This window comes from Mustela nivalis (assembly GCF_964662115.1).
Source record: "Mustela nivalis genome assembly, chromosome: 3".
Taxonomy (NCBI): Eukaryota; Metazoa; Chordata; class Mammalia; order Carnivora; family Mustelidae; genus Mustela; species Mustela nivalis.
The window spans coordinates 104,681,240-104,966,165 of record NC_139022.1 but is presented as its reverse complement, the minus strand read 5'-3'; the positions used below and the strand labels follow the sequence as shown (position 1 = coordinate 104,966,165).

Here is a 284,926-nt window from a genome sequence, read left to right as displayed (position 1 = left end):
GAACAGAGACAAGTGCCCTGATCATTCAGCCCCACAGAGAGTCCTAATGCTAAATGAGTAGTCTCCTTCCCAACCGCTGTAGAGCACCATCCAGGATCAGACATGGGGTGTGTGTCTCCACTGCTGACCAATTATCAGCCTAAAGTGGAACCTCTCCAAAGGATGCCCCAAGTACACGGGGACTACAGAAGAGGGCATTGGGGCCCCTTAGTAAGAGCTCGCCTTCTCAGACACAGGAGGTGAGACGGAGTCAGGTGAGATCTGCTGTGCGTGGCTCTACTCTGGTCAGTTTCTCTTTTTACCTAACACATCACTTGAACATTAACTTCCTTGGTTTTAATTTTTTATTCTGAAATGATTTTAGACTTGGAGAAAAGTTGCAAAAAAAAAAAAAAAAAAAAAAGGAAGAAGAAAAAGAAGTAGAGATCCCATAAACCCCTCACCCAACTTCCCCTGATACTAACATCTTACAAAACCATAAAACAAACAGAACTGAGAAACTAACATTGGTACAATAGTACTAACTCGAGACTTTATTTGGACTGTACCTGTTTTTCCTCTAATCACTTTTTTTCTGTCCCAGACTCTCATCTAGGAAACCACACTACACATAACTGCTGTCTCCTCTGATCTTTGACATCTCCTCAGTATTTCTTTCTTGACCTGGATGTACTTACAGAGTAATGGCCAGCTTTTTTTCTAGATTATGCCTCACTGTGGATTTGTTTGATGTCTACACATTTTTACTACAAGAGCTGTTGCTATGCACCTGGCACTACAGTGAACAATTAATATGTTCACCTCATGTACTACTTAAGACAACCCTCTGAAGCAGGTATTACTTACTATCCCTATTTTGCAAATAATACTTCATTAAACCTTAGTAAAATTAGGTAATGTGCCCAAGACTCCCCAGCTGTAAAAGGGAGAGCTGAGGTATGAGCATGGGGAGACTGATTCTATAACACTCCACTGCCAGCCAAACTCGGCTAGATGCCACAATACAGCCGGGATGCTACCCTCTGAAGAAAGGGCATTTAACTTTAACTTCTAAGTTCTACCCAAACAATCAGAAATTTCCTTCCCTTTACAAGAAGTACCTCCCTGGCCTAAGGATAAAGAGGAGGCCACTGTCCTGAGACCTCACTCCAGACCAGCACCAGGCAGAGAGAAAATAAATGAGCGTGTAGGTGTGCTCCACTCAAAAGGACCCCCTTCTAATGGCCTCTCCAAGGGTGTGGAGACACTGCAGTCACAGGATTTAAAAACAACAAACAAACAAAAAGCAAAACCAAACCAGAAACTTCTTAGACTGCTTTTCCATGTCAGGCCCAGAGAAGTCCAACACAACCTGGCTCCTCTTTCAAATTAGGCTCTCTGGGAATGCTGAAGCACAACCCATTCATGTAGCACAGGGGCGGGGGTGAGGGTGCTGGTGGGGAGGGGGGTGGTGTCAAGGGACAGGGCTATGGGAGACAGGGTGGGAAGCATTCCAGCTGCGCACCAGGATTTGTTTTTAATGCTTGTAACTTTAGATAACTCAGTTGCACAGACTTGATTTTTCCCAAATAGCCTCTCTGGCAATGCTAATATGTTTTTCCTCTTATTCTGACTGATCAGCGAAATGCATGGCTGGAAGGACTGCCTTCGAAGTAATTTCTTTGATGCTGGCAAAACTGAGAAAATATTCCCCCAGCTACACACCCCCACATCTATCCATCCCTGCCACCTGCCATTCAGCTGCAGGTAAAGGCCATTACAGTAAAGAAGGAAAGGAGGCAGGGAGGGCAGGCAGCAAGGGAGGGTGGAAGGGAGAAGGACTCAGGGCATGAAAATGAGGAAGGGAGAGAGAACATTTTGTTCAAAGTGAGTCACTACAGAACCCAGACTTTTCCTGACATGCATCAGCAGGGCCAGATGATGCCAGCAAATAGGTGAAAAGACAGTCTTCTTCTGATCTGTCTCTTCCTTCTCCCCACTGCCTTTCAGCTCCCCAAGTGTCCCTGCCAACACTAAGATGGACTTGTGTAAAACTGACATTGCAAGTGGCCGCCCCTATTACTGCTGACTACGCAAGAGTCCCTCCCCTTTGCAATCTACCACTGATACCGAACTCCAAGGTATCTTCAGCTGGGTACTCTGATCAAATACTAGAAATTGAAATGCTAATGGTATTTAGGGAACAATTCCTCCAGCTTCCCCTTCTGCAATCTAACCTAGGGAGAATCTAAAGCCAACTAAGAGCCCTCAAATCAGACATAAAACAGGGCTACTTAATCCACTGTGTTTAGGGACATCTGGATCTACTCCTAAGATCCCTAAGATTTAATCTAGAAAACAAAGCTTGAACAATTCTGCATCCTCTTGAATAATTTCCCCCTCCCAATGTCAACAGCCTCTAAAATTCACATTACTTTGTTCCCACATAGGTCTCAAATAGCACTGCTTTCAAACAATGATCTTGCAGATTGAAATCCTGGGAAAAGCAATGGGATTTGGGATCCTTCACTGAAGACCATGGGCTCCAGAAGAGACCAAGAGAAGAGGTAATCACTCCTTGGTGCAGCACCTTGAGATCTCCCTTAAATAATGTATACAAGGCACCAGGGACAAGGGCGTTTTCCAATAAAAATGTTAGTTTTTCCCCCTTCCCCAACAGCTAGACTAAAGTTCCTGGGTCCTCTTCTGCCTCAGTCATTCTTGGCCATGATAGATTAGACAACCTCCTCATCCTCTGCCCAAAAGCCTGACTTGGCAAACCAGGATGACAGAATGGAGATTAACAAGATGATGTTTATACAACATGTAGAGGGTTGCTGGGATGGGGATATAGAGGTAGTTTTCTTTTTTCTCCCTAGGCAAAAAAAAAAAAAAAATTATAAATTGACCATATTAGTATTACCTGAAAACTCACCTCTACCCAGATAAACTAATTATGTCTACAGATAATCAAATCTGAAAACTCTTAATCCAAGAAATGGTTCTTTCCGTTCAAATAACTGCTTATACAAACCCAAAACAGACTGTTCTCTAATTAAAGAAATTAAAATACAACTCAATCTTTGTTTGCCCAAATCAACATATTATGGGAAATAAGGCAAGACCACAACCTATGAGTTTATGAACAGTATCAAAACAAAACCCCCACAGGACCAAAAATACAATCAGCCTGATTCAGCACAAGCACCAAAAGGCTCACAGAGCCCCCTGCACACTAGTTCTACGTCATTCAGGTTCTTTTCAGGCCTATTTAAGAAGATCAGTGGCCAGTAGGGTGCCACTCCATTTCTGAATTTGGACACTGCCAGGGACCTAAAAAAATCTTGAGAGTCCCTGGTTCAGAAGAGACAAGGTTGGAGCAATTCCAGAAGAACTTCTGGTAAAGCTCTCCAACTTGCCCCATAGGCCAACATTCCAACAGTCCCCTTAATGATGTGCCTGCCAGCTATCCCAATCTAAGGCTCAGACTGCACCAAATCCAATGCTTCTGGTCCCCAACAAAGGCAGGCTAGGCTGTCAAATGCCAATGCCCCACCCCCCCGCTTTTTTAAAGTAGGCACCGTGCCCAGCATGGAGCCCAACTACGCCCTTCCTGACACTGGACACCACTTGGTTCTGACCTCTTGACGGTCTCAGCATCTTCCCCACAGAGGTTCTTCCTCATCCCTCCATTTCCCAAGTAACCAATCAAGTCCTTCTCTCGCATTATCCAAGGTAGAAACCCCACCCTCAGCCTGGCTCAGGAAACTTAGAAAACATCTAAGTGAAGTTTCATCAGTTTCCCTCTACCTCTTTCCCATTGATCTTTGCTGTCTCCTAGCTTCTGCTTCTCATTTCCAAGGTGCATCATATTCAATAGGCCAAGACTTTCCATCTGGCACCTATACAATTTTATCTCATCAATGGTCTCCTCTCTGGGATTTCAAATCTGTCAACACGGATTCCTTTCTCTTCTGCCTTCAAACATTTACAAAGGTCTCTCAACTCAGTTTCAGTGACCCTGCCTCTGGGAAGTCTTCCCTTCAGGGCCCCTCCTCTGTCTTCTTACCTAACTATATTCCTGTCTGGGGGTCCTCCTACACCATAAGCCTAGGCAGGCATTCAATGCCCACCACATTATCTCTAGCATCAAGCATTCCATCTTGATGGAATCAACTATACATCACTATAACATACAACAAATGTAACATAACATAGACAAGTTTTTTGATGTCACTATCACCAAAATTACTGTTTTAGTTCTCTTCTTCCACTTACTCTTAAACACCTCAAACCTAGGAGTTTCTATCACCTTTCTTCATTTCCTCATCTCCCATTCACAACACAGCCCCTGACTGGACTCAACTACACACTAATAGTTTACACTTACTTACATCATTAGTTCTACTGCCTTATTAGCTCTCCTCCTCATCTCTCCTCCCACCCTCTCTCCACCGTCCCCTATCTGACAGATGGGACTCTCCCCACCACCATCTTCCCATTATTCCCTATACATTCCTGTCTCTCCAGCCAGGGAGTTGTACTCTCACTCTGAGGTCTCTGTTCATGTCATCCCTTCCCGTCCACTCATGCTTCCTACCTGTCCTCTTCTCTACCTAGACAAGTATTACCTCCTCTTAAGTTACCAATCAATTCCTACCTCTAATGCTATCACAAAACCAAGAATGGAACAGGTTCTGGAAAAGGACCTCTCATTCCAGCTCCAAGGCAGCCCTTGAGAGATACTCCCAGCCCTGATGAGTCCCAACCTTGGAGATGGCCTGGTCAGTTTAAGCCAGCAGTATGAGGCCAATATGAGAGAAAAAAGGGAAGTCACAGCTACACAGATTGTCTGAGCTAAAGCCAAGCCCTAGGCATGAGGGCTAGGACTTGTTTTGGCAGCTAGTTTTCCATCATCTCTACTCCAGTTTAAGTTTTTCATTTCAGCCAGTTTGGGTATCCTGACTTTTGAGAGCTGAGACTATGCCCTTCTGCTAAGTAGTCTTTATTAAACCTCAGAGAGAACAGGTGGACAGAGGAAGCAGAGAAAGGCAAGGGTAAGAGCCTAGGGTAAGCATTAAGCATACAAATGCTTGTTAGAAAGCGGACGGTCAACAGCTGCTCTCTATTACCACCCAAGTCCACAGATTGCAAACTGGACCCTGGCCTACCCCATCCAGGTAATGAAGGCCAAACCCCGGGCAACAATGCTCTGTGCCAGTGCAGAGCTCAGCCAGCTAGTCTCAAAGTGGCCTCAGCCTTGGCAGTCACTGCTATGGAGTTCACAGGCTTTTCTGTTCTGGCCTCCACCTGTTCCCCCAGGAGGTGTGGGATTTGGCTGCTGAGGAGCAGTGGTCAGCCATTCTGGGAGAACACCACAAATGGAAAATGAGGGCTCACTGAAATGGAGAGATCTAAACTGTATTCATGGAATCTTCTGGGACCTTCATGTATTCCAACCCACCTTCCTTTTCTCCCCAAGGACAAGGTAATTTGGAGCCTCAGAAAATGCTCTTATAGGCCCCAAAAGACCTGGGATCCTGCTATGCCCCAAGCAGTTCTCCTAACAAATTCTTATTACCAAGGTACAAAAGAGATGCTCAGAGCACAGAATGCTTAACAAAGGCTTCATAGGTGGTTGTAGTGATGGAGATGAGCCAGAAGTATAGGTAGGAAAGAACAAATAAAGCTCTCAGGGAATCCCCAGAAGACTCAAAAGGCTTTGAAATGGAGAGGGTGGGGGGAAGGCATTGTGCAGAAAGAAGGAGCACCAGAGAGAAGCTCTGCTGAACATCTTATCCTTTAAAGTTGCTGGAGATAGCAAATTGGGTTCAAGAGAGGAGACAGACTATCCGAAAGCCACACAAAAACCACCCTGTTTCCTCTATCTGGTCCTTGTTACACCTTTCCAGTGCTGCACTTGAGCCAGGAAAAGACGAGCAGAGACCTATTGCTACCTCAGAGACCTCCCTCAGGGCATTACCTTTTGCTGGCAGACAAGTCCCACTGCACCAGTCTGATAAGACACGGGAGTTAACTTATAAACTGCCTTTAACCAATACTCCCATAGTCACCCACAGCTCATGGGCTTAGACGTGTGTGCGCACGCACAGGCCTGTATAGGAAGGGTGGGACAGAAGCAGGTCATACACTTGTGGACCATCCTGGGAACAAGATCACCCATAAGGAGAATCTCTCCACACCAGGGGAAGAAGGGAGGATCACCTGCCTCCCAGCCACACAGCTGGGGAGGTGGCAGAAGGCACAGGGAGCTTTGCTCCTGAGTCCCAACTCAATTCATCCTGTAGGATATTCAAAAAAATCTGGTCTTTATCCTTGGTTCCTGGCATAGAGCTCCTAAAACCTTTGAAATTTACCAAGTGACAGTAAATTCCAGAGTTATTCCAGAGTTTATGCTGATGAGATGACTCTTGAGGGGTAGAGGAAGGAGCGAAGGCAGCTTTAGATAACTTCAGGATGGGGACAGGTCATCAGAAAGAGAAAGTCATGATCAAACAGTTGGAACTTTTAGCTCCATCTGCTGACCTCCAAGAAGAGGAGAGAGGGCTAGAGACTGATTAAGTGATTGGACATCAGTGATTAAACTCAATCATGTATATCAAATTCAACCTCCATAAAAACCCCTGAACAAGCAATTTGAGAGCTTCCAATCTGGTGAACATGCAGAAGTTCTAGGAGGGTGGTGTGCCCAGAAAGGGCTGGGAGGCTCTGCACTTCTCCCTGTATACCATACCTTGCCCTCTGCTTCTCTTCCATTTGGCTGTTCCTGAGTTGGACCTTTTACAATAAGCCAACAAACCCAAGTGTGTTCCTAAGTTCCCTGAGCTAGTTGTTCTAGGAAATTATTGAAACTGAAGAGGGGGTGTGGGAATTTCCAATTTATAGCTGGTCATAAATACGGGGTGATCTGGGACTTGGAACTAGCATCTTAAGTAGATGCGGTGTCACTGAGACCTTTAACTTAGGGATCTGACACTACCTCCAGGAATGCGGTCTTAGAATTGAACTGCTGGACATGCAGGTGGTATCTGAGGACTAAAGAATCACACAGCCCCCTTCCAAGCTGCAAGGGGTCAAAGGCCTCCCAGACAAGTCCACAGAGTCACCTGGATCAGAGTCAAGTGCTCCCTCAGACAGATGTCCAGGGCCTGCAGGAAATCAGACTCCTCTCTTAAATACTTGAAACAGAGTAGTTGGTCTACTATAAATGAGGTTTTTAAAATTCAATTCCCTCCTATTGCTCGTGCAGATCTGAAATGATCTGACCAGATGGCTGGTGTTCTATAATTCTTGGATTGCTCTCATCAGTTGTTGATGATTTGGATTTTTTTTCTTTTCCCTTTTTTTTTAACCCCCTCACACGAATGTGTTCCTGCATAGGCTTTCTGCGTGCTCCCATTAAGTGGGCTCTTTGTGCTGATGCCAATATTTCTGAGGTTCTAACAGCCTCAGAGGTCAATTCAGGTCAATAGGGTACCCCAGGTTTGAGGTTCCCCGAGCCCACATGGGGCCAACAAGCAGCACTGGATGACGGGCAGGACAAGGCTCTTTGCTCAGGCTGCCTTGTCAACCTCCACTTCTCCTTCAGGTCCCAAGAAGAGGGAGGCAACAGAGGTATATATATATTTTTTAATGACAACTATAGCCATTTACTATTTCCTATATGCCAAGTCCTGTGTGAAACATTCTACATATGTTAATCTTGTTTTAGTCTCACATCATCTCTGGGAAGCAGATATTTTCAGATGAGGAAACTAAGGTTCAAAGATTCTCATCAACCTGACCAAGAACACATAGCTCAAAAAGAGAACTTTCATGGGGTTGAAGGCTCAGCAGCATAAAATTTGACTCACCATTCCACTGAGATCTCAACAATACAGAGAGAAGGCCCTAGCCTTCCCATACCCTCCTTTGTGCTCTCAATGAGCACAGGACACTTCCACCAGAACATCCAAAACTCTAGTGCCTTTTTCTGTCACTGTATCCTGAGACTATATGCTACTAGAAGGTAGGAATCATGTCTCATTTGCTACTCAAAAAGACAGCATGGCCCAGTGGTGAGGAGTTCAGGCTTGGGGCCAGACAAAGCTTGTTTTAAACTGTGACTCTACAGTTTAAAACTGGTCATTTGACTAAGTCACTTCTAAGACTCAGTTTTGTCTATAAAAGTGAGGGTAGTTATAGCACTGGCACCATCGATACTCAGTAAATGTGACATATTACCTGTATCTCTGGCTACCAGTATAGTGCCTGGCACAAAGCAGAATCTCACAAATGCCCAAGGAGCAGAGACTTCACCACATTTGGCTATGACTGGCTTTCCGTACACTTAATCTTAGCCAAAAGGCCGAGAAGCGATGACCGGCTTTCTGTAGTAACAATTACACAGGCACAAAGTCCTAGGTCTCAGGGGTCTTCCACCCCAAGACAAATATCTGAATTTCCTGCCCAGAACCCATAGGACCTGCCAGCAAACAGCTTTCCTCTGCTTGCTTGTGAACAGCTGATGCTGAATCCACACTCAAATGCTTGCTGAGCCTCCGTAAGGTGAGACAGATCCCAAAATAAACCAGAAGACAGAGAGAGACAGGAAAATCACTTCCAGGAACAAGCGGCTCACAGTAAGGATGCTGACAGTAATAACAGAGGCGGGTCGATTTCAGGAGGGTGACCTGCAGCTGCTCCAGGGCTGAAAGGCTGGGGCCCAATTCCCACCTGGCCTGGTGGGAAGGCCCATGAAGTCATAGATAGGTCCCGTGGTGTTACAGACCACAGCATGCAGCCTGGAAAGCTACCTTCCTATGAGCCCAGACCATGTATCCCAGGGTGCCCTCCCTGGAGGCCTGAGGACAACAGAGCTGAGGTTCTTCCTTGAGACACCTGAGGGGACAAAAGTTACTGAACTGGGGAAAATACCCATCAACAAAAACTAGCCATTTTCTGAAAAGTCCCCAAAAGATATTCCATCATCCTCCTTGTGCCACATCCCTGACTTTCAGGCAGAAAAAACTGTGCTAACACTTTCTGCTCCCTCATCAAAATCTCTAGGGGGGTGGGCACTTTAGGGGCATAGAAGTCTCTCCACCTCACCATAAGTGTCCTTCCCCATCAAAGACCAGAGAGGACAGGAAGCCTATACACTCATGCACCCTTACTAGCATCCAATTCCACAATCAAATTCAAAGGATAGCACAAATGGAGAATTTACCAATTAAAATCAGAACTGAATGTACTGAGTGATATCTTGATGTCAAGAATCCTCACAACAGGGAGGGCAGGACATTTCCCCAGTGATAGGGGTTTTCCTAAAACCTCCCCCTGGCTCCCACTTCACTTCCTTGGTGCTTCATCACTCTTCAGTGGCATCAGCGACCTGTATGCAAGCCCAGCAGGGGCGCTATCGCTACCAGAAAGTTGGCTGGCACAGTGTACGCTGCCCCTGCCGGCACAGAAGCAATGGGGACAGTGAGGATACAGCGATGAATACTGGTTCAGAGCAGACCAAACCACAGTGGCAGCTGCCAGGGCTGGCCATCCACCTTGCCACAGCACACAGTGCTAAGAGCCCGCTCTGGAGAACAGACCCAAGTGTCCCCATAGGGGGGCTATAGTCAGTAAGGTTGGAACGAGAAGGACAGTGCGAAGGAAAGTGGTTCGAGGCTCCGTAGTCAGTGACCTAGGACACATCAGCTGAATGACACAGGTCAATGAGCCTCAGTGTTTTCACAGGAAAACCCAGGCAATAACAGTTCCTACAGTTGTGAAGTTTGAATGAAATTATGCACACTCAGCACCTAACACAGTACCTGAATATGGTGAACTCTCCACAAATGGTCATTACTTTCTAAGCTATGGGCCCAGGTTCATAAAAGGGCTAGAAAGTTGTTCTTTCTGAGGATGCCCCATTTAGAAACCAGGCCAGGATCAGCCCCTGTTCCTTGGCACAGGTTCTTTTAGCAACAGAACACTCCTGCCCTGCACCGGTGCTCAGTACTCTCCCGTGAACAATATTTCAGCTGCACTGAGCCGAGCAGCAGAGCCTAAAATAGCATTTGCAGAGTGAGGCACATGTCACTGCCTCTCCTGTGTTTCAGAAGCACAAGGAAAGAAAGTTTTCAATCACTTGCTCAGAATGCTCGGCCACCCACCACCTGCCTTCCTTTCATGGCAATAACATGCCACAATCTCTGCTCTGTTGGAAAACAGAGGTCCCTAAGCCCCACAGCAGCAGTCGCCACTTGGAAGGACCACACTGTTCCCCTCCAGTGGGCCACAGAGTGACTGCTCTTCCAAACAGCCTTGTGGGGATGAAGGACATATGCACTTAGAATTCAGAGTGTGTTTCACAGGAAGAGGCTGGGCTTGGTACCTGGCCGAAGGGCCTGCCACTCATGGGTTGGGTGAAACACCTCAAGGACCTCGGAGTCCAGCTCCTCTTCTGCTGTGGTTTCCTTTCTGTCTGCTTCTTTGGTCCTGCTCTTCTCTGGGCTGGTGAGCGCAAACTCCTTCAGAGAAAGGAAAACACAGGGCATGACCCACCATAGCAAAGTACCAGGTAAACAAAGAACATGGCCTGGGTGGTATACCTTTCTCCTCCGTCCTCCTCTCCTCCCCAGCCTTGTCTGGACCCTTCACAAGGTTAGCCTCATAACAAGAATGAGTGAGGTGATACAGTTACATCAACACAGCAGGTGTTATGTGTATATGAGTAGGGAAAAACTCCACAAAGTTCATTACTATCACTTTTCAAATTTTATTTTATTTACTTATTTGACAGAGAATGTGCACAAGCAGGGAGGAGAAGGTGAAATGGGGCTTGATCCCAGGACCCTGGGGTCATGACCTGAGCCAAAAGCAGATGCTTAACCAAATGAGTCACCCAGGTGCCCCAGTTCATTACTATCTCAAGGGGGTTAAGGGAACAACCTAGGGAGAGGGGTCGGCAGAAGACGACAGTAAGAGCTTTTTGCTTTTTATTTGCCCTGTTACTATACTGTGTGACATTTGAAACTCTCACCTAATTGCTCTTACAAATAAAAAAGATGTATTTAAAAGAAGAAATGTTGGGGCGCCTGGGTGGCTCAGTGGGTTAAAGCCTCTGCCTTCAGCTCAGGTCATGATCTCAGGGTCCTGGGATCGAGCCCCACAACAGGCTCTCTGCTCAGTGGGGAGCCTGCTTCCTCCTCTCTCTGCCTGCCTCTCTGCCTACTTGTGATCTGTCAAATAAATAAATAAAATCTTTAAAAATAAATAAATAAGTAAAAAATAAAAGAAGAAATGAACACATGAATGGGAGAATAAGACCTCAAATGGCCACCCCAGACAGAAAAAACCTGCCAGCTGAGGCCCAACTGATACCAACAGGGCCCAACAGGGCCTGGCAATTCTCCGGGGTGCCTACAGGGCATAAATGACCCCTTGGGACATAACAACCCAGGGTGAAAGGACTGCAAATGGGAAGCTGGGAGTCCAGCTGAGGTGAAGGAGGAAGAAGCCAGGCTGAAAACTAATTCCTAAAACCTGTTTCCTTCCACCCCATGGAGAGCATGGAGGATTAATGAGATGATGTCTGTGGAGCACTTTGAGCTCAGGAAACAGAGATGCAAGATAAATACCAAGTATTATTCATTTTGCTTCTTCCAGGCCGTGCATTCTTCCTGTCCCATTTTTAAACCTTTCTTGCATAAAAGCAGTAGGGCCTCAGGAAACTGGAACCAGAGGGTTCCAGAGCTCTGGATAGCAAGGAGGAACCCCCACTAGCACACTGGGAGGTTATTTCAGACTTCACACCTCCAGAGCCTTCCTGTAATAATAGTGAGCATATTTTGTGAATTCCTATGATCCCAAACCTGAGCTAGGACCTTTACACACATCTCATTTTGGTTTCCCAACAAGCCTAACCTTGAATGGGAGGTAGCAATGCATCTCTTCCAAGCAGCACCCCAGCTTCAGATAGGTATCCCCACCTACCCAGCACCTACCCAGAGTCTGACCTTTCAGTAACTGTCAAAGGGCAAGGTGTTTAGTTAATGGTAATGATAATGGAAAGCCCCTCCAAAGACTTTTACATTTTAACAAGAAAAATAGCCATGGAATTCAGATAGCAGGACTTCAGATCTTGTTCAGGACCTATTAGGAAGAGATCTTGGACAAGAAGAAGCCCTCAAATCATGTCACATGTAAAGAGAGGCAAAGACTACAGCACAGTGGTTAAGAACTCAAGCTTCATATCATATACACAGAAGTTCGAATCCTAGTTTCTTGTGATTCCCAGAAATGTACTCAATTTTCTAAACCTGTTTTCACATTTCTAAAGCAAAAGTAATAGCGACGTCTAGCTCATACATGAGACAAGGCACCAACTTGTAAACCACTAGCTCTGGGTACGGGGTAGCCATTAGTCTTAACCACTTGTAAAGACAACCATAGACTACAGGTTGGATGAGTCTGTGCTGTGACTACACAATGACATGACTCAGGTCAAGTTTGGGTTGTGGACACCTGAGTTGCCTGGCCCATCAAACCTCTCGTATCCCTTCAACATGGAGTTGCACAGATCTGAGCTCAAAAGAAAACTAGGAGCAAAAGAGCAGCCATGCTTGTGAGACTAAAATAAAGACAGAATGGCAGGAAACACTGGCCAAAAGCCAGATTTCCTAAGAGCAGGCTTTGTGTCCGTCTCTTTCACCACGGTACCCCCATGCCCAGCACAGTTCTTAATTTACCATCATCCAAGAACAAAGGAATAAAGGAACAACCCTCTCCCACAGGCAGGTACATGTTCTGGATGCCTTGGAGTGAGGCAAGTCCAAAGTAGCCACACCTGCTAGAACCCAGGGAGTAGCCCCACGTTCTAGAACAAAGACTACCTTCTCCACAAAGTACCCGAAGCCTATAAGCCAGGGCCCATCCATGCTGGTCAGCCTCTGCCAAAAGCACCATACACTAGACCATGGGCGTAGGGGAATGTTAATAAAATGTACTCCCAAAGTGTGAGGGTCAAATGCCTTAAGGGGCCAAGGAGGGCCGGGTGTCCAACAATGGGGAGTGCTTGTGCTGTGAAAACTGGAGTTCTCCTGCCTTGACTAAGAACACAGCTGCTACTCAGCTGGTCCACCACTGCCATGAAAAAGAGAAAAACAGAAAAACAGATTTTTATCTCAACTCTTCTTATTTTAGAACACTAAGAGGACCAAACTAAACATCTCTAAGCTATAAACTGCAGTTCTTGCTTTAGTCTATTAGCCAGGTAACTCCTGGCAGGTGTGGCTGTAAACAAGCAACCAAACTCTCATCTCCGGGAGAAGCAGAAAGAGGCAACAGGAATGGTGATGACGAAACATGGCATCAAACTCTAGGCTGGTCCGTGTTCATTCTCTTGACTAGAGGCTGAGAAAGCCTCTTTTTCTAGATTCCTTTTAAGGTTAATAAAGTAAATTCAGGAAGGAGACTGATGAACCACTAAGCCACATGCCCCAAGCCCTAAAGGAGCTAAAAATCCCACCACTGCTCCAAATGTTTTTTGAGCTTCCTCTTAGTGTCACCTCTGAACCAGATTTTAAGACACACACACACACACACACACACACACACACACACACACACACACAAAACCCTGCCATTATTTTACAGTACAAATCCATCTATAGTGCGGGTGATACAAATTGGAGCTCCTCTGATCAGCTCACCCTATTCACCAAATCTAACTCTGAGTGACTTTGGACTGTTTGCCCAAATCACATCTGACAAACACTGAGGATGTCAGTCAGTTCAAAAAGGGCATTCCAGAAAAGGTTTTGAGAAAAAGCAGATCACAGGGATGAGGCTGCCATGGTAACAGCAGCTACCATCCGTAGCTCCAGGCTATAAAGCGCCTTCCACGCGGCACAACTCATCCAAGTTTCATCTGTGAAGCACACACTTTCATTCCCATTTTACAGATGAGGACAGGTATGGGGCCTGTCCAAAAATCACACTGCTGAAAAAAGCAGAGCAGAGATTTAAGTTAGGCCTGCCTGGCTCCAAAGCCCATGCAGGAATTTTGACTCCCTTCAGTGTTTCTGTTCTTAGTCATGTGTCCTAAAGGCTGTGCCCTAAATGCTGAGGGAATTGGCGGGAAGGGCAGTGAAATCACCGTTGCATATCTACCAGCACATCCCCGGCCTCCCAGGGGAAAGCGAAGACTTCCATGGACCAAGTGAAAAACCACAGTCCCCAAGAAAGGACAAGCAAGACTAGTTTCTCTGTGCTCAGGAAGTGTCCTCAACAGGAGAAAAAGACCAAGAGGTGACAGAAGTCAGCCAGCCCTTGGTTAACTTTCAAGTAAACCCCATGTCTGATGCCCTCCCAGTTGGCTTCTTGGGTCTCTGTTCCACGCTGAAACCTCAGCACTCTCTTTTCCCCGCTACCATCACTCCAAATACCAATTTCTTCTCAACTGACTGGCAAGACATTCCAGCTAAGGTGTTAGCTGACAACAGCTTACCATGTCTCACTTCCTTGCACTTATATATGAATAAGAGATTCTTAAAGACCAAAGCCTTCATGATCCAGGAGAATGAATGAATCTCTAATGATAAGTTGACAGACACTGTGACAGAGACAGACTGCCAGGGCAACATTCTTGGACAAGACCCCTATCTGCCAGAGCTCTACATTAAGTCAAAAAAGCAGCCACGTGCTTACTAAAAATAATAGCTGACATTTATTGACCATACTCTGCCAATCCCAATGCTAGGTGCTCTGTATATGTAATCACATATCATCTACACTGAAATCTTAACAGAGGTATCAAGCCTATTTTCTGGATGAGGAAACAAAGCTCAGAAATGGCCCAACTGCCAACATAGGTGGTAAAACGGAACTTCCCAAGGGTCTCTGCTCCTTCCACTGGTTCCACTACCTTCCACATCACTCACTACCTTCTTGAAGTCCAGGATACCACACAATCACACTACTTCAGCATCCACACTGCTCCTAAGCTGTGGCATCCCAGAGAGGTAGAATGATAGAAGCCAGGAGAAGTGGTTGGTTCCACACCATACCCTGATACACACAAACAACCCTTCCTGGGTGGCCATTAACCCGCACAAATGCCCTTGGGGAGAACAATTCCAGGCACCAGGAGCTCTTGCCTGGACTCCGGGCTCTGAAGAAAGCATCATAACCACCCCTTCCTCCTCCACCACCCATTTTCACTGTTGTGATGGCTGGCTGCAGAATTTGGATTTTAAATGCCAACAGGGCAGCAATTTTTATGATATGAGAGAAAAGATGCTTCAACTCCTACTTGTGCTTAGCACATGATGAAAGATTATGACAAATGGATACAGCTTAGGAACAGACATAAGGATAAAAGTAGCTTCTGTTGATGAAAGTCAGTATTAACATTTTTCTGAGACTAGACTCAATAGAGCTAATATAAATGGGCCAGAATAATTATGGCTCTGAAAGCTCATCTATTTGGTTGGACTATTATCCAAAAGGGACTTACTAACACAGTCCTTAAGCAAATCCATCAGCACATTTTTGTTAATTGTGCATCTGCTAAAGCTCACGAGGGGAACCACTGGATCCTCATGAGTGGCAGGTTGGGGTGGGGGGTTGGGGGGAAGTGGGACACAGCCTGGATCCCTTGAGACACTTGTGTGCTTTTCTGGCCAAGGCTATGACAAGGACAGCCCCTAACTCATGCTGTGACCAGTGCCACCCTCAGGGCCCAAAGGGATCTCATCCTCATTATCCTTGAGGAAAAGGCAAAAAAAAAAAAGGCAGCAGTAAGATCTTAGGTAACATTAAAAGCTCAAAAGAATTCGTGACTCCTAACTGCACTATCTCTTCTGCTCCACGAAGTAGGGAGAAAGGCAGAGAGAAAACAAATGACTTTAGAGAGAAGGTGGAAGCTTGCCATGAGCCAGAGGTGAAACTCAGCTGAGCTGGATTGTTATTAAATTCATCACAATTGTCATTTGCACTTCAAGGCCCTCCTGCTCCAAAGCCTGCAGCACTTACCCAACATTTAGTAGGAGCCCCTGGGGTTGGGGAAGGTGGCCAGGGGAGGGCAAAACTGTCAGAAAGCTGACAGACAAGGCTTCTCAGGGGAGAGGAAAGAGGGGGCACTGGGAGCTGACAAGGGCAGCCTGTTCCTAGGGCCAGCCAGCGAAACAGGGCCAGAAGCCCTGGCATGCTGCAGCCAGGCCAAGTTCAGAGGCTTCTCAGTCACTCTACTCCTGCCTGTAGCATGACAGAAACCCTGAGCAGTCAGGTCTAGGTTAATGAAGAGAGGCCTAGAAAGAATAGGGAGAAAAGGACAGAAGGATAGAGAAAGAGAAACAGAGACAGACAGAGAAAGCACAAGGAAGACAGGAGTAGAGGAAGAAGCAGAGTCTTACTTGGTGCTCACCACACAAGCAACCAGCTCTCTTGGGGAAAATCCTGACCTTCCCAATTCTGCCACAAACTGGTTGAATGATCCTAGCCAAGTTACTTAATGTCTCTGAGTCTTGGGATCCTTCTCAAAATGAAGGATCTACTTCATAGTTGTCTACTTCATAGGGTAGTTAAGGGGGTTAAGTAAGAATACACATAAAGAACTTAATAAACTGTTTGATACATGATAAACTCATCATCATTATCGATATTATTATTGTATCACCATCATCATCATATTTTCTCCAAAGGAAACTATGCTATGAGCTTTAATAGAGGCCAGAGGAGTAAGGTCGGGGGTTGAGGAGAGAAGTACACATACTCCTTGACCCAGTGCTGCCCACATTCTTACAAGAAAAGTAAGCTCACTCTACTCCCACAGAAGCCTTTGTGGCATGGAGGTTTTCCTGGACCTTATAGGATTCTTCTGTTTATGCTAAGATATTTACCGGGTTCTGATGACTGAGGCAGAAGGTGAAACAGGAAGCCATCAGCAGCCCAAGCAGCATTCCCAGAAGAGCCATCCTGGAAGGGGGCAGGCCCTGGGGAATATAAAAAAACAAACAAACAAACAGAAGGTCAACAGGAAGCTGGTGCCTAGTCCCCCAGTAATGTGATTCCCAAGATGTCACTTGTTCAAAGGATAACATACATTTTCTGCATAGAGTTATCAAAGGTCTTCTACCACAGGATAAGATCTAAAGGAAGCCTCCATCTCCCATAACGAGTTCAGCCACTCATAGGCAGACATGCCTTAGTTGGAAGCATAGAGCCAAGCAGGACTCTTACAGGAGATACAAAGGTATGGTTCCTTCCTTCCTCATTATCAACTTGTTGTCAGGTTGTAGAGGGTAGTAGTGGCTATGACAGTGAGAGAAAGAAACTAACCGATTTATTTGTGTGTGAACACACCTGGGCCCAAATTCTCCTAAGCCTTCATAATCATTCACTTCTAAACCATGCTCACTGTTATACCTGAAGAAAGATGCCATCAGTATCCCATCAACCAGCAATTCAATATTCCCAAGCCACAAAGCCTTACACATCGCTTTTCAAATGGCCAAACAATTTGGGGAGGCCAAGGGAAGGCCTGAAGCCCACGCTCTAGTAGCTATGAAAATTAAAACAAAAGGATAAAAGGGTATCTCATATTCATGATTAGAGACTTAATATTGTTAAGATAACAATATTACCCAAAGCAATATGCAGATTCAATGCAATCTCTATCAAAATACCAAAGTGGTTACAGAATAGAGAAATCCATCCTAAGATGGATTACATATGAGAGTCCATACATATGGACTCTCAAGGGACCCAGAACAACCAAAAAGGTCTTGGGAAAAAAAAGAATAAATTTGGAAGACACATATTTCCTGATTTCAAAACTTACTACAAAGCTACAGTTATCGCAACAGTATGGTACAACCAATAAGGACAGAACATAAAGACCAATGGAATAGAACTGAGGACCCAGAAATAATCATGTATGGTCAACTTATTTTCAATAAGGGTGCCAATACCACTCCATGGGGAAAAAAGAGTCTCTTCAACAAACAGTTCTGAGACAAGTAAATAGCCACAGACAAAAGATGGGATGGATTCTTTCCTTACACCACATACAAAACTTAACTCAAAATGGATCAAAGACTAAATTTAAGAGCTTAACTTTTAGAAGAAAACATATAGAAAATCTTCTTAACCTTAGATTTGGCAGTAATTTCTAGAAAAGGACACCCAAACCAAAGGTGATTTAAAAAATAGTAAATTGAACACCGCAATATTTAAAAACTTTTATGCCTCAAAAGACATTATCAAGACTCCCTGATATGAGGAAGTTGAGAGGCAAAGTGGGCGGGGGGGGGGGGCTTGAGGGGTAGGGAAGGAAAAAATGAAACAAGATGGGATTGGGAGGGAGACAAACCATAAGAGACTCTTAATCTCATAAAACAGACTGAGGGTTGGGGAGGATGTAGGGAGACGGGGTTGAGTAATGGACACTGGGGAAGGTATGTGCTATGGTGAGTGCTATGAAGTGTGTAAACTGGGTGATTCGCAGACCTGTACCCCTGGGGCTAATAATACATTATATGTTAATAAAAAATTAAAATTTTTTTAAAAATACAAATAAATAAATGATATAAAATGTGTAAACATTAAAAAAAAAGACATTATCAAGAGAGTAAAAAGACAGCCAAGAAAAGGGGAGAAAATACTTGCAAATCATCTGATAGGGTTTACTAACCAGAATATATCAACAAGTCCTACAATTCAACAACAACAACAACAACAAAAACAACCAAGCAACCCAAATTAAAAATAGCCAAAAGATTTGAAAAGACATTTCTCTAAAGAAGATATACAAATGCCAATAGAGACATGAAAATATTTTCAACATAATTAATCATTAAGGAAATGCAAACCAAAACCACATATTTACTAATTCACATCCACTATGGTGGCTGTATTTTTTTTTTTTTTTTAAGATTTTATTTATTTGACACAGAGAGAGATCACAAGCAGGCAGAGAGGCAGGCAGAGAGAGAGAGGGGGAAGCAGGCTCTCCACTGAGCAGAGAGCCTGATGTGGGGCTCTATCCCAAGGCCCTGAGATCATGACTTGAGCCGAAGGCAGAGGCCCAACCCATTGAGCCACCCAGGTGCCCTGTATTTTTTTTTTAAAAAGGGAAAATAACCTATATTAACAAGGATGCAGACAAACTGGAACCCTTATACACTGCTGGTGGGAATGTAAAATGCTGTGGGACAAAGTTTGGTGGTCCCTCAAAAAGTAAAACACAGAATTACCTTATGATCCAGTAATTCCACCCCGAGGTATTTATTCCACCCAACAGATCTGAAAACAGTGACTCGGATACTTCTAAGCGAATGTTCATAGCAGCATTATTCACAATAGCCCAAAGGTGGAAACAACCCCAATATCCATCAACAGATGGAGTTTTTAAAATATTGTATATACACACTTATGGAATATTATTTGGTCATAAGAAGAATGAAATTCTGATACATGCCTCAACATGAATCAAACTTGAAAAAAATTATATGCCAAGTGAAGTAAGTTAGACACAAAAGAAAAGATATTGTTATGAATCTACTTAAATGAATTCTCTTCAACACGCAAATTCAGAGAGACAGAAAGTAGATTACGGGTTACCAGGGGAGTTACTGCTTAATGGGTTTCTCAGTGAAACAATTTTGGTCAGTATACTAGAGTGGCAGTCAAGAGAACTTAATCCAAATTGCTGAATCACTATATATACTATATACCCAAAGCTAATATTACTGTATATTCTCTAACTGGAATTTAAATAAAACATGGAAAAAAATGAAGAGAAACCCATGTACTTTAAAAAAAAAATTGGCACATGATCTAGGAAAGAAGGGCAAAAAGAAAAAAATAAAACAAGCTAAGATTTTTTAAGAAGCCTTAGAAAAAGTCAGAACATGTCAGCATTAGTCCAGACCCTTATAAAAGGTTTGCATGTTGGTCATTCAGCCCTAATACACCTTATTAGGCTGTTTACTCAACAGAGGCGTAACTGTGTTCATTATAGGGGAACATCTCTGAAGAGGATGTTTTTCTCCTTTTCTCCTTGCTATTCCTGCCATACTCTACATTCCACCTCAGGAAAGTGGTCCTATAACAGGATTGCAGTGGGACCCAAAGCCCTGTCTGAACCCATTCTCAGCAGTTATTACCCCTTGCTCAGCCCACACCTTCTCAGCCACCGACGGAAACTTTCCTTAAGGACATCTGGAGCCGTAAAGGAAAACAGCCCTGCTGGACTGGCACTGTGCTAAAAAAGCATAGCCAAATGGAAAAGCAAAGGCTTGGGCACTAAAAATAGCTGCTACACTCACCCAGCAGCAAAAGCCTGTGCTTTCTGCCAGCTTCTCCCCTCTTTTTTGGTCGACAAAATGGAACGGCGGAGTGCCACATGAGCTTTCCCCAGCAACCTGGTTCCCTGGGGCACCAATCACACTGAAAGACAGGGAGTGAGTTCACAACACAGCATTAGGTTCTGGACAGGTACCTGACCGTGCCTGGGTTGGGGGAGATCTCGGGGTGGGGGGCAGCCTGGGTGAGGATGAACAAGCAGCAGAGGCTTCCACATCAGGACTGAAAAGGCTGGAAAGGCCCAGGGAGAAGGGTCCTGAGAACACACAATGTTCCCTAGAGATTCCTCTATGCCCCATACCTTTCTTAATCCACAGGCTTGCCTGTGGGGAAAAGGAGAATAAAAAACGGGAATGGGGTGCATTACTGGGAAATATGCCATAAGAGAAAACAAAGACTATCCCCAAAGCCACAGATCTCCCTCCCTGCATGAAGAGTAGTGTTCATCTGTACATGAATGGATACACACACAGTTAAACACTCCCTTCTCACAGCCAGGGATAAATACTGGAATTGATGTTGGGGGAAAAGATGAAGAGGAAGAGATAAATGAGAATGAATTAGTCAAGGGCAAAGAAGACAAATGAGCAGCAGGAAGAAATACAGAAGAGACTGAGGCAAAAGAGGTTGGGGGCAGCTGATACACACACTGCAGCTTCCCTACCTCCTGGAGTCGGGGGAGGGGGCGTGGGGGGGGCAGCAAGAGAAAGGGCAGCTCCAATAGGGCTCCCAGCCGCCTCCGTCTCCTGCACACATACTAACGCCCTCAGATGCATTTTATGCCAATACTAAGGATGAGCAATTGATTTGCAAATAGATCTTTCATCTCCCCCCGCCAATAATTCCACAAGGACTGCACACCTGACCTATTTATTGCCTCCATATATTTCTCCATGAAACACAGGGAGAGAGAGAACATGTTGCAGGGAGGAGGTGCCAGGAGACAGAGCTAGGAGAAGTGAGGCTAGGAGAAAGGAATGAGACAGCTTCCCAGGCTTTGCAGGGATACCCTAAGAGCAAGTGCAACACAGAGGCATGGGGTATGGTGTCCTGCATGCTGCTGAGGCCTGGCCTGTAGCCATGTCAACCTGGGCTTGGGCCTTATTCAAGTAGCAGCAGGTAGAGAACATGGAGGCACAGTTTTCTCTGGGCTTTATGCTCAGAGTGCAGAGGGGTGGGGCATGGGTGGAAAGAAGGAAAGAGAAAGTGGCACACAGCTATGTTTTACCAGGACAGCTCACAACATGACCAGGGACTTAGGCAGCAACAGCAGCAGCAAGAGAACACCTCAGTACACTGATGTAAATAAAGCCAAAGGCATGGCGCCCCTTTGAGGCATAGTAGGCACACCTGGCCTGCAGTTAGTGCCCTTTCCAAACCTTCCCAAAACCCACTAACCCTGTATTTCCCTGATCACCTATCCCTGTACATACTGTAAAACAAATCTTCCCATCATCCTTGGCTCTCACTGGACCACAGAGGAACATCTTTACATTTACGATCTTCTGATTTAAACCACCACCACTCGATCTGGGAAAGGAAACACATTTCAATGTTCTACCAATAACTCTTTCCTTAGGTATCCTTGGGCTTTGGGATAAAAAAGATAATTAGGACTTGAAATGCCCATTTTTTTCCCTATCAAAACTGGCCATCTGTAGGCTGCAACTCTACTTTAATAGAGGTTGGATGCTCTCAGCAATCTGTATTTTCAGCTGACTGTACTGTACAGCTTACGGAAGCAGATGCTTGGGGCACGGGTGGGAGGAGGCCTTTGGACTCACCAGCCCTTGCCTCTCTTGGTGCCTCATGTCCTTTATTCCATTCAGACAGAACTGAGGGAAAGGACTAGGCACTGGATAAAAAGAAAATAAAAATTTTATTAGCACCATGCTCTAACCAGCTGAGCTAACCGGACACCTAAAGAAAATAAAAGTTTAAAAAAAACAACCATTATCCCACAACTTTTATCTTCTCCAAAAGCAAGAAAACAAAAGAATGTGATGAGGATGGCAAAGAGCCAAAAGAGGAAGGTGAAGTGCGACTGCTGGATCTCTGAAAGCGTCTTACATGGCTGGTTGGCCCCACGGACAGTGGCTGCTCTCATCTCAGGGCTAGAGCACAAGAACAGGAAAAGGTAAAAAATGTCCTGGGCAGGGGCGCCTGGGTGGCTCAGTGGATTAAGCCGCTGCCTTCGGCTCAGGTCATGATCTCAGGGTCCTGGGATCGAGCCCCGCATCGGGCTCTCTGCTCAGCAGGGAGCCTGCTTCCCCCTCTGTCTCTGCCTGCCTCTCTGCCTACTTGTGATCTCTCTCTCTGTCAAATAAAATCTTCAAAAAAAAATGTCCCGGGCAGACAGAACCACCTCAGCAAGCTACCTGGGAGAACTCTGAACCCCATCTCAGAAAAGCTCATAGTCTTAACCTACAGTGTATATCCATGTATTTGTTTCCCCAAATCTAGAAGAGAAAGGACTAGAATTCCCACTTCCATCTTAAAAGAAGGAACCTGAAGGAAAGAGAGAAAAACACTGGATAGAAAGTATAATACCTGAATTTAAAGGCAGAATGGCCTAAGGCCAGTTCTTAGCTCTGTCAATTCCTAGCTGTGTGATCTTGAACACAACTATACTATGCCTCAGTTTCTTAATCTCTAAAATGGGCATAATAAGAGCTCCCATTTCAAACAGTGTTATAGAGGATTAAATAAATATATGGAAAGTGCTTAATAAAGCATCTGGTACCTACTTACCATTAGAGTAGGGATGATGACTAGCTCTTGGACCTACACATCAGGGCCAGGCCAGGCGCCCTGGAACCACTCTCCAGAACTCTGCCTTCTGCAGGACCTACAGCTGACCCTATACCTCAAACTTCAGGACCAAAGCCTTTTTTGGGTATCTACTCCCAGAAGGTGAAAGAAACAGATGTTATAGGACAACCCCCCCCCTCCCCACCACCCTCTGAAAATGGAGAGATGAAAGCCAGTTTTCTGAGTCCCTAAGCAGACCCATAGCTCTCAGTACTCTTCCCAGCATACAAGTGTCCAGAGAGCCAGGCCACCTTCACATAGAACTGCTGGCTGCAGGAACAGCTGTGAAAAACCTTCTGCTTTCCAGACTAAAGGTTAGAGGATGAGCTCTTCCTACAAACACACATTTATTACTATTTATGGGCTGCACAAACTCATATATACACACACACACACACACACACACACACATACACACACAGTCACTCACCTCTACACAAACAGAAACTTGCTGCCTAATTTGAGCAAATATGAAGCTGAGGAAACAAAGCAAAAAGGACACTGAAAGGACAGCCCTGACAAGAGAAAACAATGTGCAAAAGCTTAGGAAAAGAAATGGGTTTTTAAAGAAAAATTTAAAGGACAGGAGAAGTAAGTCTGGAACAGTCAAGCAAACAGTCTCTTTCCCCCTAAGACATAAACTAAATAGAAAGTCAGGAGGTAAACAGCAATTAAATCCAAAGAGCCTTTGGACAGCAAAAGAAAAGTGGCTTCCAATCCCAGGCCAGCCCAGGTAACTGGCTGGGAGGCTGGACAGGGAATATCCTTAACCACCAACCCTTTGCGTAAATGGGGAAAATATCTGTCCCCAATATTGAAGTCATACCTAGGGCCAAGCAAACAGAGATTGCTCTCAAAAGACCCAAGGTACCCAAGGAAAAAAGTGATTGGAGGAGGCTATTGGAGGAAGGAGGTTCACAAGAGACCTAATAAGCTTCTGCCTCAACAGAATGCTACAAAGCCAAAATCCATTCATGCAGCCTTCAAAAAAGAACCCAGGAGAGCCCTTTCCAGTAGCAATGTAAGGACAGGGACTGGCCCCACCAGAGAGTACATGGAACCAAGAAGGACTCCAGAAGCCCAGCAGGAACTAGAGCAACATGGAATAGGATGAAATAGGACGAAAGCATTCCTGACCCCATCTCAATACTCTGTACTCCCAAAAGCTGAGGAACATGACCAATCCCATTCCTATTCCAGTAGGGGAGAAAACAGATCTTCAAGAGGGTAGCTAAGCATATTAGCAAAAAACTGCAATCTCACAGACAAAAGACTGTGACATCAGCTGAAAGAAATCAACTGACAAACAAAAAAGAGAGCAAACCCAAAAGGGACAAAGCAAAGAGAAGCCGAGCCTAACCCTCTCCAGACCTATGCTACTCAACCAGAGCCTTCAATAAATCTGAATGCTAGAAGGGAATTTAAGATTCAATCTTCATTAGATCTGCTGAAGACCTAGAAGACATAGCAGGCACTCACTACATGAAGAATAACCAGGGGACAGTTGGGTGGCTCAGTTGGTTAAGTGTCTGCCTTCTGCTCAGGTCATAATCCCAGGATCTTGGGATCCAGTCCCACATCAGGCTCCTTGCTCTTCATGAAGCCTGCTTCTCCCTCTGCCTGCCATTCCCCCTCCTTGTGTGCATGCTCTCCCTCTCTGACAAAAACAGTCTTTTTAAAAAAAGGATAACCAGGGTTCAATACCTTTAGGCCTGAAGCTTGTCAGTAGATCCAGGAAAGCTCTGCTCTGGCAACTTCACACCTACCAAAGACAAAGAGGTACAGAAGGCCAGGACAGGGTCAGAACTTCATGCCACAACCACAGAGATAATAAGCAAAACAACAAGAATAGAGTCCCTGTCTTAGAGAGAAACCCAGAGGGATAGGAACAATGAGCAAGAATAATCTTCACATGATGGCTGGAGTTTAAGAAGAAAGCAAAGCAAGCAACATTATCAAACAAGGAACAAAAACAATAGTGCAGAATCAAACAGATCAACAGAGGAAAGAACCCTGAGAAATTCAAGTTATAGGCAACAATGTCAAGAGATCAGAATGAGGATATAAAAGACCACTGGATTTGGCAATGAGGCAGCCAGAGGGCCCTGCAAAAGAGGGCACACGTGAGAAGAAATAGAGGCACATAAGTAGAATCCTCTGAAAGCTCGAGTGAGTAAACTTAAGTTTGGAGATTTGGGGCCACTTCTGTAAATCCAATTTTTTCAATATTATCACTCAAGTCTTAATGATAACAGAGAAAAAATCGACTCCAATGGTCAGATCCTACAGATGGATCCTCTAATGCCATAGAAAGGTTCTTACGGTGGTGTAGAACTACCTTCTCTAACATACAAATTCTCAGGATAATGACAGGGACAGTCACACCGGCAAAAGAAGGGGGCAGGGAAGCAAACCATCAAGAACAAACTCCCATTAGACACAACTCCACCTTCTCTTAGCTCTCGGCCATGCCTCAGACTGCTCAGAAGCTTTAGTCCTGGTATTTTGTAATATGGGATGGAGAGAAATACCTCAATGACACCAAATCCCCTAGGATTCAAACGCACTATCTGGGCTGCCCACAGGGAAATAAATTCTGTCTCATAGTAATCAGTCAGTGTTTATAAAGCACTTGCTATGTTCCAAGCAAAGTTCTAAGCTCATTCACTCTTCTCAACAACTCTCTGATAGGGTTCTAATATGTTTCTCAGTCTGCCCATGAAGGGACTAAAATTCAGAAAGGTTAAATAATTTGCCCAAGATCATGAAGCCAGAGAGTAGTAAGGAATCAAAGCCAGTTGGCCCAGAACCCATCCTCTTTCCACAGGCCACACTGCCTTTCCAGTGGCCTATGAATCAGCAACAGAAATTGGACTCATATTACTTATTCTACAACAGTGTGAATACAAAGGCACACATTTTGTGTTAGGAGAAAAAATTTTAAATGAGCTTATTGGGGCCCTCTTGTGGAAAGACCCACCTCTACCATGTCCAAGCTTCTCTCTTTCTCTCTCTCTCTCTCTCTCTCTCTCTCACACACACACACACACACACACACACACAGTATGTTTTGATTGGTGAATGCCCTTGGCACAGAGCAACCAACATATGAGGCACAGACATTCAAGAGGAAGAACATCCTTAACTCATGTTGCAACCAGATCACTGGCACTCTGTGTGGTTTGACCTCTTAAACTCCCATTATGTAGGGTTCCCAACACAGAACAGGAAGGACAAATATTGTTGCTCTCCAACCCCACACGCTCCCTTCATGTATACCCGACTGTCTGCCAAGAACTCGGCTCAAGAACTCGGAAATGAGATGGCTCATTTCCATCTACTCTGTGATCATGACATCCCCATTCTGCATGTAGGGAACACTGAGGACAGAATCACTTCTTCACAGCAGAAGAAAATGGAGCCCAAAAAGGTGACCGTCATTTGCCTAAGCACACCAGTAAGTGACCAGGTGAGTTAGAGAAATATCCCAGACCAGCTAATTATACTTCCCCTAGGCCCTAGATGACAAACTCCCAGCAAAGAGTGGGCAAGAAGACCTACTCCTTATACTTGCTTCCTAACCCTGCTTGAGGTCCTAAGAGTGATGGGCCTGTGTCTGATAAAAGCAAGGGGTACTAGAAGCTCTACTCTACCCCATCTCCACTCTGATGTAATGAAAAGAATGTGGGCTCTGGATTCTGACTCAGGTATCTTGGACTTGTCGCAGGACTTTGAACTAGCTGCTTAACCTCTCCAGGTTTCAAATCCATCTACTAAAGGACTTGATAGTAACCACTTTACTTTGTAGAATGGCTGTCAGTATTAAGTGAGATGTTATGAAGAAGCATAGAGTACAGTGCCTGACACTAAGTTAGGGCTCAAGAAGCTTGTAGCTCTCATTAACAACTATTCTGAGAGAAAATTCCAAGCCAAGGATAGGATAAACAAAAGCAGTGAGAGCTTCATTCTCTTACAGAATTGTCTTGTGTTCTAACAGCCAAGTCTCTCCTTGGAATTCAGTTTCCCTGAGCCATCTGGACTACACTCTAGGTGGCTACATAGGCACTTCCATGGAAATCTCAGCATTGCTGGCTGGATCTGCATCAGTGTCCACTAAAGAAATGACTGAGAATGGCCATTTCAGGGGCTCCTGGGTGGCTCAGGTGGTTAAGTGACTGCCTTCAGCTCAGGTCACAATACCAGGGTCCTGGGACTGAGCCCCACATCAAGCAGGGAGCCTCCTTTTCCCTCTTCCTCTGCCTACCGCTCCCCTTTGCTTATGCTGTCAAATAAATAAATAAAATCTTTAAAAAAAAAAAAAAAAAAGAATGGTCACTTCCTGGTGACTCAGTTCTGTCTCCAAACTCCAATACCTCTAAGGGGACAATAGAGAAGACAGGAACAGCCGGGCCAAATTCAGCAGACTTAGACTATTTGGACCACCCTAGATAGGGTCAGCTGGCATCCAGAGAGTAAGGCGCCAGGTCCTCCTTTTTCCCTCTCCTTTAAAATAATAAATGGAGGGGTGCCTGGGTGGCTCAGTGGGTTAAAGCCTCTGCCTTTGGCTCAGGTCATGATCCCAGAGTCCTGGGATCGAGCCCCACATCGGGCTCTCTGCTCGGCAGAGAGCCTGCTTCCTCCTCTCTCTCTGCCTGCCTCTCTGCCTACTTGTGATCTCTGTCAAATAAATAAACAAAATCTTTAAAAAATAATAATAATAATAAATGGATCTCCTGATAGTAAGCACAATGGGTTTTCTCTATAGCCTGCTCTCAAAGAAAACCAGGGACTTTCACGCACTCATCCATATACAACCTGAGGCAGAACTGGAGTTCATCTTTCCTTTCCCTGCTGCCTCCAAGCTTCCAGAGAAGGTCAAGTCCTCTTCGTGAAATGATAAGGGGAAGGAAGGTTCAACTCCCTGTCCATAACTCTAACAGGACCATCTGCAAATCCATAAGTACACCAACCCTTATTCTATGCTAGCTATTCTGGCACTTTGGATTATAGGCATTCAGCACTCCACTCTAGAAACAGGTACCTCACAAAGATATTTTACCATTATGCTCAGTCTCCAGAAAACACTGAGCAACATATCACAGAACCGGACATACTACAGAACAGAACAACATACTACAGGAACAGAACACTAAGCACCATACTACAGAACCACCACTGTCCGCAGGTAGTTGGTACCCCATGCACCATTAGTGGGTAACATAACCCTTCTACAAATGAGTTTCAGATGGTACAATCAGCAAAAAGAAAGCCCTCTTAAGAAATATGGAACAAGAAAATGTATACTGTTCTAGGCAACTTGAGACACAATTACAACTTCAAAATGATGAGAGGAGCAACAATTAGGTTCTTCCTTAAGCTAATTCAGGAGCCCGAAGAAAACAGCATTAACTTACAGAAAAAATTAGTGCAGCATGAGGACAGGTCACCAAGCATGGAACTTGCTACTACCATGTTGGCAATGACTCGGTCTTCCAGGTAAATCGGCAACTGAAACATCATATTTTATTTTTAATATGCCTTAGAGTCCAAGACTATTTATAATCCCAGATCCTTAAAAACTTGAAAGAGGGATGAATTTTAAAATGTACACATTTACATACGTGGGCAGAAACACAAAAATCAGATGCCTCTCAATACAGCTCTGGGAGCCCTAACTCACGGCTTTCACAATCCCACCTAACACCCAAAGAAAAACCGGGCGCCTTCTCCAAGAGATGGTGGGAGGCTGGGTAGGTAGCCAAGAAACAAAGAAACCTAAACTCAGCACTTGGCAGGACCATTAAGGAGCAGAGGATTTTAAATGCATTGTTTCTGACTCTAAATATGTCTACATTTATTACCAATTTGGGATCAGAAACCACATTTAGTTCTGCCGTGACCACGCACTAAAAATATTAAGCAGAGTATTGCCTAGGAAACAGCAGTCTTCCCCGCTGCGACAGCCCCATTTCAGAGTCGACTCTGCCATTGTCCCAGGGCTCCCCATCCTGGGCTTCACAAGCAGAAATGCCCCTGTCCTGCCAAGGTCTCACTTGGTTTTCAGAAAGCAATGATAGGAGCCGGAGCTGGGGACTACACAACCTTGTCATCCTTTCTAAGGCTGTTACATGCCTAATGAAATTCCATTTCATGGGCCTTTAATAACTAGACCCTACCAAATTAGGAGCTCCATAAGGAAGGAATAATTGTCCACTGCTGTATCTCCACTGCCCAACACTGTGCCTGGCACTCAAAAGTACCTGTTGATGGAATAAAATCAACAATCTAAAAAGAGGTCATCTGGGGGCACCCAGGTGGCTCAGTTGGTTAGGCGGCTGCCTTTGGCTCAGGTTGTGATCCCAGCATCCTGGGATCCAGCCCCATATTGGGCTCCCTGCTCAAAGAGGAGTCTGCTTCTCCCTCCCCCAGCCCTTATGCTTTCACTTGGTCTTGCTCTTTTTCTCTCTCCCCCTCTCAAATAAATAATTTTTTTATTTTTTGTTTTTTTTAATTTAAAAGGGATCATCTGGGTCGCCTGGGTGGCTCAGTTGGTTACACGTGTGACTTTGGCTCAAGTCATCATCTCAGGGTACTGGAATGGAGCCTTGCATCCAGCTCCCTGCTCAGCGAGGAGTTGCTCGTCCTTCTCCCTCAGCTGGTACACACTTCCTCTCTCTCTTGCTCTCTCTCTCTCTCTGTCAAATAAGTAAAATCTTAAAAAGGGGGGGAGGTCATCTGGAACAGCACAATGGAAAACAGTGTTGTCATTAAAACAGATGAAAAAAATTTTAAATAGGTGAACTTGTGGACAGTGATGATACAGGAAAACAGATACATATTTTTAAGCAGAAGCAGAACATAACAGCACAGGTGTATGAAATATTACTTTGAAAAATAGTATGTGTGACCACCTTTAAGATCGGATATGAAATTAGAATTACGAGAAGCTATGTTCAATGGAGTCTTTCTTCCTGAAACGTTAGCTATGTAAGAAAACATTTAAAATAAATACTATTTTCGGGGCGCCTGGGTGGCTCAGTTGGTTAAGTATCAGCTCAGGCCAGGATCTCATGGGTTGTGAAACTGAGCCTGACATCCAGCTCCACACTCAGCAGGCAGTCTGCTTGAAGATTCTCTTCCTCTGTCCCTCCCCCCACTTGCGTGTGTGTTCTCTCTCTCTCTCAAATCAGTAAATCTTTAAAAAAATAAATATTATCTTCAACATGGAACCCATTCCCTTGTCTGTTGACTTGATCTGGTCCTTGGGATGGCTCAGAGGCCTTGCTCTTGTCTGGCAAGCCCAAGAACAGATCATCCATTCATCAGCCTAAAGAAAAAGTACAAGGGCAAAGCTGCAATCTTCAAGTCCAACTTATCAACTTCACCCTGTTTGCCAGAGTACCTGCCAGTGTGCATCATCGGTGTGAATGGCTCACTAGACAGGTGGTCAAGATGGAGGTGTTAAGACAAAAGAGTATGTAAAAGATGACCTGGCCCAGCTTTAAGGCCAGAGTTTCAAATAAGGACCATCATGCCACACAGCCCAGGGCCTTCTAAGCCAGCAAAGTGACTGTTCAGAGAGTTAACAGTATACCAATCTTTCCAAATATTAAAAACAAACAAACAAACAAGAAAAGGGAACACTGAGTCCTCTGAGTCTAGATCGTGACACCAAAGCAAGCAAAGGACACTACAAGAAAACTATAGAACAATATGAATATACATGCAAATAGCCTCAAAAGATTACTAGCAAGCCAAACTGAGCACCCTATTAGAAAGGATTGTAGGGACACCTGGGTGGCTCAGTTGGTTAAGCGGCTGCCTTCAGCTCAGGTCATGATCCCAGGGTCCTGGGATGGAGTCCCACATCGGGCTCCTTGCTTGGCAGGGAGCCTGCTTCCCTCTCTGCCTCTGCCTGCCTCTCTGTCTGCCTGTGCTCGCTCGCGCTCTCTCCCTCTGTCTCTGGCAAATAAAGAAAGAAAATCTTTAAAAAAAAAAAAAAAAAAAGGATTGTATAACATGGTTGAGTGGCATTTATCCCAGGAATAAAAGGGCAGTTAAGCAAGTAAAATTTAATCCATTTACTACTACATGCTGATAGAATAAGGGGGGGACCCAAAACCATGATCATCTCAACTGATACCCAGAAAGCATTTAACAAAATCCAACATTCTTCCATAAACATTCAAACCAGGAAGAGAGCTTTACCATGATATAGGACATATATAAAGATGATCATGTATGGAGAACCCACAGCTAACATGAATGATGAAAAGTTGAAAGTTTTTTCCAAGATTAGGAACAATGTAAGGATGTCCGCTTACGTCAGTTATATGTGACATTAATATTGAAAGTTCTAGCCAGAACAAGTAGGAAAGAAAAATAAAACATACCCATATTGAAAAAAAAAATACCCATATTGGAAAGGAAGAAACAACACTATCTCTATTCACAGATGACATAAACTTATATGTGGAGAACCTTGAAGAATCTATAAGAAACCTGTTGGAGCTAATAAGCGAAGCTGCAGGGACAAAAATCAATATTCAAAAATCAGTTGTGTTTCTATACTTTAGCAAAAGAGATTCCGAAAGGGAAATGAAGAAAACAATTCCATTTAAAATAACATTAAAGGGGCACCTGGGTGGCTCAGTGGGTTAAAGCCTCTGCCTTCGGCTCAGGTCATGATCCCAGGGTGCTGGGATCGAGCCCCACATCAGGCTCTCTGCTCAGTGGAGCCTGCTTCCCCATTTCTCTCTCTCTGCCTGCCTCTCTGCCTACTTGTGATCTCTGTCAAATAAATAAATAAAATCTTTAAAAAATATAAAAACAGCATTTTAAAAAATCTAGGGTGCCTGGGTGGCTCGGTGGTTAAGTGTCTGCCCTCAGCTCAGGTCATGATCTCAGGGTCCTGGGATGAAGCCCTACGTTGGGCTCTCCATGCAGCGGGGTGTCTGCTTTACCCTCATACTCTCCTTCTCTGCGCTCTCACTTTCTTTCTCTCTCTTAAATAAATAAATAGGAATAAATTTAACCAAAAAAGAAATACTTTAACCAAATGAAAAAACTTGTACACTGGAAACTACAAAACTGCTAAAAGAAATTAAAGACAGCCTAAATAAATGCAAAGATGTTCTAGGTGGATTGGAAGACGTAGTATTGTCAAATGACAATACTACCCAAAACAATCTACAGATTCAATGCACTATCTGTCAAAATCCCCACAGCATTTTTCGAGGAAATGGAAAAACCGATCCTAAAATTCTTATGGAATCTTTAAAAGGAAGAACCAAGTGGGAGGATTCACATATGCTGACTTCGAAACTGGACCACAAAGCTAACAAACAAAACAACATGGTACTTACATAAAGGTAAACACATACTCTCCCATCTACAGTCAGTGATTTTTGAGCCACCAGGCGCCCCACAGTCAGTTATTTTTAACAAGGGTGTCAGTGACTAAGAATGGATTAAAGTCCTACATTTAACAGTAAAATTATAAAACATAAGGGCAAAGCTTTGTGATCCTGGATTGGGCAAAAACTTCTTAAATACAACACTAAAACCACAAACAATAAAAGAGAAAACATATAAACTGAATTCCATCAAATTTTAAAAATTTTTGTGCCTCAACACTAGCAATAAAATGAAAAGAAAATCCATAGAATGGGGGCAAATATTTGCAAATCACATATCTGATAAGGGTTTAATTTCCACAATATAGGGACACCTGGGTGGCTCAGTTGGTAAAGCGTCTGCATTTGGCTCAAGTCATGATCCCAGAACCCGACATCAGGCTCCCTGCTCCGTGGGTTGCCTGCTTCTCCCTCTCCTTCTGCCACCTCTCCCCTGCTTGTGCGCTCACTCTCTTATCCTCTCGCAAATAAATAAATTCTTTTTTTTAAATTTTCCACAATATAGAAACAACTCCTACAACTCAAAAACAAAAAGACAAGCAACCCAATTTGAAAACTGGTGAAGGAGGGGCACCTGGGTGGCTCAGTGGGTTAAAGCCTCTGCCTTCGGCTCAGGTCATCATCCCAGGGTCCTGGGATAGAGCTGCGCACATCGTGCTTTCTGCTCAGCAGGGAGCCTGCCTCCTCCTCTCTCTCTACCTGCCTCTCTGCCTACTTGTGATCTCTGTCTGTCAAACAAACAAACAAACAAATAAAATGAAAGCTGGTGAAGACAATATAGAAAAAAGGTTACTTCTCTAAAAATACATAAGTGGCCAATAAGCTCATGAAATTGTGCTTATTATCAGTTGTGGGTACCATAAGGCAAATCAAAATCACAAGAAATACCATCCGACACCTATTAAAATGGCAATGATTAAAAGGAAAGGGAAAAAAAAAGGAAAACCACCACTGACAAAGATATGGAAAAGTGGTATATTGCCAGAGGGCATGTAAAATGGTGCAGCTACTGTGGAAAACTTTGGCAGTTTTTCAAAAAGCTACACAGAGAATTCTATGACCCAGCAATTCCACTCCTAGGTATATACCCAAATATCTGAAAATAGTGACTCAAAAGATATTTGCACATCACTGTTGCCAAAAAGTGGAAATAACCTAAGTACTCACCAAGAGATGGGTAGATATTTTAGCAGATTTTTTTTTATGTGGTATATGCATACAATGGATTCTTCAGTCACAGAATGAAGTTCTGAAGCATCCTACAATATGGATGAGCATTAAAAATATTATGCTAAATATATATATTATGCTAAGTGAAATAAGCCAGACACACAAAAAAGATATTATGTAATTCCACTAATATGAAGTACCTACAATAGGCAAATTCAGACAAGAAAGTCTGAGAGTCAGAGGTCACTGGAACTGAGGGGAGGAGATAGGAAATGGGAAGTTACTGCTTAGTGGGTTCAGAGCTTATGTCTCGGAGGATTTAAAAAAAAAAGTTTTAGAGGGGCGCCTGGGTGGCTCAGTGGGTTAAGCCGCTGCCTTCGGCTCAGGTCATGATCTCAGGGTCCTGGGATCGAGTCCCGCATCGGGCTCTCTGCTCAGCAGGGAGCCTGCTTCCTTCTCTCTCTCTCTGCCTGCCTCTCAGTGTACTTGTAATTTCTCTCTGTCAAATAAATAAATAAAATCTTTAAAAAAAAAAAGTTTTAGAAATAGACAGTGGTAATGGTTGTACCGCACTGTGAATGCAATTAATGCTACTGAATTATATGCTTAAAAAATGGTTAAAATGGCAAATTTCATGTGATATATATTTTACCACACTGAGAATTTAAGACTGCTCACAAATTGGGAACTGTCAAATATGAGACAATGAGCACATGGGTATGCTCATTACACAAAAATTTAAGAAGCAAAAATGGCGTTTTCTGTACTTTTTCTATTAAGTATTTTTGGTCAAGATAAAGAAGCCCCCTTCTATTTTTAAATAGCTGTTTTTTATCATGAATGGATGTCATATTTTACCATGTGTGTTTTTTACATCTACTAAGATGATCACACAGTGTTTTTCCCTTTAGCCTGTTATTATAGCAAATTTTGTGTAAAGATCTCCTAATGTGAAACCACCCTTGCATACCTTGGGATAAGCCCAACTTAGTCAGATGGTCATTTTTGTATCTTACTGGGTCTGATTTGCCATATTTTGCTGGTCCTCCGTGTACTCCCATGACTCTCTGTGCAGCTGCCCTAAGACCCACCAAATTGTACTGGAAATATGGACTCCCTGAGAGCAGACTCCTTCCTCATCCACTGTTCCATCCCTAGCTAGTCTAAGGTCTAGGCCACAGCAAGCACCCGATAAAAGTATGGCTGATTAATTAATAAATGAAAGAATATGTGGAGAGACAAACAGGTGAGCAGATGAACACCTTAATCCAGAATACTGACACCCACTCAAGGAGATGTGCAGAGCAGATTTTTTCTGGCAGGGAGACCTTGCACGCACTCACCAACCACTCCACAGAGCAGTCTTCTCTATGGGCAGCACAGTTTGCAGCCCTGTAAGCTGAACCCCAGCCCTAGATTCTCGTCTCCCCATTTTCCCTCATTACCCAGTGAACAACATTCTGCAGTTCAGTGCCTGCTTTCACCCAACAGGATCCAGCCCTCATCATATCAAGGCACACCCCAAAGCTTAGATCCTGTGCTGAGATTAAGGAGGAATTCGGTATTGGAATCAAGCTTAGAAGTGTTCCTCCCAATCTTAGAGTTTATTCCCAACAATCAAAATGGCCTCATCCCAGCCCTGATTGGAAAAGCAAAAGCCCCTCCCATTAACAATTCACTGCATCAGCAGCACAGAGGAGGAGAGCAATCAGCAAGGGAAACAGCTGAATTATTTCAGCAGCTGTAAATTATGTGTTCTCTTTTCCTCTCCTCCTCCAAGTCCGTGCTCAACTGTGCCCCACGCCTCCACACTGAACCTGGGTTTGTCAAGTATCTACATCAACTACAGTAACCAAACTTGAGTTCAAGAAGCAATATTAAAAAGCACTAATTAACTGATATTTAAATACTGTGTTTAATGTCAACAAAATCACACCTTAAACATCTAGTCTATTAGTTATTTAATTAAATTCTTTAAAATCCTTGGACACTGGCACAGAGCACACTGCCTGGGGGAGCTATTCCCAGGCCTTGGCCTTGGCAGGCTGTGGAAGATGAGGAGCCCATACCCTGGGGAAGCAGTGCCAGAAGAGCCCAGTTTCCTTCTAGAGTCTCCTAATGAGGTGGCTTCTTTTCACAGCTCCACTGGTCTCCACAGGGGATCAAGAACATGACAAACACTTTCTGAGCATGGAAAACAGTCGAACCAGGACACAATTTATTTTTTAGTGTATTTAAAAATATATATATACACACACACACACATCCATAAACCCAAGAGAGATACTTCTCCCATCTGGTATCTGCTCTTCTGAAGAGTGGTGCATCAGAAGATATTCAAGCATGTATACAAAGGGGATATAACAGGATTTGTGACAGCAGGTAGGGTCAGGGGGCCCTGCAAGATGCCACTAACCAAATCCCAGCCTGCCAGGAGTCATCAGCCTGCAACTGACAGGGGCACACTCAGCCAGAGCAGCATCCTAGACTGGAGCCTGCAAGGGGACTCTAGGTTCCAGTGAATGAGCTTGTGATGGGAATGCCAAAGGGACCACAGAAAGTCTCCCTTGCCACAACAGGCTCCACAGGGACAACTTGCCAGCTAGCCTTATCATAGCACCAGGTTTGTTGAAAGGGGTGACATGCCAGCCACCCACCCAGGTAAACATATCCTAGAAACAGTCAGTCTCACAATAGGCCTCACAGCAGAGCATATTTGGTCAAGGATCAGTAAGCATTTGGAGCCCACCTTGTGGGCATCTCTGAATCCAATTCCACGGGATCAGACAGTATCTTTGAAGAGCATCAAAGGTGTGAGTGATGCCAAGTTAGCCCTCCCCTGCCCCACCCTTACTGCAGAGGCCCTAGTTTTCCTAGTTTCCTACAAAACTACCACCTCACCTCCAGGTTAGCCTTACTTTTTTGTCTCTGTTACTCAGGACTTTCCCTACACCTTCTATTTTGCCTGAAGAGTGTGCCTTGCCACAGAGTAGGAGGCAATTCTTTCCAATTAGTTCCTCCTGTCTCTCAGAGCTCAGGGATTCCTCTTATGGCAGCTCTCCTTAAAACAGCCACTGCGGCCCCCTGGTAATGCCAACAGAAAACACTGTAGAAAAAGCTTCGTAAATATTACAGCCTCTTAACCCTGAAAGGCAACCACTCCCATAAACAAGTAGGCAACAAGCCCTGGGTTCAGAGAAGCCAGATGTTTGGGTTGCCACTCACAAAAACATGGAGAGCATCCAGAGAAACAGAAAAGCACTAAGCCCACGCAGCCCAGACATGATGTTCACTTACTACCTGCAGTGCCTCACCCACGCCAAATCCATTTCAACCTCAGATAAGAAGTTAACAGTACCACCAATCCAGAAAAAAAATTGTTTTAAGATTTTTATTTATTTATTTGACACAGAGAGAGAGATCACAAGTAGGCAGAGAGGCAGGCAGAGAAAGAGGGGAAGCAGGACCCCCGCTGAGCAGAGAGCCCGATGTGGGGCTCGATCCCAGGACCCTGAGATCATGACCTGAGCCAAAGGCAGAGGCTTTAACCCACTGAGCCACCCAGGCGCCCCCAGAAAAATATTTTATAAGACCTTGTCCATTCTCCCATATAGGAGAGCTATAAAGAACAAAATTTCTGTTCTTTAGAGAACAGAAAAGATGAAGGAATCCTTACCACCTACTAAGAAACATATGTCCAGTTGCCACCACTTCCAAAACATTCAACAGGAGGATTATTCATCCTTCAATACCTATGTATTGAGACCCGCTGCAAGCCAGCCCTGGGCCAAGTGCTAGAGATACAAAGGCTAAGTAAATCATCTCGGAGTCCTCAAGATGGCCAATGGAGATGGAGGAGTCCCTCAGTCATTATAGTAAGCACTGGTTTGAAAGAGCCCACACAGATGTGGCCAGATGGCTCTGAGAAGGAGAGAACCTTCATCGAGACAGAGGGGATCAGAAAGGACTTCCTGGAATAGGTGAGTTTTAAAGATGAAAAGAGTAAAAGGAATCAGCCAAACAATGACAAAGGCATCCCAAGCAGAGGCAAGAGGGATTTTTGAAGACCTGGAAGCACGAAACTAGGAACATGCATTTATTTCAACAATAGCAGGAGCAAAGGACTTATGGCAGGTGGCATCAAGGCATACAAGAACTCTCTTTGCCAGACAGGTCAGATGAGCTTCAAACACATAGCTCTTTGCACTGTCTTGGCCAGCCTCTGGCATCTGAAGAACTGCCCACAGTGAGAGGGAGATTAGGAAGGCGAAAAGGAGACCTGCTATATGCCTGCTAAGATAAGATAAGAAGGTCACCATTGTTTGTGAACTCTGCTTATGAACTCATTCCTTTGCCTTGCAGTTCAGTGGTTTGTTAGCTCTTGCAAATTCTCAGTATCTATTAATAGAAAGAGCCAGTCAACAGAATCTGGATTTGGGCTGTATTACTCCCCACAGTGGCCTAAAACCCCAGCAGAGAACTTAAACAGGAAAGCAGTTTGAGAATCTAGGCAGTGTTTGTGCCACCTCTCCCTGAAGGATATGCCTGCTTTCCACTCTCCTTGTATGCTTCACATTCAGCAAGTTCATATCTCAACTCATGCTCTTCCCCCAACGTTCCTGATCCTTTAAGGTTGCCTAGCCCTACTGCAAAAGCCAGAAACCCAGGAAGCTCTCCACAATACCTCCCTCTCCTTCCTCCCACCCCCACCACTCTGCCCATCCAACACCAAACACAGTCAATTTCATCTACTATTTCCCTTCTGCTCATCTGACCAAATTGCTATAGCCACCGCCCACCTCTCAGGTGAGGGCCACCCCAGCAGGCTTTCGGTGAAGCCAGAACCAAGCCAGTCAGCACAATAAGGAAGCAGAAGCAACACAGCTTTACTTAATCTCTTATTTGCTCAGCCCAAGGTTTGTGGAGTACCCAAAATCCAGTCTCCTGAGTTCCTCCTTTGCAAAGGCTCTCAATAAAAGCCACTTTCTTCCTCAGATGAGGAGTCACACTCAGGGAGCCCATTCAATCACAGTAACAAGCTGCAACGTGGGCTGCAGGGAGGATTTGGTGCCTTGCCTGAATCCTCTGGAGATGCCAATGCATTGGGAGCCCAGAGGCCAAAGCCAGACCCATGATTATGGGAATCAAATCACAGTAGAGGCAAGCTGGGCTCTGCACAATGCCCCCACACACTCTGCACAATGCCCCCACACACACTGTACAAAGAGACAAGCTATGGGGACAGCCACTGAATTTAAGAATCTTCACCCCTACTGGCTCTACCATCCTCCCTCACCACAAGGGAAGCCATTTCCTTCCACCAAAGCAAGCAGATGGAAGAAGGCAATTTTGGGGAGGATAATGTGGGTGCCCACAGTAGCCTAGAAATCAATTCCCCCAAATAAAAGACAAAACAGGTATTAAAGAAAAGATCCAGCCATGTCTCTCAGCCTCAACTCAACGGAAACTTCCCTTCACTACATTCCCTACCAATGACCTTCCCATCTGTCAAGAAGGAAAAATGTATGTTGAATGAATGAACAAATGGAAAATGGAAGGAAGAAATAGACTGAGGAGCTAGAGGGTGGGAGCAGCATGAAGGACCTGCTCAAAACCAAATGTTCATTCATTCTGTCTCCAAGCACCTACTAGGTACTCTGTACCTGGGCAGAATGCTTTGAATACACAGGCATGCGCGATCTATGAAAGAGAAACGGGGCAGGGAGAAAAGCACTCCCCTTCATCTCTCTGGGATGGCATATTTCCGAATACTATTTTAACGGCACCTCCTGTTTTCCTGACATTAAAGCCATGCCTAACAGCACATACGCAAATAAAAACTTCACTTTTTATTATATCCAGTACTTTGGGGCCTTGTGGTTTCTGTTCTGAGGAAGAACCTGTCATTCATCTCCTTGATTAAAAATTGATTTAATTTGGCTTTCATTAGGTAGGTACAAGGGGAAAACATACAGATTCACAGAGCTAATTCGCACAGCAACAGGACTGTGATGAGTGCTGGCGACTGCACAGTTGGGTCCCAACCCACCTCCGATGAAAGACAATTAAAAAGCTCACGATGTGGAGCTTAAGCTCCAGCCAAAAGGAATTATCTTCCCACAAGTGTCTCTACCAGATTTTTGGTTAATATAAAAATATTCAAAAGGAAAGGAAAGGAAACCCCAAGGATATTTAACATACAACTTAGAATTTCTCCATTTTTCAAATTCCCTTACAGGGAGAAAGGGCAAAGAGGTCTTTATTTTTCACTTCTACTCTTCAAAACCTATCCCATTATTTGACATTGTCATAAAAATTTTCCATTTGTTGACAGCACAGAGCAGAGGAATGTATGGTGGCTGAGGAATTGCCAGCTGCTGTGAAGGGGCTGAGGTGAGATCAGGAACAGCTGCAGAAGCCGTGGGAGCTGCGGTCCTTCCCAACACTCACTCAGCAACAGAGCTGGAGCCGTCTGAGCCTGAGATCAAACACTAGAGACTCAGGCCTACAGCAGGCGGAACTCCCTCTCCACCCCACTTCAGGATCCAGAACTCAGGGATTTCAAGCAAATGGGCAGACTTTGTTGCAATGTCAAAAGATCGTGGGGTAAAATGTCAGCACATTACAAGTACACACCTTGATTAAATGTCAGATGAATTATTCTATAACCAGAACATGAACACAATTTTATACCCCCATCTGCTTGAAACCATCCAACAGTTTTCCAGGGCCCTGAGGATCAAGGCCAAATTTCACATGCAGGCTGCCCACCATCAAGCCAAGATCAGTATCTCCAGCTTTGTCTCTTTCCTCTCCCTGTCTACTGTTGGCTTTATGAAACTTGTTTCCAGGGCTCTAAGACATCTTGTTTCCCACCTCCAGGTCTTTGTACACGTCGTTCCCTCTGTTCGGAATTCTGTTACCCCTCATCTTTATGTGGCAAATTCCTACCATCCTAAAAAATTTCCTCTTCACCCTCAAAGACACTTCCTCCAGGGCACTGCCACTGACCCTTTCCACTGGACAAAATGTGTGCTGCAACAGCATGCATAACCCCCTGGATGACACCACTTACTACACTTATAATATGGTTGTCCCAAGCATCTTAAGAACAGGGACCATGTCCACTTTGCACGCTCTCTTGGCACTTGACACAGGAGAAATGTTCAGTAAATTCTTAAAGGATGATTTAGATTCTATGTCAGGCTCACTTCTCAGTTCTATCCTAATTCACCCCCCTATACCCCAGCCAGTTATACGCTCATCTTCCCTACACCCCAACCTCAACCTCTCACATTTCGGTCATTAATGGATAGCTCACTCAAGGCCTTAACCTCACACATGTTCAATCAGTCATGTAGGCAGCACATGCTATGTGCTGCATACAGTGTCAAGTAACCAAGATAGAGATGACCAAGCCACTTCTCCTCCCTTCTGGAAGAAAAGGCATATAAACAAAAAATTGCCCCCACGGTATGACAAGTATCGTAATGCAGAGAAACATGGGGTGGGGGCAGTGGAGGTAAGATTTCAGCCATTCTACCCACTGTTCTCTCCCCTCCCGAGCCATGTTCCAGACTAACTACTCTCTATCTCTCCTCATTCTCACAGAAATCTCTCCAGCACTCTTTCCCTGAATACCTAGCCCAGATCAGTATTCTCTAAGCTGGGCTTCCATTTAGCTCCAGATTAATTCAAATCCTTTTGGCTTCTGCTTTCTCGTCTTCTTCAGTTCTTTTCCCCCAGCATGTCAGTCACATACATCCCTGCCTCTGCCCTAACCTGAACCAACTTGTCGAAACCACTATTTTTCCATCTTCTCCCTCAGCTGTCTTGGGTGATCACTTGACTTTTATGAAACATCTGCACTTACACGAACATACTTAACAATCCTTGTCTACAATGAAAAGAAAAGGGGACTCACAAGGCCAAAATACCAGAAAAAATTAAACCATCCTCAACACAGCCTTCTTCTTGTACTGCTTCCTCTTGCACATCCAAGTGCTAGGGCATCATGGCCTTCATGAGGATGCGACCAATCGTGTGACCTTTCCAGGGAGGTTATAGCACCCTTAATCCACGAGCCTCTGGGCTTGCATTCAGTCTCTGTGCATGCTAAGGTCACTCTATTTAGCCACACACTCACTTAAATCAACATGCACTGAGCATCCCTATGAGCCAAAAACCACGTTCCTCATAGTGCTGTGCACAATGTCTCATATGTAGCACATGCTCAATTAATGTCTATCACTGAATCTCTGAAAAGAAAAAAAAAAAAAAAAGGGTGAGTTTCTCCCACCCCTTCCCCAGGAATACCCCAGTGCAAAAAATATTCTGCCCTACAGCCTGCGCTGAGAGAGCTCAGCCCTCCCACCCCACCCCTCCGGCAAAAAAGCCTCTTACTCATTTAAGCCCAGACTTAGGGAGACCCTCACCCCAGCTAAGAAGATGCTGACACAGCCCTCCTATCAGTGTGCCTAGAGAGCCAGAGAAACCTGTGTTGTAAAACACCCTTTTAATCAAGTGACTTGTCTCCAGTTAGTGTAGATTTAGGGAAAAATTTTCTCAAGAAACCAGTAATAAATGGAGGGGAAGAAAAGAACAGAAATTAATGAACATAGTAATTATCCCCTGAAGTTGCAAATCAGAACAATTCCTCACTTGAAGACAAGTATGAAAAACAAGATTAAAATGCTTCAGGGATGTGTTCGTGAAACAGCAGGTAATAGAGGAGATAAAATGTATTTACAGTACCTCACTGGGGACATGTACCTTTTGGCTAATAGCTATCAGATACTAAATACCACTGTAAAAATAATATTCTTCCATGCTTCATTATGGAGCTAGAATTATCCATGGGAAAACAGCAATCCAGCAAACTACACTGAATGGTAACTGGAATAATTCCAGAGTCCAACCTTCTACCCAAGTGTCTGGCACAAGAAGGTCTAAGAGCCGGGTTATATACTCCTCTCTGCTTAGTCTGCTAGGGCTACTACAATCAAACACCATAGACTAGATAGCCTGAACAACAGACGTGTATATTTTCTCACAGTTCTAGAGGCTAGAAATCCAGTATCAAGCCTGTTTGGTTTCTACTTAGAGTTCTCTTCCTGCCTTGAACACGAGCACCTTCTCCCTAGGCCCTCACATGGCACTGAGGAGAAAAGAGCTCTCTGGTGTTTCTTCCTCTGAGGACATAAATTCTATCAGAGCCCCACCTTTGAGACCTGATTTAACATTACTTCCTTACTCCAAATACTGCCACACTAGGAGTTACAATTTCAACATAGGCTTTTGAGGAGACATCAACACCCCCTGAAGTGTGAGACCTATTACCACACACCAGCTCATTCACTGAAAAAGGAAAATGGAGGAGCAGCTAAGAGAGTGGCCTTGAGGAAAAATGGAGGACTGGGTAAAAAAAAAAAAAGTGGCCTGGGGATACACCAGCTGACTATGGGGTGAGGGTTAATGGCCAAAGATCCTAGAGCTATGAGGGCCAAGCTGAGTGTTAGGGTAGGGGCAGGGGGCAGCCCCAAGTCAAATAAACTCTTAAGAAACTAGTCCTCTCTCTTTCACAGAAGATAGCTAAATAACAATAATAGTAATGTTTAACAGTAATGAGTAACAAACGTGGACATAAATAATAGTAGGTACTAAGTGCCAAGTATTTGGCCTGCAGGGTTTCATTTGAGCCTCATGGAAATGAGGCACAGAATATACAATTACCATTTTTATATTACAGATAAAGAAACAAACTTACATTGGTCAAAGTCACTTACCAAGGTCACCCAGTATGGCAGGCAGACCTTCAAAGAGATCAGGTCCTAAGGCCAAGAAGAACCTGTAAATTTTACCTTTTAAGGAAAAAAAACGTATTTGCAGATATGATTAAGTTAAGGATCTTAAACCGATTATCCTGGATTATCAGAAAGGCCCTAAATACAATCACAGTGTCCTTATATGACATAGGCAGAGGGAGATTTGACACAGTCACAGAAAAGAAGGTGATGTAAAGACACACAGATTTGAAGATACTGAACTTGAAGTTGAGAGTATATGAACACAATCCAAGGAATGCCAGCAGCCACCAGCAGCTGGAAGAAGCAAGGAACAGATTCTGCCCTAAAGCCTCTGGAGGCAGTACAGCCCTGCCAACACCTTGATTTCAGTCCAGGGGTATTGACTTTAGACTTCTGGCCTCCAGAACTAGGAGAGAATACACCTCTGCTGTTTTAAGCTACAATATCTGTGCTAACTTGTTACAACAGCCACAGGAAACGAATATACCCAGTTAGGAGAGCAAAGTCAGGGTCCAAACCTGGAACCTGGTGACTCAAGGCCTACACTCTCAAGCCTTGTGCTTTGCTCCTTTTCTGCACAAAGCCTCACCAAGCCAAACCTATGCTCTGTCTGATGGGTGACCCCACCAAGACTTGAAGTACTTAGCAGTGACAACTCCTCTGCTACAGGCCCCCAAACAAGTCTCTTCCCTTCTCCCATATCACAGGAAAGGCTTATCAGTGGCCCAGCCATTATCTTAGTGTTTTAACTATCATGTAAGCAGTGAAACAGCCCATATTCCAAAAAATCCTGATGAGAAAGCACACCAAACCTTCTAATAAAGGCTTTCATCTAATCTGTTTGCACTTAACTGTTTTGCGCAACACCGCAAAGCTCCTAACCTCTGTTGCTCTGCTCCATCCAGTCTACAATTTCTTTCCCCTCAAAGACACACTAGGAAGGAGTTATCAGCTCCAAATAGCTCAGCGCCCCTCTATCCTCTGCTCACCACCTGATGACTTCCCAGGAACACAGAGGAAAGGAGTGAGTTATACTGAACTCCTCTCTCTAAGCCCTTGGGGTAAATATTGGTGTGAGCAGGCTGGCCCAGAGGTGCCTCAAGTTAACCAATCCTGGAAACTAATAATCCTAACTAACAAATAAGAACACATTGTCAGAACAAAGGTACAGCATCCCAAAATGCACTTTTTGAACCTATTCTGACAAATATGGTTCAGCTTTAATTATTTTTAACACTTCAAAGTGCAGGTGGTAAAACACAGCAGTGTGCGCTGTAAAAATAATGATGTCTTGCTAACGCAGGACATTTGTGGCTGATGTGGCTATTCAGTCTTTGCTGAGGAGCCAACACACAGATAGGATTTCTGGGAAAACAATCAACTTGGTGGATTACCAAAGGAGAAGACTTGGGACTTATTAGGCAGTGAAACAATAGGTAACTCATTTGAGGACCCAGAGTTCTCCCACTCTTGTTTTTGCTAGATGCTTTTTTCTTCTCTCCCTCAACCCCTTACCTTCAAGGTTTTCTGAGCAATGTCCTACCTTCTTGTCTCTTGCCAAGAAGGTTCCATCTGATTTTCCATCAGTATCTCAAAATAACAACCATATCTAATATTCAGGGGGTATTTACTCACTCTATGTTGGGCACCAACAACCCTTTGCCATTAGCCCCCTCTTAGAGATGAGGATGCTGCGACTCACGGGGATTAAATCACTTTTCAAGGTCAGAGAGCTAAACAGTGGCAGAGCCAGAATTACAAAACACATCTAACGCCAAAGTCAAGCTCTTAACATCAGACTCATATGACATCAATTCCTCAGATGAATTGATGGCCTTACCACTGTCACCTAGAGGAGACCTTAAAGAGACAAATCTACCTATTTTTGCCTAAGCTTCTGAGTGCTCAGAAAGATTGGCAAATATGTTCTTAAAATCTTCCACAAAATTCCCTTCACTGCTCATTTCCCAGAATCATCTGGAAAAAACAGTCAGTCCCAAGGAATCCTTGGGGTAATATGAATCAACTTGAACATGAAAGCAAGCTTACCCCAAGCTTACCCCTTTCCCAGGTGAACGAAAACCCCAAGGTTTAGCAGTACCTGAAGGCAGCTCACCTCTGCTCTCTCTACCTGTTTGAGACTCAGCAGGCAGGCAGTCAACACCAACATCTTCATTCCACTACCAGAGTAATAATGGAGAGTCCTCACATTTCGGGAAGAAAACCAAAAACCATAATAATGCAAAAAGGGAAGGATTACATAAGAAGAGAACAAAGCTCCAATTTCTATTTATCATGTATCAGCAGGTTCTGGTTTTTTAAGCTTCTTATTAAAATATTCTGGCTCCAAATTAGTTTTCTTTGCCTAGAGTAATTACTGCTTTAGCTCCCATCAAATGGGCCCCCAAAGATGTAGAAAAATGTAACTGAAAGGTTAACTTGTTCCATGGGAACTGCAGGGAGACTCCCTTACATCCTGTTCTGAAAGGCTATTTTGTTACCTCATAGGATAAAATCCCAGAATTTATCATGGTAAAGAGTTCTCCATTTCATCTCCCCTGGCAACAGGACTCACTGGGGCTAGACAGGCAGCGGGAAAGATGGTACCCAAAGCGAGAAAAGCCCCATTTTCTCAGGCAGCAGCACACGCACAAAACAGGCTCCCAAATTCTGCCCAAATCACTAGTACTGACATCAAATTCCAAAGCTACCTGTCACTGGCGGTAACACTGTCCCTTCTGACAGGAGGGAGCTCAGCAGGATGCCACGAGATTAGGTTCCATAACAGCAAAGAGAGGGAATGGAGAAGGAATGTAAACCATAAATTAGGGCTGGAAGTCCTGACGCTTCTCCTGCCAAGAGCTGGCAAGAAAAGACTGAATCAACTTTCTAGAAAGGTAAGACCATGAAAGGGGATGTTAAAATAAATTGAGAGAGAAAAAGGAAAAAAGATCAGAGAAGAGAAGGAGTCTTATTGCACCAGGTTTGCAATGTGTCTGCTTTCAGAGCTAAAGCTCAGTATAGCAGGTTCTTTAAGGTTTATTTTAAGAGCTTTGAGGCCTTTTGGGAAAGAAAAAAAGGAAAACCTCCCTGTTTCTATCTTTCACAAAGTCTCCAGAGTGTCACTGTAATGGAAGGCGTTTACATGAAACAGGATGAATTCCTCCTAGAGGACCATCCATTCTTCAGAAAATGAATGTGTTCACGTGTGTACACACGTGTTGTCTAAGAGAATAGAAACATTTGAGAGCTATTTCCATAGCGGTCCATTATTTTTGTTATTGTTATCTGAGTATAGCTTACACACCAGGTTACATCACTTCCAGGTGTACAGTATAGTGATGCAGCAAGTGTAGCTACCATCTGTCACCATACCATGGCTTTTACAGTGTCATTGACTCTACTCCCTATTCTGTGCCTTGGACACCCAGGACTCAATCACTCCATAAATGGAAGCCTGTATCTTCCATTCCTCCTCACCCATTTTGCCCACTCCCCCTACCCTACCCCTCTCTCCTTCCAGCAACCATCAGTTTGTTTTCTGTATTTATAGGTCTAGAGCAGTCTATCATTCTATGGGACGCATAGGTAAAGAATATGAGGGCAAGGCTGCAAGGTCTCATCCTCCAAATCCTTGTGAATACATAAAGATTGACAATTCATTTTGAAGAAGTTCTCACTCAGGATTTAGAAAGGAGAGAAAAATCAATGCAAACCAAAATAAAGGGATGCAAGTTTGTTTACTTTTTAACCAAAAGTAAGTTAATTAATTAATTAGTTAAACAGCCTGATTAAGCAGAGAAATTGAGGCCATCAACACCCATGAATGTCAGGAGCATCTTTGATTTGGGGACTCACTGGCTAATCCACCTTTAAATGATACCAAATTATGGAGGACAATCACAACGGGGTATAAGAGTATAAAGGGCATTTTGCCCACCCCAACCACACTTCTACAATCACAGAAGAAGACATGTTCTAGCCTGGCAGGTGGAAGAGATGGAGCTACAACTCTGGCCATAAAAGAAAGCTGTGAAAGATTCTGAAAGCAAACGCTCTTCTGAGTAAGAACTGCAGAAACACCTCCAAGGCAAAGAAACAGAGCACAGAAGAAAGGAATAGGGATTGTCAATTAGCCGAGAAAGGATTAAAGAAAGGAGGTGAAAGAATTAAGAAAAGGCTCAATAATTTTTGAGCCCAGAAAAAGCTGGTCCCGAGAGCCACTGTTCTACCACCTTCTGTCACCTTTTTGTACCCGAATCTTCAAAAACCTAACCTGCGGCTTATAGCTAAAATTCCTGCTATAAGGGGGGTTGGGAGCTTCACCAAAAGTGGACTTGTAAGTAAGTTTAAACATAAATTAAAGACTACCCCAAATGGATAGAGGATAGTCAGTAACTACAGCACAGTAAGACACTGATTCCATGGTACAGAGTGTGACTCCTGATCTTGGGGTCGTGAGCTCCAGCCCCATGTTGGGTGTAGAGATTACTTAAAAATAAAATCTTTAACAACAACAACAAAAAAGGTGGTTGCCAGAGTGACCAAATACCCTGAGTTAACCACAAGGCTAAGTCCTTCAAAGGTGGAAAATGAGTAAGGACATAACTGACAAGGAGGCTGTTGCAGTCTTTATCAATAAGGGAGAGCTTTATCAATAGGAAAAGTCAACAATACCTAAGACAGATTAAGATAACCCCATGCTTAGAGGAAGCTTTGGGTAGAAGAAAGGGAGCTTTGGAAATGAGTGGAGCCTAGTACCTACAGAGCTATGGTTCTTGAAGCATACAAAAGCAAAATAAGCCCACCCCTGCTGCTCACCTTGCTCCAGACACCCTTCTCCTGCTCATATCCATGCCTGGGACTTTATTCTCTCAATTCAAGACCAAGTATTTGAGGACTAATCAGATTTAGGACCCAAACATTTACAAAGGTGGCTGGAGTCCCACTTACTCCTGAGCACCTCCCCGTATAGTTCCCCAGAATAAAAGGCCCTCTGCCAAAGGAACAGTTAACTAACTGGTCCAGGATCTCTCACTCATACCATTACTATTACCCATGAAAAACCAGGCCACTGCCATAAAGCAGCACTATCCTCTCTTACCTCTCCATGTCTTACTTTGTTACTCACTCACATTTTGTGAATTTGTTTCTATCTGGCCGGTGTCAATTTGTCAATTCTTCTCTAATGTCCTTGTCTAAGAACTTACACAGTATTGCAGAAAGTGTTGGTAGAAAATCAGAGTGAGATAAATTTGCCATGTCCTGGTGAGCTTTCTTGTTTGTTTTATTCCAAGCAAATGCACTAAAGCTTGCTTCCTGAGAACACCTAAAAATCAATGCACAAAGTCCAGCAACCACAAACTCCCCTTTCTAATAACAAAATGCCAAGAAGAAAGAGAGCCACATAAACTAAAGTCAGAGAAAACTGCCTCTCCTCAGAAGGTTCCAATTAATGGGGGAAGGGGGAGGCACTTAATAAATAATGAACAAGAAATTAAGTCATCTTAGTTTTACTTATTTACAAAACAAAGCAATATGAATATGAACACCTGTGTAACCAGATTCTGAGTAATAACAGAATCCTTTGTCACTCACAAGCTCTTTCAACAAACGTATGATCATCTACTATGTGCCAGGCACTGTTCCTAGCACTGTGAATACAGCTGTGAACATGACAGACATGGTCCCTATTCTCATGGAACTTAATTCTGGCGGAAGGAAAAACAGAGAATCAACAAGAAGCAAACAAACAAGAAAAATATCAGATGCCTATGTTAACAGTGACATAAGCAGTTACTTTATAACAGAGGAAAGGCAGGCCCCTTTTTCCTAAGTAACAGCAGAACTGAGATATGAATGACAAGGAGCCCATCAAGTGAACATAACGGCAGAGTATTCCAGGCAGAGGGTACAGTGAGAGCAAAGGCCCTCTGTACAAGGTCACTGTGATGAAAACATATGAGGCAAGGGGCAGAGTTAGGACACATGGCTGCCAAGGCAGGCCAGGATCTGTTCATGAATGGCCTGCAATCGAAGTAAAGAGTTTGGACTTTATTCTAAGTACAAGACTGTAAACCTGCAGAGGGTGTGAGGCAGGGGAGTGACAGACTCCCTAAGAACTTACTGAGTTGATTGTTGAATCCAAGCAGAGACTGACTTTTCAAAAAAATTAATCTAGCCACAAAAATTAGAAGACTGTAATTTCCTAAGAAAAATGCTTAATTGCTTTGTAATCTATCAGTGCTATGGCAGAATATTATCTGTTCTATGAATATGTACTATGTGAAAGACACTGCATGTTGTTTTATTTAAACCTCCCTCACCCAACACTCCCAAGTAGATATTATCATTTCCATTTTATAGATGAGGACTCCAAAGCTAAAAGAGAGGAAGGGAAGTGTAACTTCTCCGAGGCCACAAAGCATGTATATGGAAGAGCCAGAGCTGAAACCCAGGTTGGTCTGACTCAGAAGAGCCAGGTTTCCCAGCCACTTTGTTGTATTGACTCTACCCTCTTCCCTAACAGGAGGAAGAGAGACAACACTTCTGGTTTACCACTCAAGCCTTCTGCTTACTGCTTTCTGCTCTAATTTAAGCAGTCACTCACCTTACCCAGTGAGGGTCACAGACTGGGGCCTGACCCCAAATATGCTACGTAGCAACCTTCCCTAACAAGCCAAATCCAGTCTCACAATTCCAGGCCTTCGCCAGCCTTTCTCAGCACCTATGGTCCCATCTGTGGCTTTTCTCGCAGATGGGGTCTGACTTCTTTGAAGGCATTATAATCCTTACCATTCTGAGGTATCCACCATGTGCCAGAAACATGCAGTGTATTATCTCCTTTCATCCTAACTGCCCCAGGAGGTGAGTACCAGTACACTCTTATTCAGATGCGAAAGCTGAGTCATTGAAGTACCAGGAAAGGTCAAAAAGGTATCATTTAACAGAAGTGGAAATCATTCCCTTCTACAGTATACAGTACACATAAATGGTGAGTCAGTGAAGGGACAAATAAACTCATCATGGCAGACTCTACCACCATGAATGAGGAAGAAAGCATGGGCAAAGGTCAGGGCCTACACACGCAGCTCTAGACACTCGGGATAAATACATCCTCTCCTCTTCTCAGCCAATATAGGCTCTAATTCGGAGACTGTTAAAGGTTTTGTCCTTTCTCTCCCATTCACCCACCTTACCCACCACCACCAAAGAAATCAGATGAATCAAATTAACCTTCCCCAACACCTTCACAAAAAAACAATCACATGACAAAGGTCACCTCCCCCCTGAGACCACTGGGAAGTATTCTATTTCAGTAACTCAGTACTAATAAACAAACCCTTACAAAAATACAACCCAGCTTATTTTTCATGGTCTCTTTTAGGTCAACCATCTTACACAGTATTTTACCAAAGAAACGAAACAGCAGCAATTAAATGTTTTAAAGAACAAACCAAAGATTCCAGGGATGTTCACTATTAGAAATGGGTACTCATAAGGCAGAAAAACAGAACGCTGTTTCAGATGGTGCAGTCCAAGCAGGAAGTAGGGGTACTCTTCCCCCAACAAAAACACCAAAGCTGAGCACCCTCTACAGCTAAGCAGCAAACAAACTGGAATCGGGGCCATAGAAGAGAGGCCCAGAGGAGAAAACAGCAACACCAAGTGGACATCTGATCTGGATCCCCTCTAAGAAACTCTCTATGAGAACAATAGGTAACTATGGAAAGAACCTAGATGTCCATCAACAAATGAATAAAGAAGATGTGATACACACACACACAATGGAATACTTCCATGCAGTCATAAAAAAATATATATATATTGCCATTTGCAGCAACATGGATGAACTACAGGGTATTATGCTAAGAATAATCAATCAGAGAAAGACAATTATCATATGATCTCTCTGATATGAGGAATTTGAGAGCCAGGGCAGGAGATCATTGGTGGGTAGGGAGGGAAAAAATGAAACAAAATGTAATTGGGGAGGGAGACAAATCATAGCGACTCTTAATCTCAGGAAACAAACTGAGGGTTGCTGGGGGTTGGGGAGGGGAGGGATAGGGTGGCTGGGTTATGGATACTGGAGAGGGTATGTGGTGTGGTGGGTGCTGTGAATTGTGTAAGACTGATGATTCACATATCTGTACCCCTAAAGAAAAAAATACATTATATGTTAATTAAAAAAATTTTTTAAATAAACTTAATGTGATTATTGAAAAGAAAAAAATAAAAAGAAACCCCATAGGAGACCTCCTTGTTTTGCTGAACCATGACCACACAGAACAAAACCAAAAGCAGCAAAGATGAGCATAAGACTGAGCACCATCAAGGCCAAGATCACATCTTTTTTTTTTCTTTTTTTTAATTTTTTTTTTAAGATTTTATTTATTTATTTGAGGGAGAATGAGTGAGAGAGAGCATGAGAGAGGAGAAGGTCAGAGGGAGAAGCAGACTCCCCAAGGAGCTGGGAGCCCGATGCGGGACTCGATCCTGGAAGTCCAGGATCATGACCTGAGCCGAAGGCAGTGGCTCAACCAACTGAGCCACCCAGGCGCCCCAAGATCACATCTTCATTCCACCATCGGCATGGGGCCCAGCACATAGTAGACAGATAATAAAACAAACAAAAATTAGACAAATAAACCTTAACTAAAAGTATTACCACTTTTAATTCAGTATTTACCCTGTGAACGAACCTAAGCACCTTTCATATATTCTCATTAATACTTCACAATTAACCCTGTTAGGTAAATGTACTATTATTTCCCAGTTAAGGCTAAGAAAACTACCAATCAGGGAAGTGAAATAACTTGTCTAAAGTCACACAGCTTGCAAGTGGTAAGGCTAAGATTCTACCTGAAGTCTGCCCAAATTCAAGGGCCATACTCCTACCCACTGTGCTGCACAGCCTTCCAGCTGAGTATGTGAAGGAACAGTGGGCAAGGCTACTGTCCCACTGAGGAAAGATTCTAGTCTATGGTCTGAAACCACCCACCATGCATTTAACACTTGGTCTGACAGCATGTGACTCTGACCCGGGCTTCTTTACACCCCAGGACTTACACCTCAGTCTTCCTAGCTACCCAGTAGCAAGAGCAATCACAGCCCATTTCCAGCCCTCCAGACATTGGCTACTGCCAAGAGAGAACATGTGCACACCTACATCAACCAGAACTGAATGTTACATAAACCGCAGGTGTTGGCTTTGCTAACTTGGCACATCACATTTCAGGTAGTTGCCCATGTCAGTGGCTTAAGTGGTCCAAAGTGAAAGGGGTAGCTCTTGCCCAGTAGTGACAGCCAACAGAGGGACAGCAAGAAAACAGGTTAACAAAGGGCTCTGTACCTGTCAGATGTTAACCAGTGACAGGCCTGAAACCTCCAGGCCTTTTTCCGGGAAGGTGGAAAGATGCCAAATGCCAGCACCCTGAGCCACCATGTCTGCTGAGTGGCCAGCTGGCCCCAAAAACACACTATCAACACTTCGGGGAGGGGGGAGGGGGGTCTCAAAATTACCATTTAGCTGACTAAAGGAAAACAAGTCACCTATCACAGCAACGCTCTTTTTCTGATCTTCATTCGCACTCCCTCATCAAAATCCATCCAGTGTACTATCTGACAGAATGATCTGTTCATACTGCAAATCCAATCATCTCACCACCATGACTAACAACCCTCCAAAGGCTTCCATGTTCTCCAAGTAAATACAAAAAGGCCTTGCCACAGCTCACCAGGCCTGCCCTTGCCAATCCTTCCAGCCTCAGTGTGCATCCATCTCCTCTCATTTTCTGCACTCCAACCACACTTATTCAGCACTTCACAGAAGCCACCTCTTTGCCCCCAACCCCACTCCAGAGGCTTTGTAAGAGCTGGGCCCTGAGCCTGAAACACTCTTCAACCTCACATCGGGTTGTTAAAACACCTGTTTGTTCTTAACAATTTAAACCAAAGATCACTTTCTCTAGCAAGACTTCTCTGATAGCCTCTCAACCGCAGGAACAAGTCAAATCTGTCCTATTTCTCATGGTATCACATTCCTTTCTTCCAACACACTTAATACAATTGTAATTTTGCATTTATATGTGTGATTTTAATTGTATTAATGTCCATATTCATTAATACACCCTAAGGAGGAAACACATATGACTCGGTCATGACTCAGGACTTAGCATAGTATCTGGAGTGTAAAGGATGTTCTGTTTATGTCTGTTGACAGAACGAACAAAATTCCAGAGAAGGGAAATGAAGTTCTATCCAAATCAAAAGGTTCTGCTTAGAGAAGCTGTTCTTCCCTTGTGAACTTAAGCCAAACTATTCTTTCCCCTTTGCCCTTTCTCCTTCCTAAATTTCTGATAAAAGTGACTGTTTATGCCCTGCCATTCTTCAGGCAGGTGGTAGCCATAGTGATAAGCTGGCCTACAGCCAAAAATAGTCTAAAAAGATATCACCTTGTCTGAATGCTCCAGACTTCCAAAATAAAAGTCCAGAGCAAAGGCCCAGGCAGATGGAAACACAAACATCTCTACTCCGTAAAGAGACTAAGCCAAACAACTAACAGCATCTTCAAAAAACAAATGCTCCTCAAAGCAGGCAGTGACCCCCAAGTGACCCACCCAAAGGAAAAATGGGGAGGGGATAAAGACTGCAAGGGGCTAAAGCAGAAAATCCCTGAATGGGATTTTAAATACCACCATTCACTCCTTGGATAAGGCAGAGATTTGCCCAAACATTAAATAGCAAAGTCTCCCACAATGAGGCAGCTTCAGAGGAATCCTAGTAGGACTCTGAACAACAACACCAAAGCCTGAAAAAGCTCACATGAAGCTCAGATTAAAGCCTCAATTCCCTATGGAAGCAGGAGGGTCTTGTCCTAGCCCTTCTATTCTTTAGGGTAGATGGGCAGGGTGGTATAGTAGAAGCAGCACCAATTACTGAAAACTACCTAGTGGCAGGTACTTCAGAGACAGGGATGGTAGTGACAAACAGTGAGAAATAAATGAACACATACACGGAGGGGCAGCTGAGGCTAAGCAAGGTTGTGTAACAGCTAGTGAACAGTGAGGTCAGGAGACAACCCAAGTCTGCCTGAATCCAGACTCCTCTCCTACCCTACAGCTGCCTTTATGGGTCGCCCATGAGCTCAGTTCTGCTCCCTACCCCATCACCACCTCCTTACCATAATGGGAACATTCTGAGAACTCCTTGGGTAAGGAAAGGCTGTCTACCATGAGCACATTCCACCACAATAAGCATGTACATAGCTGAGATACACTGCCACGCCATAGGGACAGAGTGCAGTGTGCTGAACAGAGGGGAGTTCATCATTTGTAGCCACAGGGATGAGGCTAGATTTTCTGAAAATTCCAAATGGAGCTACAGGGATGAAATCTCTGCCCTTTTGAGGACCCACTGGTGCTAGGTGCTTGGAATCATAATCCTGCAACCCAAGGCACCTTAAACCAGAGGATGGCAGCTGTTCCCTGGCACCATGAGAAAGACAGTACCCAGCAGAAGTCTCCATACAACCTCAAGCCATGCAGAAAGGGTATCAACCCCATACCTGAATCATATACATTCACACACCATCTCCTACAAGGTGAAGCATCCCTTCACTGTGCTATAGTTCAAGGTTAACCCTTCCCCCTGCACTCCTTTCAGGATCTGCCTCTTATCAAAAGCTATGCCAACTGATTATTATAATAATAACTATTATGCCATTATAATAACATTATTGCACTTTTTTTCCCTACACTTGACATCTGTTGGCTAATAGGTTTAACTGATACATAAGCAATAATTATGCAGTGCTCTTTTCTTTCCAACCAAGCCTCTAGTGTGACTGTTAAAGCTAAATCCAGCTATAGCCAATGCCCAGCCCCAGCAGCAGTGGGAAACATGGCTCATCTGGGCTTAGCTATCATTGTTTCAGTGGCCATGGTGCTAGAAAGAGAGGCTCAAATAGGTCTCCAAATGTTTACACACTCCCCTGCTCCTGGGAAAGTAATGGAATTCAGGGGAAAGACCAACCAGCAAGTAATTTACTGATAAAAACCCCAATAGGGCTAGAGGAGTCATACTCAGGCCTCCGTACTGCACAGAGACAAGCAGTACCAAATCACAAGACCGCATAACACAGAAAGTAAAGGAGAGGCAAATGCAATTCTCTACTGGGAGTTCAGATAAATGGTTCTCAGAGAGCAATTCTGCCTGCTTCCCCACACACACTTCCTGCCAACTGCCAGGAAAACTGGCAAGAGAGAGAGAAGGATAGAGCAGAGGACTATCTTCAGGCCCCTACTTTGAAACTGAGAAATCTATCAACCTGGCTGCTGGGCCTTCTACATACAGAGCCCACTAGGGGCCAGAATGCAGTCTGAAATACAAAGCAGAGAAGTACAACTTCCTGTCGGCCAAAGCCCCTAAATCTACCCACCACACTATTTATGACAAACAGGGTAGAACAAGATGTGAGATTCTATGACTGCAGAATATCAATATGCCTGAATTACACGGTAGCCTTATTACAGGTAACCCACACTGAGGCTACATTAAAAAATACACGTGATCAAACAAACCCCACCAGGAAATCAGGGCTGGCCAGCTTTGTTCTCCACCCCGTAATACACAGAGCCTTTTTTTTTTTTCCCCAAGGCAGAGAGGGAGGCGGAAGGTTTTTGAATTTAAATTACCAGGGAACACTATAATCTATGTGCAAGGAGAAAAGAACATTCAAGAGTGCCAAGCACAGGCTCTCGGGACATGTGTGGCCGAGGCAGTAGTAGCCTGCGGGGCTTTTTCCTCCAGCCTCAGCACTCTGCTCTCACTGTTTGAGAGCAGGCAAGCCAGCAGGCAAGGCCCAGGCTGCACAAAGGGGCACTGTCCCCTAGGGTCTAGGGAGAGGATTACTCTCTCAGAAGCAAGTCAGTATGAATCAACAAAGGACGAATAAGACTAGGCACCCAAAGAAGCAACCCAACTGAGGATGGTATTAGAAAGGTATTACTTAGGGCGAAGACCCTGTCTCCCTCATCACTAAATTACCATGGCCAAGCAGTAACTGACACGTACAGAGGTCTTTACCAAGAACTATAGCTCAAATGATAACCACAAAGACTCCTTAGGTTGGAACCAACTGATGAGAGCTAGAATCTAGTTGTTCCTACTATAACTTGTGGTAAAAGAAGGGCTGTGGTCTGTGAAAAACACACCAAGAGGTACCCAGAGAATTAAATTCAGTCTCTCTGACACTTCTGGTGCCCCAAGAGAGTAACAGGTATACTTTGGTCAGAGTAGAGAGATAGCCCTTAAAATACAATGCTGTGAGGGGAGAGGGAAGAAGTGAATAAATGGGACAAAAGATACACTGAATGCATATTGTGTGTATATCTGAAAAGCCCAGGGACTTTTACAGATGAAGCAATAAGGGACAAGTTACATAACTCTCTTTAGTCTAACAGCTAGTACATAGTTAAATCTGGATCTATCTAATGCTACAGCCAGGAGCTTTCCACCCTACTTCACCTTGACTTCCTCTAGAGGTGAGCTGGCTTCCAGCTCATCTTATCCATAGAGGAGAAAATCCTCCCTCCTGTCCACACAAGTCAACTTGCTAGGCATGTTTCTTAGAGTTAATTAGTTAACCGGAATTATAGCTGAATGGGCTCATGAATTCCATGTGCTTGAGAGGGCCCACGGGAACTTAAACCTGGGTGAACTGGCTGAGTTTCCAGACCCACAAAGCTGCCAGCCAGTAACTAAGCCATCAGCTGGGGCAACTCTCTTGGCACAGTGCAGGTCAGGGCTGGGGGAGGAAAAGACAACCCAGGCATGATCTCTACATGCCCCCAACAAGCTTTCTTCAGAGATTACAAAGGAGGTACCAAGAGCCTTTCCCACTCTGAGCTCTTTCAGTAATGCACAAAACTCTCTTTAACAATAACCTAATTTTGATTTAAGGTAGAAATAGAAAAGTTTAAAAAAAAATGAAGGACTTCTGCTTGGTCTTTAGAAGCAACTGAGCCTTCCCTCCATGTTGCCCAACACCTCTCTAGAGCTTTCAGAGACCTCTTATACCCATGATGCCAGGGGCAGGAAAGTAGAAAGGGCAAGATGATTTTCAGGGTTGTATTCTGAAGAGACCAGTGGTGAGGATCAGCCTGTATTTCCAACGGAAATGAACACTCTGGACAAACTCAGGGGAAGCTAAGTAGTACTAAAACACAGTCTCCCAGGGTTGTCTGTTTATTTCACCTCCCACATGAGGGCTTTCAATAGTTAACACTGGTACCCCCCCCACCCCAAAGCTTAGGAAAGCTGATGATTCACCCAGGTGCACAACAGCTGCTGGGAAGATATGTGGGAAGGGGCCACCCGGCAAAATCGGTCTAGGTATGGTGAGAAGGGTCTCCCAGGAGTGCCCTACATGCCAAGCCATATGTTGTCAGGATATTAATCCAAATCCATCTTGCGCACTTTACAATGTTTATGCTCTCTGGATGTGGAGCATTAAATTATATCCAAGAACAACACAAGTCCTTCCAGTTCTAGTCTGCACTTACTTCTTTGCTAAAAAGATTTGTAACCTGGAAACAAAGCCCTTTGCCTAACAGCAGCAATAATACTCAGCAAAGAAAAGAAAAAAGAAAACTGTTAATTCAAGCTTCCCTAAAAGATACTGTTCCAATGGAGACAAAACTAGTTTCTAAGTAGAAACTGGAGAAACCTACTACTGACCACTTTTTTCTAGAGAAGTCAGGCTGATGTCACTGAGAGTTTTAAAGAGGTGAAGGCTAAAACCAAAAAAAAAAAAAAAAAAGCACAACACCACAGCTCTATTCTTGCCCCCAACTGAAACAGCTCTGGAAACCTGTAAGAGAATTCCAAAAAGGGAAGACTACCTCACTGACATAAGCACTAAGAGCAAGGACCAGAAATATGATGTAAGGCTACCTGGCTTAGTCACAGCTCTGCCCTAACTATACAACCTTCAGTAAGTTTAAGTAATTCAGGCTCTCCAAGCCTCAATTTCTCATCTCTATGAAATGGGGATGTTCTAAGGATCTGTTATTTGAAAGCCTTTTTTAAAGATTTTATTTGATGTCATATCAGATAAAGGGCTAGCATACAAAATCTTTAAAGAATTTATCAAGCCCAACACCCAAAGAACAAATAATCCAATTGAGAAATGGACAGAAGACATGAACAGACATTTCTGCAAAGAAGACATCCAGAAGGCCAATAGTCACACGAAAAAATGCTCACCATCACTCAGCACCAGGGAAATAGAAATCAAAAAGACAATGAGGGGCGCCCGGGTGGCTCAGTTGGTTAAGCAGCTGCCTTCGGCTCGGGTCATTATTCCAGGGTCCTGGGATCGAGCCCCGCATCAGGCTCTCAGCAGAGAGCCTGCTTCTCTCTCTCCCCATCTCCCTGCCACTCTGCTTACTTGTGCTCTCTCTCTAGCTGTCAAATAAACAAAATATTTAAAAAAAAAAAAAACGACAATGAGATACCACCTCAGGCCAGTCAGAATGGCTAAAACTAACCAGTCAGGAAATGACAGATGCTTGCAAGGATGAGGAAAAAGGGGAACCCTCCTACAGTGTTGGTGGGAATGCAAGCTGGTGCAGCCACTCTGGAAAACAGCATGGAGGTTCCTCATAAAGTTGAAAATAGAGCTACCCTATGACCCAGCAATCACACTACCAGGTATTTACACTAAAGATACAAATGTAGTGATCTGAAGGGTCATGTGCACCCCAATGTTTATAGCGGCAATGTCCACAACAGCCAAACTATAGAAAGGGCCCAGATGTCCACCAACAGAAGAATGGATAAAGAAAATGTGGTATATATACACTAAGGAATACTATGCAACCATCAAAAGAAATGGAATCTTGCCATTTGCAACAACGTGGATGGAACTAGAGGGTATTACGCTGAGCAAAATAAGTCAGTCAGAGGAAGATAATTATCATATGATCTCTCCGATATGAAGAATATGAGAGGCAGGCCAGGGGGTTGTGGGGGTAGGGAAGGAAAAAATGAAACATGATGGGACTGGAAGGGAAACAAACCAAAAAAAAGACTCTTAATCTCACGAAACAAACTGAGGGTTGCTGGGGGGTGGAGGGTACGGATAAGATGGCTGGGCTATGGACATTGGGGAGGGTATGTGCTATGGTGAGTGCTGTGAAATGTGTAAGCCTGATGATTCACAGACCTGTACTCCTGGGGCAAATAATACATAATATGTTAATAAAAATAAATAAATATATATAGAGAGAGATTTTACTTATTTGAGAGAGAGCATGAGTGGGGGGAGGGCAGAGGGAGAAACGGGCTCCCCACTTATCAGAGGGCCCAACACAAGACTTGATCTCAGGACCCTGGGATCATGACTGAGCCGAAGGCAGACACTTAACCAACTGAGTCACCCCATGAAAGCCCTTTTATAAACAGTAAAATGTTAAGCATATTTTAGGCCTGACAGTTATTCTGAAGACCTGTGGCTGAGAAAACCTAAGACACTTCTGAGGAACAGAAAAACAAGTCTGTCACCTCCAAGGGACAAACTACAATAACTGGTTCTAGATGTTTACAGAGAATCCACAGTTACAGAATAAAGGGAGGACAGAGTGGAAGCTGAAGAGGAGACCACACTTGGGTCTGCCCAGGGATACTTTATTTTTTAAAGATTTTATTTATTTATTTGACAGAGAGTAAGAGAGGGAATAGAAGCAGGAGGAGTAGGCGAGGGAGAAGCAGGCTTCCTGGTGAGCAGTGAGCCCTACGCAGGGCTCAATCCCAGAACCTTGGGATCATGACCTGAGCCATCCAGGTTCCCCTGCCCAGGGATATTTTTTAAAATATTAGCAATATACACACACAGCTCAAATCTGAAAAAGCACACAAAGGTATGCAATGAAAATTAAGGCTCTCTTCTCCCTCACTGTCCAACCACCTAGAGCCCCTCACCAAAGACATCATTCTTTTCAGTTTCTCATGCAGTCTTCCAGAGATAATCCAATCAGTTTTTCTGCCTCAGATGGAGGTATCAATGGTAGTAACACCTTCGGACCTAAAAGGTAATGCCAAGTAAACTCTGCCAGAGGCTCCTAGGGACTATGAGAAGAACAGGACAGTCAGAGGGTAATATACTGCCCTGCAAAAGCCTCCATAGAGGTACAGATTTCCTCCTGGCTATTATACTGCTTTACCCCTTGACTACCACATTTAGGCAATAATTTTGTACAATATACCTCCCTTGTACTTGTGCTGGTTCATTCAGAACTCCCTCTCAGAGAAGCCATCAACAGGAATGATTCCTAGGACCTCAGCCTGTAACCAGACTGACCACCAGGCCCTCAGAAACAGACAGAAGCAAGAACTACCATTACACCTGCCTCAGCAAAGGCTGGGCCAAAGGGTAAAAATCATCTAAGTCCCTGGGTCACCATTTTTCCAGGGACAGAATACAAGGAAGGATGAAGCAAAACAGGAGGTCTCTGCAGGACTTGGCTCAAGAGACTATGTCAATCCCCACAGAAAATAACAGGACACCCAAGCAAACCCAGGCTTTCAACAAAATTCCCTTTCAAGCTTTCAGGTTATGTCCTCCACTCCCTTTCTTCTTCCATAAAGAACTTAAATATGTGAAATTTCAGGCTCTATCCAAAGATCACAGATGGGTAGCCTCGATGCCAAATCTGGACCACAGATGTACTTTGGTAGTCCCTGGGGATTTCACATAAAAATCTGGATTTCTGGCTTCTCTTGTAATGTAAGATAAGGACACTAGAGCCACACTCACTCATGACTATAGCTGAGTAGCAGCTGTACTTCATGGAACACATAAGCCCTTCAGTTTAACACAGGTCTACCATTCCCTGTGGCTGACACTGTTCCCTACCTGACCCTGAAAATATCTTGGAGTTGGGAGACTCCTGGCCAGTGAGTGACAGAAGCGGCTGAGGTAGGCACATCAGCTGGCAAAGAGCAGGACTCTGACATTCATAAGCACTTATTAAACACCCTCTGTGTGCCAAGGACTGCGCTGGGAGCTGGGGACACAAACAGGAATGAGGGATGCACTTTCTGCCCACCAGGAATTTCTAACCCATTTGGGAAAAGAAGACTTACTCTATGGAATCAGACTACTCCAGACACCAAGAGCTCTAGGAATTGAGAGTGCCAGACTCACTGTGACTGGGGTTCAAGGAATGCTTCAGGAAAGAATTGGAAATTGACCAGGACTGTTATCATTTCTCAGGTTTTCACATATTTCTTCATTCAACAAGCATTTAATGGTGTCCATGTTATATTCAGCATAATGCTGGAGACACAAAATAAAGCATAGCCCATGTCCTTGAGAAGCTCACATAATAAGAGACAAAATAACTAACCAGGATAAAGTATGCTAAATTCTAGAATCAAAGTGTTGCTATGGGGATACAGATGAGGAGGTATCAGGCAAGGCTCACTGAAGAAGGCAGCTGTGCAGCTTAAATAGGAAACAAAGGAGAGGGGACTCTGGGCAAAAGAACTGGCCGAATCACAAACTTGAGGCATGTTTAGAGGGCCACACAGACCAGTTTACCAAGAGCAAAGGATACATGTGGGTAACAGTAGAGGATATAATTCAAGTGGTAGGACAGGGATACACCGTGATAGGCACAGAACATCAGAACACCTGGACAAATGACGGACAAATGATACATTTAGAAGGCATTCAGCAGCAGCCAGGGGGTGCCACTGAAGGCTTCTAAGCATGATTGTTCTCCAATCACCACCATATTTAGGAAGACCCCAAGGGGCAGTGGTACACAGTGTCCTAGAGGAAACTAAAGGAGGAGGCTCCCATAATAACTCAGGAGCAGTTACAGAAAATGGGGGAAGCATTAAGACTAGGTAAGATACTGTAGATGCTTGTGGAACAACTGAAGACAACAGCATTGACTCTTTTTTTTTTCTTTTTTTTTTAATTTTGTTTATTTGTTTATTTGACAGACAGAGATCACAAGTAGGCAGAGAGGCAGGCAGAGAGAGAGGAGGAAGCAGGCTCCCTGCCGAGCAGAGAGACCAGGGCTCAATCCCAGGACCCTGGGATCATGACTTGAGCTGAAGGCAGAGGCTTTAACCCACTGAGCCACCCAGGCGCCCCAACAGCATTGACTCTTTAATTTTTCTTTTTTTTAAACCAATTGAGACTGCTCTCCCACATTGCCACCCCACCCCCACCCCCACAATGTTAAGGTTTTGGCCTATTTGTTTCATTCAGAGAAGTAAGGCACGGGCTATAATTACAGTGCTCAGGGTTTTTTAGAAACTCAGCTTGAGATCAGTATGAGAGGTAGTAGCTTCAGGGGCTTTTCCCTACTCCCACCCCCACTGCTACACAGAACCAGTTGTAAATCTCAAAAAGAAAGAGTCAACTTAAACACAAAATCTGGGTCAGTGTATTTGACTGCACTTCCCTGACCTTGGACAAGGACCAGAAACGGGCATACAAATCAGAAGAAAGCCGTGACAGAAGTCAAATTTCCCATAACGAGCTAATTGCTTCATGTCTGGCTGAAGAGCAGATAGCAAGAGACAGGGAGAACATTCTGTCAGAGGGCCCCAGGCAGACTCTGGAAAGCCAGCCCTGCTCCAATAACATCCTCATGTCAGCCACTGTCCAGGACACAGGGCCCACTGGCTGGGAGAGCCAGTCAAAGGCAGCCCCAGAGAGGTGAGAAGTAAGCTAAGTAAGGAAGAAGATGGCAGAGAAACTTCAAAGTTCCTTGCTCTTCATGACTTTTATTCAGCATGAGCCAGGTGTGACCACTGATATGAAGAATCAAACAACAAAGAAGGCTGACAATGATGCGATGGTGAAGGTAACACTGGCTTGCTTAGTCAGCATAACTTATCCTGTAACCAAGTCTTGGGTCAGGAATTAGAAACTACTCTTGTTGACATGACTGGTCACACAGAGCACTTATACTATGCCGGAGGAGCCACTTTCCATATGCATTCTCTCAAGTAATTCTCAAGACAGTTCCAAGAGGAAATATTACTAATCCCATTCTACAGATCATGAAATTAAGGCTAAGAGAAAATGAGTAACTTATCCATGACCTGACAGCTAGTAGGTAAATAGCAAAATATGAAACCAAGTAAGCTGACTCCAGAATGTTTTTATTTATTCTTTTTACGATTTTATTTATTTGACAGAGAGAGAGAGGGAGAGCACAGGCAGAAACAGCAGCAGACAGAGGGAGAAGAGAAGCAGACTTTCCCACCGAGCAAGGAGCCTGATGCAAAGCTCAACCCCAGACCCTGGGATCATGACCTGAGCCAAACACAGACACAAAACAGACTGAGGAACCCAGACGCCCCTCCAGAATGTTTTTAAACCACTCTGACACGCCCTTCATTCCCTCGCGATATATCACGGGTTTACCAGGTCACCAGATAAGATCCACTGGTGCACTGGCCCCATTCTTTACAGAATACCCTCAGAGCAGCCTGGCCTGAGCACTTGTTCTTTGTTTCTAAAATAGGGGAAAGCTTCAAATCTATTTTCTCCAGGGTAAGATCAAGAGGAAACATACCTCAACAGGAGGAAAGAAATCAGCATGACAGCAAAAAACCTCACCAGTGAAGGTTTTAAGATAATGAGTAAGGCAGTCAGTGGAGGAGGGGCCCTTCTCCCTCCCTGGAGATTTTTAACTGCAATGGCATCTTGCATCTTTATAAGGCTTTAAATAATTTTAACAACTTCTATGGCCACCCTCTGTGAGCCCTCTGGCTTGAGTCTCAGCTCTGCAAGTAATATGCTGATGGCCCTAAAAAAGGTATACAGCCCATTTCACTTCTCTGGAACTCAGTTTTGTCATCAATAAAATAAGAACCACTGAATACAAAACTCAAGCACTGAAAAGTGAAAAACTACTAGGGAAACTCCTGACTCTTCACTCACCAAAGAAACCACCAACAGCCATTCCTTGGATCTGAACCAGACCCAGCACTGATGTTTCCAATAAAATTGATTTAAAGACCCCTAGGATGATATTTTCCAGCCCATAAACACCATGATTTCAGACTTTAGCAGCTGGCCCAAAGATGGAGACTTTGCTTCATGAATACACTCAAACCCAATTCCCCATGACCAGCAGTGGGGAGAGTCACAAAAATCAACCTTAAATACCTTCCTTAGGATTCTGCCCCTTAAGCTTCCAACTCTAATACCAACTGAATTCAAAGTGTGACCAATCAATGTTGTCTGTATCGATTGTCCCATTTTATGTTACTTCCACTGCCTGCTAGTTTTCTCAAGTTTGGTCAGATGCCTGCTAACCCCATGGGAGCCTCACAGAAATGAGAGGCAAAAGCATGAAACTATTTCCAGACATAAAGAAATGCCCTTTTATAAGTCCATTGGTATCAGCCTTCCCTCACCTGACCTATGAGATGCATCTGTGATTCCTCTTTCAGTTTCTAGAACTCCTCCCCTTCATAAGACAGAAAAGGCAGTAGATAGACATGGATCAGTTCACTGACTGCTGTGATATTCTTCTGCCTGGAATGATAAGTGGTAATTAAAAAGCACAACACCCTCCCCCTCAGCCAAAAGAAACATACCGCTTCCCATTTCTCTGTGGATAGGACATGTGGACATGGGCATCAGAAACTACCCAAAGGCTCCAACTTCCAGGAACACCTGAGCCAACACAGCAGGCTCAGCTATGAAAAAGTAAGGCCAAGGAGGCATCAGAGAAACAGATGGTAAACAGAACACTTCGGAAGGCCAAGATCTGGGGAGTGCCTGGGTGGCTCAGTCGTTTAAGTGTCCAACTCTTGATTCTGGCAAGGGTCATGATCTCAGGGTAATGAGACTGAGCCTGGAGTTAGGCTCTGCACTGGGCATGAAGCCTGCTTTAAAAGTCCCTGTCTCCCTCTGTCCCTAACCTCCTTCTCTATCCCCCTCTCTCGCTCTTAAAAAAAATGTTTTAAAAAGTCCCAAGATTTGGAAGGAAAAAAATATATATCAAAGGCTAAACTCAGGGGCGCCTGGGTGGCTCAGTCGTTAGGTGTCTGCCTTCGGCTTGGGTCATGATCCCGGGGTCCTGGGATCGAGCCCCACATCGGGCTCCCTGCTCGGTGGGAAGCCTGCTTCTCCCTCTTCCACTCCTCTGCTGTTCCCTCTCTTGCTGTATCTCTCTCTGTCAAATAAATAAAATCTTTAAAAAAAAAAAATTAAAACAAAAAAAGGCTAAACTCAATTCAACCCTTTGGAGAAGTGCAGGTAAAAATTATCTCTCCCACCTCTACCTCCAAACATACTCCATTTCTTCTCCAACTCTCTTAATAGCATTAGGTTTTGAGGCCAGGAATATGGAGTAACATCAGAAAGGGACAAAACTTCTGCTCTGAATTAGGAATATCACTTAAAAAAGCAGAAATGGCATCTTTTGGACACTTGGGTGGCTTAGTGGTTAAGCCACTGCCTTCCGTTCAGGTCATGTTCCCAGGGTCCTGGGATCGAGTCCTGCATCCAGCTCCTTGCTCAGCGGGGAGCTTGCTTCTCTCTCTCCCTTTACCTGCCACTCTGCCTACTTTTACTCTCTCTTTCTGACAAATAAATAAAATCTTTAATAAGAAAGAAAGAAAGAGAGAGAGAGAAAGAAATGGCATCTTACTAATCCCCATGCTTATAAACATGCAATGGCCAAGGAGTTTCCTGGGCCTACAACACACTTTAGGCAACAGGCTCAGCGATAAGAAACAGCTCAGCTGGTTGGCAAATCAAACTATGAGGGACATATTCACAGCTTTGAATCTTGTAAAGGCCAACTACCTCAAATCTTTGCATGACAGCCCTTAGCTATTGCCAGCTATCACAGGAGAAGTCAAACAGGATGGGTACCAAGGGTACTATCCCCACCCTAGGAAAACTAAGTGAGCTCTTCAAAACCAGGAACTCTTTCTCACTTTAGTGTCCTCAACATCTCATCTTCCATTAGGCCTGACACCTATGAGAGCCTTAAGAAAATAAAGTGAATGGTCAAATATTCTGCTGATGTGAGCAGGCTCATGGTGAGAGGAGGAGGGTAGTACAGTGCAAAAGAAATCACTGTGGAGTCAGAACTGGGTTTAAAACCTGACTACAACAAACTTTTGACCTTGGTCAAGTCACTTAACCTCAATGAGCCTATTTTTTTCATCTGTAAAATGGGGTAATACCAACTATTTTACAAGGTTAAAAGGAAGATTGAATGAGATAATGTTCTCCCACCTTTACTAGTCTGGTGTTAGTGTCCTAACTAATCTTATAGATATAAAATATGCCTTGATGGCTGTATTGGAGACAGTGTAGTGTATAGGTAAGACCATGCAGTCTCACTGAGGGCAGTATTGCCCACAAGCACCGCAGGGAATGATTCTTCAGGAATAAAAATCTTAGCTATTTTAAGTTTATGCTCCTCCAAAGGGTCACAGTACATAAATAGATACATGGTATATCTTTGGTATTAAAATTCCATGGGGAGGGGTGCCTGGGTGGTTCAGTGGGTTAAAGCCTCGGCATTCCACCCAGGTCATGATCTCAGGGTCCTGGGATGGAGCCCCACATTGGGCTTTCTGCTCAGCGGGGAGCCTGCTTCCTCCTTCTCTCTCTCTCTCTCTCTCTCTCTCTCTGCCTGCCTCTCTGCCTACTTGTGATCTCTATCAAATAAATTAAAAAAAAAAAAATTCCATAGGGAAGGGACAATTTGGGGGGAGGGGGACTCAAAAGGGGATAGTGAACAAAAGGTCGAAAAACACTTGATGAGAGGTCTCAAGAGCTGACCCACTACTTTTAAAAACCTGACCACGATGGCACTCTAATCTCACACTTCCAAATTCTAAAACCTTTACAAGATTCAATATCAAGAAATAATTGTTTGCTACTTAAGCCACCTATTCTATACTATTCTATTACAGCAGCCCACAACCAACTTAGACACATCTCAATGCCTAAAACACTAAAGGCAAGGGCACTGTTAGGAGAATGAAAGCAGATATGGCCAGCCAACACAACCACACCCTTACCTATGTGCTACCTGGTTTAATCTGAAGGAACTATAAGTCTGTGTGGAACATAATTCTGTTGCTCCTGGATTCTGGTGGAAAATAGAAGAAGGAAAGATGCAGAGTGTAAACCCTTCCCAAGTCAGGAAACTCTGGGAGAATTCTTCACATGTGTCCTGAGCAGGTTCTATCTTTTACAAGATTCTTGTACCAAAGTCAAACTCAATTACTGTTGATGCTAGGAATCAGGGGTTACCCAAAGCCCCATCTGAATGGCAAGGGGCTATTCTCCTCCTCCCCTACTCAGCAGTGAAGCCCTTGGTGAAAGAACATGAAGAAAAGGGCAGGATACTACCCCTTCAGACTACATATAATTAAAATAAGAAGTTCTGTGCTGTGAAAAACTAAGGCCTGCAGCTTAAGACTGACTCAGAGAAGGATAAAGTATTCATCCTTGTTCAAAAAGAGAAAAGATTAGCCTCACAAGGACAGGTCTCCAAATTGACACCAAATCCAGGAGTTAGAGATGCCTGTGCTACAGAGCGTGAGCTAAGCACCATCTGAGGCCCCAAAGAAAAATCCCCAGGAATACATGACCAAGGAGCTAGCATTTTAAGAATGTTCAGATTAGCTCTCCTGAAAAGAGGCTTACTCCAAGAGATGGCCGACAGCCTCTGCAACACAGCTTCACTGAGGAAAGGATAGAAAATAAGTAGAGGGTGGGAGGGAGAGGTAGGATGAGGTCAGAGCATGAATTGACAAAGATAATAAACAGAGAAAGGCATCTACGTATTTGGAAAAAGATACAACTTACCTTTAAAGACTCATTATTTAGGGCACCTGGGTGGCTCAGTGGGTTAAGCCTCTGCCTTCGGTTCAGGTCAGGATCTCGGGATCCTGGAATCGAGCCCTGGCTCAGTGGGTTAAGCCTCTGCCTTCAGCTCAGGTCATGATCTCAGGGTCCTGGGATAGAGCCCCACATCGGGCTCTCTGCTTAGCAGGGAGCCTGCTTCATCCCCGTCTCTCTCTGCCTGCCTCTCTGCCTGCTTATGATCTCTATCTCTGTCAAATAAATATATATATTTTTTTAAAAAGGCTCATTTTTCAGGGGCGCCTGGGTGGCTCAGTGGGTTAAGCCTCTGCCTTCCGCTCAGATCATGATCTCAGGGTTGTGGGATCCAGCCCCGCATCAGCCCCGCATCAGCTCTCTGCTCAGAGGGGAGCCTGCTTCCTCCTCTCTCTGCCTGCCTCTCTACCTGTGATCTCTATCAAGTGAATAAATAAAATCTTAAAAAAAAAAAAAAAGACTCATTTTTCAAAAACTATTCTCATTAATAGTAAATCTTCATTCTTTGAGGGTAGAAGTTACTGCATTCCTATGTCCATTAATGGGTTCCTCCTCATTTAACCACTCTTCCAAGTAAGCACTCTCTTTTTTTTTTTTTTTTTGAAAATTTTAAAGTAATCTCTACACCCAAGATAGGGCTCGAATTTAGAACCCCAAGATCAAGAGACATGCTCCACCAACTGAGCCAGGTTCAGGTGCTCCAGTAGTCCCATTTTTATGCACTGGAAAACCGAGCCTGAGAGGTGACTTGTGCAAGGTCATATGACTAGTAAGTGATAGATTCAAAACATGTTCACCACACACCAAAAATCTACTAAGTCCACTTCAAAAGAACTTTTTACTCATCTGAAGACAAGTCAAGTGAAAGTGGCTTTAATCATGCATGCCACTTGGGGTTAAAAAAAAAAACAACAGTATGGCATTATGTATTAATGAAACTGATCAGTAATATGGCTCAAAAATGTCTCTGAAGACAATTTCAGAGGTAGATTTTCAAAACTGCTTCAGACAATAACAGTTCACTTAAGTAAGGCCACACTCCCACCACTCACACCTACGCATACCACTCTAAAGGAGAACAGCACTCAATGAAGAAGTTCTAGCATGTTTACTTTAAAACTCATGTTGTTAATTTTTCGGTTTCACTTCACTAGCCTTTTATTGGGTCAGTGAAACACACCAAGGGTCAAAGTTGGCCTCTGCAGAAAATAACTGGTCTCCAAAGACATCAGGGAAGGTCAAGAAAGCAGGAATCCAAGAATAAGGCAACTTTTCATTCCTGGATCACCACCGCCTTACTAACATATTCCCCATTCCTACTCTCTGTAAAATGGGGGAAATAAGTCTTTTCTATAGCCAATTTCATTTCAGAACACCTCACAATTAGCAGATTAAATTCATTAAACAACCAAAAGAAAAACATAAATCTAGTGTGGCAACACTTTCTTAAAAACCTAAGAGCCACATTCTCGGGTGGCTCAGTTGTTGGGCGTCTGCCTTCGGCTCAGGTCATGATCCCAGGATCCTGGGATCAAGCCCCACATCCGGCTCCCTGCTTGGCAGAAAGCCTGCTTCTCCCTCCCCCACTCCCCCTGCTTGTGTTCCCCTCTCTCGCTGTGTTGCTGTCAAATCTTAAAAAAAAAAAAAAAAAGAAAGAAAGAAACCCCCAAGGGCCATATTCTCAACTGAAACCACACATCAACTTAAAATCCACGTTATACATCAATCCTAACATCCTCATACCCTGGCTCCCATCAAAATCCTATCCAAACCCCAAATCTGGCTATATTTCTATCAGACAACAAAAAAAGCTTGGGTGGGGTGGGAGCTAAAAAGACACAAAGATATAAAACAAAACTTTTGCACTGTCATAACACTGCTACTGTTTATAAACACATCAGTTTCTTTTCTTAGCAGACATGGAAGATTCATTCTCCTCCTGCCTACCTCCTCCGGGTTAATCTAACCCCTTCAATCCCCCCAAAGAAGTTCGTGGTTGGTTTTGTTTTACTGAGGTCAGAAAGCCACACAAACTGAAGTCAATGCCAGATATTAAACTTTTTAGTAGAAAACTGACAATACATATGCGGGGCGGGGGGCAATTTTTTTTTTTTTTTTTTAATACCTCTACCTTCTAGAATGCAAAGAAACCCCCAATGGCCTCTCAGGTGCTAGGTATTCTTTCCCACCTAGAGGCCCATTTCAGGAGCTCCTATGGCAACAGATTCCCTCCAGTCTTCTACAGGAGAGACTCTCAAAGCAAGAATTTCAGGACCCTCAGAATCACCTGGGAAGCACTGCAGGTGCCCATACTCTACTTTAAATGATGTCCCTGAGTACAGGCCAGGGATGTACACAACCTCCTAGGTGATTTGAAAAACACCAAAGTGTAAAATCCGCACTTCAAAGACAAGTCTTCCATCTACCAAGAAAAAGGACAACATAAGTCAGGCGTGGAAATACGACGAAGGCATATGGTCAATTCCATATGGTGAAGAGACATCGAGGCCTCGGCCAAGAACCAGAATGTCAGCAAAGGAGCGGTTAGATGCAGAAACAGGGTGAAAGAAGGAAACAGAAAAGGAAGCTGAAACAAAGATCAGAAGCTAGTCTCGAAATTCCCACCGCCTCATACCCTGGCACTTAAAAAAAAGTTACGGGAGACGCTGTGAACAAAAAAGATAAGTGAGGCGACTCCTGGGCTGAGGCCAGGTCTCGCTTGGGCGTCCTGCTTTGGAAGAAGGCGATGTATAGGTTGAGGGGGGCAGGTGTCCTGTGTAGGGACCCCGGAACAGTTGTGGGAAGAGACTAGGACACCGGTCCGAGACTCCCGCCCAGCTCCAGGGCCGGGCGGCCCCCTTCGCCCCTACCTTCGGCTTCCTGCCCGGCAGCCGAGGGGTTAGACACAACCCCCACAATTCCAGGCGGCTGCAGCGACAACCCGCTCACCATGCGCAGACGCGGCGGCGACCCTCTGAATCTGTGAGCGCGCAGTTATTGCGTCACTGGCCGTCTCGCCCAATTGCCGCCTTCCAGAAAAGACGTGCGGCCTCCTCCCTCCCTTTCCTGCTAGCGAGCTTGTTAAACCCCGCCTCTCTCCCCTGCTTCTGCTAAGTCCCCCCTCTTCTAACGCACGTGTGATGGAGGCCTTTTACTCTGTATCCCTCCGCCAGAGTGAGACACGTCTGAAGGAGATCCCCACGGGCCTGATTTTGCTTCTAAGCCAGACTGAAATGGGACTTTGAAGTCTCATCTCTGATTTCCCAACAGTTTAATTTCTTTCTAGCGGAAAGAACAACAGAAGGAAACCAGAGGACGTGAGGCGTAAAGAGAAATCAAACTGTTGCCAGTGTGGGATACATCCGAGTCTCAAGCAGTAAAAATAGTCCTTTGAAAATTCATGCAGATAGGTCACTAGGAAGTCATTTAGTTTTTATATTTACGTACTGCGTGAACTTACACAACCAATCATTTTCAAAGTTATAGTCATCCACAGTTCAAATTCTGCTCTACCCCTGAATATCTTATGGGCCATGTGTTGCATATATATTTACTAATAATTTCTGAAGATCAGAACTGTCCCGTCCTTTTTATAGATGGGGAAGCTAAGGGTCAAAGAAGTTGAACTTGTACAAAGTCGCAGGAAGTAATAAAACTGAGAATATAAGCCAGATTTGGGTGATCCCAAAGTCCCTTTCTCTTTCCATGATAAGACCTTCCCCTTGACCAGAGGCATTTAATCTGACAAGTCAAATGGAGTGTTTGCTCCCTCAGGACCTGAGAGTCCAGACATAGTGATTCCTGGACATTCAGAAGTGGAGAAAACGACTATCCAAACAAGCTGCAACTTCCCCCAAATAGCAGGTTTTTTCCAAGAAGAAACAATCAACCGGTCTCTGGTTTGGGTTTCTAGCAGTTGATCTACTTTCTTGATTATGTTTACTTCAAACAGATGGGAAATTGACTTTGCAGCTGTGAGCAAACTTTGGTTAGTAGCCTGGGGAAAGAGAACAAGACTTTGGGCAATAGTTGAGTGGGAAGTGACAGGGGTTTTTTTGGGGGGGGAGGGGTCCTTCCTTCCTTCCTTCCTTTCTTTCTCCCTCTCTTTCCCAGAAAAGTCTGCATAGAACACTTTCCTGGGACTAAGTGGGAAAGGACAGCTATCAGCTCACTTTTTCCATGGAATACTGGGGAGGCTAGCAAGGGTAGCCCAGGAATAATTCTAGCTTGTGTCACTGCCTAGTACCATGAAGATAAATAACAAATGTTCAAAAGTGCACAATGGTAATTCACAGAATGAATATATAAATTACAATCGTGCCTGAAGCAAGTTATAAAAAGACAGTAACAAAGTGCTACCAGAGTAATATGCTTATAAATAGAATAAGCTGGGCACCTGGGTGGCTCAGTGGGTTAAAGGCTCTATCTTTGGCTCAGTTCATGGTCTCAGGGTCCTGGAATCGAGCCCCAAGTCGGGCTCTTTGCTCGGCAGGGAGCCTGCTTCCTCCTCTCTCTCTGCCTGCTTCTCTGCCTACTTGTGGTCTCTGTCTGTCAAATAAATAAATAAAATCTTTATAAATAAATAAATAAGTTCAAATGTTAGAATGAATAAATAAATGCATGGCCAAGAGAAGAGTCCAGCTGGACACAGAGATGCCAGTACTCAGAGCTTGGCTTCTTTCTTGGGACAGAGCTAACTGGGTAAAGTGTATGGGGAAGGGAAATTCTGAGCCCCGCCAGTCCCCCAAACCTTGAAAGGACCTGAGGACCACTTTCCCAGGAGAACCAGCTCCGACCTCAGGCCACCTCGACTGCTAAAACCAGTATGCAGGGCTAGGCCTAAGCAGACAGCCCCTATTTTCATGGCCAGCAAACAAGGAGGACCACTGTAAAAGTGGGAAGTTTGAATTATAGGGAACAGAATGGGTGATGGGATCACAGAAGTCTCCTTTCTGTTTCCTTGAATTACTCTTGGAATTGGGCAGAAATAGTCTCACTGGGTTCTTACCCTCAAAGAGCTCAGGGTCAGATAAGAGACACAGAAATGTAAACAGATCAAAGCAACACTGTCCAACAAGGACTATAAAACAGAAATATTAACAGAGCTATAAGAAGAACCCCACTCGATTCACACTGCTGTCTTTCTTTCCAAATCCCTTAAGTGAGTACATCTTTTCTCCATTCATCATCTTGTTTGCTCCCTGTGAAGCAGATAGGGCAGATTTTATTCCCATTTTGCAGATAAAGCAAAATTCCTTGAACTCATCAGATCTATGTTGTCCAATATGGTAGCCAACAGCCACATGTAGTGTTTAGATTTAAATTAATTAAAATGAAAGAAAATTTAAAACTCAGTAGTCATAGTAGCCTCATTTCAAGTACTCAAGAGCCACATGTGGCTAATGTCTACCATACCATACAGCACAGATAATAGAACATTTCTGTCATCACAGAAAGCTCTATTGAACAACAGCACTTTAGAGGTCCTGAGAGACAGTGCAAGGGCAGGAGTATGGAGTCAGAGCTCTCAGTGTTCCCAGAAAAGCTGAGTAGGGCTGCCAACATAGAACAAGCAAGAAGCTGAGGGGCACTTCCAAGGAGACCAAGAGGAACTGGTCTTCGAAAGCAGGGTCTTCCACTTCCTGGGCTGCACACAGATGGCATGGGTGGCAGCAGCCAAGGCATGGTATAAACCAGATGATCTCTACACTGAAACCTGGGCACATCTGAGCCCACATAAGCAGCTTCCTTGGTGGAACTCAGGAATTCTAGGTATCTCGACTCCAGAAAATATCAAGGATGCCAGTGACTGTGTTTTCCTCTGTCTTAGGTTCATCTCTGAAGGCCTCATTAGCAGAAAAGGAAAAATAACAATCCCTTTCACGTCCTGTGAAAGAGATGTGAGACCTCACATGTCACCTTCTGTCACCTACTAGAAGGCCTTGGCAGCTCCAGGGGGCTTCGACCAGAAAAGTCAGTAAATTTAAGCTGCATTTGCCCTCAGCTAAACAGGTTTCTCTAGTTCAAAGGAAAAGCACTCAAAAGAAGAGACCTACAAGACAGACAAGATTTCAAAGGGTTCTCACCAAACGGCTCCCACTGAGGCCAAAGCAAAACCCCAAGAACCATGATTCTGTCTCCAGAAACACCTTCATCCACAACACCTACTCAGGGACACAGACATCTGACACAAATTCGGGCACCCACAAAGACAGTCAACCACAGGAACACACATACACACACAGTTAGGGCAGCCACTGCTACAGCCCTGTTCCTGTTAGCCACTGCTGCATAACCAAGCATCCCAAAATAATCATTTACTTAGCAATTTGGGTAGGGCTTGGCAGGGAAGAACCAACTCTGCTCTGTGTACTGTCAGCTGGCATGGTTCAGTGAAGGCAAGAGGCTCAACACATGGCCGGCAACTGATGCTGGATGTCAGTTGGGACCTCCACTGGTTACTGTCATCCAGGACATGACGAGTGGCCTCTCCCAATAGCTGCTTGGCCTCCTCACAGTTTGATAGCTGGTTTCTAACAATGAGCATCCCAAGAGGACAAAACATAAAAGTGTGTGGTATTTTTATGATCTAGCTTCAGAAGTCACATAGCATCTTTTCTGCCATGTTCTGTTGGTTGAGGTAGTCACAGAGGTCTGTCTACATGGAAGGAAAAGGAAGGAGAAACTCTCTCTCTCTGAAAGAAGTTGACATCATATGGTAAGGAGAACATGTGGGAGGGGATGTATCACTGCAGCCATCTCTGGAGAATAGCCACAAGCCCCACACCCTGTCACAGACACCCACAGTCGTGCACACAGCTTACACATCCAGAGTCATACAGAGTGCACAGATGTGTTTACACCTGTACATAAATGAAAACTTCCTGCATTCACATATACGAACATGTCACCTAATGCTATGCCTTTTGTCACATATATATTTCTTACATAATTACACAATTAGAAGTGTTTAGGGAAACATGAAGGCATACACTAGAGAACAACCTTGAACATCAAACAGAGACCCTAAGAAAACCAGATTGGGAGCAGATGGAGTATAATCTAGATGTGAGTTGTCCCCTCACCCTGCTCCATTTCCCCACCAAGAACCCATGGCTGCACAACCATCAGTGTGAAATGCAGAACTTATTGCAGGTGTCACAGGCGTGATGGAGGAGAATGTTAATCCCACATACCCCGCAGCAGACAACCTGGAAGCCTACTTGAGCAGTTCTTTCCTCCCAAGTCCCTGTCTCACTTCCATCACTCTGTGAATCATTTTTACTGCTTCTTTCCCTTGGATGGTACCCAGTTAGCCAGCTCACATCTCTGTCTCCTCCTGGATTCTTCCTCAAGCCTCCAAATTCTTCACTCCTTTACCATACAGAGAAGTACAAGTTTGCCCAGATCCATTAGAAAGGGCTTATGTAAATACAGACAGGCAAGGACTGGAGCTGGAAGCAAGGGGGTCTAAAGACAGGCTACGCTCTCATCTCTCCTTCTCATGGACCACCAGTCCTCTTGCTCTTGTCTTCTGTATCACACCAAGATGTCTGACTGACCAAGATGGTTTAACTCTACATTCCTAATTTGGGCTGAACCAAGTTGACTGGAACACTTCTTTGCAATCTCGACCCACCCACCCACACCTGGAAGATCGCTAAGAACAAGGCCACTGCAGGGCTGTTGTAGGGCAGCCTGTGTGGGCCCTCTCCCAGTCCAATCCATGCCTCCCACATACAAGGGCCAGGGCTGCTTCTCCAAGCAGAGAGCTGCAGATGGGATGCTGTCTGCTATAGGGCACTCCCGGGTGTGACAGGCACAGTGACTGACCATGCTTGCACATGCTAGCATGGTCCTGGGTCAGTAAGTCAATGAGGGGAGAACATTTCCCTCCTCTGACACTGTCCCTCATAAAGGTTCCTAAGCACGCAAGCTTTGGGAGATCACATATGGAGAATAAGGCTGACTCTGCTGACTCTGTGGCATGTCTCAGAATATTAGGTCATCAAATCCAGCATCATTGTTAGCAGGGGAGACTGGATTTGGGACTGTGGAACAGTTTTTAAATGGCTTTAGAATCAGACAGATGGCTCAAATCCTGACAGCCTCTCAATAGTTAAGCAAGTTGTTCTAACCCTAACCTACCTTCCAGGGCTGTTTCCCTATAACCTGGAGATAATACTAGTATTCCCTTCAATAACTATGGTGATTAAATGAGATGACATATGCAAAGTACTCAGCCCAGTGCCTGGCACAGTAAGTGCTGGTTACTAGTACTATTCTTTTCCAGGCCTTTTGGTTACATAGATGTGGCACTAAAAGCTGGGTACAGTTAAATCACATACAATACATGTACAGATACTTAAAAGCTCACACAGGAGATCCTGCTTTATATTCCCACTTAACATTTGAACTAATTATCCCACTGGCAGATCTGCACTTTCCACACACACATTATATATCATGCCCAGACTGTATATGGGCTTTTGTGAAAAGGTTGGAAAAAGAAGTATTACTCAAGCAGACAAAGCCTTCCTCTGGTCAAAAATGAGGCACACATAAAATGAAAGGTATGGGAGCATCTCTGGAACAGAAGGTCTTGGGAGCTCTTCTGGAGAAGGCATACTGCATTTTCTGGGCTGGGTGAGGATGACAAGTTGAATGTGGTTTTTCTCGTGGCATCTTTATTACTGCATACACTGGAGCACACAATAGGCCAGCTCAGGCGGCAAGGGGCTGGCCACATGCAACACATCATTCTTATTTGTTTAGCTAGTGTGGCTTCCCATTTCCCCACGGCCTCTGCAGAGACACCCAGAGTGGGAGGCACTGGCATCAAGATCATTATGGAATTGAGACCAAACAAACCATCACTAGAACCCCTGTGGGGAAATAAATCTTACCTGGCTAGAACTTGACTGCATAGCCGCAGGAACCCTACGTCATTCTCCTAATGCCTGCTCCTCAGTGACTGGCAGGGGTAAGAGATGGAGAGCCTGGTAAGGTTGAGGGGTCCTTCTCCAGGTCAGGGGATCTAGGGACTCTGACCTCATCAGCTACTCACCCTGAGCAACAATGAGAATGAGAATAATAACAACATGAAGCAGAACTTCACAGTTCAGAAAGCCTTCTTATGTACACCATATAATTCTCACGGATAGCCTGAGAAATGCAGGTGTTACTCTCCCTCATTAACCAAAAAGGAAACTGAAGTTCAAACTACATCTTGAAGTTCTACATCTCTGAGAGTGATGTAGCACAGTGCTGGGACCATGGTAGTCTCCAAATGGAACACATGGAACGGAATGTTCCTAATGGCCCAAGGAGACGCTTTGTTCTAGCTCCAAATCTAATATTTTAATATTACAAATAGGTCAGATTCCACCTACCACAGTGTGTCCATGACTTGATAAATTTATTGAGTTCATGTGCAGGTCCTGTGCTAAGAACTGGGGATTTAATGGTGAGTGAGCACACTTAGTCTTGAAGTAGATTAAAAGTAGTCTCAAATTCTTTGCACTCCCATGATTGAGAGGTGGAATATATATCCCATCCCTGTGATTCTAGATGGCTTTGACCGATAGAATACAGAAGTGATGTTATCCAGTTTTTTTTTTTAAGATTTTATTTATTTATTTGACAGATCACAAGTAGGCAGAGAGGCAGGCAGAGAGAGAGAGAGTAGAGGAAGCAGGCTCCCTGCTGAGCAGAGAGCTGGACATGATCATGACCTGAGCCAAAGGCAGAGGCTTTAACCCACTCATCCACCCAGGCACACCAATGTTATCTAGTTTTAAGCCTTAAAAGCTTCCACATTGGTCTCTTAGAGCCCTGAGCCATTCTGCAGTAAGCCCATCCACTCTGATAGTGAGACAGCACGGACAGGGAGAGGGGCCCAGCTGAGCCCAGCCTTCCACCCATCCCACCAAGGTACAAGACTTTGAGTGAAGCCTTCATGGGCATTTCAGACAGACCAGCCTCCCGCTGAGTGCCACTGAGAGGTCATAGTCAACATCACAGAGAGCAGAAGAATCATCCAACCAAACCCTTCCTGAATTCCTGGCATACAAAACCATGAGCTGTAACAAACTGGCTGTTGTTTGAATCCACAAGTAGGCAAAGTTTCTCTGTAAAGGGCTAGATAGTAAATATTTTAGGCCTTGATGACCATTGTACTGTCTCTGGCACATAGTGTTCTTGTTCTGGGTTTTTAAAATAACCTCTTAAAAATGTAAACACACACACAGGCACAGTTTTCTAGTTATACAAAAACAGGCTGTGGGCTAGATCTGGCCCATGGTCCCTACTTTGCAAAACTCTGTTTTAAGCACTAAGATCTGAGGTAGTTAGTTACCTAGAAACAGCTAACCAGAATAGTCCTTTTTTGCAAGAGGCTAAAAACTGCAAATAAGACAGACATGAAACAAAAGAATAATAATTAATCAAATAACCACATAGAGGAAATGGGCCAGGTGCAATGGGATCTAATGTCACTGAGGGTTTTAAGAAAGGTCTCCCCCAAAAGGCAACATTTAGGCTGAAACTTATAGAGGAACCCCACACCCATTAGCATCACTCCCCACTCCCTTCTTTCTGGTCCTTAACAACCACTAAGCTACTTTCTCTGTCTCCACAGATTTGCCTAGTCTGGATATTTCATATAAATGAAATCATACATAGGTCTTTTGGGGAATTTTTTTCCCACTTAGCATAATGTTTTTAAGGTTCTTATTCTATGGGGCACCTGGGTGGCTCAGAGGGTTCAGCCTCTGCCTTCAGCTCAGGTCATGATCTCAGGGTCTTGGGATCGAACCCCACATCGGGCTCTCTGCTCAGCAGGGAGCCTGCTTCCTCCTCTCTCTCTGCCTGCCTCTCTGCCTACTTGTGAACTCTGTCTGTCCAATAAATAAATAAAATCTTAAAAAAATAAATAAATAAAAAATAAAATAAAATAATTTAAAAAAAGAGATTAATCTATGTATTTTAGAAGGAAAGAACATGCATGCACGGCCAGGGGGGAGGGCAGAGAGAGAGAAATCCTTAAGCAGACTCCCTATTGAGTGGGGCTTAACCTCAGGATCCTGAGATCACAACCTGAGCAGAAATCAAGTTCAATGCTCAGCCGACTGAGCCACCCAGGCACCCCTTCCCAGTACTTTTATAATCATTGGAGAAGAGTCTGTGTAACCAAAAATTTCCTTTCATGTCATGGACAGGGAAGAACAAGTTTTTATAATGAAAAAAAAAAAAATCACAGCTGACCTTTATTTCCTTTAGATTTCTTTTTTTTTTTTTAAGATTTTATTTTTTTATTTGACAGACAGAGATCACAAGTAGGTAGAGAGGCAGGCAGAGAGAGAGAGGAGGAAGCAGTCTCCCTGTGGAGCAGAGAGCCCGATGTGGGGCTCGATCCCAGGACCCTGGGATCATGATCTGAGCCGAAGGCAGAGGCTTCAACCCATTGAGCCACCCAGGCGCCCCTTCCTTTAGATTTCTAAGTAAGCTTCCAATTTTGTCAGACCACATCATTGGTATTGAGATTAAGCAGATGTATTTCTCAGAAAGCCCCCATGTTTCTTGTAACCACCCACCTTTTTCTAAGAGGTCTAGTAAAAATTCAGCTAAATTCTTCTTGTCATGAGATTAGGAAATGCAGAACTCCACATCAGGCTCTTAATCTCCTTCAGATGTGATTTACAAGAGCCCTTGTCTCCAGCTCATCTGTGGTCCTCATGGTGAGGGATCTCTGACTCCCCTGTCTCTGCTCTTGTAGTCAACAGCCTGAATGATAGGAGACGGGTGGACAGAAAATATGAGGTTGCATGTTACTGCATGTTGCACCCACACTTTCTGCCAATTCCAAAAGGCCAGCCTTTGGAGTATCGTGGCAGAATAACTTCATTTTAAGCTGCATACTGTACCAAGTTTCATACTAAGAAGCAAGCTCGTAGCATCACACTGACTCTTCCTTGAGTGACCCCTTTCCACCACCTCCTCCTCCCAATACACACGCATTCCCATCAAGGATACTTGCATCCTAAGCCCTTGAAAGATTTACTGCCAGTGCCACAGACAAATTAGTGAATACTCTAGCAGTTGATTCCAAAGACAGGATGCTCATTTGCATGAGAAGCTGCATGTCATTTGCATTATATTTGCAAGTCATTTGCATATCACGGCTTCCCTGTCAAAATGTACATAAATCCTTTCTACTTTCATTTTTTTTTTATTTTCTAAAAAGGACTACGCCTCCACATCCTGCCCAGACTGTCTGATAAAATTACTAGTTGAGTATTCCTTGCTTGATTGTGAAGAGCCTCACATGCTACGCTGAGGAGATCTCAAACTATAGAGAGTCCCCAAGAATATCAGAACTTGGTTTGAGATATTTCATTCATTCATTCATTCATTCAGCAAATTTTATGGAACACCTACGATGTGCCAGGTACTGTTCTAGGTGCTGAGGATATATCTGTCAACTATGAGCTTAAAAATAATTACAACATTAAAAGTTAAATGCCATTTCATATTACTTGGCACCAGTCTGATCAATAAATATGAGTAGAGACTAATACTAATATCTCCTCAAAGTACTTGGTTATAAGGTAGTCATCTGGGTATTATGGACTATACATAAGTTTTTTAAAAAATTAATCCTGATGGGGCGCCTGGGTGGCTCAGTTGGTTAAGCGGCTGCCTTCAGCTCAGGTCATGATTCCAGGGTCCTGGGATAGAGCCCCACATCAGGCTTCCTGCTCAGCAGGCTCAAGCCACTCTGCTTACTTGTGCTCTCTCTCTATCTCTCTGTCAAATAAATAAACAAAATCTTTTTTAAACGTTATTTTAAAAATTAATCCTGAAACTAACAAATGTTCTCATGGATACTGAAGACCCCTGACGATGCTCCATGAAGAACCCCAGGTTTCAGAAAAAACAACTGGGCAGTCAGTTAAAGATTAAAGCAGGGAAATGATCGGGTTTGTGTCTTAATATAGGCACAGCTACATGGAGGGTGGGCTGGAAGTTGCTTGAGGCCAGAGATCAAAGAGAGGCTTTCATAGCCTGGGTGTGAGATTTGGGCATGTCCATACTGCCAGCTTCCTAAACCTATGGCCCCTCACTGCTGTCTGTCTGAAATCAAGTCATATGACATATATGGTGGCTTCAGAAGTATTCAATAAAAATTTATACATCACAGAGAGGGGTCATAACACACATTGTTTCACTTAAAAACTCAGCTGTAGATGTGCCTATTCATATTCTCTCATGTAGCCATAGCAGTAGGTGCTTCTCAACTCTTCTACCACCCAGTTCTCAACTGACTCTAGTCTCTCTCTCTTCTTGATCTTTTAATCTCTGGAACTCCAAACTCATCACTTCTTTATTTTGTAGAGCAATACAGCTGCTTTTCTGAAATCCCAGGGAGTGTGAAAAAACAAAGTGTCCTTCAGTTCCAGCATCTATCCCTCTGAGAGGTTATAAGTGTAAGGACCTATTTAGCTAGAGGCTTCCATCAAGGTTAAAACACTAACGTTGTTTAACCCTTAAACTATCCCAGCTCCTCTTCCCCCAGGGGATTTACTTAAAAACAAGTCCTGGAAACCAGCTCCAGGTAACAAAGCCCAGATACAAGGGTGGGTCAGGCCAGGTGAAGACATCTGGTCAGTAACTCCCTAGTTACCAAGGAGTATGGGCCCTGCCCTTTGGGCACCTTTTGGGCACCAATTCTGACCAAGGTGCGATAGGCTAGATCAAATGTCTATTATAGGGTAAACTGCAATTTGATTGGTCACCTAGCATCACTGTACCCCTTTCTCTGTGTGTTACAATCTCATTGGCCAACTGTGCGTGGCCAGGCCCGACTGCATGGCCTTTGCCCTTAAAAGCTAGTCTGTGAAACAGTGAAAGGTCACCCTCTTTGTAAGAGGTACAGCCCTGGCAGGTCAGTTTGATTCTTTTGTTTTCTTTTTTCTTTTTTTTTTTTTAAGATTTTATTTATTTGACAGAGAGAGATCACAAGTAGGCAGAGAGGCAAGTAGAGAGAGAGACACACACAGGGAGGAAGAAGTAGGCTCCCTGCCTAGCAGAGAGCCTGATGCGAGACTCGATCCCAGGACCCTGAGATCGTGACCTGAGCTGAAGGCAGAGGCTTAACCCACTGAACCACCCAGGGAGCCCAGTCAGTTTGATTCTTGATGCTTGGCACAAAATTAAGCTTTGCTTGACCTTCGCTTTATATCAGTCTTGCTCCTTTAATCATGGACCCATTTTGGGGGCATAACAATAAGCAACATTTTTATAAGTCCATCCTTAAGAGAGAGCTGGTAAGGATCTTTTCAAGAGCAATACCGCTGTAACGCAGAGAAGACAAAGAGTCATGGCAGAGAGAGTATCAGGATTGTAGTGGGGAAAGGAAGCACATGGCCAGATATAAAGTCTCAAGGGGTAGACCACAAACAGCTCTCATTAGGTCTTGGTCACATGTTAGGATGAATTGCTTGGTTCAGATGCTCAGAGATGCTAAGACAGGGTCTGGTTAAAAACCCATGGTAACAGGGCGCCTGGGTGGCTCAGTGGGTTGAGCCGCTGCCTTCGGCTCGGGTCATGATCCCAGGGTCCTGGGATCGAGCCCCGCATCGGGCTCTCTGCTCAGCAGGGAGCCTGCTTCCTCCTCTCTCTCTGCCTGCCTCTCTGCCTGCTTGTGATCTCTCTCTGTCAAATAAATAAATAAAATCTTAAAAAAAAAAAAAAACCCATGGTAACACTAGTCTATAAAGTAGAGAAGGATAGTGGAGGGAAGCCCCAGCAGAAGTGATCAGAGAGGTAGAGAGAATGTATAGCAAAAAAAAAAACAAAAAACCAAGAAAAGAGTTTTGAGAGAGAACTGGCAACATAAAACATCACAGAGAAGTCAAGTACAAGGATAGCTGGAGAGAAGTCATTGGATCTAGTAATAAGGTGACCTTCTAAGAGTAGTTTTAGAGAGGTTTTGAGGAAGATACCATTGGTTACTTCCCCAAAAGCTAATTTCCTACCCTTTTTCCTTGCTCCCTACTACAGGGCCTCAAAAATGCCAGATACTGGGCGCCTGGGTGGCTCAGTGGGTTAAGCCGCTGCCTTCGGCTCAGGTCATGATCTCAGGGTCCTGGGATCGAGTCCCGCATCAGGCTCTCTGCTCGGCAGGGAGCCTGCTTCCCTCTCTCTCTCTCTCTCTCTGCCTACTTGTAATCTCTCTCTGTCAAATAAATAAATAAAATATTTTTTTAAAAAATGCCAGATACTAGGGCGCCTGGGTGGCTCAGTTGGTTGAGCAACTGCCTTCGGCTCAGGTCACAGTCCCGGAGTCCCGAGATCGAGTCCCGCATCGGGCTCCCAGCTCCATGGGGAGTCTGCTTCTCCCTCTGACCTTCTCGCCTCTCATGCTCTCTCTCACTATCTCTCTCAAATAAATAAATAAAATCTCTAAAAAAAAAAAATGCCAAATACTGTCTCAAAACCTCTTCCCCCACCCTTTTAAACCTAAAGATAGACAAGTAACCTGGTTCTGGACAATGAACCTAGAAGTCTGGAAGCTTCTGGAAAACATTTTCCTACTCATTTCAATCAGTATCTTCTTCAACCCCTTTCTTTCCCTCCTTGGAAGTCAGCATGCAAGCTCATGCTGTTGAGGGCTGCAGCAGCCAATTTAGGACCATAAGTGGACAAGCCCTACAATGGAACAAATACCCTGTGGATAGCAAATGAGAAAACCTACATCCTTGATGACACTGTCGCATGGCCAAATTAACCAAATGTGAAGCTACTAACCTCTGTTTCTTGTTATGCGAGATAAACAAATGTCCTTACTCCTTAAATCACTGTTAGTCAACTATTTCATTATTTGCAATCATGATATGTGGTGGACAGGGAAAACAGACATGCATCTATTCAGGAGGGGGTATAAAACCTGAAAGCAAAGATTTTTAAGTATTCTCCAAGTGGTTTCCACACGCCAATTAATGAACTAGCTGCATTAAAATTAATGCATGTAAAATTACATGGGGAGATTTCTTTAAAAATACAGTTTCCTGGGGGCATCTGGCTGGCTCAGTCAGTAGAGGATGGATCTCAGGGTCATAAGTTCAAGCCCCATGTTGAGTGTACAGCTACTTTATTAATTAATTAAAAATACAGCTTTCTGGCCTTTATTCCTAGAATATTCTGATTCAGTAAATCTAGCATGGAGCCCAGGAATATTTCTTTGTAATAAGGGCACCAAATGGTACAACATTTTGGAAAATTGTTGGTACTTTCTTATAAATAATCTACAATTCCAATCCTTTATTTTTTTAAGATTTTATTTAAAAATAAATAAAGCAGGGGGAGGGGCAGAGAGGGAGTGGGAGAGCGAAACTGATGCAGACTCCACACTAAGTGCAGAACCTGATGAGGGGGTTGATCCCACAACAGTGATATCATGACCTGAGCCAAAATCAAGAGTCAGACACTTAACCAACTGAGCCACCCAGTGCCCCCACAATTCCACTCCTTGTTATTTACCCAAGAAAAAGAAAAACATATGTCCACAAAAAGATGTGTATGAGAATATACATAGCAACTTTATTAATGATAGCTGAAACCGGTAATAAGCCCAAATGCCCATAACAGGAGAATGAAAAAAAATCATGGACTGGGGATAAAAGAAATTATCAAGGGGCACTGAACACCACCACACCTGGAAATCAGACATTGGAGCCAGTGAGCATGGTTCTGTGGTTTTCTCTAGCAGCCTGGAGGCAGAAGCAGAGAAAATGAAATTTGTCTGACCTGTGTGGGAATTATGGTGGGAGACAAAATGACAGGAGACAATGGAACTAAAAGGAACAGTAAGAATGAGGTCAAAGTATATCTTTGAAAGTGCATTTGAAATATCCCTCTCCAGAGCTTCCCTAACTCTGTCCCCTTTAGCTCTGCCTCTACGTGTTTCATACCTCTTCTTCAAAGATAAGAAAATCTACCAACCCATTTTTCACACTGGGACTGAGGGTTAAAGGAAAGTAGGAGAGGTTGAAGTCAGTGTTGAGGGAAGCTCAGCATCAGCCCCAGGGCAAGGCAAAGGTGCCCAAGACATGCAGTCCACCTAAAGACCCCAGAATGAGCAGAGACAAATCTCAACTTTGAGTGGCTTCCAGGGAGGATGACACTGCTCTCACTGAAGGTCTGAGAAGCTGTCATCTATGGGATATGGTGACTGGCGGCCTGAAAAATTAATTGGGCTCTTCCACATGGGAAATGAAAAGGAAATTCTGTCCAAGCAGGTGTCACACTAATTTGGCAGGAGGCTGGGTAATGATTTGCATATGTCAACATCCCCTTTCTTCCCCCCTCTGCTCCCTCTCTCATGGCTAGTTTCAAGCTGCTCCATGATGAGGACCATCAAAGAAATGCAGCCTTGCAGGGATGAGAAGGAGGCTTTTGAAGGAGAGAAGTCTAGCAGAGGAGAGGAGAGATGGTTACAATATTACAGCTCTGTCTTCCTTCCTCTCTGCTCCTCAGTGGAAGGAAAGGAAAAGAAAGCAATATTACCAGAGGTCTACTTTGTGTCCAGTCCTGTGTTGAAGGCTTTCACTTTAATCTTCTTAAAAACCCTGCAAGTCCAAGTTCATAATTTTTTTTTAAAGATTTATTTATTTGACAGAGAGAAATCACAAGTAGACAGAGAGGCAGCCAGAGAGAGAGAGAGAGGGAAGCAAGCTCCCTGCTGAGCAGAGAGCCCGATGCGGGACCCGATCCCAGGACCCTGAGATCATGACCTGAGCCGAAGGCAGCGGCTTAATCCACTGAGCCACCCAGGCACCCCCCAAGTTCAAATCCCAGTAAGGAAAGTAGAATTTGGAGGAAGGGAAGTGTCACATGACTAGTGAAGGGCCACACCAGGGCCCCAGCCTAGGTCAGTCTGATTCAAACTCTGAGCTCTATTCCCCATAATGAGATGAGTGGTATTCTCTGTGTCAAAGATTAACTGACCTTGCAGCCAGTACAGATGTTAAACCATAGAGCACTGACTTGCAGGAAAGGGCTCAATTTCCCTAATTCCCAGAGCTCCTGGTAACACACAGAGGACCGACTAAGATCGTCATCCACCAACAATAATAACAAAACAACAATGAGAGTTGTTGCTTCTTGAGATGTTACTAAGTGCTAAGTGCTGTTTTAAGTGTTGTATAGGTTTTATCTAATATTTATCTTCATAGTAATCCCATGAGACAGCCAACGATTATCCTTTCAAGCACCCATGTAGCATCTAAAGCACTGATCACACACTAGACTGGAGAGCTCATCTCATCAGATTTAAAAAAAAAAAGTCAATAGACTACTTTCTCTAATCGAAATAGAAATTAACAACAGAAAGATAACAAGTCCCCATGCATTTGGAAACACTTCTAAACTCATGGGACAAAAAAAAAAAAAAAAAAATTCAAAATGGAGCTATTTAGAAATGAAAATTGGCTGTGGTTGATAAATCCTAAATTTTTGACCAAATGGATAATCTCCCTTAAAATGGAAAAACAATCTTCTAATAGATATATTCATTATTATCATTACTTTTCCACAGATGAAGCTTTGCGCAGTGGCAGTATCGTAGCCAATGAGGTTTATCCGAGGCGCGATTATTGCTAATTGAAAACTTTTCCACAGATGAGGAAACTGAGGAACAGAGAGAAATTTATTCAGATTTCTATAGTTAGTAAGATGCAGAGTCTGGACTTAAGGCCTGGGTCGTGGACCTCCAGTTCATCCTTCCTCCCTCCCTCCCACAGATACTGAGCACCTGCCGGACACCAGTCCTTGAACCAGGGATTATAGGAATAAGAGAAAAAATTCTCACCCTCAGCAAACTTCCAGTCTAGAAAAGACCAGGACCAGGACTAGGGTGAGTCAAGTGAGTTATCAAGGACACAAAAGTGAAGGGTGTGTTCATTGTCACCTGTACAACTCTCTTTAAAAAAAAACTTTTTTTTAAGATTTTATTTATTTGAGAGAGATCACAAGCAGGCAGAGAGGCAGGCAAAGAGAGAGAGGGGAGGAAACAGACTCCCCACTGAGCAGGAAGCCCGACGTGGGGCTCGATCCCAGGACCCTGGGATCATGACCTGAGCTGAAGGCAGAGGCCTCAACCCACTGAGCCACCCAGGCACCCTCAACTCTCTTTAAACTTAGAACCCTAGTCCTGGCCTATTACGAAGCATAATCACAACTGCAAAGTTACATGCTTTGTAACTGTTTCTCAACTTGAAACAGGTAAGAATTCTAAATCATGGATGTGAGGAAAGGGCATTCCAGGCAGGGAGGCGACTATAAGCAAAGGACAAAGCAGGGAGACAGCATGATCCCTGGTGGAAACTCTAAGCAGTTTGGTATTTTTGAGGCATACAAATCAGTGCAAGGTAGAGAATGGCAGAAGAGAGGCTAAAGAGATGGCCAAGATCCAGGTCATCAAAGGTGCTTTATATCATGCTAAGGAGTTTAGACTTTACCCTAAGGGTTTAAGCAGTGGAGTAACACATGCATAGTTATATTTTAGAATGATCCCTCTGGAATGTGGATGGCGGGGCGGAGTGGTGGGGGGAGGGGAGAAACAAGGCTGAAGGCAGAGAGATGAGTTAGGAGGCTGTAACAGCATCCAGGCAAGAGATGAAGAGAGTGTGCACTAGGGCAATGAGCAGTTGAAATGAAAAACAGGAAATGGATTTAAGAAGTATTTGAGATGTAAAATTGGCAGGACTTAGCAGTTGATTGAATGTGGAAGAAGAAAGTGTGGAAAGAATCAAGAATGAGGCCCCTCACCATTCACTTTCTCTCATGAACAACTGGAGTGCAAAGCGGTAATACCATCTTCCATCCTTTTCTCAATTCATTCATACATCTAATAATCTATCCATCCCTTCGGTTATTCATTCATCCATTTTTTGATTCATATATCCATATGTCCACCCATCTCTATATCCAGCCTTGATCAAATTCTCGTAAGTGTCAAAGCATCTTGAGGAATGCCTGTAAATATATGATCCAGGAATTCCACTACTGGGTATTTACCCAAAGAAAATGGAAACACCAACTTGGAAAGATATATGCACCCCTCTGTTTACTGTAGTATTATTTACAATAATCAACATATGGAAGCAACCCAAGTGTTTATCTACAGATGAACGGATAAAGAAGATGTGAGATAGGTAGGTAGATAGATAGATATAGATGTAGATATAAATATAGATATATACACACAGTAGAATATTACTCAAACATTAAAAAAAGAGTTAGGTCTTGCTATTTGCAATAACATGGATGGATTTATTTATTTATTTTTAAAGATTTTATTTATTTATTTATTTATTTACTTATTTGACAGACAGAGATCACAAGTAGGCAGAGAGGCAGGCAGAGAGAGAGGAGGAAGCAGGCTCCTTGCTGAGCAGAGAGCCCGATGCGGGGCTCCATCCCAGGATCGATGGGATGAGCCTGAGCCGAAGGCAGAGGCTTTAACCCACCGAGCCAACCAGGGGCCCCACATGGATGGATTTAGAGGGTATAATGCTAAGTGAAATAAGTCAGAGACAGACAAACACCATAAGATTTTACTCATATGTGGAATTTAAGAAACAAAACACATGAACAAAGAACACAAAGAGACAAACAAAAAAATAAGACTCTTAAACACAAAGAACATATTGACGGTTGTCAAAGGGGAAGAGGGTGTGGGAATAGGTGAAATAGATGAATGGAATTAAGAGTACACTAATCATGATGGACACAGAACAGTGTATAGAATTATTTAATCATTACATTGTACACCTGAAACTAATATAACAATATATGTTAATTATACTTGAATTTTAAAAAAAAAGAATATATGTATATAAAAGACATAATACTTGGCCTTATTCATTTAGTCATTCATTCACTACACTTTTATTGATATCCTCCTGTGTGCCAGATACTATTCTAGGTAATCACGATTCAGCAGTGAATAAGCAAAAAGGTCCTATTAAGGACCTAATGTTCTAGTGGGAGATATAGATAGAATGCAAGGAAATAATGTAATTTCAGGGAGTGAAACTCTTTTGTTGTGGGGAAAAAAAAAAAAAAAAAAACAGAGCTCCTTCGAAAAATGGCTGATTCTAGAGCTGGGGCAAGAAGATGCCTGGAGCATCTTCCAGTCTCATAAAGAAAGTAGGGTCTCCAACAACAACCCAGTAATGGAAGTCTATTAAAGGGACATAGCTAAGTGAAAGAGCTCCCAATAACTGTAAGTGGAAAGATTTGAGCAACAAAATAAAGTTTATTGGATTGTAACCCGAAGTGCAAAATAAGTAATTATGAGCCCATAGTGATATAAATTAATTGACTAAGTAAACAAATAAGTGGAGAAAGAGACAAGTCCCTTTCATAGGATTCCAAATAAATTATGTAAATTTATGTAAATACTCCATCTCCAAGGGTTCCTTAAATGTGGGCTGTACGTAGTGACTTCATTCCAAAGAATACAGTATAAAAGTAGTGCAGGGATGGTGGAAGAGTAACTTTATCGTGGAGAAACCTGGCAAACTTAAACTCAACCGGGTGATCAGGGTTAACATCAATAGTGATAAGTCATGTCAATTGATAGGATAGAGTGAGAATGGCACTTCTATAGTCTTCCTCCCATAGAAAAGGGAAGAGGAAATCTAATCATAGGAAAAACCCAGACAAATCCCAATTGAGAGACATTCTACAAAATACCTGGCCAGTAATCTTCCAAAGTGTCAAGTTCATCAAAAACAAGGAAAGTTGGGCACCTGGCTCAGTGAGTTAAGCCTCTGCCTTTGGCTCAGTCCATGATCTTAGGATCCTGGGATCAAGACCCACATCAGGCTCTCTGCTCAGCAGGGAGCCTGCTTCCTCCTATCTCTCTGCCTGCCTCTCTGACTCCTGTGATCTCTCTCTCTCTCTGTGTCAAGGATAAACAAAATTAAAAAAAAAAAAAAAACAATAAGGAAAGTCTGAGAAATTGTGTCAGAGTTAAGAGGAGCCTAAGGAGACATGACAACTAAATAAAATGTGGCATTTGAACAAAAAAAGAACATTAGGTGAAAATCTGAATCAAATATGGTCTTTCATTAATAATAATATATTAGAATTTGGCTCAACAGGCATGACAAATGCACCATCCTAAAGTAAGATGCTGGGGGGAGAGACGGGGGCAGGAGGGGGACTGGGTGTGTGGCATAAGGCAATTCGGTAGTGGCTTTGCAGCTTTTCCATAAGTCTAAAAGTATCCTAAAATAAAAACTGACACTTGAAAGTGTTATCAATTGCCATGGAAGCCAAGTGGAGAAAGTGTTTCAAATGGAAGGGTGGGACCAAGTAGGTCAAATGCTGCTGAGACACAGAATAAATGACTACTGAAAACTGACAAATGAATTTGGCAAATGGCTTCTTATCCAAAGGAGGAGCTAAGAAAAGTGAGGAAGAAGGGGCACCTGGATGGCTTGTAGGTAGAGCATGTAATTCTTGATCTCAGGGTTTTAAGTTCAAGCCCCAAGTTGGGTGTTAAGAGTACATTTTTTAAAAAGTGAGGAAGAAAAGAACCACTTGCGTTGCTCTGGGAGTGGGGAGGTGGAGACCAGCTGGAATATAATCCTAAACCAGGCTGTCTGGGAATGGGAGATAAGAATGCTTCCAAAGAAAGATGAAAACTTAAGGTTGCCAAAATCGAATACTTGTATCTACTGCCACTAGCCTAAATGGGCCAATTACTAAATCTTCATGCTGGAAAGATTATCACTAAACACAAAAATCTCTACGTGTCTTCCAGGGAAGTACACCTAAGCTTGCAAAGAGAAGGGCTAGCTGGCTAAAGGACCATTCCAGGATTTCATTTCTTCATTCATCAAGTATTTATAGAGGCCCTACTATGTGCCAGGTAGTCTAGGCTCTATGGAAACAGCAGAGAACAAAACAGACAAAACTGCCCATCCTTGGGAGTTGTGTCCTTGCACTTTCCTCTAGTCTTCTGTGCCCGGAGGCCATGAAACCATAGGGCAGAGCTGTTCCCTGATCTGTGCCATCACTCCCTGAACCCTGGTAGGACAAATAAAACTCTCCCTTTCCAAATAAAGTAAAGAGATCAGAACCTTTGGCACAGGGTGAATTTTCCCCAGGGCCAAACCCAGGCTGAGAGCAGAGGCCCCACATCTGGAGTGCCATTAGTTTGGATGTCACTGCAATTATCATGTTGGCTGCAGACAAAGCCAAGTCACAATTGAGGACAGGATTTTAAATCATGACTTTCCAGAGTCTCATTAGGTAATTGATGCTGATCACATTGCTTAATGGGGACCCATAAAATGCTTGCTATTTATATTACAAAGGGCAGAGAAAAGGCTCAACTAACCAGATAATTGACAGATGATACGAGGAAGTCGGGTGAAGGGGTGAGAAGAGACAGGGAAACCTGGTGACGTTTCCCTGCCTCTGGATTTTAGCTTCTTAGTGGTGATGATTGTTCGGCTGGATTCAGAAAAGACTGTGCCCTGGTCTTCACAAAGCCCAGAGCTGCTCTTCCAGGAGCCAGGGACTGAGATAAGAATTGTGATTTAATAGGATTTTCTACAGCAGGCTAAATCGTTTGCTAAATGAGCAATTTCAATCATCCCTTCTCCATCCACTAGGAGGGAATTAAGCTCACTTCTCCAGTCTGTATCCCCACCTCCCATATCCTCATTCCCTCACCAGCTCTTAGTATGAAGGATGGTCTGTTTGAGATGCAGGAGGTACAGATTGTAGCAAGATACTTTGGGTCCTGCTAAGTTCACCAATGATGAGGTTATAGGAGAGTTACAACCCATTTCCAGTCACGCATGCCCCAAAGCACCCACGGAGACCCAGGCACACCTTTCATACATCAGTGTCCCCAGAACTGAGGTCCCAGGGCAGGCTAATTTCCCTACTACTCACCAAGAATGGGCTACAGCACTTCTAACTGCAGAAAAGGGAGGGAGAATGAGATTCATTTCTTTCCATTATTGAAACTTGGGGTTTTTCAGCCGAAACTTCCATTAAATCCCACAAATGAAGGCATATCAGCCATCTCCATAACTTCCAGTTATTTGGAAGAGACCTTAGGGAAAAAAATAATGATTTGGGGAAGGAAGAAGCTGTACTATTACCAACATGCGAACTGAAATTGGGTTAATGGAAGATGTGTCTGGTGAGGAAGAATTCAGTGTTCCCAAGATTCTGCCTCTTGATTGACCTGGGGTCTCCTCACATGTGGATTAGTTTTGCTTGTTCCATATGGTTGACCACTCATCTTCCTTAATTCTCTTCCTTTTCTTCCTCTCTTCTCTCTCTCTGCCTCCATCTCCCTCTCTCCTTTTCTGCTCTCCCTCCCTTTTTCTTTCTCTTTCTCCCCTTGTAATGATTTTCCTCTCTCCTCTTGCATTGTAAATGATGGTGTGGTATTCCTACTAGCAGCGAGGGCTTTCTCTCCAAATTGATCTACAGATTCAACACAGTCTGTATGTTGTGAATTCCAATGTTTGGAAAACAGCTGTCTTTCTTGTATAAATTTACAAGCTGATCCTAAAAATCACATAAAAATGCAAGGGACCCAGAATAACCACAGCAATCCTGAAAAAAAAAAAAAAAAAAAAAAGAGAACAAATTTGGGAAGACCCACACTATCTGAACTGAAAATTTACCCAAATCTATAATAATCAAGATAGTGTGGTCCTGGCATAAGGAAAGACATGCAGACCAATGGCATAGACTGGAGACTTCAGAGTAAACCCTCACATTTACAGTCAGTTGATTTTATGTCAAGACAATTTGATGGTGGGGCGCCTGGGTGGCTCAGTGGGTTAAGCCGCTGCCTTCGGCTCAGGTCATGATCTCAGGGTCCTGGGATCGAGTCCCACATCGGGCTCTCTGCTCAGCAGGGAGCTTGCTTCCTCCTCTCTCTCTGCCTTCCTCTCTGCCTACTTGTGATCTCTCTCTGTCGAATAAATAAGTAAAATCTTTAAAAAAAAAAAAAAAGACAATTTGATGGTGAAAGGATAGTCTTTTCAACAAATGATGCTGGGACAACTACATATCCACATGGAAAAGAATGAACTTGGATCCCTTTCCTTATACCATACATAAAATGGATCATAGACTTACACAGCTAAAACTATAAAACTCCCAAAAGAAATTAGGAGTAAATCTTTCTGACTTTGGGTTACGGAAAGCCATCTTAGGTATGACAATAAAAGCACAAGTGATGGGGGGAAAAAAGCGAAGCTGTACTTTGTGCTTCAAGGGATTCCTTCAAGAAAGTGGAAGGAAAAACACAGAATGGGAGAGACTATATATCTGAAAATTATAAATCTGGTAAGGAGCTTGAATCTAGAATATATAAAGAACACCATGGGGTGCCTGGGTGGCTCAGTTGGTTAAGTGTCTGCCTTGAGCCAGATCCTGGCATAGAGCCCCACATCGGGTACCCTGCTCAGTGGGGAATCTGCTTCTCCCTCTCCCTCTGCTCTTCCCCCATGCTCCTGCTCTCTCTCTCTCTCTGCAATAAATACATTAAATAAAATCTTTTAAAAAAATAAAGAGACTCTTAATAAGAGACTCTTAATCTTACATAAGAGACTCTTAATCTTACAAAACAAACTGAGGGTTGCTGGGGGGAGAGGGGGAGGGAGAGGGTGACTGAGTTATGGACATCGGGGAGGGTATGTGCTATGGTGAGTGCTGTGAAATGTATAAGCCTGATGATTCACAGACCTGTACCCCTGGGGCAAATAATACATTATATGTTAATAAAAATAATTAATAAAAAAATAAAGAAATCTACGATTCAGTAACAAAAACAAAAATAACCCAATTTTCAAATGGGCAAAGGATCTGAATAGATATTTCACTAAAGAAGATAGGCAACAAGCACATAAAAAGATGTTCAGCATCTTTAGTCATCAGAGAAATGAAAAACAAAACCACAGTGAAATACTACTTCACGCCACTAGAATGGCTATAATAAAAAAGATAACAACAATGTTGGACAGGTGTGGAGAAATTAGAACTCTGATGCACCTCTGGTCGGATTATAATACGCTACAGCTGCTTTGGAAAACAGTCTGGCATTTCCTCAAAAGGTTGAACATAGAGTTAACATATGGTCCAGCAATTCCACTCCTAGATATATACCCAAGGGAATGGAAAACAGGTGTTCATACAAAAATGTGTACATGAATGTTCATAGCAACATTATTCATAACAGCTAAAAAGGGGAAGCAATCCAAATTTCTGCCAATTGATAAATGGGTAATACAACATGGTCCTTTAGGGTATTTCCATACAATATCCACACAATGGAATACTATTATTCCATTTCATTAATGTTAATGGAATATTATTTGGCAATGAAAAATGAAGTACTGATAAATGCTTCAACATGGATAAAATCTAACATTATGCTAAGTGAAAGAAGTCAGTCACAAAGGCCAGATATTATATGCTTCCATTTATAGGAAATCCCCAAAGTAAGCAAATCTAAAGAGACAGAAAATAGACTTACAGTTGCCTAAGGCTGAGGATGTCAAAAGGACATGGATAGTAACTCCAAATGGTATGGAGTTTCTTCTTCCAGTGATAAAAATGTTCATGGATTAATTGTGCTAATGGTTGCATGACTCTGTAAATATACCAAAAACCAGTGAATTGTGTACCTTGAATGGGTGAATTGTATGGAATATAAATTACATCTCAATAAAGATGTATACACACACACACACACACACATATGAATATATGAAGAAAAGCAACAGGAAACTCAAAAATTAACTAAAATCTGATGAAATCAGAGAGGGAGACAAACTATAAGAGACTCTTAACTATAGGAAACCAACTGAGGGTTGCTGGAGGGGAGATGGGTGGAGGGATGGGGTAACTGAGTGATGGGCGTTAAGAAGGGCAAATGATGTAATAAGCACTGAGTTTTAGATGCAACTGATGAATCACTAAACTCTACCTCTCAAACTAATATACTATATGTTAAATTTAAATTTAAAAAGATACCCAGAAAAATTAAAAATTCTATACGAAATAATTACAACTAAGAGGTCTCTTTTTGTATTTTCTTTTCTTTCCTTCCTTTTTTTTTAAAGATTTCATTTATTTGTCAGAGAGTGAGCGAGAGAGAGCATAAGCAGGGGGAGGAACAGCAAGCAGAGAGAGAAGCAGACAATCTGCTGAGCAAGGAGCTCCATGTGGGACTCTATCCCAGGACCCTGGGATCATGACTTGATCTGAAGTCAGACGTCTAACTGGCTGAGCCATTCAGGAGCCCCCTCATTTTTGTATTTAAAAAATAATAATAAAAGACTCGCAAAACAAATAAAAAATTCTGAGAGCTTTGCTGGCAAATTTCAGTTCTGGCACCTGAGACACTGTGACCTTGGACAAGTTACTAAATTTCACCAAGCTCAGTTTTCTAATCTGTAAAAGTTTTCTCATCTAGGGCAGATCGTTGTGAGGATTAAATAAATGAACATGTAAAAATACCTGCCACATAGTAAGTAAATGGATAATATGAAGAGTTGGGAATAGCAGTAACTAGAGAGTGAGAGAAGGAGAAAAAAATAGTGTTTGTGGGCCAAGGCCACATCCTTACATTTATGTCTAACCTTTGGCTCTAGGGACATAAAGAAGTCCCTGAATTTGAGGAGCTGGAAGGCTAAGGGATCAGCATTCCTAAAGAAAAATAATCGCAATGAAATGAGCCAGGTGCTATGACACAGTTATAGACAGGCTGCTCAGGGTCAGAGACAAAGGCCTTCAAGGGGGAGGAGACTTTAAGAGTTGGCCAGATGGAAAAGGGACGAGTGGATCCTTGTCCCCTTCTCCACTGTAGGTTAGCAAAAAGATGTGAAGAACCCAACTATGGGGAAACTGGAGAGAGCCAGCCCAGCTCAGGCAGAGGCAGAAGTCAAAAGAGCAGTTGTGGATTTATTATTTATGGCCAGGATGGGCCATGAGGTGGAGGTTAGGGCCTGCCTCCCTGGCCTTCCAATAGGTAAGCTGAACCTTAAGAGCTCCTCCTCTGTCCCCTTATTCCTAGCTCCTCTCTACCCTTAAGCCTAGAGATTTTCTCCTTTTCCCTCCCATCAGCCCTCTTTTGGAGAACAGCCCGATGATCTGTGGGCAGAGCGTGACACCTCCATCACTCCTCCCTCTAGTGACTCATTCCCAAGACTGGGGGTGGCAGGAAGTGCCAGAACCCCAGAGTTGCATCCCCATCCGGATTTTGGCAGCTTAGAGACATCCTATCTTTTTCCCTCCTCCCCCCACCCCCGCCACCTCCCCCATTTCCAGCTCTGACTCTTGACATTTCTGCTTAAGAAACACCCACCTCCCCCAAAACTCCTCATGCCTTCCTATTGCCTATTCTGGTCCCCCAACTCCAGCCCCCATGGGGCTGCTGGGTTTCTAAGAGAAGCAGGTACAACCTAAACCTAGGGACCCTTGCCTGGGGGAAGTACCCAGGCAAGGTCTGTATCCCTATGGCCAGGTCTTTGAGGAACAGGGCCTATGATGTAGAAAGCATTCTAAGCAACACTTAAAACAACAACAAAATTATTTTACTACATGCTAAGCAATTCACAAGCTTTGTTTCATTTATTCCTCATGACAACTAGATGAAAAGACTCTATTATCACTGCCATTTGGCAATTGAGAAAAGTAAGAGAGAAATCATTTGGGAAGTAGTAGAATGGGGATCAAACCCAGGACTCAGATATTGAGATCTGAACCACCAGGCTCTTCTGCCTGCCTCTTTGGGGACAGAGGACAGTGTAGGCCTCTCTGAGCATAGTCTCTGCACCATCTAGGGTAGCATGGGCATCCCTGAGGCTCTCAGTACAGATGTCCTAAGGTCTTGGGGGCTGAGGGTTTTGACCGTAGCTTCCTTCCTAGTTGCCCATGGCTCTTATGGTCCTGCCACACTCTTTACTCCTGTGGTGGGAATGTGGTGGGCTATTCACAGGATTTTCATTCCTTTTGAGAGCTTAACTTCCTATTAAACTCAAGGCAAACATCAATGTGATTCTGGGGTGCCCAGGAGGTACATAGAAAGAGAGAAAAGAAGGAGCATTACTTGCAATCCCTATCAAAATACAATCAATTTTTTTTCAAAGAAATGGAACAAATAATCCTAAAATTTATATGGAACCATAAAAGACCTCAAGCCAGAGGAAAGTTGAAAAAGAAAGCCAAAGTTGGTGGCATCACAATTCCAGACATCAAGCTCTATTACAAAGCTGTCATCATCAAGACAGTATGGTGCTGGCACAAAAACAGACACATAGATCAATGGAACAGAATAGAGAGCCCAGAAATAGACCCTCAACTCTATGGTCAACTAAACTTCAACAAAGCAGGAAAAAGTGTCCAATGGAAAAAAGACAGTCTCTTCAACAAATGGTGTTGGGAAAACTGGACAGCCACATGCAGAAAAGGACCATTTCCTTACACCACACACAAAAATAGACTCCAAATGGATGAAGGACCTCAATGTAAAAAAAAAAATCCATCAAAATCATTGAGGAGAGGGGCACCTGGGTGGCTCAGTGGGTTAAAGCCTCTGCCTTTGGCTCAGGTCATGATCTCAGGGTCCTGGGATCGAGCCCCACATCAGGCTCTCTGCTCAGCGGGAGCCTGCTTCCTCCTCTCTCTCTGCCTGCCTCTCTGCCTCCTTGTGATCTCTGTCTGTCAAATAAATTTAAAAAAAAAATCTTAAAAAAAATAATCATTGAGGAGAACACAGGCAGTAACCTCTTTGACCTCAGCAGCAGCAACTTCTTCCTAGAAACATTACCAAAGGCAAGGGAAGCAAGGGCAATTCACTTCATCAAGATCAAAAGCTTTTGCACAGGGGCACCTGGGGGGCTCAGTGGGTTAAGGCCTCTGCCTTTGGCTCAGGTCATGATCCCAGGGTCCTGAGATCGAGCCCCATATCAGGCTCTCTGCTCAGCAGGGAGCCTGCTTCCTCCTCTCTCTCTGCCTGCCTCTCTGCCTACTTGTGATCTCTGTCTGTCAAATAAATAAAGAAAATATTAAAAAAAAAAAAGCTTTTGCACAGCAAAGGAAACAGTCAACAAAACCAAAAGACAACTGACAGAATGGGAGAAAATATTTTCAAATGACATATCAGATAAAGGGCTAGTATCCAAAATCTATAAAGAACTTATCAAACTCAATACCTAAAGAACAAATAATCCAATCGAGAAATGGGCAGAGGACATGAACAGACAGTTCTTCAAAGAAGACATCCAGATGGCCAACAGACACATGAAAAAGTGCTCCACAACACTCAGCATCAGGGAGACACAAATCAAAACCACAATGAGATACCACCTCATACCAGTCAGAATGGCTAAAATTAACAACTCAGGAAATGACAGATGCTGGTGAGGATGCAGAGAAAGGGGAACCCTCCTATACTGTTAGTGGGAATGCAAGCTGGTGCAGCCACTCTGGAAAACAGCATGGAGGTTCCTCACAAAGTTGAAAATAGAGCTACCTTATGACCCAGCAATCGCACTACTGGATATTTACACTAACGATACAAATGTAGTGATCCGAAGGGGCACATGCAGCCAAATGTTTCTAGCAGCAATGTCTACAATAACCAAACTATGGAAAGGGTCCAGATGTCCACCAACAGAAGAATGGATAAAGAAAATGTGGTATATATACACAATGGAATACTATGCAGCCATCAAAAGAAATGAAATCTTGCCTTTTGGAACGACGTGGATGGAACTAGATGCTATTATGCCTTGCGAAATAACTCAATCAGAGAAAGACAATTATCATATAATCTCCCTGATATGAAGAATGTGAGAGGCTATGTGGGGGTTTGGGGGTTAGGAGGGAAAAAAATGAAACAGGATGGGATCAGGAGGGAGACAAACCATAAAAGACTCTTCATCTCACAAAACAAACTGAGGGTTGCTGGACAGAGGGGACTGGGGAGAGGGTGGTTATAGACATTGGGGAGGGTATGTGCTATGTATGGTGAGTGCTGTGAAGTGTGCAAACCTGGTGCTTCATAGACCTGTACCTCTGGGGCTAATAATGCATTATACGTTAATAAAAAATTAAAAATTTTTAAAAATTAAAAAATAGTTAATAAAAAGAAAGAAAGAGCATTGCTTATAGGTTCAGGCAGCAAAAGGAGATTACAGCAAACCCAAGCTTGGGGTCAGCCCTACCTTGCAGACAAAGCAGACATCTGTCACAGGTAAGAGGCACAGAGATGGCCCACATGACAATAGAAATAATAATACTCTTGAATTATGTAGCACTTTAAAATTTCTCAGGCGCTTTACAAATGTTTGATCCTCCAGATGACCTCCTAGGACCCAAGGAGGAAGAAAGCATCTTTTATAAGCTGTCACCACCTGTTAAGTTTTCCCCCATAGGGGAAAGGCAGAAGACATGCAAGGCAGTGAGTGAGTTAACCAAACCCAAGCTCCTGTGGGTAATTGATAGTTTTTATGGTGTCTTTACCCTCAGACTCCTCAGATATCATATTTCCACTGGATTACCACATTTACATAACAGTGCAGAGTGAGAGACCCTGATAAATCTTCTCTGCATGGGGATGAATACAGTGGAAATGTACTTTGTTGACAGCAATTTGTTTTACTACACCCCTGCCCTTCAATTTAGGGAGGAAAGAGCAAGGCTATTGCCTTATGAAGGGAGGGTGGAAAGGAGAGAAAGGAGAAAGGGAGGGAGGAAGATGAGAGATCTGGAAACAGGGGATGAATGAGAAAGAAAGACACAGGGAGAAAGGTAGAGCTTTAGGCAAAGCGTTAGAAGGATGGAAGGTTGGAAGGATGAAAGGATGAAAGGAAGGCAGGATAATAGCAACGAAACTCTGTGCCAAGCACTGTGCTAAGCATTTCCCTGGATTAATTCTGCTAATCCTCACAGCAACCCAGTGAGGACAGTCCTGTTAATATCACCATTGTACAAATGACCACACCTCATCCTGTTACACCCGTTTTATTTTGCCACTATCTACAACGGGCTTCTTAACTCATTTATGTGCTCACTGCCTTGCTCACAGCTATATCCCCGGCACTTGGAGCAGTTTCCAACCTGAAGTAGGTTCTTAATAAGAATACTTGTTGAGGAGTGCCTGGGTGGCTCAGTGGGTTAAAGCCTCTGCCTTCAGTTCAGGTCGTGGTCCCAGGCCCTGGGATAGAGCCCAGGCTCTCTGCTCGGCGGAAGGCCTGCCTCCCCCTCTCTCTGTGCCTGCCTCTCTGCCTACTTGTGATTTCTGCCTGTCAAATAAATAAATAAGGGGCGCCTGGGTGGCTCAGTGGGTTAAGCCGCTGCCTTCGGCTCAGGTCATTATCTCAGGGTCCTGGGATCGAGTTCCGCATCGGGCTCTCTGCTCAGCAGGGAGCCTGCTTCCTCCTCCTCTCTCTCTCTCTCTGCCTACTTGTAATCTCTGTCTGTCAAATAAAATAAATAAAATCTTTAAAAAATAAATAAATAAATAAAATCTTTTTTTAAAAAAAGAATACTTGTTGAAGGGATGAAGGGATGAGAAGCTACTGGGGAGTGAGCCCCACCCTGCCTCCCACCCAGGGTGATGTGACGGGGAGGATGAACGGAAGGCAGGTTCTGGAGGTTCTCTCTCTCTCTCTCTCTCTCCACAGACACAGAGGGAACTGTTATCAGCTGACGGAAGGAACCCATTATCTCCTCCATCCTTATCAGCTCTTTTCTTTTTCTTTTTTTTAAAGATTTTATTTATTTATTTGACAGAGAGAAATCACAAGTAGATGGAGAGGCAGGCAGAGAGAGAGAGGGAAGCAGGCTCCCTGCTGAGCAGAGAGCCCGATGCAGGACTCGATCTCAGGACCCCGAGATCATGACCTGAGCCGAAGGCAGCGGCTTAACCCACTGAGCCACCCAGGCGCCCCTCTTTTTTTTTTTTTTTTAACCTCAGATCTTGTGTCCCTTCCTGTCCTCTCAATTTGGCATATGCTAATCATATCTTTGAGTTCTGTCTCACTCTCATTCTTGCTCTCTTTGCTTTGCTTCCCTGCTTGCTTCTCTTTCCCATGCCTCTCTTGAGAGAGAGCTCATCCGACTAACTTGCAACTGGTGATTTCAGAGGCCAACTTCCCCTGTTGGAAGCCCAGTCTTGTACCAAAGCCTCCTCCCTGCAGAGGGCATTTCTCTCCACCTACAAAATGGACAGAGTTTTTTACAGGGTTTTTTGGACCCAGTGCTGGTGAGCCTATGAGGGAGGGGTCTCAGAACCACAGCACTGACCTTCCCCCATCCTGATCCACAGAGCCTTGTCAAAGCCTTGAGACCACCGGCATCCACTAGCCAACAGAGAGCTATTTCTTCTCCCATGGTATATGCTATTTAATGCAATTGCAGTAAATACAAATCAGAGGATAATAAGCCTCACTTTCCTTCTGTCTTTAGGGTTTGAAAACTCTTCAATCCATTAAATAGCAGTCCCTCTGCTGAAGGTATAAATGGCAAGACCATGGGATAAATGTACAAAGACCATGTCTCCACAGGGTTGGTAGAGTATCAGAGTGGCTGGGAATGTGGGCCTCAAGAATCAGATAACTTTGAGTTTGGAATCTGGCTTCTGTATGAGTAGATTACAGCTGGCAAGTATGGAAGTTGGATGTCAAATGAGGCCTTTGGTACTTTCTCCAAATCAGGCTTTCCTCCTAGGCCCACCAGAGCCTCCCATACCAAATCAGTTACAGCACTTGGCCAGTCAAGTTTGGATTATTTCTTGCAACAATGTCCAACCCACCAGACTCTGAGCTCCTCAAGGTCAAGAACTCAGTTCTTTCTTTGTATCCCTACAGCCAGGCCACATGCTGGACATAAAAGAAGGGCATTGTATAGACCTCCATGTTCTTCCAGACAATGGAAGGTACTCATTTTCTTCCTCAAGGTACTGCTATTCCTTCAGACTTTGATATGTTTAGCACCTACTGCATGCCAAGCATTATCTCTCATCTGGATTAGGAAAAAGAGCCTTTTTCTGGGAGAACACTGAGTTCTTCCTCATCTGATACCCAACTTCAGCCCTTCTGATCTATAGGGTATGCACACAGCAGCCAGAATGATCCTTTTAAAACCATGTCTGTTCTGCTCAGAATTCTTCAATGGCTCCCCATTTCACTCAGCATAAAATCCAAACCCTTACTACTTTCTACAATGCCCTACATTATCTCCCTAACCCCCAGCCCGAAAACTTAATGACCTCATGCCCTACAATTCTCCACCTTGCTGTCTCTGGTAAGCCACTCTGGCTTCCTGACATACTTCTCAAACATTGCTGTGTACACTCCCGCCTCAGGCCCTTCCTGGCTGTCCCTGTGCCTACAAAGCTTTATCTTGACCTCTCCATAGCTTGTTCCCTTGCTTATTTCAAGTTTTGTTCAAGTGTCACTATATCAGGGAGGCCTTCCTTGACTCCCCCAGTGATTTTAAAATATGCCCACAAAATCTGATAATCCTCCCTTCAGTAGGTAGAACTCAGTTCTCCCCACCCCCTTGAGTTTTGGCTTGACTTAGTGTCTACTTCCTAAATAACAGAATATGGTAAAAGTAACAGCATGTGACTTCTAAGACAAGGTCATAAGAGGCTTTGTGATTGCCTTAGTCTGCTAATGAGAAAACATCAGAAAGATGCAAATTAAGGGGCACTCTACAAAATACCTGATCAGTACACTTCAAAGTTGTCAAGATTATGAAAAATATTGCCTGCTTCAGCAGCACACATACTAAAATTGGAACGATACAGAGAAGATTAGCGTGGCTGCTCCACAAGGAGGACATGCAAATTCACAAAGGGTTCTGTGTTTTTACCATCAGGGAAATGCAAATCAAAACTATGAGATACCACTTCACACCTGTCAAAATGACTAAAGTCAACAACACAAGACACAACGCGTGTTCGCAAGGATGTGGAGAAAGGAGAACCCTCTTTCAGTTAGGAACGCAAACTGGTGCAGCCACTCTGGAAAACAGGATAGAGGTTCCTCAAAAAGTTAAAAACAGAACTACCCTAGAATCCAGCAATCTCATTACTGGGTATTAACCCAAAGAAAACAAAGACACCCGTTCAAAAGGATACATGCACCCCCATATGCATAGCAGCATTATTTATAATACTCAAATTATGGAAGCAGTGCACATCATCTGATGAAGGGATAAAGAAGATGTGGTATATATGATGGAATATTACCCAGCCATAAAAAAACCAATGAAATCTTCCCATTTGCAACAATGGGGACAGAGCTGGAGAGTATAATGCTATGTGAAATAAGTCCATCAGAGAAAGAGAAATACCATATGATTTCACTCAAATGTGGAATTTAGAGACAAACAAACACAAGCAAAGGGGAAAAAAGAGAGACACGTACAAACCAAAAAACAGACTCTTTATTCTAGAGAACAAACTGATGGTCACCAGAGGGGAGGTGGGTAGGGGATGGGTGAAATAGGTGATGGGGAGATTAAGGAGTGCACTTGTCATGATGAGCACTGGGTGATGTACGGAATTGTTGAATCACTGTACTGTACACCTGAGACTAAGATTACACTGTATGTTAACTAACTGGAATTACAATAAAAACCTAAAAAAAAAGATTATGAAAAACAAAGAAAGAGTAGGAAACTATTGTTGATCAAAGGAGACTAAGGAAACATGATGACTAAACACAACGTGATCTCTCTCTCTTTTTTTTTGTTTTTAAAGATTTTATTTATCTGACAGAGAAAGAAATCACAAGTAGGCAGAGAGGCAGGCAGAGAGAGAGAGGGGAGGAAGCAGGCTCCCTGCTGAGCAGAGAGCCAGACGCAGGGCTCCATCCCAGGACCCCGGGATCATGACCTGAGCCGATCATGGCAGAGGCTTTAACCCACTGATCCACCCAGGCGTCCCCACAATGTTATCTCTTGAACAGGATTCTGGAACAGAAAAGACATTAGTGGAAAAAGCAGAGAAATCTGAATAAAGTCTGCAGTTTAGTTAACAGTAATATATCGATGTTCATCTCTTGACTTTGAGAAATCCACCACGGTTATATAAGATATTAATGTTAGAGGAAGCTGAGTGAAGTATGTAAGGGAACTCTGTACTATCTTTGTAAGTTGTCTGTAAATCTAATATTATTCATAAATAAAAAGGTTTTTTTTTTAAAGCATTATGGGGTGCCTGAGTGGCTCAGTGGGTTAAAGCCTCTGCCTTCAGCTCAGGTCATGGTCCTGGGGTCCTGGGATCGAGCCCCACATCGGGTTCTCTGCTCAGTAGAGAGCCTGCTCCCCTCTCTCTCTCTGCCTGCCTCTCTGCCTACTTGTAATCTCTGCCTGTCGAATAAATAAATAAACTCTTAAAAAAATAAAAATTTAAAAATTAAAAAGGCATTGTGTCTTCCTTGTTTCTTTCTTTCTCAGACCATGCACATGCTGCCATATCATGAGGATACTCAAACAGCCCTGTGGGGAGGGCTACTCTTCATGAAGAGCAACTGAGGTGTCCAGCCAACAGCCATGAGAATGAACCACCCTGGAAGAGAATCTTCCAGCCCCAGTCAAGGTTTCAGGCAACTGCAGTCCTGTCTGACATTTTGACCGCAACATCAAGAAAGACCCTGAGCCTGAATGAGCCAGCTAAGCCACTTCTGAATTCCTGATCCTCAGAAACTGTGAGATGATAATTTATGACTGTTTTGGGCCTCTGAGTTTTGGAGTCAACTATATAAAATACCCTCCTTATAGTCACGCTCAACCCCCTTTCCAACCTCAACTTTCTTCATAGATCCCATCATGACACCACATGCCATGTTTGTTTATTTAACTTCTATCCTGCACCCCGCCCCCTGCCACCAGAGAATGTGAGCCACATGAAGGAGAAACTTTGTTTAGTGCATGTCCCTTACACCTAGAACTGTGCTTGACACATAGTAAATGTTTGATAAGGAATAGTTGTAATTATTATTTTTCGATAACAGGGAGTTAGGTAAAAATCCTTTTCCTACCCTCACCCCGAGAGAAAAACAAAGCAAAACAAAATCCAGCCCTGGAGGACGGGGGCCAAAGTGGTTGACGTTGAGGCAATGTAGAACTAGGAAATGCAAGTAGAGATGAATCAGAAACTGTGAGATCTGACTGAGTTCTTCATCCACTGAGAGACCTCACACAAGTGTTTCTTCCTCCATCTGGGTCTCTGTTTCTCTAAATATAAAATTCAAAAGACTGGGAGGACCAGCAAGATCACCAAGATTCCTTTCAGGTCTAACAGCTGATGATTCTAAAGGTGGCCTGGGAGGAGGTACAGGAACTCAATTCCGGAGATGGAGGAAAGGAAAGGAGTGAAGAACATGTTTCATCCTCACAGGGACCAGGCAGAATCTGCCTACCTTCATGCTGTTCTCACCTCCTGGAAACCCTTTCCCATCTAATAATCTAGTCCTTTGCCAAAGCCCAGCTCCCTGTCTCTGCAAGGCCCGCAGGCTCCCATAGGCCTTAGCACGTCTTCATAACACAGTTCCCACACTGAATTATAATTGAACCTTTTTAAACCTGGGGTCTTAGCTCCTAAAAGGAGTCAGTCAGTCCCAGGTCACTACTCTCAGGCTTGCAATTCCCTCCTAGGGAATCGAGACCCTAAAGGAAGGAAGGAAAGAGAAAACAGGGGAGGGGGTGGAAGACCAGACATATGCTGGGACTCCCTCAAGCCTCTGCCCTTTCTCTCCTCTCCTCCAGTCTTGGCTTCCCCACCAAGAGAAGCATGCACATCAGCCTGCCTGCCCTCTGCCTTACCTAAATAGGAGGCCAAATGCCATTTATGTGAGCCATATTAACTTTCCCCTGCTCCTCCATCCCTTAGTCCTCTACCCCTTCCCCATGATATACACATCCTGGGTCCCTTCCCAACATCTGTTCCAGGAAGCTTACACTTCCTAATATTTGGTATGAAGACAGGTTTGAGGGTTGTTTTTTTTTTTTTTTTTTTTTCCCCTCCACTACAGTTCATGGAAGGTCTTGAAGAATTTGCTCTGCTCCGGGAATCACAAGAGGTAGGATCCCGTTCCGTTTATAAAGTGAGGTTGGGAGCCACGAGAGAAGAGGCAGGAGAGGTAGGCAGGAATCAGCCTTTGTGACAGATTTTGTCCCATAATCCATGGAAGCCACTGAAGAATTTTGCACAGATTGGAACTCACTCCCCTTCCACTTAGCCCTCCTTACTTGCATCCCTCCCTATCTCTCTAATGCCCTCCCACCCCATCCCATTTGTCTTCTACCAGAATATTTATAATAGCAAAGGTTTATTGAGAACCTATATTATGTAAGTTTCCTGTTCACATTATCTCATTTCCACCTTTCAGCACTGATGAGGTAGGTGTTATTGTCCCCACTTCAAGTAAGCAAACTGACTCCAGTGAGTGATTTGCCCTGTTGGAAACTAAGGAGAAAGCAGAGCCCAATTTCTTAATCATTACACTAATTGGTCTCTGCGTTCTGACTTTTTGCAAATCTCTTATTTGGGGGAAATGTCTTCTTTGGGGGAGATGCCTGTAAGGAGGTCTTTTGAGGTCAGGAGATAGAACTAAGAGGAGCAAGTGTAGAACCAGACTATTCTGGAACTGGAATTTCCAGGTTCTGAAGGGACCTATCTCATGCAGCCTTGCTCTTCTCTGCTTGGCAGGAAGTGTCCCCTATTCTCCCTATGCTCTGTCTTGATCCACTTGCTTACTCCAGCTCCCATACTCTCCTTCACCTTTTTATATACAGTTTGCCCTCATCTTTCAGGTTCTGGGTGCTACATTTGTTCTGAAAATGCCTGGATGGACCAGAACCCTCTGGAACTTCTGCAGATAATTCAAGTGTCTGGAGAGGATACCCACCTTGTCCTCCCCAACTCTAATAAAAGTGTCTGGCTTGACCCTGGGCTTTCAAGACTCTTCAGCAAAGGTTAGCTCCTTTTTACTTCATGCCAAATTTTTAAAATCTTTCCACGTGCTTTTTCACTTTCTGGAATGCCTGCATCCTTTCCACCCCAAGTTTTTCTGCAAGGAAACTCCCAGTTATCCTCAGACTTGGCTCAAACATGATCTCCATCCAGGGATGTCATCACTCAGGGATGTCATCACTCAGGTTATCATTTCTTGTCTGGACTGTTGCCTCACTCTAGCCCTAAGCCACCCAGTGCCCGCACTGCACCTGGAGTAACCTCTCTAAAATCCAAACTTGATCTTATCACTTCCCTTCTTAAAACTTGCAAATGGTTTCCCATGTCCTGAAGGTAAACTTATAACTCAACATGGTTTGGGTGCTTTTTCTACCCTGCTCCCACCCACTTGTCTTGCTTCATGTCTTCCAGCCCTGCCCACCATCCTACTGGTACTCAAGGCAGATTTCCTGACACTTCTGCTCAGTTCCTTGAAAACTGTCTGTTCTCTCTTCACTACATAATGTTCCCTTGGCTGGAACTTTTTTTCCCTCCTTCTCCCTTGGCTGACTTCTACTATCCTTTCAGGTAGTTCTCAGCTTGGACTCCCTTCAACACAGAGCCTTCCAGGACCCCCCTGATAATGAAGCAAGATGCCTCAGCTTTCTGCCCCCACTGCCCATGATTTCCCCTAGGACAGCATCTATCTGATTTATTACTTACTACCTATCTGTCTGCTCATATGTTTCCCACAACCACCTGGGGGCCGACCTTCTTCCCATAGTACTAGTAGGCCCCCCATGAACAACTGCTGGGGAGTGAACAAAGCCTTCACTATCTTTACAGTGTGGACTTAGGTACCCACTGTCATTTCTGCCACCGCCACCTCATGGTTACTTTTCTAGATTATGGATGATTGCTTCCCTATGTGCTCTCTCTCCTGATGGATGGGGATGGCACCTTGAATGTACTTCGGTGCCTAATGGAGAGGTCAACATTCACCTTCCATACATCTTCTATTTGTTCTTATTTGTAACAAAATTTTATTGAATAACTACTATATACTAGATACTTTGGATACAGCAGTGAGCAAGGTAGCTGACATGCTGCCTTCAAGCTCGTGTTCTATTGGTATATATGGGTGCCTAGTGAACAGGAGGTTCAGTAGATCTCAGTTCTATTGGGAAGCCCCTGAGGGCTTTCCTGTCTACAACTACCAAGCAAGGAGCACAGCCTCTGGGGACCCCTGGACCTCCCTCCATCCAGGTCTCCATGGGACTAGCCATTCAGCAGCAACGGGAAGAGGGAGGGAGGGAGGAGAGTGGACAATGGTGTTGTAGCCCAGGGCCTAAAACCACTTCACCCAGCAAGGTTGACAACTGGCTTTTTTCTTTACCCTGAAATCAAGAAACAAAGACATCCACAGGGGGAAAGGCATAAATGGATAGGAATGACTGAGGAGAAAGGAAAGAGAGGGAAAGTGGAACACAGAGTCAGAAGAGGAGTCAGAAACATATGGACAGGGAAGGAGACAGGCAGATACAGAAATCCTGAAGGACTAACTAACCCTGCCCCTATCATTTGGGTCACTGGGGGGTGGAGAGGAAGGTGTTGGAAAAGATTCAGTTTTGACCTCTTGGGATTTTTTAGATGATCCCTCAAATTATCTCTGGCCCCATCTGACCCAGAAGGCTTCTGCCAGGGACCTGCCAGCCCCCAAGCCAGGATATACTTCATGTGACCCTCATGAGTAAGGACAGGCAGTGATGGGAAAACGCAACTGCTCTGGGAACAGCAGTCCCTGGTTTTCATCTTTTTCAGAAAAGATCACAGAAAAGTCCCTGTGTTCACCATCTGTTTCCTAACTGGGGACTCCAGCCTCTGTTCTCTGAGATACTGGCCTAACAATATTCCAATCTACAGGCACAGCACAGAAACTCCTCTGAGCTGGGAGCTGGGGAGGCAGCCCCCATTCCCAGGAGCCCCCAGATGCCAAGCACGAGCCCGAGTTGCTAATCGTGCCCTGTTCTTGCCAGCAGCCTCAGCGGCTCGCTACTGAGGCTGTGATGCCATCTGCTGCTCAATTTAGGAAACTGGCTGACTCTGACTGCACAGCCGAGGCCAATCAGGGCAGTAGTGGGGAAGGGGGCCTGCCTGGGTCTCAGAAGCGCCATGTCTTTGTCTCAGAGGACAAACCCAGTACTGGGCGTCAGAGGCAGAACAAATGTTCTGTTCCCTGTCGTCATTCTCCAAAGACAGGCAGAATGCCTCTCTTTTACAGGAAGGTACCTCAGGTTTCTGGAGGGATGGGTAGGTTGGCTCTGCCCTTCACCAAAGTCCAGTGTTGTTTCCAGATGAAATTGTCCAGAGGGGTCCCAGCCTGCCTTTGAAGTTCCACAGCTCTCCTCAAAATTGTTTTTGTGTGTTTGTTTGTTTCTTTGCAGGTTTAAGTAAGATTATTCCAAGTTGGGGCGTCTGGGTGGCTCAGTGGGTTAAAGCCTCTGCCTTCAGCTCAGGTCATGATCCCAGGGTCCTGGGATCAAGCCCTGAATCAGACTCTCTGATGTGCAGAGAGCCTGCTTCTCCCCACTCCCCGCACCCACCTGCCTCTCTGCCTACTTGTGATCTCTCTCTGTCAAATAAATAAATAAATAAAATCTTTAAAAAAAAAAAAGATTATTTCAAGTTATATTAATTGGGTAAATGAAATAATGAGGCCAGGACTAGAGAAAGTGGGGCTTTGAAGAAATAAGCACACTCAAGCTGAATTGAAATAAAACCTTCAGACTCTCAGTGGGTTTCTGACGTTCCTGATGTTTTGTCCCTTTTCAGGCCTCAACCCAGGTAGGGTTGTGAGCTCCAGTGTTATAGGACCCACATGAATGCCAGGCACGTATTTTTGATATTTGTTCAGCTAAGGGTTAGTGTGAGGAAATTTCCTACAAACCAGCTGAGGGGGCCAACCTCTGAGGTGATCCCCATCTCTTGAAATTCACGCTCTTTTAGTCCCCCTCCCTCAAAGTACAAGGGTTAAACTCTGTGGCCAATATAGTATGACAGAAGTAATGGTATGTTATTTCCAAGATTAGATTATAAAAGAATCTGTGGCTCCCTTCTTCATGTCCCTCTCTCCCTCCCTCTGTCTCTGCCTCTGCCTAGCTCCCTCATCACTTACTCTGAAGGAGGCCAGTTGCCATGTTGTGAGCAGCCCTATGAAGAGGCTCCTGTGGTAAGAAACTAAGGCTTTCTGTCAACAGCCACATGAGTGAGACTCAAGCAGATCCTCCTAGGAAGACTTCAGATGACTTCAGTCCTGGCACGAAGGCTGCCTACAAACTCATGAGTGACCCTGAGCCAGCTCAGCTGAATTACTCCCATTTCTTTACCCTCAGAAACTGAGATAAATGTTCAAAGTTGGGGGTAACTTGTTATGTTGCTACATAATAAATCTGTCATCAGGTATTATTGTTATAATATCATGGCATATCATCTGCATTATATCACTTAATTTCCTTATAATATTTAATATGTGGGCCCTACCCCCTTTTAAATTCATCTCCTTCTACCCAACCCTCCCCCCCACTCAGCCTCACCCAAGGCTCACTTGTGCTTCACTCCAGCCCATCGAATTTGCTCTTCTCTCTGGAGCCCCCAGCCAGCTACCCCTAAATCTCTGGAAGGTCTCAGTCACTCTCGGTCATTCCCCTATCTCCTTGAGGTCTATATTTATATGCAGCCTTTTCAGTGTAGTTTTCCTTGACCCTCTGCACACCTGAACTACAGCTCCCACATGTACCTATTCTTTTCCCCATTTTTATCCTTAGCCTTTATGATTATATAACACAGATAATAAGATACATTTTACATATTTATCTTACAATTTCTTTTTTAAAAGATTTTATGTATTTATTTGAGAGAGAGCGAGAGCACAAGCAGGGGGAGAGGCAGAAGGAGAGGGAGAAACGGAGTTCCTGGGCTCGACCCCAGGACCTAAGATCATGACCTGAGCTGAAAGCAGACACTTAACCAACTGAGACACCCTGGTACCCTATTTTATAATTTCTATCTCTCCCCTTGTACATAAGCTCCATGAAGGCCATCATTTGTGTTTTTGTCTATTTTGGTCACTGCTCTAGCCCTAGCACCTAGACTAGTGATTAGTGATGTACATAAAAAATGTGTGTTACATATTCAGTTGAATGGGGGAAAAATGTCATAATTCATCAATTATAGCATATATATCTCCTAGATGCCATACCATATATCAGATGCCACACTATGATGCCACATGTATATTGTATATATATATTTTTAAGATTTTTATTTATTTATTTGACAGACAGAGATCACAAGTAGGCATAGAGGCAGGCGGGGGCGGGGGGAAACAGGCTCCCCGTCGAGCACAGAGCCCACTATGGGGGTGAACCTCCTGTGAGGCTGGATCCCAGGACCCTGGGATAATGACCTGAGCCACAGGCAGAAGCTTTAATCCACTGAGCCACCCAGGCATCCTGGTATATTGTATTTAAATGCAGTATAAGGTAGTGCAGAGAGTCTAGAGCTATAAATAACAAGACCTACCTTTGTTACTTACTGGCTAGCTACGTTACTATAAGAGAGGCACATATCACTCTCTGAGCCTCAGTTTTACTGATCTGTAAAGTGAGATTATTATAACCTCCCTGTCCTACCTATAGTGTAGGTGTAGAAATCAAATAGTGAATGTTACAGTATTCTTTTAAATCTAACATATATGCTTCTGAAATGTTTTCCTAAGGCCATGTCATGTGTCTCAGGATATACTCTTTGGGGCTGGGGAAGATTAAAAGGTCAAAGAGGTTTGGGAAAGTTGGGTTCAATGACTCCTCTTGAACATTCACAACCTTTGGCATATGAAAGGCTCTGAAAATCCCCTAGGAAAGCTCTTTTCCTAAAGCACTTGACTAAACTTGGTCTTGATCTCTACAAATACACACAGAGCAGCGCCCTGGGTTGTCAAGATGGTCTTGCAGGAAGGAAGTCTAAAGTTTCTGAAACAGAAATCCTGGTGGACTAGGCAATGAGAATCAACAGCTGAAATGGAGATTAGGAGGAGGGAGGAGGAGGAGAACAAGAAAAAGGAGGAGGGAGGGAAAGGGAGAACAAAGGAAAGGAAGAAAAAAGAAAAATGGTGGTGAAGGGAGAAAAGGACAACTAAACTCCTCCCTATTGAAAAGATCTCTACAGAAAAAGACAACCTGAAATTTCCCAGGGCTGGAGGGTGGGGGAGGAATCCAAGAATCCTGATGCTGCCCACAGAGCCCAGCTTATTCCTTTGAGCATCGCCTCTGCCAGTTTCCGCAGTTGGAGCTCAGGCTTCCTTTTCAGCTTCTAGAAACCTCTGATTGTAGAGATTTCTTCTGTATCAGGGAGGAATCAAGTAAACCAAATCAGCAGCTTCTCAATTTAGTGTACTTTTTAAGTGCCTGAAATGACAGTTGCCATTTTTCCTTTCCTCCTGAGCAATAGCCTACCTGGCTGCATTCATCTCTCCCTAGCATTCCTGGCTCGGAAAGGGGAAAGGAGCTGTGGTTTCTCCTCCAAGACTCCCAACGCTAAGCGCTAAGCGGGAGAGGAAGAGGTGGGCGGGTTTGTTCTTGAACTCCAGATAGGCCTGCCCTAGGTCAGTCCACACACTAACAGAAAAGGATGCATCTCTCTCTGGTATCCCCTCACACTTTCAGCCCTCATGGCTAGGAAGTCCTTTGTTACATCTCATTTCAGTCTTTAACCTATAACTTCATTTTTTACTGCCTTTCCTTTACCCCAGAAGAAGGGAGCAATTTGCCTGTCCTAAGTTGCATATACAGAGCAACTTTAACTAATTAATATGGTTAAAACCCATCTCTCTGTGCATATGATTGATGAACATTATTCGAGGAACCCCATTTCCTACCAACTGGAAGACTGGGCTCTTCTTCTTCTTCTTTTTTTTTTTTTTTTCCAACTGTGTGATTCAAAGTGGGAATAGGAAAGTCATGAGAAAGGAAGTAACATAGGATAAGCACCTGCCTGGTCCCTTATATACGACATTTCATTCCATCTTCACAACCACTGAAAATGTAGAGATTATAATTCCCATTTTATAGGCAAAGGTACTGACATCCAGAGGTCAAAGAGCTGACATGCAAAGTGGTGGAGTTAGAATCTCACCAACATCCGACTCCCAAATACATGTTCTCTTTACCCAGGGGGCTTGACTATGTCACACAGAAACCTGGACCTTTGGTTTCTTTCCATTGTTTGTGATATATTAGGTTTATTCCCTAACATGCTGGGATTCTGGCAATTATCACATGTCCATTTACTGGAGGGTCCACTTAACACTAAAAAAGTGTAAGTAATTCCCTCAAGTCTTTCACCCCACCTGATGTCCGCCTGCCTAATCAGACTGTAATCTCCATAATGGTAAGGAGCATGTTTGTCTTCTTCATCACTCCATCTCTCCTAGTCCTTACCACCAGAAAGAGAAGACCATAAAACAAGGTAAGAGAATCTGAGAAAAAGATTTAAAAGGCCAACATTTAATTTAAAGAAGGAGAAGAGAGGTAGCTAGGAAGAGACTGAGAGACAGCAAGATAAGAAAACTCAGCACAAACAAGCAAGATAAAAATAGCCTCTTGCCACTGTCCTTTTAAAATTACTTTCTATATTTGAGCCTAAGTGACAAGTGAAATCTCCTCTGTAATTTCCCATGTGTTCAGCTTAATGAATTTCTGGCAAATGGCTTCAGCATTGGAGGGCCAATTTGGACATTGTGGGGGTGGAGTTGTTGAGAAAATGAAGGGTATGGAAATAGACTAATTGAGTCTAGAAACCAAATGAAGAGGTGATTGGAGGCATGTGAGGAGGGAGCCAACTCTTGGAACTTGCTCAACATCAAGAAGGACTGGGAACTGATGTCATTACAAATGTTTCCCTACATGCTATAGAAAAAGTCCAGAGTCCAGAGTCCCAAGATGCCTCGCAACAATTCTTTCTGTCACACTGCCTATCTCCGAAAGAGCTTTAGTTGTTTATATAAACAGCATTGTATTAATGATTTAACTTCTGCCACTAGAAGGAACAAAGAGACTCTGTCTCTTTCAGGTCCATAAGTCTTGTATGCAGTAGGAATACCATAAATGTTGAACCAAATCATTATGAGGAAGGGAAGCTAGGGCGTGCAAGGATGGGAATGCACAGTCTGCTCCTTTACATCTGTTCACGCTGCCCACGCAAATGTATTAACTTCTCTCTATACTGAGGAAGGAACTCTGAGGGGCTATAGGACCCAGGATAAAAAAGTCCTCTCTAAAAATCGGCAATGACCATGCAAACCACAATTTTAATCAGAACTGCATATCTTTCACGTCTCCTAGTATATTTTTCATTGTTGTTTTAATAGCTTTTTTGGTATATAAGTCACATACTATATAATTCACCAATATAAAGTATAGAATTCAGTGGTTTTTATTATATTCACAGATGTGCACAACCATTACAATTTTAGAATATTTCATCATTACCTCAAAAAGAAACCTAGAACCTTGACTTTTCCACTCCCTTCCCTTTAGACCTAAGCAGCCCTTAATCTATTTTCTGTCTCTATAGATTTTAGTATTTTGGACTTTTGTATGAATGGAATCAAATAATATATGGTCTGGCTTCTTTAATTTAATGTAATATTTTCAAGGTTCATTCATGTTATAGCATGAATTAGTACTTTTTATGAGCTAATTCCTTTTTATAGCCAAATGATATTCAACTGTATGGATATTCCACATTGTATTTATCTGTTTGTCAGTTAATGGACATTTGGGTTATTTCAACCTTTGATATAATGCTGCTATGAAAATCTGTGAATAATGAATACTGCTGCTATGAAAATCTATGTACAGGTTTTGTATAGACACGTATTTTCATTTTCTGGGGTATATATCTAGGAGTGGAATTGCTGAATCATAAAGTAACTCTATGTATAATCATTTGAAGAACTGCCAGACTGTTTTTCAAAGAAATTGCACCAATTTACATCCCCTCCAGAAGTGTATGAGGATTCCAATTTCTGTGTATCCTTACCAATCCAACTATGCTTTTGAGAAATAACAAGGACAACTACAGGGCACCACTCTAATCTGAATAGCTATTACAGAGAAGCAGCAGGAGAAGTAGAGTACACAGGGATGAAGGAGGGATCCCTCTTTAAGCTCTTAGGATCATCCAGGGGAAATGTTGCCATCTCTAGTACTCCCCCTGACTCTGACATCTGCCCAAGAATATCTATACTTTTTTGTCTTTTTCCCCCACTAGATTGTAAGCTTTAGGTAAGCAGAGATCTCTATTGGTCTGACTTTATCTGCTGCACCTGAACAGGGTCTGGCAAGTGGTAGATGCTCAGTAAATGCTGGCTGGCTGACTGACTGAATATGTGATTGAATATTTCTCTACTGGTGGTTCCTGTCCAGGCAGGAGAGGAAAGGGATCAGTCTCAAGGGAAAAGGCTTCAAGAAGGGAAGCAAGGATAATTTAGATGGAGGAGAAAGGGAAAGGCACATAAGAAGTTTGGGGACCTAGTGCCCCTTAGGCCTAGATAGGATTATGAGGTGAAACTCAGAGCTAATGGAGCTACCTTAATCCTTTGCCTTTCATCTCATTGCATTTTTTTTCCTAGAAATTTTTCCTTTTCTTTTTTGTTATTGTTCCTAACAATTTTGTCTTTGCAAGAATAAGAAACATTAAATTAAAATGTGGAAGGAAAAAAAAGAATAAGAAACAAAAGACCACATCAATCAGCTCACCAAAATGAATTTAGAATTTAAAAGGTTAGAGGCTAAGAAGGTTGACTATGAAGAATTTTTTAACTAGGAAATACAGAAATCATAATCAAGGTTTTCCTTGTTAGGACACTGAATGCCCTATACCTAAAAAAAAAAAGGTGACTACATTGTCAATGACAACATGGCCCACCACTCATCCTTACTCATAGTGGCTGGCCTGCCTTCCACAAAAATCCTGCCTCGTACTTGACTAATCTACGAATCCAGTAGTCCCCAGGTCATTGGGCTTTCTCTCCATCACTAGCCTCAATTACTTCCTGTCTCTTGTCTGAAAGCACACATGCACATATTCACACAAACCTCATTTTTCCTTTTCCTGAATCCTCAGGGCAGCTCTCTTTCTGCATTTTGTGTGTTTGGAAGAAAAGAAAGCAAAATATATGAAATGTCAATGTAATTTCTTCTTTAGCAGAGCTCCACAGGACAATTACCCACCCAATCTGCAGGGTTTTATAGCTCTCATAACCCTCCGGATGCAGCCGGATGCAGGCACTGATTATTGCGGCAGTCTTCAGCCACATTCCTATTTAACTGCAAAGCAGAGCTCCTGCCTACCCGCTCAGCATTGCTCATGTGACTTTTTTAATTATCGTATTTATGTAAGCCTTTTTCCAATCAGAGCCTGTGTCCAACTCCATCAAAACTGGAGGATTTGTTGCTTACCACTTCCCCTGTGTTTCTCTGGCCTTAGAGCCTGGTGTCTGTAGCTGGAATCAATTTTTCACTCTGGTCTTTCTCAGCAGAGGTCTGTGAGGATTGGGGTGCACAGGAAGCACATTTGCTTTCATTATGACAGCTGAGGGAAGATAAAACATGTTGGCAGATGCCAAGTGCAGTGGCTGATTCCCATGGGTTTGCCTGGCAAAGGTGCCAGGTTGATAGATGAGCAGACCCGATAGGCTTTCGTGGGGCTAGGAAAGAGAGGGGCTCCAGCTTTACCAACTGTTCAGCAGGACAGAATCGTACTGACTCCAGCTAATGGGAGAAGGAAGTTTTAGTGTTGGAAAGAAATATTGATAACTTGGTGGGCAATCTGTCTCAACTCCAAATGTGGCATCTTTGGCAGACTGCCACGGTGCAAGGCAACTCTGACAGAGAAAGCCAGTGCTCTTGAACGACTGCAACTCACCGAAGGATCCCACTGCAGGGCACCAGGGATGCTGCCCCACAGGGTTAGGCTGGAGGGGTGCCAGGCATCATCTACTGGAAAATCTTCTGGAGAGAACCTGAAAACTGAGGTGACCTATGTAGGTGAGCGAACCATCAGCCGAGGGACAAAGCTACTGGAGAAAGCCTGATAGATCTGAGCGGGAGGTGGAAAAAGCGTGAGCTGCTCCCGCAGGAACTCAAAGGCACCACACGAGCGAGAGGAACAGGCGTCCCACGGGCACCCGCTGTGTGCAGGTAGGATGCACGGCCTCCCTTCGGACACCCCAAGTTTAGTCTTTAGCACGTCCAAACCCAATGTTCCCTCCCATCCGTAAGTAACAAACGGGATGGAAGTCAAATAAAGGTAGCCCTCGTGCAGATTCCTGCCCCTTTTGTTGTGAGGTGCTAGCTACTCTAAGGAGTATGCTAACCTCCGCCACCGCTCCGGCATTTTTCTAACCCGGACTTTCCTAGGCGGGGCTTCCGGGCCCCGCCCACTGAGGGCCTGCTCAGTATCCGCCCCGGGGCGGGGCTTCCCTCCGCTCCGTGCGGTCCTTTCCCCTGCGGCCTCTGCTCTGGCGGGAGTACCCCGGCCGAGCTCCCAGACACGTGCGGGTGAGTTAAGGGCCAAGTGGGGAGAAGCCATGGAGGTTTACCAGTTCGGGGCGAGAGGCAGCGGTGGGGAGGCTTCTTCTTGGGCTCGGAATGAAATTGGGGTTCGTTCCACCATGACCCCAGGTTTGGAGGGCATCTCGAAGAGTCGCTGGGAAAATGTAGCCCTAGAGTCGCCCCCTGTTTTCTACCATCCTTCTTGTCCTTGGAGAGTCACCTAGATCCGGTCTGAGAGCCTCGCTTCCCGGACGCCTGGCGCTAGGGCCAGGGGCTGGGGAACATTTGTGATGAGCACGTGTCCGGGTGGAGCTCGGTCAGGTCGTTCAACCCAAGCCCCTGAAAGGGGCAGACTGTTTTAAGATTCATTTTTAGACCTGAACGATAAGCCCCCTCTATTTTACCTTTTCTCTCAATTGTTTGGAGTTGGTTAAGAGTGAAATTAAAGCTTGGTTGGAAAAAGGTATTGTCTTAGAAACCCTAATCTTATGTAAATAAGGTAAATTACTATAGTGAGTGGGTAAGAATGTTTATTAACATTCTTGCAAACGTTTTGGTTACTGCTTTCAACCAGTAGTTGAGGTCATTGGCAGGAATGGCAGCTTGTTTGCAGTTCCTTCCATACCCATTATCACATCCGGTTTTTATAAAGTACTGCTTTTATTGTTCCTCAAAAGGTCTCATAATCCACATCCTCTCCAGTCTAGTTCTAACCATCCTTCACGATTTTCACTGCCCATTGCTCTCCCAGGATAATTTTTCCACTTCTATTCCCCCCTAATTCCTCATCTCCTTGCCTGGAATGTAGCTTTTGATAACAGCAAGTGTTTATTGACCACATATTCTATACCAGATATTCTTAGGCTTAATTTATATTCTTTTTAGATCTAACAACCAGCTTGTGTACAGAGTATTATTGATAACCTTCCCATTTTACAAATGAGACTGGGAGGTGCGAAGAGGTTAAATGACTTGTTCATTGTTAGCTGTTAAGTGATAGAGCCAAGCTTCCTTCTACTTGTTGACTAGACCCTTAATATGCTGCTGTTGAGGGGCCCCGGCTGGCTTAGTCGCTAGAGGATACAACTCTTGATCTCGGGGTTGTTAAGTGCGAGCCACATGTTGAGTGAAAATAACTTAAAAATAGAATGTTAAAAAAAATCCCCCTGTTTAGTTGCTGTGGCACATGGGTAACAAATGATGTGAGAAAATAAAGCTAACCAAGCAAAAGCTTTTTGTTTTATTGCCTATTTCTGTGACTCAGAAATAAGTTATACAGTTTGCGGGCAGAGGTCTTGAACTTCACATAAGTGTTCACTACTGTTGGTTGACTCTAACCTGGCGTGCTTCGATTGCAGAGGGGGACAGGCATGGGCTTTGACAGAGGCAGCCCCAGGTGAGTGCAACTTCATTCACCTGCCTTCCGCCCCAGCGGTAGGCAGCTGCCTAGGTTGACCTGTACCTAGGCAAGTGTTACACTGCTGGGAGAGAAGCAGCCAACAGCTGGTTGGCATTCTGGGCCTGGTTCATGCCAACTCTGTTATTAACTATACCAGGATGCCAGCATAATTGCTTATTCACAAAGGTTAAATCTGTAAGGGCATGATTTTGCAGGGGAACACCTAAAAATCCAAATCCTTTTGAGTGGTGTTTTGTTTTTTTTGTTTTTTGATTTTTTTTTTTTTTTTTTTTTTTTGAGTGGTTCTTGTTCAACAGGTTTGGCTAGTATGAAGTTACTTGAATCATTGCTTGGAAATGGGAACAAAGGTAAACAAGCCATGAGTAATGTAGAAGTTGAGGGAGAAAGTCACCTTTTTATTGTTTGAATGCCTACCAGATGCTCCAGAGCGGTTGGGGGGGGGATGTACAGGGAAATAAGTTAATGGGATTTTTGCAATTTTTCAGTTGCAAATCAAAGTGCCTGGCCCCCGCTCCTACACCATACAGAACTAGTCAGGGTTTCATAGATGTAGTTACCTATAGGAACGCCTGATTAGGGAAATTTTGGTGTGAAGTTGCTTTAAAATTATGGGCATTCTTCTCTGGCTCTTTAATAAAAGAGAAAAATACCAGTAGACTGAGAGGCTCTAGGCAGTAGGCCTAGCTACAACCATACTAATTTCTTCTTTAGGCTGATAATATATTTTTGTGAGTTTCTTACTGATTTTCAGGAATGAACAGAGTCCTTTGGAGCAGTAAATACTGTGTCCCTTTTTGTAGTGATTTTGTTTTGGATCACTAATTTTCTGAGAAGAGATGCTTCTCAGTTCTAGGCAAATACTTACCACTCAGGGTGATGCTGGAGATTATCCAATAAGACTGACTTAGTTGCTGCTTCTGTGGAAAGTGACATCCTGGATTCCACTGCTGAACTGGTGAAGATGTTAGGAGGCAGGGGAGTTAAAGATTTTATTTATTTATTTGACAGATGGAGATCACAAGTAGAGAGGCAGGCAGAGAGCCCAGTGCAGGGCTTGATCCCAAGACCCTGGGCTCATGACCTGAGCCGAAGGCTGAGGCTTTAACCCACTCAGCCACAAAAGGTAGCTTTGTTCTATCAATTGCCTTTCCTTAAAAAGAGTTCCTTTAGCTTAATGTTGATTGCTTTGTGTGAATACCTCAGATGTTCATACAAATGGGGTCTTAGGAGTTGAGATATCTAGAGGGTTTGGGGGAACTGTTAGCTTTAATGGTAATTCTAGGCAATAAAAAGATGATGGGAAATAATTCTGAAAGGTATTGAAAATAGGGTAAATCATAAATGGCAGACAGCATTGTTTCCATTTCTACAGAAAAGCAGCTTCAGGAGCTGCTGTTTTAGTATAGGGTGTTGAACCGTGAAATCTTTTTCTTTTTTAGGATGACTTGAAAGTAGGGCATCATTGGCCCTCCTGAAGAAAGGAAATTAGTGGCTGGTGAACAGTCAGTATGGCATTCTCAGGTAAATGTCCCTCCCTATTCAGTGACTGCTTACTGTGTGGCAGGCCTGTTTGCTAGTTGGTATCCATCAGAAAGCAACATCACCAATATTTGCCCTCCAACAAGTTCAGCCTCTGAGCAGTGAAAGGCTAAGTGGGATATCGGTGGTTATGGTCTGAAGGCATTTAGGATCTCTGAGATTATCTGTACCATTCCATCTATAGAATGTATAATGAGATTATAAAGTCCAGGAAAGAAAGGACGGTGTGGTGGCACCTGGGTGGCTCCGTGGGTTAAAGCCTCTTCCTTGGGCTCAGGTCATGATCCCAGGGTTTTGGGATCGAACCCCGTATTGGGCTCTCTGCTCAGCGGGGAGCCTGCTTCCCCATCTCTCAGCCTGTCTCTCTGCCTACTTATGAAATCTGTCTGTCAAATAAATGAATAAAATCTTAAAAAGAAAGGATGGTGTATCTTGGGTGTTCACTGCTAGATCCCAGTCATAGTGCCTGGCACATAGCAGGAATTCCGTGATTGTTGGACAGAATGACCGAAGGCATGGGAAAGGGGTTCCTGTTTCCTATTTGTTTAAAGGGCTTGGCAGCAAAGTCTGCCATCACTGCTTCCAGGCTTGTGGTTTGCAGTCAACATTAAATTCATGAGGATACCTGTACCCATCTTCTTGAGTGTCTGGGTAGCTGCTTTGGGAGTCACCCAGTGGTTGTCAGCTATCCAGGCTAATGTGGTACCTTGGATGGTGTTACACTGTTGGAAGAGCAAACGCTGCCTTTATTGAGGTCTGGCTCCAAGCACTGTTTTGGTGTTGTGGCTAAGTACTCCCGGGCAGCGTTTTGCACCTCTGAGAGTGGAGTAACTCCTTCTGTGGAGTTGTTCCTAGTCTGGGTGCAAACAGTTTTTTGTCTTTTCTTTGAGGAGAGGACCCTATCTTAGGGATAGCTTGTGATTCCTTTCCTCTTTGAATCCTAGATGCCTTTACCTGAGAGAGAAATCTGCCTCCATCAGGACCTCAGATGTCTGACAGCCCTATGTGACATCAGGGTAGGTAATATAGTCTCTTTTGTTGGGTAGGTTCTCATTAACTTGTTTCAGCTCAGATGGGTGGTGTGCAATAACAGAAAAAATACCTTTATTGGCCTCTGCTCCCATTCTGGGCACATAATTCCCAAAACTTTTTTTTTTTTTTTTTTTAAGATTTTATTTATTTATTGGAGAGGGAGAAGCAGGCTTCCTGCTGAGCAGGGAGCCCGATGTGGGGCTTGATCCCAGGACCCTGGGATCATGATCTGAGCCAAAGGCAGATGCCCAACCAACTGAGCCACCCAGGTGCCCCGGAAGTCCCAAAACTCTTAAAGTTCCCTAAATGATAAGAACACTAGGAGCATCTTTTGTTCTATCATTCGGTCTTTGACTCTGATTCCTGACACTGAGCTCCTAAATCCAGAAATTTCGTGGCTGATTGCAATGTCCTGTTCTAATAAGGCTGGTCACCAGAAAGGCCAAGCAATGATTAGAAGCTTGGAAGTTTCAGCCCCGCCTGCGTTCTTCAGAAAGGGGAAAGGGACTGGAAATGGGAGTAATAATCATTCCCACATGATGAAGCCTCCATAAAAATCCTAATAGTGTGGGGTTTAGGGAACTTGCAGGTTGGTGAACACTTGGAGGGGCTGGGAGAGTAGTATACCAGAGAAGGCATGGAAGACAGCCTTCCATGCCCTGTGCATCTCCCATCTAGATGTTTATCTATAGCCTTTCTCATATCCCTTTAAAATAAACTGTTAAACAGTAAGGAAGCCATTTTCCTGAGTTCTGAGACTACTCTAGCAAATTAATCAAACCTGAGGGGGTAGTTTGTGGGAACCTCTGATTGATTTATATCAGAGACTGGTCAAAACTTGTTCACTGGTAACAAATTGAACTTGTGATTGGCATTTGAAGTGAGGGAGGGGCAGTCTTGTTGGATGTGCCCTTAACCTGTGAGGTCTGATGATACTCCAGATATATAGAGTGTCAGAATTGAGTGAAACTGTAGGACACCCAGCTGGTGAAACAGATTTGCTTGGTGTGGGGGGAAACCCACACACACATCTGGTATCAGAAATGGTGAGAGTGTGGTAGTAGTGTGAGGGTAAAGTTAAAATATAAAGTGAAGTGTTCTTGGGCTCCTGGCTGGCTCAGTCTGTAGAACATCGTAGAGCATGTGATTTCTTTTTTTTCTTTTTCTTTTTTTTTTTTAAGAGCATGCGACTCTTCATTTCAGGGTCTGGAGTTCAAGCCCCACATTTGTAAGTTTGTAAAGCTTACATTAAAAGAAAGAAAATTTTTTTAAGAACTGAGGTTTTCTTTACAGGTGGAAAAAATGTATATGATTAAAAACTGTATTATGAGTTCTCAAAAATTATGTCGAGTACGAGAATATTAGAGAATACTTGATCTGAAGTCCAAGGCTTAAACTAAAGTCTCATTTTCTACAGCTGTGCTATGCAATACATAAGACTGTTCAACTGATAAAAACTAAGTCTGCTTTTCCATCTCAGTATTTAGTGACTACCATCTTGGACAGCTCCAAGAACATTTCCACCAATGTGGAAAGTTTTGTTATACACTGTTGTTCTGGAGCAGGGGTTGGCAAACTTGCTGTAAAAGGCCAGACAATATTTTAGACTTGGGCACCATAGTCTCTGGTAACTGCTCAGTTCTGCACTTGGAATAAGAGAGCAGCCATAGGCATAGACAGTGTGTCAACTAGTGAGCATTGCTGTGTTCCAATAAAACTTTATTAATGGACACTGAAATTGGAATTTTGTAAAGTTTTCAGGGTTATAACTAAAAATATCCCCCCTTCACTCTGTGCTTCAGGGGTTTTCAAAAACAGATTTGCAGGCCAAAATTGGCTTATGAGCTAGAGTTTACCAATCCCTGTTATAGAAAATGAAATTCATGCCTTAAAGATTGCCAGCTCATCAATGACAGGTTCAGGGCCAGTACCAACACGTCTCTGAAAAATTCCAGGTTATCAATACCTTTGCCTTACAGCAAGCCTTTAGCACTCTGTCCTTAAACTCTACCTCTTTTAGAGGACTTTAGTAATCCAGCAGTAGATTAGTCCTCATTTCTTGTGTTTGAAGTTTGTTGTATATACTCTTTGCACAGCTTGCTTTTGTCGTAGTGATTCTCTTCATTTTTAATATATTCCCGAAGGAGAGGTTCTAAGAAAAAACAGCAGTCTTCATTTCCAGCAGAGCCTGATCACAACTTCAGTCCTAGGTAGTGAAATAGAAATGGTCCCTAAGGAAGGAGGATGACTTTTGTCATGACGTCAGGGTTTAAAATCTGGGACGGTAAGCTCCTCTGAGCATCCAGATCATCTTCCTGACCACTGTTAAGGCTACCCAGGTGGAGGGAGGATGCATCGTTGTTGCCACTTGAAAAGGATGATTCATTGATGTCTGTGCCTGTATTCAATATCCCAAGAGATTTCAGTGGCTTAATCATGCACATTAAAATAATGTAATGGGATTTCGTATTTGATAAGTGAAGTTAATTAGTCACCTACTATTCCCTGTTGACTTGATTTTTTTTTTTTTTAATTTCCTGGTGAGGAAATAAAAGATGATGAAGTAAAACATTTCAAAGTAACTCTTTAACTCCAAGCTGCCACCTCATGTTGTATTGTAGGTAGCAATTAGGAGACACAGTGACCCTCTTAATTGTCCTGCTCAAGTTTCAAGGCTCAGTCCTATGCCATACTAAGAGGAAAAACTAAGGCACGGTGGATAAGGGAGCCGCAAGTATTGAGTAGACCATCCCTGGTGCCTATCTGTAATTTACTTCCCTTCCTTCAGGGTTGAAATTGCTGTCAGTGGACTTGCACATTAAAATTGTGGATTTCGGGGCACCTAGGTGGCTCAGTGGGTTAAAGCCCCTGCCTTTGGCTCAGGTCGTGATACCAGGGTCCTGGGATGGAGCCTGCTTCCCTTTCTCTCTACTTGCCTCCGTCTACTTGTGATCTCTGTATGCCAAATAAATAAATAAAATCTTAAAATAAATAAATACATACAATTGTGGATTACGTCTCAAATTGTTATCAGGTAAATAAAACTCCAGAGAAATAAATTGTGCAGGCCCCAAAGGACACAGCAAGGTGGATCACTGCCTAGGAATTCACACAAAAGAAAACAATCCCATAAGAGCAACTAATTAAGTACTTAAAAGAGTGACAGTGACTCCTTGAATCTTGTTGCTTAATTAGGGCTTTATGAACAGCTCCAGTTAATAGACCTGTCAATATTCTCTTGGAAAACAATTTCACTGAATTAACAAATCAACTGTAATACTTAGAATGAATGTCTGCTTAGCAATTCTTTCTCTTTATTGCTATTTAAAAACAATAAGCCAGCTTGCTGGGTCATATATGTGTCAGTTTAGTATCCTAAGATCTGGTTCAAAGAAGCCTGTTACTTTGGCCCTCCCTGTTCTCCAAGGCTCTTTGGAATATTAGAACATTTTGTACTACTTGTTAAGGGTGACTTAGTAGTTAAGTCTTAGAAAAGGCTAATAAAATAGACCTTGAAATTTATTTTATTTTAGAATAATTGTAGATGTACAGAAAAGTTGTGAAGATTAGTACAAAGAATTCCCATGTACCCTACACCCAGTTTCCTCTAATAACATTTTACACTAGTGTAGTTCATTTATCACAAAATAGGGGGCTAATACAGATACGTTACTATTACCTAAGTCCATACGTTATTCACATTTCCCTAGTTTTTTTGTTCATTTGTTTTGTTTTGTTTTTTAAGATTTCATTTATTTATTTGACAGAGAGGGAGAGATCACAAGTAGGCAGAGCAGCAGGCTGAACTCAGGACCTGGGCTGAAGGCAGAGGCTTAACCCACTAAGCCATGATATGCCCCTCCTTAGTTTTTACTTAATGTCCTTTGTTCCAAGATCTCTTTGAGGATATTACATTTAGTTATTATACCTCCTTGGGCTCCTTTTAAAAAATAATTTATTATTATTATTATTATTTAAGATTTTATTTATTTGATAGACAGAGATCACAAGTAGACAGAGAGGCAGGCAGAGAGGGGGAAGCAGGCTCCCCGCTGAGCAGAGCCCTATGCAGGGCTCCATCCCAGGACCTTGGGATCATGACCTGAGCCGAAGGGAGAGGCTTTAACCCACTGAGCCACCCAGGCACCCCAATTTATTATTTTTTTAAAGATTTTGTACTGAAGTTACTTCTATGCCCAGCGTGTGGCTTGAACTTACACCCCTGAGATAAAGTGTCACGCTTTACCAACTGAGCCAGCTAGGTTCCTTTTAACTGTGACAGCTTCTTAGACTTGCCTGTTTTTGATTACCTTGAATTTGAGTAAGGTGTTTTGTAGAAAGTCCCTCAATTAGGATTGAGTCTTTCTCATGCATAAGCTGGGCTTAAGGGATTTTGAGAGGAAGACCACAGAGGTAAATTTCCATTCTGTTTCTATCAGGATGACTTATTAGTGTTGCTGTTACCTTGATCAGCTGGCTGAGATCTGTCTTGCCAAATTTCTCCACTATAGAGTTACTCCCCCTGACCCAATTCTGTGTGCTTTGGAATGAAATCACATGTGCAACAAACACTTAAAAGACAAGGGTTGTACTCTCTTTTGAAGGTGGAATAATATCTAGATAGGTTAATTGGATTTTTAAAAATTATTTTTTAGATTTTATTTATTTATTTGACAGACACAGGCAGAGAAGGAACACAAGCAGGGGGAGGTGGAGTGGGAGAGGGAGAAGAAGGCTTCCCGCTGAGCAGGGAGCCCGATGTTGGGCTTGATCCCAGGACTCTGGGATCGGGACTTGAGCCAAAGGCAGATGCTTAACGACTGAGCCACCCAGGTGCCTGGTTACTTGGAATTCTTAAGAAATAAAATGATCTCTTCTCTCATTCAATTTATTTATACCACTATGAACTCATGGATATTTCTGTTATGCTTTGGAAAGTAGTCCAATAATACTTTATTTTGTTGCGTTTCAGCTTTGACCTTTGGGAGCTTTGTTTGGCCACTATATCCCTTCAGTATACCTCCATCATTGTGGGGTTTTGGTTTTTAAGTGCTTCTCACTTTATGGCACTATTAAAATGCTCCGTGTTCATCTTGTATCTTTCCTGTCTCAGTGTTAAGCATTTGTCCAGGGACCCCTGCTTCCTTTATTGGTAAATGGCATTCAGGAACAAGATTTGGGCACTAGGTATGCTCTTGATACTAAGGTGCTATTGCTTCCTAGGCCCTTGTCTGCTGGTAGAACAATGAACTGTATAACCAGGATCCTTAATTCACTGTTACCCATATTTTATAAATATTCCATTTTTAATATTCATCACCTTTTATTCTATAGTCTTTTTTTTTTTTTTTAAGATTTTATTTATTTATTTCACAGACAGAGATCACAAGTAGGCAGAGAGGCTGACAGGAGAGAGAAGGAAGCATGCTCCCTGCCTGATAGAGAAACCGATGCAGGGCTTAATCCCAGGACCCTGGGATCATGACCTGAGCCAAAGGCAGAGGCTTTAACCCACTGAGCCACCCAGGTGCCCCTCTATAGTCATTTATTTTGTCTCCTCTAGCATACTGGTTGGCTTTGTTTGCTTTTCTAGCAGATGTGATAGTTGATTCTTTTTACTCTTCTTTTACTCCGAGCTCACAGTGGAGGATGGGACCTTTTATTAGCGGCTTGTAAAAAGGAGGAGCTAAGCTCAGGCTTTGGTGCCAGAATGGGTTGGCGGGTAGAGAATCCCTCAAAACACAAAGCCTCTGCGTTAGAATCTGGGCTTTACCAGAGTAGCTGCTAGTAGAACTTTCTCTCCTCCTCAGTTGAGTACTCTGGAGGAGAACTCCAGGGGCTAAGTAGGGTTGCAAGGTGCTGGCCACCCTGCCAGTGAAAGATGTGAGGCAATGAGCAGGAGGAGAAAAGGCAGAATAGAAAAATTCTGTCCCAGCCTGCACTACCCCTACTCTCTTGGCACGCTGCCCTTATCTCTTGATAAGGCTTCCATTTCTTGCCCCTCTGTGGTAGGCAGTCATGATCAGTTCCTCCAACATCTCTTTGTATCTCTAACATACTTCTCGTTTGTGTAATCTCCAGGACTGAGTTAGAGAAAGACCATGACCTATGCTAATTACATATCTTATCAAAGGCTGTCATTTATTTCACACTTTTAATGGGTTTATAGCCTTTATTAAATGAACTCTGCTAGACATTGAGGGTGAGTAATAGACAATAAATAGTCCCTGTTTACCTTAACACGGCCTGTCAGGCCTTATACAGTATACCCCTTAGTGCTCTCATCTCCTCATCTTTACTACCCTCGGATTCCCTTCTGGCCACACTGGTTTCTTTCGGTACTTGATAAGCGTTTTCTTAGGTCTCTGCACATGCTGTTTTTCTTTCTGGTTCCATCTTCTCCACTTTGTCTCCTTTGAGATCTTAGCTCAGACAGCCCTTCTGCAGAGAAGCCACCTTGCCTGAGTGTCTGAATACCTGTTCCAAGTATCTTTGCACCATGGCTTCCCACAGAGCTAGCTAATCAGAATCTGCAGATGCCGCGTTTAAGAGTGCTTTGAAAGGTATTATTCACCAGCTTCTCAAGGTTTCCTCACTTCCCAAACAGTCAAGCAGCCTCCATTCAGCTGACAGCTGACTAAAGACCTTCTGCTGATAAATATGAATATCTTTGTGTCAAAATGTATCCAAAATAGAGTAATGCCATTGGCATATCCTCCTTTTTAAGATTACCACAGTGAGTGAGGGTTATCAACAGTGCTGGTTTTGTTTAACCGTTTGAAAGAAAAAAAATTATGAAAATAATGGCGTCTGATTTCCAAAGCATTTGCTCTTGGACTGTAAAGATGTAATTTAGTGCACAACTATTTAAGACTAAATTTAACTTCAGAAAGTATTGAATGAAAATAATAGATTTGCAGATTTGTTCCAATTTGAGACATCTGTTAACTAAAATATATGCGTGGCCTCTTGTTACTTTTTTTGGTAATCTATGTCTTTATAGTTAAAAGCTGTGAAACGGCTTTGTGTGTAAATTACAACTAGAAAACTTCTCTAACTAGTGGTCATATGCTGACAAGTAGGTGACAGATTAAAATGTCTGGTTATAGTCTGGTTATAACCAGACTTAAATGGATAATGTTAACATGTTTACTCTGGGGCTCTATAAAAGTAAATAACCTGTGAATCTATGCATTTGTCATTTTAGGATATTCCTGTAAATAAACTGCAGGACACGTGGTGCTTTGCAACACTGACAACATTTACTGCGTGTTGATGATGTGCCAGAATTGTAAACACATTCTACATATCTTGATCCTCTCATCAGGCCTACAAGGTACTGCTGTTATTTGCCCAAGGTCACACAGTGGGTCGGAACTACTGTGGTGTTAATTTAATCTAGTTCCAAAGCTAGTATTTGATTTGGAACTTTTAAGTATGGTGCCTCCAGGTCTTTCCAACTAATTCTAATGAATATCTGTTGCCTTTTTCAATCGTCAAACTCATTCAGATTAAGGATTAAAGTGCCAGTTTCTTCTAGTTTCTTAAAACCATTCCAAATGCCAAATACCTTCTTTCAGTTTATCAGCATCTTGGCCACTGTTGCTGAAGCGTGAGGAGGCTTTTGTTCTTAGCATACAAAGAACATATACAGACAAACCGTTAGCCTTGCTTTTAGCATCCATCTACTTCATTCCTCCTGTCATACCGCCTCTGAATCTCAGGTTTTTTAAAAATGCCCCTCTGGAAGGCCCCAGTGGGTCACATTTTATGATAGTGTTTGTCACATTTTATTAAAATTTTTCAGTGTTGGCCCTACTAAACTATGGGTTCAGTGAGGGTCAGAATAAGAATTCTGAGACTGTAAAACATTCCTGAAATATTTGCCTTTTTTTTTTTTTTTAAGAGAAAGAATGTGGTGGGAAGCGGGAGAGAGAGAATCTTAAGCAGGCTCCAGGCCCCTGCAGATCCCAATGTTGGACTCCATCTCACCAGCCTGAGATCATGACCTGAATGAAGAGTCGGAACTTCAACCTAATGATCCAACCAGGTGCTCCAAAGATTACTTTTTTAAAGGTTGGGGTAGAGTAGGGTTCCATGCATAGTAGTACAACTGCTAAATTAAGGGCATAAAGATAAACAAACTTGTTACAAATAATACAACACGGAAAAGTTATTCCAAGATTATTTCAACAATATATCGAGAATAATCTCCCTACATGCTAAAATAGCATTTGTTAAAATTGCTGAGGATCAACATTCCTAACCTATTAAAAGTGTCTTACCCAAAAGGCTGTGTGATGCTTAATGAGGAAACCCTAGAAATTATCCCATTAAAAAAAGAGAAAAGAGGGGCACCTGGGTGGTTCAGTTTTTAATCATCTGCCTTTGGCTGAGGTCATGATCCTGGGAGGAGCCTGCTTCTCCTTCTCCCTCTTGCCCTGCTTGTGTCTCTCTGTCCAATAAATACATAAAATCTTTAGAAAAAGAAAAGAGCTTTGTTCAAAGTTACTACCAAAGGTAGTTAGATAAAATCACTCATAGATGGTAAGTTTACTTGGAAATATATCTATGGGTATCAACTGAAAGTGATCCATTGAAGTAACAAATAATGGGTTTGAAGATAACTTGGAAGGAAAATAAAGATAGGAATAATTAGACAGATGTACAGAGGTTACAGATGAAGAAAACATTAAAATACTGACAGACACAAATGAGACCTTTAGTGGTAAATCATACCATGTCCAAGAAATTTCAACATAAAGATAAATCTCCTAAAGAAAACTGTAAGTTTATAAAAATTCCAATAAAAGTAACAGGATTAATTTTGTAACTACATAAGATGATTATAACATTCACATGGAAAAATAAGAATAATCATAATATTGTGAGAAATTAGAATCATAAAGGATAACTAGCCCTACCAGATGTTAAAACGTTACAAAAAGAGTAAAGTGTTGATACTGGCAACCGAATAGCTTACTCAATGAATAGAACAGATAAAAGGAAATCCAGAAATAGACTCTGAATGATGTTTAAAAAGTACAATAAGAAAGCATGGTTTTTCCTTTAATTGTGTAATAGAGTACCTTTGCCTTCCAAGTTTAAAAAAAAAATGAGGAGTACTTAAAAGGAAGGAATTATGTGACTAGATTTTCAAACTTCTGTATGGAAGGGCACCTGGCTGGCTCCGTCAGCAGAGCACACAACTTGGTTTCAGGCTCATGAGTTCAAGCCCCACACTGGGCATAGAGATTACTATTAAAGTATTAAAAAAGTAAATAAATCTTCATTTAGTGTATCACTATGTAACAAAACCCTTAAAACTTAGTGGTTCAAACAAGTATTAAAATTCTTCCAGTTGATAGGGCTCAGCTGGGTGGTTGTGTTCTACATGGACTCAGCTAGAGCTCTGGCTGTTGGGAGTCTTCACTAAGTAGGAGCTATAGACTTGACGTACTTTGGTTCTTTCAGTGTGACCTCTTAATAGTGGTTGGGTATCTCACCTGGCAAGTGGGTTCCAAGTGGGTGAAAAAAAATCTTAAAATTTTCTCTCTTCTGTGGAAAAAAAAAAGTCACTTCTGCGTTCTGTTGGTCAAAGCCATTTATAAGGCCCTTCCAGATGCAGGCAGAGTGGAAATTGATTCCACTATGAGAAGCATGGCAAAGAACTTGTGGCCATCTTTAGTAAACCACAAGCATATACATATACACATACAAAGTATTTCTTTGTAGAAAATCCTTAGAATACAAAAGAAATGATTGGTAAGTGGGTTACCTTTAAGTTGGGGAAAACTTGTGTTCTTTGAATTTTATTATATGTATTGTCTACTCAAAAATTCCTTCCTAAACCCCCTCTTGCCTGACTGCCCTCCCTGCTGTGCCATTGCTAAAAGAGCCATTGGTTAACAGTTCTCTATTTTTAAATAGCTTAAATTATAGGGATGACCTGGTTTCAGGGCATTAAATCTGTTAAAAAAAATAAGTAGATGGTGGACTGTCAAGAGATTCTGAGACTACAGCTCTGATAAAGGCAGTATCATAAAATGCTCAAAAGCTCTGTGTTTGGACTGATACAGAACTGGGTTCAGATCCTGGCTTTTGTCACTGTTTAGCTGCATCACCTGCAAGCTTCTTAATCTCTTACATAAAACAGGAATAATGGTACCTTATCCTCAAAATTATGATAATAATTAGAAAGCATTATCAGCTGCCTAATGATTGTGTGGTATCAGAATATATGTCCTCGATATGTCTCCTGTGCAAAACTGTAAAAGGTCTTCATTATCAGCTCAAATCCAAACTCTTTCCTGGTGTTTAAAGTCTTACATAACATAGCTGTACCAAGCTGTCACTTAGACCTTCCAAAGTCTTAGCAGAAATTCTTGCTTTATAGCCACATTCTTCACCATCCCTGGTGCACAACTCACCTACTCCCAAGTCACCCAAAACAGTATAGAGCTCTTGATTCATCTCTACTCACAGCCAGACCCACCTTGAGGCCAGACTCCTTGTCCATTCGCCATCAGACTACGATCCTCAAGAGTTGGCAATTGGTCATTGAATCCCTACCCTTGTACTGTGTCCCTCATGAAATAGGCATTTGATGACTGAAATCTTGTATTAAGTTTGGTTTCCAATGTGTCTTTTTGTTGATGAGCCACTAAGCAGATCCTCAATAAATAATTACTCAATGATAAAGTTTGACTTTCCTTCTTTGTATGATCACCAGATGGCATTACAGCCTTATACAAAAGCATGGGTAAGTGCATATCTTAGTTCTAAAATGCATTCATGTTTTTTCAAAAGGAGCAGAGCTTCTTCTTTCATCTAAGATCTGGAAACAACATAAAGGGAAGTTTTAGCCAAGATTACTTGGAGTCAAAAGTCACCAAGTGGAAGGCAGATATGGTTTTGAATGGACGACGCAAGACTCAATGAGGAATGTGAATTCCCCAAAATTTCATTCCAGAGCTAACCTCAGTAGGCTTTAAACATCACTTAATTTGGAGGAGCCTCAGTTCTTAATGGTTATACAACATAAATGCAGATGTGGGATTGCAGTTACACTCTTTTCACCATGGCTATTTAAAAATTGTCCCTTGGGGTACCTGGGTGGCTCAGTCAATTATGCATCTACCTTAGCGTGGGTCCTGATCCCAGGGTGCAAGTCCCATGTTGGGCTCTCTGCTCCATAGGGAGCCTGTTTTTGCCTCTGCCTCCCGCTCTATCTCATGAATAAATAAAATCTTTTTTTTTTTAATTGTCCCTTATTCAACTCTAGCCCTCAATGACGTCTTAGTCACAAAATTTAAGTCACCTTCAATTCCCAAGGCTTCAACCAAACCTAATGAAAACTCCACATCTCCTCTCTGCCTCCTGTTAAAGGCATGTCTCCTTTCTCTGGATCCTATTTCAGTGCCTGTTAGAAATCATCCCTCTAACTTGTTTTCTTTAACCAAAACTTTATTAAAATACTCTTCCTACCAACATTTTCGTTGTGCTCAAAACTCCCGTAGTAAGGGGCACCTGGGTGGCACAGGCAGTTGACCATGGGACTCAGGTCATGGTCTTGGGGTCTTGGGATAGAGCCTTGCCTTGGGCTTTGCCCAGTATGGAGTCCACTTGAGATTCTCTCCCTCTGCTCCTCCTGCTTATGCTCTCTGTAGAATAAAGTAGACTTTTTTCTTTTCTTTTTTTTTTTTTTTAACCCACGAAACTCCTTTAGCAAATTGGAAAACTCCCCCTGCTTTCTCCAGTCTTCATAGCCAAACCTTTCCTGCATTGGGTAGTTTCCATCCTCCTGTTTTGATACACCTCCAGTCTGACTTCCTCTCTCACTTTACTGGAGCAAGTCCATAATAAGACTGATGTCTGTGGTTAAGTCTTTTGAAGATGTTTTTAGTCCTAGTCTTCACTTTGATAGCATCTGACCCTGTTGATCACTTTGACCTCTATTTTGGCTCTCAAGGCAGTACAATGTGTGCCTCCCTGCTCTTCCCAAAACTTTTTTTTTTTTTTTTAGATTTTATTTATTTACTTGAGAGAGAGACAGTGAGAGAGAGCATGAACGAGGAGAAGGTCAGAGGGAGAAGCAGACTCCCCGTGGAGCTGGGAGCCCGATGCGGGACTCGATCCCGGGACTCCAGGATCATGACCTGAGCCAAAGGCAGTCGTCCAACCAACTGAGCCACCCAGGCGTCCCCCAAAACTTTTTTTTGCTTTTTCCCCACTACCTCTGTATTCACTTGGTCTCCTTTGCCAGTTAGCTCTAACTGATTTGCTTCTCAAGGTCCTAATACCTCTTTTCACTGTACTGTCTCTAGCTTAACTTCCAAATCCCATCGCTTCATTTATGTCATTAACTCAAATGTGCCACTAACCCACATCTTTTACCCCTGAGCTCAAGACCCATAAATACCACTCCTTACTTTAAAATTGATGCCAAACATCTTGCCTTATAGTCTCCTGCTACTCTGCCAGTGCCACTTAACAGCACTGCTAACCATGGAGTTTTCATCCATCCATGACCCTCCCCTTCCTCATCTTCAGTAGTGAAATGAACATGAGCTGAGTTCTGAACTAGACGATCTCTTCAATTTTCTATTGGTCTGTGGTATTCCATCTTTGCCCTTTCCACTATCTTCACAGAGGACCCTGAACGATTTTTCAAAGATGCGAAACTGATTCAGCATAGTAAAGATTTTAAATATTTGAGTGTTACTAGTATTTGTATTCACTTATTTACTTAAGGCAGTATCTCAAAGTCGACCTCGGATTTTCACATGTGCATTTCAGGAACCTGTATCAGTCTCGGGCGTTTTACATTCATTCAAATTCAAAGTGGCGGCGGTGGTCTTTATTTAAGTGGGCTAGGTTCTCTGCCTTCTGCCTCCATGACCCTCCACAGAATTACTGAGATTAAAAACCAGCCAAAATGGTATGGGTTCCGGCGTCTGGCCCTTGCTATCACTCCTCGGCAAATACTGAGAGAATAATCAGAAGAAATCAGGTCTAAGCACTAACTCCCGCGACTCCTTCTGAAGCATACCCTATTTAAATTTTACACCATGAAGTTTAAGGGTTCGGGAAAATCTTTTTAGGGGATGGGACTCGAACTCATCAACTGTAGCTCCCTATACATTTCCCGCCACAGGCGGGCTCCAGGGTTAGAGAACAACGACCGCCGTCGAAGGCGCGGTAGTGTGCGCGCCCTGAGTAGGGGGAGGGGCCTGGTGCGCACAGAAACAGGACCCGCGAGGGGGTGGGGGTGGGTGTACTCTCTCGCGAGAGCGGGTTTGTTCTTGGGCTGCAGCCGCCGCTGCCACCTCTTACCAGCGCCGTTGCTGCGGGGGATTGTGGGAGCCTCCGCGTCCCGCTCGCTGGGAGAGAGGTACCTCTCCTTTTCCCTCTCCCTTTCCTTAAGGTAGGCGTGAAGCGGGTAAGAATCGGGGTGGGGTGGCCGGGGGTTCTCCGCGTCCGCCGGGAGGAGGCAGCGACGGCGACAGGGGCCGCGGGGAGCCGGCGGCGCGCCTTTCTTGCTCGCTCCCGCTCGTCCGCTCTGCCTCCCTCCTCGCTGCGTATGTGAGCCGCCTGATCGGCGGCCGCCATGTTAGGAGCGCAGTGGCGGCGCAACCAGCCTCCTCGGGCGGCGGAGGTGAGCGGTCCCGGAGGGAGACACGCGGCCAGCCAAGGGCCGGGGGTGCGGCGGGAGAGTCGGGGGTCGCCGAGGGCAGCTGATCGGCCGAACTTCCCGCGTCTTGGGCTTGCTGTGGGCGGGGGCGGGACGACAAGCCCGTTACACGCGGGCTGCAGCTCTGAGGCGAAGGGAGGAGCGCTCGAGGCCTGAGGGACTGGCTGTCCATAGGGGGCCTGCCGTTTGGGGAGAATAGTTAAGCAGCGAAGTCTTGGAATAGCGCCAGCCCTAGATAGGTGTGTGCTCCCCCCCCCCTTTGCCCCTTTAAAACGTGCCGCAAAATGGAGGATTTCGCAGACTCTGAAAAGCTTAGCCGTTTGAGCAGCATTTCTTTCTTCTCTTGGTGTCACGGCCTTCGCTCTGCTTTTGGCCCATAGTTTCATAGCGCCCCCTAAGACTCTCCTGTCCCCCGCCCACACACATCCGCGCGGGATTTTAGCTGGACCTCAGAAACAATTCCTCCCCACCCCCATCGCGTAAAAATGGCCGAAAAATGAAACGTTAACGCTTGTTTTTCTTATTGCGTCGTGGAGAAAGCCTTCTGCAGTAGGCTGCGAGCCAAGAGACTTGCTTAGAGAGTCACCTCCTATTCCTTTTCTCTTTATTGAGATATTATCAGTCTGCGTTCCTCTAAAGAGGATCGTGTGTTGTGGGACCTTCCGGTTTCCAGACAAAGGCTTCGGAGTACCGTGGTGTAGCCGGTGCATCGTTGTTCTTTTCATTGCTAGCCTTGTGCCATGTTCGGTGTTTTACAGGGACTTTTCTCGTTTGCCGTGGAAGAATTCTCCTAGATGTTTTTCCTGCTCTGTGGCCTTATACTGTGGAATATTCCTGTTGGATCAGTTACAGTTTCCCAGACAGATATTTCTAGAATGCTTATGGCGATTCCGAAATTTCTAGTCTTTGAAGCGCGCTGGAATAAAGCGAGAGTCGTTTATTTCCCAGCTCTTAGTCATGAAATTGTTGTCTTGATGCTGCGTTCTGTTGAATAGAGCTTGGTTTAAGATTTTGGAGTAGTCGATAAAACAGTTTTCTCCCAGATAAATTTAAACAGTTGTACTCGGCGGGCAAAAATTCTGTTTTTGGCTATTTTCATAAAGGTTGAGAATTTCCTTTTGAAAACTCAGTGGCTCAGTCGTCTGCGCAGTCTGTCGTCATAATTTTTCAGCAGTAATGTTTTAGAAATGGAAGGTGGACAATGATTTTTGTTGCAAAAACGCTTTGTATGCCTTTTGCACTTAACCGGAATGTTTTTGCAAACTTGAAATTGAACACAATTTAAGTACTAAATGAGGATTGTTCTGGTTTGTTATGTAAGACTGGGACCAGAGATCTTTAGCCAGAAGATGTTTGTGGTGAAGTGCTTTAAGTTTACAGTTTTTTCCCTTTGCACTTAATATTTATATGGTTATAACATTAACGTACATTTTACCCAGAAAGGAAGTTTTTGCACAGCTCACTTCTCAGCTATTTTTAAGTGAAGTTGACTTCACATAACATTTTGAACTAATTAGAAAGGATTTAACCACTCTTGATTTGATCACTATGCATGTTAAAGGAGTCTTTAAACTTAAAATATTCACTAATGCTCAGGGTATTATAAATGCTAAATAATATTACAGATGAGCTAATAGTAGGTAAACAAATACTGGCATGAGGAAAGCCAGTAAATTGTCTTACATGACTTCAGAAAATGTAATTCAAATCCCTAGTTTCGTAGAAAAAAAGATTAAATAAAGCCCAAGGAGGTGGTGGCAATATAAACAGTGGCAGTGCTGCGGGTGTGTTCTATAATACTTGTGTGTTGTTTGGGTACTTGATTCAGACTCATTTTATAATTAAATAGGTTTTAAAATGGAAGGAATATACTTAAAGGAATTTATCCTAAGGGAACAGTGTACAAAAGATTTGTGTACATAAATGTAATCTCAGTTACCAAGCTTGCTAAAAATCTGAAAGATTTAACACTTACAGATGTGCTAATAATAGTGTGGCCATCTGATAGAAATCTGTGTAGCTTTTTAAAGCAGTGTTTTAAGAGGAGAGTAATGATGGGAGAATAATGGAATATAGTATTACTTGGAAAGAAAATAATAAAACTCTGGTGATTCCAAATTCCATTCCTTTTTTGTTGTTTTTTAAAGGAACTTGTGAATAAGCATAAAAATAGAGATGTACCAAAAATTGTTAGCTCTGGATGTTGGCATTGGCATTATGGGTGATATTATATTTCTTTCCTTGTGTTTTTCTGACATTTCCTCAAGAAATTGCATTTATCTTTGTATGGGGAGAGTGATGCGACATTTTTATGCATGCTAGACTACTTAAAAAAAACAGTATCTCGTGTTTGTTTCTTTAGGACCTCATGTATTTTTGAGAGAAATTGGGATAGAAGTGAGCTAGTTTCTTTAAATCTAAAGTGCAGAGTATTCGGAAGTGACAGAAAGTAGTGTTTATTATGTAAGATACCCTGGTTATTACATGTAGACAAATGGAGGAATCCGAAGGCATCCTTATGTAAGAATATTTAATTTACCATTATGCGGACTGATGGTAATTAAGTTACAATGTGAAGTGCAGCTTTTAAACTATTTTAATGATGATCAAAATCAAAGAATAGGGTAATGGCTTATTAAAGTGTTATTCGTAGCTCATCTTTTAGTTAAAGGTACTTTTTAAAAAATACATACTTTTTAAAAAAATACATTTTTTAACTTAGAGTTGCATTAAAACTGCCCCACACTTGGTGGCAACAGGTTCTGAGTGGACTTGACTTTGGGTTGGACAATACTGAGTTCTTTGAGGGTGGGGTGGAAGGGTCATAGACATTGTAGTTTCACAATTATGTGTGTTTATTCCAAGGATAACAGTGTCCAAGGAAATGAAGCTCTGTAATTCATAATTCTTAGCTCTGTATTGGGCCTTCTCATTGGATCATTGAGAGCTCTGAAATTATTAATTTTTTAAAAAGTTTACATAAACAAAATTTTACTGGATAGTTAAAAACTGGAGCAGAGAGGAAAGGGAATGGTTTGGGAGAATTGTATATGTGTAACGGTTAAAAGATGTTTGTAAGTGGGTTTTTTTTTTCTTTTTGTTTTTTAAGATTTTATTTATTTACTGGACAGAAATCACAAGTAGGCGGGGGGGGGGGGGGGGGAGGAGCAGGCTCACTGCTGAGCAGAGAGCCTGATGGGAAACTCTATCCCAGGACCCTGGGATCATGACCTGAGCCGAAGGCAGAGGCTTTAACGCACTGAGCCACCCAGGTGCCCCTGTAAGTGGTTTTTAAAGTTTGCTAGTTTAGTTTTTGAGTTACTGCAGCCTGTGTCTATCATAAGGTTAAGAACAAACTTGTAATACATTAGGAGATACATGATAAAGTGCTATGTTATCTTGCCTGACAAATATAATTAATGTGACAGGTATGAGTAGATGGAGTTCCTTTGATATGATGCACTTCCATATAATTTCCAGCTGTGTATCAAACTTTGATGTTCTCTGCATTTATAAGGCTCAAGACTTTGCAATTCAACATGATTTGCATGAAGTAGCAATGAAATTTGAAGGTTAAATTTTTAAAAATTTTTTTGGTTTGGTTTAAAAAGCTTTTCCAAAGTTAAAGGTTAGTTGATAAAAAGAGTTTGCTTTTTTCTGGGAAGTTTTTAAAATGGCAGATCTGACATTTCTCTTTGATTGGCAGTCCCAGTAGCTTGTGGATGTTGGTGCCTATCTTAAAATACAAACAAGTTCGTAGGAAAATAAAAAAGGTGAATGAAGGGAGGGTGAGGTAACTCATCCCAGCTACTGCTGCTGAATAAGAGCAAAGCGTGATACCTATGGTAGATGTCTTTCTGGGCAGCAGTAAATGCAGCTAATATGGAAAGTACTCAGTTGATACTAGAGTTTAAATAGGATCTTTGATTTGCAGTATCATTGGTTGCTAATGAAAATAACTTTCTGATCTTTCAAGATGATTTGTATGGTTTTTTTCCCCTTTGTAGAAATTACTAGGATATTAAATATCTACCTTTGGTACGGTAACTTTTATAAGAACCTATTCCATATGTGACTATTTAAAATTGTTTGAGAAAGGAAAAGTAGTATCAAGGAATTAAAGCATTTGTACTTTAAAATTCTTGATGTAAGAAAATGTGTAACAGCAGGATACAGTGCTTAACTGAGTATCCTTGTATGGGCTATATAGTTCTGGAAAAGCACCACAGAGGAGGGAGGTTAAAGCTGAAGCTTCAGGAGACACCAAGAAATATTCATACCAACATTTTTGGTAATGGCCGGAAACTGGAAACAGCCTGAATGTTCATCATCTGCAGAATAAATAGTGTATGTGCCATGTGGTTGTGTGTATTGCAGTGACATGGAGGTTTAATTCATGTATGTCAGTTTTTTACAAGTAGATAAAAAACAGTCTGTACATATTAGAAGTTATTTTGTGCATAAAAGTCATAAATGCAAAATAAACACATTTTTTAGGATGTATCTATTAAGTGATAAAACTTAAAAATACAGGACTGCAGAAAGGGAAGATGATGGCATTGGAAATTGGTAGGTAGAAGGTATCTAAGATGTTAACATTCCCTTTCTAAACTTGTATGTTTGTATACACTGTGGTTTGTATATAAAGTGGAGTGCAATGCTGGGCCTTAAGAGAATTACTAGTACAAAATGAAGAAGGAGAGATAGTCCAGCAAATATATTTATGTAAGTACTGAGCAGACCTATAACTGCTTCTAAAATCTTTTGCATAAGGTGTTGGCTTATGGTGGAAAATGTGTTTCGAGACATAAGATGCAACTAGAACGTGAAAGGCAATAGAACAATGATGTGCTTTTCATGTGGTAAGTAGTTAGGGAATAACGTGTTTTTTAGCAGGGGTGTATATAAAATAGTGATGTTTTAGGAGGTTTGTATTGGAAACTGTAAACAAAGATGCAAAGAGGCCAGCAGAAAGGCAGTAAGATTATGGCAGGGAGGTAAGGACTTCCTTTGAAGGATGAGAAGATAATTTTAAGGTAGATTAGTAATGGAGAACAAAGGAAGAGGTTTAATTTCTTCATATCCCTTCACCTCTGCTGCTTTTCCTCAGTGTTCTCTAAGTTACTGCCAGCCTTTAAATCTGGTATCTTAAAGCTTACTTGTGGTTCAGTAGCAAAATTCAAATATGAATTCCAGCCTTGAATAGAAATGAATGAGACACTAAAGTTGACATATGAAATGGGAGTACAGTGCAAGTGAAGTGTATATTTCTCGTTTTGCATCTAAGGTTTTTCTCATTGGTTGTTATGGTCATCTGTGTAAAAGTAGATGATTACTACAGTCCTGACTATGTGTCAGTAACCATTCTAAGTGTTCTATGTGAACTGATTGATTAAATGTTTACAGCCTTATGGGATGGATATTTTCTTTCCCATTTTGCAGATGAAAAAACAAATGTTAAGTGATTTTCTCAGTCAGTTATTTTGTAGTAGAACTAGCATTCACATCAAGGTATTTGGTAAAAAATCTCCATATATACCGAATGAAATAGCTGTACAAATGTTTGTGGAAACTGAGAGTTGAAAGGGAAGTGGAAATGTCTTAATGATGCAAAATAGCACCTTGAGAAAAGCTCACTAAATCTAAGTAGAGAGGAAAGTAAGACAGGCTAGTATCAAAATCAGATGGAGTCACAAATGTCTGGTAAATGGATTAACTTTCTATCCTGTATTGCTTTAATCCAAAAATTTTTAATGTCTAATTGAAAGTTGCTGTAAGTGTAGGAAGAAGAAAAATATTCTGAGCCTGAATAGGAATCCCTTCTGATTAACATGTTTTCTGTTTTAGCAGCTGAAGGCACTTTTCAACAAACACTCTAATATCATTAGCCTAAGGATCAAGAAGTGGGCTAGAAGTTGAATCCAGGTCTGTAAAATGGATTAAGAATGATAATCGTAAAGGACTTTTTAAAAACTTACACTGGTTTTTTCAGCTTTCTCAGCACTACATTTTAGTGTTTTGTTTCTCCTGTTGCTTGATGGAGTGCATATTGCTTTAAACAAAACTGAAATGAATAGAGCTGGGACTTTATTTCCTAAGAGGTTTATGAACTATTAGTAGTTCATTTTATCGTGAAAAAACCTTTTCTGTCACTCAAAGGTATGCCATACTAAAATTAGATTATGGCACTGAAGAACCACAGATTAAAGTACAAGGTTTAAGCTCTCCAAAAAAAAAAAAAAGCACCCAAAAAACCCAGTTTAAGCTCGCTATATAAAAGATAGATTAAAAAAAGATAGATTGCTCAGATAGGAAATCCATTTTTAAAAATGAAACCCTTAAGATGAGATACAAGTTGGAAAATCTGTTAAGAAGAGATGGTGATGTAAACTAACATTAAAATAAAAATTTACTAACTTTAAGCTGGAAACTATGTTGGTGAATTGTGAGACCATTATAAAATTAATAAAAAGTGTGAAACTTGAAGGAATAATTAAACTACCCTTTACTAGAGTTGGAAATGAATCAGGTACTTCTGACTATAGGAATCTTTGCTTTTGTGTGATTGATGACAAAAATTAAGCATCTACCTTCCGAAATGATGCTTCTTTGAAATTACTAATAGTGAACTTTCCGTGCTATTGTTGACATGATTGGATTTTTTTTTTTTTTTTTTTTTTTTTTTTTTTTTTGCTATATTGGTATGTTGATTCCTACCTTTAACATATTTGGCATATTTTCACACGAATAATTTAATACATCACAAGGGTATTTGGCTTAATAGAACATTCAGGAAATCTGAAAATTCTTAACACCTTCCTGGGTTTTTATTTCAGAAAGAGAAAAATAGTATAAGAAGCTACAGTTTTCTAGTCTTGCTTTTAAGTTTTTGTAAGATTAAAGGGTTAAAATTATGTCAACATAGATACTTTTCCTAAGCATCTCTACAAGCTTTTATGATTATACATGTATTAAAAATAGTTGTTTCTACGATGCAGTTATTTCACATAATTGAGAACATAACTAAAGTTCAGTGTAGTAGTAGATAACTTTAAGACGTAGCATTTTAAAAGTCTGAATTTAAAAGGTGAATTTTTGGGGCGCCTGGGTGGCTCAGTGGGTTAAAGCTTCTGCCTTCTGCTCAGGTTATGATCCCGGGGTCCTGGGATCGAGCCCCGCATCGGGCTCTCTGCTGAGCAGGGAGCCTGCTTCCTCTTCTCTCTCTGCCTGCCTCTCTGCCTACTTGTGATCTCTGTCTGTCAAATAAATAAATAAATAATTTTTTTAAGTGCATTTTTTTCTATAATGTTTTAGAGATTAAAGCCCTCTTAACGCTCATTTTAGTAATCCTGCTAAATAATCCGCTGGAAGAATGAATAATGGGACAAATAAAGTGTTACTTTATATAGGACGTCTAGATGTGGAATGACCATTTATTTCTCTTTACCATGAACTTTATGGATATGTTAACCTGTAATTGTGTTCTGTAATATTTTAGTATTCCACTTCTTTGAAGAAAGTAAATCCAATAAAGCTATTGATGGAATGGGAAGAATTGAATGTTACTAAGAGAAACTTAATTCTTAACCATATATACAATTATTCAGATGTTGACAATGAAGTTAACATTTTTAGTGTCATTTGCACTTATGTCATGAACTAGGTTTAAGCTCCGGGTTAGTTATTTAGAGTTGTCTTGGGTTAGTTATTTAGAATTGTCTCGTGTTTTTAGGGTGAAGGTACTGCTTTTTTTTTTTTTTTTTTTTAAGTGAAACGGGTTTGTTTTTGCTTTGATGGGCATTAAGATTTTAATGGGTAAATTGAATTTTTAATTACATTCTAGATTAGTTATTTCAGAGGAACTACTTTTGAACTTTCTTAACCTGTAGTAAAGGGTAACTGTGGGAAGGCAATTTTATAATACGGGGGAAAACAGTACAATAAGCCATTCTCTTTTAAATAGTAATTTAGTAAACACCTCAGTGTTGTGCTAGCCTTAATATAGGCAGTAGGTCTTGCTTAAATGAGCCTTTTAAAATGGCTTGTCTTTTTTTTTTTTTTTTTTTTTTTTTTTAAATCACTGACCCAAGATACTAAAGGAACTATTTTCGTAAGTGCTCTTTGAACAATGCTGGCATGTCTGATATCTCTCTGTTTCCTTTTTTTTTTTTTATTTAAGATTTTATTTGAGAGCGGGAAAGAGAGAGAATGAGGGGGGGGGTGGAGGGAGAAGCAGACTCCTGGAGAAGGAGAAGCAAGGAGCTGGATGTGGACTCAATCCCAGGACCCTGGGATCATGAGCTGAGCTCAGGGCAGTCATTTAACCTTCACTGAGCCACCCAGGCCCCTGATTTCTCTCAATTTCTTTGTTTTAATGAAAAAATTAAGACCTTGATTATTTGTGCTCCGGTCAAAAGTCTGATTACGTCACTTTTCAGTAATAATGTTCTCGTGTCCTTGTGTGGGGCTGCATTTAAATTGAAACTGTGAGTCTTAAAAACATTATGGTTAGTCTTACGAGATTACAAGTTGTCATGGGATTTACATTGTCGTTTGTCTTGCTCTTTTTCTGAGTTTTTCTGACATCCATTTTCTGTTTTGTCTTAAGGTTATCTTTTATCTTCTCTTAACCTTTCCTTTTACAGATCCACCCTTTTCATATGTGCTACAAAGAAAAGTAATTAAGATCTCTAATCCAGCAGTCACTGCCTTAAAGTATGATCAATTAAAATTTTTTACATGGTCATAATACTATTATATAATTTCCCTAAGGGAAAGGAATAATCCTTAAAGAAGAAAAACAACTGGCTTTTCTGTATTACACAGCTTTGTCTGTACCATGAAGGGCAAAACTGCCATTAACAGTAATATGGTTACTTTGACATGCTGGTTTTAGAACCCTCTAAAACGTTTTGATCTTTTAAAATAAAGTATACCTGGAAATTTAGAGGGTCCTCATAATGTTTGCACAGTATTTCAGCTGCCATTCTGTATGGCATTTTCTGTGAGACATACCAAGGAAACTCATCCAGAAAAATCCACTTACTCTTGTCTTTATTATTCTTAAAGCGTAAGTAGTTTATATATAGTATATCTCATCTAAAACTAGTTTCTTTAGTATCTTTTCTCAGTTTCATCTCTCTTGGTGTGCAAAAACATCTTCTGTAATTCCAGTCACCTCTGATAGCATTTCTGTGTCTTTAACTTTGTTACATCTTTTTGTAAAATCTAACTAAGTCTTGCCTGCGACTTTTTTTTATACTTCTCTACCACTGTATGTCCAGTGTTTCCTTGCTTTATTCGATCATTGGTGGAATTGGTCCCATAATAGACTTGTAACTTGAATATTTCCCAGTTTGTAATGTAATAAAATTTAATAATATTAAACCACCAGTGCATAGGTGAATGGGTGATCAAATGTATGAAACTTAACCGAGCAATGCTTCTTAATTGAATTATATAGCAAACAACTTTAGACTTAACCTTGGTATATAGTTGTGATTATAAAAAATTATTTCATCAAGAACATTTGTTATGTATGTCATTTGATATTTCATGAGAATCGTATGTAAATGCTTTGCAAATTCCTCTGTAACAATTTGAGATGAAATAATAAGGAAGATAATGAAAGTAATTTCATCCAGAAACATATCTTGGGGGATTGTGTTCAGAATTTAAAATTTCCAAGTGAATGGGCTAATCTTGTGAAAAGTTTACAGAAATCTGTATAAGCACAATATCATTTTCATTTTTACCGGTTTTGAGCTCTAGAGGTTCTGTAGCCCAGAGTATTAACTGAGCTTTGATGGATGCTAACTTAGAGGGGAGTTTCACTTCTTTAAATCACCTATACTTCCTGTACCTGGGTTTTTTCTTGGGAGTTCTCCTATTTCTATATTGACCATATTTAGTTCTCCTTACTTTTTAAAATTAGAAATGAAATAAGCACTGCCTGATACAGGATAGACAGTAATAAGGCAGTTAGTCATATGGCTTAAATTTGTGCAGAAATCCTTAAACTAGGAAGTCACTTGTTTTTCTTCACATCTGTCTTTACCTCAAATTGATTTTGCTGCATAAAGGTCTCAACTATTGTGTTTGGTCTTAGATCTTATACTAGGTACTTGACTCCTAAGCTTCATTTACTTGTGATTTTACTTGGTTCTTTCTGATAGTAATAATAGGTCTCATTTTCTAAAGCAGAGTACAACTGATTCATCTTTGACTTGCTGACCTTGATTTTTTGTTTGTTTTTAGTCTTCTCCTGGAACTTAAACATCATACTATAGGGTGTATTTTTATTCTTCCAAAAGAAGAGACCCATCTATATTTTTATTGAAATTTTGATGTACTCAAGACATCTAATCCTTCAATTGAAATGTTTTTAAATTCAGTATGAAATTCCCTTTAATAAACTTTGGCATGAAAGACTACTTTTTAAATATCTATATGCAGGCTCTGCATACATCTGGAATCTGTTTAAGATATGTAATAAATTCCTTGTAAGTTTGAGATCTTATATGTTTTTTTTTTTAATCAACATGATGCATAAGTTTTTTTTCTAAAAAAAAAACAGCATCTACTTAAAGGGATTTATGACTAAAATTGCTTATTTTTCTACAGAGTTGTCTGCTGGTTCTCAGCTTGAAGAAGATTCTACAGTCCTTATTGATCCTTTTTCTTGGCGTTACCATTTTTTGAAGCAAAGTTAACCTAGTTTGCTAGCTTGAGCTTTCTTTTTGGCCTTCTTTTAAAAAAATTTTTTTAAGTCTATAAACTAGACAAGAGATAGTTCTACAATGTCCAAGTCATTCCAGCAGTCATCTCTCGGTAGGGACTCGCAGGGTCATGGGCGTGACCTGTCTGCAGCAGGAATAGGCCTTCTTGCTGCTGCTACCCAGTCTTTAAGTATGCCAGCATCTCTTGGAAGGATGAACCAGGGTACTGCACGCCTTGCTAGTTTAATGAATCTTGGAATGAGTTCTTCATTGAATCAACAAGGAGCTCATAGTGCACTGTCTTCTGCTAGTACTTCTTCCCATAATTTGCAGTCTATATTTAACATTGGAAGTAGAGGTCCACTCCCTTTGTCTTCTCAACACCGTGGAGATGCAGACCAGGCCAGTAACATTTTGGCCAGCTTTGGTCTGTCTGCTAGAGACTTAGATGAACTGAGTCGTTATCCAGAGGACAAGATTACTCCTGAGAATTTGCCCCAAATCCTTCTACAGCTTAAAAGGAGGAGAACTGAAGAAGGCCCTACATTGAGTTATGGTAGAGATGGCAGATCTGCTACACGGGAACCACCATACAGAGTACCTAGGGATGATTGGGAAGAAAAAAGGCACTTTAGAAGAGATAGTTTTGATGATCGTGGTCCTAGTCTCAACCCAGTGCTTGATTATGACCATGGAAGTCGTTCTCAAGAATCTGGTTATTATGACAGAATGGATTATGAAGATGACAGATTAAGAGATGGAGAAAGGTGTAGGGATGATTCTTTTTTTGGTGAGACCTCGCATAACTATCATAAATTTGACAGTGAGTATGAGAGAATGGGACGTGGTCCTGGCCCCTTACAAGAGAGATCTCTCTTTGAGAAAAAGAGGGGCGCTCCTCCAAGTAGCAATATTGAAGACTTCCATGGACTCTTACCGAAGGGTTATCCCCATCTGTGCTCTATATGTGATTTGCCAGTTCATTCTAATAAGGTGAGTTAATGCAACAGATACTTCTAATTTCTTTTACATTGTAGTGCCTATTCTGTATTTACCTATATCTTTTACTCTAATTCTGTAGTCTGGTGACACTGAGTTGATCGAGAATTTTTATGCTTTTGAGAACACTTTATTTGGAAGGTAATTGTTTTTGAGCATTAAACCAGGGCTTTACATTAATACAATCTGCCTAGATTACTTCTGGCCACAAAGCTGTCATCCACTGGGATTATCTTGTTGGTTTTTGGCATCAATATGTTCTTCTTAATCATATATTTAAGCAGGTTTTTTTGTCTGCTTTGTTGAATTGTTTTAAGTATTTTTTTTATTATTTTTTTTTTTTTTGCAGTCAATGTGCTCTGCCATTCAGGATGCTAGATTTCAGCTCTCCATCTGTCTTGATTGCTGATTTGTATGTAGTAAAGATGTATTCTTGAACAATTCTCTTTTTTTCCTTATCTGTGGCTACAGGGAAAGAGTTAATGTAGAGCCCTGGTGTTTGTTTCAGTATGTTTCATATTTTAGATTAGTTCATTCTTCTTTTTTAATTTCCCTTTGACACAAACTCTCATACTATGACTGAAATTTTTCATCATTTTTTTTCTCCTTTTCCACAACTTTCTTAAACATACTTCAAAACTCACTTTTTATTATCCCATATTGCATCTGTCCCTTTAGAGACTTGGAAAAATCAACTACTGCAGTATCCCGCTCTATGTTCCTCATAAGCCATGTTCTTTTTCTGACTAGGTTTAGACTTCTGGTATAGTCATTTGAGCAAAAGGAAAAAGAAAAAAATATATATATCTAATTCTCCTTTGCTTTAATTATCACATCTAGTAAAATGGGAGCTTTTTCAAAATGCCCTTATAAATACGTTGTCCTTTCTCTTACAACATTTTCAATGTTACTTATTCTCACTGAATTTTTTTTTTATATACAGTGCAGTTGACTTAAAAGTCAACATAAATAGCACTCTAATAGCTTAATTATGATCTCTGACTGTCCATATTTCCTGATGTGCTGTACAGTTATTCTACTTAACATGTTGCTGCCATGAAATTGGATTTGAGGATTACTATTCAGGATTTTTTCTTTACAGTAACATCTGGAAGGATCATTTCTTTTTCATATCTTTCCCTTTAAAATGCAATTTTTAGTGACTTGATTTTTTGAGTAAATCATAGATCATGAGTGATTTTGTTTTTAATATTCTATTTAAAAGTATTACCAGCCACTCCCTTTTCTGTGTTTGGCTCTCAGTATTTTTGCCTCAGGTAATTAAGAGAATAGACTTCTTTCATTTGAATTTACAGAATACTTTGAAAAATGTCTTTAAGAAGTTAATTCTTAGCTAAATTTATTTCTGTAGCACAAAAATCTTTTGAATTATTGTATAATAGATTAAGTACAGCACAAAGAATATTTTAATCTTTAATCCAAATAAACTAAACTAACATCAAATGCTAAATTTAAATTCCTAAATTAATTTTTATTAAAGATGTGACCCCAAACTCCTAAAAGTTAGGGGATTTTATTTGCTAGGTGTCTTTAGTGTTGTCTTTTTCCAAATATGTTGGATAAAGTTTTAGCTCTGGTGGGAGTTGATTTAATGAAAAGGTCCACAAAACTTTGGTGACTCAGTTTTTTCTGTTACTTCTTGCCTTTTGCAGAATGGGCAATATTATCAGTGTTCTCAGATAGGGTCTCTAAATTCCAAGGAAAATAGCTAGTTACAGTGTCTCAAATGAAGGTGATTCTAAGGGACTTAAAATCTTTGCTAATGGAGTCCTCATACATCAAGAGCTTTTGCTGGAAATCTTATTATTCTGACTTTGAGCAGTATTTACCCTTGTTGCTTGCACATAGAAAAACACTAAAGGACCATAAAAGGAAACCCCAAGAGGGTTTAAGTCAGAGAAAAGTTTCGGTTATTATATGTGATTAATCTTTTCTCTCCAAATTTTGCTATTAGTTCCTGAACAATAATATTAATAAAACACTATAGTTAAGTGGATCTAAATTAATGAAAAAAAAGTTTTTAAATATCTGATGAAACTTTGGATTCAAGAGTAAGATACCTTGCCCTAGTGCAAGAGGTATTTTATACCTTTCAAAATGCTTAGGCCCTAGCTGGTTTTGGTACTGTGCCACAGTATTGTGAACATTTAAGAAATACTTGAGGTCCATTGATTGATTGATTGATTTGCAAAACTTATATTTGTAAATTGGGCCAATTTTAAGAATTTTAAGCACTCGGGTTGTCTTAATGTATTCCAGTTTCCTTAACATAGCTCATGTTTTCTGAGTATCTGCATTATTGAAAAAAATAACTATTTACCTTTAGTTGTGGTCCTTTCTCATTTAATAGCTGATGCAGAAACAATGACTTGAGAGAAAATTCCTGTGGTGAAAGTAGATAATGGAAATTTTTAAACATTTAATCCTGCTCTCTGGTATTGCTGCATAACTTGGAAAATCTGTTCTTTTCACTTAGTGGTAGTGTTAAATAATTTACATGATCAAAACTTCATCTTACCATGAAATAAAGAACTTTTAGGTGAAAAACATGATCTAATTTATCATCATTATTTGATATTTTAAGTGACTTTGAGTGATGGTATTGCTTTTATTTCTTCCTAGGTCATTTTAGAATGTCAAATTACTTTTCTCCATAACCTCAGACTTCCCTCAAATTCTTTTCACTTAGAGTGCCCACTACAGCCTTTTCACCGTCTTGTCACTTGAGCTCATAGTTTTCCTTTTAGTATTATTCTAAAAGCCCTTAAAGTCTTTATTCTGCCATTCCAGAAGTGCTTCTCCCAAATTATCCTTTCTTTATATAATTTAGGTATCTCAAAGACTGTTAAGGTGAATATAGTTTTCCTACAGAACTTCTACATTCAAAATGTGAATCCTTTTACCTTATTAATCTGATGTGAAAGCTACCTCAATTTAGAATCAAGAATATAGGTTTTTTAAAAACCCTTTTGACTCTTAATCCTCGCTTTAAACCAAAGATGCCGATGGGGTAGTGCAGATTAGGAATGTGGGTGGGTTTGGGAGATACATAATAATTCTTTGATCTTGGCCTTCCTTCTAGTACTTTGAAAGACCAGCTACATTTTTACCTTAAGTTTGAACCTTTAAAGAGCATAGAGGATTGGATATAAATAATTTTCTGTTCAACTAGATACCTTTCCATCTCCTGTGAATTAGAAATGTGCATAATAGGGTAACTTTTACTCCTCTCCCAACACACTGCTTCTCAAGGACGTTTTAAATAAAATCTGAATATTTTTATTTCAGAAAATTCTAAGTTAAGGTATTTGTTTAGTCCCTCTTAGGAATTTTGTGAACTTGACCTATGGCACCTCTTCTTATAGCCATTTTAAAAGTGTCCTCCAATAAGTCAGTGGTCTGTTGCTTTGCAAGTACAAACTTTTTATATCCCAAATAAACTGGTTGTGGAGCCAGCTGAAGAGATTTCTTTAGGTTCCTTAGCTATTAGCCATTATTTTTAAAAAGATAATCTAGCTTTGAGGTACAGCTTCCATAGTTCTTTCACAGGATGTTAATTAATTCTTTTAGGGGAGAGGAAGTATGTAAGCTTTTGTAATATAAATCCATTTTTTTAAAATTGGGTTTATAAAACACCATTCTGAAGCTTTTCAAGAAGGTAGCTCTTGCAATTTGGTTTCTTATTTTAATTTAGCTCTAAGTGAGTCTCCATTTTAAAAACATTGCCTGACCGTGTTTTATATTCCAAATATAATGTATTAGGTAGTGTGGATGTGACGGAAGTTGCCTCATTTTGTGGGAATTTGTGAAACCGTACTTGTAAAGCAGGAATTGTAAAACGAGATAGCTTTATAAGCAATGTAATGACAGTTAATTTTTTTTCTTTTTTGGGCACTTTTGTGCCTGGCAATGTTCTGATAAGCAGTTTACCTTTAGTCATTCACTTTACATAAAATCCTAGGAAAGTATTGAATCATAGTAAATTTCAATAATAGGTACTGATAGGTACCAAGGATTCGTGTCTATTAAGTGGCACCTTGGGAATGGAACCTAGTCAGTCTGCCAGCAAAGCCTCATTCTTCAGTTGTCTAAAACATTGATCATTTATATGTGGATTTTTTTTTTAACTAAAGAAAGGAAAGCTTATTTGCATAAAATAGGAAAGAAGTTAATCCCTTAAATTAATTTTAAAAAATAACCACAGAGGAGCACAAATACTGATGAATGTTTCCCTTCCTAAAATTTGGAAACAGGCATTTCTGAAATTTGCTTCTTTACTTATGGGAAGTAGAATGGGAGCTTAGTTTTTTGATAAATGGGGACCATTTTCTAGAAAAACCATTCCTGTTGAATCTTAGCTTTTCATGGCTATAGTATACTTGGAACACACATTAAAGCTGGATAAAATTAACTAGTCACATAACATTTCTAGAAAAGTAGATAGACGCATGGATATTTTATCATAGAGTTTTATAAAGGCAGTTCTAATGATACAATATATATAATCCAGTTTGATCCACAGTAGAGATTAGTAGGTCTAGGTGATCTCAAGGTCAGTTGTTATTCTTGATCTTTATTAACTCTCTTTTCCCTGTCAGGTCTATTAGTATGTTAACCAAGTTAATCCAGTTTTTCCAAGAATGTGCATGGCGTATTTGAGGGCAGGATCATGCTACAAGGATTCAGAGAAATGGTTTTAAATTAATTTGTTGTGACTATTGAATGGTCAGGTGTTTTCTACAGTCTGTCATGCTTGAAAAGCATATGTTATACTGCATACAAATTGTAACTTCTTAGAGTTTGAATGGTTCAGATGAAAAATATTTTAGCTTTTTTTTTTGTTAATTCTACTAATTTACTTTGCTGCAGGAGTGGAGTCAACATATCAATGGAGCAAGTCACAGTCGTCGATGCCAGCTTCTTCTTGAAATGTAGGAGTTTGAAATACCTTTAAAGCATCCGTACCGTGAATCAGAAACAGCCATTGATTGGTTTTGGGGAGTTCATCACTTGCTTGTAATATCCACATTGTTCAACACTGTGTAGTTGATACTGACCAGGCCTTATCAATTACAAACAAAATGTTTAGATCTGGAATCTCATTTCAGAATATTAGGTTCAGTGTTAGTGGTGTTTTTTATTTAATATTATTTGTAGGGCAAATAAATGGGCTGTCTTTCTGCAAATTGCAAGAATTTTTAAGACACTTAAAGATGGCCTTTGATACATAGAATAAACTCAGGCATTTTCAGTAACAATTAATACATGCTCTAAAAATATAGCAGATAGAAAAGTCATTAGGAATTAGAAGTTGTTGAGCAAAATCCATCAAGATACACTTTTTGCTTTTGAGTGACCTTTGGTTCTGATTTTAAGCTGCTGGAATGGAATGGAATTCATAAAGAATCTCCCTGCCGAAACACACATACCCGTTGTTCACTAGATTGCCAGTTTTCATATAGGTCTAGCTCCGTTGGGCTTTCTTTACTTTCTAGTGTCACAACTCTGTTTTTGCTATTGGAATTTAATACTGGAGAAGGAAAACCTGTGGTTGGTCCTTATTTCTGTATATATCCACATTTCCAGTTCCCCATGCAGCACTTTTTCCTCCTTATGACTTACCAAATAAATATAAAATTAAACTTAAATGTATATTATCTAAATTTTCATTATAGAACACGTTTGTTCTTGTTCATTTGGATTATTTTGAAGTTCTGGAGGTGTTTTTTTTTTTAATATCCATATGTTATGTTTTAAATTATAGTATTTCTAACACTTAGACTCTCCTGTAACTTCACTAATAAATAAACTCTGTTTTAAAGGCCAAACAAGGCTATTTTATGAAAAGGACAGTTTTATTTTAAAGTTAATTTTCTGGTCTCTTTAAAGCTACCCAGAATGGAATCCTGACAATGATACAGGACACACAATGTAAGTTAAAATTTTTAAGCTCTTGTTAATAAAGGAGATCATTGTAAGGAATTCAGGTTAAACTTTCAAAATTTATAAGCACATATTTTCTGAGTATCTTCATTAAATATGAGAGTTTGGTATAAGTCACTGTGGGTAAAAGAATCTTTAGAATTCTAATTTTTATGTTAGTGATTATTATGTTACTGTTATTACAGCTTTTTCCCTAGTTACTTCACACATAAATGCCTGCAAAGATTGGAATTATAATCATTAAAGGGGTATTTTAACAATAAATCTTAATTATTTTTGATGAAACATTTTGTATTCATTACATTTTATGTCTCTCATTACTAGGGGTGATCCATTCATGCTGCAGCAGTCTACAAACCCAGCACCAGGAATTCTGGGACCTCCACCTCCCTCATTTCATCTTGGGGGACCAGCGGTTGGACCAAGAGGAAATCTGGGTGATTATAAAATTTGTCACCTTTCTCTGAGAGCTTTTACTAAAAATGAAATGCAGTGATTAGAGGTAAAAGAAGGCTTGTTGAAAAATTAATCAAAATAACATCATATCTCATGAGAAGACATGGTTATTATACTTGTAATAACCTCTGATTTGTGTTTGAAAGATGTCCTGTTTTCCTGAGGCGCCTGGGTGGCTCAGTCGGTTAAGCATCCGACTCTTGATCTCAGCTCAGGTTTTGATCTCAGGGTTGTGAGTTCTGGCCCTGCATTGGGCTCCTAGCTGGATATAGAGCCTGCTTTAAAAAGTGGGGGGTGGTGCATGTGTGGTTAAGTTGGTTAAGTGTCCCTGCTCCTGGTTTCTGCTCAGTTCCTGATCTCAGGGTCCTGAGATGGAAGCCCTTGTAAGACTCTAGGCTTGGCAGAGAGTCTGCTTCCCTTTTTCTCTGTCCCCCCCCCCCACCCCGCACCCTTCTCTGCTCTTTCTCGCTCTCTCAGATTTTTTTTTTTTTTAAATGATGTCCCATTATGTTATAACAAGTATGTTTATTACAAGATTTTTAAAAAATCACTTTTTGTCCATAAAGGTGCTGGAAATGGGAACCTGCAAGGACCAAGACACATGCAGAAAGGCAGAGTGGTCAGTAATACAACTCTTACTTTATTTTGGGGGGAACTGTAATTTAACTTTGAGATCCTGTAAATTGAGTTTGTATTATAGTCCTTTATTATAGAAAGGCTGCTATATTGTTTGAAAACTATCAGGCTTCTATATGACTTAGAGTTAAAAGTTTAATTTTCATATGCCCATAGTATAGAGAACTCATCTTGAGTGTAAGAAGTTTTACTGCAGGGGCATCTGGGTGGCTCAGTGGGTTAAGTCTCTGCTTTTGGCTCAGGTCATAATCTCAGGGTCCTGGGATCCTCGCATCGGGCTCGAAGCCTACTTGCCCCTCTGCCTACTTGTGGTCTTTGTCTGTCAAAAAAAAAAAATTGAGATACTTTATTTTAAAAAAGGGAAAGAAATTTTGCTGTCCATTTATGTCTACAGTATCCTATTTAAAAATAACTGTAACTGCATAGGGTGCCTGGGTGGCTCACTTGGTTAAGTGACTGCCTTCGGCTCAGGTCATGGCCCCGGAGTCCTGGGATCGAGTCCTGCATTGGGCTCCCAGCTCCATGGGGACTCTGCTTCTCCTGCTGACCTCCCCTCTCCTGCTCTTTCTCTCACACACTCAAATGAATAAATGAAATCTTAAAAACAAAAAAAAAAAAAAACCTGCAGAGGCTTTCTGAAACTTTGAGATCTACCCCAGTGAATCTGATTTCCTAGTTTTAAAATTCTCTAGAATGTTGTGAGTTGTTTTAAATACTTAATCTGTTCTGGTTAACTTTAGACTGTGAAACTGTAATATGTAACACGTTTTCATCTTAATTCTAAAGAGACTTCTTGACTTGATTTTTTTCTAATGTATAGGAAACAAGCCGAGTTGTTCACATCATGGATTTTCAACGAGGGAAAAACTTGAGATACCAACTGTTACAGCTGGTGGAACCATTTGGAGTCATTTCAAATCATCTGATTCTAAATAAAATTAATGAGGTATGAGTTGAAATAAGTGTAGTATTTATTCATTACTAATATAGTTCCTAAAGGAATTATATGATTTTATATTAGAAAAAGCCCTCAGTGTGATCTTGAATCATTAATATGGAATGTTAATAGAGAAAAAAGCAAATAGTTGAAGTATGTCAATAACATTAATTTCTAGGCCTAATGGATTATTAATTGTCCTTAAGCAGTAAAATTGTCATTATATTACTGTAAGGGCTATAAAAGGATGATAATTCTTTGAGAAGCCATTCCAAACTTTTATCAAAATGGTTGCAAATTATTATTTGAAGTACAGTAGACATAATAAATGAAACTTGAGTAGCATGAAGGTAGTAAATTCTGAGGTGACCTTTTACAAAACAGCTATTAACTGTGTTGATTCTGTTTTTAGACTCTTAAAAATGCTTCCTAATGATTTAATATATCTAGAAAGACTTGGGCAATCTTATTTTATTTTGGAAATAATAATTTTGTTTCAATTTTAGGCATTTATTGAAATGGCAACTACAGAGGATGCTCAAGCTGCAGTGGATTATTATACAACCACACCAGCATTAGTATTTGGCAAGCCAGTGAGAGTTCATTTATCACAGAAGTATAAAAGAATAAAGGTAATTACACAAATTATTTCCAGATTTGTACCACCAACCATTTAATACATCATTTTAATATTTATTAACTTTAGCTACTTTAAGTTGTTGCTAGTAACTAGAATTACCTTAACTATTAACAAATAATTATAGGATACCTACCACATTTGACTTGCCTGTTTGTTTGTTTATTATTTAGAAACCTGAGGGGAAGCCAGACCAGAAGTTTGATCAAAAGCAAGAGCTTGGACGTGTGATACATCTCAGCAATTTACCTCATTCTGGCTATTCTGACAGTGCAGTTCTCAAGCTTGCTGAGCCTTATGGAAAAATAAAAAATTACATACTGATGAGGATGAAAAGTCAGGTAATCCCAAACATAGAAGCTTTTAAGGAGGATCATGGGGAGAGGGAAGGGGAAATAAGACAGTATCAGAGAGAGAGACACACCATAAGGGACTTTTAACTATAGGAAACAAACTGAGGGTTGCTGGTGAGAGGGTAGGGGTAACAGGGTAATGGGCATTAAGGAGGGCACGAGATGTAATGAGCACTAAGTGTTACATGCAACTGAAAAATCACTGAACTTTACCTCTGAACTAATAATACACTCTATGTTAATTGAATTTAAATAACTTTTTAAAGATTTTTTTATTTATTTGACAGATTACAAGTAGGCAGAGAGGCAGGCAGAAAAAGAGGGGAAGCAGTCTCCCCATTGAGCAGGGAGCACAGTGCAGGGATCCCAGGACCCTGAGATCATGACCTGAGCCAAAGGCAGAGGCTTAACCCACTGAGCCACCCAAGTGGTCCCCTAAATAACTTTTTTAAAAATTTTAAGATAATTAGTACTCTAAGGTTTATTTCTGTATCTTCACTTTTAATAAAGGGAGAATAATTATCTTATAAATTTTAATTTTTCTTTGCTTAATAAATGGTGATTTTTTTTTTTTTTTTTAAGTCACAGTGGATTCTCTGTGTAAACCAGTAAATACTGAGAAGCTATAAAGTGGAAAAGTAAACATGGTAACACTTTGCTTCCAAGTGTGCATCTAGAAAAATCTCCCTGTGTGTATATGGGTGTACTGTTTCTTTCTTGCCCCATTGGTATTACATTACAGTGTTGCTTTCCACTTTATATGTGATTCCATTGAGTAAACTGTAAAAAAAAAAAAATTTAACTTCCTGAGTTGATGGGCTATTTGGAGGTTTGGGGACTGTACCATTGATCTCTCTTATAAGCTGATTGCTTCTTTTTTTTTTTCCCTTTTCCTTTTTTTGTTTAAGGCCTTTATTGAGATGGAGACCAGAGAAGATGCAATGGCAATGGTCGACCACTGTTTGAAAAAGGCGCTTTGGTTTCAGGGGAGATGTGTGAAAGTTGACTTGTCTGAAAAATATAAAAAATTGGTACTGAGGGTATGTAGTACTGAATTTGTCATCCTTATAAAGCTTGTTTCACATATTTCAAGCACAGCATGCTTATAAACATTTTTATTTGCTAAGAATACAGGATTTGGTTATTTAAAGATAACATTGTTTTTTCCCTTGGTGTTCTTCAGTAGAAGTTTGTTGTTTTTTTAATGGTGTTATGGTAAAAATGCCTTCATTGGTTTTATCTACTTAAGATTTATTTGAACTTGAGTTCTACCAAAATATTTATTTTCCACTGCTCTATGCTCTGTCAAAATGTTGATTGTAATGAATTGCTTACTCGGGGCAGCTTACATTCTTAGGTATGGTCACTGGGATTGAATAAGCTTAGTTGATGATATGAAAGATGTTCCTTAACTGTTAGTTTGGGTAATTATATAATCTGCAAATGAATGTATTTTAATATATTTATTTAACTGATAAAAAATTTTATCTTTTAGATTCCCAACAGAGGCATTGACTTACTGAAAAAAGATAAATCTCGGTAATTTCATTTTATGTGTGTATATACACTGGTATATTAAACTTCTGTTTTCCAACTCAGGAGAATTAATTGAGGGGAGTATCCTTTTGATTTCAGGAAAAGATCTTATTCTCCAGATGGCAAAGAATCTCCAAGCGATAAGAAATCCAAGATTGATGGTTCCCAGAAGACTGAAAGTACAACTGAAGGTAAAGAACAAGAAGAGAAATCAGGTGAAGATGGTGAAAAAGATACAAAGGATGACCAAGCTGAGCAAGAACCTAACATGCTTCTTGAATCTGAAGATGAGCTACTCGTGGATGAAGAAGAAGCAGCAGCACTGCTAGAAAGTGGCAGTTCGGTGGGAGATGAGACAGATCTTGCTAATTTAGGTGATGTTGCTTCTGATGGGAAAAAGGAACCTTCGGACAAAGCTGTGAAAAAAGATGGAAATGCCAGCGCTTCGGCAGCTGCAAAGAAAAAGCTGAAAAAGGTAAAGGAAGATTGTATGTTGACCTGTGTTGACAGAAAACTAGATCAGATAAATGTTTCTTATTATTTACATTAGCAGCATCAGCTTAAAGGGAATTAGTCACTTACATTAGAAAAAATCAGGTATGAACCATTTATAGAATAAATATTTAAAAGTAAACTCTGCAATAAATAGGTTAAGTAAGACTTTTTATAGTAGTTGTTTAAAAGTGTCAACTAACAGAAGGAAGTTTTTAATCAGGTAGGAGGAAGTCCTAAATCTACATATGTTTGTGTATTGTAGCATGTAAGTACTGGTAAGCAGCCTTTTAGTACAGCTTATTTTTTAAAAGATGGGACAGGAGTTTATAATAAGTTAATTGGCCCAAGATAGTAAAACATTTGCCATTCATTTAAAAACTGTTAAACTTGGGGCATCTGGCTGGCTTAGTGGAGCATGCAACTCTTGATCTTGGGGTTGTGGGTTCAGGCCCCAGGTTGGGCATAGAGATTACTTAAAAATAAGATCTTATTTTGTTAAGCTTGAAGAATTCTCGTATTTGAGAAACATAAGCTTGATCAGATAATACAGTAACTTTTAAGACATTTTGCTTAGAACACACGTCACTGATAAGCATATAAGGTGAATACAAATATAAAAATATATGCAAAACATAAAGAATAGTAAAACAAAAGACCATGATCTACTGATTATCTGCATTAAGGATTAGAGCACTAAAATGCCTTTGAAGCCTCTTATATTAAATGGTTCTTTCAGTGAGGTCGTTTCCTGGTCCATTGGTTCCTTGTAAGCAACATTAAGCCATTGGAAGGCAGATTTTGTTGGTTTGGTCACATAACATTGTTTTGCTTTTTTTGTTGTTGCGTTTTTTAAAGATTTTATTTATTTGAAAGAGAGCAAGCCAGCAGGAGCAGGGGAGAGGGGCAGAATGAGAGGGTGAATCTTCCTGCTTCCTGCTGACCAGGAAGCCTGACACAGGATTGGACCTGAGGACCCTGGGATTGTGGCCTTTGGTGACCCGAGCAAAAAGCCGACATTTAAGCTACTGAGTCACTCAGGTGCCTAGTCACATAACTTAGTTTCTGGCTGAAGTGGATGATTGTTGAGTAATATGTTTGCACTCTTTTTTTTTTTTTTTTTTTTTTAATTTGACAGAGATCACAAGTAGGCAGAGCAGTAGGCAGAGAGAGAGGGGAAGCAGGCTCCCAAAGAGCAGAGAGCCCAGTGTGGGGCTTGATCCCAGGACCTGAGCGGGAGGACTTAACCCACTGAGCCATGCAGGTGCCCCAGAACATTATATTTGCACTCTTAAGAGCTGATACTTATTACATGCTATAAATTTTTCTCAGCTCTTTGTGTATGCTAATAAACTTAATCCTCAGAGTAACTATAAGCAGCAGATAAAATACCTTTATTAACCTGGTTTTATGAATGAGAAAATTTGGGCATAGAGAAGTTCAATAAATTGTCCTTGGTCATACTGCTTGTAAGTGGCAGCCAGAATTTAAACATAGGCAGTCATGCTCCAGAGCTTGATTTTTTTTTCCTTTTTTAAAAAATTTTATTTATTTATTTGACAGAGAGAGATCACAAGTAGATGGAGAGGCAGGCAGAGAGCGAGAGAGAGGGAAGCAGGCTCCCTGCTGAGCAGAGAGCCCGATGCGGGACTCGATCCCAGGACCCTGAGATCATGACCTGAGCCGAAGGCAGTGGCTTAACCCACTGAGCCACCCAGGCGCCCCTTTTTTTCCTTTTTTAAACACTTTCAAGACTTAGTGTCCTCTAAATAACAGTTGTATCCTAAGATACTGTCTTCCAAAGGATAACATTGAACTACTTTTATCAAAGCACATTTTGATACAGTCCCTTGCAGCCTAATAGTTTTAAGAAGTATAGAATATAATGTCCTTACCTCATTTATTTTCTGCTCTTCATGTGAGGCAAGCTTTTAATTATATAGTTTTAAAACAAAGTTGTTTTAGAAAACAACAGTGATTTTGGGGGAGAAAGGAACAAGTCAGTATTTTGAAAGAATGACTAAGGACAAAGACGCTATCCCTTTCCCTTCAAGTAAAGCAAATGGAAGGGATGCTGCAGGATAATTGTTGCAGAGTAAATTTGTCTTTCTTAACAGCGTCGTTTCCCAGGGAGTATGGAAGGTTTTGTCACTCTAGATGAGGTTGGTGATGAGGAAGATTCGGAACTTCAGAAACTTCGTAAATCGGGCATGGCATTTAAATCTGGTGACAAAAATGATGATGGTTTGGTTGAAATTAAGGTGGACAAGATCGAGGAACTTGATCAAGAAAATGAAGCAGCGTTGGAAAATGGAATTAAAAATGAGGAAAATACAGAACCAGGCGCTGAATCTGCTGAGAATGCTGATGATCCCAACAAAGATACAAGTGAAAATGCAGATGGCCAAAGTGATGAAAACAAGGAGGACTATACAATCCCAGATGAGTATAGAATTGGACCATATCAGCCCAATGTTCCTGTTGGTGAGATATAAGGCTTTGTTCTTCCCTTCTCACCCCTTCCAAGTTTATTAATAAATAATTTTTAAATTGGTCTTACATAAACTTTTATACCATTTTAAATTTATTTCTCTGCAGAATGATTTGTAAATCTTAATCGATATATTCTTCTCCACTTAACCAACTCTCCTCATTTTGTGTTATCTTTTGTTACCATTTCACAATATGTTCTTTCTCTGCATAAAGGTTTCTGAGAATTTCACATTGCTTTTTCTTTATCTTTTTTATATTTCTGCCTTTTTTTTAAGAGTACAGTTAGGTGGACCTTAGACATCAATTAAGTACAATTAACTAATGATATTATGGTTTTTGTTTTGTTTTAGCTTAGGCTATAATGGACTTCTCACAAATACCTCATTCAAATAATGATGGAAAAAAGATTTGAGAACACTAATTAAAACTTCTGATTTACTAAATTTGTAAGAATGTATGTTTGTGTTCTAGGTATAGACTATGTGATACCTAAAACAGGGTTTTACTGTAAGCTGTGTTCACTCTTTTATACAAATGAAGAAGTTGCAAAGAATACTCATTGCAGCAGCCTTCCTCATTATCAGAAATTAAAGGTAAGACTGAATCTAAAAGAGTAGAGTTCTTTTATAAAAACAAATCGTATAGGAGCGCCTGGGTGGCTTAGTGGGTTAAAGCCTCTGCCTTTAGCTCAGGCTTGGGATCCAGCCCCTCAGGGCTCTCTGCTCAGCAGGGAGCCTGCTTCCCTTCCTCTCTCTCTGCCTGCCTCTCTGCCTACTTGTGATCTCTGTCTGTCAAATAAATAAATAAAATATTTTTTAAAAAATCATATAAAGTTACACAAACTAAAATGTGTATGGTACCTTCTGTAGACCAATCACAATGCTTTATCCTAGAGATGACACTTTCATTTCTTTGTTGATGGGCCTTAAGCAGTCTAATGAATTCTAGGAACATCTATTGAGCCTTTTTCTATAGTACATTCTAATTAAATTATTGAATAATTTTTTAGCTGTTACAGATTCTCTTATAACTAAAGTTACTTCTTCCCAAGTGAGTATTAGACTGTAATTTCTCTAATTTGGAAGATTCTGGAGGCCTGAATGCCAAGTGGAATAATAAAAGCTTTTTCAACTTTTATGATGTGCCATGTCCCTTCATACTTAATGATTTTTACATTGTTGTTAAATTATTTGATAATAATGATATTCTATAATAAATGGATTAAAAAATAAAACATTAATGAAGCATAACAAATTCCTATTTCGATATTCTGAAATTTGGTATTTTTAGTGATTGCTTTAAGGACTGAGTATTAAAGCAGGTAATAGGGAAAAAACTTTGATGGGGCGCCTGGGTGGCTCAGTGGGTTAAAGCCTCTGCCTTCGGCTCAGATCATGATCCCAGGGTCCTGGGATCAAGCCCCACATCGGGCTCTCTGCTCTGCGGGGAGCCTGCTTCCTTTTCTCTCTCTCTGCCTGCCTCTCTGCCTACTTGTGATCTCTATCAAATAAATAAATTAAAAAAAAAAAAAAAACACCTTTGAAAGGCTTTTAACTCCGTAAGTATGAATAACTTGATTTTTGCACTGCTTGGTAGTAGAGAGCTACTGGAGTATTCTGTTACCATACATGTTCTGTGTGTTGATTTATATGGATAAAGATAGCCTTGATTTTGAAGGGGGGCGAGGGGTGGCCTTGAATTTAGGAAATAATGCTATTTCTTGGCTGTGCACTAGTTTGAAATGAAGGTATTCTTTGCTACCTGTGTCTTACATTTAGCATATGAAAAAAGAATGCTGGTTTAATTGCATTAGTAGCAGAAGTTGTGTATTATATAGAACATTGTTGAAATAAAAAGTTGTCTCAGTGCCTGATACTTGATAAGTGATATGCTTTCTAATATTTCCTAGCTATTCTAATTTTCATTTGTTTATTGGAGGTAACTTTATAATTCTGTGGTTTGTTGTTTTGTTTTGTTTTGTTTTAATTTTTTTTTAAGATTTTATTTATTTATTAGAGCATGAGAGGGGAGAGGTCAGAGGGAGAAGCAGACTCCCCCACTGGAGTTGAGAGCCTGATGCGGGATTCGATCCTGGGACACCAGGATCATGACCTGAGCTGAAGGCAATTGCTTAACCAACTGAGCCACCCAGGCGCCCTCTGTTATTCTATTTTAAAGAAACTGTCGACTTCACTAAAATTTATTATGCAATATAATATTTTGCTAATGATAAATGACTTGATACTTTCCTGAGTGTTTTTTCCAATGGCTTTTAACCCTCTCATCAGTTGGAAGTAACTATAGAGTTGAGAAATTCTACCCGGAAGTAAAGAAAAAATGGGTATTTTACATTTGGCAGGGAGGGTTACTTATTAATGTCTTAATATGCCTAAGAACTCTAGAAATTACAAGTGCAATACAGGGGTCACAGCTTTTGTAGATAAGGTGGGGTTTTGGGGGGGGTGTGGAATATACCCACAGTCATTCATTTAAGTATTGGTATGGCTGGTTTTATTGCTGTAAAAGAATTGAGTAGTTGAAATAAAGAATAGCCCACAAAGAAAATATTTACCACCTTTAAGAAAATGTTTCCCCATTTTAATGGAAGGCACACTATTTGAATAAATGCATGTTATTTTAACTACTGTATGTTCTTGGAATAGTGGCAGTTCTTCTGTGCAAGTATGATTTTTGTTTTCTTATCTCTAAGTTAATGTTAACTGTAAATTGGAATAATCTTTTTTCCACATTTTACTATTTTTTCCACGTTTTTATGTACTATAATCTAGTTTAGTTTTGTACACTGACTTAACAAGAATACCAAATCTTTAAAATAACTGATAATGTTACAGTTAAATTACAATGAAATTCAAAAAGTTGGGTAGAGTATTTTATTTTGAAGTTCATCCTTTTAGGTTTTCTTAGGTGACTTAATCCTTGTAAATTTTTTTTTCTTTTCAGAAATTTCTGAATAAATTGGCAGAAGAACGCAGGCAGAAGAAGGAAGCTTAAAATGTGCAAGAAGCTTAACAATTTCAAAGAAAATAATGGTTCTTTGTTTTTAATGTTAACCTTTTTTAAATACAATACTGATAGTTAGAAGAAAATTATTGTACTCTTTTGTTTTAGTGGAAAAATAATAGATGTCTGTTCATGTGTTAAGTGTTAGAGCAAAAATACATACACGGTTAAGTTAATGAAGAATTGTTTTTGTTTTATCAGAATGGTAAAAGACCGAAGTACTTTGTAGAGACTGACTCGTATGTAAGCTACTTAAGACAACTTGCACCACTAAGAAAAAAAGATGTAGAATCATTCAGAGAAATGAAATTTAGTTCCAGGCTTCAAAGAAATGTCAAAACTTTTGATTCCATTCAATAAAGAACAAAACCAGTTGTATTTTTATTACTTTCATCTGAAACATTCCACATTTTAATCTGAGCCTTTCATTTGAAGTTTGAAGCTTTTTGGTTGCTTTTTATTTGGAGATCTTCATGATATGAGATTGGCAATTAAAAAGCAGGTGCAGTTTTCTTTTAATGTCATGTTGTTGTTTAGGTAATAAGAAATACTAAGTAATTGGCTTTAGATTTTTGTAATTTTTTCCCCTAAGTTCCTGCTAGATTTCGTATTCTAGTAGTCAATGTATTTTCAGTGAAATGTAAAAAATACTCCCGTTCTCTTTGAGCAGTATTAATTTCTTGAGATCTTATTGCTTGTCACTTGAATCCTGTAGCTGTCATACATCTGGTATAAGCAACATTTGATTTTTGAAGTGTGTAGACCATCTCTTCATATTTCAAAATGTAATTTTACATTTCTGCATTTTAAAACAGTTTGGCCATAATCTAGACGCACGCTTCTAATTCACATACCTGCACATGTGACCTTTGTGAACAGAAATTTGCATGTATAATCTGTGTTTACTTGTAACTTTCTGGTAATATACTGCTTATATCTGTGGATTCAAGTTTCTGAAGTGAATACCAATAAAAAAAAACTTAGGCCATGTTCATTGGTTATACATGTTTGGAATGTTAACCAATATTTTTGTCAGTTGTGGTTTTTATTCACTGTTACACTTCTTTGCATGCTTTAACAAATTATTACATTTTTAATCTAGAGTGTTCTAAAGACTGCTACTAAAGATCTGAGTTTTAAAATTTTTGGTGCTGGTGGATTTCTTGTTCCTGTTACATAAAAATGGGGCTATTCGTGGTCTTTAAAAACCTTTGAAGGTTGAAATGATAAGAGTGAAGAAATGGCAAAAGCTCATGTTTAAACCTGTCTTAAGTATCAACCAATAAAGTTGGAAATAACATGGAGTATCAAGAATTAGTTCTACCAGCTTTTCAAAATTTTTTTGGTTTCTTGGTGTAAGGGATTTACCTATTGTCAAAAACAAATTTTTAATGTTAAAAAATAGAAGAACTTAATAAGAATTCTCCTTGGAACTCTTAGGTCTGAATGTGTTTAAGGGATATATCAGAATTTTGTGGTGTATCTCTGAAAGGCAGTTAACTTTTTAATGTGACATGCACAAAAAATCCTCGCCAGTTTATTTCTGCAGTTTAATTTTGGCCTTTACTAATTACCCACTTTTGTTTATTCCAACTGTTAACTAACAGCAAGCAACACGAAGTGTCAAGTATGCATTGGAATCCCTAATTGTTTCCTGTCAATGATAGCATTTTTTCTTAGGCCCGACTTTGTTGGCTCTACCAAACTATAGAAGAAAAAGTTCAATATCTTCATTTAATAACATTTAGAAAGCAAAAATTTTCATAAGTAAGCTATTAGTATTTTCCATATTATGGCAAACTTTTTTCCATAGGAATGTTTTCACGTAAACCTGGTATAAAGTTGAACATTTTTACCACTATCATTTTAGCCTTTAGTTTAATCTTAGGTTGATCCTCTGTGAGGAAACCTTTAAAAACACCTTGAGTATGTATTATTTTTTTAAACCTATTGCTGGTATATTTGAGATTTGAGTGTGACTCTGAAAAAAAGCTGGAGTTGACTATACTGTAAAGGGTTAATTTGAAAATTTACTGATGAGGAATGTGAATTTCTGGTCACAGTGCACTAACTTCTGTAGAGTCTAAATACAATTTTGAGGAAATTTTTAAGGTTATATCTCTTCTCTGGTTTCCTTTTAAGGGGATAGCTTTCCTCCCCCAGTGATATGGAACACAAAATACACCCTGTTAAGTGTTAATGGCAGGTATTAAGAGTTATAGGGGGAAAATCCATTATTTTTTGCCTAGCTTTGTTCACAGTGGGTTTTCAGTAATAATACCCTGAGTAATATTGAGACAAAAATAGGCTGGTGGTGGAGGCGCCTGGGTGGTGCAGTAAATTAAGCATCTGGCTCTTGGTTTAGGCTCTGGTGTGATCAAAGGGCCGTGAGCATTTGCGTTGCACTTAAGATTTTATTTATTTGACAGAGAAAAGTCACAAGTAGATGGAGAGGCAGGCAGAGAGAGAGAGAGGGGGAAGCAGGCTCCCTGCTGAGCAGAGAGCCCGATGCCGGACTCGATCCCAGGACCCTGAGACCATGACCTGAGCCGAAGGCAGCGGCTTAACCCACTGAGCCACCCAGGCGCCCCAGTAGAACAATTTTTTAAAAACCAGAACATTCATGATTCATGGGGTGCCTGGCTGGCTCAGTCAGTGTGAAACATAAACCAAATCTTGGGATTGTGACTTTGAGATCCAAGTTGAATGTATAATCTTAAAAATAATTTATGAGAGATCAAGAGAGGGAACACAAAGCACAGGGGAGCTGGAGAGGGAGAAGCGGGCTCAGGGAGCCCGGTACGGGGCTCGATCCCAGACTCTGGGATCATGACCTGAGCTGAAGGCAGATGCTTAATGACTGAGTCACCCAGGTGCCCCTAAAATTAAAATCTTTAAAAAAAAAATAGTAAAGTGTTTGATCCAGTGTGTGTAGGTTATTTAAGATAATTTGCATTATGGCTAGAAGATGGTTTAGTATAGTTGAAAGCTCAAGTATTGAGTGGTAATGTGTTTAGGATTGGGTATTCCCTGGCAGCTCTGAGCTGTTTGTTGAGCCTGCTTCCCTTCCTGCTCTCTCTGTGTTCCTCTCTGTCTACTTGTGATCTCTATCAAATAAAATTTTAAAAAGTCTTAAAATGCCCTTTCCAGGGCTTCTGGTTGGCTTTTAAGAGACAGAGCCCAAACTGGTGGGGGAAGGGCAGGCAGGGAGAGACCGAAGAGAGACCGAAGCAGGATTAGATCTGATGTAAGGCTCAGTCTCAAAATCCTGTGATCTTGACTGGAGCCAACATCAAGAGGTGGACATTTAACCCGATGAAGCCTCCCGGGCACCCCCAGAATAAGATCTCTTAAAATACAGAATACCCAGGGTCGTGGGATTGAGCCCCAAATCAGGTTCCCTGCTCAGCAGGGAGCCTGATTCTGCCTCTGCCCATCTCCAGTTCATGGGCTCTTTTTCCTTCACTCTTATTCTCTCAAATCTTAAAAAATTATGATAGCCTGAGATACGGTTCAAAGACTCATGCTTTTAAAAAATATGCTTTAACTTTGATGCAAGTCGGTTAGGGTTAAGGCCAAGATTCTTAGGGTCAGCAATAGTATACAAACCGTTATTGAATTGTTTTTCTTTAGTGGTTCTTAAATGTTAGCATGCATCAGAATTACCCGAAGGCTTTGTTAGAATACGGATGGGGTCCACTAGAATTTCTGTTTTGCTGGGTTTTGGGTGGGTCTTGATAATTTGCAGTTTTTAAAGATCTTATTTATTTGACAGAGATCACAAGTAGGCAGAGAGGGAAGCAGGCTCGCCGCTGAGCAGAGAGCCTAATGTGGGGCTCCATCCCAGGACCCTGGGATCAGGACCTGAGCGAAAAACAGGCTTAACCCTCTGAGCTCCCCAGGTGCCCCAATAATTTGCATTTTTAACATGTCACCAGGTGATGATGGTATCAATTCTAGAAGCCACACTTTTTAGAATGACAGTTTTACTTGTAGCTAAAGAAGTATTTTGGCTAGAGGTTGTAATCATGCCTACTTCAGGTACTCTTGCCTCCCCCCGCCCCCCCACGCACTACTGCTATGGCTACTGTTCCAAACCTTGAACTAGGGGAAATGCTAGAAAATAATCACCATTTGAAGCTTGTGCAAAGCATTAAAAAAAGCATGGGGGGGGGCGGGGCGTGGAGTAATTCAGTTGAGTGTCTGACTCTTGGTTTTCAGCTCATGTCAAGATCTCATGGTCCTGGGAGAGTTCCCCCCCTCACATTCCCACTCATGCTCTTTATAAAATAAAAACTTTTTTTAAAACCACCAATGGAAGATACCCCATTTCAGAGCTGTAGGTATTGCTTTTCCAGGTGTGCCTTTTCTCTTTTGCTCAGAACACTAAAGTCTTGTAATTTTCTGGGAACTGGGCACAATCAGACATTTAAGGAAAGTGACTGGGGCGGAAACATGAAGTCTCAGGAATTCACTATTTTGCCTAGTTAAATGTTTACTTTCTTTTCCCACTGTATCACTTAATAACATAGGAACTAATGAAACAGCTTGGTTATAATTGAAGTTTCAAGTGAATGGGAAAATGGAAATGGCTACCTCATCACTCAAGTACATCTAACTTGGTAAACTATAGTTGGTACTGAGTGGAGCTCAACTAAAGTACTAGTTAATTAGGTAAAAGATAAAACTTAAATTACAGAGATTAGGCAAAGTACAGGTGAGGACTATTGGAAGGTAATATACAATTAATTTTTATGACCGTGTTCAGATTTTTTTTTTAAGATTTTATTTATTTGCCAGAGTTCACAAGTAGGCAGGCAGGCAGAGAGAGAGAGGAAGAAGCAGGCTCCTTATGGAGCAGAGAGCCTGATGTGGGGCTCGATCCCAGGATCCTGGGATCATGACCTGAGCCAAAGGCAGAGGCTTTAACCCGCTGAGCCACCCAGATGCCCCTTATGTTGAGATTTTTAGCCTTGGCTCTTTTGTGAACTTAAAGCTCTAGATTAAAAAGGTTTATAATTGCCAATTTAAGAACTCTGTGAAGATGTACAATAGGAAATATGAAAACAAAGGGAAAAGCAATCTATATTGGATCTAGTAGACCAAAAAATGGACATTTTTGCCCCCCCCCATAACATATGTAAACTTGGAGTGAATGGCATTGAGTACTAATTTAATGACCTCTGATCCATGATGTTCTTGTGCTTCATGCATGGTAGCATTGATGAAGAATGTTTTGTGTATTTAACCAAAAGAATTCCAGAAACAACCAGCCATCTAAAGACATGTAAATGGGATATGCCGAGAATATCAGGGATGTCCCACCTTTGATTAGTACAGTACCCAAGTTTAAATTATTGCACTTGCCTGTTGTAAAGCAAGACTAATTCTTAGGTGCTCAACTCTGCCAAGGTTAACTCAGAAGTGGTTTCTTGTTGGCTATTTGACTCTTGAGATTTAAATGACCTTTTTCTGCCCCTTCACTTTTAAGAGGTCCTTGGGTGGCTGGGTCAGTAGAGCATCCATCTCTTAATAGTGGGGTTCTTTCTAAGTTGGAGCTTCACATTGGGTGTAGAGATTATTTCAAAATCTTAGAAGTTGGCTGTGAACATCAAAAGGCATCAGCAGGGACGCCTGGGTGGCTCAGTTGGTTAAGCAGCTGCCTTGGGCTCAGGTCATGATCCCAGCGTCCTGGGATCGAGTCCCACATCGGGCTCCTTGCTCTGCAGGGAGCCTGCTTCTCCCTCTGCCTCCCATTCTGTCTGCCTGTGCTCACTCTCTCCCTCTCTCTCTGATAAATAAAATCTAAAAAAAAAAAAAAAAAAAAAGGCATCAGCAATCGGATTCTGGCTGTTTTCTTGGCAATCACAAGTCTATATAGAGTTCCTTTTTCTTACTACTCCACTGTATGAGTTCTATAGTTTTTGTGGTGTCATGAGGGCCTGTGGGGGAAGGTGTGGCAGTTTATTATTAGTGTGATGGTGACGCTGTAGTGGTACCTCCTTTCATGTTCCAGATTGTGGCTGCTACTCACAAGCATCAGGGGTTGACTTGTTTTATCTTTTTTTTTTTCTTAGATTTTATTTGAGAGACAAGAGCACAAGCAGGGGGGGGGGGGCAAAGGGAGAGGAGGGGGAGAAGCAGACTCCCCACTGAGCTTAGGGGCTCCCAGGACTGTAGATCATGACCTGAGTCAAAGTCAGACTCAACCGAATGAACCACCCAGGTGCCCACTGGCACATCTCAGCTTGGCCCAACCTGGAGGAATTCCCTATGCCCTTCCAGTATTCTGCAATGTGTAGGCGCACATCACCCTTTTGCAAAAACCTTTACCTACGTCTACACACATCTACACCTTAGTCTCTAAATCCTGTTTATACTGCCTACTCAGCTTATACAAATTTGATCCTCCTTTTAACTTAGGATGGTTGGTTGTTTCTGGAATTCTTTTGGTTAAATACACGTAACACTTCACCATCTTAACCATTAAAAAAAAAAATTTTTTTTAAAGATTTTATTTATTCGACAGAGATCACAAGTAGGCAGAGAGAGAGAGGAGGAAGCAGGCTCCCTGCTGAGCAGAGAGCTCGATGCAGGACCCGATCCCAGGACCCTGAGATCATGACCTGAGCCAAAGGCAACGGCTTAACCCACTGAGCCACCCAGGCGCCCTAAAAATATTTTTTTAATTTATTTGACAGAGATCACAAGCAGGCAGAGAGGCGGGGGAGGGGAGCGGGGGGGGGGAGCGGGCTCCCCATCACGGAGAGAGCCTGATGCTGAGCTTGATTCCAGGACCCGAGCTGAAGGATCATGACCCGAGCTGAAGGCAGAGGCTTTAACCCACTGAGCCACCCAGGTGTCCCCATCTTAACCATTCTTAAGCACACAGTTCAGTGGTATTGCATTCACATTGTTCTGCAACCATTATCCATCCCCATAACTCTTCATCTTATAAAACTGAAACTACCTGTTAAGCAGTAACTCTCCACCCACTCCTTCTCCTGGCCCCTCAAAACCATCATTACAATTTGTTTTTATGATTTTGTCTATCTCAGAAGTGGAATCCTACAGTATCTTTGTCACTTAATGTACACAAGTTTCATAGATGATATAGCATATTGCAGAATTTCCTCCTTAGAGGCTAATACTTCATTGTATATATATCCCATATTTTGCTAATTCATTCATCTATTGCTAAACATGGATTGCTTCCACATTTTACCAGTTAGTAATGCTTGCTATGAACATGGATGGACAAATACGTATTTCAGATCCTGCTTTCAGATCTTTTGGACATATACCCTGAAGTTGTATTGCTGGATCATATGATGTTATTTTTAAAATTTTGAGGAACCTCCATACTGTTTTCCACAGCAGCTATACCATATTACACTTCCACCAACTGCAGGAAGTTTCCAGTTTCTCTACATTCTCACCGAAACTTTTTAACTTTTCCTTACTTGATAGTAGCTATCCTAATGGGTATGAAGTGGTATCAACTTTTCTAGAAAAAGATCATGCCAATTACTGCCATGTGTATCAATGTTCAGGACCATGCTGGCACATGGCAGACATTCAAAATTTGTTGCATGATGCTTTTGTTTGTTTCTAAAGGTTTTATTTATTTATTTGACAGACAGAGATCACAAGTATGCAGAGAGGCAGGCACAGAGAGAGGAGGAAGCAGGCTCCTCGCCAAGCAGAGAGCCCGATGTGGGGCTTAATCCCAGTGCACTGAAATCATGACCTGAGTTGAAGGCAGAGGCTTAACCCACTGAGCCACCCAGGCGCCCCATGCATGATGCTTTTGTATCCTCACCTGAATTGTAAATATTCAGAGCAGGAACCACTGCTTACCCCTACAGTACTAGGTCCTTACTAAATATGAAGTAATGCTGGGGTACATACTCTTCCCAGCTTCCACATGATACAAATGAGCATAGGGACAAGACCATTACCCAAACTGCTATAGAAGCATATAAGGTAGTTTTATTTGAGGTATGATTTTTTTCTTCCTGTTTATAACTGCAATTGAGAATTTAGACTATTAAAAAATATGCAAAAGACAAATCTGGGGCGCCTGGGTGACCAGTGGGTTAAGCTTCTGCCTTTGGCTCAGGTCATGATCTCAGGGTCCTGGGATCGAGCCCCACATGGGGCTCTCTGCTCATCAGGGAGCCTGCTTCCTCCTCTCTCTCTGCCTGCCTCTCTGCCTACTTGTGATCTGTCAAATAAAATCTTAAAAAAAAAAAAAAAATCTTTCGGGGCGCCTGGGTGGCTCAGTGGGTTAAAGCCTCTGCCTTCAGCTCAGGTCATGATCCCAGGGTCCTGGGATCAAGCCCCGCATCGGGCTCTCTGCTCAGCAGGGAGCCTGCTTCCTCCTCTCTCTCTGCCTGCCTCTCTGCCTACTTGTGATCTCTGTCTGTCAAATAAATAAATAAAATATTTAAAAAAAAAAATCTTTCAAAATCTGAGATAAAGGGGCGCCTGGGTGGCTCTATGGGTTAAGCCTCTGCCTTAAGCTCAGGTCATGATCTCAGGGTCCTGGGATTGAGCCCCCCATCAGGCACTTTGCTCAGCAGGGAGCCTGCTTCCTCCTGTCTCTCTCTGCCTGCCTCTCTGCCTACTTGGGATCTCTGTCAAATAAATAAAATCTTTTTTAAAAAATCTGAGATACTGTTTATTTTGTTTTGAAATGTAGCCTGCTATTATAAATAATGGATTCAATCATATTTGCATTTATTTTTACATAATTTTAGAAGATTATATGTGCTATTTTGTAGCCTTTTTTTTTTTTTTTAGATTTTTTTGAGAGAGAGAGAGAGTGAGGGGAGGGTCAGAGGGAGAGAATGCAAACTCTGCTGAGCATGCAGCCTGATGTGGGGCTGTGTCACAATCCAAAATGGATTTCACAACCCATGAGATCACGATCCCAGCAAAAACCAAGAGTTGGATGCTCAACTGACTGAGCCACCCAGGTGTCCCCCTGCAGCTTAGGTAAAAAACCAAAAACCTATCAAGGGATATACATTTTTTCTTTTTCTTTTTTTTTTTTTAAGATTTTATTTATTTGACAGAGATCACAAGTAGAGAGGGAGACAGATTGAGAGAGAGGGACGCAGGCTCCCTGCTGAGCAGAGAGCCCGATGAGGGACTCGATCTCAGGACGCTGAGATCATGACCTGAGCCGAAGGCAACGGTCTAACCCACTGAGCCACCCAGGCACCCTACATTTTTTCAAAAAGATTTTTTATTTACTTATTTGACAGAGATCACAAGTAGGCAGAAAGGCAGGCAGAGAGAGGAAGGCAAGCAGGCTCCCTGCTGAGCAGAGAGCCTGATGTAGGGCTCCATCCCAGGACCCTGGGATCGGGGACCTGAGCTAAAGGCAGAGGCTTTAACCCAGTGAGCCACCCAGGCGCCCAGGATATACATTTTTTTTTTTAAGATTTTATTTATTTGAGAGCGCATGAACTAAGGAGGAAGAGAAGAAGAAAAAGCAGACTCCCCAGTGAGGAGGGAGCCCCATGTGGGACTGGATCCCAAGGACCCTGGAATCATGGCCTGAGCCACCCAGGCAACCGGGATATATATGTATCTTTTAAATAACTAATGTTTTATTTTGTTACACCATAATTAATCTGACCAATTCTGTATTGATAGGCTATTTGTTGTTTTTTTTTTTTAATGATTTTATTTATTTATTTATTTGACAGAGATCACAAGCAGGCAGAGAGACAGACAGGAGGAAGCAGGCTCCCCGCCAAGCAGAGAGCCCAATGCGGGACTCGATTCCAGGACCCTGAGATCACGATCGAGCCAAAGGCAGAGGCTTAATCCACTGAGCCACCCAGGTGTCCCAGCTATTTGTTTCTATGAAAGCCTTACACGTCCCTACATCAAATTCCTATACATGGAGTGTTGGGAGTCAGAAGATCTGCCCATTTTACATTTTGATAAAAAGTCTGCAGGAATGGGGTACCTGGCTGGCTCAGTTGGTAGAGCATGGGACTCCTAATCTTAGGGTCCTGAGTTCAAGGCCCACATTGGGCAAGGATCCTACTTAAAAGATTAAAAAGTCTGCAAGAGGGACGCCTGGGTGGCTCAGTTGGTTGAGCAGCTGCCTTCGGCTCAGGTCATGATCCCAGCGTCCTGGGATCGAGTCCCACATCGGGCTCCTTGCTCCGCAGGGAGCCTGCTTCTCCCTCTGACTCTGCCTTCCACTGTGTCTGCCTGTGCTCGCTCTCGCTCGCTCTCTCTCTGACAAATAAATCTTTAAAAAAAAAAAAAAAAGTCTGCAAGAAGTTGGTAGTTTAGACTGGGAGCTTATTCACAACCATCCTGGGCCTTCAATACTATCCTCTCTCTTCTGATTCCTACTTCAACTTCCATCTCAAGTTAGGATTCATTTTGCTAACTGAACCAAACAAGGATTTTTGGAGTGTCTTTAAACTGGATCTCTAATGGTCCTATTGAAGTGTTTGTCCTCTGCTCTAACGGCACTTTCCGTTCACAGACCATCACCACCACCACTGTTCATATATAGCATGAACATTATGAACTCCATTTTGCAAATGAGCAGAGGGTTCTTGGAAGGAAGGATAGCCAGAGGATACCAAGGAAGTACTCTGGGGCCCATCAAGCTTTCTCAACCACAATGGTGAACTCTGTGAGCTGGGAATGGCATTTGAACTATATACCGATTTTTTTCCTTTAAGTTCTGTCCCTAAGGTGGAGCTTGAACTCACAACCCCAAGACCAGGAGTTTCATGTTCTACCAGTTGAGCCCGTCAGGCATCATAGAAATTGGGATCTTAACCCCTTTGAGAAAACAGTGCAAGCCTTTGAATAGTTCAGATGAAAACAAACCAAGGGGGACTCCTGGCTTGCTCAGTTAAGTGTCTGTCTGCCTTTGGCTCAGGTCATGATCCCAAGGTCCTGGGCTTGAGCCCCACATTTGGCTTTCTGCTCAGCAGGGAGTCTGCTTCTCCCTCTGCCCCTGCTCCTGCTCTCTCTCACATACTCTAACAAATAAATAAAATTTTTAAAAAAAAATACAAAAACAAAAAAACAGGAATGGGGCGCCTGGGTGGCTCTGTCAGTTGGGCATCTGACTCTTGGTTTTAGCTCAGGTCCTGTCTCATGGGTCATGGGATCAACTCTGAGTTGGGCTCCACACTCAGTAGGGAATCTGGTTGAAGATTCTCTTCCTCTGCCCTTACCCCGCACATGTGCATGCTCTCTAATAAGTCTCAAAAACAAACACCAGAATTTATCAAAGATTTTTTCAATGTAATCAAGTAGTTTCCTAAGTCACAAATTCTACTCTTTTCATGATTAGTTTCTGGGTCAACTACAGATAATATGAACACCCTTTTGATTTTGTTTTCCTCCCTCCTCCTGTTTATGCCTTTTCCAGCCTCAGGTTGATAGTTAATCTTTCAGGTTCCTTGGATGAATCATACTCTGCAGACCTGTAAAACAGCACCATCTCCTTCCTCCAAGAACTTTTGCTCAGCAAGCAACAAAGCCAAATCCTTCCTCCCAGTTTAGGCTACAGATCTGAAAATGTGGCCAAAGAGGTTCACTCAGGGGCTATGGCAGAACAAATGTGTTCTCACTTCTTTGGGCCTTTGGAAAACCTAACTAAAGCAGATTTTTTTTTTTTTTAAAGCAGACTTTCAATGAATGAAATGGATCTAAAGATGAGTAGCCCTCTTCTAGATTCCTTCCCATGGAGAGAACCACTTTCCTTAGTTTCAGTAGATACTAAAAGCATGTTTGTTGTTTTTTTTAAGTAAGCTCTACATCCAGTGTGGAGCTTGAACTCATGACCCCAGGATCAAGAGTTGCAAGCTCTACCAACTGACCCAGCCAGGTGCCTCTTATGTGCTTTTTAATATTCAATTTTACCAGAGTAAAAAGGTAAATCTCACTCCCTCATTTTCCTTCCCCAAAGGCATGAAATGACTTTTTGTGTGTCCTCTTTCAAATATAGTGTATATATACTCAAACATCCAAATCTTCTTACACATAGTATACACCATACTTTGATTATTATCAGTAAAATACATATATTGAGTCTTGCCAATGATGACTGTAAGGATTAAAGTAATGCATGGTGGGGGGGGCAATGCATTCAGGATCATGAACTAGGAAGCTCCTGGACCCTGCAGTCCCACCCTTCTATACTATCTCTGGACAGGATATTTCTTTCCTTACCCACAAAGAAGCTTCCATAGGCTGCCTGGGAACCAAATATTCACAATTTGTGACTGTGTGTACAGATCTAGCTTCAGAAAATGTGTGCCTGAACGTGTCTGAATGCAGGTAGTGTATAGATCATATCCTGTGAATGTCTTATTGTTTCCCTATAATGTGTCTTTGTCAGGGTCTCTGGATGTCACTGAGTGCGTGTCACTGTTTGTTTGACACTATATACCATGTTTGGTGTGTGTGTGTGTGTTAATGCGCTGTCATTATCAAGACGTTCCTGTTTGGTGTTAATGTATTTTAGATACCGTTGCGATCCATATTCTTCAACCCCCAGCTCCCTCACTCACTACATGCCAACATTTTTTGAAGGATGGGTGGGTGTCGGGGCACAAGCTCGCCCGGCACCAGTCTCCAGATAGAACGCAGCAGGACTTCCAGTATACCCCGCATCCGCCAGGCATGCAGGAGAAGCCTTTGCGCACGCATAAGCGTGCAGCCTGGGATACGAAGAAAACCTTGGGCTCGCGCGTTCTCTTGCGCGCTCTCTAGTGGCCTCAGAGGGCAGCGCTGCCAGAACGAGGGGCGGAGCCGACACGGCGGAAGTGAAGTCACTTCCGGGCTGGGGTGTTTGTTTGGACTGGAGAAGGGAGGCGGCGGGCGAAGCGCGCGTCGAGCGGGGGAGCGGCGCTGCCTGTGGAGATCCGCGGAGGCCGACCGGATTCGTTGGCTGCCGTCCCCGCTGCCGTGCACTGGGTGAGGGGTTCCCTCGGGCAGAGCGACCAGAAGGGTGCGGCGACCCCAGCGGTCGAGGGACAGCACCTCGGCAACGGTTAAGGGGCCTGGAGGGGCCCCCGGGTTGTTCGCCACCAAGCCTCATATGGCTTCCTTTATTCCTTGCACCTTTAATCGCGTTGAGGGATGAACTGGGACCGACTTAGACTCTTTCTTCTTTGAGAAATGGCCGTCGCTTTTTTTCTCATTGTCATTATTATTTATGATTTGGATCTCGCAGCACTCTATCCGGGTCTTCGGTGGCGCGCGAGGGTTGCCGGGATAGCACTTTCTCATGCCCACCCCCCCACACTTTCTTCACCTCCTCCCTGGTCCCCTTTTCCCCTGCCCCCCACTGCCGCTTCGGCAACAAAGCTCATTGTTTCTCCCCAGTTTACGCCTGCGCGTCGCCACGCGCAGCTCCTAGTTGCTGCGCTTGCGCGCTGCTCCCGAAGCTTGGGCGGGGGAAGAGAAAGGGGCAAAGAGACTGGCGGGCTGGCGAGCGTCCTAGGGGAGCATTATGCGACCGTCCACGGGCCAGTACCTTTCTGATCGATTTTCTTCCGTTTCTTCACTGTCACTTACTCCTTATTTTAGTTACATTGTTTCTCATGCTCAGGATAGGGGGGGCCGGACTCCTGCTCCGGGAGGGTTGTGAGCCAGATAACTTTAAGGGCCGATCCAGTTCGTATTCTTGGATTCTGCTTCTCTTAATTTCCCTTCCACTATGTGCTTACTCCCCACTACCACAAAAATTACGTGGCTTGTGGTGAACTTTGTTTTTTCAAAAATATTTGTTGAAGCAGCCAGCAGTTTGATTTTCTGGTGACTCAGAAAGGGACCTTTTCTGCTTCTTTAGTTGTCTCGCTTTCCCTAATTTTGCAGCCCCGTCACCTCACCGAAACCTCAAACTCTAGAAGAAATTTGGCTTCTAATTTGCCGTGGGAAAAAAGTCTTAACAGCTGACAGCTTTTGACATTTATTTCAACAGAAGACACGTTTTCGTGTGCTGGCTAATATTGTAGTCTTGTGGCATGATTTTGCACAGATTGCAGTTGAGCGGGTGTTGGTCTGCATTTTCTTCAAAATAGCCTTTGAAATTTCAACGGCTGCAGGTTATGTTTGGAAATAAGAAAAGGGCCTATGGATTTATGTTTTTTAAAGATTTTATTTATTTAATAGGTAGAGATCACAAGTAGGCAGAGAGGCAGGCAGAGAGAGAGAGAGAGAGGAGGAAGCAGGCTCCGTACTTAGCGGAGATGCTCGATGTGGGGCTCCATCCCAGGATCCCGGGGTCATGACCCAAGCTGAAGGCAGAGGCTTTAACCCACTGAGACACCCAGGCGCCCTTGGGTCTATGGATTCTTTTTTTTTTTTTTTTTTTTAACTTTTTTAAAGATTTTATTTATTTATTTGACAGACAGAGATCACAAGTAGGCAGAGAGGCAGGCACAGAGAGAGGAGGAAGCCGGCTCCCGGCTGAGCAGAGAGCCCAGTTCAGGGCTCGATCCCAGGACCCTGGGATCATGACCTGAGCCGAAGGCAGAGGCTTTAACCCACTGAGCCACCCAGGCGCCCCGGGTCTATGGATTTTTAATGTGATTCCTGGTGTTGGTTTGTACTTCTGATTCCCGTATGTAAAAGGATATTTGGAGCAAATTAGCTTGTTTATGCTACTTGTTAATTGTGAATTTGTACAAAACTTAATCTTTTCTCACGAAAAAGTGTCTACGACAAATAAAGATAGGTGACTTTCCAAAAATGACAGCCTATTTATCTCTTTCTTTAAGGGATGGGTGTTAGGCAATGGAAACTCCCTGTGATGGTTAAAAGCTTGAGAGCTGGGAGGATTTTATTATAATATATTGCATGTTGCTGTTAAGGAGCTCCAATTGAGGTAGATGATCTCTAACCTCTTAAGAACAGAGTAAGTTTATAGTAGGCTTTTCCTTAAGTAGGCACGGTACACCTTATTCAGGTTTACCCCTTTTATAACTCTAGAGAGTAATGCTCCAGTTTCAATAGAAAATGTAAACATAAAAATCTGTTAGCATAGCAATTTCATGGACATTGTGAGCATTGAAAGAAAGTAGAAAATAAGTACTCAGCCTCCTTCCTTTTGTGCTCTTATATGTTCTTGTAATTTACAACCTTATTCATTATAACCTATGGAATAGGTAGAGGAAATTTTATCTTGCCCATTTTGAAATTGAGGAAATAGAGTATTGAAAGATTATTTGATTGAAAGATTGAAAGATTATTTTATTAGGCACATATTTCTATAGCACTTAGTAATACCAGTCATTGTTCTAAGTGCTTTTACAGGTATTTAATCTTCACCTTCTTTTGGTGGTAAGTACTGTTGTAAAATAAAGATAACAGTTAATAGGTGTGAATTAACTTGTTCACTGTTAACACAGCTGGTAAGAACTGGAATTCAGACCCAAGTAGTCTAGAGATATGTGCTCTTAACCATTTTACCGTGCTGCTTGTGGTTTAGTGACATACTCAGGATCCTCTAGGTGGTTTGTGGCGTATGATAGATTAGGACCCAATCCAAGACTAAAGTTATCCAAGTGATCCCTTTGCGATCTGGACCACCCTGTTGCATTAGTAATTTGCATTTGATATAGCCTGAGGTTCAGTTATAGTTCCTTTCGTTCTAAATTTCCTTAATGTTTAGAGCAGTGTTGTCCCAGTTAGATAACTGCTAATGGCACATATGTCCATTGAGCGCTTGAAATGTGGCAGGTGCAACTAAAGAACTAAATTTTTTATTTTACTCAATTCTAATTGGTTTAGATTTAAGTAGCCATATGTAGCTATTGGCCACATATTGAATAGTGCTGGTTCAGAGGTTTGAATTGTTTCTGCTTTTTTTTGTTGTTAACTTTTATTTTTGCGTTTTTACATTTATTGATTCTTTGTGTTTTTTTGGGGGGGTTGACTTTTTTTGAGAGAGCAAGGGGTGGAGGGGGGTCAGTCAAGAGGAGGGGGAAAGGGAAAGAGAATTTTTTTTTTTTAAGATTTTATTTATTCATTTGAGAGAAAGAGAGAGAACAAGCAGAGGAGAAGCAGACTTCGCTGAGTAGGGACCCCGACCCGGGGCTTGATTCCAGGACTCAGAGATCATGACTTGAGCAGAAGGCAGACACTTAACCATCTGAGCCATCCAGGCGCCTTGGGAAAGGAGTATCTTAAGCAGGCTCCACACCCAGCTGCAGAGCCCAGGTAGGGCTGGCGCTCATGACCCTGGGATCATGACTTGAGCCAAAATCAAAGAGTCAGATGCTTAACCAACTGAGCTATCCAGCCCCATCTGCTTATATTTTATATCAGTTTTTATAAATAAGGATGGTATTTCTCATGTGCTTTGAGCTTTTATCAGCAGTGATGATAGGTAGTGCTTGAGCCATCCTTACTCTCACCAGATCACCTTCATTACACTAGTTGAGGATTAAAGTCCTCATTCTGTATTGTTGTTTCACTTCTACAGGTTTTTTAACATGTGATTTTTTTTTTTTAACCTTATACCTTGCTCCAGCAACCTTTAATTGCTCGAAATGTTTAATAAGCACCAAAATAGGTAATAGTGTCGTGTGCCAGGCTCTGTACCTAGGTACTATTATTATTTTCCACATGATAGGGAATCTGAGACAGAGAGGGGTTAAAACTTGCCTTTGGGTTCCAGAGCCCCTGCTTTTAATCATTAGTGTATACTGCCAAACATTAAAACAGAAAATTCAGTACTGCTTACAAATTTAAATGGAAAACAAGCTGAAGCAGAAGTTTCTTTATCCTCTCTAACTTTTGGAGAGACAACTAATTATGATAATAATGTGTATGCAAATAATGTTAAGGAATAACAGTAGTTCAAAATAGAGTACATAGGATAAGAAAAGGTGTAGAATCAGCTTTTTTTTTTTTAAAGAAAAAAATCAATTTTTTTCTTTAAGATTTTATTTATTTGAGAGAGTGAGAGAGAATGAGCAGGAGGAGGGGTAGAGGGAGAGGGACAAGCAGACTCCCTGCTGAGTGTTGAGCCTAAATCAGGGCTTGATCCCAGGACCTGGAAATCCTGACCTGAGCCAAAACTAAGACTTGGGCCCTTAACCGACTGAACCACCCAGGCGCACCCCTCTGTTTGAATTTCAATGAAAATTCTTAAGAGATGAAACTAATAAAGTTTCTAAAACTGAAATGATTAAAAAAAAACCTGAAATGAGGGCGCCTGGGTGGCTCAGTGGATTAAGCCGCTGCCTTCGGCTCGGGTCATGATCTCAGGGTCCTGGGATCGAGTCCCGCATCGGGCTCTCTGCTCAGCGGGGAGCTTGCTTCCCTCTCTCTCTCTCTCTGGCTGCCTTTCTGTCTACTTGTGATTTCTCTCTGTCAAATAAATAAATCTTTAAAAAAAAAAAAACCTGAAATGATATCCACATTTTAAAATTTTATAGAAACCATTATGTGGAAGAGGCATTTTGGAAGAAAATAAACAGCTGAATATGTGAGCTTGTGGATTGAAAGCACTAGACAGCATTAATAGGAAAAAAACCTGCTCTCACCTAATCAGAATCTGATGAAATCTCTGAGTTTTAGTGTTAGGCTCTCATTAGACTCCCACCTAAACAGGATCTTTACAAAAGAAAGAATAAAACAGTGAAAGCTGCAATATTTGCAGAAAATAGAAAAGACAGGTGTAAATCTACCCCATTTAATAATTTTATTCAAATATGAAAGCAAAAGGTACTTTCAGACCTGTAGTAGCTGAGAAATAAGTATCTTCAGGTGCCCGGGTGGCTCAGTTGGTTAAGCAGCTGCCTTTGGCTCAGGTCCATGGAGAGTCTCCTTCTCCCTCTGACCTTCTCCCCTCTCATGCTCTCTCTCACTGTATCTCCCTCAAATAAATAAAATCTTTAAAAAAAAAAAAGAAAAAATAAAAATATTTTCGGGTAACCCTTCCCTTTTTAAAGATTTTATTTCTTTATTTGACAGAGCAAGAGTGCATAAGCAGGCAGAGCAGCAGAGGGAGAGGGAGAAGCAGGCTTCCCCCTGAGCAGGGACCCCGATATGGGACTCAGTCCCAGGACACTGGGATCATGACCTGAGCTGAAGGCAAAAGCTTAACAACTGAGCCACCCAAGCACCCCAAGATTTCTTTCTTTCTTTTTTTTTTTTTTTAATTTGAAAGAGAGAGCATGCATGCCCAAAAGCAGGCAGAGGGAGAAGCACACTCCTGCTGAGCCAGGGAGCCAGATGTGGAACTCAATTCCAGGACTCTGGAATCCTGAGCTGAAGGCAGATGCCTAACCAGCTGAGCCTGTGTGTCCCTCAAAATGATAAATTTCTATGAGCTGGGTCAAGTAATCTAACTCTTTATAGTAGAGAACTTGAATATACCACTTGAAGAATTTAACAGATGAAGTAAAAAAGATAGTATCTGCATGCGTGCACGCGTGTGTGTGTGTACAACTGTACCTTAGAAATAGAAATCACACATTTTTCTGTTTATGCCTAAGGGACATTTTGCAATGTCTGCATTTGTCTGCAAACAAAACTATATATAATAAATCCCCAAAAGTGAAGGTTTTTCTGGCTGCATTTTATAACATAATGAAATTAAACTAGAAATCAGGATACCAAAGTATAGAACCTTAATCATTTGGAAATTTAAAAAATATTCTTCCAAATAATCTCTGGCTGTTTACAAATTAAATAATTTGTAATTACCTAAGACTGATAAGAACTTAAATTCTGTGTACATAGGAAATTTAGGAAGAATTTTTATTAAATGAAAAGTTTAAAATAAGCATGTTTGTCACCTTGAAAAACAGTAACAAATTGGTTGAAATTAAGTAGAGAGGAAGGGAGGGAAAACAAAGTGAAAAAAATTAATAAGATAAGTAGGAAAAATAAGTGAAATTAGAGGTTTTGTTTATTGGAAGTTGAATTTTTAATAAGTCATCCATTCAAGACTCAAAAGATGTGACAAAATATCTCTTGCCACCTCATTATCCCAGTAGGCAATGAGTAGTATAGTTTTTTTTTTTTTTAAGATTTTATTTATTTATTTGACAGAGAGAAATCACAAGTAGATGGAGAGGCAGGCAGAGAGAGAGAGAGGGAAGCAGGCTCCCTGCTGAGCAGAGAACCCGATGCAGGACTCGATCCCAGGACCCTGAGATCATGACCTGAGCCGAAGGCAGCTGCTTAACCCACTGAGCCACCCAGGCGTCCCGAGTAGTATAGTTCTTATTGAGCCTAGAATTCATTGCACTTAACTTATTTAATGTACACAGCAGAGTGATTTTTAAGGTAGTCACAGAGTTGTAAATCCCATCACCACAATCAATTTTAGAAACCTTGTTACCCCTTAGCTTTCATATAATATGTAGTGCTTTGTGACAGGTTTCTTAAGCTTTGGCATAATGTTTTCTTTTTTATTAAAGATGTTATTTGAGGGCGCCTGGGTGGCTCAGTGGGTTAAGCCGCTGCCTTCGGCTCAGGTCATGATCTCAGGGTCCTGGGATGGAGTCCCGCATTGGGCTCTCTGCTCAGCAGGGAACCTGCTTCCCCCTCTCTCTCTCTGCCTGCCTCTCTGCCTACTTGTAATCTCTCTGTCAAATAAATAAATAAAATCTTAAAAAAAAAAAAAAGATGTTATTTGAGAGAGAGTGTGCTACAGCTCACAAGAAAGGCGGGGCAGAGGGAAAGGGGGGGATGCAGACTCCCTGCTGACCTGGGAGTCTGACTCAGAGCTCCATCCCAGGACCCCATCACAGTTGAGCCACCCAAGCACCCCTAGCATAATGTTTTCAGTGTTCATCTATGTTATAGCATGTATTAAGTATTTCATTTGTTTCTATTATTGAATAATACTCTGTTGTATGACATACCATATGGTATAAGTTGGTGGACTACTGGGTTTTATTCACTTTTTGACTAATATGAATAATACTGCTGTGAACATTTGTGTACAAGTTTTGTGTAGGTATGTATTTTCATTTTTCTTGGGTATATATTTAGGACTGTAATTGCTGGGTTCCATGTTTAATTTTTTTTTTTTTTTAAAGATTTTTTATTTTATTTATTTGTCATAGAGAGAGAAGTGAGAGCAAGCATAGGCAGACAGAGTGGCAGGCAGAGGCAGAGGGAGAAGCAGGCTCCCTGCCAAGCAAGGAGCCCGATGTGGGACTCGATCCCAGGACGCTGGGATCATGACCTGAGCTGAAGGCAGCGGCTTAACCCACTGAGCCACCCAGGCGTCCCCATGTTTAATCTTTTGAGGCACTGCCAGACTTTTTCAAAGGAGCTGCATCATTTTAACATTCCCATCAGCAGTAAATGTTCCATTTTCTTCTCATTTTCACCAGTACTTGTTCATATCTTTTTTATTATAGCCGTTTTAGTGTAAAGTGGTATCTCGTGATTTTGAGTTACATTTCCCCCATTGTCAGTGATACTGAGCATCTTTTCATGTATTTATTGGCCATTTGTATGTTCTTTTTTAAAGATTTTTTAGTTTTTAGAGAGCATGTTTACACATTTTCTCAAATCTTTTAAAGTTCTACTTCACTCTAGGAATTTCTATTTTACTTTCATGTTAACACTTTATTTTTTTAAAAAATATTTATTTATTTGACAGAGATCACAAGTAGGCAGAGAGAGGGAGGAAGCAGTCTCCCTGCTGAGCAGAGAGCCTGATGTGGGGCTGCATCCCAGGACCCTGGGATCACGACCTGAGCCAAAGGCAGATGCTTAACCCACTGAGCCACCCAGGCGCCCCGGTGCATTTTTTTTTTTTTTTAAGATTTTTATTTATTTGAGAGAGGAAGAGTGAGCAAGAGAGCACAAGTAGGGGGATTAGCAAAGGGAGAGAGAGAAGCAGGGTCTCCCCACTGAGCAGGGAGGCCGAAGCAGGACTCGATCCCAGGACCCTGGAATCATGACCTGAGCCAAAGGCAAATGCCTAACCGACTGAGCCACCCAGGTGCCCCAATACTTCAGTGCTTTTAAAAGTTTTTTTAAGGGGCACTTGGGTGGCTCAGTGGGTTAAAACCTCTGCCTTCAGCTCCTGGTCCTGCATTGGGCTCTCTGCTCAGCGGGGAACCTGCTTCCCCCCTCTCTCTCTGCCTACTTGTGATCTCTATCTGTCAAATAAATAAATAAAACCTTTAAAAAAATAAAAGTTTTTTAAAAACTATGTCATGGCAGCACTTCTTTTTCATTTTTATTTTCTAGATTAATTATTTCAGAGAGAGAGTGCCTGAGTGTGGGGAGGGGCAGAGGGGAAGCAGATTCCTTGCTGAGTACGGAGCCCAGTGTGAGGTTTGATCCCAGGACCCTGGGATCAGGACCAGAGCCAAAGGCAGACATTTACCCAGCTGAACCACCCATACACACCTAAGCAAAAAAAAAGATACAGAGAAAATGACAATGGCACAATCTTAAAACTTGGTGAATATAGATGAAAGGTAGAAAGTGTTTATTGGATTATTCTAAAACTTTCCTATAGGTTTAAGATTTTTCAAAATAGTTGAAGATGAAACTATATACATTATACAATTACAGAATAAGTATTCTAGAAACACAGTGTAAGTGGGAATTTAATTATAGTAAGCTTGGGAAATAAATAAGCTTTGGTTATTGGTTATTTGGTTAGTGATGTGTGATCTATTCATATGGGGGAAATACAGATCCTTAACATCATACTTAGGGTCTCATGTGAATTAAAGATTCATATGTAAAAAAAGTGACACTGTAACAATAGAGAAAATGTAGAAAATAAAACCACATGGTAGGAAAAGGCTTCTTAAGCAAGACAAGCATATCCCAGAAGGTGTAAAGGAAAACAGTGAGATTCTACTTGAGTCTAATTGCAAAACTAAAATATATTATGTCCAGAACTGTGGAAGATAAAGAAATGGGAGCATTCAGTATATTACAGGACAGTATATTACAGGTCCATTACCACATTTGTGGTAAATAATTTGGTCCCCCCCCCCCCCATGAATGTAAAAGTTACAGATGCAGGTGGCTTTTGACTTTTGACTTGGTTATTCCCACTTAAGAAAACGTAGAACACAGCATACATAGAAAAGGATATGTCTGCTACGGTGATTGAAGCAGGATTGTTTGTAGCCAAAAAAACCTAGGAATGTGGATACGCATCAGAGGCGGAAGTAGTTGAGTAATTGGTGCTGCTCCATCCATTAAGAAGGACATAATAGGGGCTCCTGGGTGGCTCAGTCGTTAAGCATCTGCCTTCGGCTCAGGTCATGATCTCAGGGTCCTGGGATCGAGCCCCACGTTGGGCTCCCTGCTCGGTGGGGAGCCTGCCTCTCCCTCTGCCTCTTCTGCACTGCCTGCTTATGCTCTCTCGCTTTCTCTGTCAAATAAAATCTTTTTGTTTTTTTTTAAAGGCGAGATACACTTGTACACCTTGACTAGTATGGATTTTTTATTTTTAAGACTTTATTTATTTGCCAGACAGAGATCACAAGTAGGCAGAGAGGCAGGCAGAGAGAGAGGAAGGGAAGCAGTCTGCCCAGTGAGCAGAGTCCGATGCAGGGCTCAATTCCAGGACCCTGGGATCATGATCTGAGCTGAAAGCAGAGGCTTTAACCGACTGAGCCACTCAGTCGCCCCTTTTCTTTTCTTTTTTTTTTTTTTTTTAAGATTATTTTAGAGCGTGAGAAAGGATGAGCCAGGGGAGGGCAGAGGCAGGGGGAGAGAGAGAATCCTTAAGCAGACACATCACTGAGCATGGACCGTGACCTGAGCTGAAACCAAGAGTCTGACACTTAACCGACTCAGCCACCCAGACACCTGGGTATGTTACTTTAAGAATTGGTCAGTTGGATGAACGTGTGCCTTCATCTCAGGTCATGATCCCAGAGTCCTGGGATCGAGCCCCACATGGGGCCCCCTTTTTAGCGGGAAGCCAGCTTCTCCCTCTCCCACTACCGTGCTTGTGTTCCCTCTCTCATGTCTCTCTGTGTCAAATAAATAAAATCTTCCCCCCAAATTTTTTTTTTAAATTTTTATTAAGATTTATTTATTTACTTACTTGAGAAGGAACCACAGTGCACTTGTGAGAGAAGGGGCAGAGGGACAGAATCTTCAAGCATACTCCCTGCTGAGCCTGGGGCTCCATACCACTTCTCATGAAATTGTGACCTGAGCTGAAACCAAGAGTCTGATGCTTAACTGACTGAGCCACCCGGGCACACCTAAGGTTCTATGTGTACCCGAAGTGGGGCTTCAGTTCATGACCCCAAGATTGAGAGTCTGGTGCACTGTTTTTTTTTTTTTTTTTTTTTTTTTAAAGATTTTATTTATTTATCAGAGAGAGAGTGAGCACAGGCAGACAGAATGGCAGGCAGAGGCAGAGGGAGAAGCAGGCTCCCCGCTGAGCAAGGAGCCCGATGTGGGACTCGATCCCAGGACGCTGGGATCATGACCTGAGCCGAAGGCAGCTGCTTAACCAACTGAGCCACCCAGGCGTCCCGAGGTGCACTGTTGACTGAGCCAGCTAGGTGCCCCATTTCTGCCAGTTTTAAATAGATTGAAGCATGAGCAAAAACAAGATAGCAACAGATTGGTATGGTTTTGTTTCCAGTTGTTTCTTTACTGTATTTGTCAAGTCATTATCTACTTTGTGTCCTGAGACATCACTCAAGCAAATGAGGTACTTTTGTGTTCCAGCTTTCTTAGGTTTCTGGTTTGGGAGAAAAGCTTTTTCTTAGCTAGAGGAGCTTGGAACTCATGGACTCTTTGGAGTCTTAAAAGTGTTTCTGGCTGCCTTCAGATGGGATGATGATATTTGACAGCTATATACTCTTTGTATTTAAAAAGATATTTTTAAGATTTTATTTATTTGACAGGCAGAGATCACAAGTAGGTAGAGAGGCAGGCTGGGGGGTGGGGAGGTAGGCTCCCTGCTGAGCATAGAGCCCCATGCGGGGCTCCAGGGCTTGAGGGATCCCAGGACTCTGGGATCATGACCTAAGCTGAAGGTGGAGGCTTTAACCCACTGAGCCACCCGGGCGCGCCCCATACTGTTTATATTTTTAAAGTTATTTTCCTAGTCATCACCTTAGTTTGTGACATCAAGTTTGAACTAGTATCAGCTTAGTTTCAAGAGTACACGAAAACTTCTTTCATGTAGCACTGTATCCTCCTCCCGCTGCCTTATGTTATTGTCACAAAATATATCTTTATACATTGTGTGTCCATTAACATAGATACCTAATTTTTGTTCTGTGTATTTGTCTTTTAAATCACATAGAGAAAAGGGAGTTAAAAGTCAAAAGTACATTATTACTGATTTCCATATTGTGTAGTTACTTTTACCAGTGTTCTTTATTTCTTCAGGTGAATTCAAGTTAGTGTGTAGTATACTTGTTTCAGCCTGAAGGACTCACTTTAGCTTTTCTTATAGGACAGGTCTACTGGTGATGCATGTTCTCTCTTTTTAAGATTAGGTATTTATTTATTTATTTATTTATTTTTAAAAGATTTTATTTTATTTATTTGACAGACAGAGATCACAAGTAGGCAGAGAGGGAGAGAGGAGGAAGCAGGCTTACTGTTGAGCAGAAAGACCAATGCGGGGTTCAATCCCAGGACCCTGACATCATAACCTGAACTGAAGGCAGAGGCTTTAACCACTGAGCCACCCAGGTGCCCCAGGATTAGGTATTTATTTGAGAGAGAGAGAACATGATAATGTATGGGTGGTGAGGGTTGGGGGCAAAGGGAGAGGGAGAAGCAGATTCCCTGCTGAGCAGGGAGCCCACATGGGACTGGATCCCAGGACCCTGACACCATGACCTGAGCTGAAGGCAGACACTTATCCCACTGAGCCACCCAGGTGCCTCTCTCATTTTTTTACATACTTGGGAATGTCTTAATTTCTCCTTAAAATTTTTTAAAGAGTTTGATTTATTTATTTGTCAGCGCAAGCAGGGGGAGCAACAGGCAAAGGGAGAAGCAGACTCACCACTGAGTACGGAGCCCAAGCAGGACTCAATCCCTGGACCCTGGGATCATGACCTAAGCTGAAGGCAAACGCTTAACAAACTGAGCCACCTAGGCATCCCTCTCCTTAATTTTGAATTATAGTTTTGTTTTTTCTTTCAGCCCTTTGAATATGTTTTCTGGCTCCTATGGTTTTCTTTTCTTTTTTCTTTTCCTTCCTTCTTTCCTTTCTTTCTTTCTTTCTTTTTTTTAGATTTTATTTGTTAGAGAAGGCATGAGCAGGGGAGCAACCGGCAGAGAGAAGCAGGCTGTCCACTGAACAAGGAGCCCAGGACCCCAGGATCATGACCTGAGCCCAAGGCAGATGCTTAACCAACTGAGCCAGGAGCCCCTGGCCTCTATGGATTCTAATGTGAAATCAACTGTTAATCTTATTTTGAGGATCTGTTGTATGTAGGGTTACTTATTTTGGAGATTACTTCTTCTCTTTGTCTTTTAGTAATTTGATTATAATGTGTCTTGATGTGGATAAGTTTGAGTTACGAGTTTGTTGAACGTTTTGGATATGTAGAGTACCATGGATTTCATCACATTTGAGGAGTTTGGGGCTGTTGGGTTTTTATTTTAATTTTTTAAAGTTTGTTTATTGAGAGAGTGGGAGAGAGAATATGAAGCAGACTTTATGCTCAGTGAGAAGCCCAATGCAGGGCTCCATCACACAACTTTGAGGTCACCACCCAAGACTGAACCACCCAGGTGCCCTTACGATTTTATTTTTAAGAGCCTCTACACCTCATGTGTGGCTTGAATCTACAATCCTGAGATCACCAACTGAGCCAACCAAGCACCGCAGGGGGCCGTTAATTTTTTTTTTTTTTAAAGATTTTATTTATTTATTTGACAGGCAGAGATTACAAGTAGGCAGAGAGGCAGGCAGAGAGAGAGGAAGAAGCAGGCTCCCTGCCGAGCAGAGCCTGATGCAGGGCTCAATCCCAGGACCCTGGGATCATGACCCGAGCCGAAGGCAGAGGTTTTAACCCACTGAGCCACCCAGGCTCCCCTAGGGGGCCATTAATTCATAAAATACTCTTTCTGGCCCCTTGCCGCCTTCTTTTGAGAGTTTCATCCTGTGTATGTTGGTACATTTGGATGGTTTCCCACTGGTCTCTAAGGTTCTATTAATTTTTCTTCATTGTTGTATTTCTTTACTCAGGCTCTGTAGTTTTCAATGGACTTACCTTCAGGGTTTGCTGAATTTTTTTCTCCTTGATCAGATCTTTTGTATTCCAGCCTGTAAATTTTCCATTTCAGTTCGTCCTTCCTTTTCCCTCCTTCCCTTCTTTCCTTCCTTATTAATAAGACTTTATTTGGAGTGCGTGGGTGGCTCAGTTAAGTGTCTGCCTTCAGCTCAGGTCATGATCCCAGGATGGAGCCCCACATTTGGCTCCCTGCTCAGTGGGGAGCCTGCTTCTCCCTCTCCCAGCCCTCCCACCCCCTGCAAATACTCCCTCTAGCTATCTCTCCTTCAAATAAATACAATCTTAAAAGAAATAAAATCTTTTTTTTTTTAAGATTTTATTTATTTATTTGAGAGAGCATAAGCAGGCTGAAGGCAGAGGGAGAAGCAGACTCTCCATTGAGCAGGGAACCTGATGAGGGGCTCTATCCCAGGATCCTGGGGTCATGACCTGAGCCAAAGGTCGACATTTAACAAACTGAACCGCCCAGGTGCTGGGCCGGTGAAAGAGATTTTATTAAATACTCATAAGCAGAAACAACTCTCCCAGTCTTTGCAGATGGGCTCTTGTTTATGTTGAGACATACCTTCAAAAAACAGGCAGTTTACAAGTTTTCTTAGTCCTCACTACATGTGCATAGTCTGAAGGTCAGCCAGAGATGAAAGTGTAGGGCATTCTTGCTCTTTTCTGAGCTCCCAGCACTGAATCTGCCCATGGCCTTCTAGATTCCCCAGAATATACTGGAGCTTTTTTTTTTTTTTTTAAAGATTTTATTTATTTGTTTGACAGAGAGAAATCACAAGTAGATGGAGAGGCAGGCAGAGAGCCCCATGCGGGACTCGATCCCAGGACCCTGAGAACATGACCCGAGCTGAAGGCAGCGGCTTAACCCACTGAGCCACCCAGGCACCCCTATACTGGAGCTTTTTAAAGTCCTTATTCCCAAAGGATTTCCTTTACCGGTCTTTGCTCCCAGGCTTTTTGCTTTGTCTTTTGTTTGCCACAGTTGTTACTCCTTGCCCTAGGTGGCTTTGGCTATTTCACTTGCCTTTGACTTTTTTTTTTTTTTTTTTTTAAGATTTTTGTTTATTTATTTGCCAGATCGCAGGCAGAGAGACAAGCAGAGAAAGAGGGGAAGCAGGCTTCCTGCCGAGCAGAGAGCCTGTGGGACTTGATCCCAGGACCCTGAGATCACGACCTGAGCCAAAGGCAGAGGCCCAATCCACTGAGCCACCAAGGTGCCCCCTGCCTTTAACAGTGTTTTTAACAGATGCCAGTTCAGCACTTTTTAAATCATAAATTTTTATGATATTTGAACTATATACCTCAATTTTTTTTGGTGAGTATTATACCCAGTATGGGCCTTGAACTCACAACCCTGAAATTAAGAGTCACATGCTCGGGGTGCCTGGATGGTACATTCGGTTAAGTGTCCAACTCTTGGTTTCGGCTCAGGTTGTGATCTCAGGTCGGGATCAAGCCTCACATCAGGTTTAGAATGGAATTTGAGACACCCTCCTCCTCCCTCTACCCCTCCCCACTGTGAGTGTGTTCTCTCACCTGTGCATGCTTTCTTTCTTTAAAATAAATTTGGGGCGCCTGGGTGGCTCAGTGGGTTAAAGCTTCTGCCTTCAGCTCAGGTCATGATCGCAGGGTCCTGGGATCTAGCCCTGCATCGGGCTCTCTGCTCAGCAGGGAGCCTGCTTCCCCCTCTCTCTCTGCCTGCCTATCTGCCTACTTGTGATCTCTGTCAAATAAATAAAATCTTTAAAAGTAAATAAATAAATGAATAAATCTTAAAAAAAAAAAAAGTTAGCGTGTACCATAGACTGAGCCGACTACATGATCCTATATACCCAGTTCTTAAAAACAACAGAACACACAGAGAATGAAGTATGAAGAATGTGATCCAAGATGGGTCAAGAATGGGACGCCTGGGTGGCTCAGTTGGTTAAGCAGCTGCCTTCGGCTCAGGTCATGATCCCAGCGTCCTGGGATCGAGTCCCATATCGGGCTCCTTGCTCGGCAGGGAGTCTGCTTCTCCCTCTGCCTCTGCCTGCCATTCTGTCTGCCTGTGTTCACTCTCTCTCCCTCTCTCTCTGACAAATAAATAAATAAATCTTAAAAAAAATGCATTAAAAAAAAAAGATGGGTCAAGAACAAGTCATAGAAGAAAATTTTTTTTTTTTTTAAAGATTTTTATTTATTTATTTGACAGAGAGAGGTTACAAGTAGGCAGAGAGGCAGGCAGAGAGAGAGAGGAGGAAGCAGGCTCCCTGCTGAGCAGAGAGCCCGATGCGGGACTCGATCCCAGGACCCTGAGATCATGACCTGAGCTGAAGGCAGCGGCTTAACCCACTGAGCCACCCAGGCGCCCCCATAGAAGAAAATTTAAAATTTGATACATTGCCTTACATTAGAATACCTTGTATCCAATAAATGTAAATCCTTCTAGTTCTGAAAGTAAATGATCCTTATCCCTGGCTTTCACTTGCCTGCCTGTAGCTGGAAATGTGGTCTGGTCAGCAGTTGTTCCTTCCCTCAGCTGTCAAGGTGTAAGATCATTGTTCTGTTTTCAGTTCATTCTTCTTGGTTTCAGTTGTGATTTGTTTCCTAAATATTGCTTGACAGTAATTTATTTATGGTCCTTCATGGACTTTTTCACTAGGATCTATACCAAAGCTACTGCTTGTTTGATGAGTTCATAATGAGCAAAAAGCTGGCCAGGGGCCTGTCAAATTCAGGGATTGGGCCCCTTTTTGCTAAACTCGGTTTAGATTTTATTTGTTACTGGTTTGTATCAAACGAAGAGGGAGGGGAGTCCCCTGGGTTTCTCAAACTATAGAATTTGCTGAGGCAGATTTTTCACTGTTCACAGAAGCTTGGGCTCATATATATTGTATGGAAATTTTTTTTCTTTAATAAAGTAGCTCGCAGAGGCGCCTGGGTGGCTCAGTCCTTGGACATCTGCCTTCAGCTCATGTCTTGATCCCAGTATCCTGGGATCGAGCCCTACATCAGGCTCCTTGTTTGGCGAGAATCCTGCTTTTCCCTCTCCCACTCCCCCTGCTTGTGTTCTCTCTCTAGCTGTCTCTCTCTCTCTGTCAAATAAATAAATAAAAATTTTAAAATATTTTATTTATTTATTTGACAGAGAGATAGCGCAAGTAAGCAGAGTGGCAGGCAGAGGGAGAGAGAGAAGCAGGCTCTCTGCTAAGCAGGGAGCCCGACTTGGGGCTCGATCCCAGGACCCTGGAATCTTGACCTGAGCCGAAGGCAGCCGCTTAACTAACTGAGCCACCCTGGTGCTCCAATAAAATATTTTTTTAAAAAGTAGATTGCAGGGCGCCTGGGTGGCTCAGTGGGTTAAGCTGCTGCCTTCGGCTCAGGTCATGATCTCAGGGTCCTGGGATCGAGTCCCGCATCGGACTCTCTGCTCAGCAGGGAGTCGGCTTCCTCCTCTCTCTCTCTCTGCCTGCCTCTCTGCCTACTTGTGATCTCTCTCTGTCAAGTAAATAAAATAAAATCTTAAAAAAAAAAAAAATAAAAAAAAATAAAAAGTAGATTGCAGGGGCGCCTGGGTGGCTCAGTGGGTTAAAGCCTCTGCCTTCGGCTCAGGTCATGATCCCGGGGTCCTGGGATCGAGTCCCACATTGGGCTCTCTTCTCAGCGGTGAGCCTGCTTCAACCCCCCCCCCCACTCTGCCTGCCTCTCTGCCTACTTGTAGTGTCTGTCAAATAAATAAATAAAATCTTAAAAAAAAAAAAAAAGTAGATTGCAGGGGTGCCTGGGTGGCTCAGTGGATTAGGCCTCTGCTTTCAGCTCAGGTCATGATCTAAATGTCCTGGGTTGAGCTCCCACATCAGGCTGTCTGCTCAGCGGGGAGCCTGCTTCCTCCTCTTTCTCTGCCTGCCTCTCTGCCTACTTGTGATCTCTCTCTCTGTCAAATAAATAAATAATATCTTTTTTTTTTTTAAGTAGATTGCATTTATATATAGATGAACTTCCAGTGATTGAGGCTTATTTAAAAACAAGTTTGACATATTTCTAGATGGACAAGTCTCACACCTACAGTTGCTACATATACCTACTCAATTCCATTTAAATATTGAATATCCTGTAGTCCGTGCTAAACTTTTTTTTTTTTTTTTCTTAAACTAAAGCTGTAAGTCACTTTCTAATGCTGTGGTTATCTGAAAGGATTTAACAGGTGTAAATTAGAATAGGATACGTGTTGGGAAAATAACAAAGCTGTTATAAATTGCAGTGTCTCTGAGCATGTTGATCAGCTCACATGCAGAGTAAACAAAGTTACATCCATTTGCAAAACAGGATTGACTGGTGCTTTTCATAATATTTGAGTTTAATCTAAAATGGAATGCCTGTCATATGAGAATGAGTACTTTCTTTCAGAGGAAGTAAAAACTGATTGGTTTTTAGTCAGAACTTGTTACCCAAAAAAGGATTTTTATTTCATCCAAGATAAATGATAAAAAATATCAAAGATATCCATCAGGGTGCTTGGGTGGCTCAATAATTAAGCGTCTGCCTTTGGCTCAGGTCATGATCCCAGGGTTCTGGGATTGAGCCCTGCATAGGGCTCTCTGCTCAGCGGGAAGCCTGCTTCTCCCTCTCAACAACCCCTGCGTCTGTTCCCTCTCTTGCTGTATCTCTCTCTGTCTTTAAAAAAAAAAAAGAAAGAAAGAAAGAAAGATATTCATAGTCTGTTTTTTCTCTTGTCTGCTTTTTTTTTTTTTTTTTAAAGATTTTATTTATTTACTTGACAGTCAAAGATTGCAAGTAGTCAGAGAGGCAGACAGAGAGAGAGAGAGGAGGAAATAGGCTCCCTGCGGAGCAGAGAGCCTGATGTGGGAGCTCAACCCAGGACACTTAGATCATGACCTGAGCTGAAAGCAGAGGCTTTAACCCACTGAGCCACCCAGGCGCCCTGTCTTGTCTGCTTTTATAGTGCCTCTTTTTCCTAACCCAAATCAGGTTTTCTTTTTTAAGTTATTTTTTTGTTTGGTTTTTTTTTTTTTGACAGAGAGAGAGAGATCACAAGTAGGCAGAGAGGCAGGCAGAGAAAGAGGAGGAAGCAGGCTCCCGGCTGAGCAGAGCCCGATTCGGGGTTCAATCCCAGGACCCTGAGATCATGACCTGAGCTGAAGGCAGAGGCTTAACCGACTGAGCCACCCAGACACCCCAACCCCCCCAGATCATGTTTTCATTCTACCCACACTCTAGCACTTAAATCTTAGTCTGTCTCTGCCTTTCTTTCATATATATATACAATATAACCAGGGCAGAAGATCTTACTAATTTTTAGTTGAAGACCTCTTAACTAAAAATGTCACTACTATGATGGTATTGTAAGTAGTAGTCAGTATTTCAGAATATACTTGTGTGTGTCAGACTAGGAAACCGCCCCCCCCCTCAGCTTAAGAGACTAAATTCATGTCATATGAATGATATGAGTTTTTATTATACTAACACAGTCTTAAGGATAAGTCCATGAAATTAATCTAAAGAAAGAGCACCTGGCTGGCTCAGTCAGTAGGGTATGTGATCCTTGATATCAGGGTTGTGAGTTTGACTTGGGGCTCGAGATCACAACCCTGAGATCATTACCAGAGCCCAGATCAAGAGTTGAATGAATGCTTAACTGACAGAGCCATGCAGATTCCCCAGGCTTTAAGATTTTTTTTTTTAAGATTTTTATTTATTTATTTGACATAGAGATCACAAGTAGGCAGAGAGTCAGGCAGAGAGAGAGAGAGAGGAGCAGGCTCCCCACTGAGTAAAGAGCCTGATGCGGGACTCGATTCCAGGACACTGAGGTCACGACCTGAGCCAAAGGCAGCCGCTCAATCCACTGAGCCACCCAGGCGCCCCGGCCTTAAGATTTTTAAAACTCTGTCTTTGTGCTAGGTATGCTGATTCCTCCCTTTGGTGCCAGTCACACTGCTGTTTGATTTTATGTGCAAATGACTCTTGTTAAATGTAAACCCAGGTTTAGCAATTTTATTTCTACAATTAGAATCTGAAACTTAACGCTTCAAACTTTTATTTTTATTTTTTAAAGATTTTATTTATTTATCTAACAGAGAAAGAGACAGTGAGAGAGGGAACACAATCAGGGAATGGGAGAGGGAGAAACAGGCTTCCCGTGGAGCAGGGAGCCCAATGCAGAGCTCAATCCCAGGACCCTGGGAGCATTACCTGAGCCAAAGGGAGATGCCCAAGACTGAGCCACCCAGGCACCCCTGCTTCAAACTTTGAGCCACCAATATATCAGCTGGGTTAGGTCATGTTACCACCTATTGAGTAGTGTATAAGAAACTGCTCTGCTTTTACTCACATAAAAAGAGATTGGATGCTTCAGCTAGTTGGAGTCTGTTCATCGTTTGTGGCTCTGTGGGGGTTTGCTATTGTCTTGAAGACTGATGAGCCTGTAGCCCATGGAAGGAGAAAGTCACAGAAGTTGACCCTGATCGGTAGCAGGTCTTTAGGTCCATTGGTGCAGCAGATTTCAGGGCTAAGCTAGGAAGACTGCTTCTGATCCCTGCAGAAAGAGGAAGCAGAAAAACAATCTCAAGATGGAAAGTGTCCTCCAGGAAGGCAAAGGAGAAGAGCAGTGTGGAATGAAGAAGAAGCCCACCCTTTCGGAGGTGGGCACCTGGAGGAAGTATTAGAGTGGGTTGGCCCCCCCAACAATGTTGTTAGAGAGGATATGTCCAGTAGGCTTATCAGTAACCTTGACATAGATGGAGATGCCGATGGAATGGTTCATGGAGGAGATGAGAGAGAACCAAGGAGGAAAATTAGGGAACTTCATTTGCGGTATAGCTTTCACATTGTTATAGGGGATCCCCCTCACTGAGACCGTCATAATGAGTTTTGCTTTATGCCTTGAATGCTGAGGTTAATAATAATAAACTCTCTGCTTCCCAAAGTTGCATTTTCTTGATATACCCTTTACTGTGAACTTGGTGATGTTCCGTCATTTTTCTTCTGGAAAATTCATTTTGACTTAGTCTGGAAGTTTTTCTGTCAGCAGGGGAGTTTCATCAACTTTCATGGAAAGATATTTATTACATACTATAAAGTAACAAAAGAGTTTAAAAGGCAGTCTGTAGGGGTGCCTGAGTGGCTTAGTTGGTTAAGTGTTTTGCCTTTGGCTCAGGTCATGATCCCAGAGTCCTGGGATGGTGTCCTGCATTGGGCTCCCTGCTCAGTGGTCAGTCTGCTTCTCCTTCTACCCCTCCCCTGCCCATGATCTCTCTCACACTCGCTTTCTCAGAATCTTTAAAGAGAAAAAGTCTGTAGATACCTTATTTAAAACCATGCATATTGCATAGATTAGATGGTTGACCCTGTACAGTGGACAAATCCAGACATGGAGGGACTTGACAGAGATAAAGCAAATAGAGAGTATGCTATGAAGTCAAAAGATCCAGAAGAGTAAAACGATGGCTCAGTTGATTAAGCCTCTGACTCTTAGTTTCAGCTCAGGTCATGATCTCAGGGTTGTGAAATTGAGCCCAGGTTCCACATTCAGCACAGATTCTGCTTGAGATTCTTTCCCTCTCTTTCTCTCTCTTTCAAATAAATAAATCTTTAAAAAAAGAATAAAAGATCCAGAGCACTCTGTTCCTTGAAACTGAGGAACCAAGAGGTTATTAAAATCTGTTTTCAGGGCGCTTAGGTGGCTCAGTCATTAAGTGTCTGCCTTTGGTTTGGGTCATGATCCCAGAGTCCTGCGATTGAGCCCTGCGGTGAGCTCCTTGCTCGGGGGGAGGCCTCTCCCTTCTCCCTCTCCCTCTCCTCCTGATTTTGTTCCCCCTCTTGTTCTCTCTCTGTCAAATAAAATCTCTCTCTCTCTCTTTTTTTTTTTTTTTTTTTTAAGTCTATTTTCATTTGCAGTCTCTGGGCTTTTTAATACCAGTTTTTAAAAGTTGAATTTGCTTTTCATAAAGTAACTTTTAGTGACTTAAGTCTTCCACATCATCCTTATTTTATAAAGCAAGGCATATCTAAAATTTTTAAAAATCAGATGATTTGGGAGTTACGTTCAAAGAGTTGATTACTGTCGATGGTTACCAGAAAATAATAGATGAATCTAGGCTGTTTGCAGCGATTTCTTAAACATTAAGATCATTTGAGATAAATACTGAAGCTTTTCAGTTGCATGATATATCACGTGCATTTGGTACCTAACTGTGATGCCTGGTGGTGATAGACGTTAGTTAAGAACTGAAAGAATGGGGGGCGTCTGGGTGGCTCAGTGGGTTAAGCTGCTGCCTTCGGCTCAGGTCATGATCTCAGGGTCTTGGGATCGAGCCTTGCGTTGGGCTCTCTGCTCAGCAGGGAGCCTGCTTCCTCCTCTCTCTCCGCCTGCCTCTCTGCCTGCTTGTCATCTCTCTCTGTCAAATAAATAAATAAAATCTTAAAAAAAAAAAAACAACTGAAAGAATGACTGACAAAATTAACTATTCTTCTTTGAAGGTTAACGACAACTAACGCCAGCCATGAAAGATCCAAGTCGCAGCAGTACTAGCCCAAGCATCATCAATGAAGATGTGATTATTAATGGTCATTCTCATGAAGATGACAATCCATTTGCAGAGTACATGTGGATGGAAAATGAAGAGGAATTCAACAGACAAGTTAGTTTTGTGTACAAACATGATCTTTCTCATAGCCCATGACAGCCCTCAATTTGGATGTACTTGTCCTTGTAATTTGTTTTTCATCTCGTCCCTTATATATGAAATATATGGATTTATATGCCACCACTCCTATTTTATTTGAATGCTGATTACTACCAGGTTTATCTGCTCACTGAAATAACTTAGGGAGCTTTTTGCAGGGTCCCACACCAGATATTCTCATTCAGGAGTACTAGGGTGGAGCCTGGAAAATTTGTTTTTTAAAAACTCCCACATCTGGGGACACCTGCCTGGTTCAGTCATATGGGATTCTTGATCTCAGGTTTGTGAGTTCAAGCCCCATGTTGGGTGTAGAGATTAATAAAAAATAAAACTAAACAAAAACAAAAACAAAAAAACCTCCCAGATGATTCCATTGTGCAGTTAGGTTTGGAAACTACTGCTTGCATCAGCCAGATTGCTCTTAAGAGAATATAAATCAGGAGCAGACAGGCATAGGTACTAACATACAGAATTGTGCTATTTTTTTCACTTGAGGTTCTTAATTTGATAAGCCTAAAAACTTGACACCACTTTCACCTTTAGATCGTGCTCTTACATTGATAATGTTGTCTTTTATTCCCATATTTCTGACATCTATTTCCATCTTGTGTCTAGTTCATCCCTGATTGTGGCTTTGGTAATCAGTAGCCAGTTTGATTTTACCATAAATCTGTTTTTGGTTTATTTTTAATTACCCATGCCCGAACCCTACCCTCTACAGAATTTTAGTCATTTTTGGGTCGGGTTAGGGTTTGTGTAGTTTTAAAGTATCACAGGTAATTCTGACAAATTCCTCAGTGGAAACACTCCTTTATTTATTACTTCCCCATCACTCTAAGTGGAAAAAAGAATATTCTGCTAAGACAAAGACCACAAACTCCTAAATAGGTCTTCCCTACTCTTGTGGTAAATTTTTCTTTTTCTTGGCACAGAAGCAGAGGAGAAGGTTACAATATTGTGGTTTTAAGGGCTTTAATTCAAGATATTTTAAGCTGTTCTTAGTGATGTCTTATCAAATGTTCTATAAATTACCCTATATATATTATAAATCCAGATAGAAGAGGAGTTATGGGAAGAAGAATTTATTGAACGCTGCTTCCAAGAAATGCTGGAGGAAGAAGAAGAACATGAGTGGTTTATTCCAGCTCGAGATCTCCCACAAACTATGGACCAAATCCAAGACCAATTTAATGACCTTGTTATCAGTGATGGCTCTTCTCTGGAAGATCTTGTGGTAAAGTTATTTTTCATCTTTTTAAAAACTAGCTCATCGTTCCCCTAAGTGGAAAAGCCAGCATTCATCTGTTTAAGAAGAGTTCTACAAGTTTCTTCCCCTTCGGAAATTGTACTGCTTCTTACTGTGGAAGCAGGAGCCTCCTGGTCTCCTCGCTTATGACATGGAGTGACTTCTGAGTATACTCTGGGGCTAGTCTCAGACTAACTAACTTCTTGCAGTTGCTTTTAGTTTTAATAACTATGTTGCCCTGGGATATGTAAATATCTTAAAGCATTAATCAAAAAGAAGTATACAGTATGTCCATGTGACTTGCCTATACAAAAGTAGCTTGATAAAGAGGTTTTGCTCTTTAATTTTGCCTTAAACATTTGGCGAAATTTTCAAAATTTTACCTGAAAGGTGAAAATTTGGATTTTTTTTATCCCGACCTAAGATTTTCATTGCGTTACACTAAGTCCCATTTAGAACTGGGATTTAATAGGGACTTTTACAAGTGTCTTGGAACTTGTAGGAACACAAACCTATTCGCATTTTTATCTGTTTTCCATGTTTTGTTGCTGGGGATGGTATATTTGCAGTAAAAGGTATTTTTAGGAATTACGACAAATAACATAGTACAAGGGTAGAACCTGAAGAGTTGTTTGCTAAAATTAAGATAAAATGATTTGAAATCCTAATGTTGACCTTTCTGACCATATTGACAATCTCTAATTGCTTTTACAAGATAGTTCTTTGGAATTTACTCCTAGACTCTGAAATATTGTTTGCAGTTGTCGTCTTTTCACTGTGCAGTGATTTCCTATCCTGGCAATACATCATAATTACCTGTGAAACATTAAAAAGAAAAATAAGTCCCTCAGCTACATCCCAGACTTGTAGAATCAGTTGTGTAGGCATGCTGAGTTTTAAAAAGCCCTCCTAGTGCATACTGCCTGCCTGCTCCATCAGGCATTTGGGAACCATTCTTCTAAAGGGCTATTTGAAGAACATAGAAATTTACATTGTAGGATAGACTTGTTGCAGTAAATGACAGTAACCCGGTTGAGCAGATGTGTGATATGAATAGTCCATTGAGATATGCTTGCTTATGCCTGCATTAGTTATTCCACAAATAATCCTGGTTACTCTGATGAGTAAAGTCCTTTGCTGGTCATAATGTATAACTTTTTTTTTTTTTTTAATTTTTCAAAGATTTTCTTTATTTGACAGAGATCACAGGTAGGCAGAGAGAGAGGGGAAGCAGGCTCCCTGCTGAGCAGAGAGCCCAATGCAGGGCTCTATCCCAGGACCCTGAGATCATGACCTGAGCTGAAGGCAGAGGCTTAACCCACTGAGCCACCCAGGCACCCCATAATGTATAACTTTAATGTGGACCCATTATAATTGCCTAGAAACTGGTTTGTTCGACTCGACTTGGTTTATTTGAAATTATGTTAATTCCTTCTCATTCTTTTATAGCTGCCAAAAGATGACACATTGAAGAATACTGCTTTTTTATTTAAACCTCACACTTTAAAGTTTAGAAATAATTCACTTGAGAGAAGTGAGACTGTGTATGTCCTATCCAAGGAAATGGTTGTGTATAATTATGAAACTAAAATTAAATTATTGCTCCAACATGTTATTTAATATGCTTTGGTCTTGAAGTAAGTGATGTAGGGGGTTCAGATTCCCTCTAAAGGCCTCAGCATTCCTACATTTCAGGGCCTGGAATACATCTTGATTTCTTTTCATCTTTTGTCAACTGTGGTGGAGGCAAATTTCCAGCTATTCTCAATATACTGACATGTCTGTCTAGGAAAATAAAGATTTAGAGGTATGGAATGGTGGCTCTTAGAGACTTTTTGGCCCATTCTTAAGAGTCCCAGAGGAAGTGACTTATCCAGCCTTTCATAGGAAGCTAGTTAGGAACAGTGACGAAATTCCATCTTTGGTCTTCTGATTCCCCATGTAGTTTTCTTTTCCTGTTACAAACCTTGCTTCCTGTGGGAATTAGAATACAGCAATTTTAGAAAGATAACTCCATGTTTTTAGTGAGAATCATGAGCAAAATTAATCCATAAACAATTCTCCAATCTACTTTAATCATCATTTCAACCCTTGTTTAATATTTTTGCATAGTATGAAATGGTTAAAATCAAGTATCATAGTTAAATGAACAGAATTCCTCATTCTGTGACACCTTTTCAGTTTGTGTGAAGTTAGTGGGTTTCTGGTTACACTTTAGCAAATTTAATTTCTGTTCCTACTTTCATTTTAGAAGGTGATAAATTTTCTTTTAAATACATAGTTTATCTCTGGTTCTTTCCCTGCTGTAGATAGATTTTGGGGGTTAAGTTTAACCTTACAATCTGAGTTCTTTTGTTTTATGTTTTTTGGAAGATATTTTGCATGTGGATCTGGGTTGAATGCTTCTAAATATCTGAAGCCATCTGTTAATGAATTTGCTTTTTTTTTTTTTATGTACTTATTTTCCAGGTCAAGAGCAATCTGAATCCAAATGCAAAGGAGTTTGTTCCTGGGGTGAAGTACTAAAATATTTGAGTAGACGGGGCCCTCTTTTGGTGGATGTAGCACAATTTCCACACTGTGAAGGCAGTATTAGAAGACTTAATTGTAAAAGCTCTCTCTTGTCACTGTGTTACACTTATGCATTGCCAAAGTTTTGTTAGTCTTGCATGCTTAATAAAAGTGCTGAGACTGTTATTAAGTAATAAGCTGTCAAACATTTACTGAAAATAGGATTGGCCCCATGGCTTGATGTGAAGACAGCGAGGAAAGAAGCACCAGTCAAGTTGTGACAAAGCACCAAATTAAAATGACCTCTAAATCTTAGTGAATTGTCTTTTTTGAAGCTAAACTAGTCCCTTAGGGTTAGCGAATGCTTGTTGATGTCTAAACTTTTTTAAAATGAGTACATTTAAATTAAGTTCTAGTTGTTAGGTGTATTTCTAAGTTCAGACTTCAGTTTGCATTTGTAACTATCAAAAAGGTTCTCCTTTTTCTGAAGAAGGCCTTGTTAGTTAATTTGAAATAATTCTTTATAGACAAGTATGTCTTTGATTACTGAAGTTACAAGGGTAGTAATCAGATGATAACTAGTCTTGGCTTTGATGATATTTTGTCACATAAGAAGTAGTTCTTCTAATGTTACATCTGAGGAAGTATGTAATTTGAGAACTGCATCTTCTGAGGAGTCACTGCATCATAGCTATGCCTATGTGAAGTGCAAACATTTGACCCATCATAATCCCCTGAACAAAGTAATAGTAACATGATTTGAGTGGTGCTTTTCCTTGCTTTGTTAACCATCACTACAGTAGTCTACAGCACAACTTTTCTTTTAACAAAGCTAGAACAGTTTTGGCTTCTTAAACTTCATACTTGGGTAGGTTAAGCTGCCATACGTGTTCAGTGTGAATAGTGTTTAAGTTGAAAATATTGTAAAAAAATTATATTTTTTCAAAAATATTTAAAAAAATAAATAATAGTAGAACTGAGCTGATGCTTGTGTTTCTTGGTACTGGAATGCAGACTCTCCTGTGGTGATTGATACTCACATTAGTGTGGGCTCAGTACTTCAGGACAACCCTGCTGGCAAGATTTGCTGAGAGCAGGCTTTATTCGATTCCAGAATGTCAGGTGTGTCCTTATGCGTGTATCTGTCCAAAATACAGTAGTAAAATAAAGCCTGCATCCCCTTCTGTAACCCACCTTGATTCCTTCGGGCTGCAGTCAGTGTCAGGGCAGTTGTAGATACCCATGTTAAGAAACTTTTTGACTGACCAGTATAATAGTAAACTTACTCTAGTATAATCACCTTTGGCTTCTGCCCGTCACAAGCCATTGCTGGTCCAATTGGACTGGTTTGCTATTTTGATTACCTGGACCATCCCTGTTTTCCCCTCACAAGCTTATTTATAATTTTTGTGGCTAATCTTTATTTTGGGATAGGCTGTCAGCCATCTACCAGTTCTCTGGTTCTGCCATACAATTCTGCTTCATGGTCCTACTTAGTTGTTGATAATGCCCTCTGTGCTTTTCTTGAGTTTGTTGGGCCCAAAATTAAAAAGGCCATGTAGTCTGTTCTGACTCACATTCTCCAGGGAAAGGTGGGGGGGGTGGTCCTTTGGTTTTCCAGGTGCCCTAGTGTTTTTTAGTAGCTCCCTTAAAAGAAATAAACTAAACAGGTAGGTTTTTTGTTGTTGTTTTTAGTAATTTTGGGGTGCCTGTCTGGCTCAGTCAGTAGAGTATGAGATTCTTGATCCCCATGGGCTCAAAATGACAACCCTGAGATCAAAGAGTTACATGTTCTGACAGAGCCAGCCAGGCACCCCAAAATAGGTAGGTCTTTAAGAAACTCTGAAACAAAGTTTTTGGAACCATGATACAGCCAGTCCCCTCTGTCTTTAATAGCTAAGTACCACAAGTGACACAACTGGCTGCCAAATGTAAAAGGCTTACAGATTCTCTCTCTCTAAGCTCAGGCGGGGGCAAATGAGTTCATTTAAACATAGTGCCAAATTGCCATAGTGTAGTGTAATTGGAGATTCTGAACCTAAATTAGAGAGGCATTGTAACCTAATGGTTAAGAGCATAGACTAGCCAGACTTCTGGATATGAATCCAGAGATCATGGACAAGTCACTTAACCTGTCTGTGCCTTAGTTTCCACCTTTTTAAAAGGGTTGTGAGTTTGAGCTCCATGCTGGGTGTGGATATTACTAAAAAAAAAATAAAGAGACACCTGGGTGGCTTGGTTGGTTATCTGTTTTTGGCTCAGGTCATGATCTTGGGGTCCTGGAATTGAGCCTCGAATCAGGCTCCCTGCCCAGTGAGGAGTCTGTTTCTCTTTCTGCCCCTCCCCCTACTTGTACTCTCTCTCTCAAATAAAATCTTTTTTATTAACTTTATTATTATTTTTTAAGACTACCTATTTCTTTGACAGAGGTCACAAGTAGGCAGAGAAGCAGGCAGTGGGTTGAGGGGAGAGCAGGCTCCCCCACCTAGCAGAGAGCCCGATGTGGGGCTCAATCCCAGGACCCTGAGATTATGACCTGAGGCGAAAGCAGAGGGTTAACCAGAGGGTTAACCTGAACCACCCAGGCACCCCTAAAATCTTTTTTAAAAAATTATTGAAAAAATAAAATTTAAAAATAAAATGGTGGTAATAACAGTTTCTGTCTCAGGATTCTATAGTTAATTAAGCACTTACAAGAGTGTCTGGTACATAGAAAGTTCTGTTTAAGTGATTTTTTTTTTTTAAAGATTCATTTATTTTTGTATTTGACAGATCACAAGTAGGTAGATGGGGGGAAGCAGGCTTCCCGCCGAGCAGAGAGCCTGATTCGGGGCTCGATCCCAGGAGGCAGAGGCTTTAACCCACTGAGCCACCCAGGTGCCCCTAAGTGATTATTTTTATAAGAAAGCTATGTTGTAGGCTTAGCTCTCATTTTGTTGGAACTGCTCTTTTTTTTTTTTTTTTTTTAAGATTTTATTTATTTATTTGACAGAGATCACAAGTAGGCAGACAGGCAGGCAGAGAGAGAGAGGGGGAAGCAGGCACCCTGCTGAGCAGAGAACCCGATGTAGGGCTCGATCCCAGGACCCTGAGATCATGAACTGAGCCAAAGGCAGGGGCTTGGGGCGCCTGGGTGGCTCAGTGGGTTAAAGCCTCTGCCTTCGGCTCTGGTCATGATCCTAGGGTCCTGCTCAGCAGGGAGCCTGGTTCATCCTCTCTCTCTACCTGCCTCTCTTCCTACTTGTAATCTCTGCCTGCCAAATAAAATAAATAAAATCTTAAAAAAAAAAAAAAAAAAAAGGCAGGGGCTTAACCCACTGAGCCATCCAGGCGCCCTGTTGGAACTTTTCTTGATTTTTTAGGGAAACTGCACATTAAAACTACTTACTGTTTGGGGCGCCTGGGTGGCTCAGTGGGTTAAAGCGTCTGCCTTCGGCTCAGGTCATTATCCCAGGGTCCTGGGATCAAGCCCCACATGGGGCTTTCTGCTCAGCAGGGAGCCTGCTTCTCCCTCTCTCTCTGCCTGCTTCTCTGCCTACATGTGATCTCTCTGTCAAATTAATAAATAAAATCTTTAAAAAAAAAAAACTACTTAGCTGTTTAACTGGAGAGTCAGGCATCTGCATTACAGGTAGAGATGGAAAGTTTGAGAGCTTCAGCTATTCCATTTTGAAGCACTTTGGACAGATCATCCCATCACGCCCATGTGGCATAGTTTTAGGGTAATGGAAGTCATCCTGTTACGATTTTAGGGATTTTTATGTTATCACTACTGAAACAAGGCAGCATATATGAGAGGAAGTTTCCTGGTTTTGTGCAGTATTTCTCAACCTATTTCATGTCATAAAGTGCTGTGGGCTTTTGGGTTCTATTTTGTTTTTAGCATATTGGAGTACACAGATGGGGCTGCCTGTGGCTCGAGTTTATGTCTGAGTTTAGGGCTAGAGTTTAGGGCTGAAGTTGACTCATTTCCTGCATAGACACCCAGAAAGCTAAAGGGTCAATATGTCAGCATACTTGTAACCTCTTAGTGACCCACACCAGTTGGAAAGTTCTACTCTCATTATGAAATGGTTAAGGAATTGCACTCAAAATCTGTATATTGACGTTTTACAGTGTACCTTTCCCTTGAAGATAGTCAAATAAGTCACAAAAACAGAAGCTGAGTAGTTTTGTTTTTCTTTGGTTAAAGTATAAAAATACTGTGATTTTTTTTTTTTAACCCTCCTACAAAAGATAGTCTTAACACACATCCTACCTTTACTAGGAATAATTTTTCAGACTTTGGTGCATGCAGATCCAGTTTGTATATTTTCTGGAGTGTCTTCTGGAACTGGAGGCTGGGTTTTCGACCTTGAAGAAAATCCTTTGAAGACTGGGCAGATAGGAATGTATTTCAGAAAGGCAATTCTTTTTACAATGTTCATCCCAATGGGGAAGTCATAGCTCTTGAGGCTGGTGGACATCTCACTGTTGGCATGGGCCCCAGCTTTCCATTGTATCAGACCTCGTTCTTCTGGGCTCCCTGAAATGGAATAGTGAGGTTGTCAGGGCCAGCAGCCCTCCACTACCTCCGCTCCATACCTCCATAACCTAGTCCTGAGACAGATTTCTGGAATCCATTGTCTTCATTCTCAAGTGTTTTCTGGGACTGGAAGGTTACTGAATCCATGATTTCTCAGTTCTTAACTTGGCCAGAACTCTAGGAAACCCTAAAGGTAATACTGATTCTAATTAGTATCTATTGTGTATCCGTAGTGTGCCAGGCTCTGTGCTAAATGCTTTAATTTCATCATTTCATTTCTTCAAAACATAACTGTGGAAGGTATATAGGCACTACTATACATATTTTTATGAAGAAACAGGCAGAAAGGTTAATTGGCAACTTAACATCTCTAGTATGGGGCTAGTATGTGCTAAGCTGATGAGGACCAATAGTGCCCAGCCTGCTTTGGGGTCAAGGAGGGCTATTGAGAAACACTATAATCAGTATTAATATTCAATATCCATATTTGGAAAATAAACTCATTTTTATAATACAAACCTCAGAGTCAAGCCAAGTAAAATCTTTGTTGGTAGTATGGATACACAAAAGATTATTTACATCTAGGGGAATGCTCCCTCAGGAGGTAGGGTAGGGGTGCCTGAGGTCTCAGGTTTTCACAAGAGGGCTGGGGTGGAAGAAGGATGATGCAGTGTAAATCTAGAGGAAGGGGGGTTCTACTAGCCCCACTAGCATTTGCTGAACTAATTTGCTCTTCTAAGTTTGGGCTATAGATGGGGAAGGAGCAAATGCAAAGCGGCCCATCAGCAAAATGCCATCACATAGCAGAAAGTATGTGATTCCATAATTAAGGAATTCTGATTTAGCCAGACCTGGGTGTGAATTCAGGTTGCGTGACCTTAGGCAAGTGATTTGACCACTCGGGGCTTCAGATTTCATCAATGCACATTGAAGGACTACTGAGGATTATGTAGCACAACATGTATAATGATCCTTGGAAGAGATGGCTGCTGATAGGCAGTTGGGTTGAAGGATGGGGATGTGAGGAACTCAAGCAGTCTGAGGCTGTTAACATCTGGGTAGCTTAATCCAGCTATCTAGATCACAAGCCCCTTTGTATACAGCTGTCCACCTGAGGCCTTCCATCTCCCCATATTCCTTGGGCATTGAGGCTGCCACTTCTTTACCTCTGGTCCGCAGCCTGGCTTTCTCTCAATGGGGAGGGGCAGGTACCTCCCATTAGTCCTTGGGGTAGCTGCTACGAAGAGTTATCACATCATCTGATGCTAAAATCCCTAAAAGGGCCATGGCACCTAGGCCCTTCCTGCCCATGCTTCAACCCTACAGCTGTGTTTAGGCCAGTAAGTGGTAGGGGATGGAGGACCATCATCCTGCTGCTCCCATGCCTCATCTCCCTGGACTGATGCCTCCACAGCTTTCTCTGGTCTTCCAGGTCCCCTGAAACCCTCCAACAGAGGCAGTATGGTGCAGTGGCTGGGACACAAGCCATAGACTGCATCCAGTGGACTTTGTTAGAATCTCAGATTTGCGACCTTTTAAATCTGCAAACACTGTGAATGTTGGTGAGTCACTTAACATCTGTGCTTCTGTTTCCTTGCGAAATGGTGTTGATAGTTTCTGCCTAACAGGATGGTTTTTGAGAATGAAGCAAGACATAGTTTCATGCCTGACCCATAGTAAATGGTAAATGTTAACTATGCTTGTTACTCATTAGAACACGGAAAATTCATTACTTAATACAATTGGTGGCATTTGGTTTTTGTATTTTACAGGACATCTAAACATTGGCCGGAAGGTTCTCAGGGGCCCACGCTAAGTATCCTTCCTCCACAATCCCTGTGAAAACCCTGATACCAAAGAGAATGTTTGGGGCTCTCCTAGTAGTCAAGCGTGATGGGTTGCTGGCATATTTGAAGTGGGTTTTGGCACCCAGATTGATGTTTCATTTGTATTTGGCCTAATGGAAGAAAGCAAAGGCTCCCAAAGGCACCCTTCCCCTGGTGGCTATCAAGAAATGGAGAGGATGGGGCGCCTGGGTGGCTCAGTGGGTTAAAGCCTCTGCCTTCGGCTCAGGTCATGATCCCAGGACCCTGGGATCGAGTCCCGCATCGGGCTCTCTGCTCAGCAGGGAGCCTGCTTCTTCCTCTCTCTCTGCCTGAATCTCTGCCTACTTGTGATCTCTGTCAAATAGATAAAATCTTTTTAAAAAAAAAAAAAAAAAAAAGAAAAGAAATGGAGAGGAAACAACTCAGAGGGCTGGGGATGACTTCCCTAGACCCACCCTCTTCAAGACCTGCAGAGCATGTCTGTGCCTCTGTCCAGCCAGTGGTTTCTTCAGCCCAAGTGGCCCTGCTTCTCCTTGTAGGGCCCTCATTGCCTGGGTCCTGGCCACACTTGTGGTTGTGGGGCCATCTGCTAGAATGCAGATGAGCCCAGCCTAGTCTTCTGTGTCCCTCCCAGGGCTGACCCATACCTGGCACTGTGTTGTCCAGTATGAAAGCGAGGCATCCACCCACGAACATCTCTGTGGTCAGCAGCACAGTCAGAATCTGGTCCACTTCAGGAATGCCTGTGGAATAGGCCAAGGGCCAGTGGGCATCTTGGCTTCTGGAGACAGAGCTCAGGGACTTTGCTCCCAGTTGTGCAGCTTGTTGACTTCTTTGAGCAGGCATGGAGATGAAAGGGTACAAATCCCAACGTTCACACCTATAATCCCAGGTTTGTTGTCTTGGGACACATCATTTAACTTCTCTGAGCCTCACTTTCCTCCTCTGTCACGTGGACAGGACAGTAGTATCTGTCTTGAGGAACTGTTGTACATATTAAATGAGCACAGGTAAAGCTCCATGCCTGTCCATAAAAGTGTCTCAGTAAAAGACACCTGCTCATTCACTTCTCAGCTTCTGCTTCACATCCAAGGTTGGGCAGGATTTGTGGCTCTGTCGCAGGGTGCCTTTGAGGGAAAGACCCATGCCCAGAGCCCACTACACCTCCCCCACCCCCAGACATTCTGACTAGTGGGGGTACCTGTGTTTATGGTGCCAGGGTTGGACTCCAGGTAATTGGGCAGCGTGAGCCCAAAGAACATAGAAAATCCGAGCACGAACAGGTTGCGGGAGGAGTTCATGTCCACAAACTGCAAGTTGGATAGCCCCACAGCCGTAATCATGCCTGAGGGCGCAGGATAACTGCTGGAGCTGCCCCACAAGCAGGGTGGGCTCCGCCGCGGAGCACCTCCCACCCCCACCCACTTGGCTACACACCACTCACCAAAAAGGGTGCAGAACATACCCCCCAGTATGGGGTCAGGGAGTGAAGCAAAAAGGGCGGTGAACTTGCCAACTGTGCCCAGGACGAGCATGATTCCCGCACCGTACTGCACCACACGCCGGCTGCCTACCTGCATGGGAGCCGGGGGTAGGGTTAGGCCCTGGAACGGACCTGGGTGGCTGAGCTTGCGGAGGGAAGGCAGACAGGACCTGTCACAAAAGCGAGCACGAAAGGGCCCCAGGCTCATTGTGGGGTTGGATGGTTCATAGGTCAGGTGGGGCTGCAGTACAAGGAATGGCAGGGGGGCACTTTGTGCGGCTCTGGCTTGTGGCACCTTGGTAATTCCCAGAACACCAATGTTGGGGCTGGACGATGTGGACCCATTGCCTGTGCCCAGCAGCCCTGCGATAATGCAGCAGATGCCTTCGGTGAAGATACCCCTGTAAGGAAAGGGCGAGTTGGGGGCTTGTGTCCTCCCCTCGCCCTGGGCGGGCTGCATGCCTTCTTGGGGACAGTACAAGCTGCAACTATCTGTAGTACTCCCCACTATAGGCCAGAAGTAGGTCTGGGAGCCAAGAGCCCACATCCAAGCACTAGTCCCAGTGCCCTAGCACTTAACTCCCTTAGGCAACTCTGGGCTTCTGTTTCCTCGTCTGTAAAATGGGGATAATAAGGGTACCTGTCTCAGAATAGTTAGTAGACTGCATAGGAAAATGCACATGAAGGGCCAGGCACGTTGAAGATTATCAAATAGTTTCCCCTTAGGCTTCATTACCTCAGCGACTCAAAGCACTCGGACTGAATGATGAGAGCATCCCCATTTCGTAAGTATAGAGAACAAGATCTTGAAAGTGTTAGTACTTGACGAAGTCCACACTTTTGGGTCCCCACCATGTCCCTCCATTTGCTTCCCGAGTGGCCCCTGAGAAGATCAGATGTGGGAGAGGGCAGGTGGCCATACCTGTTGATGGCATGTACAGGAGGGGGTGGGGCACCCGCCAGGCGGGCACAAGCATAGTAATCTCCGATGGACTCGATGATGCCTGCCAGTGTGGCACTGAACATTCCCAGGACAGCAGCCGCAGTCACTGTGGGCAGGCCCCACTGACCTGGATCAGGAGGAGATAGGAGCAGGGGATGCAGTGCCACTGGGTGGGCCAGGGAGGGGACTGGGCAATATGTGGGGGGATGAAGGGGGGTGAAGGGACCTCGAGCTGGGGTGGGGGCTAGAGTCCTGAGAGCTCATTTGAGATCCCTCAGAGTCGTGAAGCTGGAGTGAGGTTTTGAGGAAAACACTCTGGCACACTAGAAATGTGCACCTAATGCTCATTATGTTGTCAATTGGATTGGTGTCATCCGGGGCCCCTTAGATGGTCTCAGCTGGAGGCAGAGGGGGCCAGGTGGGGTGGCTCACAGGGGTAGGGAATGCGGATCCAGGGTGCAATAGCCATGATGTCCCCTCGTGCATCTGTCCGTGCCTGGAAGCCGTAAGCAGTGGGGTCTGAGGGCAGCACGTTTGTCAGGGTCAGGATGTAGCAGAGCAGCCACACGGTCATGATGGCCAGCACAATCTGAAGTGGGGTGGGGTGAGAGGAGCACTGAGGGTCTGGGAGGTCTTGGTCCAGGGGTAACCAGCCCCTACCTTAACCCTAGCCTCTGCCCCTGCCCTAGCTCAGGCCTGGGCCCCCATCCCTGCTCTGGCCCCTGACTGGGACCTCGTCTGTGCTCTGGCTCTAGCTCCTTTGCTGTCCTGGACCTGCCTCCCAACCTTTGCCCCGGACACAAGTCCAGCCCCTGCCCTAGTCCCAGCCCCAAGCCGCCTGTCATCTCCTCACTCACTGGAAACATCTTGAAGATCTGGATGCGGAAGAGAGTCAGGCCCTTGCCCCAGCGGTAGATAGGCAGCAGGAAGGTGAGGTTACGCAGGTACTGGGAGAAGAGGATGATCAGGAGAATGGAACTGGGGGCAGAAGCACAAAGGAAAGATGGCTGGTAGGCTGGGCTAGGGACAGGACGTGAAGGGGGTGAAAGGGCTAAGGCTGGACAAGGATCAGGCCTGGTGTCTGCTCACCAAGCTGAGATGCCCCAGTGGGAACCAGCTCGGTCACCGGCAGCTTGGAAGACAGACAGGCCAATAAGGGAGACAGTGGGGGTGACCGTGAGAGGTCCTATGTAGCTGAGCAGGGCCCCAGGCAGCCCCATCAGCCCGATCACCACCTCCACCATGCTGGACACTATGATTGCACCCTGGACCTAGAAAAGAAAGACCAGCTATCACCTCTACATTATAAAAAAAAGCTCCTGGACCACCACCTTGAATCCTCCAAATCAGCAGTGGCTCCTCTCCCATCTAGCCCCCTCCTCAGGTCCAGGTCTCTTCCACCCCAGGTGCAAACCCACCTCTCGTATCCGTGGGTGCCAGATATGAGAGGTATTCAGGGGAAGACTCCAGTTACCGTAGATATCCTCTGGGAGCAGAGACAGGAACACACACATGGCCAGGGAACAGAGAGAGAAAGAGAAGATGCTGCCATGAATGCATCTCAGTGCTCCTGGGCCTCTCCTTTCCAACACAGCCCCCAGAAATGTGCCCACCTTCTGGGGGGCATTTCCATCTCTCCAGGGCCAGGATGGCTTTGGCTGGGACCAGAAATGCAAAGGCGCTGGCCTGGAACAACGGCAGCCTGGACAGAGAGGCACAGAGCGGCAGGGATGGGGTCAGGGGTGGGCAAGGACACAGAGACAGGAGAGATGGGGAAAAAAAGAGTGGTGCCAAGAGGAGGAGACAGAATCATACCCAGAAGCAGAGACACAGATGGACAAGGGACAGGGCAGACCTGAGAGAAGTCACTGCAGCCCCAGGCAGGACTATTAATTCTGGGGGCCCAAGGAAGAAAACAAATGGAGTCTCTGGTCCACAAGCTTCCTTCCCCCTTTCCTTCTCAGCTTCTGCACTGTGAGGAGCCACGTGCAAGGAAGTAGACAGCTCAGCTCTTGTGCCCAAGTTCCACTCACAAACTTCCTCCATCCTCCCAGCACACAACCATCTTTTGGCCACCCAGGCCTTGAGCTGTGCGCTCGGGGACAGGGGGCCCCCAGGAGGATGGGCCGTTGAAGAGGCCCACAAAGAACCTAAAAGCTGGGAGTGGGTGGTCCTCATTACCAAAGTAGGACTTAACAGGGAGAGCCCAGCTAAGGGTACATTCCTTTAAACCCACCACCCTTAGAGCGAGGCAGCTGGGATCCTACCTTGGGGCCCTAAGCTCCCCAAAGGGTGGCTTGGGAATAGGAGGAGCAGGTGGGGGCACTTAGCAGCTTTCTTACCCTCTACCCTGCCCGCAAAAGAGCCCTCGAGAGAAACCACCTGCTGTGTGTGTTTTCACGGTGGGGTGTGGGGCCGGGGCAGGGCAGCTCACCGGATTCCCAGTGTGGTCTGGATGAGGGTGGTGATGCCCACGCAGGTGAAGATCGTCCCGATGAGCTGGCTGACCATGTGCTGGTCCCGGCCCACACACAGCGCCTCAGCCAGGAGGAAGGGCACAGCAATGGTGCCACTGAAGCATGTCAAGTAATGCTAGGTGCAGGGAGAGTGCGTGAGGCAGCTCCCTGGGAACCAGGGAGACCCCAGCGATCCTTACACCTGCCTCAGGGGGCCTGAACCCACACTGCCCCTGGCAAGGTGCTCACCCGGGCCTAAGACTCCTACAAGGATTCCCAGAGAGCTACCATTCACCTCTCTCTTTGGGGTACTAATTCACCCTCAAATATTCCTGTGGCTTCTGTGGAGTGGGTCTTCTCCCCTGTGACTGACATTCTGCCTGTCAGGTGACACATATTCCCAGGGAAGATCTCTCAGGCCCCATCAGAAACCCCCTCCCCATGCCAGCTTGGGACAGTCACAGCTGTTGACCTTAAGTTTCTCTTTCTGTTACCCAAGATAAACTTGGCCAGGAAGCGGGCTGGGATCCTGGGGAGCATGCAGAATGGGAGTGGGGAGGCCCTGTGGGGAAACCCACCTGGAAGCCCAGCAGAATACACAGGTACCAGGGTGGCACATCCTCAATCTTGTACAACATGTCAAACTTGGGCTCTCTGGGCAGAGAGTCCATGGGATCCCTCTCGGAGTTCCCTGCAGAGCCCAGGGACTCATGCTAGGGCAGCAGAGAGAAGTAATTCAGGGTGGAGTGACAGGGGCCAGCCAGGTTCATGCTGTCCCAGAATCAGATGGCTTGAATGGCCTGTCAGATGCTCAGTACAGCATTTGAGCCCCACCCTCCCTCATGGTTCATCCACCCAGCTGTCTCTCAGCCTGATTACCCCTGGCTCCCTCCTCACATTCCTTTGTTCAGGGATAAGTCCTCTGTGCTGGCTCCTGGAGTCCTTGGGACCAGAGCATTCCAGCCAAGGGGATGGGCCCCTAAGTCAGCAGGCCCCAACAGCCAAAAGGAGAGGGGGCAAGAAGGCTGAAGTCTGTGAACAGGTCCCACCCTTGCCACTGGAAGGTCTTTGGGGTTGCCCTGGGTGTGGGGTGGGTGGTCCCTGCTGGCCCACCAGCTGGAGTCAGCCCATCCCAAAGCTGATGACTCCTACCTTCACTGCCCCCCCCACCCCATCCCCCAACTACTACTTTCAGCTTGGGATAGTCACTCTCAATCAAGTTCATCAGAAGTTCATCAGTTCCCCGGAAGGCATGAGCAGGCCCTCTAGCCCCCACCCAACCCTGCCCCCACCCAGCTCCCACCCATTCCCCAGCACCTGTGTCCGGCCCTCCAGGTTCTCCTGGGCCCTCATCTTTGGGGCACAGCTGTGAGCAGTTCCTGAGGAAAAGATGGGATGGCTTTACAAAGGCCAAGGAGGACTTTAGTCCACACATCAGACATTGTTCGAAGTAAATCTGTAACCAGATTCCCAGCTCTGATTGCGAAAGGCAGACCTGAGCGGAGATAAAGTATTAACTCCAGCCCTAGTGGTAAAGGCCACCCAAGCCTCGGTCACGTTTCTCTCCTGAGCATGCGCCCTTCCCTGCCAGCGCCTGAGCCTGGGCGTGGGACCTGTTGTTTCCAAGAGGGGGCCAGGGTGCAGATGAGGAGCGGACAGTTCACCAAGCCCCAGGTGACAGGGAAGAGAATGGTAGTAACCTTAATAAGTCACACTCTGAATGAGACTCTTCCCCACTTTTTAATAACAAGTTAATGATTATCATCATCAAAATCATGTTTCTTAATGAGGAATGACTGCCTGCCAAATGTATTCCCGGGTTGAACTCCAGGCACTGGTGACATTAACCTCTTTTACTGCTGAGGAAACAGATCTCGGAGATGTGATCTGACCGAGGTCACGTAAGTAGCAAGATTTTAGAACATCATTCCTAAAGCTCAGGTTAACCTGAACTCCTGAGTTCATGCTATAAATCAGCCATTGGATTCAGTAAAGGGCTGCCTTTCCCATATGGCCACATACCCCTCAGTGTCACAGAGGCACAAAACAGATGGGCCACTGGAGGAGAAACTGCCCAGGGTGGCCCAGCCTTGTCTGTTCCCTGTGTCAGGACGATTCCCTCCCCGCCCTCCCAAGTCAGGACTGGCTGCCTAACCTACAGGACCCAGTGCGAAAAGAAAATTTGGGGCCCCTATTCAAAAAGTATTACGAATTTTTTTTTTTTAGTATTATGAATTTTGATACAGCAGAGTATTAAACCAAATCAAACCAAACCTTTCTAAGCACTGGGCCCCATGTGAGTGCCTGTACCACAGCCGCTGAAGCCTGCCCTGGACTCAGCCTGTCTTGTCCTTCTGGCAGGCCCACTGGCCTGGCCATGAGGGCCGGAGCTGGCTGAAGGGACTTGGGGAGGGTCTGAGGAGCTGGAGCTCCTTAGCTGGTGAGGACTGGCCTAAGTTTCCTGGTTCTGCTCCCCACTGTGCTGCCCCAGGTCCAGCCCCCCAGGCCCACCTACTTCTGGTTTGTTGCGCCCATGGCCAGGCCCTGCTCCACAGGCCCTGAGGCAGCCGGGCTCTCCAGCTGGGCAGCAGCTTCATGCTACAGCTGTGGATCCGTCCGCCTGTCCAGCCTCCAACTCTTCCCCTAGCTCCTGCTGCCTAGCGTCTGCTTAGCTTCTGCTCTGCTTCCTTGGCTCCTGCTCCCAGGTGTCCCAAAGTTGTCTGACCAGTTCGAAGCTTTGAAACTGCTCCTTAGCATTTCCTCTCCACCTCTCTCCACCCCAGTACTCCCCAGGGGGCTGTGGAGGCAGAGCCCCACCCCTTACACTTAAGAGCACAGTCCCATGGACATTCAATTCAACCGAAGCTCCATGCCATCCACATAGAGACGAGGCAGCACATGGTTTCAGAGACACAAACAAATGGACCACAGCACCCAGACTGACCGACAGAGTGTGTCTAAATCCCTCCATATAACACAGTCACACAGGTCAGTGTCACAGGCTCCCATCTCCACACCGGATACTACTGACAGCTCAGTGGGCTCCTTGGGCCCTGGCTCTCTTCCTGATGACAAGAGGTTCTCTCCTGGGGTGAAGGTCCAGCAGAGAGGGAGCAGGTTATGGAATGAAGGAGGCCAGGCTGCCGTACAGCTCACAGACATTGGAGGGGTTAGGGCCTGCCTGGAGCACCCCTATTTCTCTAGCAATGATCTGCCTCTACCCCAGAATCTGAAACCCCTCTTAGCCCTGCCACTACTCAGGCTAGGACTTGGCCTGTGTGCCTCTTTTCTTTTTTCTTTGAGAGAGAGAGAGAGCTCACACATTCACAAGTTTTGGGGGAGGCAGAGGGAGAAAGAGGGGGAGAGAATCTTTTTTTTTTTTTTTTAAAGATTTTATTTATTTATTTGACAGGCAGAGATCACAAGTACGTGGAGAGGCAGGCAGAGAGAGAGGAGGAAGCAGGCTCTCTGCTGAGCAGAGAGCCCGATGCGGGGCTCGATCCCAGGATCCCAGGATCATGACCTGAGCCAAAGGCAGAGGCTTTAACCCACTGAGCCAACCAGGTGCCCCAGCGGGAGAGAATCTTAAGCAGACTCCAACCTCAGCGCCGAGTCTGTCTTGGGACTCAATCTCACAACCCCCGAGATCATGACCTGAGCCTAGATCAAGAGTCGGGTGCTTAACTGACGGAGCCACCCAGGCGCCCCCGCTTTCATTTTCTAAGCCTCAGTTTCAGTGTCTGTCAGCTGAGGATTAGAGTGCTCTGTCCACCTGCCAGGGCTTCAGCAGATCAGGGAGATAATAAGGAAGCGACAAGTTACAGCGTGGCCTGCCCACAGCTTCCCATTCTCGGGCAGGGCCCAGGTGGGGCGCTTTCCTCCATTGCTAAGGAAAGGTCCCAGGTCAAAAGAATTTCTGGGGAGAGCAGGACTGAGAGCCAAGATACTGAATCTAGCTCCTTTCAGGAAACCTGCCATGCCCAGTCCCAGGCAGACACCTAGGGCCTAACCCTGCCAGCTGGGGTCAGAGGTAGAATCCAGGAATTGAGTGGCTGCTGGGAATAGACCCAGTTAGACTAGTGTTCAGGGAGGGGCCCAGAGAGCATGTAGTGGCTGAGTAGGCATGTCTACAAGGTAGCCTTGGTTTTTCTTTTCTTTCTTGATGGATTTGGGATTTCACCATTTATGTAATTAGTCCCATATGCCTTTGACAGCTCGCTCCCATTTCCAGCCATGACACATCTCACCTACCTCTGGGAGATTGTGGGGAAGTATATTTGACCCTCTCTAGGTACAACATCAGCAGAAAAGCCAATGTCTGTCTTCCCAGTTCCACAAGCACCTTTTTTTTTTTTCTTTCTTTTAGGATTTTCTTTATTCAACAGAGATCACAAGTAGGCAGAGAGGCAGGCAGAGAGAGAGGGGGAAGCAGGCTCCCTGCTGAGCAGAGAGCCCGATGCAGGACTCGATCTCAGGACCCTGGGATGATGACCTGAGCTGAAGGTAGAGGCTTCAACCTGCTGAGCCACCCAGGTACCACCCCCAACAAGCATCTGTTGCAGAGAGAAAAAATCAAGACATCAAGGTCACTGGGTTTTATTCGAGTCCAGAGGGGAAGGCCTTCCCCCACCCCACCCCCGACACACACACATGGCCCCGAGTCCTGAAGCTGGAGGAGGGAGGGGCCATGGCAGCACAGAAAAGCATGGCCTTTCTGCCCTCCAAGGCAGCCTGCTGAAAAGAGTGGGGCAGTTCTAGAGGATGCCCCAGCTGTCTTCAGGGGCTGACCAGGAAGGGGAAGGAGTCAGACTAGAGCTCTGTCCTTGTGACAGTCGCCTCTTCCAAGCAGGCCCCTCCGGGTCCTCCACACAGCAATGTCTCCAGAGCCCCTCGGCTTTGTTGGTAGACTTCATAGATCTGGTCTTCTCCAAACTCCCCCAGGTAGTGCAAACATGTCGTGGAGAGCCTAGGGAAGCCCGACAGGAGCCTCAGACCCTGCCTGCCCCTCAGGGGGATGATCAAGGCTCCAAGGTCTCCTTCCCACCCCCACACTCCTATCATTACCTGGTGGGCCAGGGGCCCCCTGTGATCATCACACTGATGGTTGGCTCTGGGCCCTTGCTGAGTCCTGGGCCTGTGAGACGTTTCACCTGGTTCACTTCTCGGATCCCATAGCTGGAAGCAGCAGGAAGGAGAGGGATACAGTATTAGTGGAGCCCTGCCAGCAAGGGATACAACTCCACATGAAGCTGGGCACATGGGGTATTTGCTGAATTCAGAGTCCAGATTCTGATCCTCCCTGAGGGAAAACTGAGAACCAGAGAGAGTCCCCGGCACAAGGTCCCACAGCACCATTGTCCCCTGGCCACGTAGCATTCTATTTGCCCTCAGCAAATAGACCTCAGACTTCATCCCAACCAACCCGCTACCCTGGACTTTATAGTCTTAGTGGAGTGTGTGTCTGGTGTGAGTGGGAGAGTGGGAACCTCTATCCATCAGCTCTACCCCTAGAGGAGGATGGTAGGGGCCAGATTCTTGACTCACCCCTGCCAGGTCTGGGTGCAGCTCTGGTCCAGGACTTCTGTGTATACAGACTCGCTCAGCTCCTGCCGCTGCCCCCCTGAGTCTGGGGTGTGAAGCTTGGCCTCTGCCTTTGCCAAATAATGCCACATCTAGAACAATAAGGGGCTGAGAGCCAAGGCTCCAGGACTGCTCAATGGCGGGGGAGGGTCAGACAGGAGCCTGTGTCTTCAGGAGAGAGTGAGGTGGCAAGGGAGAGTTTTGGCTCCTCCCCTAGGTTCTGAAAGTTGGAACTGGGTTTGCTAAAGTAGGATCCACTTCCCTGAGATGGGGTGGGTGGGTAGGAAACGCTGCGGTGGGAAGTTAGGCCTAAGCGCTGGGGCTCCTTCCAGGGCACAACTGCCCATCCGTCATGCTATTTTAAACCGTAAGAACAAGGAAAGGAAAAAAAAAACCAACAGAAAACCAGAGACCAGTCTTCAATGTCACGTGTACTCATAGGCTTCCCTCCCCCAACAGAGGTACTCAGGCATGCTTGATAGGTTTCTTTCTGAACTCAAGACATACTCATGCATGTATTCATGCGCTCAAACCATGTGCACACGTGTACATACACACCCATGCTCTCCAGTCAGGGAAGGGGTCTAGACCCAAGGATAAGCCCAGAAAGGGAGGAGTCAGAGAGGACAAGCAAGTGACTCCTGGGGTCTCAAGATACTGGGGGATGTCCCAGATTATTTGCTCTCTGTTGGGCTGAGAGATAGGTAAACTGAGGCATGGAGGTTTGGGTGACGTGCAGTTGGCAATGTCATGGGCCCAGGGTAGGGGTTTGGAAATCAAAGGCCAGTGGTAGGATCAGAGGTAGATGGAAGGGCCTGGCTTCAGGAGGGACCTGGACAGGGGCCAGGGAACTGCAGGGGGTAGGTACTCACCTGGTAGACCACTGCCCTGCAGGCATCACAGCGCAGGTGAGCAGGCATGTGAGCTGAGTACTTCTCTTCATCGTCTAGCTGTGGGGCCGTGGCTGTGAGTGGGGCCCTGTCCCCAAAGCCCCCTGGGATGGCCCAGGCTCCCAGCAGCAGTAACAGCGGCAGAGACAGCGTCATGGTCAGTGGAGCTGGCTCAGTGAGCCTGGGCTGCGGTTGGGGCGCAGGTGTGTGTGTGTGCCTGTGTGCAGTGGGGACCACCCCGGAAAGCCTAACCCAGACCAATGAGGAACCAACACCTCACCCTTCCCACCTCTTCCTTCCCCCAGGGCCCTAGAGATGCCACGTGTACATCTCCTCTACTGGGATCCCCGCTGCCACCAACTCAGCTCCACTTTCCAGTGACATAAGGAGGGCAGCTGGGCCTGGGCCAGGACGCATGGGGTGATCCCTCCCATGTCCTGGGATCTGGCCACTCGGTGGGCGCTGTACTGAGTACCGAGGTGAGAGGTGGTGTGTTAGTGTCAATTTTATGAGCACATGGAGGCTCAGAGAGAAGTGATGAATCCAAGACCATACAACTTAGAAGGGCCATACTGAAGTTAGAACCTGAGCCTGACTGACCCCAAAGCCCACTGGCCACCCAGCCACCAGGGAGAATGAGATCTCAGGCGTGGCTGCCAGCCTAGGTCTCTCTCCTGGGAGGCAAGTTTGCAGACACGAGGATGCCATGATGCAAGAAAGACATACAGGGCCCCTTTCCTGGGCCCTAGGGCCCCCTCCACCCAGGCCACACCCAGGCATGGAAGAGCATCACAGGGGGTGTCGGAGGTCGCAGCAGGAAGTCAGAAATCAGACAACTTACACCAGCTGTTCCAAGGATCATGGCTCATTGGGTCAGTGATTTATTGCACACAGGATGAGGGGAGGGGAGCAGGAGGGACCCCGGGCCCTCCGTGCCATCAAAACCAACATCTCTGGCCATGAGAAGTTGTTCAGGTTTATTCTGATTCACAGCTCTCCCAGTCAGCTTCCAGCCCCAGGCAGGGAGGTGGAACTTCCTGGGACCAAGACCGCCCAGAGGCCTAGAACTTAGGTAAGGCATCAATCTCCATCCCTAAAAACTGCTTCTAATGGGAACTGTTCTTCCCCAAACTCATCACATCACATATCAGTTCAACAAGGCCCCACCACTTCAAGCTCAGAACTACACACAGACCCCCCCACCCCACCCGCAGAGCACCCCCTACCCCATGCATCTCTCTCAGCACTCCTCAGAGGCTCCAGCAATGTCAATGCAATTAGAACATAGGCTCTGGGTTCTGTTCCTTCCTTGCTGTGACCAGCCTCCCAAGCCAGGCCTTCTCTCGGCACAGTTGCTACATCTGTTACCAAGGGAGTAGAACCAGCTGAGGGCTCCAAGTCTCTCTGCCCTGCTCCCTACCCCCATGGCATCCTTTCTGTTGCCCTAGCCCTAACTCACCCTCCACTACACCAAGAGGGGTCGAGAGGCTTAACCATCCTTCCTGCTTGTAAGTTCTTCCTGATGATTCACTTCATCTGTCCCCCACCCTGGGTGGGAATGCCTTAAGCCTCCACTCTTGGCCCCAGGATGTGCCTGCTCAGCTCTGAGGGCTTAGAGAGGCCAAGTCAGATGCTGAGGTTGAGGGGAGGATTAGAAGTGGGGCTCCCAGCTGGAGACTACCACTGCCTCCCCACTCAAGCCCCGTCCCCAGGCTGACCCTCTATAGCCCCTTCCATATGACATTCCTGCTCCATCTCCACTTGCCGTCCCTGAAGCTCCCTTTCTCAGATCCAGCTTGGCCTGGTGGCTGTACTGGCCACTTTCCCACACAGCCTCCCACGCCAAGGCTCAGAGCCTCTTCCAAACAATAACAGGGTTGCTAGTCACAGTCCTCCCTTCATCCCACCAGCACTCACTAGCCTGTTCCTCCTCAGCTGGGTCCACCTTCAGGGAGGGACAGACAGCTCACCACCTCCATGAGCAGCCCCATCCTCTGCTGAGCCTCTTTCTTGTTGCCCTCAGTGAACTCCCAACATGCCCTCAAGTCAGCTCCTAGGAACAACTCCTAAGACGCCTCACTTTCACACACACACACACACACACACCCCACACTCTGGGAATGCCTGGGAAAAGAGGATACAGTTTTGTTGGAGGAGGAAGTAGGCAACCACTTTCTGAGTCCCAGCTCCATCAGTCCCAAAGTCTGATACATTCTCTGAAGGTAACTTCCAGTGTGAAGATGGGCGGGGAAGGGTAAAAGAGAGGGAGGTGATAGAAGGAACGGTGGGTAGGGGACTGGATGCTGGAACTTCCAAGGCCATCAAACAGGCCCCAACACCATGGGGATCAGGCCCTGGGGCTTCACACGGGGAACAAGGATCCCTTGCAGGGTTCGGCTGAACCTGAACTGTTGGGCGGAGCACAGAGTAGCAGAGGAGGTGCAGGGCTGGGGGTTCCACTCACGGGCAGGTAGTACATCCCATCCAGGGGCCCCGCCTCGGAAATCCAGGGTACTTGGGGGCCGCTGAAGGCCGGTGGGCCAGGGGAAGGCGGGACTGAGAGTCCCGAGAGAGGCCCATAGGCAGGCGGGTAGAGGCCAGAACCCAGGGCCAGCGGGGTGTAGACGCGGCGGGGTGGTCCCGGGGGCGACGGTGGCACCAGCACCTCTACATATTGCCCGCTTTCGGGGTCGAAGAGCAGCCGCAGCCGAGGCTGCCGCGGCGCCTCCACAAAGTAGTAGCGGCCGCTCTCGGGGTCCACCAGGACCTTCCCCGCGTACGCGGTCCCCGGTGGCCTGCGGGCCCCCTGCAAGGGGCCCTCCGGAGACCGGTCCATTGGAGGCGCCGAGGCTGCACGGGGCTGGGGCGGGGCTGTCCTGCCAGCCGACACCTGGGGTTCCCGCGGGAGAGCCGACTGGACGGCAGTCGCGGGCTCGGGGGCTCCAGGGCGCACCTCCAGTTTGGGTGCGATCCCAGGGCTCGAGCTAGGGTGCGCCTGCGGGGAGTCGGGGCAGGGTGGTCGGGGTGGTTGGGGCCCGGCTGCCCCTAAGGGCGACTGCTGGGGTGAGGCGCGAGCGCCGCCTAGAGGGCTGGTCCGCCCCTCACCGTCGGGGACCAGGCGCTGGGCTTCAGCATCGCGGTTCTCTTTGCCAGCACCGCGCACCAGAACTCCCCCGGTTCCCTCCGGCCGGAGGCCCAAAACCAGTGTACCGGGCAGGCGGATCTCAGTGCGCGCGAAGGGTTTTGCTGTGCTGTTCTCTGCTCTCCGCCTCAGGACCCCGTTGGGCTGCGAAGCGTCCCGGGGTACTGTGTCAGTAGGCGGCTCTGGGGGCTCGTAGGGGTGCGTCACAACCGGAAGAAAGTCCTTGAGATACACAGAAGTGTAGTGAGCTGGGCCTGGGGACCCCAGCGCCTGGAACTCCTGTGTCTTGGATGCTCCGCCCTCCTCCCCGCGGGGTTCCGTAGGAGGCGCAGGCAGCCCCAAAGCCGGGGTTCCGGCGGGGAAGCTGGGCGCATACGTGGTCTTCACCATCTTGCGCACGTCTCGGGGCCGTGGGATGGCCACGCGCGGCCGACCCGAGGCGGCTTCTCCAGGGCCCACGGCTTCCTGGCGCACATCGGCCTCCAGGGTGCCCACCGGGCGACTGAGGGGCAGCTCAGGTGCAGCCGCTTCTGGCGACTGCTGACTGCCTTGGAAGGCAGGATCCCGCATCTCCCGCGTGGAAGGACTTAGCGCCTTCGTGAGCTCGGGAGTCCCGGGTGCGGATGGCCTAGGCAGCTCCAGCTCCTCCTGTCCTACCGGGTTCAGAGCTTCCGACGTAGATACCATCGATGAGCCCTGCAGTGTGCGATCCCACGTCTCTTGGGGAGCTGGATTCCACGTTCCATTAATACGATCTGGAGCCTTCCATGAGGACAAGGCCGGCGGGGACGGGTTTCTACAGCCCTCTGCCGTATAACTAACTGTCGGTTCTGGAACCTCCGATAGGGAAGCTTTGGGGGATGGGCTTCTTGTCCTGGCAACACCGTGATTCCACTGGGAAAGGGTAGGTGGGGAAGGGCTTCTGCTGACCGTTTCCTCGACAGCGGGATCCTGATTTCCCCATGCAGAGGATGCCTCAGGGAACGATGGGCTACTTACCCTCCGAAGAGCCCGATTCCATGGGAGCAGATTCTGGGGAGACGGGCAGAGTGGGCCGCGTAAGGTTCCATTTGGAGCCTGCCACAGCGGGGACGAGCTCCTTGGCCTGCCAGCCTTACTGGGAACTTCCTGGGGGGCTGTAGACTCGAAAGGTGGACTCTGTGCTCTCAGGACGGTTCGATCCGGAGACTCTCGAGGAAACCGAGTCTTGAGTTCCTGACTGTGCGCCTCTTCAGTCTTCTCCCCTGACTGCAGGAAGATGCTGGAACTAACCGGACCCAGCGGCTCGGTCCCCGGCGCGGGTTTGTCGCGCCGAATCGCGCGCTCTCGGAGGCTGGGCCACGGCCGTGGTGCCCTAGTGGGGGCTGAACTATAGTGCACGCGGGGTGGCCGAGACCTGGCCTCCTCCAGGACTCTTCGGGCAATGCGGTCCGTTTCCCGGGTCGCACACTCTGGCCGCCCCGTGGGCCCGAAGGTGGCGCTGCTCGGGACAGGGGCCGCAGGGCTCAGTTTTCTGGCCAGTGCTGTCTGCACTAGGCCGGCGGCTGCCTGCAGGCGACCCAGCGACTCGTCCAGCGAGCCAGTGCGCAGAAGCAGTCGGGGGCGCGGCGCTCCCGCCTCCCGCGGGGGACTCCGGGGCCGGGGGCGCAGCTCGATCTGACGCTTGGGCACTGTCCGGGTCCTGGCGGGCGCGTCGCGCTCCTCCAGCGCCACCTCCACACACTCGAACTGCGCTGGGGTCCCGGGACTCGGCCCGCGGGGCCGCAGCTCCAGGTAAGTGGCCCAGCGGGAGCCGCCGTCGGGGGTCTGAGGCGTCGGTGCGGCGGGAGCCGGAGTCGCAGGCCCGGGCGGAGAGAGGCTGCGGAAAGCCCGCGCGGTGAGTTGTTGCACCTCGCTATCCGCCGCGTCAGAGCGGCCGAACAATGCCCCGGCGCCGAAGATGACTTCCATCTCCCCCGACGGCAGCATGCGCAGCTGGGGCTGGGGTGGCGGCGGGCCGGAGCCCGGACCTCGCGGGAAACCCGAGCCGGGCCGGAGCTGCTGGCGGCTATTCTGGGCGCTGACGGACAGGCGAGGCTGTGCGCCCGCCCCCAGCGCAGGGGCCCCCCCGGGCCACTTCGCCCGGCACCCTGCGTCCGGCCCAGCGTCCGGGGGCTCTGGAGAACCCGGAGCCGTGTGGTAGGAGCCTGACGAGCCGGAGGAATCCTGACGCCGCGCGGGGGCCGCGGGCAGCTGCCCTGGGAGCCCAGGCAGGGCTGGCCGGGTGAGCGTGGTCAGCATGGTGGGGCTGGACGCCGCGCACTACCTCCCTCACGTTCTCCTCCACTGGTGCCACGGACGCCCGCACTGTCCCCGCCCCGCCCGCAGATGTCGTGGGGTCACCGCGCCTTAAAGCGGCCGCGTCCCCTCTCGAATCAGTGGCGACGCCAACGGAACAGCCTTGGCCCCTGGGCTTCACTTTTCTAACATTCTCCTCTGGTGCGGGCCAGAGGCCTCCGATGCCTATCCAGCCTCGGGCTGACAGGACGGTGAGGGACCAGTGGGTGCCCGGTTGGAAGTCAGGAGCTAGGCCTGACTGCTCCTCACCGGCTCAGAGAGAGGCTGAGCGGGGACCTGGCTGAGGTCAAACGTGTGGACCAGGGCTGTGGATCAGAATGTGAGTCAGGGGACTGGGACCAGACTTTTTTGTCAGGCGACTCAGGTCTTCTGAGCAATTTCGTCTTCCTCTTAGCCCCAGGTTTCCTATCACTGCCGTGCTCCTCTTCTCCTTGGCCCTCTCATCAGTTGTCCCAGTTAGAGTTCATAGGGTGCACTCACCACTTTCCTTGACCCATCACCCCACAATCTTTGATGGAGGAGCAATGCTTGGAGGGCTCCTCTAAATCCAAAAGTTGTGCTATTGCCTCTGGAAGGTGTAGTCCCTGACTGGACCCATTGCCTTTAGTGGGAACATACTGAAGGGGCTGGAGTGGATAGCTCTAGCTTTCACAGATGGCCTTGGCACCAAGAACAAGGGCTAGATGCTGATGTGGAGTCTCTTAGGAATCTTTGGGGGTAGCTGTGGGCCCCTATGTAAAGCCCCTCTGAGGCAGAAAGAGCTCTATGGTCCCCTAGGCACTTGCAAGGCCCTCACTCAAGCCCCCACCACCTAAGGACCCACCCTGGGGACAGGAACTGGTGGGGAAGCAGCTACCATCTGTCACTGTCCTGGGATAATGACAGTGGGCACCATTTGCCTTGAAACTTCTGGCTTCAGTGGTGCTATGATTTAGGCCCTAGCTGGCCTCGGAGCAAAAGCACCAGCACCTCCCCCTCTCCTATGCACTCACCCTCACACTGACCTAGGTTCGGCTAGACTTGATAAATCTGACCCAGCATCCCAGTGGGTGCCCGGCCTGGATGTCACCCTGCTCACCTAGCCATCAATGATGCCTTTTGACAGGATCAATGCTGCCCCTCTTCTAGCCTGCATATGCAACTTTAGCAAGTCATAGCCCCTTCAGAGACTGTTTCCACTGTTTCCCCTTGATTAGAGTTGAGCCTCAGTTTGGGGGAAGTGTAAGAGGGTACAAGTATGATTCACAGGTGTAACAGTCTTGTTATATGATGGAAATGAATTTCCCAAATTCATTGTGGTCCTGGAACCCACTGTTTTTGATGACTCTGGTCAGGGCTTCTCTCTTTCTCTCTGTCTGTCATACACACACACACAGACACACACACAGCCCTTCCTGCTCTATAGCCAAGTTGGGAGAGTTAAATATACCAGGGCGCTGGGAGTGGGGTGGAGTGTTTATAGGTAACCAGGGGTAACCAGAGCTGTTTACATAGGGAGGGATTAAGTACCAAGAGTAGGAAGGACAGTGCCTATTAGACAACAAAGTAGTCCTCCCCTAGACTACAACCCCCCACTTCCCCTCTCCCTATTACCTAAGAGAAGGAGGGAAGTGTCAAGGGCTGGAGACCTGGGCAGCATCCTTTTCTAAACTTGGGAGTGGCCTACAAGGCGGTGGTCCAAGCCCTGTCCCCCTCTAAGTCCCTGGTAACTTGATTTTCCCTCTGTCACAAAGGTCCTCCAGAAGGCAAGCAGGAAGGGAAAAAAAGCACCTTCCGCTTCTTCCCCTGTCTCTTCCCTGGGAATCAGGCCCCTGGTGAGGCCGGTGGTGGCAAGGGCCAGGACCCACGGGGATAGGAAGGATAAGGATGGGGACCCCCACAGCAGAGAAGGCAGAGGTCGGGCATTACAGCCAAAGAACAGGAAGGCGACGACCATTTTATTTTTCCCTGGGGCGCTGGTGGCTCCGGGCCTGAAGCGTCCCTGAGGCTTTCTTATGCTTCTGGTCCAGTACTTGGGCCATGTAGTTCTCCTGTTGCTTCTGGATCCGGTAGTCAGACATGTGATTCCTGCAACGGAGCCGGCTGGGCATGGGCTGGGGGCAGTCTACGGTAGGGGCCAGAGACCTGGTTCCCCACTTCCATCAACAACCCCCAGCCTGGCCCAGACCCCTCACCTGAAGATCTGTTTCTGCTGGCTGATAACTTGCTGCAACTCCTTAATCTCATTCTCTTTGCCATTAAGTATATCTTCTTGCTTTATAATGTGAGACTCAATCTCTGTGGGGGAGAGAGGCAGGGAGGAGGGGTGGTTCCCATCCCACGGGTTCCTTCCTGAGATAGGCATTCATTCCTTTACAGGTTTTTTAAGAACTTGAATCCCCCCACCCAGGGGTTCTCCACAAGTAGCTGCTAACACCTTAGTAAGAATGAGTTTATTAGGGAGTTTTGACAGGATGGTGGCTGAGGGGCACAATGTCTGATGAACGTGTCAGTGACTTCACAACTCTATTTCTGGACCAGGTGAGCCACATGAGGGCAGGTGGAGGCCCTTGCAGAGAGGTGGACAGCGCTGCCCATAGGCTTGAGGATGAATGGTTCCTTTCCTTAACTCCTGCCAATCTTTACAGATATGACTTCCTTGGCAAAATCCTTCCCAGTCTAAAAGTACAACCCCTCTCAATAATTCCTATCCCTTTTGCCTGCTTTCTTTTTCTTCTTAGCCCCCATAGCTAACATACCATATATTTTACTCACTTGTTGTCTTCCCTACTGGGATTTCTATGCACAAAATCCACAAGGATAAATATTTTTTAAATTTACTGTTTTAACCCTAAGGTCTGAAAGAGTACCTGGCACAAAGAAGGTGCACAATAAATTTATTTGTGGAATGAATGAACAGGATATCCTCTGGGGGTTTAGGACTTAGAAATATTAGTTAGTTCAATCATCTCAATCCCAGCAGACCTACTGAGGGCCAGCTGGATGCCCAGCCCTGTGCTAGGGCTCCAGAGGAGAAGATAGGGTCCCCCACTCTCAAGGAGCAGCTCCTGAGGGTTAAGACTCAGGAACTGATGAGAGAACAGAACAAGGCAATGTTTCAACAGTGTTAATATTGATGAGACAGCATTACCACTTTGGGCAAGTTGCCTCCTTTTCTAGAGCCGTTTCCTCATCTGTAATGGGGACAGGGACAGCTCCTGTTCCACAAGGGCATGGGGAGCACCCAGGGAGAGAGTGGTGGCAAAGCTTACCCCCACATTAAATGCTCATTAGATGCAAAGATGATTTTTGTGTCTTGCATCAAAATTGAAAGAGGCTGTAGGGGGCGCCTGGGTGGCTCAGTGGGTTAAGCCGCTGCATTCGGCTCAGGTCATGATCTCAGGGTCCTGGGATCGAGTCCCGCATCGGGCTCTCTGCTCAGCAGGGAGCCTGCTTCCCTCTCTCTCTCTCTGCCTGCCTCTCCATCTACTTGTGATTTCTCTCTGTCAAATAAATAAATAAAATTAAAAAAAAAAAAAAAAAAAAAGAAAGAGGCTGTAGGGATCTGGAGGGCGCTTTTTTTAATATGAACTGTCCCTTGGGCAGCCCTGGAAAATTCTGATCCTCATAGGAAGAAAATCCCATTGCCTTTAAAGACTGGATCAACATTAACTAGAACACAAACTCTAAAAATGCAGAAATGCTAAAGCATTTAAGGTTTCAAAGAAAAGATTTGGTAAAAAGTTAAGGCACAGCATAGAAAAGAGGACACAGACAAAGACACAGGGGAAGGAAGAGAATGAAAATGAGCTCTGTGGGTCACAGAACCAGGACTGTTGACCCTTCTTCCCAAGGTCACCCAGACTGATTGATTGTGAAGATATTTTGGAAAAAGGCATCAGAAATTTATGTGAATCTTTTAAAATAAATGAGAGATGAATTTAAGATAAATAGCACCTAATGAGAAAATGGTTAGAAAATCCCTTTGAGAAAAATAAGAAACTATGTAAGTGTAAAAATCAAACTAAACCCACATAAAGGGAGGTTAGAGGGTAGGGAGGGCACAGGCCAGGGGAAGGCTTAGGTCATGAGATTTGCTCACTTGAGGGTTTGTGTCCCACTAAAGGGGTTTAGGACATTCTGGGGAGAGGCAGCCAGGTTCCATCTCCATCACATATACACACACACCTTGCATAAGCAGACGGGAGCACTGTGGCCTTGACTGATCTCTAGGAAATGCCTTGGCACCACCAGGAAAGACCTCTAGGTTCCTTTTCAGGAGGTGGGGGAATAGGTAGAGAGGGAGGAAGAACTGCGGTCCAGTGGCCTTGGGTATGGAGGCAGTGACTGCCTGTTGGGCCCCAGGGGGCCCCAGTGGGAGGCCTTGTTCAAACAGCCATGAGGCCTGTCAGCCCACCTAGCGAGACTGAGACATCAGCCTGCTGCCATCTTACCAGTGAGAGTACTCACCAAGGGGGAGTGAGGGCTGGATTGGTGGGTATGGGGTGCCCAAGACTCCAGGTGACAGCCCATCAGGAGGGACCCTGAATATCTTTTGGACTTGGGCTCTAGTCTCTGGCCTACTCAAAACTGCATATGGAATCCATATCTATTTCTTAATAGAAACGACTAGGTAAAGGGAATTTAGTGTTCTGGGAAACCAAAAAGGGGTTCCTGAGATCTAGGGACACTGGATGGCTAACAAAAAGTGCCCCCAAACTTAGCACCAGCTGAGCCAAGAAGTGATCACAGCCATCTGGCACAGAGCAGAGATGAAAATTAATGGCCTACAGACATATTTTACTTGGCCCATACAATAGTTTTAAAATTTTGAAATCAGTTGCCAACACTAAAAAGTCAGAAAAGTTTCCGTTAAAACCTGGCTTCCAGGGGCGCCTGGGTGGCTCAGTGGGTTAAGCCTCTGCCTTCAGCTCAGGTCATGATCCCGGGGTCCTGGGATCGAGCCCCACATCAGGCTCTCTGCCCAGCAGTGAGCCTGCTTCCTCCTCTCTCTCTGCCTGCCTCTCTGCCTACTTGTAATCTCTGTCTGTCAAATAAATAAATAAAATCTTTAAATTAAAAAAAACAACAACAACAAAAAAAACAAACCTGGCTTCTAGTTTCTTTTTTAAAGATCTGACAATACTGGGTCCCCATTCCCATGGCAGAGACATTAAGCCCTTGAGAAGTGGCATGGCTCTTCCCATCACCATGGTCCCCACTCCTCCCTGCTGGGTCTCCAACCCTGACACTAGGGGTCAGCTCCCAAATGGGACTGAGCTTGCCCTGTTGTCCCTCTTGTAATAGTTATGAGTAAATTACGCTATTTCTAATACCCATCAAAAGTGGGAAAACAAAAGGTGGACTAAGAAGGTCGTATGTTTCAAGAAAAATGGGAGCGAGCCCGTTCTTTTATGGCCATGAAGAATATTGTACACCAACTGCTTCCCTCATTTCCGTGGCCTGCCTGGTCCCTGTAGGCCTTTGCGAAGGTGTGGCCCGCCTGGGCCTGCCTGTATCCTCAGCCGGGGGCAGAAGTTGGGGTGAAACCCTGCCCTGGACATGGGCACTGGGCTGTTAGGGAAGAACCCATGCATGTAAGCATGGGGGGGGGCACGGGCCTCCCGCCTACCATTGCACTTGGTGATGAGCTGGTCCTTCTTGCTGGATTCCTGCAGGGCTCTGCTCTTGACACTGGAGAGCCTGGGTGGAGAATAAAAGAAAGGGTGGGAAGGCTGACAGGCAGACTGGACCCCCAACTCTTCCCCTCCTACCAAGGTCCACTCACGCCTTTTCAAAAGCTAGCTTCTCTTGCTCCAGCTGTTTAGATAGCACCTCTACTTCCCCGAGGGCAAACTGCAACTTCTCCTCTTCCTTGGCCAGGAGGACCTTGGTCTTGGCGTGGGCAGCTTTTTCTTCCTGCAGGGGCAGCAGCAGTGACCTCATTACCCCCCAAGCCACCCTGGTTTCCTAGATCCCCTTAACCAGCTCCCTTTCTCAGAGAGGCACATGGAAGCCAGGACCCAGGAAGATTCTGTCCTCACAGGTAGGGCTGGAGGCTCTCAGAAACTTCAATAACTGTGCTCATCCACAGGAATCCCAGGAAATGGGAAAAGATTAGGAGCCTGCAGAGGCCATTACTTACCACCAGCTTCTTCTCCACTGCCTGGAACTCTTCTTTACTGACAAAATTTTCATCCTGGAGAACCATCTGCAACAGAGCCTGGCTCAGGGAGGGCCTGGGGCTGGAGTGGGAGGAGCGCTCTCTAGGGATCAGGACCAAGGTCAGACAGTGGAATGATACCCAGGGCACCTAGCATGAGACTTGAGATCTGAGAAGGGAGAATGTGGTTCCATAAGATTCACAGTGGCTCAGCTCTAGGTCCTACCTACCCTTAAGGAGTAACCAGTTTGATATAGGAGACAACTTGCAGCCAGCACTTCTAAAACGGTATGGAAGTATGATGGAGAACCACAAAGGGCTATGGTGCTCAGGGGAGGCCTCTGGCCTGGGGAAAGATCAGAATTCCTTCCAAAGAAAGATCATCAGACAGGGCATCTGACTACTAAATGGGGCGGGCCAGAAGTGGTGGTGGAACAGAAAAGTGTTTCAGATGGTGAGAACACACATGCAAATGCCAGCAGATGCCAGCTGTGAAGAAAAAGAGCTAGTTACCCTTAGGGAATTGTAGGTAATTCAGTGCCTAGAGCTGCACATACCTATTAAGAGTGAGAAATAGATGTTAAGTCAGTTTTGCTTCTGAGATGGAGCTATCTCACGATCTTCTAATCAAGATAGAAAAAAGAGAGAGAGAGAGAGAGAGAGAGAAACCATGAACTCCCAACTGGCCAGGATTTTACCATGCCTGTCCAGGTAACCTGTGGCTCCAATGTTTTGCTCAGGAACGAGGGTTTGACTAGAAGGCAAAAGCAAAGGGGCATAAAGAGGTCGGAACCCCTTAAGTTCACATGTGTAAGGGACAAACCAGTGCTTACTGCCCTCAGCATGGCGCTACACTAGACAGCGCCATGTGGGGATGCCCACAAGAGAAAAGATTTTATAGCTTCAGTGCCTGCACCTGAGCGCCCTGGGAAGCCAATGAAGTACTCTCCAACTAGAAATGGGCAAAGTGAGGCTCGGTGAATAGACTGGGACATAACTACCCGGACTTATACAACCAAACAGGAAGTAGAAATGAACTTGACTTTGATTTAAATTCCATGGTAGACATTCGTGAAGACCTTGCATCATTTTGTCTCCACTCCTACTAGCTATAAGACATCTGGGCCCCGCCTCCCCCTGATGACGCCATTGGCAATGTGCTCTAAGCTCGCCACTGGCTTCGGGATAGGGTCTGGCCCCGCCCCCTCCATTTAGGTGTTCAGGTCGGCCTCTCCCCGAGGTTTTCTGGCTGCGTACCACGTTCCTCAGCTGATGGATCAGTTCCTCCTGAGATTCGATCACGTCCCGCAGTTGATCGAAGGCGAGACACACTGATCCAGAGCCCCCCTGCGACCACCCGAGGGGCGTCGCCATCTTTCGCCCACGCCAGCTCGTTGGAAATGGCTGTCTCTGGGCGCCTCACCCACCGTCGCCCACCAATGAGAATGCGACGCCACAGAGCATCCTGGCAACTGGGGGCGGGGACTTCCTTTGTTAGCAGGGATGGGGCCCGCCTCTTAAAGGAGCCGCTCTCTGAAAGGTGCCTCCTGGGGTGGGGGAGATCTCTAACAACCTTTAGTAATTTAAGTTCATAGTTTATCTGCACACCTGTTTCGTCTTGTATTTGCCACGCAGACAGAAGGAGCAGTCGGGGTCCGGCTTATTCTTCCTTAGGGAAGTGAACAGGCCTCGCTCAGAGAACGGCTCTCTCAGCCTTCTCCCAGGGCCTGTTAAACTGCTAGACCTGTGAAGCAAGAGCTAACTAAGGCAACCCCTGCATCTTTAGCTTCACAAGCTTCTTTCTCGCGCCCTAATCTCTAGATTTCCCCCAGAGTATGGGACTCCAGCCTCTTCTGATACTCTCTACTTAGGTGGCCCAAAGCCCAGGAACGGGAAAAGAAAGTGGCCTCACCCAAGATAAGAGTCCTCCTACGCAGGTACCAGGTTTTGGCAGCCACAGTGGACCCATGTTCAACTGTGTCAAGGTACTGAAGAGATAAGGAGAACTAAAGAGGGGCATCGAAGTGATGGAGAACAGAGGTTCTCCATCTCCTTCTGTATATGTGCTGCCGAAGCGAGCACTCCTTCTGTAGATGTGCAGAAGGATAAAATGATCCTATAGTGACGACACATCCTCACCAAATCCCCTTTGAGGGCTTTTTGGAAACCCAAATAAGATCAAATAAGCTGAGGAAAAATCAGAGCTAAAATTTACTGAGTATTTACTATTTTGTGGCACCATTATGCCTTTATAGTACTATTTCATGTGATCTTCACAATAATCTTGGGAAGAAGATTTTAATCTTTTACAGATGAAATGCAGGTTCTATGAGGATGAGTAACTTGCCAAGGTCACCCAAGCTAAGCAGCTTTGGAACAGTGTTTTAACATGGGAGGTTTGATTCCAGAGTCCATGTTCTTTCTTTTTTGAAGATTTTTATTTATTTATTTAACAGAAAAAGAGAGATCACAAGTAGGCAGAGAGGCCAGCAGAGAGAATGAGGAAGCAGGCTCCCTGCTGAGCAGAGAGCCTGATGTTGGGCTCGATCCCAGGACCTCCCAGGACCCCGAGATCACAACCTGAGCTAAAGGCAGAGGCTTTAACCCACTGAGCCACCCAGGCACCCCTCCAGAATCCATGTTCTTTTTTTAAAAGATTTTATTTATTTATTTGACAGAGAGAGATCACAAGTAGGCAGAGAGGCAGGCAGAGAGAGAGGAAGGGAAGCAGGCTCCCTGCTGAGCAGAGAGCCCCATGCAGGGCTTGATCCCAGGACCCTGAGATCATGACCTGAGCCAAAGGCAGTGGCTTAACCCACTGAGCCACCCAGGCGCCCCCAGAATCCATGTTCTTAACCATGATGCTGTGTTAGATTTTTGTTGAACATAATGGGTACTGAAATTGTGGAATTTAATACTCCTAAGCAGGAAATGACTCTATTAAGTAGTTTGGAGAAAGTATTATCAGTAACCAGGAAGAGGAGCTGAAAGTTCAGGTAGGCCACTTAGGCTGCTCCAGAAGGCTCCCTAGGAGCCTCTTTTGGGGTTGAAATTTGTGGCCTGATCAATGTGGCCATTTCTGTGGATTTCCCAGTGGTAGCCCTTGTTTGATTTTTCAGTGTTTCTTATGTCTTTTCTCACATCCTGGAGAGCAAGGCCATACCTTCCTTTCTTTCTTCCTTTCTCTCTCCCTTCCTTCTTCCTCCCTCCCTACCCCTCTTTCTTTCTTTCTTTCTTTCTTTCTTTCTTTCTTTCTTTCTTTCTTTCTTTCTTTCTTTCTTTCTCCCTTCCTTCCTTCCCTCCTTCCTTCCTACCTTCCTCTTTCTTCCTTCCTATTTTCCTTTTTCTTTCTTTTTTTCTTTCTCTATCCATCTATTGAGAGAGAGACAGAGAGAGATAGGGTGAGGGGAGAGACAGCACAAATATGGTGAGGGGCAGAGGGAGAAGGAGAAAGAAACTCCAGCAGACTCCGTGATGAGTTTGGAGCCCCAGGTGGGGTGCAGAGCCCACTGAGGGCTGGATACTGCAACCCAGAGATCTCAACCCCAGCTTAAACCAAGAGTCAGACCCTCAGCCAACTATGCCACCCAGGGCTCCAAGAGAGCAAGGCCATTTCTGTTGACCAATCTTAAAGAGCCTAGAGCAGTACAGTCCAATAAAACTTATGTGATGGCCGTAGTCTACATTTGCACTGTTCGGTACGGCAGCCACTAGCCACATGTAGCTAGTTGTTCAGCACTGGAAATGTCGAGGGCAAAACTCTGGAGTTCAGTAGTCCCCACCAGCTACTTCCCTGGGGATAGGAGATTATGAGCAAGAGAGAAGCCTGGGTCCATGTCTGCATACCAGCATGGACATGAAGGATGGTCATCCTGGTTGGGGGACTGCCACAGACTCCCATCTGTATGCCAACAAATACTACAGGCTCCTGGCCTCAGTCAGGGCTCAGTGAGGGTCGGGATGACATAACATCACAAACAGCTCTGTGATCCTAACCCAGGAAGTGTTTCCTTTCTGCACAGCGTTGTCATTCTGGTTGAGGTTCCTATTACCTATTGCTGTATAATGAAGCATTCAAAATTTACAGCTTAAAAAAAAAGTCATTTCACTCGGGAAACTCCAATTTGGGCAGGGTTCAATAGTGAAAACTCATCTCTGCTCCATGTTATATCAGCTGGGATTTTGGGTGGAGGGAGTGAGGGAGGGAGAGGGAAAGAGGCTAGAAATTCTATTTCCAAGATAGCTCACTTACATAACTGGCCAAGTTGGAGTTATCAGCTGGGAGCTCATTTGAGGCTGACCAAGGTTCTTGTTCCCCTCCATGGGCTGTTTGGGCTTTCTTATAGTATGGAGATTAGGTTTAAGAGAAAGCATCCAAGGTGATAGGAAAAGGAAGATGATCATTTTCTTAAGGCTTGGGCCTGAAAACTGGCACAGTGTAAATTCTGCTATATTCTATTTGCCAGGGAGCCTCAGAGTTCAGATGCAAGGAGAGGGAACACATCCTATCTATTGTAGGAGTAGTTTCAAAGAATTCGGGCTGCACTTCCAGTGGACATCCTGGCAGATGACATGTCATTTTTTCAAGGTTCACATCAGATAAAATCAGAATGAAACTTAGTCTAGTGGGGAGACAAGCATCAAATAAACACACACTTAAATCCCAAATTGAGTCATTATCCAAATAAATAACATATCTATGACAGGTGTTAAGAAAGGACTGTGTTTTGTTTTGTCTTGTTTTGCCTTTTACGTAGTCTTCATGCCCAAGGTAGGGTTGAACTGATGACCCTGCAATTAAGGGTCACATGCTTACTTGCTGAGCCAGCCAGTTGCCCTGCATGAGAGTATTTTAAAGGGAGATTTTGCCCAGTTTGGGGTGTCCAGGAAGCCTTTTGTGAGGAAGTAGGATGTTTGTGCTGAAACCTATTAAGATTACAAGGAGGCACTTAACAAAACAGGTAGGGGCAGGTGAGTTGGAAAGGGTTCCAGAAAGAGGGAACAGTATTTATAAGGTCCCTGGGGCAAAAGGTGTTGGCAGATTATAATAATTAAAAAGTTAGTATGGCAGAAATGAAAAGGTTGTACAAGGGCAAGAAGGGTCAGTGGCCAGAAACTGGGTAGAACCTTGTTCAGTGTTAGGCCGTGTTAAGAACTTTGATGGTTTTTATTCTGGGGGCAAAAGAAAGCTGCTCAAATACTTTGGGCAAGAGTGTGACATAATTTGTGTCCTGAAAAGATCTCTCTGGTTGCAGTGAGGTGTACAGATTGGACGTGGTCCTGAGTAGATGCATAGACACTACTTGTACTTAAGCAGCTATTACAGTTTTTGGAGCACATGGCTGGCTCATTCAGTAAAGCACGCAGCTCTTGATCTCAGGGTTGTGAGTTTGAGCCCCATGTTGGATGTAGAGATTGCTTAAATAAAGGTAAAAAAAAAAAAAGCTATTGCATTAAAAAAAATTTATTTATTTGACACAGAGAGTGAGAGAGAGATCACAAGTAGGCAGAGAGGCAGGCAGAGAGAAGGGGAAGCAGGTCCCTTCTCCCCTTCTCCCCTCCCTGCCGAGCAGAGAGCCCAATGCAGGTCTTGATCCCAGGACCCTGAGATCATGACCTGAGCCGAAGGCAGAGGCTTAACCCACTGAGCCACCCAGGGGCCCTGCTATTGCATTTTTAAAAAAAGATTTATTTATTTGAGAGAACGAGTGAGCAGGGGGCAGGGGCAGAGGGAGAGAGAAACATAAGCAGACTCAGGGTTGACTGCAGAGCCCAATGCAGTCTCACAACCCTGAGATCAGACCAGAGCCGAAACCAAGGGTCTGACGTTCAACCAACTGTGCCCCCCAGGCACCCCAAAGCTATTGCAGTTTTCATCACAAAAAGGGGCTGGTAGTTTTAGAGTCAGATGGTGTCAGAGGAGAAGAGAGCAGTTGGATTTGGACTCTTCAGGAGGTCAGACTGATAGGACTTAAGGAAGGAGGGGATATGGGGAAAAAGGGAGCCAAGGTGTTCTGGTTGTCTACGCTGCAAAGAAACTACCACAAAATGTCATGACTTAAAAAACAATAACCATAGTATCATTTGCTCGTGATTCTGCTGTTTGAACAGGGCTTGATGGGACAGCTCATTTATGTCCTGCCCGTCGGCTTGGGTGGCCTACACAGCTGGGCTTAGATTTTATGTCTGGGTTCTCAGTTCCTGCTGCTCGCTCAGTTGTTTGGTGCTTCTCTTCTCCATGGGGTTAGCTTAGAGTTTGCAGGGTGGTTGGACTGATATGGCAGCTGGCTTTCCCTAAGTGCAAAAATGGAAGCTGCTGATTTTGCCACATTCTATTGGTGAAAGATCAAAGGCCAGCCCTGATTAGAAAGGGGACTACACAAGAGCACAAATATTACATGTGGTCCTTTAGGGGTTACCAAATGCAGTCTACTATACGACATTTCCTAGCTTTCTAACTTTCACCCTTGGACAGAGGGTGGTGCTATGCATGGAACTGGAAGCACTGAGTGTTGCTTCCCTCTTCTGTTAAAAAAAAAAATGACTGCATTCTGTAAGAAGGGTGATTATGTTTCAAGTCTCTCTTCCTTAGAGTTGCTTGCACTGAAGGCTCACACTGGATTGAATTCCTGTTATAGATCCCCAAGGTTTCCTTGATTTCCCCTCTGACATTCATCCTGCTGGGAAGCACGGTCTAAAGTTGGCTTCCCCCTCAGTGCTGAGGGGGAAGCCATGGTTCTGGGTCTCACTTGTTCCCCAGCCCCACACTCAGCCCACCCAACACAGTAAGTGCTCCATCTTTGATGAATTGAATTTCATCGCCATCTTTTTCCAAATGAAAGGTATTATTAGGAACCATGTACTGTATTATTAAAGTCTTTTATTTAGTTATTTTTTAGTTCTCTCTCCACCCAACCTGGGGCTCGAGCTCATGACCCTGAGATCAAAAGTCACATGTTGTTCTGAGTCAGGCAGGAGTCCCCTATGTCCTGTATATTTCAACCAAGACTTCCTAAAACATGGGTCATCGGGAACAAGGCCATTAAGGAACTGGGATAACACCTGGTTTTAGAAAGCTAAGTGGTTTAGCTCTGTGCGTTGGCTGTGATATGCTGTGGCTGCTCTTGTTACCTGATAGAAGAGGCCTATGGAATTGGTGATGTCACCAGTTCTCTGTTGTTCTTAACACCAACAGTTCCAGTGACGGATTCGGGAAGGCTGGAGCAGAAGAGAGTAGGCCTCTAGTCCCAGGTGGCTCGAGGGCAGTGAGGAAGGACGTGGTGCCCAGGGGTGACATGAGCAAGAGGAAAAGAACAAAGGGAAAATATAGACCCATTCTTTTTGTATAAAATCATTTAATTTCTTTCTCTGTTAAAATACACTCAATCCAGATGCAGTGGATCAGGTGACCAGAGTTTTCAGGATTCGTATTGCCCCAGGAGCAGATTCCATCGGTGTCAAACCCAGCTCTGGTCACAGAACATTCACATCATTAATTCTAAATACTGAGTGTGAGGCAAATGATGTAATCAATATCGAACACATTGATATATAGTTACTCAGTGGTCACTGCACGAGGGATCAGCAACGCAGGCTCAAAAAATATGATGTGGAGTAACTGGGCCCTTTCCAAAAATTAATATATTAGAACACTAAGCTTATACCATAAATGAGTCCAAAATAAATACTAATTAAGAGCTAGCTTCTGTGAGGAACAGAGCATGCAGAGACAATGAGCTAGCAAGTGTGGCCAGTTGTAACAGAAAACTTCTGGAATCCCAACAATGCCTCCTCACAAAGCCAGTCCTGAGCATGAAGGATGAAAATGAGAACAGCACAAGGCTTGGCGGGGCTTCTGGATCCCATGTTCCAGTGGGGTTTGGAGTTGTGTGATTTCTAATAGTTTCCAACAGAAAGCATAGCGATGGCACTTTCTTACTGGTCTCTTGTCCCAAGTGTCCCAAGTCTTGGGACACTTGTCCCAAGCTGTGAGGCCTGGAGCTGATCCAGGAAGTTCAGAAGTTTTCTGGTTTGAACAGATGAACCCCAGGGTTGTTAATGTGGGGACACGGATTCCTTGAGGCTCTGGTGTCCTCTGTGTGAGAAGGGTTTTCGCCCTCCCCTCCTCACTGCGGATCAGCCGGTGCAGAGAGCCCTTTCACTCTGATGAGTGGGAGCTTCACCTTCTGCTCGAGCCGCTCGGCCTCCTCAGCCCTACTCCCATGTCACCCCTCTCCATTCGGAGTGAATGCTCATGTTACCGTAGAGAACGACGCAGCAAAACAGCAAGAAAAAGCCTTACCTAAGGAGTTTATACATAATCAGGAAAACTTCCAGAAGATGTAGGCAAGAGGAAGATGCTTATTTTACCACCATGCAGACAACCCATCTAAAACAGAACCCAGGAAATTAGAGTGCAGCTATATTCTGGACTGTACCAAACAGATGAAACTATTCTTTAACAAAGGCAAATACCATTTTACTGAGAGGAAAGCCAGATGTGTTGTAGTCTCTTAGGTAATAAATACAACAGTACCATCAGTGCTATGAAAACAGACAAAGAGACCTGATGTTTAATGGAGTTAGTTTTACCTCTGTTTTGTATCATCACAGGCAACACATCTCTGCCATGAAATCCATGTCAAGTCAGTTTAATCATGGTCCCTTTTTTTCTAGAAGAGACTGGAGTTGGGAAGGGGAGAGCTTTGATTTTTGTGTGAATAGGGAATCTTTCCATAAGCCTGTTTGGCTCACAGGCATATTTTATAGTATAAATCCCCTCAATTACTCAGAAAGGATCAAGGAAGTCCCCCCAGACGAGGAAGATAGACCTAGCTGAGCAGCAAAATCTGGCTTCTCTGGAGCTGCTCCCCTTCCCACAGCTGAGCAGGTGTCCCCTTCCAGCCACCAAAGATCTTCACCTCAGAACCCATCTCTCGACCCTGTGGAATGTCCATGTTGAACCATGCTAGACACGTCTGCCTAAATCATGGCTATGCCTCTGAAAGGACAAACTCTACTTTGGAAATCAGTTTTGATATAGGAACTTTCCTTCCCTCCTGAAGAAAACATTGAATGTAGACTACAGTCACCTATTGATCTTCCAGGTTCTGATTCATGATGATCTAGGCAGCTCAGTCCTGGTAGTTCACTTAGAAGAGAGGGCCCAGAACCATCAGGCCTAGGTAGTAACTAACCTCTTCCTTGTCACCAGTGGGAACGGTTGCCTGCCTTTGAGGACCTCTTGTTTTGTATACAGAATTGTTATAGAGAGGGTCTTGTTCCCTCAAGGCCAGGGAGGAAGGTCCAGAGTGAACACAGGACTGCCATAAAATGGATATACGGTCACAGGGTCACATGGTCAGGGGGTACTGGGGCATCCTTGGGAAAGATTATGCCTTACCAATCTGGCTAGAACTGCCAAAGAAATGGCATTTTCTACTTGATAACCTAGCTCTGCCATTACCAGTTTTGTGACTGGGTCATCCATTCATCCTCTCTGGGACAATGTTCTCTTTCATAAACAAAAGGATAATACGTCTCCTTCACAGAGTTGTGAGGAGGCTAAAGTAAGAAAATATATGTGAGAGCTCCGGTTTCACGCTAGACACTCAATAAATGTTGATTATGTGAAAAGGCATCTCATATCACAAGCGATGGGGCCCTGGGTTAAAGACCGGGATGGCTGGGACCAACACTGACCTCCGAAGCAATGGAAAGAGGGACTTTCCCCTCCAGCTCTAGGCTTGAGCAACCAGTCTGGTTGGCCGGCAATGTCTGCTCTTAGGTCTGACCACTGTACTTGTGTGGGGTGTAGGAACTCCGGTCAAGTGTGATGCTGCAAGAGGAAATGGCAAAAAACCACTCATATTCTCCAGATTCTGTGATGGCCTCGGGAACCTGCACTGAGAAGCTGAGACTCAGGCATGTGTTTTATCTTCATCCCTAGGTCCCTGCTTTCTGCTACTGGGCTGTCCATGGAACTGTTTCTTTTAACCAGTGGCTTTTACTTTCTGGACCCTCTAACAAGAGAGAGGATTAAAGAAGTAAAAGAAAATCAAATCAGGCAGTTTGCTAATGCTAGTAACTCTGAACAGAGATTGGCAATGGAAAACTATTGACTGTAATAGTTTACATCTCTCATTTCCCTTAGAAAATGCAAAGTTGGGTGGGCACCTGTTCCAAGAGCTGAATGCTAGGGGCCATGAGGACTCACAGGAAGGGAGAGCTATCATTCTCCGTGTACACTGTAAACAACTAATGCAAAGCTGCTTTGGCTATGCCTAGGAACGACCGGATATCAAGACTTAACTGAAGAAGGGAAGGAGGAAGAAAACGTGGACCTGCCCTGGGATGCCTGAACTGCAGTCCTAGTGGCAGGATAGGCATGGAGCAGGGGGGCTGCATCGAACACTTTGCCTTTAATTCAATTCAGGTGAACTGTTAGTGGCCCCTGGAGCCAATCCCCAGGAAGGATTCTGTGATGGCAAGTCTGGCTCCATGCTCAAGTGCCTTCAACTCTACCCACGAAAGTTAGCAAGTTGTAAAATGTTCGTCATTTCCTAATTTTGTATTATAAAATGGAATTAGGAACATAAATAGTAACAAGTAGCAAAACCCCAACCCAGTGCAGGACTAGCAATCCTTTCAGCCACCTCTGCGCAGGCCAATGAGTTTGGAAAGTTTTTCACAGTTTTCAAGTTTCAATGACTCTGCCTTCTGTTTCAGTCGTTCATCTCTGTATAATCCTGCCAAATTTGTCAATTCCGACTCTGAAAGATAAAAGAGGTAACCAATTCATCAAGAGAGTTGAGCTCCTTTGTTTTGTTTCAGTATTTCTGGAAACACAGCTCCTTTTATTTTCATGCTTTTTCTTTTAATTAAATTTGAGAAATGCTTACTCATTTATTCGAGAAACTCAAGTCCGGTAGCTCGGCTACACCAGGTGCCGAGGATTAAAGGCCACCTGTGGTCCTGGAGTCCTACAGTATCCGTGCTCTATTATAAAAGCACTGGACTTAGTTCTTATCAATAGAACATTTGGCACCAGATTTAGGAAACGTGCATGTGTGCAGTAAGAGGAGACTCCGTTTCACAGCCTCTCTACGAATGGCATTCAGATGGCAGTTGGGAGAGAATGGAGTCCAATCGCCTGTTCCTGTCATCTGAAACAAAGACAGCTGCTCCATTCTGTCCCCTGCATGGCTGGATCATAACTCAGACATGCTAACTGACACAGAGCCTCCCTCCGGTGGGTATGCCTTCTATAAAAGGCCAGGCTGCTGGCAGCTTTCTTCATTCCCTCACCACATGTGGGGTCCCTAACTCAAAGGCCAAAGGCAGCTGGGCTCTTTTAAAAGTGAAATCATCTGGATCCGGTGACCTTTGTCTCCTTGACTAAATGAATTTCATTTTCTCTTCATGGTGGAGAAGGTCATTCTATTTTTAACCAGAATATAATCTCCGTTCTTTCCCAACGCAACGGCAGTTTGGCGGCCTCTATTTTTCATTCTTTTGTCAGGTTTCAGAGACATTCTTAGGAAGGAAAGCCTGAAAAGCACCCCCCTCCCCCAGAGACGTGTTGTGTATTAACAGGATGGCACGCTTGGATGGGCTGTGTGGCTTTTGAAAGCCTCCGACAGCAGGCAGCTACTCGGTGTTTAAAGGACCATACTTGTGAAAATGCTATTTTAATCATTTTGAAATATGTCTATCCATTCTTAATCATCCTGCCAACAGATTTTGTTTTTCTTGCTGGAACGAGAGGCACCTGTCTGATTAATCAGCAAACTGACTGGAAACAGGAATTAATACTTTGCCAGGGGGAACAACGGGCATTGGTTTCTGAGTAAGTTTCTATCAACACAAAACACTGGCATTTCTGCTCACAATGATTCTATTTACACCAAGGAAGGCCCGAAGTGCAGATTAAGTGCAAGACTCCAGGGTGAGGGGCGGCCATGCACGAAAACCCTCCCTCTACAATGGAGGCTCTGAGCCCGGGGCCCTAGTGGCTTGGCAGGCGGCCTGTCCCCGGGGCCCCTGAACAATGTGCTTTTAGCCGCTGGTGCAGTTGCCTGCAGTGCCTGCCAGCCAGGGCGTGCCTTGGCGCCCTCATGGTTGTGGGTGATAGGGCTTCCTGGAGCCCCATGTGCCACGCCCAAATGAAAGCCCCCCCACCCCCCGCCGCCCCGGGCCTGCCCACCTCACCAACTCCATTTCCCTGGCTTCTCTGGCATGTGGGAAACCTGTTCAGGCCTCTACGCCTTTGGTCCTCTGGAGTCATTGGTATGCCGGCATATGGAACAGATTCTGTGGCTTAACTTTTCCTTCAGTGATTTCCTTAATCACTTTGTTTGCTGAGCTTATCTCAGTGCCTCACTGCCTGACATCTCATTCTAGAAAGAATTAAGGGTTAGTGATTCTTACTATTTTCTACATTGCAGTCCATTCTAACAAGCTGGTGAAGGGTAACTGCACTTAGATGGATGATTTTCTCAAAATATCACACAGCTTTTCATAAAGTTCATTAAAACCAGGTTTCAGTGCTCCACGGCTTGAGACCCCTGTTCCAGATCAATGACTTTGCAACAATGTCAGTGTTTCAAGGAACCACATCCCAACTTCCCACCACCATGCTTGGAGAAACTTCTCTCCAAATAGCCAGCGAATGCTTTTGCCCTTCCATGAGTAAAAGGGTCAACTCAATACATTACTTTTGACATATTTTGACTGTTCATACTCAGTGACTTCTAAAAAAAAAAATTCTTGGAAGGGGCATCAAGAGAACAGCGTTTCTTCCTTAACAAATGTCCCTTGCCCCGAACTCCTGTGTGATAGATGGACAGAGCAGTGAGCCTTCCAGGAAAACTGACTCAGGCAAATTGCTGCAAGTCCCTGAGCCCCTCCAAAGAACCCTCTGCACTCCTGTGGTCTAGAAGGTCACACGGATCCCAGCCAACCCTCAGGATCCAGCTCCCTGGGACAGTACTGCATCCACTCTCGCAAGACCATGCAAGGCATGGACTCCACCAGGAACTGGGAGCTTAATATGCGCCAGACATCAGGCTAAGCATTATACCCATATCAACTTCTATAACCCGGACAGCGTCTCTAGGAGGAAGAGCATTTTATCCCCATTGCAAAGCCTGAGCTTCTACCCACGGTGCTGCCCTGCTCTGGGTCACAGAAAGAAGTGCTCCTCGGCCAGGCAGGGCCAGGGTCTCAGCTCAGCTCTGCCAGGCTGGGAGGCAGATCTTGCCTGTTACTTTTGTCCATCCCAGCCTGGTGGCAATGGCCACTTCCCCTGGCATTGGGTTGATTAGATGCAGCTGTGGAGGAGTAAACAGGGCCATCAGTGTTCAGAGTAGAGAATTACTCACAGAAGTTCACTCAGATTAAATATTCTAAGAGAAAACAGAGAAGAGAAATGAACAAAAGATGAAAAAAGACAATGGCTAACTTGCTAAAAACAGTTCCCATTAGGTATTTTGCCAAGAGTGAACTTCGTTCTCAAGTGGATTTATTTTTACAACCTCCAAGTGCTAAATTTAACCTTGTTGGCTACACTTGCTTCTGGATCGGGAGGGCAGATGCTGCTCATTCTCAAATGGCATTTGGGTCGTGCAGAGAGTCTGGACAGCCACCGTCCTTAAATGCCAGAAATAGATTTTTAAGGGGTGTGTGCTGATAACCCCCTCTTTGGAACTTGTGGGTACATGCATCATGCTTACCCACTGGATTTTTATTTATATCTAGAGGGTACCAAAGTCCTGAAACTAGGCCTCGGGCAGATGGGGAGAAGAAGCCTAAAAGCCATTTTAGATGTAATCCTTACCATGAGCTCTGTGCATAGTTCCAGCTGGGGAGTGTATGTGGGTGGGTGTGTGTTTGAAGAATGTGATATGCAGATTTTCATCCAGTTCTTACAGAAAGCAACAAATTCAAAACCCTCCCAGGGGTGAATACAATGGGGACTTTTAGGACACACATTGTGGCCTTTACCTGATTTAGATCCATGTATCAGATGTCTTTCTGTCCAAAGCTTTCTTGCTCCAAAATTCTTTTCTGATTTTTAAAACTTGCAACTAGTTTAACATGAGGTAGGGTACTTCCTGACCTCCTTGTTTTTTTCAGTATTTATTTTTCAATAAATTTTAAAAAGCAACTTTATCCAGCTTAATTTCCCCTTATGTCTCAGAACCATTGCCTATCAAGCTCCTAATGCACCTGAGAGTGGAGGTGGGCTCTTCTCTAGAGGAGTAGAGGGCAGAGACCAGGTACCTAAGGGCTAGGGTAAGGATACTAACCCTGCTCTGTGATTCTTAATCTGCAAACATTTTCATTATTTTCCAGGCCTGAGAATCCTCTCTTCCAAGGACATTTGTTGAGCACCTGTTCTGAAGCAAGCATGGTGCCAGAGGCCTGGGACATGAGATTGGTAAGACATGTGGCTCTTATTGTCAGAGGGCCCGCAGTCCAGCAGGGAGACTGACACGTACCTACAGAACGCTAACACTGAGAGTAGTACTGTGCTAGCAGCATGGACAAAGCATTTTAAGAACACCTAGGAAGGACAGATTAACTTGGGGGTGGAGCTGGGCTGCATGATGGGTCAGTGAGGGCTTAGTGGCACTGTGACTAAAGAGCTAATTTTATCAGGCACTGTTAGACGTTTAATAATATCCAGTTATACCATTTAAAAAATGAGTACACTTGCTTTTTAAAAAGTAAAGCCACATTTTATATGATACAGTTATTAAGGGTGTGTGTATATGTCCCCCCCCCACTGCCTGCACAGGTGTACATACATGTGTGTATGTGTGGAATTCAAGTGGGATGAAAAATGAACTGTTGGCTGAGAGGCATGGCTACCCTTGCTACCAGCACTCCCTAAATTAACTGGTGGACACTGACACCCCCATTGTTTTCAGAGAAGGAGCAGAATGGAAGGCCTGCTCAAACCCACTCTTACTGAAGGGGCAGACCCAGGTAGGGTCACTTTTGATTTAGGTGGCCCCAGCTGGCTACAGCTGACTTTTGGTCTGGCTCAAACAATTAGGCTGGATCCATCAGATTTTCTTGTAGGGAATGTGGGATTAGGAAATTGGACCAATCCAGCTAGCACTGGAAGCTTGTGATGTAGGAAGAGGCCAGTAACTAGTGGGCCTGTGGAAGCTGGGAGAGTGACGAGGAGGGTAGCAACCAAAACCAACCAGGGCAAAACCAGGTTGTGAAGGAGGAAAGCTTGAGGAAGCAAAGGAAGGCAGTTGGCAGAGAGGAGAGTGGGGCAGGTGAGCAGAGAGAAGTAGACAGACAGACAGAGAGGCAACTAGTGCTGCCTGCCTAAGTTCCTAAGGTTTCCAAATTCTGGCCAAATGAATTTCACTTTTTTGGTGGTGTCCCAAATGGGCCTCTGTCCCCCCAGTGGGCCCTCCGATCCCATAAACATGTGCCACTCAAACAAGGAGAGAGGAGGGACTGGGAAGCTGGGCATGCCTCAGGTTGGAAGCATGATAACCAGTGAAAAGTCCCTTTTACAACATCTTACTTTGTTGTTTCTCCTTCCAACAACTCGTCTGGACGTAATCAATGTAATCCTTCTCTATCGTCTTCTCCAGGTCACGGAGAGATGCTCCTCTGTAGGCCTTCTCAAAGTTTTTGTCCACAAAATAAGGCACCTGCAGGTTCTGTGTTTCTCTGGAGATGGTGTAGCCCAAGGTCCTGAGACAAGGAGACGAGGCTCAGGTAAGCCAGTTATATATGGCAATCTCACTCTTAACTCCAGCTGCACAGATATCATGACCATAATCCCCTCTTCTTAGGGCAGATGCAAGCACCACTTTCGAATACACCTAACATTTATAATTTCCCCAGCAAAACAGTAACTGTAATGTCATCATTATGTGAGTGTATTTCATGTTGTGAATTCAGCCTCAGTGTAATTACTTTAGTCTCTTCGAGAATCCCCTCTCTTATATTGGTTTCTGGGCTTAAAGTTGAATGCTGAATGCTTAAAATATGTTGTACGCTGTGTAGGACCCAGCATGGTACCTGGCACAGAGCAGGCTATTGGTAAATGTCGGGCAAATGAATTGATTGTTACAGTAAACTATTCACAAATAACCAGATAGCGTACACCAACCTAGCACCAATTTTTAGGACAGGAGAGAAGGTACTTCACACACGGCTGCTAAGTGAGAACAGCAAAAATATCAGATAAAAGATTTCAGTGATGCTTCTGTACTAACTCTTTGTGGGTCTAATATATCCAATAGTATGTGGTGCTTAGAAACATCAGTAGTTCTGGGTTAACTAAATACTAACCGTAAGGAAGTACAAAAAGAAGCTCAAATTCTAGTTAAAACAATGTGGTAGCAACGTGCAAAATCCAGACTAGTTTTATTCAAACTCGACAAATTCTATTTTGACTGAGTTAATATTTTCCCAGCTTTCTCCTTTGATTTCTGTATGTAAGCATCTTCCTGGATATCTAAGGGTTCAGGCCATGACTGCTCCCACCTCCATCTGGGAACGTGTTAGCAGGGCAAGTTCCTCTCCGCCCCACTGGGTGGGTAAGAAAGGAGGGAGAAATAGCAAATGGAGAAACATGGGAAGTCGGAAAATAGAGGGAATCAGGCCAGGGTGATCTGGCAGCAGTAATTCCTCTCTGAGACTCAGTTTTCCTTTTCGTAAAATGAAGATACTGAAGTAGAATATAGTTTTCAGTCTACAGTGATCGCCAGCAAGGACTCTTCCTGTTATATACTACCCCTTGGGTTCCACATTTTGTAAGGTTTTTAAATTATTTTACAAGATTTTATTTTTAAGTAACCTCTATACCCAATGTGGGGCTTGAATTCACAACCCCATGATTAAGAGTTGTATGCTCTATGCACTGGGCCAGCCAGGTCCCCCCATTTTGTAAGGTTTTTGCCCCTTAAACCATAATGAGTAACGACTCTCTTCTCATCTAACTTAAAATAATTAATTCAGTGGGGTGCCTGGGTGGCTCAGTTGGTTAAGTGTTTGACTCTTGATTTCAGCTCAGGTCTGGATCTCAGGGTGGTGAGTTCAAGTCCCATGTTGGGCTCCAAGCTGGGTGTGGCGCCTACTTAAAAAAAAAAAAAAAATTAATCCAGTGATCCTCAGACAATGAACCAGAGTTATTTGGAGAGCTTATTAAAACTCAGATTGCTGGGCGCCTGGGTGGCTCAGTGGGTTAAGCCTCTGCCTTTGGCTTGGGTCGTGATCTCAGCATCCTGGGGTCGAGTCCCGTGTAGGACTCTCTGCTCAGCAGGGAGCCTGCTTCCCCTTTTCTCTCTGCCTGCCTCTCTGCCTACTTGTGATTTCTCTCTCTGTGTGTCAAATAAATACATTAATTAATTTAAAAAAAACTCAGATTGCTAGTTTTCATCCTCTGAGTTTCTGATTCAATATGTATGGAATGAGGCTTACAAGTATGCCTTTCTAACATGTTGCCAGTTGATGTTGATGCTGGGGACTCAAAGATGAAAACTGATTAGCTGAAATAACTAACTGAAGAAATAAAGAAGTACCTATCATAGCTCATAGTTTTCATGCATTTTTCTGCAAAAGCAAAATAATATCCTATTATGGTTTGACTATATAGACTTATCATGAATAAATGTCCCATTCTTGCAATTACTTAAATTGAAAATAATCACTGGATCTCAGATACTATGTTTCCGACCCAGAGGGGTCCAGAGATCCAACCACAAGCTCAGTAGGGTTCATTCTAAAGCTAACATGATATGATAAGGATTTAATCTGAAGCTGGAGTTAGTCTATTCATCTCTCAGAAACCAGCTGCTGCTATTCTGCAGCTGATCAGATGATGTCGCTGTAGAACAAAATAATCCATGTCCTGAGCCCACAAGAAACTGCCTCCAGTATTTTTCAGTCTCTGCACTATTACTATCCAGCTGTTCCTTTGAACAAAAAAACCAGTGTTTTCTACAAAGGCGAAATGAAATGTTAGCAGTACCAGTGAAATATTCAAGTCTTTTACCCTCCAAATTGTTAAGAAAGATTGATAAATATTTGACTTACGATTTATAGAATAGACTATATGGGGGGTTAGCGGCTAGCAGCTGAGTAATGACAGATATAATCACAATTACAAGAACTGGAAGTAACTGAATAAATGCAGAATATGTAGTCTGAAAAAGAAAAACAATATTGGGTGTAAGTGTTCTTCATCAATGTAAAGCTTACAGAAAATAAGAATAGTTTTCCCAAAGAAAATACGAATTACTGCAATGTACTGCACAAAGCCCAGAGCTTTTCTGAGAAGTCTGTTCTCTCTGCGGAGAAGACTGAAGGAGACCCATCCACAACCTGTACTGACACCCAGTTATTCTCATGCAATCCCCTTTTCTAAGGCCCATGAAGCAGACACCTCTGGGTGAGTCTGCCTAGACTGTGACTTTCACGGGGTGGGGTTAGTATTATGCAGCTGTGTTGCTGAATGGACTGGGAGACATCTAACCCTAGCAGGGATAATCACTTTTCCCTCCCAGAAACGTGGAACTGAGACTCTTACTGTGCACTGCTGCGAAGTCACCTGAATAAAGGACATGTACTCTTGGGCAGTGTGGACTGGTTATTTGTAGGCAAAAGCAGAACAAGCTGGTTGCTTAAAGAGAATAAAGCAGATGCAGAGAAAGGTGGGAAAGGTGGACACAATCTGGCCACAAAGAGTCATGGACAGATAGCTGCATGGGTACCTGTCTGTACTTGGTTCCTGGTTCCCATCTGTCCTGTGCTTCCCGCCCTTGAGCTTCAGAAGACTCCCTAGGTCCCTTACTTTCAACTCCCTTTAGTTCTGAATATTCTGAAGGGGACTCCTATTTTCTGCAGTGAAGAAAACCTTGATCAAGACAGCCCCATAGGGGAACTGATTTCCTAGGACAGCCACCAAAGAACGAGTGGGGAAGAAGGTACCATCCTGGCCCATTTGGACCAACGACCCACCCCTTCCCGCCACTGCCTCTGTTTTCCTATAACATGCTTTAATAACATAAGTTGAACTTCCAAAACCTGATCACAGACACTGTAAAAGTCAGCTCAGTACAAGTGTGGATGAGCAGCAGTTCGGCTGTCCTCTCTCGGTACCTGAGGCTTCTCTTCTTCTTCTTCCTTCCGTGTCTGCATCCGCTCATGTCGGTGACGCCGGCGGTAATAGTGGCTATCATCTGTCACATTTGAAAACATATGAATGTTTCCTGGGAAGGAGAGAAAAACCTAGTATAGGATATGGCAAACATTCCTTCCTTGCTTTTCCCAAGGTCCTTGTTCCCAGCTAGGTTCTCTGATGGCAGAGTATTGTCCCATTTTATTCAGTAGAAAAATACAACAGTAGGTAAGCCAAGTGAACCAGGTGCAAATGGAACGTGCTCTCCTGCTTTTATTTAAATAGTCCTTTGTGACTAGTGAGTGAGAGAACCCTAAAAGGCTAGTAAAGAAAGAGCATTTGGGCCATGAATCCTGTCTGACATGCTCTTGTCTGCTTCCTTGTCCAATATCAGATTATGTTATTAGTAGCTTTGTTTGTTTATAAATAAGTAGGTTATTTATTTATTTATAAATAAGCTCCACACCCATCATGGAGTCCAACATGGGGCCCAAATTCAGAACCCTGAGATCAAGACCTGAACTGAGATCAGAAGTTGGATGCCCAACTGACTGGCACCCCAACACTAGTATCTTTAACAGCAATTCATAAAATTCAGTTTACTTCCTGGGTATTTAATTATTCCAACGGCCAAGTCCCTCAGGGTATTTTTCTAACTTTTATCTTTATATAGCTGCTATTTTGCAATAATGATAAAAGGCATCTACCTACTTATTTTTAAGCACTTAAAAATATTTAATCCTCACAGCAGCCCTGTGAGGTGTATGTTATCAGCGCCATTTCTCAGGTGAGGAAACAGAATCAGAGAGACCAAGGGATCTGGTTAAAGATATGCACAGTTGGCTGGAGACTTGCCTCAAACCCTAGCTTATCTGATTCCAAATTCTTGCTGTTTCCACCATACCATGGTCCCTCTATTCAGATCCTCGAAGAGGAGTTAGCTGAGATACAGAAAGAGAGAGAGAGAGAGAGAGAAATTTTCCAGCTATAATTCTGAAATACTCACCTGTAGGAAAATGTCCTCCAAAGAAGACATTGAATAGCTCTTCTGGAGTGATGTCAGCTTCAAAGTCCCTGTAATAATTATAAGGTCTGCCTCGAGGGGCAGTAAAAGTCACCTGTTCATCTCCATATTCATCATAGCGTAGTCGCTTGTCAGGATTGCTCAGGACTGCAAAGGCATTTCCTATTGCTGCAACCAAAACCAAAAAGTACCTGAGTACAGTCTTTGGTGTAGCTGAGGGGTAACACAGGAAGCAGCAATGAAGAGCCCAGAGTTGTAGGCTGCTGCATGATGTTGTGGGGAGCTAAGGAAAGGTGTTTGGGCCTAGAAAATTCACCAGAGTTCTCACCCTTGACATTTTCCATGATCTAGTTTGATAAGCCAGAAACAATATGAGACTCAAGATGAACTAAGAACTACTGCTTTTATTCATCGAAAATTTGTCCATATTTTCCTTGAGAGGAATTACTTTATGGTTGGAAACAGTTCATACATAAGCAATGGTATTCTAACTTCAAGTCAGAAACAATCTCCTAAATAAAATAATCAGTAAAATCAATTGCTTGGCTAAAAGCAAAGTCCTCACTAATCAGAGTCACGTTTCAGCCTACTTTAGAAGCAGGCTTTAGAAATTAGGAAACCTATCTCCAATGCCTCAGTGACAGACAAAGACTGGAAAGATTACACATGCTTACCATCACCACTCCTCTCTATGCACAAATACGCAAACACCGTCGAATTAAAATTAATTTAAACATACAATCACTGCCAGTAATCAAAGAAACCTTGAAAAAAAAATCTTTATTTTTTATTTTATTATTTTATTGAAAAAACCCTTAAAACATCCCCATCCCCTACCTCTAATTCAGCCAACACTATGAGAAACACAGTTAGGAAGAGCATTTATGATTCTTCTAGCGAGGAAATTATATTAGATGTTTACAGCAATAAAACAGCTAAATAGAGAAAAACAAATAAAAAAGGCTAAATAGTTTCTTCAATATCATATCCCTTGAAATCTGGCCAATTTCTCATATAAATGGCATTAGTCTGTGAGATACTTTATGTGAAGGTGTAAAGAGAATGTGGGTTATCTAGTTGTTTCTTTGTAGAAACTGTGGGGAGAACAAGATTCACAATGGTACCCCCAACAAAGGGAGACTGTCCTTTGAGGTAAATGTTGACTTTTAAATTTCTCAGAGCTATAATTTTTTAACTTTTTCTTTAGAAAAATTCTAAATCTACAGAAAAGCTGAAAAAACAGTAAATAAACACATGTATACCCTCTATTTGGTTCATTAACTGTTAGTATTTTGCCACATTGCTTCCCTCATTACTCCATACCTACATAAATACATATGTACACGTAGTATGTACAGATTTCTTTTGCTGAACCATCTGAAAGTAGGCTGCAGGTATACTGGCATCCCTCAATATTTCAGCCACTACCTCCTAGAATAGTCTTCTACATGATCACAATACCATTATCATAGCTCAGAAAATTAATATCAATCCATGCAATTCATCCAAAGTTCATGCATTGTATTTGCTCTTATACTCCTTTAGTTTCTTGTCCTCTAAAATAGTCTCCCCACCTTTTCTACTTTTCATTATATTGACTATTTTGGAGAGCAGGACAGTGTTCCTTGTAGAATGTCCCATATTTTGATGGTTTCCTCACTATTAGGTTCGGGTGGACCATTCTGGAAAGAATACCACACAGGTGCCATATCATATAATGTGAGGCGGGTCCAGTATTGGTGATGATAAGCTGGATCACTGGGTTAAAGTGGTGACAGCTAGATATCTCCATTATAAAGCAAATTTTCTCCTTTGTAATCAGTAGGTATTCTGGGGAATGATGCTCTGACATCATGTAACATTCTATTCAACAAAAAGCTGTCACCTGGCAGTTTTAGCATCCATTGATAATTCTTGCCTGAATCAACAGCTTCACTGGGGGTGAAGGTCTTAAGTAAGATTTTTATTTATGTCTCAGATCTAAAAAGGTACCATTACAGATAAATATATTTTTTTTTTCCAAAAGAAATTAAAGTAAGTGAATGAAGACAGGAGGGAGCTATGCTGATAATCACTATTTAAGAGGTATGGCAGGAAAAAAAGGCCCTGCTTGTGGCCTTATAAAATAATGACAGGGTAGGGTGAAACATCTTGTGGCAGAATTAAATAGGAATTCATGATCAGACCTTTGAAAGCATCAGTCGCTCCAGGAGCACAATTCTTATCAGGGTGAAATTTCAGGGCGAGTTTTCGGTAAGCTTTCTTAAGCTCTTCATCACTGGCATTTCGAGAAACTCCCAGAATTTCATAGTAATTTCTGCATTTCTTGATCCTAAAAACACACATCAGAAACATGTATGTCTACGAAGACCCCTTTTGTACAATTAACTATAAAATAGTACGTTTACATTTTACATTTACATCTGGTCCTCCAATCTGTTAGCTCCAAAGCAAACCTAAAAGAAAAGTGGTGAACACATTCATAACACTTTCAAATTGATTAACAAGGTCCTCCTCACACCAAGAGCTTAATGCCTTTCAAAGTATTTTTACTGGGGGGTGGGGAAGCGGTTTGGGGTAAATCCGAAAAAAATGATGTAAAAACTTTAAAATCAAAGTATTTTTTACATCTGATATTTTATTCTTCTTGTATCCCTGCAAGTGGGTAGATCCTTACATGAAGGTGCAGGCTAAGCCCCTGAGCGTTCAACCACAGGACGGCAAGGTCAGAAGAAATACCTACTCACCCTAGTGATTTCTCTCTCATTTTCCTTATAGCTACCTATCAAAACTTTGTGTGTGTATTTTTTTTTTTAATTTTTGTTAAGGATTTTTTTATTCCTTTATCTGACAGAGGGGGGGGGAAGCAGGCTCCCCACGGAACAGAGAGCCCGATGTGGGGCTCTATCCCAGGAGCCCAGGATCATGACCTGAGCTGACGGCAGAGGCTTTAACCTACTGAGCCACCCAGGTGCCCCTCAAAACTTTGTTATAAAAAGTTAATATAGGGGCGCCTGGGTGGCTCAGTGGGTTAAGCCTCTGCCTTTATGGGGCACCTGGGTGGCTCAGTGGATTAGGCCGCTGCCTTCGGCTCAGGTCATGATCTCAGGGTCCTGGGATCGGGTCCCGCATCGAGCTCTCTGCTCAGCAGGGAGCTTGCTTCCCTCTCTCTCTCTCTCTGGCTGCCTCTCTGTCTACTTGTGATTTCTCTCTGTCAAATAAATAAATCTTAAAAAAAAATGATTAAAAAAAAAAAAAAAAAGCCTCTGCCTTTGGCTCAGGTCATGATCTCAGAGTCCTGAGATTGAGCCCCACATGGGGCTCTCTGCTCAGCAGGGAGCCTGCTTCTTCCTGCTCTCTCTGCCTGCCTCTTTGCCTACTTGTGAACTCTGTCTGTCAAATAAATAAATAAAATCTTAAAAAAAAAAAGCCAATAATATACACATGCAGTAGAAGAAAAATATCCAACAGTACTAAACTATATACAGTGAAAAAACTTCCTGCTTCCCTATTCCCTGCTCACCAATCTCCCATCCTAAGGACAACCATGTGAGAAGTTTTCTATGAATCCTGTGTGTATGTATAGACACCTCTCCCTTTTCTTTTTTGCCTAAATATAAACATATTGTAATCATCTTTTTTTTTTTTTTAAGATTTTATTTATTTATTTGTCAGAGAGAGAGAAGCGAGAGTGAGCACAGGCAGACAGAGTGGCAGGCAGAGGCAGAGGGAGAAGCAGGCTCCCTGCCAAGCAAGGAGACTGATGTGGGACTCAATCCCAGGATGCCGGGATCATGACCTGAGCTGAAGGCAGCCGCTTAACCAAATGAGCCTCCCAGGCGTCCCCATATTGTAATCATCATTTTTATGTTTATGGGAACATCCCTTTAAAAAAAAAAAAAAAAGATTTATTTATTTATTTATTTGACAGAGATCACAAGTAGGCAGAGAGGCAGGCAGAGAGAGAAAGGGAAGCAGGCTCCCCGCTGAGCAGAGAGCCTGATGTGGGGGATCATGACCTGAGCGGGAGGCAGAGACTTTAACCCACTGAGCCATCCAGGCGCCCCCACCCCATCCCTTTTTTAAACCAAAAGTATTTCTTAGAGATGGATCGGTAACATACAGAGACGAGTTGGGGCAATAGTTTAGACTAGAATGGCAGTTCTGGACTTTGCGATGTCATAAGTTTCTTATACTCTTAAAAATTACTTGAGTCTCCAGAAGAGTTTTGTTCATGTGAATTATATCTATCAATATTTACCATACTAGAAAAGAAAACAAGAAATTTTAAAACAGAGTGACGATATAACTGCTTATCAGGTAGCCTCTCAAAAATTCCACTGTACAATCATGAGACAATGAGAGTGAAAAAGGCAAATAATGTGTTTGTACTATTATCAAAATTGTTTTAAACTCACAGACTCCCAAGGTTTTTGGGGTTCCTAAGCTACACTCCGAGAAATGTTGTACTAGAGCATGAACTCTGGGGTCAAAATGCCTTGGCTGGGATCTTATCTTGCTGTGTACTTTAGCTCTGTGACTTAATGTTATCTTCTGAAATGGGATAACAATTTCAACTATATTTCACAAGCTGTTATCATTTAAATGAAGTATTCATCAAGTACTTGATAGCACTTGACAGCCCATAAATACTGGCTATTACATATCCATGTCATTCTTTTCAAAAGCTGCACTGCTTTATGGATTACACTTATTGCATTTTATGGATTATATCTATCCTCTACTGATAGGCACTTAGAGAATATCTCCAGTCTTTTGCAACTACACAATCCAGTCAGACAGAGGGAGGCCCAGCATCTTGCTCAAGAGTTCAGTAACACAGGCTGGACTATAAAGCAGGGTCTGGAATGTCAGTCATGGTCCTTCCCCAAGAGCTGCCCATGGGTATCCTTTGGATCCTCAGTCCAGTTTCCAATCCCTGCTTCCATGGCAGATACTCCTCTGCCTCTTTCTCTCTTTTGTATAAATTTGTTATTTGTTGAGTAACAGTTTTTTTGAGCTACAATTCACAAAGTTCACTCTTAAAATGCACAATGCATTGATTTTCAGATTTGTACACCATCATCACTATCTAATTCCAGAACATCCTCATTACCCCAGAAAGAAACCCCTACTTATTGGCAGTCATTCCTCATTTTACTTCCCAACCCCTGGCAACCAATAATGTAATTTCTGTCTCTATAAATTTGCCATTCTGGACATTTCACATAAAAGGAATTATAGAATATGTGACTTTTGTGTCTGGCTTCTTTGACTAGCATAATGTTCAAGGTTCATTCATGTTATAGCATGTATCAGTACTTCATTCCTTTTTTTTTTTAAAGATTTTTATTTATTTTATTTATTTGATAGAGAGAGATCACAAGCAGACAGAGAGGCAGGCAGAGAGAGAGAGAGAGGGAAGCAGGCTCCCCGCTGAGCAGAGAACCCGATGCAGGACTCGATCCCAGGACTCTGAGATCATGATCTGAGCCAAAGGCAGAGGCTTAACCCACTGAGCCACCCAGGTGCCCAGTACTTCATTCCTTTTATTACCAAAAAGTATTCATTGTATGGATATTCCCCATTTTGTTTATCCATTCATCAGTTCATGGACATGCATTTTGTTTATCCATTCACCAGTTCATGGACATCCATTTGGGAGTTATTATGGATCATTCTGTACAAACATTCATAGACAGGTCTTTGTGTGGAAGTATGTTCTCTTGGTTATATACCTGGGAGTGGATTGCTATGTCATGTGCTATGGTTAACCTTCTGAGGAACTGGCCTATTTTCCAAACTGGCCACACTGTTTTCCATTCCTATAAGCAATATATAAGGGTTCCATTTCTCTATATTCTTACTAACACTTGCTATTGTCCATTTTTTTGTTTAATTGCCATCCTAGTGGATGTGAGGTGGTGTGGTATCTCATTGTGGCTTTAGTTTGTATTTCCCTAATGACTCATGATACTGAGCAACTTTTCATGTGTTTATTGGCCATTTGTAGATCTTTTTTTTTTTTTTTTAAGAGCCATTTGTATATATTCTTTGGAGGAATGCCTATCAGATCCTTTGCCCATTGCTCAATTGGGTTATTTGTCTTTTTATTGTTGAGTTGTAAGAGTACTTTATATGTTCTAGATATAAGTCCCTTATCAGATACATAATTTAAAAACATTTTCTCCTGTACTGTGGGTTGATTTTTCACTTTCTTGATGGTATCTTTTGACTACAAAAGCTTTACATTTTCACAAAATCCAACTGACCCATTTTTTTCTTTTGTCATTTGTACTTTGGATGTCATGTCATGAAGATGTAGATTTATGTTTTCTTCTAAGAGTTTTATAGTTGTAGCTCTTACATTTAGGCCTTACATTAGTTAACTTTTGTGTTTGTGTGAGAAAGGAGTCCAACTGCATTGTTTTGCGTGTGGATATCCAGTTGTCCCAACACATTTATTAAAGACAATTCTTAATAAATAAAATCTTTAAAAAAGGGGGCGGCGCCTGAGTGGCTTAGTGGGTTAAAGCCTCTGCCTTCGGCTCAGGTCATGATCCCAGGGTCCCCGGATTGAGCCCCACATCAGGCTCTCTGCTCGGCAGGGAGCCTGCTTCCCTTCCTCTCTCTCTGCCTGCCTCTCTGCCTACTTGTGATCTCTGTCAAATAAATAAATAAAATCTTTTTTAAAAAAAAGGCAATTCTTTCCCTTATTAAATCATCTTGGCACTCTTTTATTTTTTTCTTTCAAAGTAAACTCTACACCCAATGTAGGACTTGAACTCATGACTCTGAGATAAAGAGTTGCGTGGTCCAACAACTGAGCCAGGTAGGCACCCCAGCCTTGGCACTCTTGTAAAAGAAAAATCAGTTGACTGAGGGTATCTGGGTGACTTGGTTGGTGGATATCTGACTCTTTTTATTTATTTATTTAGATTTTATTTATTTGAAGTGGGGGAGGGACAGCAGAGAGGGATGGGGAGAGAGAGAGAGAAAGAGAAACAGACTCCATACTGAGTGTGGAGCCCAAAGCCTGAGCCAAGATCAAGAGTCAGACACCTGGGACACATGGGTGGCTCAGTCTGTTAAGTGCCTGACTCTTAGTTTTGGCTCAGGTCATGATCTTAGGGTCATGAGTTCAAGCCCCAGGTTGGGCTCCATGCTGGGTGTGGAGCCTACATTAAAAAAAATCAATTGAGGGACGCCTGCGTGGCTCAGTTGGTTAAGCAGCTGCCTTCGGCTCAGGTCATGATCTCAGCGTCCTGGGATCGAGTCCCACATCGGGCTCCTTGCTTGGAGGGGAGCCTGCTTCTCCCTCTGCCTCTGCCTGCCACTCTGTCTGCCTGTGCTCGCTCTCTCTCCCTCTCTCTCTCTGACAAATAAATAAAATCTTTAAAAAGAAAAATCAATTGAGGGGCGCCTGGGTGGCTCAGTGGTTTAAAGCCTCTGCTTTCGGCTCAGGTCATGGTCCCAGGGTCCTGGGATCGAGCCCCGCATTGGGCTCTCTGCTCAGCAGATAGCCTGCTTCCTCCTCTCTCTCTGCCTGCTTCTCTGCCTACTTGTGATCTCTGTCTGTCAAATAAATAAATAAATAATCTTAAAAAAAAAAAAATCAATTGAGGGGCACCTGAGTGGCTCAGTGGTTTAAAGCCTCTGCCTTCGGCTCAGGTCATGGTCCCAGAGTCCTGGGATCGAGCCCCGCATCGGGCTCTCTGCTCAGTGGGGAGCCCGCTTCTCTTCTTCTCTCTCTGCCTGCCTCTCTGCCTACTTGTGATCTCTGTCAAATAAATAAACAAAAATCTTAAAAAAAACCCCGAACAAACAGGATTTGAATCCCACTTTAACTTAAAAAAAAAAAAAAAACAATTGACCATAAATATAAAGGCTTACTTATGGACTCTCAAGTCTATTTCATTGATCTACATGTTTATCCTATACCAGTCCACACTGTCTTCATAAGGTAGCTTTGTAATAAGCTTTCAAATTGGAAATGTGAGTCCTCCAACTTTGTTCTTTTTCAAGACTGTTCTGGCTATTCTGGGTCCCTTGTATTACTATATGAATTTTAGGATCGGCTTGTCAGTTTCTGCAAAAAAGGCAGTGAGGGATTTGGTAGGGATATGTGAAATCTATTGATCGATTTGAGTAATATTACCACCATTTCCAATATTAAGCCTTAATAAAATAATCCTTTCCAATGTTTAGCTCCATGAACACAGGCAACCTTCCCATTTATTTAGACCTTTAATTTCCTTAAATGAAGTTTTATAGTTTCAGTGTACATCTTACACTTCTCTTGATAAATGTATTCTCAGGCATTTTATATTTTTTTGATGGTGTTATAAATTAAAATTGTTTTCGTTTCCATTTTTGGACTGTTCTTTGCTAGAGTACAGAAAAACAGTGATTTTTGTATACTGATCTTATATTTTACAACATTGTTGAGGTCATTTATCAGTTCTTTTTTTGTTGTTGTTTAAGATTTTATTTATTCATTTGAGAGAGAGAGAGAGAGAATGAGCACAAGTGGCAATAGGCTGAGGGAGAAGCAGACCCGCTGCTGAGCAGAGAGCGTGATGCGGGGGTTTGATTCCAGACCCTGGGATCATGACCTGAGCTGAAGGCAGATGCCCAACCAACTGAGCCACCAGGTGCCCCTCATTTATTAATTCTAACAGTGTGGATGTCTTCCTTAGAATTTTCTTTTTTTTTTTTTAAATAAAGATTTTATTTATTTATTTGAGAAAGAGAGGGCACAAGTCCGGGGGGAGCGGCAGACAGACGGAGAAGCAGACTTCCTGCTGAGCAGGGAGCCTGTCCTGGGGCTTGATCCCAGGACTGGAGGATAACAACCCAAGCAGAAGGCAGACACTTAACCGAATGAGCCATCCAGGCATCTCTATTCTTTAGGATTTTTTATATTATATCATATCATCTATGAATACTGTTTTACTTCTTTCCAATCTGGATGACTTCTTTAAAATTTTTTCCTCTTTTTTTTAAAGGATTTACTTATTTATTTTAGAGACAGAGAGAGCATGTGCACACACACAAGCATGGGGAGGGACAGAAAGAGAGGGAGAGAATCTCAGGTAGACTCCCTGCTGAGTGCAGAGCCAGAACGTGGAGCTAATCTCAAGACCCTGAGATCACAACCTGAGCTGAAACCAAGAGTCTGAAGCTCAACTGACTGACTCACTCAGGTGCCCCCAATCTGGATGACTTCTGTATTTCTTTTTCTTGCCTAAATGCCCTGGCTTGAACCTGTAGTACAATGGTAAATAGAAGTGGCTAGAGTGAAAATACTTGTCTTTTTCTTGATCTTGGAAAGCATCCAGTTGTTCACCATTAAGTATGACGACGTTAGCTGTGGGCTTTTAAATAGATAGCCTTTATCAGCTGAGGTTCTCTTCTATTCCTATTCTGTTGAGTATTGTTATCATGAAAGTGTTGGATTTTGTCAAATGCTTTTTCTGCACCTATTTAAATGATCATGTGGTCTTGTCCTTTATTCTATTAATATGGTGTATCCCATTGATTAATTTTCATGTGTTAAACAACCTTGCATTCCTGGGATAAATACCACTTGGTATATGATCTTTTTTAAAAAGATTTATTTATTTATTTTTTATTTGAGAGAGAGAGAAAGAGAAAGAGGGTACATAATTGGGGGGCTGTGACAGAGGGAGAGGGAGAGGAGCAGACTCCCCAGTGAGCACAGAGCCTGATGCAGGGCCCCATCTCACGGACCCAAGTTCATGACCTGAGCAGAAACCAAGACTCAGATGCTTAACCAACTGAGCCATCCAGGAGCTCCAAGGTATAGAATCCTTTTTATATGTTTTACATGTTGCTAGAATCTATATCCATAAGGGATATTGATTGATAGTTTAGTTTTCTTATGTTTTTGTCTGGTTTTAGTCACAGGGTAATGTTGGCCCCATAGAATGAGTTGGGAAGTGCTCCCCTCTCTTGCATGTTTTGTAAGAGTTTATGAAGGATTAGTTAATTCTTCAAATGTTTGGTAGAATTTACCAGTGAAGGTTCCTGGGCCTAGGTTTTTCTTTATGAAAAATTTTTAAAAAATTTTATTTTATTAAAAAAATAGAATTTTTATTTTATTTAAATTCAATTAAGTAACATACAGTGTGTTACTAGTTTCAGAGGTCAATGACTTATCATTTGTATATAATACCCAGTACTCATTACATCATGTACCCTCCTTAATGCCCACCCCACTCCTCCAGTAACCCTCAGTTTGCTTCCTACAGTTAAAAGTCTTTTATGGTTTGTCTCCCTCTCTGATTTTGTCTTATTTTATTTTTCCCTCCCTTCCCCTATGACCCTCTGTTTTGTTTCTTAATTCCACATATGAGTGAAATCGTATGATAATTGTCTTTCTCTGACTTACTTTGCTTAGCATAATACCCTCTAGTTCCATCCACATCATTGTAAATGGCAAGATATCATTTTTTTAATGTCTGAGTTATATTCCATCGTGTGTAGGTATTACCATCACATCATCTTTATCTGTTCATCTATCGATGAACATCTGCACTCTTTCCATAGTTTTTGTTATTGTGGACATTGCTGCTATAAACATTAGGGTGCACGTGCCCCTTCAGATCACTATGTTTGTATCCTCTGGGTAAATACCTAGTAGTGCAATTGCTGGGTCACAGGGTGAAATTTTTTTTATTATGAATTCAATCTCTGTATTTGTAGTAGGTCCATATGATTTCCTAGTTTGTACCTTTCTAAAAATTTGTCTGTTTCATCCAGGTTATCTAATTTGTTGGTGTACAATTGTTCATAGTATCCTTTTAAAATCTTTATTATCATCGTAAGATTGGTAGTGATGTCCCTCTTTTATTCCTGATTTTAGTTATTTGAGTGTTCTCTCTTTCTTGGTTAGCCTAGTTAAAGGTTTGTTAATTTTGTCGACATTTTCAAAAAGCCAATTTTTGCTTTTGTTGATTTTGTCTTGTTTTTCTAACCTCTATTTCATTTATTTCCACTCTATATTATTTCCTTCATTCTGCTTGCTTGGATTTAGTGTACTCATTTTGCTCTTCTTTTTCTAGTTCGTGAAGGTGGAAGATTGGGTTACTGATCTGAGATTTAAAACAAAACAAACAAAAAAATATATATAACATTTATAGCTATAGATGTCCTTCTAAGCTTTGCTTTAGCTATATCCTACACATTTTTCTATGTTGTGTTTTCATTTTCAGTCATCTCAAAGTATTTTTGTAATTTTGCTTAAGATTTCTTCTATGACCTATTTGTTATTTTAGGAATATAATGTTTAATTTTCACTTATTTGTGAATTTCCTAAATTTGCTTCTGTTGTTGATATCAGAGGACACACACTGTATGATTTTAATCCTTTTAAATTTATTGACACTTCTTTTGCGGCCTGACATCTGATCTACCCTGGAAAACGCTTCATGTATATTTGAGAAGAATGTGTACTCTGCTGTTGTTGGCTAGACTGTTGTATAGATGTCTGTTTCATATAGTTGGTTTTCCCTGAGGGAAGTTACCTCAGATTATACCCCGAGACTCCACTTCCACCGAGGGAGGCTTGCCTCTGCAGCCAAGAAGCTGTTGTGCTTCCATAATAATGATAAAAGTATAGTAGCAGTCAATGCTTATGTAACACATTCTGCTAGGAACTCTACGTTAAAATCACTCACTGAATCCCACCACAGACTCACCTTTGTACCCCAAGCAGCTGTTCCTCAGTGTAAGTGGCACTCCCCTCACCCTGTCGGGTTGGATTCCACTCATGCTCAGACTTCTTTTCCTTTTGCACTTTCATGCAGTTACAGCACCCACAGGGGTCATGACTTTCAGGAGGTCTATCTTCTGGGTATTTGTTTCTTCTAACTGCATCAATGTAAGCTGCAAAGCAACAGCCCCCCATTAGGCCTCCATCTGATCTGCAATCAGCTTTGCTATCCGCCCTCATTATCAGGGAGGCTGCTTGGGGCCAAGAGTGTGAGAGCCAAACTACTGACATCATCCTGACTTTTAAGCATCCACAAAAAACTGAACGAACATCTCCCTTGAGAAAACAATGTAGTAAATACGGAGGCAACCATGAAAACTTATAATGCTAGAAGCGCGAAGCATAATCATTTACACCATATCTACAATGGTCATTCAGCAAATAATTCTGAATCAGAGCCAGAAAAGGGGCTTAAGAGGCCCCCAAACCTTGCCTTTCAAGAGGTGTCTACCTTTAGCGCAGTACAGGGGAAAGCCTATTTTTCTGTGATCCATGGTCAGAAGTGACATGGCTCATAAAATAATTTGTTGTTTTTGTTGCCATGCCTCCCACCTAAGGTTTAAAGTAGGGGGGTTCTTTTAAATTAGCAGTTATAGAACAAGACACTTGGCTAGATGGAGCAATGAAATGTATGGATAAGACCTAATTCTGACCGGGGCGCCTGGGTGGCTCAGAGGGTTAAAGCCTCTGCCTTTGGCTCTGGTCATGATCCCAGGGTTCTGGGATCGAGCCCCGCATCGGACTCTCTGCTCAGCGGGGGGCCTGCTTCCTCCTCTCTCTCTGTCTGCCTCTCTGCCTGCTTGTGACCTCTGTCTGTCAAATAAATAAATAAATACAATCTTTAAAAAAAAAAAAAAAACCTACTTCTGACCACAAAGAGGTTATAGTCTAAAGGGAGAAGACTCAATTCATCATAACACATGGAGAATGTTAAGAAGGCCATAGCAATCCAGTCAAAAAAGGCAGAGGACTCAGGTCCTGTCAGGAGGATCTGGGAAAGGCTTTAGAAATATCTCTCTCCTGCCTAAAATACCTACTGACTATCGACTGCTGCTGCTTCTTTTTATTTTTTAAAAGATTTTACTTATTTATTTATTTGATAGAGAGATGGAGAGAGGGCACAAGTAGGCAGCAGAGTGGCAGGCAGAGGGAGAGGGAGAAGCAGGCTCCCCCCTAAGCAGGGAGCCTGATGCGGGTCTCGATCCTAGGACCCTGGGATCATGACCAGAGCAGAAGACAGCCACTTAACTGACTGAGCTATCCAGGTGCTCCTACCCACTGCTTCTTGTCCAAATTTCTTATCATAGGCCCATCTGCCTCTGCAGCATCCTCTCTCACCACAAGCTCTTTTGCAGCCTATGCTCTAGCCACACCAAATGCCTTTCAATCTGCCATGCTTTCTCTTTTCTCTGTGCCTTTGCACATGCTGTTCCCTCTGCTTGCAGTGCTCCTCCTCTAAGTCAGCCTAACTCCAAGGCATCCTTCTTCTCTTCATATGTCACACTTTCTTCCAGATGCCTCCTCTGACACCCAGGCTGTCAGTGTGCTTCCCAAACCTAAGACCCTGCTGTGTAGCTCAGGACTTAGTGGCTCTGTTTTGTAATTGTCTGTTTACCTGTCGAACTCCCTCAATGGACTGAGAGTTTTGTGATCTCAGGGGACCATGTCTGTCAGATCCCTGCTGCATGATCAGCATAATGAGGGTACATAATAGGAATTGAATCAATACTCTTTGCTTGACTGCAGGATGGCAAAGACCAGCCTAGTGGTCTTGGTGCAGGCTGCAGGAACAGCACCAAAGAGAGACCTAGAGTCAGTAGCCTAGTTGGGAGGAGCGAGCATAGGGTCTGGGAAAGCAAACTGCAGGAATCCGCATCACTCTGCTGACCCAGCCACCCTGGCACAGGCGGGGCCTGAGCACCACGGGCCCTAAGCTCCGCAAGGGCAGAGACGGAGCGGGGCTGGGGGCCGGAGGCAAAAAAGTCAACACGGGTGACTCTGGGCTCCTCGCCGGTTCCTTAGCTTGAGCCAGCGCTCCTGATTTCCAGATCCCGGCCCCTGTCCTGCCGGTCTCCCACCTAATTCGGTAACCTACTCAGGCTCAGCATCTCTTCATAGGCCTCCATCCTTCACCTCAGGCCCAGGATCTCAGCCCTCAGTAATCTCAAGGAGCCCCATCCCTCCCCCAACTCTGCCTGTCCCACCCTCCGGCAAAGACCTGGTACCTTCGGTCCAGCGCTCCCCGCTGCCTAGAGTCGCTGCCATATCGGTTCCCAATCGGCAGGTCTGCGGAGCCTCCCCAGCGCCCGAGGCTGAAAGGGACCCGGCAAGAAGCGCGGGGCATGCTGGTCATCGTAGTCCAACTCACAGGAGCTGCGGGACATTGGACTACAACTCCCGGCAGGCTCTGCGCGAGGGGGCGGTGAGAGTTAAAGCTGCCTCTGGGGCTCGACCCTTAGAAGCGAGGTCTGTGGAGGTTTGTTGCCGTTGGTTGACTGCTGGGCGACTGTCAACCACACTTTTCCTCAACTGTAGAATGGGGATAGTGGCTACGGCCTCACCTAACACTAGGGGCATTCAGGGAGGCACGGTGAGATCCTGCCTGGGAAAGGTTTTGCGAACTTAAGTTTAGAGGGTCACAGTGTGACTATTCATCTCAAGGGTGTCCTTTTAAAAATATATGCTAATGCACGTTCTGTGTAAAGTGTATGTTAGGTCCTGGAGATTGAGAGACGGGTTTTGGGAACCAAAACTTTAAGAACCAAGAAAACAGAAAAACGAGATAGATTTATGTAGTTAGAGGGCAGTCTGAGTATGCCCTCTTCCTGCATTTACTCTGGCACAGCTTCGTTAGAGGGACCTCAAGGCTTCAGAGATGAAGAAGAAAGGGGCAGGCGTTGGAGCTGGCATTAAAGTCCCTATCTTTGCTGTTCTTTATTCTTCATCCATCCCATCCTACTTCAGGGCACGTTTGAGATTTTTCTGTTCCACCCCACTCATTTCCATGACCCATTCCCTTGTTTTCTGAAGGCCCTATGAAATTAGTAAAAGGGAAGTAAAATACGCCTGCGTTTTCCCACTCAGGTCTTCATGAAGCCTAACAAAGATAAAAAGCAATTCTCATGGTGTCCTTACTGACTTGTGCCTGCAGGTGAATTGGGATGGCTAAAGATCAGGTTTCAAAAGTGAGGAATGATCAATTCATTTCAAGACAAAAAATTACTTAGAATTCATTGAGCTCTTACCCAGGAAGACCACATCAGTATGCCAACTGTGAAACCAAGCAGCAGCTATTTAGGCATTTGGGGGTGGGACTGGGAGATGATTAGCCAGAGACACAATTGATAGGGTAGAATCTTCCAGTGTAGCAGTTCTACCCTGCAGTCAGGAGTGGCCCTAGGATGTGGGCGCCAGTGTGCTCACAGAAGGCTGGGTCCTAAAGAAGCCACCTGAGTTTTGCAGACAAGGGACCTGATCAGGGATATACATTAAGTGATTAAACATAAGAAGGAAGTTTATTTGGTTTTGGGAAACTGGACAGACTGCTTTAAAATATGGACAAGGGAAGGTGAGGTATGCCTTAGGGTCTAGTCACAGGGCTAAGGTCTGGAGGTACTCAAAGCTGTCAGAGGGCTGGGAAGTGAGAACTATCTGGTTGAGAATGGCAAGGAGGGTGGGTTAGAGCACTGTAGGGAGAAACTGGATTGAGAAGAAGGCTACTATGAATTATGGGGCTACTTAGGAGTAGATTCGAGGTTCAAGAATGCTGGACAAGATTTAGGAAGCTGCCGACTTTTGGAAATGTCTGGGACCTCAACAATTTTTTCCATTGTCCTCTGAAACCTCACTCTCCACTTTTTTTCTAGAAGACTCATTTCCTCCTAGGTCAGTAAAAAATGGCTCAGCATGGCAACCTTGTCAGATATGCCAGCAAATGTAACCTTTAGCTCATTTAGACTTCAATTAACACTACTAGATGAACATTTCTATGACTAGCACTAGGACTAACTTAGAACTCCAAACCTCAACATTTAGAACACTTCTGTGCCAGTTTTGGGTTAAGCGCACCAACCACTAAACAAAATAATCCCGACTGTGAAACACAGTCTCTGTGTTCAGTAAAAGAGGTAGCTGTGGGCTCAGAAGGTTCAGGACGGAGGTGCCTGGGGAAAATAACCAGCAGGAGAGGTCAGGAAGCAACTGGGAATGAAATAAGGGAAGAGAACTTGGGATCTCAAGGAGAAGGAGGTAGGTATAGAAAGAAGTTCAAAGAGGTGATAAAGGACGTCTACAAATTCAGAAGGAGACTGTTGAGCAGAGCCACACAATGCTTTTCAACAGATTCAAATAGAATTGATTATTACTAGCCTGACTTTAGGAAATGATGTGCATGTACTAGGCCAAGGGGCCTGCAATGATCCTTCATCTACTAAACCATTTTACTGAGAGCTGGCCTCAGATTTCCATCAGTTTTCTCTACTTTTAGAAATATTTGTTGAACTGTAGTGAATTTTTGCTAGTGATCCTGAGGTTTGCCTTGTGCCCTGTATGATTGAGATGCTGCCCCATCTATCCCTGGAAGAAAAGTACTCAGTAAATGTTCCTTCTGTCCAACTGGGCCTGTGTGCCTGAGCTGGGTTGTTGGTTAGCCTCCCATAAGATGGGGGAAGAAGCAAAAGAAGGACATTCTATAGTAACTACCCCACCCCGCCAGGGTTGCCCTTCCTGGATTGCTGTGTTAAAATAAGGAGGAAGCTGTCATGTAAATGGCCACCATCCTGTTGTCTAGACATCAAGGAAAAGAGATACTGTCTCAGGGAAGTTTCAGGGGCTGCAGAGGCTGCACTTGGATTCCCTATCAGAGGTGGGTTTTTGTATTTGCATAAATAGTAGGGTCCTCTAGCAGAACTCCTTCTAATGCAGTTTCCTAGAGAATTAAGTGAATTCATCCTTGACCCCTTCTCAGAAGAGAGCTATTTAACAACAGGAAAATCAATATTGCTACTGAAGAACTGCAATGTTGGTTTCTGGGTAAAAGCCATCCAATCTCATAGTCATACCAGTTCATACACTTTCCCCCACATATAAATACCTTATGACTAATAGCTCATATCTGCAGGACATTGTTCAGAGTCAGGGGGATGCTTGTGGCCTTAGAATGGAGACATCAACTGGGTTATCTAGAGCAAACCTCATGGTCTTGACCTAATTAGTCCAGTATGATTAGCAGCTGATTGAAGTGCCCATGGCAGCCAGAATAACAAGAACAATTCGAACAGAATCGGTACTTGTAGACATTGTTATGTCATCTGGAGAGTTCTCTCCCAATGATGGATTTTTGTGTGTGCTGGAATTGGTTAGGAAGTCATGCATTTTTTGCAGTGTGGCTTAAATAAATATATCTGAGTTATTTTTAAAAATGTTGTAGTATTTTAGGGGCGCCTGGGTGGCTCAGACGGTTAAGCATTTGTCTTTGGCTCAGGTCATGATCCCAGGGTCCTGGGATCCAGCTTCTCCCTTTCCCTCTGCCCCTCCACCCCACTCGTGCTTGCACTCTTTCTCTCAAATAAATAAATAGCATTAAAAAAAAATGCTGTAGCATTGCTGTCATAGGTTGGAAATAGACTCTGAGACTTGGAGATTTGCATGCTGAAGGTTTATTGGTGAATGCTCCTGGGAACAAGAGCTGTGAGGGTTAAGGGAAGTGGGATGGGACAGAGTTGGGGAAATAGAGACAAGAGTTCCAGGTCTTTATCCCACCCCCATCAATCAGTCATCAAGCAGCTGTGAGCCCTCAGCAGCCAATGCTCCTCTTCCCCCCCCCCTCCAATTTTAGCAGCCAGCACTCTTTAACAGCTGAGGAAACTTGCGTTGACCTTGAAGTGGGACCTCGGTGGTGATACTCCACATTGTCTGCTGCGATTGCCAACTAGTACTTTTGCTTCCCACGTGTCTCCACATTTGCTCTTCCACTTTACCTACCAAGTGCCTACCAAGGGTCAGATAAGGATCATTCTTCCCATAAGACACAGGGAAATCTTGGGCACCTGGGTTGCTCAGTCAGTTAAGTGGCTGCCTTCAGCTCTAGTCATGATCCCAGGGTCCTGGGACCCAACCCCACATTGGGCTCCCTGCTCAGTGGGAAGCCTGCTTCTCCCTCTCCCTCGCTCTCTGCCTGCCGTTCTGCCTACTTATGCCCTCTATATCTCTGTCAAATAAATTTTAAAAAGAAAAAAAAAAGACACAGGGAAATCTTAAGTCTGGAGAATATAGGCTTGTCAGACTTACCTAAGACTTGTCTCTGGTTTCCACCCAGAGTGATCTCTACTCAAAAGATGGTGTTCATTTTTTCTTACATCTAAAGTTTATAGAACTACAGAATATAAGGACCAGAAAAGGGGCGCCTGGGTGGCTCAGTTGGTTGAGCAACTGCCCTCAGCTCAGGTCATGATCCTGGAGTCCCTTGATCAAGTCTCACATCGGGCCCCCTGTTCAGCAAGGGGTCTGCCTCTCTCTCTCACCTTCCACCTCTCATGCACTCTCTCTCTCATTCTGTCCTCTCTGTCAAATAAATAAATAAAATCATTTAAAAAAAAAAAAAAAGGACCAGAAAAGGTAATGAAAGCCAAGTAGTCCAGCCACCTTGTTTTAAAAGTAAGAAAATAGTCTGGGAGCTGGGGAGTGATTTTGCCCAGCTGCAAAGTTCAGCCTGTGACCACATTTCCTGTCCTTGAGAGCCAGTTTTTATGACCTTCGATGGGCTGGACACCATGTACCAAACTGGAACTATAGAAGTGACTCAATTTCAAGCCTTGTCCTAGAAGATTTTATTTTATTTTTTTAAAAAAGATTTATTTATTTATTTGACAGAAAGAGATCACAAGTAGGCAGAGAGGCAGGAAGAGAGGCAGGCAGAGAGAGAGGAGGAAGCAGGCTCCCTGCCGAGCAGAGAGCCCGATGTGGGACTCAATCCCAGGACCCTGAGATCATGACCTGAGCTGAAGGCAGTGGCTTAACCCACTGAGCCAGCCAGGCACTCAAAGATTTTAGAACCCAGTAGGTTTCTTCAGTCTGCTGAAATAGTTGCAACAGAACAGAGAGGGTGAAGCTTTTTCCAGGCTTTCTCTCTCATCTCGCCTCACAGCGTCTAGATCCAGAAGCAAATAGCATATTGTTGCACATTGTTCAAAATGGGTAATCTTGTAATCTGGACTGCCAACTAGCATGTATTTATAAAATTAACCCCTCTGTGTAGACACATGCAGGTGACTCTCCCACTGAATGTCCCCCAGCCAAAATTAATTTCCAAACCAGTTTCACGGTGGAGAGTTCTAAGAAAATGGGAAACTGCTTTTCCTCCTTCCCTTTAAAAGACTTTAGAGGGTTTGTCACCCTTTATTCACTTTCTAGGACACAAAGATTATAGCTGTACAGGGTAGAGGGGTGGGTTTTGGCTTATGAAGTCACAAACTTATCCCTGTTCCAGACCTCCCCAGTGTTATTCCCATAGCTAGGACCAAAGTGAGGCATGTCTGCCTTGGCAGAGGACATCTGCCCTCCTATTACTCAGCTCTCCCCACTGGGCTTCCCTAGTCAGAATGCATTATGCCTCTCGTGTTCTCATTCTCTAGGTTCTCTAGGTGTGTGCACCTAGAGAGTTTACAGCTCCCTTTCTCTCTCCTCTTTTGAAGTAATTAGTCCCTCAGGACCTCATTCCTCCTTAATAATCCAGAGGAACTGAGGCAGACCTGACAGAATGTTCAGTCTACCTCGCAGGTTGCTCAGACAGCTCTCTACAGGGGCAGAAGCTTGGATCTGTGCTTGTCCAGAAAAGGAGATATCACAACTGTTAGAGCACCATTAATAAACCTGCATGAGAGCACAGACCTTAAAAGAAATTAGACTGTTGGCCAGAAAATAATTTTAATGCAAAGTAGCAAGGGCCACTCCACTTTGTCATTTTCCTTACCCTTGCCCTTGCCCTCCAGACTCCCCCTTCCTTTGACGGTGAGTGGGTGGGAGGAGCAGGCTGTATTTCCAGAGTGGCTGCCCATATGGGAAAGAGTCTCTCATCCTGGCAGCTTACTCCTAGATCCAGAGGAGTGCTGGTGTCCTTTCGATCTTGGAGTAAGTGTGAAATAATAAAATAATTTATATGTGATTCATGCCTCTAGCACTCCCATCGCCTTCCTCTTTATAGTCATGGGGCAGCTTCATCGTCCTTGGACCCATGGGGACCCGACATTGCTTCTAAAGAACCTGCAAAATAAATACATCGTGAGAAAGCGTGAACTTCTCAGGAGTGGTGGGCTAGGGAAGAGGAGAGCAGAGCCTGCATCTTTGAACGTATCTCTTTTCTGGTTAAGGAACTAGAACCTGAAGGTAAGAGGAGGAGAGAGAAGGGAGGAAGGAACCAGGAAAAATGTACCTTCTCTGCTGTGGGGTATCCTTTGCTGTTATTCATGTTGATATTCTTCATGGAGATCAGGGTGATGCTGTCTTTCTCTCCATTGGCTGTGGAGCAGCTAGGGGTAGGAAAGGAACATGGGTTGTAACATGGAGGAGCAGGAGTGTGATGGGGTGGTCAGGGAACTGTGGGGTCACATGTTGGAACTTCGACTTTTGTTTCGATAAACCTGTATTTTGGTGATGGGCCCTAATGAAATGGGCATGTGCTTGGAAGCCCAAAAACTTGTATCTAGGGGCGCCTGGGTGGCTCAGTTGGTTGAGCGACTGCTTTCGGCTCAGGTCATGATCCTGGAGTTGCGGGATCGAGTCCCGCATCGGGCTCCCAGCTCCACGGGGAGTCTGCTTCTCTCTCTGACCTTCTCCTTGTTCATACTCTTTCTCACTGTCTCTCTCTCAAATAAATAAATAAAATATTTTTTAAAAATTAAAAAAAAAAAACTTGTATCTAAATCTTAGTTTTACTACTTGCTACTCGTTTGATCTTGACCAAGTTACAATGTCTCCAAGTCTCAATTTTTTCAAATGTACAGAATGCAGTATATCTGCGTTGAAGAATTGCTGTAAGGATTTGAGATAATATTAGAAAATATCTATCATAGTGCCTGGCATGTACAAGATGTTCCTAAATAAGTGTTTTCTTATTTAAAGGGGTATCTAGAGAGGCGCCTGGGTGGCTCAGTTGGTTAAGCGTCTGACTGTTGGTTTCAGCTCAGGTTGTGGTCTCAGGGTCACGAGATCCGGCCCCACGTTGGGTTCTGCGCTTAGTGCAGAGTCTGCTTATGTTTCTCTCTCCCTCTTCCTCTGCCCTTATCCCCTCCTCTCTTTCCTTCTCTAAAATTAATCAATAAAATCTTTAAAAAAAAGATTATTAGAATCTGAACTACATATTAAATATAGTATTCTATATATATAGTTATATATAGATATAGAATCTATCTATATAGAATCTATCTATCTATCTATCTGTAAAATAATCTGAATTATATTAGAATCTGAATTCCTATACTTTTCATGAGGGGGTTATAGAGGCTTAGTCCTTAGGCTGAAGAGTTCCAGTTTATCTCCTGTCTCCTGATTGTTTCATTTTAGCATCACTCCTGTCCTGCCCATCCCTTGCCTTGGCCTCAGTGGTGGCTGTCAATATTCCATGCATGCTTGTGTGGACATTCATGTAGAAGGCAGGAAATATCAGTTCTTTTTCTTTTTTTTTTTTTTTAAGATTTCATTTATTTATGTTAGAGAGAGAGCAGGGGGAGGGGCAGACCGAGAGGGAGAGAGAGAGAATCTCAAGCCAGCTCCACACTGAATGCAGAGCCTGACACTGGGCTTGATCTCATGACCATGACCTGAGCTGAAATCCAGAGCTGGATGCCCAAATGCCTGAATCACCCAGGCACCCCAGGAAGTTTCAGTTCTCTCTTGGAGTGGGGGACTGAGAGGTCAGATAGATGATTCCTCCATTATACCTCTGACAGTCTTACCTTTCAGATAGCCCCGAACTCCCAGGCTTCTGGGGATCTGTAAAATAGTCAAAGGCACAGATTGGGGATCACATGCTATAACTCAGAAGACCAACCTGTCCCTCAAAGCCCACCCAAGTGGACTACCCTCCCATCTCATCAGTGGTGCTTATGTGCCATGCTTTTCCTACACTTCAGTCCCAAAATGCATCTCTTGTTCTCTTATTAAAGAGGGGCAAAGGGGGCCCTGAGTGGCAAGGATGTACCTTCAGACTCTTTGTTCTTCCGACACTTAAACCTTAGACTGACCACACTGACTAAGACGATCACCACAACCACCAGGATGACAATGAAGCTGATAACACCTGAGCAGGGAAAATGTCAGGGTAAAGGAGAGGCAAAGGAAGGGTCAAAAGGGGGCAAGAGGAGGCCAAATTCCCTTCCCAGCTTAGTGCTCTGTAGGTAGGCTCTGAGAGCAAAGTGAATTCCCCTTCTTGGATGAATGAATGAGCTCTCAGCCCACTACCGTGGCCAGAGTGAGCTCCACAGCTGCCTTACCCCCCAACAAGAACATGGAACATGGAACCCAGCAGAGCCCAGAATTGCTGACTGGAGGGCCCATGGAGGCTCCTTCCTACCAGGGCCTCCTTTATCAGCCATGCCCTCCTAGAACAAATAGGTGGGATTTACACTTGTGTTTCCAGACCCAGAGTCCAAGTTAGTTCAGGGATGGGGTCTCCTGCCACTCTCCCCACCTTGTCTCTCTTACCAAATGCAGCCACAGTGAGCACCGTCTCTGATGTGGGACTGGGCAGGACGGACAAGTCTTCTTTGGTCCTCAGGCTCATGGTGGTTGATATGGGAGTAGTGTCTGAAATGGAATGGGGATGGGTGCATTAGTGAGGGGACTGGGAGGCCTGCCAGAGGAGAGAGCTAGCCCCCCCCCCCACTTTCCCAGGTAAAGAACTCAGAAGGAGCCCATGCCCTACAAAAAAGACTTCCTCCTGCCACTCATACCAGATCTCGTGAGGATGGAGGTTGGACTGGGTAACATAACATGGGATAAGGTGATTGCCCTGCTGGTTGCTCATATTACTAGCTGCAGGGGACTCCGGAAAGTTCAGGATGCCTCCCCTGTTACTCTCTTCCCACCATCCCCTTGGGACCCATTTGTGCTCCAGAGATAGGGAGCCAGACTGGGCAAGGTAGAGCCCTCTGTATTTTGCCAACGGTTGAAGCAAGAGGAAAAAAAGTGCACTGGAGGTTTATCCCCATGCACTTATTTAATAAGGCAGGCTGTTGGTTAAGGGGCACAAGTTTCTGGTCCTCTTAAAAAATAGTACGATCAGGGCACCTGGATGGCTCAGTTGTTAAGCATCTGCCTTCAGCTCAGGTCAAGATCCTGGGTTCCTGGGATTAAGCCCCACATCGGGCTCCCTGCTCAGCGGGAAGCCTGCTTCTCCCCTCCCACTCTCCTGCTTGTGTTACCTCTCTTACTGTGTGTCTCTCTCTGTCAGATACATAAATAAAATCTTTTTAAAAAAGTAGTATGATCACCCATCTCTTCTCCCCTTTGACTCTCCTTTTTTTTTTTTTGTTTTAAGCTTTTAAAGTAATCTCTACACCCAACATGGAGCTTGAACTTGTAGCCCTGAGATCAAGAGTCGCAGCTCCAGCAGCTGAGTCAGCCAGACGCCCCCTCTTCCACTCATTGTACTGCTGGTCTGATCGCTGTCCATTTCCTTATCCATCCCCGCACTGCCAAATAAGTCTGTGAGTATAAAAAAAATCCCAGACCCAAGGGGTAGGATGAAAGACAGGGTCAGGGTGCTCTTCATTGAGAACACAGACAGGACAGCAGGGCCACGACGGAGGTGTCCGTCCCCTCCCAGCTCTTGCCCCACACTGGCGTGTGAGGTCAGCCTGCCCAGAAAAGCATGGAGCCCTGGCCAAAGGCCTTTTGCCTCCCTTTCCATCATTTTGGCTTCTACCTCTCCCTTTTTTCCCCTCCATGCCTTCATCAGTCCTGAGTCCCGGCTCCTTTTGCCTTCATTGTGACCAGGCCCAAGGCTGTGTCTCTACTTCCCACCAAACCTCTCTCATCCCCAAACCAAGCTGCCACTGATGTGGCTCCTGGCCCTGCGAGGACTCCTTGTGGGGCAGAACCTGGGCATTCCGAAGAGGTGGAGAAGGACCCCAACCAGACATGACCCAGTGCTCCTGACCCTCAGCCCCAGGTACTCACCAAGTCCTGCTGTGGAAGTCTGTGCCTGGGACTGACCGTCCACAGTGCTGGTGCTTGGTGTCACAGGTTTACTGGTCACCATGAGGACCTGTGAGGCCTTGTCCTGAGCTGCTGTGGAGTAAGAAGCATGGGTGGGCCTGCTCAGGTCCTCAGCCAGCATGTATAAGGGTCCCTCTTTAGCCCCAAACCTTCCTTTTCTTTACTGCTTTCAATTCCAGAAGAAGCCATCCTCTCTTTTTAACTTTGGGCCTTTACCTCTAGGGTTCTGTCTGCCTGAAATCTACCCTACCACCCTCCACCCCACAGTCCTCATCTGCGTAACTCTGTCTTGGACCTCCACTTCCAAGGTCACTCACTCTAGCATGTCTTCCCTGGCCCCCGAGTCAGAAGTGGCCTACGTCCAAGTCTGTCTCAGCCCTTGCAACACGTTCTGCTGTGCTCATCACAGCCCTTTCCCCCTGCTTTGTAGCTGGGCACATGAGGTCCTGTTTACTTGTCTGCTCCCCACCAGTCTGTATTCTCCTATAGGGCAGCAACTGTGTCTGCTTCCTCACTGGGCCTTCCCCAGAAGCATCTGGATCCGAGCCTCAGAGTACCTTGGGTCCTAGTGCTGGCCAGAGAGCTTGGGCTGCTGGGATCTGAGGAAAGGCTCTTTCCTGCAAGGACAGAGGCAGGAGGAGGTTGGAGGGGTCAGATTGGGTGATACCACACTCCCTTACCCAGCTGAGAACCCTTGGGCTCCAAGCAGATCCAAAGGGCTAGGTGGGGGTTTGGGCGGGAAGCTGGGCTGGGGCAGGGAGCAGCCCTTCTGCAGCCACCCTCACTCACCTATGTTGGAAAAAAGTGGCTCTGTGGTCCGACTTGGGCTGCTAAAGTTTCCTGAAACAAATCATCTGAGGCTGTTGCTCTGTCTCCCTGTCTTCTTCCCCATAGCTGGAGTTTTCTAATCTTTCTCCCTGCCCCACCCCCCAACCTCCAGCCATTCATCAGTCTCCTCTTTTGAGGCACATTAGCCTAGGTCAAGCTGAAATAGTCCCCAGAGGAGCTCAGCCTTCGATGTCCTAAGAGCTCGGGCCCCATCCCCAGTCACCTGAGATCTGTGCTCCTCTTGCCCTAAGTGGCCAGGCCTCAATGCTAGAGTAGGTCCCGTGTGTTTGGTCTTACCCTGAGGGTGAGGTGTCTGGATTGCCCCAGGCTGGGAGTGGTGGCCTGCAAGAGAGAGCAGAACACTTTGACTAGCTTGGCAAGACTCTTGCCCAGCTCTGAGCCCACAGCAGAACCCAGTCTTTCCAAGCCTTCTGTGCTGGAAGGCAGGCACACTTGGCAGAGGGCTGGAGGATGTGGCTCTGGTTCACAGGCCTAGCTTCCTCTGAAACCATAACTCAATAGTACCATCACCCCCACCTCAAGTTCAGTGTCCCAGAACCCTTTTCTGTCTCTTTAATGCCACGTGGGTTCTAAGCCAAGCTGATAGGAGGTCAGGGGAAGGTTATTTTAAACCAGTGATTTGTCCAAGAACAGAGGGCCAGTGACCTGTGATGTCTGGTTAAGGACCTAGGACTTGAGATTCTTGCTTTCCTACCATTGAGCCATCCATTTCTCCCTGTGAATATTGTCATCTTGGTCCTGCCCCCAAGGAAAGGGGATGGAAAGAATAATGCGGTGAATAAAATGAGGTTAGGGACTGGGGTTGGTATCTGGGCTGTCTCTCTGCCCCGTAACCCAGTAGGAAGGAAGAGCACACACAGGAAGTGAGTTCTGAGGTATATATATTAAGGCCAAGGAAGCTCTAGAACACATGGCCAATTTTACCTTCACAGGCAGAGGCTACTTCAGAAATGGCCGTTGTTGGCCAAAGCCAGGGAGGAGCCAGTTACCAGGAGGCCCCAGTCAGAAGCCCTCACTGGCTTTTCGGTTTGTACACGTGTATGCCTGTGGGCCTCTGTGCCGCTGTGTATGTGTGTTTTTGTGCCCCTCTTTGCGTCCCCTGTGTGTGTGTTGGACCTGAAAGGTCAGGTTGTGTTTGCTCATTTTCCACAATGAAATCATTCTTGAAACCTGTGAACAATGTGAAATGAAAACAACGTGGGGAAGTGGACCCGCCCAGCCTGGTTCCCGTCTCTATGCCTCAGCAGGGACCGCAACTTCTGGCCTGGCCTTTGGGCTCCGAGGCCCCCCGGTCCGCAGGGAAGTCCCAAGCCTGGGGCAGGGTGAGCAGAGGCGGCTGCCGGCCAGAGCCCTCCCAGCCTGTGGCAGCCTGCCGGTCTGTTTATTTTCCTTAGCCACTGCCTTCCTCGTGGGGCTATCACTTGGACGGTGGGGATTTAATGGTTTCCAAGCCCAAGCTTGCCCAAAGTCTGGCTGTGTTTTTCCAGGTCACCAGTCTCTGGTAGTACCCTCCCTCCTTGGGTGGGCGTAGGAGGGGGATTAACACTCCTAGGTGCCTGAGGCTGGAGAGAACTCTACCAGCTGAAAATGACTCTGGAAGAACACCTTTCAAGGCACATCCTGAAAACAGCTGTCAGCTACTGATCCAGCGTGTTTTAGGTTCCGTCTGATCTCTGTCAGGTCGTAATGTTAGCTTTTAGTGGGTGGCCACAGTACACTGCCTTCCCACAGATGTGGGAACAAAACTAGTGGCTTGGAAGGAGTTCCAGAGTCACAGACTCCAAGTTCAAGTACCCTGATCTCTGTCTTCTGGCCCTGTCTCCCTACCAGCACTTTCTGTCACCAGTGGATTCCTCTGTGAGTAGAGGAGGGAATTTGGGAACACCTGTTTCTGCAGGCCAGAGTGCCTCTGACCACTGGGCATACAGACAGCCCAAGAACCAAGGGCTGCAGAGATTTCTGATTTTCCCATCTCTTCTCTCTAATCCCTACCTGCTTGATGACCTTCCAGCCTCTCCTTTCTCCCTCTCTACCACCCCTGTCCCTTATTTTCTTCAGCAGCATAATTTAATAGTTAAAAAATCATAGCTTTTGGAGTCTGACAGGTGTGAGTTCAAGCCCAGATTCCACCACTTCCTCTCTGACCTAGGCCTGTTTTCTCTTTAAAACTCAAATGACTTTCGGGGCGCCTGGGTGGCTCAGTGGTTAAGCCACTGCCTTTGGCTCAGGTCATGATCTCAGGGTCCTGGGATCGAGTCCCGCATTGGGCTCTCTGCTCAGCAGGGAGCCTACTTCCTCCTGCTCTCTCTCTGCCTGCCTCTCTGCCTACTTGTGATTTCTCTCTGTCAAATAAATAAATAAAATCTTAAAAAAAAAAAAACTCAAATGACTTTCATACCTCATAAGTGATTGTGAGGATAAGAAAATTCATATAAAGCACTTAACCCAGTGCCTGACAGACAGTCCATGCTCAATAAATACTAGACATATTTAGTTTTGCACTGTTCCCTCCAATCCTCCAAGTCTCTGTGTATCCACGTCAAGTTGCCTTGTGGGCCTGATTAGCCTCCCAATGGTTCCCTCAAGGGAGATAGTAAGAGTACTGAGATTTTGAGATGAGAGATGAGGAAATTCAAGGGGTGAGCATGGCTTATGTAGAGTTTACACAGGATTTTTTGAGCCCTCCCACTTCCTGGGACACTGCCCCTTCAGGAGTCTTGCCGTTTAATCTCCTCCTCTGCCACTTCTGTGGTTTCTACAAGAGTTTAGTCCTGCAGCCCCAGACCAAATGTGTGACTCTGCCCTCTGGGGATGTGGGGCTGGGAGTGGGGGGGCAATCAGAGTCTTACTCCGAGCCCATGGGCTTCTAGAGAAAAATCTGACCTCTTCAGGGGAGGGAATACTGGAACTCAGGCTTCCCACCCCCTACCAGGGGAGAGCCATCCTCTCTCCCTGTCCAAGCACTTTGCACTTTTTTGCACTCTTTTCTGCTGCTCTGAGAACAGGCTCATAAGTCCGTAACAGAGGACGGCTGGAGAGTGAGGTGGGGGTGGGGAAGGGATGACCAAAGGGAAGTCGCTACCCTGTGAGTCAGAATCTCCTGGATTTCTCATGGTTCCCAGCAACTGCTCCCTAATTAGGGGACCCCTTCTGAGCTGCTTCACCCCTCATGGGCTAGCAGAGGGCAGTCTTAGAGGTGTTGTTTCCAGTCATCTCCTCTGGCTATCTTCTCACCCAGGCCACCACTGGGCGAGGATGCTGTGTACATCCTCTCTGGTAAATAGTTCTTTGTATCTAACCTGAGTCCCTCTTGCTGTGATTTGAGCTTCAAGTCAACATTTGGAATGCCCATGTTGTTACTTCTTATATGAAAAAGAGTAAGGATCACCTGTAAAGCCCAAAGTGCAGACAATTGTATGCCAGAACACCCTGGAAGGAGCTTTCTGGCCTCAGTCTCACACCAGGAGAGTCGCTTCCCCACATTTCAGGAGATCAGCCTCTGTGGGTGCCCCAGTTCATCCTGGAAATTTTCTCACAAAAGGGTTTCACCATACCTCGACTTTGCGTTTGCTTGGTACTGACCACCCCCCGCCCCCAGACCCCAATTCAGCTGGTTCCCTTCATGAGAAAGCTCTGGAATTTCCCTTGGGCATGGGCCTAGATGGAGAGCATGTGCCTCGGTCGGTGGACAGGGGCCCAGGACTGCCAGCGGCGGGAGAGGAGCTGCTGGAGCGGAGGGGCTAGTGCCTCTTACCTTGGAGTAGGAGGATGCCGAGGATGGCCCAGCACAGCTGCGTGGCTCTGACGGTGCCCATGTCAGCGGGGTCTGTGGCGGGCAGGCAGCTGCTCCACGATGGCTCTGTCCATAGTGGAGAAGAGAGAGGGAGTGCTGGGGCGGGGTGTCGGGTGGGGGCTGGCTCTCCAGGAGCTTCCTGTCAAAGAATAGAAGGAAACAGATTGGGCCTGGCTCCAGGGGCCCTGCTCAGCCCAGCAGGCCCAGATGAGGATGTAAGGCTGGAGCAGCCGTGATCATGCCTGGAGCTCTGCCTGGCCTGGGCTAGAGCCACTGTGGTCTCTGTCCTCCAGGGCCTTTCGACAACGATCAGTGATGGCCGAGAGGCTTCAGGCCCCCTCTCTTCCCCTCTGAGGGGCCATCAGGTCCCTCCACACACAGTCTGGAGGCTTTTGGAGGTTTTCCTGCAGTCGAACTCCAGTCCATTCCTGTACTCTTTCAGACCAGGTCCCCATTGCCCATGACTGAACCTTGAAGCTCAGCCCACCAGCTACCCATGCTCAGGAGATGTTGAATGCTTCCTTTTCCTCTCCCTCCTCGGGGCTCCCCATGCAGATGGGATGCCCAGCACCTTTCATGGAGGTCTTACAAACATTGTCCTTCTTCTTCTTCTTCTTCTTTTTTTTTTTTTTAAAGATTTTATTTATTTATTTGACAGAGAGAAATCACAAGTAGATGGAGAGGCAGGCAGAGGGAGAGAGAGGGAAGCAGGCTCTCGGCTGAGCAGAGAGCCCGATGCGGGACTCGATCCCAGGACTCTGAGATCATGACCTGAGCCGAAGGCAGCGGCTTAACCCACTGAGCCACCCAGGCGCCCCATGTCCTTCTTCTTTTTAAGGTTTTATTTTTAAGTAATCTCTACAACCAATGTGGGGCTCCATCTCAGAAGCCTGAGATCAAGAGTCGCTTGCTCCCCTGATGGAGCCAGCCAGGTGCCCCTCTGGTTGTTCTGAATAGTTCTTCATTCCCTCCCAAGGCTCTAGGGAAGTATCTGTTCCTTGCCTCTTCCAGCTTCCAGCAGCTGTTGGACATTCCTTGGCTTGTGGCCACATCACTTCAGTCTCTGCCTCCATCTTCACATCACCTTCTCCTTTGTGTGCCTCTTATAAAGACACTTGTCATTGAATCTCATGACCATCTGGATAATCCTGGATGACCTCCTCATCCCAAATCCTTAACTTAGTTACATCTGCGAAGACTGTTTTTCCATGGGAGGTAGTATTCCCAGGTTCTGGGGACTAAGATAACGATGTATTTTTGTGGGGGTTACCATTCAGGCACTATGGCTAGCTTTCTCCCTCTTTAAAGTTCCTCTTTTCACCTTTGTAATTATGTAAATACTACATATTACAATCGTTTATTATTTTGATGCACAAATTGTCCCCATTTAGGTCATTGGGGATCTCTTCAAGCTGGCTTTTGTGTCGTGTTGACATGGTTCCATCATTCTTTGAGCACTTTCTTACTTTCTGGAATAGCAAGATGTTCCATGTTCATCCTGTGCCCAACCTTGGGATTGGCTATTTCTCCAAGGAGCCCTAGTTACAAATGGTATTTAGAAACTGAGATCCAGTCAGTAGGCATGCTCAGTGTTCCTCAGGGGTAGCCTCTCTAAGGCCTCTCTCTCTCTCTTTTAAGATTTTTAAAAACCTGGGTGCCTGGGGGGCTCAGTGGGTTAAGCCTCTGCCTTTGGCTCAGGTCATGATATCAGGGTCCTGGGATGGAGCCCCACATCGGGCTCTCTGCTCAGCGGGGGGCCTGCTCCCCCCACCCCCCACCTGCCTCTCTGCCTACTTGTGATCTCTGTCTGCAAAATAAATAAATAAAATCTTAAAACCCCTTTATTTATATATTTTAGAGAGTGGGGGGTGGGTAGAGGAGCAGAGGGAGACGGACAAACAGACTTTGTGCTGAGCCATAGCGCCCCACGCAGGGCTCGATCCTATGACCCTGAGATCATGACCTGGGACAAAAATCAAGAGTTGGAGGCTTAACCAACTGAACCACCCAGGCACCCCTCCAAGGCCCTTCTCTTAAATTTGGCTCTCCCTGAGTTTATTTGATCACTCGCCTTGTAACTAACCTCCCATCTCAGCACCACCCTCCCTTCAAGGATACCTTCTACTCAGGCTTTGACCCTTCACTCTGGGCCCTTCCTGTGCGTCCTGGGCTCTAACACCCTTCTCTGTGACTACCTCCCACCTCCACAGCATGTTGCCTAACTTGTTCTGCCTCACCTTTGGGACTGGATTATTCCAGAAGTAAAGGGAAAACAAGAGAAGGAAGAGCTTTCCCTTTATTTTCAAATCATAAGCATTTCCTGCTGGCTCACAGTCTTCATCACAATTGTATTTTTTTTTTTCACATTTTATTTATCTATTTATTTTAGAGAAAGTATGCATGTCGGGGAGGTGGGAGGAGGGAGGGAGAGAGACTGGCTGACTTCACGCTGAGTGCAGAGCTGGATCCCATGGCCCCAAGATCATGACCTGAGCCAAAACCAAGAGTCAGATGCTAAACCCACTAAGCCACCCAGGTACCCCTCATTGTGATCATTTTTAATGGCAACGTATTTACTATTTTGTCGTCTGTTTAACCACTTCCCTGTTTTTAAACGTTTAAGGTGCTTCTGGTTTTTCTTTTTATTACTGATACTGCTGTAGACAGCTACAGGCTTCGTTTTAGCCATTCTAATAGATATTTATTTTTTTATTGTTTTTTATTTTCTTTTTCTATTACTTTTTAAAGATTCTATTTATTTGAGAGACAGAAAGACACAGAGAGAGAGTAAAGGAAAGAGCAGAAGGGGAGGGAGAGGGACAATCAGATTCTGCAATGAGTGGGGAGACTGACATGGTGCTGCAACCCAGGACCCTGCGATCATGACCTGAGCCAAAACCAAGAGTCAGATGCTCAACCCACTGGACCACAGGTGCCCCTATTGTATATTTTTTTAAAGATTTTATTTATTTATTTGACAGACAGAGATTACAAGTAGGCAGAGAGGCAGTCAGAGGGAGAGGGAGAAGCAGGCTCCCTGCTGAGCAGAGAGCCTGATGCGGGGCTTGACCCTAGGACCCTGAGATCATGATCTGAGCTGAAGACAGAGGCTTTAACCCACTGAGCCACCCAGGCATCCCTATTGCGGTTTTTTTTTTTTAAAGAGCTTTATTGAGATATAATCCACATGCTGCTAAAGGCTGAAGGTTTGTGTCCCCTCAAAGTTCATATTAAAATCCTAACTTCCAAGGTGATGGTATTAAGAGGTGGGGCCTTTGGGAGACGATTAGGTCATAAGGGTGGAGCCTTCCTGAACAGGAAGCGTGCCCTTATAAAAGAGACTCTAGAGAGCTAGCTTGTCCCTCTGAGCCTCAAGAGGACACAGTGAGAAGGCACCATCTATGAATCAGGAAGTGGGATCTTGATGGACACTAAATCTGCTGTCATCTTGATCTTGAACTTCTCAGCCTCCAGAACTGTGGGAAATAGATTTCTGTTGTTTATAAGCCACTCAGTGTATGGTATTTTTGTATAGCAACCTGACCACCCTAAGACGCATACTGTACAATTTACCCATTTAAACTGTACAATTCTGTGGCTTTTAATATTATTCAGAGACTTGTGCAACCAGCACCATGACCAATTTTAGAACATTTTCATTACCTGACAAAGAAATCCGACAGCCATTATAGACCTATAGCTTTTAATAAGAAGGCTGGAAATTGGATGCGGTGGAGATGGGTAGCCCTTGCTCTCGGCCTGCTTCCAGTGATGCAGAACTTAAGATGAACCCCAAAAGGCAGCCAGGTCCCAGATGTCCCCTATCCTGGCAACCTCCTGCTGGCTTGCTCAGAACGTCCACACAATTCCCTCTCCTTCAGCTTCAGCAGCAGACTTCTAACCATGGCTTCCTTCAGTGAGGACAGGAGGGAGGAAGGGCTGCTCCTTGCTTCCCCTAGGCAACAAGGCCACTTCCGCCTCCACCGGGGAGCTGGAAAAGAGAAATGACCCCAGTGTACGAAACTGGGTCAGGGTTCTCCTGCCCGGAGAGATGACGGTCGGGAGGACCCCAGAG

At 43.8% G+C, this 284,926-nt stretch overlaps 9 protein-coding genes and 2 long non-coding RNA genes across 54 annotated transcripts in view; 3 read left to right on the top strand and 8 right to left on the bottom strand.

The window, feature by feature from the left end:
* SIL1 (SIL1 nucleotide exchange factor) overlaps positions 1-71,522 on the bottom strand; it is a 208,456-nt gene extending 136,934 nt beyond the window's left edge. For 2 of the 16 annotated variants that reach the window (XM_082725563.1, XM_082725568.1), the window contains exons 1-4: positions 68,424-68,501; positions 43,526-43,600; positions 16,878-16,970; positions 10,370-10,505 (exon numbers count right to left, since the gene is read on the bottom strand). In XM_082725563.1, coding sequence (XP_082581689.1) covers positions 10,370-10,505; positions 16,878-16,952 — 211 coding nt within the window. In that variant the 5' untranslated portion in view covers positions 16,953-16,970; positions 43,526-43,600; positions 68,424-68,501. Of the gene's footprint in view, positions 1-10,369; positions 10,506-16,877; positions 16,971-20,306; positions 20,428-23,094; positions 23,245-33,737; positions 33,830-43,525; positions 43,601-45,662; positions 45,746-68,423; positions 68,502-71,326 lie in introns of those variants that run through there. The other 14 variants (XM_082725574.1, XM_082725565.1, XM_082725562.1 and 11 more) reach the window with 13 other exon arrangements.
* A 46,459-nt stretch (positions 71,523-117,981) lies between these two features.
* MATR3 (matrin 3) lies at positions 117,982-165,334 on the top strand. Of its 19 annotated transcripts, XM_082725520.1 has the most exons (21): positions 117,982-118,100; positions 119,453-119,490; positions 120,954-121,035; positions 121,998-122,073; positions 129,293-129,421; positions 129,992-130,135; positions 141,626-141,703; positions 146,402-147,489; positions 152,386-152,447; positions 153,406-153,447; positions 153,784-153,896; positions 154,482-154,534; positions 155,372-155,497; positions 155,995-156,120; positions 156,299-156,466; positions 157,387-157,518; positions 157,974-158,017; positions 158,114-158,489; positions 160,768-160,990; positions 161,471-161,592; positions 163,961-165,334. In XM_082725520.1, the coding sequence occupies exons 8-21, from the start codon at positions 146,578-146,580 to the stop codon at positions 164,009-164,011; spliced, it is 2,550 nt and encodes an 849-aa protein (XP_082581646.1). In that variant the 5' UTR covers positions 117,982-118,100; positions 119,453-119,490; positions 120,954-121,035; positions 121,998-122,073; positions 129,293-129,421; positions 129,992-130,135; positions 141,626-141,703; positions 146,402-146,577; the 3' UTR covers positions 164,012-165,334. The 19 variants fall into 19 exon arrangements, with proteins under 19 accessions (XP_082581646.1, XP_082581628.1, XP_082581645.1 ...); XM_082725502.1 differs by lacking the exons at positions 129,992-130,135; positions 141,626-141,703 and having other exon boundaries at positions 118,010-118,100; positions 121,998-122,095; positions 160,624-160,990; XM_082725503.1 differs by lacking the exons at positions 117,982-118,100; positions 119,453-119,490; positions 120,954-121,035; ... (1 more) ...; positions 129,293-129,421; positions 129,992-130,135 and adding an exon at positions 135,306-135,511.
* An 11,489-nt stretch (positions 165,335-176,823) lies between these two features.
* Positions 176,824-203,675, top strand: PAIP2 (poly(A) binding protein interacting protein 2). The gene is made up of 4 exons (XM_082725612.1): positions 176,824-176,992; positions 198,733-198,893; positions 199,993-200,172; positions 202,654-203,675. Exons 2-4 carry the CDS (start codon positions 198,756-198,758, stop codon positions 202,708-202,710), a joined length of 375 nt encoding a protein of 124 aa, XP_082581738.1. The 5' UTR covers positions 176,824-176,992; positions 198,733-198,755; the 3' UTR covers positions 202,711-203,675.
* Positions 176,992-183,484, bottom strand: LOC309862121. Its single transcript, XR_014310309.1, has 3 exons — positions 181,432-183,484; positions 181,137-181,226; positions 176,992-181,054 (listed from the first exon to the last, which is right to left on the bottom strand). It is a non-coding gene; the product is annotated as an uncharacterized lncRNA (long non-coding RNA).
* SLC23A1 (solute carrier family 23 member 1) lies at positions 195,753-216,654 on the bottom strand. 6 transcript variants are annotated; one of them, XR_014310305.1, is made up of 17 exons: positions 216,444-216,654; positions 215,246-215,307; positions 214,507-214,641; positions 213,907-214,064; positions 213,086-213,174; positions 212,891-212,958; positions 212,562-212,743; positions 212,330-212,450; positions 211,905-212,061; positions 211,452-211,599; positions 210,825-210,930; positions 210,491-210,620; positions 210,248-210,391; positions 209,694-209,789; positions 206,954-207,220; positions 203,736-203,837; positions 201,652-202,158 (listed from the first exon to the last, which is right to left on the bottom strand). XR_014310305.1 is itself a non-coding variant. In XM_082725525.1 (16 exons), the coding sequence occupies exons 1-15, from the start codon at positions 216,523-216,525 to the stop codon at positions 206,973-206,975; spliced, it is 1,926 nt and encodes a 641-aa protein (XP_082581651.1). In that variant the 5' UTR covers positions 216,526-216,654; the 3' UTR covers positions 195,753-196,789; positions 206,954-206,972. The 6 variants fall into 6 exon arrangements, 5 of the variants coding, with proteins under 5 accessions (XP_082581651.1, XP_082581650.1, XP_082581652.1 ...); XM_082725525.1 differs by lacking the exons at positions 201,652-202,158; positions 203,736-203,837 and adding an exon at positions 195,753-196,789; XM_082725524.1 differs by lacking the exon at positions 203,736-203,837.
* A 1,854-nt stretch (positions 216,655-218,508) lies between these two features.
* On the bottom strand, positions 218,509-220,638 carry MZB1 (marginal zone B and B1 cell specific protein). The gene is made up of 4 exons (XM_082725608.1): positions 220,381-220,638; positions 219,473-219,600; positions 218,993-219,103; positions 218,509-218,894 (listed from the first exon to the last, which is right to left on the bottom strand). The coding sequence occupies exons 1-4, from the start codon at positions 220,552-220,554 to the stop codon at positions 218,738-218,740; spliced, it is 570 nt and encodes a 189-aa protein (XP_082581734.1). The 5' UTR covers positions 220,555-220,638; the 3' UTR covers positions 218,509-218,737.
* A 609-nt stretch (positions 220,639-221,247) lies between these two features.
* PROB1 (proline rich basic protein 1) lies at positions 221,248-226,986 on the bottom strand. Its single transcript, XM_082725485.1, has one exon. It carries the CDS (start codon positions 225,818-225,820, stop codon positions 222,761-222,763), a length of 3,060 nt encoding a protein of 1,019 aa, XP_082581611.1. The 5' UTR covers positions 225,821-226,986; the 3' UTR covers positions 221,248-222,760.
* Positions 226,987-227,781: 795 nt separating this feature from the next.
* On the bottom strand, positions 227,782-233,481 carry SPATA24 (spermatogenesis associated 24). 2 transcript variants are annotated; one of them, XM_082725605.1, is made up of 6 exons: positions 233,277-233,481; positions 232,002-232,067; positions 231,645-231,775; positions 231,489-231,559; positions 228,052-228,154; positions 227,782-227,944 (listed from the first exon to the last, which is right to left on the bottom strand). In XM_082725605.1, the coding sequence occupies exons 1-6, from the start codon at positions 233,391-233,393 to the stop codon at positions 227,815-227,817; spliced, it is 618 nt and encodes a 205-aa protein (XP_082581731.1). In that variant the 5' UTR covers positions 233,394-233,481; the 3' UTR covers positions 227,782-227,814. The 2 variants fall into 2 exon arrangements, with proteins under 2 accessions (XP_082581731.1, XP_082581732.1); XM_082725606.1 differs by lacking the exons at positions 227,782-227,944; positions 228,052-228,154 and adding an exon at positions 228,295-228,496 and having other exon boundaries at positions 233,277-233,463.
* Positions 228,503-230,964, top strand: LOC309862119. The gene is made up of 2 exons (XR_014310307.1): positions 228,503-229,192; positions 229,411-230,964. It is a non-coding gene; the product is annotated as an uncharacterized lncRNA (long non-coding RNA).
* A 5,876-nt stretch (positions 233,482-239,357) lies between the features above and the next one.
* On the bottom strand, positions 239,358-269,242 carry DNAJC18 (DnaJ heat shock protein family (Hsp40) member C18). Of its 2 annotated transcripts, XM_082725588.1 has the most exons (9): positions 269,089-269,241; positions 266,222-266,308; positions 263,923-264,109; positions 254,386-254,531; positions 252,182-252,367; positions 251,157-251,266; positions 250,092-250,201; positions 247,570-247,742; positions 239,358-242,791 (listed from the first exon to the last, which is right to left on the bottom strand). In XM_082725588.1, exons 2-9 carry the CDS (start codon positions 266,259-266,261, stop codon positions 242,667-242,669), a joined length of 1,077 nt encoding a protein of 358 aa, XP_082581714.1. In that variant the 5' UTR covers positions 266,262-266,308; positions 269,089-269,241; the 3' UTR covers positions 239,358-242,666. The 2 variants fall into 2 exon arrangements, with proteins under 2 accessions (XP_082581714.1, XP_082581715.1); XM_082725589.1 differs by lacking the exon at positions 263,923-264,109 and having other exon boundaries at positions 269,089-269,242.
* Positions 269,243-271,902: 2,660 nt separating this feature from the next.
* On the bottom strand, positions 271,903-280,985 carry ECSCR (endothelial cell surface expressed chemotaxis and apoptosis regulator). 4 transcript variants are annotated; one of them, XM_082725597.1, is made up of 10 exons: positions 280,813-280,985; positions 277,335-277,379; positions 276,999-277,049; positions 276,767-276,826; positions 276,171-276,281; positions 274,695-274,796; positions 274,192-274,290; positions 273,947-273,983; positions 272,425-272,521; positions 271,903-272,255 (listed from the first exon to the last, which is right to left on the bottom strand). In XM_082725597.1, the coding sequence occupies exons 1-10, from the start codon at positions 280,871-280,873 to the stop codon at positions 272,247-272,249; spliced, it is 672 nt and encodes a 223-aa protein (XP_082581723.1). In that variant the 5' UTR covers positions 280,874-280,985; the 3' UTR covers positions 271,903-272,246. The 4 variants fall into 4 exon arrangements, with proteins under 4 accessions (XP_082581723.1, XP_082581724.1, XP_082581725.1 ...); XM_082725598.1 differs by having other exon boundaries at positions 276,171-276,278; positions 280,813-280,956; XM_082725599.1 differs by lacking the exons at positions 276,767-276,826; positions 276,999-277,049 and having other exon boundaries at positions 280,813-280,956.
* Positions 280,986-284,926: the final 3,941 nt, after the last annotated feature.

Excerpts from the sequence above, each read along its gene's own strand:
- PROB1 (XM_082725485.1), bottom strand. The coding sequence starts at position 225,820 with ATGCTGACCACGCTCACCCGGCCAGCCCTGCCTGGGCTCCCAGGGCAG.
- MZB1 (XM_082725608.1), bottom strand. The coding sequence starts at position 220,554 with ATGACGCTGTCTCTGCCGCTGTTACTGCTGCTGGGAGCCTGGGCCATC. Across the intron at positions 219,601-220,380 it reads GCAGGGCAGTGGTCTACCAG|ATGTGGCATTATTTGGCAAA; the intron begins GTGAGTACCTAC and ends TTATTGTTCTAG. Across the intron at positions 219,104-219,472 it reads TGCACCCAGACCTGGCAGGG|CTATGGGATCCGAGAAGTGA; the intron begins GTGAGTCAAGAA and ends TGCTGCTTCCAG.
- SLC23A1 (XM_082725525.1), bottom strand. The coding sequence starts at position 216,525 with ATGAAGCTGCTGCCCAGCTGGAGAGCCCGGCTGCCTCAGGGCCTGTGG. Across the intron at positions 214,642-215,245 it reads ACCTGGAGGGCCGGACACAG|CATGAGTCCCTGGGCTCTGC; the intron begins GTGCTGGGGAAT and ends CTGCTGCCCTAG. Across the intron at positions 211,600-211,904 it reads GATCCGCATTCCCTACCCCT|GTCAGTGGGGCCTGCCCACA; the intron begins GTGAGCCACCCC and ends CTCCTGATCCAG.
- SPATA24 (XM_082725605.1), bottom strand. The coding sequence starts at position 233,393 with ATGGCGACGCCCCTCGGGTGGTCGCAGGGGGGCTCTGGATCAGTGTGT. Across the intron at positions 232,068-233,276 it reads TCCATCAGCTGAGGAACGTG|ATGGTTCTCCAGGATGAAAA; the intron begins GTACGCAGCCAG and ends GCTCTGTTGCAG. Across the intron at positions 227,945-228,051 it reads CAGCAGAAACAGATCTTCAG|GAATCACATGTCTGACTACC; the intron begins GTGAGGGGTCTG and ends GCTCCGTTGCAG.
- ECSCR (XM_082725597.1), bottom strand. The coding sequence starts at position 280,873 with ATGGGCACCGTCAGAGCCACGCAGCTGTGCTGGGCCATCCTCGGCATC. Across the intron at positions 276,282-276,766 it reads GGCCAGCACTAGGACCCAAG|CAGCTCAGGACAAGGCCTCA; the intron begins GTACTCTGAGGC and ends CTTACTCCACAG. Across the intron at positions 273,984-274,191 it reads GAAGAACAAAGAGTCTGAAG|ATCCCCAGAAGCCTGGGAGT; the intron begins GTACATCCTTGC and ends ACTATTTTACAG.
- DNAJC18 (XM_082725588.1), bottom strand. The coding sequence starts at position 266,261 with ATGGCAGCGACTCTAGGCAGCGGGGAGCGCTGGACCGAAG. Across the intron at positions 252,368-254,385 it reads AGCGACTGATGCTTTCAAAG|CAATAGGAAATGCCTTTGCA; the intron begins GTCTGATCATGA and ends TTTTGGTTGCAG. Across the intron at positions 242,792-247,569 it reads TTGGAAGGAGAAACAACAAA|AGTCGGAATTGACAAATTTG; the intron begins GTAAGATGTTGT and ends TTTATCTTTCAG.
- PAIP2 (XM_082725612.1), top strand. The coding sequence starts at position 198,756 with ATGAAAGATCCAAGTCGCAGCAGTACTAGCCCAAGCATCATCAATGAA. Across the intron at positions 198,894-199,992 it reads AAGAGGAATTCAACAGACAA|ATAGAAGAGGAGTTATGGGA; the intron begins GTTAGTTTTGTG and ends TTATAAATCCAG. Across the intron at positions 200,173-202,653 it reads CTTCTCTGGAAGATCTTGTG|GTCAAGAGCAATCTGAATCC; the intron begins GTAAAGTTATTT and ends CTTATTTTCCAG.
- MATR3 (XM_082725502.1), top strand. The coding sequence starts at position 146,578 with ATGTCCAAGTCATTCCAGCAGTCATCTCTCGGTAGGGACTCGCAGGGT. Across the intron at positions 147,490-152,385 it reads TGCCAGTTCATTCTAATAAG|GAGTGGAGTCAACATATCAA; the intron begins GTGAGTTAATGC and ends ACTTTGCTGCAG. Across the intron at positions 160,991-161,470 it reads TCAGCCCAATGTTCCTGTTG|GTATAGACTATGTGATACCT; the intron begins GTGAGATATAAG and ends TTTGTGTTCTAG.